Below are 223247 nucleotides of genomic sequence, written 5' to 3'. Positions count from 1 at the left end.
TTGAGAGCAACTTAACAATGCAATTCTATGTCTGTTTAATCTAAGAATTTAAAACTGGAAGCTTACATTCTGAAAATCTTCATTTTATTTTCTAATAATCCTTTTTTATGGCATTTTACAAAAATATTTCTTTTTGCCAGATTGGACCTTTACCATACATCCTTTGACATGCACTGTTCTAAGTTGCTCCTGTTTGCTTAGAGTTCTTATACTCTCTTTGGAATATGCTTTTAGAATCTTTATGGATATGACTTGATGTGGGTTTTGTGCAGAAGATAAAGTGAACTAATACATGGCAAAGTGCCTTACCCAGGGCCTGGTACCAAATCTAAATCTTGCTTAATTAGAGACACACACCACACATTGTTCTTCCATAAGATGCAGAGGAGAACTTGCACGGGTTCCCTTCATCTAAATAAGTGCTTCCAATTATGGCCCAACCAGTCAGCTGGTCATTGGTTTCATCCCACCCGAGGGTTAGATAAAATTACAAGGATAGCTTATACATTAAATGTGTGATGCTGTGAAGTTCTTCTGAATCTCAAAGGCCAACCTCTTCTTGAAGCCTAGGCCTAGATAAATTGCACTGGGTGAGAATAATCCCAGGTTCGGATCCTAGTTCAATAACTAGGGGATCTGGAATATACCTCTTCCCTTTCTACACTTTTCTTTCCATCATTGATAAGAGGAAACCAAGGCAGAAACTGCTAAAGCTGAACATTGGGGGCCTAGGGATGTAGCCCAGCAGTAGAACAATTGTCTTGCTTATACCCTGCTGTGGGTTGGATTCTCAGCGCATGCACACACACAAAATGTAAATCTGAACATCACACATACCTTGTGAGCAACAGTTTCAATACTAGGTTATAGATATAAAAATGAGTCTATTAATGAACCCAGATACGTGTTTTAGAAAGTTCATAGTAACACCATTCAAATGCCTACTAACAGCTGAATGACCGTGATAGTCACAGTAATGAGAATGAATAATTTGCAGCAATAGAATGTATCTTACAATATAATGTTGAGTGAAAAAAAACTGACACAACAGAACACAAACTATCATTTTATTCATAAATTATTAAATGGGCAAAACAAATTTATGTTGGAAGTTGGGGTAGTGACGGAGTGCAGGGCACAAGGGAGGCTATGGGAGCTCATGTTCTATTTCTTGGTCTGACGACTGGTTGCAGGAATATATTAATTCTAAAATTAATGGATACACATTTGATAATTTGAGCAAATTTCTGCATAAATATTGTAATTTAATAAAAATTTACTAATTTACCACAAAATAATATTAAAAAATGAAGCCCCAGGTGATATGCCCCATAGGATCCCTATTAAACTCCCTTTTCTAACTTCCTGTCACTCAAAAGTCCGCAGGTCTTAACCTAGGCCAGTCCTGTCACCAGTTCTTCCTTTAGGAGATCATGTTTCTGGTTAGCTTTTGCTGCCTTCAGCCACCAAGCAATGTTCCTATCCTGGCCCTGACATCTTCCCTCAATAATTCCAACAGCCAGGCTTTGTGACTCATAAGGCAAGATCATGTGGTGGTAATGGATATGGGTTCATTCTGCAGCTGAATATCTATATACACTTGTGCAAGTTCCTTAACCTCTTTGTAGCTCGGTTTTCTAATCATAAAATGAATATTTACCTCATAAGGTTGTTGGGTGGACCAAGAGATTTAGTATACATAAATTACTTAGCTCAATGCCTAGCAGATAAATCTGAGCTCAATAGATACTGGTCACAAGTATCTCACTTAAGACTCATAAATGATACTATCATCATCTCCATTTTTATGGACAAGTAATCTGAAACTTGGAGAGTTTAAATAACTTGTGAGAGGTCACACATAACCAATAACTGAAATACAATACTATGGTCCCTAGGATCTGCCCTCCCAAATATCCATACAATCCACAAATTTTAATTAAGATGCTAGTCTCCTATTGTATTAGACTAAAGACTATGTTTTCCAGCTAGGTTTAGTCACATGACCACCTCCTTACCAATAAGATGTAAGCAAAAAGTGTTGCATGGCAGCTTCCAGAGGTAGTCCTAAACAGATGGATGGGAAATGGTTATTCAACTTCTGTATTATCAGACTGTTACACAGACTAATCGGCCCACTGAGAATAACTGGAAAAGCTGAACAACATGTAAACTAAATCAACTTGAGAGCATTGGAAAGCAATAAAATGTTTAGGGCCAAGGGGGAAACCTGGAGATATGAACCCATCATATGGGAACAGTTTCCCCAGGACCATCTATCAATTTGAGGAGAGAAGCAGAGAGGTTGAGCTGGGCAGCTGCCACTCTCACCAAATAGGCAAAACTTCAGGTACTGCCAAGCTGAAGGGGCTCCCAGAAAGTTCCCTCTCACTTTGGTTTGGGACTCTTAAAAAAAGAGTGTAGATGAAGGGAAAATTAGGACATTTTCAGTTAGGAAAAAAATACTGATAAAAATCCTTAACAGCTGACCCAAACAAAAGGAAACACTAAAGCATATGACAGAAGGAAAATCATCACAGGTGGAAGCTTGGTGACACAGGCAAGAGTAAAAAACAAATAAAAGGGTAACAAATGGGCAAATCTAAAAGCATAGTAACTATGTGAAATAACAAAAATAAAGTCTTATTAGGTTTTAAAATACATAAATCAAATTAAAATACACAAAAACAGAAGCATTCAAATAAATGAGTAATGGAATTAAGTGTTTTAAGGTCCAGGCATTGTCTGGGAAGACACAAAAGAACAATTAATATTGGACTTTGATAAATCAAGAATCGTGCTGCAATCTCTAGGGTAACCATTAAAAGAGTAGTAAAAGACAGTACCAAGATAATGGAGAGAAAATTGGCATGTAGTTGCTCCATTTAGGCAGGTTTCATAATGTGTATGTAGTTGCTATTTGTCATGTATCTGTCAACTTTTCTTTGGCATTCTGTTTTTATTTGACTGTGATTTTGATGTTGTTGTTGTGTAGTTAAAAGCTAAGGATAGAGATAAAACAATTCTCTCAAAGCAAATTAAGGTACAACTCAAACTGAAAGAGGCTTTCACTTTAGGAAATGTATCTTTTCTGAATTTGAATACTTCTGTTATGAGATAAATTGTGTCCCCTAAAAAGAATGAGTTAAGTCCTAACTCCTGTACCTCAGAGTATACCCTTACTCAGAAACAGTATCTTTAAAGGTATAATTACTCAATACAGTAACAAGTCAGGTCATACTGAAATACGGTGAACACTGGACCCAATAAGACTGGTGTTCTTAGGAGCAGAAAATTTGGACACAGACATGCCCAGAGGGAAGATAATGGGAAGTCATACGGGAAGGAGATGGCCACTGGAGTTATGTGGCCACAAGCCAAGGAAATGCTTGGAAGGGGCAGGGTAGGATCCTTCCCTGGAGTCTTGAGGAAATATGGCTCAGTAGACACCTGGGTTTTAGACTTCTAGCCTCTAGAACTGTGAGAAAATTAATTTCTGCTGTTTGAAGCCACCTAGTTTGTGTCCTTTGTTACAGCAGCCATAGGAAACTAACACATCATCTAAGGGACAAGATGGGATCCCTACATTATGAGGGTTTTACAAAAGCTCTAGATCCCAATCAATAATCAGAGGGTGTTGGACCACATCAAAGCAGGAAGGGGAGAGAGAAGCCTGGCGGAGCCTCCTGGCGACCTCTTTGATCACTGGAAGCAAGGTGTGCTCTCAGGATGAAAGCAGTGTGAGAGATGAAAGGCCCTGGACTGGAGGGGTCTTCAGTGAGAAGCCTCATAGCCCATTCCCCTGGGGGACTCTGGAATATTAGTAGTGGCCTTTGAAGGACGGTCAGTGAGCATGCCCTACAGGAGTCCTACTTGCCTGGGGGAAGGCAGCCTGGATGGTGAGGTTGGGGTGGAAAGCAAGGGCTTCTCTTGGTGGGCAAGGAAGGCATGGGGCAGGAGGAAATCAAAAGACTTTAGTTTAGTTGGCAGCACAGTGGATGGAGAGTGGGATTTTTTTTTTTTTTTTGGAGGGGGATGTGTTTGAGGGTCACACAGGATGATGCAAGACAGCCTCTGATCCAGCCATGAAGGATGCATTCCAAGTACTTTGAAACCGATGACCTGCTTACCTACCCTGTAAGAGTCTCCTAATGAACTGCAGTTGCCAGTAGAAGGATTCCTTCCTGTGAGTACGACAGCTGAGTACCAGCCATAGGGCAAAGCCTCCAGATCAATACCTGAGTATCATCTAGCAGAGAAATGGAGAACACACCAGGGAACAGCAACAGTGCCACCCAGGGAGCAGTTGCCCAGCTGGCTGAGATTTTAGGGACAGAAGGATGCATGTGTGACTCACTTCAGACCCAGCCAGGCACGGAGGAACCCCTGGAGCCCCAGTGATTCTATTGGTGCGGAGGTTCCTGCCACTGGCCACTGAGATCACTCACCCCTGAGGTCTTGATTGTCCTCTCCCCTGAGCCTTCCCAGGTCAATGTGATCTGAGAGCCAGGTCTTCTTAACGGCTTATCCTGTCTACCTTCCTCTCCAGACTTATATGACCAGCAAGATTCTACACTCCCATCTTTGCTGGGGCAGATACTAAAGCTATTCAGACCTCAGATGGTTTCTTTAAGAGAAGAAAGTTACAAGTGTGACCTCTAGCAATGAAGTGGAACCAAGACTTGAAGACTTGAAACACTCTTGGTCAGTGGGCATGCAAGAGACTGGACACCTGGTCAACAGAGGCCAGTTCAGAGAGATGGTCCCCAGAGAGATTCACGTGCAGATTGGTGCATTGGGTGACACCATGGAGAACCCAGCACTGAAGAAGTGGCACCTGTTGGCCTGGCTTACCACTTAGATCTCCTCCAGTAGAAACTGCCCATTCTGACCCGATCCACCGAGACTGGAAGTGTCATTTTCTGTTTCTGCTGTTGGGAGTTGACTCACCACAGCTATTCCAATTACAACTCTAGCCATTCCCATTTTAAAATTGGAGCCAACATACAGCAGACTGCCTCTCTTGAGGAACCCTTGAGCGAGGGCAGGACTGTGGGAGGAGGGCAGGACCAGCCCCCTTTCACAGCTAAAGACTCTGAAGCTCCACTGAGATGTTGAGATGTCCAGTGCCACCCAGGGAGCAGTTGCCTAGCTGCACTGAGAGCCCTAATTATTAACATGATTAGCCAGGGTTACTGTTTAGAATGAGCATACTTGTTGATTTTTTTCCCCTGGAGCTATTGATTTATTTTCAAACTACACACTTATTTTGTTTACATTTACTTCCCCAAATTATTATGGACTCATTGTGTATTCTGGGGATGGGAAGGGAATCAAAGTCTTATGCCACTGGTGTTTGGGGAACAGATGCCCAGTATCAGGCTGTTTGCTCTAGGGTCACAGCAGATCTGGAGGGCTGTTTCCCAATGAGGGCTGCCCTGCCCCGACCCTCCCGGCTCCTCTTCCCCCTCTGCATAATCCCCTAAAGACCTGCAAAACCACCTCACCTCACTCTCAGCTGATGCCCCAAACTCTCCCTTCACACCTTTCCTCTCTCACACCCTTGCCCTATGTTCTTGGCCTTGGGACTTGGGACTGTGTCTTAATTTTAGCCTGAGGTATTCCCAAGGCTCATGACTGGGCCCAGAGTACTTGATCATCTGAGAGGCATCTCCCTGGAATATGGTGTTTATTGAAAGATTCTTTTTTTTTTTTTGAGAGTTGGCAGTTAGGTAACTTCATGTTTTAAGTTATTATTTCCATGTTCAAGAGTATATAAATATGGCATAGAAGGTAAAACAAAATACCACGTGAAATGACAGGTTTTGGCTTCTATTCCCATATTTACCCTGAGTAGACCAGGCGGTAGTATCCTGGGGTCGGGGTGGAGTGGTGACGGGAACCTAAGACAGACAGGGAAGGAGCAGGTAAGCGCAAGGTCTAGGTGGGGACACAGCAAAGCCACGCAGCCTGTGGACAAGGGCTCAGGCTCCAGAGGCTGACAGCTGGTTCCAGTCGCCACTTTGGAGTCTGACTACCTTACACAAGTGCCGGTCTTTATGTCTCAGTCTTATCCTCTAAAAAAAACAGGGATAATGCCTATCTTAAAGATCTTGCTTTCAGGATTAGATGGGATGAATGTACTTGCAGAGTTTATCACAGCACCCCATAGGCGAGGAGAGCTGAATTCTCTGCAGCTACTGCTATGACCAAGATCCAGGGGCTTCCTGGAGGAGCTTGATGCCACTGTTTTTGTTTTTGTTTTTTGGGGGGGTCCCAGGGATTGAACCCAGGGGTGCTTAGCCACTCAGCCAAATCCCCAAACCCACACACCCCCCCTGACACACATAAGGAAGACTCTACCATGTAGGGGTGTGTGTGTGTATTTTTACTTAGAGACAGGATCTTGCTGAGTTAATTAGGGCCTCGATAAATTGCTGAGGCTGGCTTTAAACCTGCGATCCTCCTGCCTCAGCCTCTTGAGTTGCTGGAATTACAGGCTTGAGCCATCACGCCTGGCCATGCCACTGGTTTTATTTTTCTTCCTTCCCTCCTTCCCTTCCTCCCTTCCTTCCCTTCCTTCTTTCTTTACTGCCAGTTTCTAGAACGGAACCCGGTGCCTCATTCATGCCTACTTTTCTTCATTTCTAGATGTGAGCTGGAAAAGGTATGAGAATGAAATTACCCAGCATGTCCGACAGGCTCAGGGGTGGTCAGCTGCTGCTTCAGCTGTAGAAATCTGAGCCTCTGTAGCTCCTGAGCAGAAAGAGGGCAGATGAGCCCCAAGGAAAACTTATAAAGTTCCATCAAAGGTGATAAGAGGTCAGTGTTTACGAAATAAGAGCAACTGTGTACATTTTCCATTGATATTCAAAGGAAAAGTGAATCTCATCCAATATTTAATCGAAAGCTTGCAAGTAGTGGAGGGGAACTTAGTATGGAATACCAAGGGAGCTCCGGGGACTAACCCCTTGAGCGACTGATGTAGTGATTCCGGTGCATTATCTGCACATCCTCTATAAACGTGCTGGGATTAAGAAAAAAAAAAAAAAAAGAAGAAAAACAAACAAACTTGGTCCTGAAAGAGTAGGAGTTGAAGGTTGGGCCAGCCCTGCAGAAGGGAATGTTCCTGATGAGTGAGTGGAATTTAAAACCAGGCTCTACCAGGTAAGGAGATGAGAGGGACAGGGAGGCTAGCGAGGGCAGGCCCCAGCCCGCAGAATAGCTTTCTTTGTTGAGAGAATGTACCTGAGGCGAGCCACTTTGCTCCTCCTCCCATTTGAGTCAGGTTAAGTCCTTCCAGGTGCCCCAGTGTAATCAAACGTCTGACATTAATTCATAGACTCCCACACGGGCTCAAAGCTTTGTCCAGGTTCTTTTGCTGAGAAAAAAGAGAGATGAAATGGATGCTGCCCGCAGAGGGGCCAGACCCAGGCTACATGAACATGTTTTGATTCCTGAGACACAAAAATCATTTATTTTTGGTTCACTTCAGTATTTAAAGCAGCGCACATATAACACATTTCCATCCACATGAATAGTTCCTGATTGTTGGAGCAAATTAATCTTCTACAAGCCACTCAGCAGTGAGGTAAGAAGATAAACAGTAGGTGAAATTGTACACTTTCCCCTGTACGTGAACCTACTGTTGACAATCAACCCCTCCATTTGAGCTCTCCACATCCAGGGACGGCCACTTTCTCTGTTCATGTGGCGGCCCCAGCTGCCCCCTGCCATCTCTGCCCTGCGAAGGTCGTTCTCTGAACAACCACCTGGGTGGGGCATGCTGCCATTTTCAGTTTGGAAGGAAAAGCCTGTAAATCTGCTTCCTGGGAAGAGAGAGACATTGCTGAATTGTCATTTGCCTCCAGAATGCAGAAAACATCAATTTCATTGTAGCTCATCAGAGTTGGAACCACCTGCCACTTCCTGTCTCGGTTGCAATTAACGTGCTGTATCTCGGCATTGATTGATTCCAAGCAGCCTAACGCTGCCCAAGTCAAGGTTTAAATGAAACAGTACAACCTGATATTATTTTTCACAGTTTTAGAAACACGAGCTTATTTTTATTGCCAAAGAAGCACTACAATAGTGGTGGATGTAAACCCCCCCCCCTTTTTTTTTTGAGATAAATGTGTGTAGAATAGATTGGTGCTTATAAAAAAAAATAGTTCTTTGTATTTGGGGGTGGTAGATATTTCCTGATCTTTGTATTTATTTGGAGGTAGAGAGGGGGATTAATATTCTTTTTGTATCTCTGCATTTAGCACAGGGCTGCAGAACCCCATGGGCATTCATTCAGAGAATTTTAAATAAGTCGGTCAATAAATGAATGGCTTGGGAGTCCGAGGTGCAGCTCAGTCATAGAGCACTAGGCTAGTATGTGTCTGGCCTTGGGTTTGATTCCTAGCACCACAAAGAATTTTTAAAAATTAAAAATAAATAAATGAGTGTTTTGGAAGAGTATAACTAAAAACTGTCTTCTTGATCCAACTTACATAAAATTCTGAGCTTATAACTATTGTAGAGTCTTTGGCTTAATTTAGAAGCTGTGGGAGATTGACTGTGAAATATATCCTAAGGCTGGGGCTTGACTGTTCAGCCTTGACATCTCCACCAGTGCTCTTTTATAGGGCAGTGAGTTCTGTGCATTTTCAAAATGACCCTGCTCATGTTACATTAAAGACACATATTAATGAAGGGCAGCTACCACTACCTGTGTATATTTAGTAGCAATACCAACTTCACCAATGTTTTATCACAATGTACAACACTTTACATTTTTAGGGTCTTAGAACATTCTCTATTGTGAGTAAGGAATGGAATCACTTTAAATAATTCAACAGCCACAATAGTTGTGTCCTTTTGGAAATGGAATTGGAATGGAGAGAGGCAGCCTAAGTAGAAAACTGTTTGCTATGAGTTTTGTGTCTTAAACTGGGCCAGACAAGATTAAGCCATAAACCACAGAACGTGGGAGTCTGTGGAAAAAAGTGAACAACTTGCTGTTTCCATGATTGGACCAGGAACCACCTTTCCTAGCCCTCTTGGGAGAATCTTGCTTTAAGATGGAACTATAGCAAATTAAAATACTTAATTCTTTTGCATAACAACACATTTGGGTGCTCTCTGTTACATGTATGCAAGCATCAAATTGTACATTTTTATCTAACTGGCAGAAAAGATGGTATTTGAGTATTTCTGCACATTCTAGAATGAAAACAGAAAGTAGACATTTTTCTTAAAATGAGTAAACATTTCTGTGCATCCATATTCTTATCTCTAAATGCCTAATGGTTGAAAATATTATTTTGATGATCTCCTCATGCCTTTAATACTATACAACTCATTGCCCCAAATTTCTGGGTTATTTGTATATTAAGTAGCTTATATACTAATAGCTTAGTACTAATAGGTCTTCTCCAAATTATAACACAAGAAAACCATAATTATGAGGAAATTATATTATGTTTTAACTAAATATATAAATAAATACAATAGATAAATATCCAGAGGTAATATAGTTTTGATAGGAATAGTACATAGAAAGATACCTCCACATATTTCCTAATAATAGAATTCAAGATACTAGAAGACCTGATTCTTAAAAAAAAAAAAAAAAAAGCGAAGAAAAGAAAGAAAAAAAGGAAATAGAAAAAGAAAGGAAGGAAAGAAGAAGAAAGAACTACAGCACTTGGAATTTGGTATACCATGGAAAGATTGCATTTAAATACCACCCAAAATGTTGGCTGACTCAGGAAGTCTGTACACATTTCATTTATGGTTGTCAGCTGGCCAGATTGGTGTGCACAGACAGCAACTCAGACAGAAGTGGTTCGAGGGTCAGCTTATGTTGAGAAGAATCTGATCTCGAGTCAGAGCCAACTATTGCAAAGCACCTTGCGTCTAATGACACCTTAACACTCCAGAAGCCAGTGGCTAGAAATTTAACAGTTTCTCAGTCTCTGTCTTGTCAATAACAGTCTAAATCTTCAAAGAGTTCCATTGAGGGAAAACAACCAAATATTTCATGACACATTACCATTTTAAGCCTCCCCTTCTTTGGTTCCCATATGCACTGTCAAAATGCTCCAGGAATCCCAGCATGGCGGTGCATAAACCACCTACCAGCTTTTTTTGCATATTGAAAATGTTTTATATATATATATAAAAATCCGTGACCCAATTTGGGATTGGATAAATGAAGTCACGGCCCTGAGTTCTACCTGGAAGTATCTGGAAGAGCTCTTGGGCAATCCCTGAGAGAATCAAAAACACTCCACTGTTTGGGTCCAAGACAGCCCCCATTGAGAAGCATGCCTATCCTGCTACCACTACTAGTGTATATTTAGTAGCAATACCAACTTCTCCAATGTTTTATCAGCAAACAGGTTCTCCTATTTGCCATTACCAACCCTTATTTAAAAGGCACTTCAAAAATCACCCATTTCCTAAAAGTGCTTATCATTATATCCCAGGGGCCATGAGCAGAGAGGACTGGGGAAACGAAAAGCTTTTCTAAGCCAACAGGATTTGGTGAAAACTAACAATCTTGCTGGCATGAAGTTAAAGTTTTATTTCCTTTTATAAAAAAATAAAATTAAAGCTCAAATGTTCTATTAAACTCTCATTGCTTATGTATATTATATTAAGGCTTATAAATATACCTGGTAAATTAAATTCGCCCTGGATTGAATTAACACCTGCTATATGAGTTATTTGCTTTTTGTAATCAGTAATCTCAAGGTTTCTTCTCCTTCTCTGGAAACACAATTTAAATATTAACCTAATCTTTAAACTGCTGCTGCTTCTTTCTGACATTTGGAAACCGGTCATCCATGTAAAAAGGGCAAATATGGACGTATTAATGAAGGGCAGCTTCTTAAAAGTCTTAAAACATGTAACTCAATGAATTGGGAGAAAAATAATAAAAGCAGCTAGAAACTCAGGTCTTTGTGACAGTTTTTAGGGAAAACAATACTGGTCATCCGCCAAGAATACCTCCAATCAGAGCCTGGCTGACGTTGACTGCCAGTTTCAAAAGTCTGTTTTGTTTTGTTTTCCATTATCGTCTCTGGAAAAGCCTTGGGAAGCTGTAGTTCATATGAGAGAATTTTAATTAAAAGAAAAAAAAATGCAGTAGAGTTTAACTTTGAATCCAGGATGAGAAAGTGTGGTAGTCTGGGCTGGCTTTAGGGAGAGGTTCGGTGCCTCACGTCCTGCTCAGCTGACAGCCCCTGGAGGAGATGAAGCTTTCAAAGTGCTGGTCTTCTGCCTTCTCTTTGACACGCTGTTCCTCTAAGGAGTCCACGAGTTTGTCCCTTTGCTCAATCACTTGCATCATCTCGGTGAGTATTTTTTGTTCCTCATTGCGATCATTCTCATCTTTCTGGCTCTCTACAGAAAAAAAAGAAAAGCGTCAGGCCTCAGATAAGATTGGACTCTGGAGAGCTCTTGGCATGAACATTCTCGATTGTTATAGACTTGTTCTGCCCTTTCATTTCAATAATGGAGAAAACAAGGAAACAAATTTAATACCAAAAAACTGCCCTTAAAGCCACAGATTAGAAAGATGGTGCTTTGTGCAAAGTAGCCAGCTCAGATTTCATCTTGAGGGTATGTTTGTGGCCCAGGGAAATACCATTTGTGAAAAAAAGCAGTTAATGTGCCTTGTCCCCATCAAGTCCCCAAACTTCCTCTCCTGCCTAAAAAAGAAACCAACAAAACAATGACATGTCTGTTTTTCATAAACATATCTGAGCCACAGCAAGGAAATCTGTGAGAGAAGTCTCTTCATGAACAGTGTGTGTCAGTGTCTACCGTTTCTTTCAGAGATGACAATCCTCTTGTCCTTTGCACTTAATGACAAGTTGCAGCCTTTTGAGCAGACACCACACAGAAGCCAAGTAAGATTTGACTGTCCTGACTGTCCTAGGAGCAGGTTTCCAGATGGACTCTGCTTTCTCCTGCAGCCTTTCAGAGTGACAACCTTGTCCCTAATTGGCACAAAGCATCCAGTCCCCAGGGGAGACAGGATTGTTAGAGAAGAGAGCAAGTTAAGAAGCAGGTGGTAATGACTTTCTGACACTCAACAGAGGATTTTAAAGCCAGATTTAAAACTTGCCAACTAGATTATTGCCACGGGAGAAGCCTTTCTAAATTCCTCCAGCCCTTCCCACTTATGCACTCAGGACCAGGAGGAGTCCCATCCCAGGTGGAGAAAGTGCCACTGTCTCTGGTGGGGCTTCGTGCTGGGTCAGGGAGCAGGCAGATGCAATGAGAGGGAAGTAGAGAAGTACTATTCCCTTGTGCCTCATGTTCTATGGGAAGGAGAAGAGACAGAAAAGGCAGAAGGTGAGAGCTCTGTCCCCATCTCTCCATTCTGGGACCTGGAAGCCCTATGGGGGGCAGGGAATGTCTTTTGCTGGAACACTGGGGTGGAAGGACTCTTGTCCTGCCCCTCGGTCCACTCTGCTCAGAAGGTGCCACTGTGGATAAACACAGGGCACAGGAAGTGTCTGAGTGTGGCTCCCAGATCTCTATCTGCTATGTGTGGTGTAAGCAGAGTGGTGGAGCAGAGAAGCAACTGCGTACCCTAAAGTGGCCCAAGGTAGCTGGCCAGTGGGTCTGCCACAGGTTCCCCCAGCAGAGAGAAAAGTGACTTGACAATAGAGACTATGGGAGGCTGTCTGACCACACTGGATGGAGGATATGCCCAGGTGAGGCCCAGTGAGCCAGGGAATGCCACCAAATTCCAGAGCATACCCAGAGAATGGCCAGACTGTGGGTGACAACAGCCCTACAGCTTAACTGCAAGTGCCAACAAGAGTGTGGCACCTGATGACAGGACACAGCTCTGTGAGGACTTAGAGTACCCCACACAGATGCTTATGACACCAGGGCACAAAGCTGCCTCTCCCCTAATGTCTCTCCCCTTTCTGACCCTGCGGAGAAACCCAGGAGGAAGGGGAAGCCATCGGAAGACTTAGCATTTCAACCCAGAGAGAATGAGCATTTCCCACAAGGACTGTTTAAAGACTCCATCAGACCTAGTTTATCAGAGAGGGATAAAGAGCTCTCATTTCATTTCTTTTGTGGAAGATGAGTCAGCTATGGACAAAATCAAGAGTCTACTTTTTGAGGGGTATAAATAAATATCAGAGGAGTGAAAAAATGCCTGACTTTCACTTCTTTTTTAAAATGTTTTATTTTGAGAAAGGGTCTCACTAAGTTACTGAGGCTGGCTCAGATTTGCCATCTCTTGCTTCCCCTCCTGAGTCATGGGGATTATGACCTTTATTTCTTTTCTTTTTTTAAATATTTTTTTAAGTTATAGTTGGACACAATGCCTTTATTTTATTTATTTTTATGTGGTGTTGAGGATCAAACCCAGCACCTCACACGTGCTAGGCAAGCACTCTGCCACTGAGCCACAACCTCAGCCCCCTCTGACATTCATTTCTTAGTAAGATAAAGAAAAAGGCATCAGAGGTGGCCAATGGGCCTTTGGCAGTATTTGTTTTACTAGCCTGAAACAGAAATATCAAAAAATTTTAGCAGATGTATAAATCAGATACACTCTGGCATGTTAACTTAGTATTTCATGTGTTGATATTCCTTATTTAAGAAACAACATAGAAAAATAAAATAATTCCTCTCAGCTGAGGCTTGTCTTGGACATATCTGAGCCTTTGTGACAAAAAAAATAGTATATACATTTTTTTTTTTTGCAGTGTATCATGTCAATTGAGTCTATTTCAACTCCCCCTCCTTCAGGGTAGAATGGTTTCCTCACGTGCAATGCCTTAGCCTGGCCCATGCTGAGGGAATGTTTCCTTTACCATCTCTAGGCCCTGGCAGGACAAGACCCACCTTCCTCTGTGCTCCCAAAGCACCTGCTGTGGCTCCTTCTGCATTATCCTGCCCTGTAGTGACAGGTCTGGACATTGGCCTCCCCAGTGAGCTCACAAACTCCTAGTATGGGGGTTGCTCTCACCATGTGCCAGCTCCACACGAGGTTCTCAGTACTGTTTGCTAAGTGGGTGGGTTGACACGTGAACAAAGAGGTGAATGAATGACTTTGTTCCTATAGGCATGTGGCATGGGGAAATGCCTCCTTCTCCGCCTAGCTGGATGAAGCCCAATGGGGACTTGCTCTGCGGGGTGTGGGGTAGATACAAGGTGGGGCTGGTTTTGCACTCTCCTCTGCCTCTCAGGCTGCATGGTCATGCAGGACAGGGAGAGCACTCTACTCTGGGGATTGCAGTGTTCTTGGTGAACTTGATGTCCTTCAAGGGACAACATGTCTTTAATAAAGGCCCAAAACATATCACCATACTCACCCTCCTTGAACATTTTCTCTCTTAGTTTCTGCTCCAGTCTGCTTTGGTGATCTTCTAATTCTAGTTCTTGGGCCCTGGGTAGGTATGAAAAAAAATGTTCAGGTAGTAAAGACAGGGAATTTGTGTAGAAACACTGACTAAAACACTCATTGACAACAGCTACTGCAATTAACCTTATTAAAATGGGGTCTTTGAATATCTCTAAATTGGAATTCTGGCTGCTGCTAGGATCACCAGAGGTGTTCAGAAGGGTTTAGAGATATGCTGGATCCAAGAGACACAGGGAGTAACTGAAAGTTGTGATAGATTCTCAGGATGCTCTTGGAAGGCCATCAGTCCACCCCGTAGGAAGGACAGGAGACAGAACAGTGAAACGGTGCCTAGAAGAGTCCAGAGGAGGAGCGATGACTATTGGGAATTCTTTGTCTTCTTTAGGTGTAATATGGCTTCAAGAATCACCTCCAACAACTTTCAAGTCTCTGACTGTGGTCAACAAGAAAACCAAAAGAAGTAAGCAGTGAGATATTGGGTCCAGGTGGAGATCAAACTTAGGCAGCTAAAGAAGAGTCAGTGAGGCTTTGGAGTGGCCATGCTAGAGTGCTGGGAACTCAGTCTCTCCACTGCAACAACAGCAAAACCCAGAAGCTGACAGTGTCTTGGTGAAGCCAGTTGGGATTTTTCACTGCCTAGGATCACCCTACTGATAGCAGAGTGGTTGTGAAGGTCCCTACATATGAGAGAGGCTCTAGAGCTCCAGAGCTGCTGCTCTAGAGCTCTCAGGAAAATTGAGGACCCAGACAGATGTGGCAATGCTAACAGATCCTAGTTGAAGTCATGTGATCCCTAGAGACTATAGAGAAAGAAGAGTTGAAGGTTCTCAGTTCTCTTTTAAGCTCAGCCTGTTCCGCAAACATGGGTTCTCAGTTTCTCTGAGCCTTGCAACTTTCCCAACCTTGACACTATTGACATTGTAGGATGGATAATTCTTTGTTGGTAGGGGGATAGGCTCTCTTGTGCCTTGTGGGGTGTTTAGCATCCTTGTCTTCTACTCACTTAGTATCAGTAACAATCCCCAGCAGTGACAACCAAAAATGTCTCCAGACATTGCCTCTGGAGATATATCACCCCGGGTTGAGATCCCAGGGTCCAGGATAAAAGCCTTCCCCCTAAGGAGTAAACAAGTCCACTGCCTTTTGTGATCAGGTAGATAGATATGTCTAATGCTGGGGTTTGGTTAGTATAATGGGTTGAATGGGGGACCCCCCCACCCAAAGATGTATTCATATCCTGAACCCTGGAAGCTCTGAATGTGCCCTTGTTTGACACACGGTCTTTGCAGATGTACTTAAAATGAGTACCCTCTGGATTATCCCAGTGAGTCCCAAACCCAGGACAAGTCTTCTTATAAGAGGCAGAAGAGAAGACCCAGACACACCAAGAAGGCCTTGTGAAGACAGAAACAGATAGTGTGGAGGTGCAGCCACAGGCTAGGAATGCCTGGAGCTGCAAGAGGGGAGAAGGGCAAGGAAGAGTTCTCTCCTAGAGGCTTTGGAGGGAACATGGCCCCATCAATGCCTCCATTTGGACTTCTGGCTTCCAGAACTGTGAGAAAATAAGTTTCTATTGTTGTCAGCCCTCTGCTTTGTGAGAATTTACTACTGTGGCCCTAATAAAGTTACAAACTCATCTGGGCTCTCGTGCTTGGCCACACTAGCCATTGATAGAAGGTGATATTTTGATGTTCCATCCATTGACTCTATTGTTTATTTCTCACCTGGTTCAGAACGCAGGCAGGGAAGAGTGGTAGTACTTATTAGACCCCCCAAAAAGTCCCCCTAGTGACCTCTCAGCGTAGAGGTAAAAATGAAACCAGATGGCACAGATGAAAGTTCCTATGCCACTTGTGGTGCTCCAGCACAGGTGTGTGACAGCTCTTTTAACCTAGGTGTGGGGGACAAGGATGGAGTGAATGGCCTCCAGCTCCTTACTGGAGGAAGAAATCTATTTCGGCCATAGGACGCCACAGGAAGAACAGACAACGGAGGATTCTTTACACTAATGCCAGCATGATATGCAAGACATAAAATATCAATTTGCCTCAATCACTACTCTTTATGCACAAAGAGAAAAAATCCCGGGACTTCCACCGAGGAGGGTGAGCCACCCCCCAGCCCTCTGCTTTTCGGACTCGCTGTTATCAATGTTGCCTTACTTACATGATCAGCAGCTCCGACTCATATCGCATTAATTTATTCTTCTCCAGAACCAGCTTAAACCATTCCTGCAAAAGCTGTGCTTCATCCTGTGTCCCTGAATCTGCTTAAGAAATCAATGGCAAATGGGTTAGATTGGCGTTTCTCTCCCCATGAGCAAACTGCTTTGGAGCCACTTTAGCGGGCCATGTTTGTAGTAAGAAGGGCTCTGCAGGTAGCAAGCTCCCTGGCACCCTGTTGATGCCTCGAGGTCATGGGCATAACAAATAAAACCCACTTGTGCAGGCTCTGGGGGGAGGTCCCCTTGAACATCTAGGGCATGGCCACTTCAGCTTCCAAGGTCATGTCCTTGATAAGGTCTTACCACGAAGGACACTTTTCCTGCCTACTCTCCTGTCCTCCCTAAAACTGATGTATGTGTGTACATCACACCTCCACTAGAGACCCCTAGTGCCGGTTGCTGTCTCCTCTTCTCTTCTTCCCCCAAATCAACTGCCTTCTGAGTGCCCAGGTGGTGTGTGGCTCCCTTCACGAGGCAGGGAAACTCACATCACTTTTGATTGTTGGAGTGGTGATTGGTATTTTGATTTTTTTTTTTTTTGTCCAAAGAAAAGCTAATGATGAAAAAAATATTAATTTTGAGTCTTATATGGAGAAAATTAGATCCATACATTCTGACCACTTAGACTACGACCTATGACCTTCCTTCAACAGAAGAATAATTAGGTCAGCATTGCTTCTTAGACTCTCAGTGTTGGATACTAAATGTTGAGATACTGCAGTGTTAGAAGCTGACCAGGGTTGAGAAGTAGCTTTTTAATCTTGCTCCCTGAAATGAGGACACACACTGTATGGCAAAACTCATGGCTATTCTAGGATTTATAATGGAGGGTCCCATCGGCCGAGGGGAAAACAATGCAGATGGAGGGTTTGGGCGTGTTGTTCCACATCTTGGAGCCTCTGCTTCTTCCTTAGCTAAACTGGAATAATAAGATGCACGTGTAATTTAATAATAATGAGCTGCTACTTATCCTGTGGAGAGAATGGCCACCTTACTGGCAGCATCTCATTCAACCCTCATTATGAACTCAGCAGTGGAGACTCTCAGCATCACCATTTGGATAGCCAAAGAAACAGAGGTTCAGAAGACTAAGGCAAGTTGCCCAAGTTCATAGTCAGTAGGTGCCAGAGCTAGGTCTTATACAGTCTTATACACAAATGAATCTTAACCTAAGCCCAGGCTTTTCACTGCTATGTATGTCCCTGTCTCCTTCCCCCGAAGTCATGTGCCCCTAGCACACTGCCCTGTCCACAGAAAGCAATTCATAAAATATGGTTCCCTTTTCTCCTTGTCTTTTTGACCACTTTCTTACTGATAAGGACACTGGGGCCCCAAGAGATTTATATGCCATACGCGAAGCCCCAAATTATTTATTTTATGGACAAACTGGAGCTAGGATGCAAAACTTGATTTCTGGTCTGTCCATCCATCCATCCATCCATCCATCCATCCACCCACCCCTCCATCCATCTACACCTGTTTGTCAGGTATCTTCTATATGTCAGGTTCTGTCTTGAGGACTGGGGATTCAGTGATATGCTACATGTCACAAGAAGTTTCGAACCACTAAGGCATAATGCCTACCAAAAAAATACTTGTTAGACAATCTTTTGGATCAGATGACCTCAAAGAACTAGAATAAAGTAGAATATTAGGAAACAGTCAAAACAAAGCAACAAAAGACATTCTGAACATATAGGCAGGGCCATCCTAGTCAGGGGGTGAGCTGGGGTCTGAACTGGCATTACTTTGGGGAGGAAATAATGAGGATAGAAGAGAGCATTTTCAAGAAAAGGGAACAGCATGAGGAAAGACAAGGGGGGAAGGAAAGAAGATGGTGGAGATGTGGATTGGGGAGGGTAAGACAGTTTTATGTTGGTCTGTAGTACACCAAGGGACACTGAAGGTGGTGGAGTAAAAGAATGCTGTGTGGAGCTTTATCCAGGAAGGATAAAAGGGGAGAAAGAGAGAGGAGGGAGGGAAATACGGTGTTATTCTTTTTTAGGTATCTTGAGTGAATAAACAAAATTAGACACATACTGAACACCAATATCTCCTGGGCATTATTTGTGGTGCTTGGAGATAAGAATGAATGAATATTGGATCCAGCTCTTTGGAAAATGGAGAGCTTTCAGTTCATGGAGAAAACTAACACTGCATATCCAAGTCGATGTCACCTGCTCTTTGCAATGGGAACACAGGGGGAAGTGGTATCTTGTATGGAAGAAGTGAGAGAAGGCTTCAGAGAGGACATAGCCAGTAGGCTCAGTCTAAATGAGTAAGAATTTACCAGATAAAGAAGAAGGTGGAGAACAGGGCATTCAAGGGCAGTGTCCTTCAAAGAATGAAGCGCACAAAGCAGAGATCATATGTAACCTAAAAGATAAGAGCATTTGCTTTTAGACTCAGATGTGGGGCCAAACTTTTATTCTCCTACCTACCACTGTGTGGACTTGAGTAATTATTATAGCCTCCCTGAGTCTCAGTTTGTGAAGCTGCAGCAGGATTATGCACACAAAGCCCTTGACCCAGTCCTGGCATGTACAATAAGCTCAATAAATGGCAACAGAAATTATTCAATCATAAAATGCACGTAGTAAAAGAACCCTCAGGTTCAGGTGGTCCAGCCGTGGAGCTGATATCTATTTCCTTCTGCCCACTTCCTGGAAGGTGATCACTTCATTGTCTACTATGGTTCTCCATATGACGAGGGAGTTCCAGGCTACCCAGGGAGCTCACTGCAGGACTATGTAGGTAAATGCTTCTAGGTAAGCGTCCTTCTACTGGCCTTTAATGGGTTGGCTCCTAGTTACAGATACCAGTTTTTCCATTTGGAGAACTATACAGACACATAACTACATATTTTACATGAAAGACCTTCAGTTATTTGAACACAGTTCTCACAATTCACTGAAGTTGGCTTTGTTTCATAGATGGTACCTCTGGATTATTATTTTGTCATTTGAGGATAGCCCACATAATTTTCCTTCTAATTTTGTGGGATATATCTTTTAAATGTGTGTGTGTGTGTGTGTGTGTGTGTGTGTGTATTTTCGTTGTTGATGGACCTTCATTTTATTTATTTATTTATTGGGAATACCTTCATTTTTTAAAAATTCTACATAGAAAATGAAATGACATTTGCTTCTCATAGCTTCTCTGTAAATTACTATGGTTCCAAATAATCTCTAAATTTTTTCTAAAGCCTCACAAATTTCTTTAATAATCTTTTCTAGAATTTTGATAAGGAACAGAGTTCATTTTTTTTTTTTTTTTGACATGAAAAGTGGAAAAGACTAGACTTATCTCTAGTCTTTTGGTTTTGGGATTCTCTATAAGTTTGAAAATCTTAGGCTACATCTGTAATTTATTTCCATAGCAGGAGCTAAATTTGGTTTATCCAGAAAATTCTAATTGAAAAATACTACATCTAGACACTTGTCTACATGAACCATCATTTAACTGGGCTTGGGGACCCAAATTCACAGGTCTCAGGTTTCATCATCTATCCAGATTCAATTCCTTCTTCTAGATATTTGTTTAATGTTTCTAGATTAAGAACCATTTTCTTTGACAGAGAAAACAGAAAAGCTGAGAAGTGAAAATTCTGCCTTTTCTCATCGTCTAACATGATACCATCTGCCACAAGCCTGGGCCTATACTTTTCCTTGTGCTCAATCCAAAAGAAACAGCTTTAAAGGACTATTTTACCATCTTTAGGGTACTTTTTGTTGTTATTTTTCACATTCAGCCTCTTTGCGGCATTATACCCATCAGTTCTAGCCAGACTTTTTATCCTGGATTACACAGTGCCTTTTTCAATCTTATGCATCCTTCTAAAATCTGGTGCATTAGAAAGTGCCCTGTACTGCTCACTGACTTCCATTGACACTGTACTGAACAAACCCAAGTTGATTCGAATTGCTCAAATTAATTTTCCTTTATCAGTAGAATAGTTTGCAATTTTATTGGCTGTACTTCATTTTTTAGCGTTTTCCTTTCTTCAGTAGTCAAAATCACTGAGAGATCTTTGGAAATGGAATCCTGTGCAGGTCTCTAGGGAATCTGCCTTCCCAAAGCACTGGATACGGGAGGGTCTTGCTCTTAATTCCAACAAAGCACAGAGCCATCGCTCCATGATTTCCTTCAACTCATTGTCACTTATCGGGTTCCGTCCTTGTGAGTCCTGATGAAGTCTAGATAGCATTGTCTCTAGCTAGAGATACAGTAGAGTGAGGAGGCCATGGGCTTTGAGATCAGTTAGGCCTGGTCCTGCCACTTAGGAATGTGTGACATTGGACAAAGAACCTCATGCCTCTTGGCCTTGGTCTCCCCTGGTGGAAAATGAGCATGTTGATAGTACTATCTCATACTTTGGTTAGGAGTATTAAATGACATAATATATGCAAAATGTTTAGCATAGTGCTGCTTGGCACATAGTAAGCCTTCAGCCAATTGTACCATTGTTATTACTACCTTGTTATTTCTTCCAGTTTTGTAGTTCATAAAAATTACTTTCTGTTAACCTTTAAAACTCAGCTAGAAGGCAGCCTTTTATTTGGTAATATATGGCTAAACCTTGCCTTGTGACAACTTGAGGTTAACAACAACAACAACAAAAATCTTAAATAATAACCTGGGACAGTGGTGCATGCCTATAATCCCAGTGACTCAGGAGACTGAGGCAGGAGGATTACAAGTTTGAGGCAGCCTCAGCAACTCAGCAAGAACCTCAGCAACATAACAAGACCCTGTCTCAAAATAAAAAATAAAAAGGCCTGGGGATGTAGCTCAGTGGTAAAGTACCCAGGGTTAGATTTCTAGTACCAAAATAATGATGATGATAATGATGATGATAACAATGATGTTTTTGGCCTCATGTAAATGAAAAGGTCACATGACTGAGTAGACCATCAACACTGCTGGACAAGGCTTCAGTCCCCTGTGCCCATGCAGATTCCTTTCTCACCCCTGTTTCCAACTGGTCCCATGGCTGCTATTGTGGCATTGAGAGTCCTTTCAGAGCAGGACTATGACTCCTTCATCAAAGAATCAGGTTGCAGCTCTAACAGTGTCACCAGAAAGCAAGTGGCTTCTGGCTAAGAATAAGATGGCCCAGGTATCCAATCCTTCCTCTTGCCCTCTGATCTCCAGTGCAGGGTGCTGCTAACTGTCCACCTGCTGTTCTTTTGCTCCTGGGCCCTCATATCATGCCTTTTCCTTGACAAAATGTCAGTATTCCATTTGGTATGGCAAAATAATCAAAACTCAACACAAAACCATTTTTTATTATTGGTAGAGTCATTTAGATTGATCCACTTTTGCCCAAGAGTGCTCTCAAAAATGCAAAGCAAATCATGTCACTCCCTACTAAAAAATTTCTCCAATAACTCTCCACAATCAAGTTAAATCACCAAGCCTGGTACTTCTCAGTCCCTGCTTACCTTAGGTGATTGGCATGAATGATCAATAACTTTTTTCCTGAATGAATAATACCAGAACAGATGGGCAATCTAGTCTTTAAAGTCATGGTTTTTAAAACCATTTTCTTTCATAGGTATTGCTGAGTATTTCTCTGATTGGGTGTTGGTGTGTGATTTTCCAAATTGAATCTTGTTTGCTGTCTGGTTTGTAACTCTCAAATTCTTTGGATGTGATTTGTCTACCTCCTTAGCATCTATGAGAAGTTCTAATTCGGTGTTTACTGAAATTTTGTTATAATGCACCTGGCATTCTTACTGAAGATGGGAAGCAGGAAGTGCAAGGCAGGGTACACTGGAGTCATAATAGCCAAGACCCTCAGTCACCTGATCAGGGCATTTCCCTCAAGACTGGCTGGGGTTCAGCCCTCCTTTTGGTCGGCTCTTAGCTCATCTGGGGGCTTATTTTATTGAAATCTGTAATAGACTTCAGGACTCAGAGCTCTGGGAACATCTGCCCTGCAGGCTCCTTATATATGATGATAACCCCTGGAAGCCAGGTTGTGGGTCTGGTCTGATTCAGTCTTGACAAACCCAAGAAGCTACTACCTAGCTCATGATTCCACTCTTGGGGCTAGAGACTGTCAGTGAAAAACAATTCTAATCCTCCCTCCTTAAACTCCTTTTTAGGTTTTTTTTTTTAATCTTTAAACTATATTTCAATTTATCATTTTAAAATTTAGTTTTTCTTGCTACTAATCATGATTGAAATGATACCACACTGTATGTAGTCTTCTCTACCTTGCCCACTTTTTTTTTTTTCTTTTTTGGAGATGTACTAGGAACTGAACTCAGGGGCACTCAGCCACAGAGCCATATCCCCAGCCCTATTTGTATTTTATTTAGAGACAGGGTCTCACTGAGTTGCTTAGTGCCTCGACATTGCTGAGGCTGGTTTTGAACTCGCAATCCTCCTGTCTCAGCCTCATGAGCTGCTGGGATTATAGGTGTGTGCCACCGCTGACCAATTTGCTCATTTTAAATTCGATATTACTTTGCACAAATGCACCCATGTTGTTCATTCATTTTTACTGCTGTATGTATACTGTTCACACAATGCCACAAATGATCCATTTCCCTGTTAATAGATATGTAGGTTGCCCTTAGACTTCTGCTCCTAGGAATGATGTCACTATGAGTATTTGTACATATCTTCTGGTCCATGTGGCAAGAGTTTCTCTGGAAGATGCACTTAGGAATGAAGTTCTGGAATTGAAGGGTATGCATATGTTCAGCTTAACAGCACAAAGCTGACTCATCTTCCAAAGTGTGACAATTTATGCTGACATTGAATCAAAACCTCTTTATGTCTCATCTTTTTCTAATTTCAATATTATCAGATTTTTTAAGTTGGATACTTCATTAGTTTAAAATAGTTTATTGTAGACTGAATTTGTATTTTCCTAAATACTTATAATATCTGCGTCTTTTTCTTGTGTTTATTGCCCATTAACTGTTCTTTTGTTGTGAAATGTACATCATTTGTCTATTTTCATGTTGGGTTGTGTGCTCATTTCTTATTGATATGCAAGAATTTGAAAATTGTGTTAGTTAACTTTTTGTCACTATGACCAAAATACCTGACAAGAAAAATAACTTAGAAAAGGAAAAGTTAATTTTGGCTCATGGTTTCAGAGGTTGGCTGACTCCATTGCTCTGGCCCTGAGGTGGTGCAGAACATGATAGTGAAAGGGTGTGGTGGATCAAAGCTGCTCAGCTCATGGCAGCCAGAAAACAGAGAGAGAGAGAGAGAGAGAGAGAGAGAGAGAGAGAGAGAGACCGACCCATGCCATTAACACCTCACCATCGCTGAGGCTGGTTTTGAACTCACAATCCTCCTGTCTCAGCCTCAGCTTCCTGGAAAAGGATACAGGCTCACTTAGCATTTGCTCCAGATTGCTGAGTTCTTCACTGAGAGAGAGAGAGGAGAGAGAGAGAGGAGAGAGAGAGAGAGAGAGAGAGAGAGAGAGAGAGAGAGACCAGGCAAGCACGCACACATGCAAAGAGCAGGGACAAAATATAATTCCCAAAGGCACACTCCCCCAACAGTGACCTACTTCCTTCAGCCACACCCCATCTGCCTAGAGTTACTACTCAGTGAGCCATTCAAATGATTGATCCATCAAATTAACCCACTGAGTAGGTTGCAGCTCTCATAATCTAATCATTTCACCTCTGAACATCACTTCATGGTCTATCATGTGAGGTTATTGGGGGATACCTCCTATGCAAACCATAACAAGAATATACTAGAATACTAATTTTTTCCCTTTGGTTTAAATATGTTTGGCTACAAACATATTTTCTGAATTAGTGGTTTTTCTTTCATTTCCTTTATAGTGTCTATTAACTACCAGTGTGAGGTCAAGAGAGATTTTTAACTCCTCAAATTTCGTTTTCAAATTAAAGTTATAATCTATATGGAATTGATATGCATATATGATATAAGACCTAATTTCAATTTTTTCCCATATGGAAAACCAATTGTCTTAGAATCATTTATTTCTTGTAATGTCCAACCCCATTGCTGGTTTATATCAGGTTTTTAGATATGTGGGATTATGTTTGGTTCCTTTGGTGACTTTCAGTAAAGCATTAAAATTGGCTCCATAAAGGTGGTACACATTTTTTGTTGGATTTATTCCCAAGTACCTTATTGTTTTTTGATGTTACTGTAATTGATCTCATCTTTGTTCTTTCATTTTTTTTAGGTGTTTGATGAGGAGATATAGAAATGCAATTGATCTTGCCAGTCTGATCTTATATCTACTGACTATGATATTGGATCTTATTATTTTTAATAATTTCTTTGGTATGCCCATTTGGGTTTTCCATGTGGGCAATCCTATCATCTGAAAACAATAAAAATGCATCTCTTCCTTTCCAAACTTTATGTTGCCTCCACCCCCCACCCCTTGCCTTACTGAACTGGCTAGAAAAGCATGTACCAAGCTGAACAGAAGATGCCATGGTAGGCAACCTCATCTATTACCGATTTTGAAAAGAATGCTTCTATTCAACAATGTTGCTGCAGGGGTTTGGAAGAGACTCTTCAAATTAAGAAAGTTCTATTGCTTCTTTGGCCAAAAGTTTTTGTTTTGTTTTTTTTGTATCCCAAATAGATGTTCAATTTTGTCATATGATTTTCCTTATTGTATTGAAAAGATCATATAGCTTTTCTCTTTAATCTTTAAATATGGAGACTGTCAAATCACACTTAGGTTGCCAGAATTTAAAATTAATGGGATTAGTGTTCACGGGATTCTTTTGTCTCTTTGAATTTTTTACTGTATCTTTGGTCTAGTCTGTCCTTTTTGTTCTTTATTTCTGTCAATTATTTAAAAAAAATCAGTTTAAGAGGGTTGCCTTTGGCCTTTGCAGTCAACTTTTGGCCTATAAAGAGGACACTGACTTTTTCCAGGGCCCACCCAATAAATGGATTGTGGATATTTGTTGAGCAGGGCAGTCTTCCATGGACCGTGAACATCCTTGCACGTCTTCACTGAGTGTGTTAAACTGCAAGGTCCAGCCAGCCTCTGACCCTGAGCCATTCCTGAAACTGGCCAGGTAGATAATTCTGAGAAGTAGGTCGGCACACCCTAGGATGACCACTGCACAATGACCTGCTTCCTGGAAAAGGGCTACAGGCCCACTTAGCATTTGCTCCAGAGTTGCTGAGTTCTTCACCCTGAGATCCTTAGCTGTGGTACACACCTTGGTGTGCACAGGTGCCATCCAGGCCTATTGTGTCACACCCTGGGACTTGGGGACAGGCCACTTGTGCCACCATGCTGATGCTCCTGCTGTACATTGTGCTATGAGTAACAAACTCCCTTCCTCTGATTCACTAAATGTCACTGGAAGGATCCAGAACCTATAAAGCTAAGGCAAACCAACCCAAATTCCTTGCTTCATTAACTCTGGATTCTTGTTATTCTTGCATTCTCAATAAAGTTTGAGTCCTTTTTCTGACCATATCCTATTTTATTCTGTGGTGAAAAATTATCTGTGGCTCCATTTTTATGGTTACCTGTATTCAAACAGTCAGACTCCTTGAACATGGAGGGTCCTCAACCCTTCCCCTGTTCTGCTGACCTTTAAAAGCACAGTAACTGGACATGTGTATAACCTTGAGTTGACAACCTTTGGGTACATTTAGAGAACAAATAGTTCTGGAAGGTTTCCTAAACAATATCCGGTTCCCAGATCCATTCCCGAGTGATGGCTGGCTGTCAGAGAGGCAGGCTTTAGAACCACAGTGTTCTGCTCTCATTGTTGAACTGCTTTTATGGAATCAGTGGTGTTTTGTTGGGGCACAACAATGAATCTGCAATGAGATTCTCACTTGGACAAAACATGTGAACTGCATGTATTTTTTTTTTTTTGTATTTATAGAAACCAGCTTAAATTTCTTCTAGGGAATATAGTTATAAGTGAATAGAGTGAATAAATAAGCAAATGAACACAATTTGAGAAAACTGCATTTTCAAGTGATGGGGATATAAAAGGAAGGAGAAGGAATGAATCTTTTTGGAACACCCATTATATGCCAGGCTCCTTTTCAGATGATTTACCAATATCATATTATTTAATGTTTTCTTTTTACAACCCCAGTAGGTAGAGATTATTAGTCCCATTTTACAGAGGAGAACATTTGTCAGAGAGGTATTTGCTTTATGATGGCAACACCAAGATTCAAACTCAGGAGTTTCTGGAATCTGTTTCCCCCCCACCCCCAGGACTCATGTTTACATTATCTAGGAAAATATTATTCCTTCTTTTCCTCAGCTGTAGTCAAGATGAAAACCACAGAGTATAAACCAAACTACTTCCCTCTTCCTGTCTAGATTGTCCTTGAAGTTTTTCCTTATAATGTGTGCTCCTGCTGCCACCTGCTGGCAGCCTCACTCATCATACTTGTCTTTGTGAACCCCTTAATAAAGGAGAAACCATCTGAAAACCACCCAAAAAAGGCAAGAAGCCGAATGCAGACAACTAGCTGATAACGTGAGTAAAACAATAAGGGAGGAATAAATTGTCCACTTTCCTTGCAGATAAATCCTTTCTCCTTTGAAGCTACTCAGTTTTTCCTCAGATTTCACCTCTTTCCAGATATGGAGAGAAAGCTCAGATTCAGACATCCGGGCCACCTAGGTTTGAATGGTGGTCTCTTGATAAATGGGGGTATCCCAGGGCCCCTGTGGGCAACACTGACCACCATGTTGGCCACCAACAAACCAGTGGATAGCAAACAGTGCCTCCACCGAGAAGGGGCTTAGTGGCCGGCCGAGTCAGGGTGGCCTTCCCACCAAGGGCAGCCCCCAGGAATGAGGGCACCGCTTGTCCTGTCCACCACCTGTGCAGACAGGACCACGGGGGGATGCCGTCACCTTTGTCAAAGACAGACAGACACAGACATGTCCTGCGAATCATCATGATTTGTCATCTAGGGTGGACGGGTCAGATTTCTGTTTTTCTTTGTTTTCCTTTTCTCCACCCAAATGGGGAAAAATCCATCCCGGCGGGTGGAGGAGCTTATTTCTGACTGATGGGGAAGAAGAAAGCAGGAATTGTTGTCAGGACAATTAGGAGCTCATCAAAGCCTCGTTTTGCTCATCAGCCATCATGGCCCTTGTCCTGCACCCCCGCACGGTCCTCTAATTCAACGCCCCCCTAATGAATAACTCCCGGGAACAAAAGGCCTTTCAGGCTGCCGCACATAATTATTGGAGGAGCCTGGCCTTACTGTCGCAGGCTACTCCTGTTTTCAGGCCTGTCTCTAAATTTGGTTATTCACAACCTTTACAGCTCAATATTATTGCCTAACTGTGATCATTTTCTAATTATCCTAATAATACCTATTAAATAATTCCCATTAAATCACTTGAACCGGAGCAGCAGAGGCCAGCTCAAATACAACTTAACCTAATAAGCATTGGTCATTCATTAAGCAACAGGGCAATCTCTTAGAGAGACTGGATAGAATATTGAGCTGCAAAGGAATATTATTATTACACCAATGTTATTATGAGTTACAGTGTATTAATTCTGATGGCCTGGCTTACAACTCTTCCTGTGGGTCTCCAGGGAGGCCATGCTCCATGACTTGACTCTTTTTTGTCTCCACCCCCACCTTGTTGATCTGTATCTGTCACCCCCACAAGGATATTCAAGGACAAAAAAAGCCCATAAACTTAACAGGGGAATTAAATTAACAAGGACATAGAGGGAATGAATGGAATCCATCTTCTGACGGGCTTGGCACGCCTTTGAAAACACTATCCACTGGCCGGATTTCTTTAGGTGAAAGAAATTAGCTAGCTTGCTTTGCTTTTTCTTTTTCTTTCTTTCTTTCTTTTAAAATATCTGGTATAAGGGAAATTTTCAAAAGAAGCTTTAGAAATTTGGTATCTATGATTTAAATTTCAAACAGTCAAGATTAGAAAGACAGTTCTTTAAATGTATATGTGTGTGGAGACTTAATGTTTTGCAAAATAAGATTAGGTAGTGTTTGTTGGATGCCAACACTATAGTAGACACCCTGGTAGATGTTTGTCCATCAACTTCTTAATTCTCAAAATGACTTGACAATACAGGAATTATCATCTCCATCTTTCAGATAGGAATCTGGGGCCAGAGACATTAAGCAATTTTCCCAATTCTGCCCAGCCTAATGGGAGCAGAACCATGCCACAGGTTGACCTGTGTTCCTAATGGCAAACTGACTCAGGCCCCAGCTCTGTTGGTGTGTCCTTTTCATTTCCCCGGCTTTTTTGCTGCAACCAAGAGATTCCTACAGATAAGTACTGATGAGGGGGTTCTCTTTACAAGGAAATCCAGTGTAAATTAGTAAGAAAAGGGAAAAAAAAAAAAACTTGATTAATCACTCACTGGATGCCAGGCCCTGAGCGAGGGGTTTTGTGTGAGCTGTTTTAGCAAATCCTTGGTGCAAGCTCAAGAAGCAAGTCTGATCGTCACTCCCACTTAAGGAAACTGAGCCCTCACTGGTGAATTCCTGTTCTTTCTCTGGATTCTCATCTTGCACACCACCTTTCCCAGGGAGCCTGGCCTGATCACTCTCCCTCTCAGATCTTGGTTCACCGGCACGGCCCCCTCATGCTATTATAGCTCTCACACTGTACTGTACTCCACCTGTTCACCTGTCTCTGTCCCTCAGTGGACAAATGGACTATAAACTTCTCAAGGCAGAAACGTTGTCATACCCATCACCGTAGCATGCCTTCATGTCCAGCACGTGGCAGGAGTTCAGGGATGGGCTCGATTTGAATGTAGGAGTCTGAAGCTCTCCGTGGGCCATTCCCATTTATTGCTTTTACCTAAGTCCAGGCAATGGGCTGATTCAATTCAGCGTCATGTATAATTTCTCCTTTAATCATTATTTCAGTTTATAAATAATGAAATAATGAAAAGCACTTGTATGTCAGTTTTCAATGAGAAAAATCAAAGTTTATAAAGGTTTATAACGTGACTAGCCCCAGGTGATACAGAAGGAAAAGAGAAAAACCAGGACTTTAACTGAGCTTGGAATCACTTCCAAAAATTGCTCAAATTCCCAAATATTTTCCCTGCATGTATCTTAAACCCTGAATTGCAAAGGACAATTGTGCTATCCAGAATAGAGGCTGCATGTATCAAAGAGCAGTTACAAGGTCCACCAGCTGACCAATGCCCAGAGGAACTTCAAATTGAACCACCAGCTAGGTTTTTCTTCCCCACAGTGCTTGCTTTCTTTTTTTATTTTGAAACCATCTTGCTAAGTTTCTTAGCATCTCACTAAGTTGTTGAGACTGTCCTCAAATTTGGAATCCTCCTGCCAAGTTGCTGGGATTATAGGCATGGACCACAGAGCACAGCCACTACGGGATTTTTAAAGCGTGAAGCAGAAATGTAAACTTAGGATACAGAAATATTAGACAAAAGGAGGGAAGTTAGTGTAAATGATATATACCTTTAGGTGTTAGTAAGAGAAACAAATTTAGCCTTTTGTTTTCTATTTTCTAGTAAGGCATGCAAAGGAAAAATATTAGTGTAAAATGTGATGATTTCCAGCATACCCTAGTGACATAGCCACATGAATGTTGATAGCAGCTCAATTCACAATAGCTATGGAATTAACCTAGGTGCCCTTCAACAGAGGAATGGATTAAAAAAATGCGGTATATATATACACACAATGGAATATCACTTAGCTACAGAGAAGAATGAAATTATGGCATTTAACAGTAAATGGATGGAACTGGAGATTATCATGATACGTAAATAAACCAATCCCCCCAAAACCCAAAGGTATGTTCTCTCTGATATTCAGATGCAAACACACAGTAAAAGAAGGAGGGAAGAATAGAAGTTCATTAGTTTAGACAAAGAGAAATGAAGGGAAGGGAGGGGGGATGAGTATAGGAAAGAGAGTAGAATGAATCAGACATAAATTTTCCATGTCCCTATATGAATACACGACCAGTGTAACTCCATACCATGTACAACCACAAGAATGGAAGTTATGCTTCATGTTTGTAAAAATGTCAAAATGCATTCTACTCTCATGTATATAAATAAAAATAAGTTATTATTTTTTTAAAAAAAAAAAGCTTAAAAAAAAGTGTGAAGCAGTTGTGAACTCAGCACTACTTGTCCACGTTGACAGATCTCTGGGGGACGGGACATGTTCTCTTTGTTTTGCCCCTAGGATAGGACCAGCACCATTCTCAAACCGTAGACTCAGACCCGCGCCCCGTTCCATGGGTGCCGTACCTGCTTCTCCTCGCAGTGCCTTCTCCAGCCTCACGCCCTGGATCTCGGAAGCCCTCTGCCGCTCCTCCACCTCCTCCAGCTGCCTCTGGATGGCCTGCAACGCCAGGATCACACATCACGAGGGAGCACTGGACACACATCAAGGGGGCTGATTGTGCCACTGGCTCTCCAGGAGGAAGAGGCGCTGTCTCTAGTGATCTTGCTGCCTTGATGTCCTGGCCAAGGGCCTCGGAATTCCCAGTCCACCAGACCTTAATGTTCCCTGTGTTTTCCATCTGCTGCCAAGTACATTGTCAAAACAGTCCCCTGACAAGGTCAGGTACAATGGAGTCCTCCAGGATGCCCATAGCCTCTGACTATGGCCATAGCATAATGACCAGGGCTGCAGAATACGAGCTCTATTTTCTCAAGGAGAGCCAGCAGACACTTCTCCAGAACGTGATATGGGCAGGAGACCTGCTCAGCTTCAGGGGTGTATGCTTCTTTTGAGGATTATCCTGTTACTGTCCTTAGCCACCAATGGCACCTATGCTTTTCTTGCACCTCGGGCTGATGCCCAGGATTCTGTCACTGTAGCAGTGTACTGTGGCTTTGTGACAAGCTAGTTATTAAGACAAAACACATGATATTTACTTAACACATTAAGGGACAACTCATACTCTCCTTAGACTCTCCATAGCACCTATTAAGGTTTGGGGTCACGACTGGGCTGGCATTAATACATTTCTTTTCCCTGCTAGCTATTGTTCCTTGAAGACTGTTGGGAAGGAGAGCTAGGGAAAGCCTTTCCTATATAATTTTCTTTATCCTCATCAATTTTCTCTGCTTTCTCACACCAGACCCATGCTGCCCAAAGGGACATCCTTTGGCAAAATGGATTTTGCACCTGTCAGAAGAGGAACATTGAAGGAACTGTCGGCTGTCTGGGCAGGCAGGATATCTGCATTCTTTTTCTATTGGACTTCTGCACTGTCTCATTCCCTTCCTCCTTAATCCACATGCCTTTCCTTCCCCCCTGGAATCACGGGCACAGTAGCCAAGGCACCTCCGATCCCGCGAAGAGACCCAAGCAGGGGTGGGTTCTGAGCAGCCACCTGGCTCTCTTGTCCCAGCTACGAGTATTCAAGTTCAAAACATAAAGTTGAAATAGACAGATTCTGTCTATAATTACTTATAATTTCATGCCCTCTTCCTTTCTGTCTGTCCTTTAACGACATTATTGTACCTTTATAAATCCATCTCTTGCAAGTGTGCTGTAGAATTACTAAGAAGGGAAGCCTTTAAATGACTTTATTACTGCTGCCTGTGCAGTTACAGCTATATGACTGTTAGGGACTAAATTCTGTTTTCCCCAAATTCATAGTTGAGGCCCTAAGTCCCAGTGGGGCTGTATTTGAAGACAGGGTCTAGAAGAAGCAGTAATGGTCACACGAGGTCACAAGGATGGGGCCCTGATCAGATAGGTCTGCCTTATAAGAAGAGGAAGAGACAACAGAGGTCTCTCCCCACATGTGCACATGCAGCAGACCATGTGCGGACCCAGCCAGGGCAGCTGTCTGCCAGCCAGGAAGAGACTTCACCACTCTCCAAGCTGATTGGCACCTTGATGTTGGACTTGCAGCCTCCAGAAGGGTGGGAAGACCCATGTCTGTTGTTTAAGCCCCCTAGTCTGTGGCATTTGGTGATGGCAGCCCAAGCAGACCTGTGCAGTGGTGAGTCTTTAGAAATGAAGGGTGAACTCAGAGATCAAAGAGGGCCACCATGGGTGCTAGCAGGTTAGGACTGAAGTGAGAAATTGTAAGACCTGCCAATCAGTGTCATATAGGCATGTCTTGCTCTTAGAAGGACAAGTGGAAACATTTTTAAGGAAATCTGTTTTAGAAGTTGAGAGCGGAAAGAGGGGAGTTTATAAAGTCATTCCTGTCCAGGATGTGGAAGTGGCCCTGAGTCAGTTACTGGGAAAGATCATGGAAGTTGGTAAAAGGACTTCATTCTTGGCAGGAGCTATTTAAGGATGCCGTAGTTTGGATCTGTAATGTCCCCCAAAGGCCTATATATTAAAGGCTTGATCCCTAGCCCATGGTGCTATTTGGAGGTGGTGAAATCTCTAGGTGGTGGGGCCTACTGGAAGGAAGTTAGGTCATTGGGATGTGCCCTTGAAGGGGACATTGGGATCCCAGCTCCTCTTCTGTCTCTCTCTTTGCTTCCCAGCCACCATGAGGTGAGCAGGTTTCTCCAGTGCACATTCCCACCATGACAGCTGTCTTACCACAAGCTCAAAGGAACAGGACCACTAATCATGGGCTAGGCTCTCTGAAACTATGAGCCAAAATAAACCTTTCCTCTTTTTCAGTTGATTATCTCAGGTATTTTGTTACAGTAACAGGAAGCGGACTAACACACAGGGTTACATGACTAGATAAAAGGAAAAAGTGAGGGAAGGATAAATGAATTAACATGAGTGGTCATTCTAAGTCCTTATATCCTCAAATCCAGCTATTCTTCAAGACATGGCTTGGGGTCTTCAGGAAGATGGAGGATGCCTAGACTTTCTGTTTTATTTTGCCTGTTGGCAATGACCTTGGGCAGAAATGTTTGGAGTAAACCATCAGGCCAGGAAATCTGTATTGGAGTGCTGAATACAGATGCTTTCAACAAATCCTGAAATAGAGACAGCTCCCATTAGCTGTCATCTTAGCAAAGACAGTCAGGGAGTTGATGGAAGATACGTGTCCTCAGAGGACAAAGCCAATGTCACTGTTATAAGGCAGTCAGGGTTCAGGGTGATTCTCAAGGCCATATGCAGATTCTTGTTTCAGCTTTGTTTTGCAGAACACACGTCTGCAGATGGAAAAGTGGCTGGGAGTGGGCCAGCTCAGCACCTGGCCCAAAGACCCGCTAGGGACTGGGCCAAGGCCTTTAGAAGAGCCATACCCTGGTCCCTCAGAGAAGAGACAGTCCTTTCCCAAAAAGTCCACCTCCCCAACACAGCACAGACCCCAAGGGGCCTTACCATGCAGCCCCAGGCCCACTTCTCATCTTATGTCTATTTTCTGACCTGAGCTTTATAAAGTCTTTTCAACTCTTCTTGCTTAACCAATTGTCTTGTTGCTTTTTCCAGTTTCCTCCTTCTTCTGAGTATCTTCTCTTCCTAAGGAAAACAATAGAGAAGGAAAAATAAGACTGCTAAAAACAGGACTGAAATTTACAAATTGTCTTCACAGTCTTCAGCCCTCTCCTTTCACAGGCTCCAGGCCATTGGCTTAGCTTCTAGGATGATGGCATCCTCTATCACTTCCGGCAGAGATGGAAATAAGCCATATCTGTGCTGTATAAAATACGGACCCACTGGCCCTCTGTGCCTATCAGATGCTGGAGATGAGATGAATGTGAAAAAGAAATTGAATTTTAAATTTAATTTTAATGAATTTAAGTGGCCACACATGGCTAGTGGGTGTCAGAATGTAAGTGTGTGTGTGTGGGGGGGGAGGATAGGTGTGAGAAGCTTTAATCAAGTACTAACTAGGTTTAGCTCAGTTGAAGAATGGAATAATAGAATAATTAGACTTATATGGGTGCTTCCACCCTGCCCAGGGATGATGGCCCCAGGCAGGCATACACACACACACACACACACATACACACACACACACACACCATGAACACCAGTTGAAAACTTTAAACAGTACTTAAGTTGGGTCTACAATATATAAATAAACTTATAAACAGGAGAATATATCTACATAATTCAAAATAAAGTGTTTCTTGGCTTTGAAACACTTGGCATAAGGTTACTTCCCATCCGTACCTCACTTTGCTCGTACAAATACAGCGTTATCATCATGGGTTTTGTGTATGCCTGGACTTGTTCAAAGACAGAAAGAGGGGGAAAAAAGAATATCCAGTATTGATCCATGTAAAACAGATGTCTGGCTCTCGATGGTGCCACTCCCAAGGTTTTAGATACCAAGGAAAGAAGAAGTGGTGGTGTGGCCACTTCTACCAATTGGAAAGTTCAGAGATTTTCCTGATCAGAGAAGCAGCAGAGCAATGGCCCAGCCCTGGGCCAAGAAAAGCTGCCATCAATTCCCAGAGGAGCTGTGTGAACTTCAGAAGGTTCCTCAGCTTTCTGAATGCCAGAGTCCTCTTCCGAGTGATGAGGAGGATTCAATGCCCACCTCGCAGGGATACAACAAGGGCAAAGCGAGATGATGTGGGCAAGTGCTTTGCAGAAGGCTCAGAAAAGAGAGCAGACTATAATCAATAACATGATTTTCACTACCAGCATATCATTTTGTATTATAAATCAGCATGATTACGTTCTACTAAAATCTATTACTTTTTGGGTGTAGGAGTATGTTTTAAATCATAAACACACGCACACACACACACACACACACACACCCAGTATAGTTAAGATAAATGTTCAAATTGGGCTAGTTTTACTGTGAGTTTACCTTCTCTGAACAAACACATCAACTTTGTACATATTAGAATGAGGATTAGAACATGCTAGACATTACTTTTCAATACTGGAAGAAACAAATATGTTACTTATTTTTTATATTTTAATTGACATGTAGTGACTATACATAGTTATGGGGTCTAGTGAGATACTTTAATGCATTTATAAAATGTGCAATGACCATATCAGGGGAACTGGCATATCTATCATCTCAGAAAACAAATAGGGAATTTAAAAATTGCTGCAGCTAGCTTCATATCTGGGCACTCAAAGACTGTGATGATTATTTTCTCATTCAATGATTGTCAATCCATAAGTGGGGAATAGAGATCTAAAAGACCTACTGCCAGGGCAATCTGGGTCCAAACCAGAGGTCAGAGACTATACTTTGAAAGCACTTATGCTTCAGGGCCTTGTGGTTCCTTGTCTCTGTCTCCTCCTGTGGCTACAGATGGAGAAACCATCACGAGCATTCAGTTTGAAGCCTTCGGAAGCTTTGCCCATTATCAGTGGAAACATTCACTTTAAAAATGAGATTTGATTTTCTTGAATTCTCCTTAGGACCTAAATCCTGAAGCTATTCATGCTTGGAAAAAATATTTTGGCTCTCAGAACCCAATTTTTCTCATATTACATCATCTTTGTTTCTTTAGGAATCCCTCCATATGACTATCAATCAGCCTGAAGAGGGGGTCTCAGGCCTTTTGCATGGGGGACCCTTCAGTTGGTAGCTAGGATCTTTGAGGAGAGGCTGGTGCAGGGAGAGAGGTGGTAGGGATCAACAAGTTGCAATCCAGAGAAGACCAACTCAACCTGTATGGAGAATCAATGCATTGACTTAACAAGTATCTCTGGAGTGGCCATCCTACTGACCAACATGATAAATCCTAACAGGTATTGAGTGCTACATGGCATACTGAACTCATTACTTCATATATATCATCTCATTTATTCCTCAGATTGTATTTATTCTGTAAATGTAGAAATAAAAAATCAGAGTGATTAAATAATTTGCCCAAACTGACACAATTAGTAATGGGGAGAGGTGGAGTTAAGCCTAGACAGGCTGAATCCAATATCTTCATTTCCATCCAGTCTACATTGCCTTTCCTCTTGCCATAAACTGTTGGGACACATCAAGGACCCCTGCTCTATGGTGGATCTTATAGAAATTAAGTGCCAATATTTCCCTTTAAGGGGAGACCATTTAATCCAACTCCTGGGCAAAGGCAGGGCAGTGGGGATGGGGGTGTGGTCTTAGTGCTTCCCAGCAGTAAAACATCAAGCCCTGACTGCTTTATCGAGAGTTACTAAACAGAACCTGGGAGAGGAAATAGTTAGTGATTATCTCTTACTAAAAAGATGTTGAGCCAGGCTCAGTGGCACATGCCTGTAATCTCAGCGGCTCAGGAGTCTGAGGCAGGAGGATTGCGAGTTCAAAGCCAGCCTCAGCAACTTAGCAAGGAGCTAAGCAACTCAGTGAGACCCTGTCTCTAAATAAAATACAAAATTGGGATGGGGGTGTGGCTCAGTGGTCAAGCACTCCTGGGTTCAATTCCTGGTATCAAACAAAAAAAGAAAAAGATGTTGATGTAGAAAGGAAGTCTGCTTTAATAACAAGCATTCCCATGGCTTTATTATATGCCAGGCTCAGTTCTTATTCTCCATAGAGTGACGATGCAGAGAGGCGAGGGGAGAGGCTGAGGGCTAGGGAAGGAAAGGGACAGTAGGGGAAAAGGGAGAAAACTGGTCGAACCACATGGTTTCCTGTCTGTCTCAGATCCAGATGTGGGTCTGGGCGGAAAGGCAAAGGTGGGGCAGGTGGGAGCAAAAGGAAGAGGCAGAGGGGACATATCCAGTCTCCAGTTTCCTGTACAGAGGGTCATTTGAGCTGCCTGGGCTTTATACCACCTGGCTGGGGACACACCGACACGGGCAGAAGAAATGAGGAAACTAGAAGACAAACACTTCCCCTTGTTCCTTCAGTGTGAGTCCTTATGAGTAAGGGATCCTGCTGCCAGTTTCCCTTCCTGTAAGAGCAGGATGCCTCAGAAGCCAGGCAAAGCAGGCATGCTTTTGCCACCCGGCCAGCATAAGTGACAACTAGCTCTGTGCTGGGCCAGCAGGAGGACAAGGAACTATTTGTGAGGCTGGCCCTTAAAAACATGATCTTGCTACTTCCATGTGTTTTGGCCACTCCAGTCTTTTATTCTCCTTGAGTGTGGAAGCCGTCAAAGCTGGGATTTCTGTCTCGTTTGAACACAGAATTAACTTAGGGTCCCTCAAGGGGATAACGGGGCAGAAAGTAAATTCCAGAATCACAATACACCATCCATTGTGTTGAGCATTAAGCTAATCAGACAAGCCGCACGTTCAAAAATGAGAAATCCATACACGCTCTCTCTCCATCTCTCCACCCCACCCCCGTCTCTCTCTCTCTCTTGTTCCAGCCCCCTTCTGACTGTTCCAAGCTAAACCATGGGGAATTGGAACCCCCGAGTGACTTGAGGTGATGCCAAAGCTCCCAATGCCAGATATGGAAAAGTTGAGTCTCAGTAAATAAATTTGGGTCTCTCCCTCCCTCCCCAACACTGCTCCAAAAAATAAACACCACCAGAGCAGTGAACTGCTTCTCTGTCCACCCGGAGAAACATTTTAGGTCCAGATATTTATTACCCCTCCCTGGTCCCAGTGGAAAGGCTCCAGCCCCAGCGGATAAAGAAAACACCAGTGCGTTTTGGTTTTGGATGCTTGTCCCTGAGTCTGTGACAGACAGAAACATCTACAGCCACACGGATGTGTTCTTTCTCTATGGGCACGAGAGTTGTTTAAAGTATTCTCTAGAAGTATTAATGTTCCCTAAATGAAGAAGACTGCTGCCTCCCCCGCAGGCACATGGCTAGCCCCTTCTGTTGTAGGATCCTCAGAGTGTCCGTGTCTAGATGCATTTCATAGTTCTGATTAGAATAAACATCACATTTTCCATGCAATCTGCCTCTAGTGCTTCTTAAATGAAGTTGTGCTTCCCTCGGGGAAATATGCATCTGCTTGGTGTAATTTTTTCAATGGTTTGCTTGTTGGACCACATATTAAACCAGCTTTTAAGAGCTGCAGTTACCAAATGGTTTCAAGTAAATATGCTTCTTTTTTTCCCTTTCCCAATTAGAGTCCCTGAGAATTCTTTTTTTTTTTTTTTTAATGGAGGTAATTTTTGGGGTATTCCAAGTAAAAAGAAGGGCTGCTTCGGAGGCAAAGCACCATGGTCCTCCTAATGGATTCACTGCTGCTAAGAGCCCACACTGAGTCTGAAACCTGAAGCTGACCAACACCTTGTTTGGTTTTCCAAATGAAGTTACCTTTGACCTCCAGGAAAAAGGGGAACCTAATTCTTCATCTGCTGAAGAGGAGGAGGTGGCCGAGGAAGATGGAGAGGCAGCCTCTGTCACCTGGGCTCCAACAGGGATGTGCTTGGAGTCTGAAATGGGAAGAGAAGAACTTACTGAACTGTTAGCTTCTTTTTTTTTCTCTGTGCACCAAAGCTGCCTCTCCCTCCTTGCACTTACCCCATGTCCTCCCCCCCTGCCTTCCCCGAGCTGCACCTGCCAGGAGCTTGAGGAAGCAGTACCTAAGGGCAACTGAAAATTTGGCCCTCTACGTTAATTACATTTCTGGATCCCTGCCAAGAGCTTTGCAGCTCTCTTCTCATATTAAAAAAAAAAAAAAAGCCAAGAAAACCAAAAAGCAAGGTATTATGCAGAAATCAATTAATTCCTTAAACACCATTTATATGGTATGTTGCTTACAATGCATTCAGAGATGAGATCTATTATTAAAATGCATGTCTGAAGTTAGCTGAGTTACCTAAACACTTGTGTAAGGTTCTTTCTACAGAGTAATTGAATGCAAAAAAGTCGGAGCCAGCTCTTAAACAAATCACCCTTCTGCGGCTCACAGCATCTGGCACCCATTTTTACTACATGACATCTGCTCAGTGTAAAAGAGCTGGCGTCAGAATGTCTGGTCACAGAAAAAAAAAAATCCCAAATGTAATCAGAAGCACAAGGACTCTAAGCCTAAGGTTTTATCACATAGTCTCATGCAACATAAATATTTCATTAATTATAGCTAAACAAATGCCACTTTTATTTTCCCAACTTGCAGATATTATCACATCAGCGAAGTGATGATTCAAATGCCAGGAAAGGCAGTTCAAGATAGGGATGGCTCAACAACACAGGGCCCACGGACAGCCCAAGCCACGGGGCCACGCCAGCCTCTGCCCAAGAGGTTGGCAGCCACCATGTGCCCGTGACCCAGCTGGGCACCAGGTGTGATAAGGGCTTCCAGGTGCGACAGGAAGCTTTCATTCTTCTCAGCAAGAACATCTGCCCCTACGTATCAACCTGGGACACAGGCATTAAAATTTGGATTAACCCGCTTTGGACACCAAACATCAGAACCAGCTAGTACTCCACGATGGGAAACTTCTCTTCACTCTGCTAATGGCAGCTTGTGTCTGAACACGACTATGTATGGGTGGGCAGAAAGCAGGAAAAGCAATTCCAAGCCAGTTAACATTCTCTCCAGCCTGCCTTCTCCTCCCCATAATTTTCAACTATTCACCCTAGTGGAAGAGGCCAAGTTTTACAAAATAAGGGTAATTTTAATCTCCAGGAGCACATTTACATATGCTGTTATTCAGAGCAAAATAATGCAAAACATGTATATAATAACACAGCCTCTCTGGGGAGGGAGTTCACTGTTTTCCACTTTAATTTGCCAGATGGGAAAGCTCAGGTAAAGATAGAATCAGAGAGCCGCATGATACGAAGGAGACATTGTTGGTGGTGAGCAGATATTGTTTCCCAGTTCCAGCCACTAAATTACCATGGAGTAATTCAGTCACTGGGCATTTAGTTCTTAGCGAGTGAACTTGAGGAACTAACTTAACTTCCTTGAGTCTCTCAGGATCCTGATTTCTAACTTGCAGGATTGTTGGGGAAGAGTAAAATTAATCAATGCAAAGTGCCCCAACACAGTGCCTGGTACTGACTGGAGGTGCTTGAGTTAATGTAGTCAGTGTCATGAGCAGCAGCAGCTGCCCCTTCATCATCACTGATCCAAATTAATAATACTTCAGTATTTGCAAAACTGCCTAATTAATCGTCATTTATGGGAAGACCATAAATTTAAAGTTGGAACTTTTTCTAACTTGCAAAAAATAAGTATTTCCATTAAATTCCATTTTGAAACGGAGGCAAAAATGCTTCCAAATAAAATGCATTTCTTAAACTCTAGCAAGAAAGAAGCTATAGAGTTGTCTCCAAGTCTCTCTCTTCACCCCCTCCATCCATTGTAGAAGGAGGCATTCTGGAGTTCACTTATCATTTGCAGAGTTTTAAAATCTTTGCAGCATTGTTCCACTCTGGCTGTGTTAGAGTAAGCGACTCTGGAATTGATTTCTCACCACAAAGCACTAGAAATCAGGACAAAATACATGAAGCATCTGTTTCTAAAAATTGGACAACAAGTAGTGCAGAATTATGTTAGAGGCAAGGATGCAATGAGGAAAGCCCTGCTATCACAGCAGCTTTCTGCCTAAAGGTCCTTTCCAAATTACAGTGCAGATAGGAAGAGCCTAAACTCATAGTCCTAATGAGTTGAAAAGACAGAAATCAGGGTCTGGACAGATTGAGGCAGCTGGAATGTACAGGACAGAGCACTAGAGAGAGGGAGATAAGAAAAAAAAGAGACTTCAGCAATAAGTAAGATGTCCATTTGCATCGATTGCTTAATAGTGAACTATAGATGCATAGAGAGAAACTGCATGAGATTGGGCAAATAACTGCTAGAACTTTGTAGGCTAAGCAGTCTCTGGAGCTTTTATAGAAGAAACGAACATGTTCAAGTTCTAACTAGCCAAGGTTGCACAGACCTTTGAGACATTTAGAGACCACAGAAGTCACAATTATTAATAGAAATAAATTAGCCTAAAGTAAATGTTAGCCTAAAGTAAATTAGCCTAAAGTAAATGACTCACTTGAGCAAAGCTTAAAAACAAGTCTTGGTGGGAAAAAAGTGATCTGCAAGTTACTTTACTGCCCACCACACATTCTTTACTCCCTTTTTAATATTCTTTAACTAAAAAAAAAAAACAAAAACATCTAGATTCTCTACAAAGCAATATTCATAATATTTAGCAGCTGGTAAACAATTACTAGGTATGTAAAAAAGCAGGATAAGTCAGATAAGAGAAAAATCAATCAATAAAAGCAGACCCAGAAATGACAGGTCTGCTGGAATCAGAAACTATTATGATAAAATAGCTATTAGGAATGTGCTCAAGAATTAAAAAAAATAATTCTACCCCCCGAAAAGCTAATAAATCAATTTATCAAAATTGTAGGATACAAAATTTACATATGAAAATCTATGAATATTTAAAATATATTAACATCAAACTATCTGAAAAAAGAATTGTAGAAGCAGAGAGTAGAATGGTGAACACATACTAGGAAATAGGGAATAGGAGATATTGATCAAAGGATTTAAATTTTCAGCTAAATTGAATAATTTTAAGAGAACTATCATACAACTTAGTGATAATAGTTAATAATAATGTTTTATATTCTTGAAAATTGCTAAAAGAATAGATTTAAAGTATTCTCACAAAATATTATAAGCATGTGAGATAATTCATACATTAATTAGTTCTATCAAATCATTCCATAATGTGTGCATTGTAAAGCATCATGCTATACTGGACAAAAAATCTATACAAATTTTGCCCATTAAAATAATCAATTAAGCTGGGCATGGTGGCACATGCCTGTAATCCCAGTGGCTCAGGAGGCTGAGGCTGGAGGATTGCGAGTTCAAAGCCAGCCTCAGAAAGAGTGAGGCGCTAAGCAACTCAGCGAGAACATGTCTCTAAATAAATACAAAATAGGTATTTTGTATTTATTTAGAGACATGTGGCTCAGTGGTTGATTACCCCTGAATTCAATCCCCAATACCACCCTCCCCCGAAATTATAATAATCAACTAATTAATTTTTTTTAAAAAATTAAATGTAGCAAATGAATTCAATGAGAACAGAAGTTGAATGTATAAAAAAGAACCAAACAGAACCTATAAAATGAAAAATACAAAACTAAAATGAAAATTTCACTGGATCATTTTCACAGAAGATTAAGCATTGCAAAGAAAAAAAATCAGTGGAATTAACAACAGCAACAAAAACTATTCAAAATGAAGCACAAGAGAGAATATTAACAAAATGAACTAAAAAGATGACTAAGAACCTCAGTGACAAAATCGAGTAGTCTAAAATACATGTTTACAGTTCCAGGAAATGGGAGAAATGGGAACCAAAAAGGTAGATGCAATATTGTTGAAAACCATCCAAACTCAATGAAAATTATGAATCTACAGAAGCTCAATAAACCACAATCAGGATAAACAGAAAGAAAATCACAGTAAGGTTCATGATAATAAAATTACTGAAAATCAGAGACAGAGAAACCCTTAAAAGCACACAAAGAAAAATGATACATTGCACACAGAGAAACAAGGATAAGGATGTTCACGTACATCTCATCAGGACCTAAACAGGTTGAAAGACAATACAACAATGTCATTAAAGAGCTGAAAGAAGAGGGCGGGGGTGCAGAACCTATCAATGAAGGCAAAGGAAAGGTTTTCAAAAAATCTTATTTCTTTTTTGAAGACAAAAGCTGGGATTTGTTGTAAGCAGATATGCATATAAAATGTGGAAAAATTCTAGATGTTATATGAAATGAATAATTCCAGAAATAGTAATCATAAAACTTTTTTTCTCTCTCTTTCTCTCTCTCTCTCTCTCTCTTTTACTATTTCAGGTAACTTAGATGGAAAAATAGATAATAAGAAAGAAAGGAAGAAAGAAAGAAAGAAGCTCCTTTTTAACATGTATTGAAGCAAAATGTAATACAAAAATAATAAAAATGGGGCTGGGGGTCACAGCTCAGTGGTAGAGTGCTTGCCTTGCATATGGAGAGCACTGAGTTCAATCCCTAGCACCACATAAAAATAAAATAAAGGTATTGTGTCTATCTACAACTAAAAAAATATTAAAAAACAACAAAAATGTTGAAAGAAAAAACTATACAGTTGATGTATACTATACCTGCAGTGGCACAGTATTATTTTAGGTAGGCTATGATAAATCAGTAATTTAAATTATAAACCATAAATTACCTACTATAAATACACACATACCTCCCTTAAGCATATATAGATGTAACTAATAAGCCAGTATCAGAAGCAAAATAATATGTTAGAAATCTCTATTGAACCAAAAGAGGGAATGGAAAGGACATAAAATTAGATGACACAAATAAGAACAAATAGCAAAATAGTAGATTGAAAATCAACTATATTAGATATTCACTAAAGGTAGATGGTCTAAACTTTATTAGTTTAAAAGTAGAGATTATCAGATTAGATTTTAATAAAGCAAGAACTTACTATATACTACTTACAGTAAATCTATCTTAAATATAAGGAGAAGCTAAAAGACAAAAGATAGAAAAACTGTAGTATGAAAACACTAATCATAACAAAGCTCATGTGGTTATATCAAAGTAGTTTTAGGACAAGAAATCAGAACAGAAATAATATTCCATAATAAAAATGTAAATATGTCACAAAGATAAGATATTAAATGTGGATGCACTAAATTACAGAGCTTCAAAATATATGAAGCAAAACTTGACTGTACTGAAAGGATAAATATATAATTCCAAAATTACAGTTGGGAGTATTAACTCTCCTCTCAGTAATTGACAGCGTAAGTAACATTAGAGTACAATGCTTGGGAGCACTACTGAACAACTTAACCTACTTCATATCATGGAACACTACACCAAATAGCAGCAGATTCTTTACAAATGTACATGAAACATTCCCTAAGACAGACCTAGGTTGAGCTATCACACCATCTCGATAAAGGAAATTGAAATCAAGAAAAATTCTCTTGACCACAAAGGAATTAAATTAGAAATTAGATCACCCATGAGTCCACCAATTTAATCTATGAGAAATTCTTGCTGGACTGCAATTACATACTTCCTAAGAGCATCATCCGGCCTATACCAGACTTACCATGGCCTACCACAGAGGTCAAGGGAGATTAACGGAACACTGAAAATCAAACACACGTCTGTATCAACATTGCCACCCTAACCTAACTAGAATGAGAGTGGGGATTTTAAAAAGTAAAACACAGAAACAAAAGAGAAGGAACAGAGAGAAAAAGAGTGAAGACAACAGTTGATAAGATTTATTGTAAAATTTGGAAAATGGAGAGAGGATAGATATGGGTTGAGAAAAGTGGAAGTAGGGGTGCTTACAGAGTAGAATTGCCATGAGTGGGCCACATCTCAGAAAAACTCAGGAACAGACACATCAGCACAAGGAATCAACAAATTAAGTGTGAGAATGAGGTATCCTACTGAATATAGAAGAAGAAACACAAAACCAAACAAAACAAAAAGTTAGAAATCAATAATTAAAAGAGACCTGGGAAAATCCCTAAGTATTTTTCAATTAGAGAACACTTTTATAATTAACTCATAGATCAAAGAAAAAATCACAAAGAAAAGTAAGAGCAATTCGAATTAAACAAAAACATCAAAATTTGTAGGATGCAGCTAAAGGTGTGCTTAGAGGGAAATATATGACTTTAAATACTTGTATTAAAAGAAAAGAAAGGCTGAAAGTCAATGACAAATGTATGTTGTAAGTGACTCTGGAGGTTGGTTGAAAGCCAACCTCAGCAATGGCAAGGCACTTAGCAACTCACTGAGACCCTGTTTCTAAATAAAATACAAAAATAGGGCTGGGGATGTGGCTCAGTGGTTGAGTGCCCCTGAGTTCAATCCCCAGTACCAAAAAAAAAAAAAAAAAGTTGGAAAATATGACTATGTTCCCTAAAAACCTAGTGAAAGATCTTTAGGTAAACAGAGCCTGCCCTTGAAGGGAGAGAGCAGGACCCCAGTCCCTTCCTCAACTCTTTTGTTCCCTGGTCTCATGATGAGCAGTCATCTCCCTGAACTGTCACCATGATACGCTGCTGTGCTGTAGAGTCAAAAGCAATGAGATCAGTCAATCATGGACTGAAACCTTAAAAACTTGAGCCAAAATAAACCTTGTCTCTTTGTAACTTGATTATCTCAGGTATTTTTTTACAGTAATGGAAGGCTGACTAATACAAGAATATTATTTACAAATATAGAAATAATAACTGGAAGAGATAGCTGAAATAATTAAAAGTGAGCACCTGTAGAGGATGGTTGGGCCAGTGAGGAGAATGAGAGCAGGGTCTCAGGTTTCATTATGAATCATTAGTAATATTTGATTTTTAATATTACTTAATATTTGACTTTGATAATTTGAAAATTTTAGAGCATAATTTGTTATACTGCCCAAATTTGTAAAAGAAAATATTAACAATGAGCATGCATACAAACCCTCCATTTATTCTCACCCCTGAAATAACCACACTGTTGTACCAGCACTTGTTTTTGCATACATTTCTCCTTATCTATTCAAATAAAAATTCACATAGAAAATATACACCTTATGTTCAAAGAAGGACAGATGATTATAAAACTGGCTTTCCATATAAACAATGGAATGATAGTATTAAATAATGAAAGATACTAACTCCCCCCCCCCAAAAAAAAGATACTAACTTCCAATTTGTAATCTATATTCTGAAGAAATATCCTTTAGAAATAAAGGCAAAAGTTCAGGGAAATGAAACCTAAGAGTATTTCTCTTCACACTAAAGAAATCCTAAAAGGGAGTTCTTTTGGGTGGCAGGACTGGGTACTGGGGATTTACAAACAGGGTCTCACTGAGTTGCTTAGTGCCTCACCATTGCTGAGGCTGGCTTTGAACTTGAGATCCTCCTGCCTAAGCCTCCCAAGCCACTGGGATTACAGGCATGCATCACTGCACCCAGCTAAAAGGGGGTTCTTTAAGAAAAGAAAATTCACTGTGTGTGTGTGTGTGTGTGTGTGTGTGTGTGTGAGAGTGTGTGGTGTGAGAGAGAGATCTCCTTTCCAAAGAGAAAATAGGAACACTGATTGTTTAAAATTTAATTATAATCTCCATGGCCTTAAGATAGGTATAAATTCATTTATATATATTTATATAGGTATAAATTCATAGATTCATTTTAGTCATCAATTAACATTATAACCTCCTGGGTAACCACCAAAATATTAATGAACAAACTATGCATAATTATATGTACTATATATTACGATTACCATAACTATTAAATAAAAAAGAAACTGCATTCAAAAATGCAAAGAAAAGCAAAAGAAGCAAGAAAATATGAGATCAAACTAATGAAAACCAAATAGTAAGCTGAGATTTAAATCCACATATATCATAATTATGTTAACTGCAAGTGGACTAAATAACAAAATAAAAGGGAAAGACTATCAAATCAGATTTTAAAAAACTCAAACTACATGCTGCTTATAAGAAAGACATTTTCAGAACAAAGTAAGTTTACAATGAGAGAAAAAGATATGTAAAAAAAAAACTACAAGAAAGCTAGCATAGCTACATTAAAAATCAGACAAGACATCAAGGCCAAAAAATATTGCAAAAATAAGAGATGATGATCCCAGTGTCAATGTAAAAGTATACTAAAGCAGTCAAATATGGATGCAGCTAATAGAATAGCCTCAAAATATATAAAGCAAAAATCTATTGAACTAAAACTAGAAAATAATCAAAACCTCAATCATTTTCAGATATTTTAAACATAGCTCTCTGATCAGGTGATAGAAAAGTCAGACCAAAATATCAGTAAGGATATACAAGATAGAAGCAAACACTACCATAAATTTGACCTAATTTCTAAGTATAGAGAACATCACATCCAAAAAGTAGAGAATATACTTTTTTTTTCCAAGCACATGCAGAACATTTACCAAGTTGACTTGATAAGCCAAGTCATAAAGCAAGTATCAACAAATCTCAAAAGATTAATCCATATGTAGTATGTATTATGACAATTGTGAAATTAAGCTAGAAATCATAAAATGATGTAGAAATTAAACAATACTATTTCACTAAAATTGACTGATGATAAAAGCAAGTCATAATGAAACAACTCTGATTCAGTTAAAGCAGTGACTAAAGGGAAATTCAGGGCTTTTAAGAAGGCATACATTAAGCAGATAAAAATTTGAGACTGAATGCTCTAAGATCCATCTCAAGAAGCTAAAAAGAGCCACGAATTGAACTTCAAGTACATAAAAGTAAGAAAACAATTAACAGAGTTAATTGTGAAAGATAAACTAATAATGCTCCTCTAAGTGTCTTGTCCAGTAGAAATATAAGCCGTGTATGTAATTTATACATTAAAAATGCAAAAAGAAATAGATGAACATAATTTTACCCCAAATTTCAAAAATATTATCATTTCAATTTGCAATTTATGCAAAAACTATGAATAAGTTATTTTACATTACTTCTTTCACACTAAATCTTCAAGAGTCGATGAATATTTTACATCTATAGCATATCGCAGTTCAGGTGCTAAGTTTTTAATGGCTAATATGAAATACAATCCTATCAAAACTAAAGGTGTATTTAACAGAAAAACATTATACACCACTTCCGTTTTTTAAAAAATTCATTAAAATTAAAAAACTTAAAAATACACTTCCTCACTCACTCTAGCCATGACTCAATTGTGAAATAGGGATTGCTGTATTCGTTTAGTACATTTCTAGAAGGTGATGTAGAACATTAACATGACCTTGGAGTAGGGAAAGATTTCATAAACAAAAATGCAAAAATTAATAATAAAGGAAGATACTATAAATTTCACTTTATTAAAGTAGGTACTTCCAGTTTATCAAAAGATACATTTAGGGGCTGGGATTGTAGCTTAATGACAGAGTGCTTGCCTAGCAAATGTGAGGTACTGGGTTTGATCCTCAACCACAACATAAAAAAGTGAATCAAAAAATGAGAGAAGATATTGCAATACAGATATCTGATAAAGGACTGATTAACCAGAATAAACACAGATTATGAATCAATAAAGAAAAGACTGACAACACAATAAGAATATGAGCCAAAGATTTAAAGACTTCATACAAGAGAATACTTAAATAAACCTATGAAAAATATGCAACACCATTATCAGGTAAATGCAAATCAAAGTAATGAGATGCTACCACACACCTACAAATACAGCAATATCAACAGGAAAACAAAACAAAACTGAGATTACCAAGTATGTGGAGAGAGGGGAGGTCTCCTGTCTGCTGGAGGGCCTACAGATTGTAACAACCACTTGGAGAAACTGACTATACTGCATCAATTAAATCAACTCTTCCACCTACTCCATGATCTAGCAGGTGGATGCTCACAAAGATTCTCTCCTTGGCTGAACTCTGACCAGGATTCTCTGAACCCTCTTCTCCATTGGTCTTCAATCTCAGCCTATAAAAAGTTACAGACTCTCAACACAAATGACGTTCACATCCTACCTTCCCCCCACATACATATTAAAATACTTATATACTAATGTAGTTTCTGACAGCTCAAGATCATACCCTTAGGGATGACCTTAGAATACCTGAGAAAGCTCAGTTGCCAAAAGACTTTCCTGTTTATTTTAGCCAACACCCAATGATATCCCCTGCCCTGTTCTTAGACTACTTACTAAAAAGGGTTCCCAAATGTAAATCCTTTCTCTGTCCCTTTGAGATGTCTATGTGTCTCCTTCAACTCAAGAGCATCTTTCTAAAGGACATGAAAGCCATTCCCTTAAAGTATAATCACCACAAAGGATAGGGTCACTGTTTCCCAGTCTCTGTTGGAAGACAGATTCTTTAACTGCCAGTTAATAGAGACAGCTAGCTTAGTCTGTATTTATACAGATTAGCCCTTGTAAATTTTTACTTCCTTGACTCTACTGAGCCCCTTCCACCGTACCTCAGTCTCCCTGTAAGGCACCCCATTGACTTCTATAGCAATCAAAGTTGATTTCATATCATACTGGAACTTCTTCCCATTGCAATAGTATATTACTGATTAAAATTTGTCCTTACTACTTTAGTGTTTAGCTTCATTTATCTTTGGCAACATCTAATAGAAATGAGCACATGCATGCACCAAAGGTATGTATAAGCTTGCTTGAAGCAGCATCATTCATAATAAAAACAACTGAAAACAGCCCTAATGCCCAGAAAAAGAATGTATAAATAAATTGTGAAATATTCATACAATGGGATGAAATACAGAAATACAGAAAAGAATAAACCAATTTTGCACATAACAACATGGATAAATCCACCACCCCCATAATGTTCACTGAAGATAGCCAGGCACAAAAGAGTACATACTTGTCTGGCTTCCTACTGCACAACCAATTACCTAGCTTTACAATTACCTAGCTTTTATTATTTAAGGCTCAGTAGGTCAGAAGTCCAGGCATGACTCCACCAATACTCGGCCCAGGGCTTACAAGGCTGACATCAAGGTGTCAGCTAGGCTTCAGTTCTCATCTGTAGCTCAATGTCCACTTTCAAGCTCATTCAGTCTGTTGTCAAAATTCAGTTCCTATTGGTTGTAGGGCACAGGGTCCTTTTCTCAGTGGCTGTCAATCTTAACTCCTAAAGGCCATCTGTTCATGGCCTTCTCACAATGTGACTGTTTACTACTTCTTCTAGGCCAGCAAAATCGTGTCTCTCAGGCTTAGAATCCAGTCTCTGACCTTGGAAAGTCCTTGTTAAGGGATTGCCTGATTAAGTTAGGCATGCCCAGGATGATCTCCCTTTTGATTAACTCCAAGTTGATTGTTTTGGGACTTAATTATGTCCTTAAAATCCCCTAACCTAATCACAGGATGGAGTGAAAAGTTCCCACCATACTCTAGGGGACAAGATTATGCATAATTCTTCCTACTACAATATCAAATTATTTTATTTTTTAAAGTGAAAAAACAAAAATGCTGCAAAAATAATCTAAGCTGATAGGAGTCAGGTAGCAATCCCTTTGTTGGGTGGGGTATACAGAGGGAGGAAAGAATGAGGAGGCATCTGTGTTCTGTGAATGTTCTGTAGCTTAACCTCAGAGACAAAAACACAGTGGTGTACTTTGTAAAAACTCATCAGTTGTAGACATAATATTTAAGGACTTTACAGATGTTATACTGCAATAAGTTTATATAAACATAAAAAGGTTTTCAGGGGACTTTCTTTAATTATACACAAGAATGATAGCTAGCATTAAAATTGTGTAAGATGGGCATTGGTAAGTACTTGAAATTAGTTTATGCCCCTAAGCCATTTAAATATCCAGATAAGTTTACATGTATCTTTAATTTACTTAGAAAGTTTTCTTATAAAAATATTAAAAATCAAACTTTAATCTGACTCTTTCTCCTTTACACAGAAGTGTGTGCTCACAAGATAAATGTGGAGACAGTAGTGTCATTGTATGCATTTGCTGGAATGGACAGGAAATAGAAGACTGATGGGCCTAATCTGATAGGATTGATAAAATCTTTACATCCTTAGCATATAGTCTAGGAACACATTTAAGAAACACTAGGATTTTCTAAGAGAGAGGCCTAGGCACTATTTGCAGAGCTGGCCAGCCCAGATCTAATTCCCTTCTCTACACTCCCAGTTTGTTCTAAGCCAAGGAAGTCACATTATTTCACGTTGAATATACAGGAACACATCTCTCCATAAAAATCAGGAAAATACATTACCCAACTTATTGTAATCAATACATACAGAAGTCACATAAATGTGATGTCAGTGAACTGTAGACCTATCTTAACTATATTAATGCAAAAATTAATAAAATTCCATAAAATTCAATGTTTTATTTAAGAATAAAACATTACTAAACAGACTTGGAAAGTATATTAAAATAAGAACTTAAGATAAAGTGGTTCACCAATGCAAGGATGGTTCAATAGCTCTAAATCTATTATCTAATTTATGATATCAAACTAAGGAGAAAAAAAATCATACAAACATCTTAAAAGGTGCTGAAAAGACATTTGATAGAATTCACCATTTACTGGGCTGGGGATGTGGCTCAAGCGGTAGCGTGCTCGCCTGGCATTTGAGCGGCCCGGGTTAGATCCTCAGCACCACATACAAAGGAAGATGTTGTGTCTGCCAAAAACTAAAAAAATAAATAAAAATTTTCTCTCTCTCTCTCAGCAAAAAAAAAAAAAAAAGTTCACCGTTTATGTATGATTGAAAATACTTTTATTAGAATAGGAAGGTTATGTCCATAAAAGGATAAGATATATCTCAGTGAACCCAGAAGCCAGTAACATGTTTAAATGGGAAAACACTAGTAGCATTCTCATTGAATTTAGGAATGTCATAGGTTATCATTATTAATACTTTTATTTAATATTGTTCTGGAGATTCTGTAACAAAAGAAACTAGGGGACAAAATAAGAGACACATAACTTAAAAGCAGAAGGTATAATGATTATTTGCAGATGTTGAGTGCAGATATAGAAATAACCTAGAGAAATATTGACACAAGAAAAGAATGTAGTAAGATGAATGGGTATGAAATTACTATACAGAAATCAATAACTTTTGTATACACAAGAAGTAGGAATATAAACTGGAAAGATCTTGTTTACAGTAATAGTAAGAACAAATGTACCTAATAGTAAACTTAATTAATATGCAAGATTTATTTGATACAAAGATTAAAATGTTCCTGAGGGTCATGAAAAAGAAATGAACAACTGAAAAGACAATTCCTATCATAAGTTTGTGATTTCTTATCAAAGTAAGTAGTTTATGAATTTAGCTCAATCACATAAAAGCACTCACAGATTTTTTTTTTGATACATAGACAAGCTGAAGTTAAATTCATAGACTATCAGACAAGCATGAAAAGTCAGGATACTGTAGAAAAAGAAGATCAGAATACTCTTCCTACTAATAGTAAAATATGTAAAAAAAATTATTAAGCACACACAAATAAAGTGAGATAATTAAAATAGTGTGGTATTGATACATGAAGAACAGCTCAATGGAATATAGTAGGATGAAAATAAATACAAGTACAGAATTCAATATTTGATAAATAGTTGCTGAGGATGGCCTCAAACCAGCAATCTTCTTGCCTTACATAAGAGAGGAAAAGATGGACTATTCACTAAATTATTTAGGATAAGTAGGGATATATCTAAAAAAAAATAAAGTTGGATCCATAATGAAATTTTATAGTAGTATAATTTCTTGATGTAAATATTTAAATGCAAAAATATAAAAAAGATCAAACAAAAAGACTCAATGCAACTGTAAGAAAATTCTATAAACTTTAAAGAAGCTCTTTCTTCTTCCATAAAATAAAAAGTTATAATCACTACATAAAAATAAAATTGAATGCAACAAACCCATCATAAACACTGGGTGTAGTGGTACATGCCTGTAATCCCAGCAGCTAGGGAGGAGGATGGGGAGTTCAAAGCCAGATTCAGCAACAGCAAGATGCTAAGCAACTCAGTGAGACCCTGCCTCTAAAGAAAATACAAAATAGGGATGGGGATGTGGATCAGTGGTTGAGTGCCCCTGAGTTTAATTCCTGGCACACACCCCCCGCAAAAAAAAAAAAAAAAAAAAAACATAAAGAAACTTAAGCACAAACAAGAAATTGGAAAAAACATATTTGTAACAACATAAGAAATGTTCTTTCCTTTTAAATAGAGTTCCTACCTGTCATTAAGAAAATACTAACAAACCAACAAAAAACTGGACAAAGGACAGAACCAACAATACAAGGAAAAGAAACATGAACGTCTCTTTAACATATGAAAAGAGGCTCAATTACTTCATTGAAATTTCAACTTTTTTGAGTTTATTGGATTGGGAAAGGTTAACATTAGGAAGGTGGGGAACACATTGGTTATTCCACCTTGGCTGTTGGGAATGTGATCTGCACACCAGGATAAGGGAAGACTGGGCAATCAATATGAATGTTCCCAATTTACACGTCCTTTGCTCAGGCATTTCCATTTCTGGAATTTATTGTCCGACAGATAAATTCACGCATATGCCAAATGGCTTAAGTTCTCAGTTAATCAATGTAGCACTGCTGGTGATAACAAGAGGTGAAATAACAAACCTTGCATCCTTGGGGACTGGCTGCCTAAATTAAGATACCGTGGAATACAAGGCAGCAATAAAACAAAGGAGAAAGATCTCCCCCACCCTCTCCGGGGTAACTACCATCGAACTACATCCCCAGACACTGAACTACATCCCCAGACCTTTTTATTTATTTATTTTTCATTTTCAGACAAGGTCTCACTCAGTTGCGGAGGCTGACCTCAAACTAGCGATCGCTAGTTTGCCTCAGCTTCCTGATTATAAGTGTGCATCAGCTTCACCTGACAGAGAAAGTTCTTTATGTACAAATGTGGAATGATCTCCAAGATAAAATTAAAAGTACAAAAAGAAAAAAGAAATGTGTGTGCAGCATGCTACCATGCTACTACTTGTGTAAGAAAAATAAAGCATATGTAAATTTTCTCTTAATGCATAAACTCTGCCTGGAAGAATGGCCAGGAAACTGATAATATCTATCATCAAGATAGAGTCCGGATGCCTTACCGACTTTCACCTTGTGCCTTTTGTACCCTTTGATTTTAAACCATGTGAATATATTATCTACAAAGTATCTGTGACTCATGAACTTTTGATAGATGATGTAAAGGGTAGAGTGATACCCTAACCTGGTCTATGCTTATCCCAAACTTGACTTTAAATAAAGCTTCTTGTTAATATTATAGATATTTGATTGAGAAACAAAAGAAGATAAGTAATTTTGTTTTTACTTGAAAACTAAAGTTCCAAAATAAAATTGTATAAGAAAATAAAAAAGTGAGAAAAATAATAAAGAAAAAGAGTCGCTTGACAATAGAAATAGTAAGATCATCATTTGTTTCAAGCAATCAACCAACAACTAAATTGTTGCTAAAGGAATATACTAAGTCTTTGGCAAGTACAGAAGTGATGAGATAATAAATATAGCTTTTTTATAGATATTTCTTTTTTTTTTAATTTATTTTTTAGTTTTCGGCGGACACAACATCTTTGTTTGTATGTGGTGCTGAGGATCGAACCCGGGCCGCACGCATGCCAGGCGAGCACGCCACCGCTTGAGCCACATCCCCAGCCCCATTTTTTAGATATTTCTATGTTGTTTGATTGTAGTCCTTGATATATTAATTTATAATTTTAAAAAATCAGATTTAAACATAAAAAGTCTACATTTCCATTGGTAACCAAATATATAGAAAAGTGTTTAACCTAGTAATTCAAAAGAAAGAAAAAGCTCTATGCATAAAAATTCATTCAACACCATACATGAAATATAAATATATTCATCTATAATTTATATAATCATGTATACCTATAAACAAAAGAAAATAACTCATTAAATGACAAGGTATCCACAAAACATTCTAGTCTATTAAATTACATTTATGTAAATCAGATGGTAATTAACACAATACCTATGGCATAATGCTAATTTTTAAAAAGTTATATTTTATGTACAACTTAGTAGAAACAGTCAATGAGCAAGAAGGGGATGGAATTCTAGTTAACACTTTCAATGTCCTAATTTCAAAATTTTATTTTTTTAAAAAATTTCAACTTCAAGTTTCTCTATTTTTGTGTTTAATTTGAGAAGCAAATTTAGAATTTAATTTGAGAAACAAACCAGAGTGACGATGCCTGTTTGCTAACCCAGGCAAGGATAACTAACTGACCATCAGGAACTGTGGACTTCTATAAGGAAAGAGCCACTTACTTGCATCTCCTCCTGGAGAAGGAGGACGGGCCACCTGTTCCAGGGAGGTGCTTCTGAAAGGCTGTGCCAGCTTCTCCAGGGATAGGACATTGTCCCTGCGCAGCACCGTCCCATCAGGGCTGCTAAAGAGGTCCCTGATGTCCTTCCTTTGTTTAGATTCTTGAAGGAAACTTTCAAAAGATTTGTCTTTGAATTTGAGGGAGGAAAAAAGTGAGGCTCCTTTCTTTGGAACCCTAGCAGCATCTGGTAAGGTCTCTTGCAAACTCACTTTCTCCAGGAGTATGGGGACATCTTCCATCTTGCTGCAGGGTGGAGACGCTAGTGCAGGAAATCTCTTAGATGGCCGATTGGGCAAACTATGGGCGCGGAGGGCAGGGTCCGAAGGGCTAAGCCTCGAGAACTGAGCAGCCTGGGAACCCAGGGACAAGAAAGCAGAGGCCCTGCTTGCCACATGTGTCCCACTGGACTGCTGGTCCCCCTCCTTGTTGGAACTGGTTTTCCGAAGGCTGAATGAGCGAGTACAGGTGTGTGGCTGATCTGTGGGCAAAGTTTTGGATTCTGACTTGGCCCAGGCCTTCTTTCCACCTTCGGAGTTGGGAAAGAAGTTTCCCAGGGACTTTCGGAGGGCATTGGCTATGAGCCGCAGGGGAGACTTAGGTGGGGCACCTTGCTCTGCTGGAGTCCGTACAGCGGGGGCCCGTGTCTCCTCTTGGGCCTCTCTCTGGGCTGGCAGTGTCTGTTTCCATGCCCGAGGGAGGGTCAAGGGGTGGACTGGCTTCAGCACACGGCCTGGTCTATCACCCCCAGGACTGTCCTGGGAAAGGTGCACACTCTCAGGGATGGAGTCATTCCAATCCAGCAGCATGGTCTTCTGTTCCTGAGTGAGGACTAACTTCTTCAAGCCCGACTTCCTCTCCTCTGCCAGCTCTGACCTGCCCTCCTGCTGCCTCCTGGGTCTGATACTCTCCTCTCTTGGTTCTTTTCCACCCACGAGAGATTGCTCTTGATCTGTGAGGCACCTGTCCTTCTGCCCAATGGGGTATGGGTCTTTGTGGAGGCTATTGGTACCTCCAAGAGGGGCTTCTGTTTCCTCATGGTCCTCAGAAGCCTTCTCCACAGGGCTTGTGACACTGTCTCCCCCAGGGCTCACCAGGCAGTATTCTGCCCGCTCCAGCACGGCACCATGAGGCAGGTAGAGGGGAGTTTCCATGGGTGTTCCTTGGGCTCTGGCTCGTCTCAGAAAGATGGGGGTAGATGGACTGGAGTGACCTTGGGAGGCCTGTGAATGGGGACTGTAAGCTGTCACCTAGAGGGGATGGGCAGAAATGGCAGTTAGCTAATAATTTACAGCATTCATTTATATGGAGAAGGCAAATCCCAACCCATACTCCACTTCCTTCTTTTCTCCAGATCTCAGATACCAAAGTCAAAAATGGTTTTGCCTCAGAGGATTTCATGGGGCTGCTCTTGGTTCTAAGAGGGTTCTTGGAACCTGTTGAGATCTACCTGGAGCCCCTAAATCCACACTGATTAAAGGTCATTCTGGGTCCTAGATTGGGTGCCAGAAGGAAGACCAACATGTAGCTGCTGCCCTTGATGAGCTTCTGGGCCAGTGAGCACAGGGACGGCTGGCCCCTAAGGATGGCCAGGCACACGGCAGAAGGTAAGATGCCCAGTGACTTGTCCAAACATGGTCCTACCGAATGGCCTTCTTTACCAGGTATGTTCCTGTAACAATCACAAGACCAAGATTTCTTCCTTGGAGGCTCTTGAGGTGAGAAAGTGACAGTTACCTTTCTACGTTGGAGCGGTGGTGGCAAAAGTATGACCTTTAGGACCTTCCAATGACCCTTCTAAATTTCACACCTTGCACCACTGAGAAACTAGCCATTTCCAGCATGGGGGGACTTGGCCCTTGGCAAAGGAAGAATCTAGGTAGACTCTGCAACCAGTGGCTGTGCTCTGCCAAGGGCTTGGGGCAGGTCACAGAAGTGGGGCCTTCACAAGAGCATTCATTATTTCTGTCTTGTGTACTTGACTTTCTAGAACCTACAACAGGGCTGGCAGGCACAGAGGCTTGACAGCTGCCTATGGAAAGAAAGAGTCCAGCCATGCTTGTCAAAAATGACATTTCCTATAAAAGAAGGATGTTGCTTCCAAGGTCCTTAGATGCTAGCAAAGGCTCCCTCTGTGTCTGTTCCTTTAGTTGTGAGCTCCTTAATACCCTCTGTGAGTTCCCAAGGGCAGAGCACCTGTCCCAGCATCTCTGCATCCCATGGAGCGATACTTGGTACAAAGTCCACCCCTCAAGAGGCTGCTGAGGGGGTGTCTGTGTCCTTGGAGTGGACGAGCTTTCATGAAAGGCACTTGTGAAGAAGGCCTGGAGTGGACCCTTGACAAGTTTCTCTCTGGCCCTGGCCTTGCACTAGGGGGCACTTAAGAGCACACAGCATCCAGAGTCAAGTGTGGAAGGCGGGAGGAGCTCACCTTCCTAGGCCTGTGTGTGTGTGGGGGGGCCCTCAGCTGTACTCACCTGAGATGGGGAGGAGTCATCTGGGATATGCTCAGGGACACTGGCTGAAGAAGAAGAAGATGGTGGGGAAGATGAAGGAGAAGACCATGAAGAAAGAGGAAGAGGACAAGGCTCCTTTGGAGATGACGGGGTTCTTTTGTTCATTGGCGGCAAATCTACCGAGGAAAGAACATTCTCTGTTACAGAGCTATTGTGAAAGAGCTTGCAAAAAGACAAAGCTTGCAGTGAGGCTCTGGTTCTACAGGCAGAGCCAAGAAGAGGAAGGGTTGGAGACTGACTCAGAGTTCCCTGTGCCCACAGCTTGGGAATTGGAGGAATGGGTCCCGGAAAGGCAGAGGAGCCTTGCGGGGAAAGGGAACCCCAAAATGAAAAGTCAAAGGACCACCGTGTTTCAAACTCCTGAGGTTGTTCCGGAGGCAGGTGACCTAGACTTTTCGGAGTACTTATTGGAAATAGACATCTACCCTTAAGTTTCCCTAAAGCTCTGATGGTTAGGAGCTGGGGCTACCTTAAGTCATTCATCAATAAACCATCTGAGGTTTCTGCCCACGAGGTGCTGAAGCATTAGCCATGGCACACACGGGGTAGACATTCACGACTAATGAAATGGCTCTTCCTCTCACGAGCACCCAAGGGGCTCTCAGACAGGTGGCCAGGCTGCGCCATCAAGGGAACACCAGGGAGGGAGGTTACAGCCATATCAAATCATCTGAAGTGCACAGAGTGAGCTCTATGCCAAGCTTCTGTTGGTCAGGGAACAAAGAGGAAAGCAGTGTATCTGCTCAGAGATGCGTGAGAAAGGAGCATGGCTGGGCCCGGGGAAGGAGCTTAGTTCCCACTGTGGACAGCTGACATCATCTGGTCTCATGAGAGCAGATTGTGACAGTTGTGGCCTAGAAGTTCTTCCACGCTCCCATGTGCTTCTCTCCCCCGCTACCCCCTTGAGGATGGTAGTCTTAAATCTGAAATCTCAAGTATTTTATCTCCATATTGAACTATTTCAGACAAGCTGCACTCAAATAGTTTCTGAATGCCACGCAGTCTGCCGATGTGCCCCTCAGTACTGGGCTCTTACACACCCAGCTCTTCCATGAACCGTGGGAGCACATATGGGTGCCCCCCAGACACCCCCCAGGACTGCTGCCTACTGGTCACTCCCGTGTCTCACTGCCTGCTTATGGCTGCTCAGATGACCCATTGAGAATTCCCTCTGGGGTGTCCAGGCTTTGGATTTTAGCTCCCTTCTTAGCTCAACATAAAGCCCAGTTTCCTCAAAGCTCTGGGTGAGAAGCTCTTCCTCAGGGACCCACACAGTCCAGGTCATACCTAACCATCCCCCAGAGTTCCAGCCAGTCCCATTCTTACAGCAGAAGTGGCCACAGGGCTGAACGTTCAGTGTTCTGCCCTTCTTTCTTCATACACAAACGCAAGCATGTCAGATGGCGTATCCCAGATTTGGGTTCTGAAAAGATGGCTACCCCACACACATGGTTGACAAGCTCCCAAAGGGGAGGCTTCCAAAAAGCTTCCAAGGGAACAGGTAACCCCAGGGGAGAGAGCTGATGTGAGAGTGGGCAAGAAGGAGCTGTTGGGAGACAGGCCATGGGCTGCCAAGAGCTGGCGCAGGGGAGGCGGCACCCCCACCTCAGCCCACAACGAGATGGTTCGAGCCTAAAAAGGCAAAAGTCGTGAGTCAGTTGTTGCCTTGCTTCCTGTCCTCAGCTTGCCAAATTCCTGCCAAATTCCTTCTCCCCCTCTCCCTCGCCCCCTCATTCTCCTCTCCCTGCCATCTTCTGAATCCAACTCCTTAATTTGTTTCAAAAGTTGTCTTGGCTCCACACACTGCCTTTTTGTTCCTCCATGGAGTCTCAGGGGACCTTATGACACACAGTCAGGGACACCTGGGGACACGAGCCCAGCGGAAAGGCCTTGGGGTTCACAAGGTCATGACCTGGAAAATGTTCCCCCCTCCTTTCTCTAATTCCCAGCCCCCCTGGCCAGTGGGGTCTCTCTCCATTCATGGTCCTCACGCCCTGCATTAGAGGTAGAGCTTGGGGAGGGCTTGAGGAGTTGGGGAGCAGGGCTCCCGTGTAGGCCAACCCTGGTCCCTGGGCTGCCATTCAAGCCACAGCCTGGGAGGGACACGGTCTGAGAAGGGGCAAGTGGAACCAGAGCCAAGCTGAGTGATGATGGGAAACGTCACTGCTGGAGGCTGGTTGTGCCTTTGAGTTCACTCAGAACATGGTCAAGGGGAGCCTGGGACCCCACCCCTTCACACTCACAGCAGCTGCTGGACTCTGAGAGGTTACCAGACCCTCAGCTTCCTCAAGTCTAGCACTGCTTTAGGGAGTGGTTGAGGAAATAAATGGGACACAAAAAAGTGCCCAGCAGTACAGGACACAAATGCTTCATGTTAGCTAAATATGAGTTCCATCCCCGTCCCCTCCTCTCATGCCTCAGATGGTGTCTCGTAAAGACATGGCTGAAGCCCTGGCCCGTTCCAGAGGGAGCCATGCACCCATCCCAGCCACGATTTCTCCAGCTCTTCACGTTTCCTCATTTGCCAATTCAGACCCTCCTCTCTGGTTCTTTCCTGGAATCTTGGCTCCTTTGCCCTCTGCAAGGTTCTTGGTCCTGGGTGCTACTGCCCCTTAGGGTCCCTTTGTGCAAAAGGGGTCGTTGAGCAAGCCAGAGCCTGAATCACAGCTTCTGACACCCTGGATCAAAAGCCACGTGACCTCCTCTTGAGCCCTCTGACCAGAGTGACCTTTTGTTCTGAATCCTAGAGGACATTCTGGCATGATGGTCATCTGGGGGAGAGTGTCCTATGTTCTTTTCCTACCACCAAAAAGATGGCTCTAGTGGCTTTCAGCTTGGGATTTTTTGTGTGAGGACTGAGATTTCAGGGTGCAGCTTCCCAGAATTTGGAGGCTATGATTGCCTCAAATCCCTCTCAAAGTCTGGGAGCGCCCTCTAGGGGATGCAGCCGGAAAACCTGAAGCCCTGTGCTTTGCACTGAGTCTCACCAGCTCCATGGTTCATTCATTCATTCAGCAGGGCTGAGGGCATGGCTCAGTGGTGGGGTGCTTGCCTAGCATGTGAAAGGCCCTGGATTCCATCCCCAGGATCTTCCCCATGCAAAAAAGCATCCATTCACTGAGAAAACAAGGAACAGGTACCTCCTCTGGGTCAGATCATATAATATATATACGCCCACCTAATAATTCCAACTCAAGTGCTTCCCTCAAACCAGCTTTTCTGTACACGAAAATCAGCACTTGATACTCTTCAGTTACTGATGACTGAGTCCCTAGGTCCATGCCAGGCACCTCGCTGCTGTGTAGCAGTCCTTTCTCTGTCCTGTGCCTCCTCCAGCACCTTGACACTGTGGTGAGTGCCTCCACCAGTCCCCTGGCTCTCACTCAGGCTGGGAACTCCCTGAGGGCACAACTGAGCCCCTCATAGTGGTAGCACTCAGAAGCACTGGAATGGACTCTACATCCATGAGGACCTGCCCAAGAGAAGGACCCCAGTGCCCTCCGAGGGGTTGGGGCCAGGAATGAGAGGAGGACATGTGGAAGGCTTAAATTCCCTCCACCCTCTTGCTCTCACTGCCTTGGGCACTGTCAGTAATTCAAGCATCGTTTTAGATTGTCCCCAGATAAAGCAGCTTGCACAAATGTGTAGTCCTGGTCTAGCTCCAAAGGTGGCCCCCGTCCCAGCCTGACCCAGCGAGGTCTGGTGGGTCTCGGGGTTGCTGGAGAGTGACTCACTGGCTAGGAGTCAGTACTGACTCAGAAGGAAGGAGCTAGGGCTAATGCTTCATTAGGTAAACCTTGCCAGACCCCAGGCCTTCCTGCACCTCCTCTCCTAGGCGAGCCTGGGGAGGGAATGTGGCACAGGGGGAGAGGAAGGCAGCAATGGAATGGATGAGTCCCAGCCTCTTGCTGAGGGCCTCTGAAGGGAGTTCCTGCTTTGTCCCTGCTGTGGCTGGGATTGTGGGCCAGCTTGGGAGGCAACTGTGTGTGTGTGGCCATTGCGCCCCCTGGTGGGGTCCCTCGCCTTCATCCATCTCTGCTCTTCTCTGGGACCAAGATGCTCAGAAAAAGGAGTAGGGCTGTGTGTGAGTGTGTGTGTGTGTCTGTGTGTGTGTGTGTGTGTCTGTGTGTGTCTGTGTTGCTTCCTTTCTTGCTCTGCCCACAATTTGCCTGGAGTCAAAAAGCTGACAACTCCCATGCACAGAATCAAATCATATAACATCCGTGGGCCTCAGTTTCCTTATTCATGTTCCAAAAAGCTTGGAGTCTATCCCCACTAAGGCTGCTTCTGGGTAAAATTCTGGAATCGCAAGTCTCCCTGATTCTAGAGTAGGGGGCAGAGAGGGATAGGGCCAGTCCCAAATCCCTTGGAGAATTCTTCCTTTAGTCCACAGTGGAAATCAGGTCAACTTCATGTTGTTTTTTTGCCCCTCACATCCTGGAGGCCATGGCAGAGAAGACAGGCACCATGTAAGGAATGAGAGAGAGCAGCTGCCTGGGAATCAACCCCTGCCCAGCCCAGTCCAGCCCACCCAACCCACAGAGAGCTTTCGATATGACTCACTGGACTGGAATCTTCTTCTCCAGTTTTGGTGTTTGCTTGGAGTTGGAGCCTGGAAGCTATTGGCCCGTTGCAAAGCTGTGGTGAGAAAGAAAAAAGAGAGCAAGAGTCCATCAGATGTGTAGAGAGGATACTCCTCTAGCCCATTTACCCCAAATTAGCAGACAGGTGGCTCTAACCGACTGAAACTTTCCTTTCCCCACACCACACTTCCCTGCCCCCACACCCATTTGTCATTTATCCACTCATGAAATATTCATTGAGAGCTGGCTTCAGGGCAGGCACTGCCCCCTGTCAGAGAATGCCTCCAAGTATGAGCCATCATTCTGTGTTACTGATGGTTAATAGGCCCTCCTGCATGCATGTGTAGAAACACATACGCAAAAACATGCCTCCTCGTGTGTGGATGAGCACACCTACGTTCATTCATTTATATCAGAGCTGGCCTTACAGCTGAGGCCTCACGTCAATGTTCCGTAGATGCAATAGGAACTGGAGCTTCTCTGGAACCAGGAAGCTGCAGAAAGTTCTAGCCCCTGCCTTCCCTTTCCTCACAGAGCCCCCCCCCCCCCAAATCCAGGAAACCAGTTTTAATGGAATCTCTGGGCAAGCCATTGCCGTGACCCCTTGACCCCCTTCTTGTGGCATGGCTCCAATGGAAACACGTCTGCAGTACACGGTGTCCTTCCTACTGGAGACCCACTGCCTAGCTGGGCCTTGAGAACCAGCTGAGAAAAGTTAACACTGAATTCAGAAGGAAAGGGGTCTTGGCCATTCGGGTCATGAAAGTGGACAGAGGGGATCTAAATGGACCCGGTTCCCATATAGTACCCCCAGATTCTGTCTCAGGTACTGGTATTTCCATCATAGCCAAAGCGAAAGAATGGGCTCAATGTCCATCCAGAGACTCACAAAGCTGGACTGTGGGCATGAGAGAAAAGGAAGGGGGTGGAAAGGATTTGGGAATGGGAAGATGGCGGCAGGGAAAGTTTGAATATAGACCTTCCTGGATCCAAGGCCCAGCTAGTGTGTGTGCATGTGTGTGCTTTGCCCACAATTGCCTGGAGTCAAAAAGCTGACAACTCCCATGCACAGAATCAAATCATATAACATCTGTGGGCCTCAGTTTCCTTATTCATGTTCCAACACGCTTGGAGTCCATCACTCTAAGCCAATGATGGACAGTCATCATCTCTCCAGTCTTAGACATTCTACTCCCTGCCAGTTCAGGGTTGGACCTCAGCACTTTCTTACAAGCCAGGTTGTGGAGCACAGGTGTGAGCCACTACCTTGGGGCTTCCTTTCCTCAGGTCAAGTTCCTTGAGCTCCTTAGACCCTTGGCTCCTCTCCTTCCCTTTCCCCTTTTGGAAATGCTTTGTGCCTCTCTTCTCCAGTAGGTTTCCAATCCCACAGGCTTGCCCTCAAAATCAAGTCCATGGGTCTGAGGTGGAGCCAGTATGGATGGATGCTAGTAGCCCCTATACCCCAATGCCAAATGGTACTCAAAGTGCAGCCATGTTTTGCATGAGGAGCAAGCACAGTTGCATCCTGAAGACCCCTAATGAGGAGACCACCCAAGAAAAGTATAAGACTTCTTATGTTAGCCCTTCATTGTTGTGACCAAAATGCCTGACAAGAACAGCTTAGAGGAGGAGAGATTTATTTTGGCTCATGATTTCAGACGTTTCAGTCCATAATCAGCTGGCTGCAAGACAGAAACACAATGGCAGAAGGGCATGGTGAAGAAAGCTGTTCAATTCATGGCAACTAGGAAGGAGAGAGAGGCCAAAGGCACACCCCCTGTGACTTACTTCCTCCAAACATACCCTATCTGCTTACAGTTCCTATCTAGCAGTCCATTCAAATTATTAAATCTTCAAGTGGATTAATCCTCCAATGAGGTTAGAATCCATCATTACCTAAAGCCCCACTTGTGGACCTTGCTGTAATTCCTTCAACACATGAGCTATTGGGGGACATTCCCAGCCACGACTTAAAGCTCTGACTGCTTCTCTTCCACTGTTAACATTGTGGAATGGAACCTATTGGAGATGACTAAAATTAGGGGATGTAGCTCAGTGGTAGAGCAATTGTCTAGCAATGGTCTTGAGTTCAATCCCTAGCACTGAATACTAAAAAGGGAAAAAAATAGGAAAGGGATAAGATTAGTGAGAGATTTCCCAACACTACTATTTATGAGACACACATGCACATATTTTTTACCACAATGGAGACATTGTGTGAATGGCAATGATTAGTTCTAGAAGCTCTAAGCAGCATAAAGAACGGCTGGTTCTCTCCTTTTTAGCTTATGTTTTATGTGTGTTTAATGTTTGCATATAGTTATTATTTTAAAGGAGCACTTTAATTTGGGGGATTTCAGTGTATGATCTGCTGCAAAAGGAGTAAGAGGGTGAGAATTATTTTGCCATATGGTGCTGATGATCTCATGTTATTGTCACAAACTAGTGGTGTCTTCCATATGCCATTGGACCATCCTGTTATCAGGTTATTGCCAGGAAAAAAAAATGGATAAATACCAATTCTTCTATGCCAAAATAATTTGGGGGCAGACTGCCCTCCTAAATCAACTTGGTTTCTATCCAAAAATCCAATGCACTAGATCCATCCCTTGAGTTGCTTGGGCATGCATTTCCCAATTAATTTATCCAGGCAGGCCCCCAGGAAGCCGCTTTTCTGTGATTCCCAAAGTATGGGTCAGGCCCACCTGCATCCATGCACCTGGGTTGCTTATACCAAATGCAGATACTGTCCCATTTTAGACCCATGGAATTTGACTTTCTGATGGTGAGGATCCAGGGATATGCCTTCTAGACAAAATTTATATGAATCACCGGACTAAATTATTATGGTTTGGATTTTAAATGGCCCCCCAAAGTCCAATATGTTTAAGGCTTGGTCCCCAGGCTGTAGTGCTATTGGGAGGTGGTGGAATGTTTAGGAGATGGTGCCTAATGGAAGGAGGTCAGGTTACTGGGGAGTGTGCCCTCGAAGGAGATATTGGGACTGTGGCTTCTTCCTCTTTTTCATTTTGCTTCCCAGTTGCCACTAGGTGAGCATTTTCCTCTGCCATGTGCTCTTGCCATGATGTTCTGCCTTACCACAGGACCAAAAGCAACAGGGCCAAGCAACAAGTCACCTCAGAAACCATGAGCCAAAATCAATCTTTTCTCTTTATAAGTTGTTTATCTCAGGTATTTCGTCACAGCAATGGAAATCAGACTAATACCACAGATGTTTTAGGGGAATGTTTTCTATGGTTTTCATAACAGAGGGTGTATGTAAGTTGTATTTCATGCCATCTCCTTGGGCAGGCTCTGTAAAAGAACTTGGTGGGTATGAGAGCTTCCTTGACCAGCTGAGATAATCCTGGAAATCTCTCGTTAAATGGGGGAAAAATGTACATAACATAAAAAAATACCATTTCTTAAACATTTACTAACGTGTTATACAACTCAGGAACAACCAAATGGAAGTGATACTTTAAGCAAGGGATGGGGAAGGGGTATGAGGCTTACATGCCCCCTTAGGCCCACCACTCTCCCAGGACCTCTGTTTGTTCATCAACCCCAAAGCTCTTCCAAGCTGTTTTGCTATTTAGTTAAAAAAAAATTGATAGCATATAATTCAGTGGCATTAAGTACATCTACATTCTGAACAACCATCACCACTATCCATTTCTAAAACTTTTCTCTCATCCCAAACAAACCCTTTTTTATGACTGGCTTACTGCACTTAGTGTATGTCCTCAGGGTTTATCCATATTGTATTATATGTCAGAATTTTGTTCCATTTTTGGGTTGAATAACATTGCTTTGAATGGATGTGCTGTGTTTTGTTTATCCATTCATCTGGAGATGGCTCTTGGTTTATTTCTCTCTTTTGGCTTTGAACAAGAGTGCACAAACCAGGAATCTTTCAAAAGCAATATCCTGGTCTTGTCTGGTCTTCTCTGAATCCGCCTTAAAGGCATTTATCCAGGGGAGAATCCAGGTGAATTCAATAACATCCACTCATGATGTCAACCCTACATGATCTGGGAAAGTGTTGAGTTTCTTATATCAGCATTGAGAGTAACGTTAGAGATGCTAACCTTAACCATTGCGTCCGGCCTATCAGTGATCGAAACCATAATTGATGAAAACGAAGTCAACAAAGGATTGTCTAACATTCCTCTATCCACCCCTCTATGTTCTTGGTATTTCATTCTAGAGTTAAGTTAGACTGTCAGAAACAAAATGCTTTGGCCAATTGCCTTAGTCTCTTAAACCAAAGTCCATGACTCACTGTCTTACCCTAACCTGCCATCAGGGGGCACTATGAGAAACAACCTTAAGAAAACTATGGCTAAATTTTCTGAGGACTCATTAAGATATGAGCTAAAACAGTTCTTGATATCATCTATTTGACATGAGCAGAAACTTTCTATAGAGTTCAACATTAATAAAAGTTGTGTCTACTCTTGATAACTATGTAAACCAGTATATATTTTTCTCTTGGACAAGGAGAACAATTGTGTGTGTTCCCTTTTTAATACTGTCTGTTTAGAACTATGTTCTCTCTCTCTCTGGAACATTTTACTTCCTAAATTGGCTTTGTTATGCTCGACTCTGAGGCTTCGTTTGTCATGTATAGAGTCATAACTTTGTATTTCGTCTTTCTCATAAGTGGCCTAAAATCCCATGACAGTTGAGAGAGGAGAAACAAAAGGAAAAAAAAAAAAAAATGAAAGACAGGCAGGCACTGGATCTGCAAGTAGGAGGCTGGAGCCCAGGGAGACGGAAGGGGTGGGGAGTTAGTGGTAACCCGAGGCAAGGCAGGACGCTCTGGGTGCAGGACAGTACTCAGTTCAATGCCTGTGCTCAGCTTTTCATACTACAAATGGCACTTTAAAAATGTATTTTGGTGACAACATCCATTTTTCTTAAAAAAAAAAGAAGAGATCCACATGGAAGGGGAAGTTCAAAGTTAAAAATATCTGCATCTATTCTCTTTGGCTCCAATCCTTCTTCCTGGGAAACCAGGGCTTCTGAGGACCAGGTGGAAATTTTACTCTTGGCCACCAGAGGGCGGTGCAGGACAAGTTTGGTGTCCAGCAGAAAAGGCTATTTATTGGTCCTAAAGGAAGGAGGCAAGTTTGTTGGCCTGTTTCTTCCCTGGCTCTCCTTCCTGCAAGTCAGATGACTTGGTCACAGGTTGATGTTGACTGAATCAAAACACTCAATTCTGGGTCACCTTTATGAATTAAAACAAACTGGGTTGCTAAAGACAACTTGTTCTAAGTAGGCCAGAATTCGGAGGGGGGCCCTCATCACCTGTTCTCAATCCTCTGGAGAGGAGACCAGGGGAGAGCTCATGGTCTTTTTCTCACCTGCAAACTGGGATTTATATTATTTACCAACATACAGGGTCCACCTAGGATAAAATGGGGCCATGGGTAGGAAGATTCCAGGTGCTCACTGAAGATTCACTTATTATTGGGTAGGTACAGGTTGGGTGCATTTCATGAGCCCATGCCCCTGGAATGGCCCCTGTGCTGCCCAGGGCTGCATGGTGTCCCACAGCAGCCGGTCCCACGTCCCTTCTTTTAGGGGTTAAAGGTTGTTGGAGGAACCTCGAGGCAATATCCACACAGGTCACAGTGGAGAAGCTGTTCCAGGTAAGAGGGAACTAGGTCCCCCTTATCTGCCAGCCGGTGACATCCAACAGAGGACCAGGCCCCTCTGATGTTTTCCCACTTGGGACTTCAAAGCTGGAGAAGCACGCCAGCTCTGGTGCAGACCCCTCAGCCTCACTTCCACTCCATCCTCAAAGCTCCCACCCTGAGAGTGCTACTGTCACCTGGCCTCCAGGAAGAAAGGCAGGCCATGAGGGTCCCTGCTCCCTCCCAGGGTTCCAGAATGAAGCATGGTGCACCCTTTGCTCACTGTGTGCAGCTTGCAGCTCCTCCAGGCACGGCGGGGAGTCTGCCCTGGTCAGAGGCTCCCTCAAGGAGATGTGCCGGGTGAGGGGCTTCGGTAGAGGTGGGGATTCTGGCTGCCAGGCTCTCACTTCACAGGGCTTCGCACTGGAGGCCTTGCTGCTGCCAGAGTCAGATTCTGCATCGGAGCTGGAAGGAGGAAGGAGGGAGTGGGTGAGCCGGAAGCCCTGGAACCCACCCGCTGCACACACCCACACCGCGCCCTTCCCATCCCTGCCTCCTGCAGACCTTGGAATCAATCAGGGGTTTAGTTCATCTGTGCCCAGTCCCCAGCCTTGGACTGCACCATAATCTGAGGTCTGAAACCCCCGATTCCTCTGTTGAATTCTTAACCTCCAGTATCTCAGAAGGTGACTGCACTTAAAGACAGGGTCATTAAAGAGGTAACTAAGTTAAAATGGGGTTATTAGGTAGGCCCCCATCCTACGTGACTGGTGGCCTTATAAGAACAGGGAATTTGGGCATAGAACGTGCGCAGTAGGAAAACACCACCATATGATCAGGAGACGGCCATCTACAAGCCCAGGAGAGAGGCCTGGAACAGATGCGTCCCTCCAGCCCTAGTTGGAGCCAGCCCTGCCAGCGCCTTGATCTCAGACCTCCATCCCACAGAACTGCGAGAGGGGAAGCTCCTATTGCTTCAGTCACCTGGGCTTGGTACTTTGGGACACAAAGTTGACTCTACAAGCTTGGATCAGAGCAGGAGAAAGCTCCCAGCAAATGGCTGACCCACAACTCACATAAAGTGGGAAGGGTCTCACCTGAGCACAGCTCCTGAGCTCTCGGGGGCCAAAGGAGCTCATCTACAGGAACTTGATCCTAAAACTTCAGGCCCTGAAATGCTGCTTTCCTTCCCCCAGAATGGGGGGTGGGGGTGGGGAGCAGAAAAGCCTCTCTGGCATTTGGGGACGTGGTGTTTAACGTGGCAGGAATTTAAGTGGCAGAGAAGTGGAGGTAGTGTGTTGTGGGCAGAGGAGACAGCCCGAGCCCAAGCCTGGGGTGGGGAGGGCATGAGACATTTTAGTGAAGATAAATATCCTTCCTATCTATCTATCTATGGATCTATATGAGTCTATCTATCATCCATCCATCCAGCATGGTTCTTCCACTAGGTCACTGCCCCTTGATTACCTGTGTGCCTAGTGGACCCTTCCTAGTGCCCAGGCCTGCCAGGCCTGGCACCCCATCCTGTGCACTGGTCAGTCCCAGAGGTGGGTGTGTGACCTGGGTAACACCAAGAGGGGGCTTCCCTGGATCCCGTTCTGTGACATTATTTATGGATATGGGCTGAAGCCCTCCTTAGCGAGGGCTACACAGGTGGGGACAGCCTCTCCGTGGATTGCTGCAGGGCTGACCTGTGCAGAGGCAGCAAGGGACAGCTGCTGTGAGTCTCTGGCTTCAACGTCACCTCCTCAAGGTGGCCTGAAGTGGGGACCACCCTTGGACTTCCTGGCCCACAGCAGCCAATACGTCTGCCTTTGTTACCAAAGCTGCCTTGAACTGGGTGTCTGCCTCTTACCGTGGGGATGGTTCTAGGTGAGCCTAGAGGACTAGAAGGCTGTGTGACCTTGGGCAGGTGCCTTCCCTCCTCTGGGCCCTGGTTTTCTATCTTAGTGACTACCAAGGGCACTCTCGGGGAGTGGTTCTCACGCAGATGTGCACATCAGAATCACCTGTGACACTTGCTGAAGCGTGGGTTCCCAGGCCCCTTTCCAGAGTCTAAATGATCAAGACTTAATAAGCTAGATGGCTGTGACCATTGCCTCCATTTTTTCCCTCCTGTTGTCCCCACACGTTCTTCAATTAGGCCTCTGCCCACTGACTCCACGGAGACCACGTCGTGGACGTTAATGAGGACTCTCCTGTTGGAAAGCCCCAAACTCCCTTCTCTGTGGAGTCGACTGGACTCCACAGCTTCCCAAGGTAGCAAACCACACCGTCCTTGAGGACCCGTGCTCTGCCCTGAGCCACCCTTGTCCTCAGATCCCTTTTTGAAACACTCTCTCCTTTGGACTCCTTAACTGCCCCATCTTGGTTTCCCTCCTCTCCAGTGGGCTTTGCTCGCTCTTTCCCTGCTTGCTTTCTGAATGTGCAAATGCCCTGGGGCTCTATTCCAGGCCCAGCTCCCCTTTATCAACAGGAGGATAATCTTACTCCATTCAGGACCCCTCAAGTCCTTTGGTTTAGTGGGTTCTGAACTCACCATCTTCAGTCCTGTTTCCCTGAAAGTTCAGATGTTAGACTTGCATGTTGGACTGCTAACTTGATATCTGCACAAGGATGTGGGCAACTCAAACCCTGGGGGTCCAGGATTGAACTCTTGGTTCCCCTTGACCTATATCCCCTGAAATCCTTCTCACCTCAGGAAATGATCATACTATCCGTTCAGTGATGGAGTCAAAACCTGGGAGTTGCCCTTGAACTCTTCTTCCCTCAGGTTCAGCCAACCAGCAAACCCATCCCCGCTGTTCCACAGTCCCTAGCCACAGGCTCTCCCTCCCTGATCTCCCTCCCTGATCTCCCTGCCTTTGCTCTGCTCCACCTGACCCATCCACTCCCTGCACCAGGGCCTGCCGATTTTCAAGAATTGTGACTGAGATGTCACTCTTCAACTTGAAAATTCTCTTTCAATGATCTCTGGCTTAGAACGCAAGCCCTTCCCAGGCTCCCTGGGCCCCACTCCTGCCTTCCTTCCAAGACCTCTCCTCCATCAGGCTCACTCCCACCCAGGGCCTGTGCACTAGCTGTTGTCAAGGCTGGACTGCCCTTCTTCCTTGACCGTTCCTTCCTGGTAACCCCTTCTCAGCTTCAATGTCACCTCCTCAGGCAGGCCATGTTAGGTACTCTGCAAAAATGGCTGCCATCCTTCTCCTTGGAGCCACACTCCTCTGCAATAGGACTTTGCCGCTCTTCTCATAAAGGGTGGAACCTACTTCTTGGCTCCTTGAATCTGGGCTGACCATGTGACTTGCGGTAGCCAATCAGATGCCATGGGAACAGTACTGGGCAGGGCCAAACCTGGGTCTCCAGAAACCTTGTGCTGTTCTCCTCTTGAGCTAGCCTCACTTGCTGGATGGAGGCTGAAGACGCAGGGCACAGTAACCCTCTGTCACCACAGCTGACAGCCAACTCTAATGCAGAAGAACTCTGTTGGACCAGGCCACCAAGGCCAGGGCTGTCCCCGGGGCCTGCTGAGCTGCTGGCCCCCACAGTCGAGGATGTAATAAACGGGGTTAAGTCACTCACTCGGTGCTGGCTTGTTACCAAGCATGATTTTGGCAGTCAGTAAGGACACAGAGTCCTCATCTGGCCGCCCAATCTAAGAGCTGACTCGTGGCTCTCTACCATGTGCCCCTACTTTGCTTCTCTACCTGGTGCATGTTTTATTTTTCCCATTAATGCTTCCTTGTTTGCTGGCTGTCTGCCCAACCTGAAGAAAGGAGGTGAGAGCAAGGACTTTGCGTCGAATTGGTCACTGCCCTGTGCTCAGTCTAGTAGATGACAGATACTTCTTGTTGCTTGAGCTCCTGAATGATATGGGTGTGTCTGGGGGTGTGTCTGGGGGCGAGGCTTGGAGTCTGCACTTCTCATTACCACTCTGGGTGGGGATCTGATGCAGGAGGTGAAATGACACCCTCAATGACAGTCATGGAGTCACCAGGCTTCATTTCCCTGCTGGCTTCCCCATCACCATGCACTGCGCTCTCAGGGTGGGAGGGCCCCAGGAGCCCCTCCCTGTGACAGGTAATGCCCATCTGCAGCCCTTGCTGCAGACCATGTGACAGTCACCTCCTGGGAGACAACAGTGATGCCAGGACCTTTCCCTTCCCCGGGAAAATAATTGCTAACATTTTCAGGGTTTATTACACCCTGAGCCTGTTCCACACACTTCCACATGCTAATGTTTTGATCCTTACAACTCTTTCTGAGACAGGCGCTATGATTGTCCCCATTTGACTCATGAGGAAACTGACGCCCAGAGACGTCCTTCTGCAAGTGAGTGGAGAGGCCAGATCCCAAATGTTGCTCCTCCTCCAACCCTGGTGTGGTCCCCATCCTGCAGCCGCCTGGGCCTACCTGCTGTCCTCGCTGGTGACCAGGACACGCACGGCCAACACGTCCTGCCCAACCCCGTCCTCCCCAGGGCTGATCCTCACAGAGGTCCACTCGGAGGGCAGGGGAGAGGTGGCTCCACCTTCTGTATCATCGGGCTCTGGCTCAGGGACACTCTTCGGCTTCTTGGGGGAGATAGGCTCATCTGCTGAGAGAACAGGCTCTAGAGAGATGGTGGCATGGTGACTCCAGAAGGGCACCTGCTCCTCAGGAGTCTGGGCGGGATTCTGGAAGGGTGCAGGCCTCAGTCTACACAGGGGCTCTGAGACCCACCTCTGAGAGCGGCTCTGCCTTTGCTGGAGCCCATCCCTCTGCCCAGCAGATGCACAGCATTTCGGGCACACCTCCTGTGTGCAGGGCATGGACACATTCCTCATCCCATTTAATGGTAGGGAGGGTCCCAACATGTTCAGAGGGCCCACCTCAGGCTCACCAGCCGCTGGCTGCTGGTGTCCAAATCACAAGGCCCAACCTATTGCTAAACCCAGGGGTGACGTCTCAGTTCTCATCTTATTGACACACAAGCAGCATCTGACCCAGCCCATCAAGCTGCCCTTCAGACACAGCCCTCCTCTCAGCCCCGATATCTCCTTTCTGGTCTCCTTTGCTGGTCCCACCTTCTCTCCTTGGTGTCAGAACGCTGAAGGGCCACAGGGCTCAGGCTCTGAAACTCTTTGTCTACCCTTATGTCCCCCCTGCGGATCTCATGGTTTTAAATAACCCGAGACAACAATGGCTCCCAGGCTCACTCTCCAGCCTGGCGGTATCCTTGAATCTTGACACACATACTGCGCTTACTCGGCACTTCCACGTGGACGTCTAACATGCGCATCAAACTCAACCTGTCCAAACTGAATGCTTCACTTGCCCACCAACCTGCCGCACCCACAGCCGTCGCCATCTTGGCAGGTGGCAGCATCAGCCCCCGGTGGTCAGGTAGCTTCCCTGACTTCTCTCTTCCTCTCATCCTTCACTCAAGCCATCAGCCAGTCATGGTGGCTGTCCCTTTAAAATCCATCAGGGATGCAGCCCTGCTTTCTATCACCTGGTCCCTGCCTCATCACCTCTGGCCTGGATGACAGAAACAGGTCAACCTGGGCTCCCAGCTCCCTGCTGCCGTGCCCCACCCCCTCAGCCTTTCCCAGCAGCCAGAATGACCCTGCAGAAGCACAAGTCAGACATTGCCATTCTCTGCTCAAATCCCATGGGCTCCTCTTTTCACAGGGAAATAAAGATGAAGAGTCTTACTTACTGTGGCCCCCAGTGGCCCCTGTATCCTTGCTCCTCTACTGCCCCCTGGTTCGCTTGGCTCTGACCTCCTTGCTGTTTCCCCACCCCAGGCCCCTTGCACTGCTCTCACTTTGGTTAGAAGATGCTCTGCCCAGGGACACTTGCATGCAGGGCTGGCTCCTTCGCCACCTTCTCAGAGATCCTGCACCAGCCGTCCTGTAGAACGCACCCTGAAGTTTCACTCGCCACACATCTCAGCTCCCAATCAACTATACAGTTTTCTTATTTGTTTATTGTCTCTCTCCCAGGACTAGAATCTAAGCGGTGATTTTTGCCCATGTTGTTTGTGGCAGGAGTTTACCTAACAGTGGGTGCTCAGGGGCTGCCTGTTGAGTGAGTGGACGAATCCCTCTTGGTTCCTGATCTGCCGGGTAACCCTTCTCTGGTCACCGTGGAGTACTTGCCCTTTTTCCTTTCCAAGGGAAAGACCTAAACTGATCTTGGCTGGATCTCACCCATTGTCCCCACATAGGAGCCATTGTCTTTTCTTTCCCCGGCTCTTAACTTTTTTTGCTTACTAGATTTTTTCCACCGGGATTTACATACACTGAAGGCTCCAGTTTTAGGAAACCACTTTTTAACCTCAGACCTCACCTGGCAGCCCTTTCTCTCTTCTTCCTCCTTTCTAGCCTGTCTTCTTGGAAGACTTGGCTGCACTCATGTTCTACACTTTTTTATCAATCCCCTTTCATCCTGCTTATGCCCCACCCCAAACTGCCCCCAGCAAAGTCCCCCATATTGGGAGCCCCACTATTGTGAAATCCAACTCACAGGGCTTTGGGGTCCTCCCTGGCTCCTCACTGCTCCAAGGGACACTTTCTCTCCCTGCCCCTCCACCTGTTCCATCTCGCCATCCAGTATTCTAGCAGCTATTTTTGGGGGTGCTCAATATAAACCACAAATCATTTGGCACTTGGGCATTCTACATGTGCTAAGCCTGTTAAGCTCACATGATCCTCTGAGCCAAGCAGTATTATTGGACCCATTTTTCTGAGGAGAAAACTGAAGCCTAGAGAGATTAGATTGCAAGCACGTGGCCACACATTGCATCAGAGGATGGGGACCAGTCTGTGTGTCCATGAGCACAACAGATCCCCAGATAGATATCCAGGCTTGTGGCTTTTATTCTGCAAATTTGGACTGAGAATATGCCCACAGTTCTTCACTTGCTCTCTGTGACAGGGGACTGTGTGTTTATAGTCCTTCTCACCAGCGTAGGTGGGGCACCCCTGCCTGTGATGGAGGTTTGGCTGTGGGACTTGCTTGGACCAGTGGAAACTCTTGGATGTATTGTGAGCAGAGGCTTCAGGTGGACTTGCAGGTCTGGCCTGTCACTCATGCTCCTGCTAGATTGCCATGAAAGGAACTTATTTCAGATGGTTGCTGCCCCTTCAGCCTGAGTCCCTGGTTGAGGGTACATGGAACACACCTGGAGCCAACCTATAGCCTGGAGCCCAGCCTGGCCAATCCCATGGGAGCCCAGCCCACCTTAAACCTGCAGGGTCTAGCCAACCCACAGGCTCACGAGCAAGAAAGTCGAGGCCATAGGCCACTAAGATCTGAAAGGTTTGTTATACAGAATTATTGTGGCCGAGATCCAGCTCTATACCTGACTATATCTGAGAACAGGTATGTTTGGGTGCCTGTGAGCCACATGCCCAATACTCATGCACCTAACAGGTGCTACTGTACCCTCCTCTGACCAGGGCCTATGCTAGGGATTAGGAAATGCATCAGTCACCATGGTCTCTGCCTTCAATGACCTCTTTTTGTCTCAGAGAGGAAGAGACATGTTCATAGATATCTATATTATAAGGCAAATTATCCAAGAGGGGGCAGTGAACAGGTGTAAGGTGTGGGAGGTCTGACGTCCATGCAGCAGATACTAGGTTAAAGGTGCCATTTTACCTGGGCTGGAGCATGGGATGGGCAAGAGTTGACCCACAGAAGGGGAGACAGTACTTCTAGGGGCCTCTGGAGCAAGAGCAAGGTGGGAGAGAGCTGCCATCTGCATGGGAGTGGAAAATAAGTCCATGTGGCTGGAGGACATGGGGGCATGTAAAACAAAACAAAACAAAACAAAAAAGAAAGAAAGAAAAGAAAAGAAAAAGAAAAGAAAGCAAGCCAGAAATGAGTCCTTTGACATCCAACCATGAAAAGGCTTGAGTGGCAGGTTCAGGGTGGATTTTACTGCAAGCGCCTCCACTGCAGAGTCATAAGCTGGGGACTGGGATCATCAGATTAGTGGCATAGAAAGACCACTCTGTGTCAGAGTGGAAGGTGGACTGGGGGACCCACAGAGGGGAGGAGACTCAGGGAGGTGGTGGTGACCTGGCAGCATGAGGTGGCAGCAGGCAGCTGAGTCAGGCTGTGGTGGCACCAGACCCAAACTGCAGGGATACCCTGGGTTCTGCTTTTCTTTCTTCCTCCCAGAGAGTTCTGGCTTTGCCAGCGGGACTCAGGAGTAGAATAGTTGCTCCCTGGAGACCTGGAGGGGTGGAGGACACGGCTGACCAATGGTGCCCCAGTACTGCAGAGCCAGGGCCAGTGTGTCTTATAGTGGAGCCTGGTGATTAGTGAGTGGGCACTGGGATACAGAGACTGCAGACAAGAAGATAGTGTTTCCTTTGCACCCCCTACCAGCTAGCCAAGGCACACCCCAAAGGAGGACATGCCCGTCCTGTTTCCATCCAGCCACAGGTACTTTGGGCTCTAAGGCTCATTTTTATGTCAGGATTTTTGCTTCCAGAGACCTTGGGTTCCTGTCCTCACAAACCTAGAGGTCATAGAAGGACTGATCAAACTGGTGTCAGTGGCAGGGGTACTATTAACCATCCTGAGGCCACACAACTCATTGTCCAGCACCCATGCTTGTTCAGCACTCTGTGTCCACCGTCTCTGACATCCCGACAGCCCGAAGAGGAGGGTACCATGATGCACCAGTGGAAGAGTGGAGGAAAGCAGAACCCAGAGAGCACCTCGCCCGGGCAGCATGGGAGTGCACAGTGTCGGAGCCACTGCAGCTGCTGGCCTGCCACTCACCTGGCAGCCACGTCTGCAGCCTGCCCAGGTGAGGGGACAGGGCGCTCACCTATGCTGCATGAGGCCAGCCCCTCACTCCTTCCCCTAGGCAGATTGCTCTTTGCTTTAGACTCTGCCTGAAGTCCTCTCAGCTCAGGGAGAAACCAGGACTATATAAGGGCGGGGTGTGTGGTATGGGGGGACCAGGATGGCAGGTGGGGAGTGGGTTGGGGGAGAAGGATCTGCTCCTCCCAGAGCAGCAGCCAGCTGGACCTCCTGGCGGGAAGCAGGTCAGCTCAGAACCAAGCATCTCACGCTCCTCTCAGCACTCTGACCAGATTCCTGCTCCTGGTGACAGAGGAGACGCAGGAATTCTAGTTCTTGGGGAAGGCATTGCCATCAACATCCCGGGAATGTCTGACCTCACACACCACCCCAGCAGCAGCCAAGTCCCAAGGCCCTTTCCTGCCTGGGCCTGGCCCAGGGCCCTGGGCTGCCCTGGTTCTGCAGTGGAAGGCACTCCTGATTTCCACCTGTCTCGAGACTCTTCTACTCACCCCAGGACCCAGGAAGATAACAGAGCAACACATGATCTCCATGATTGTTATTAACTCCATTTTCCAGGAAAGAACACTGAGGTTCAGAGGAGTTGTCCAGGGCCACTATAGAGCCATGGTCCTAATGGCCAGTCATTTCTGCTTCTAGGCTTGGAGGAACCTCCCCTGCTGTTGTGTCCCCTGTTCTCTCGGTAGACAAAAATTGAGAAATAAAGTGGTGTAATCAGGAAAATGGAGCTGAAACCAGGGAGTTCAACAGAGGAAAGGTAAGGAGTCATAAGGTGTTAGAGCAGCTGAATGGCCAGATGGGGACGTGCAGGAACTCAGAGATGAGCACAGTGGGAAGCCACCAGAGAGTGGGGTGGGGGAAGGGCTGGGGCTACCAAAGCCTAGGGACCACAGCCATGGCTGCAAGGCAGAGAGGCAGGAAGACCACCCTGGTTTCTCCCTTGATCTTGCCCTCAGCCTCCCACCAGTGCATCCAGCAGTCAAACCTAACAGGAGGTCAGTTGCAAGAAACACTGGAAGATGTACTGTGTGGAGGCCATGCCTCTCCAATACAGAGCAGAGCAGGGGCAGGGGCTGCTAGAGTGTCTCTGAGCATGAATAGGTAGATGGCTGGGACACTAGGCACAAGGTACTTGTAAGGTGGACCATGATGGCTGAGGGGACACTGAAAAGATCCCAGTAGAATGGGGAAGGCCATGGGAAGGGGTCTGAGCTGGCAGTCCCTCTGTCCACCTCAGGGGATGCCACAAGTGCTCTGGGAGGAAGATTCGCCCACAGCAGCACTAACATCCTGTGCAGTGTGTGGTCCTCTAAGATAAAGGTGCATATGTCCAAAGTCAGCTGCTGCCATCCTGGGGTCTTTGGAGCATGACTCACCTGGGCATACTCAGGGAGCACCCATGGAGCTTCAGGAAAGAAGCAGTTGACTGTAGTGCTGGGCCTCTGGGCCCTCCCCTGACTCTGGGACTTGGCTACTGGGCTTTGCTGTACTCTCACAAGGTGTCCAAGGTCCAACGAGTGGGCCTGGTTGTTGACACACAGGCACACCCTCCACTGTCCTGAAGCCAGGGCAGGTAGTTTACTCGGAGGGCCCTGCCTGGCCTTAGCAACGGCCTCTGTGCAGAGACCAATACATTAGACTAAATGCAAACAAGAGGAAGCCACAAAATTTGATTGGCGGAAGGGGCTGAGGCCAGGCCCTTCCCTGGAAACCCAGGGATGACCAGCTCCTACCCGAGAACCCTCATCCTGGACACTGGGCCGAGCACTGGGGAAATGGCAGCCTTAGGAGGGCCTACAATAGGCCCCAGCCTTCAGGGGAGGCTCCCCCTGAACCACCCTCCTTTGGTGCAAGTGTTGGGAGCTCATGTGTGTCTTCCCCATGGCTCTGTAGGCTGCAGAGCAGCAAGGGACCTGGGTTGTCTGGCCAACAGCAGCAGGTTTAGGGCCTCAGTTCTGGGACCCTGCCTTTTCTTCCCCCCCCCACCACCACCACTAGGCACTTCCTGCAGTTCAGAGGACAGCTGGTCTTCTGGTGCTCTAGGCACCCCCCACCCCCACGCGCGCGCACACACATACACACACACAACTTGAGGAGTTGCTAGTGGACAGCAGCCTCCCTTGGCCTTGGTTACATGTACAGGACGACTAGGCCTATAAGGTCAAAGCCAAGTTGAGCCACCCACATGTCTTGATGTAGGGGCTCCAGTGGCAGCTTTCGCTCCACCCTGGTCCAGGTGCTGGTAGCATCCCCCCTTGTTTTTATCCTGTCATCTGGATTTCTGTGTCAGGACCCCAGAGCAGGGGACAGCAAGGAGGTGGGAGGACCTGTATGGCCTGGTGTCATGGGCTATCATGCCCCAAAGTGGAACCCGCTGTTCCAGTTCCCCCTGGAACTGCTCTCTACCGCCAACCTCTGGCCTAGCCCTGCTAGAAGCCCCCCAAGCCCACCTGTCACTTTGTGGACCCAACTCTGCCAAGAGAACTGTGTGGGGATGCTTCCCCTCAGAAGGCAAAACCAAGGCTCCTGTCAAAACCAAAGAGTCTGCAGAGGCAGCAGGATGCACAGTGTCCTCCCCCTCCTCCAGGCCTCCCTCCTGAGCTGCGGTGGATGCCAGCAAGAACTTCCTTGGCCCCGACAGGCTCCCAGCCTGAGGCCCAGACCAGAGAGCCTATAATCCACGAGCATTTCCTGAGGGCCCCTGCGTGTTCTACCTGTTGGGGTGACGTAAGCCCTCAAAAGAACAGAGATCCCAGACTCAGGGCGCTTATGCCCTAGCACAGAGCAAAACATAAACAATACACAACTCGAATGACTGAGTTGCACGGCAGAGCTGAAGGTGATAAATGTGGAAAAAAAACCTAGTAGGTGAGGTGAGTAGGATCACCTAGGAATGCAGCCCATGTGCTACAAGGACACCTCCCTGAGAGTGACAGCCTGAACAGACTTGAGCAAAGGACAGGAGCGGCCGTATGGATACTGGGAAGGGTATTTTTGGCAAAGGGAACAGCCAGTGCAAAGGCTTTAAGGCAGAATGCACAGGTGCGGGAGGTCAGTGTGTTGTTTTTCATATTTATCACCTTCAACTCTGGAGTAGAGTGTGTGAAGGAGAGGAATAGGTCAGAGTGCAAGGCCAGGCTGGATAGAGACCCTTGAACCACTGTTTACCTTTGGAGTTTACAAGGTAGGAGCTGGGGAGCTGGGGGTGGAGAGGATCTCTGAGCAGGAGACCTGACTTAGAGGATCCCTCCATATGCGTGTTGAAAATAGATTGAGGGGTGGAGGGAGAAGTAGAGGAGCCTCCTAGGAGGCCTCTGCCATAATCCAGGAAGGAACGACAGTGACTGAGGCCAGCTAGTGTGAAGGTGGTGAGGAGGTGACATATTCTGCTGTTGCTGGGATTTGCTGATGGGTTGGATGTGGGGCCAAGAGAAAGTAGAATCGAGAAGGACCCTCAGCATTGGGGGATGAGCAACAGGAAGAGGGGAACTGCTGTTTGCAGCAATGGAGGCAGCCAAGGGTGGAGCCCATTTCAGGGGAAATCAGGATTGGAGGTGGTCTGAGCTGGACGTCCTGGTAGAGTGCAGGTGGAGGTGTGGGTAGGGAAGTGGTGGGTGGATGGCTGGAAACAGAGCCAGGACTGTGCTCCCTCTTACTGTGACTTGGGCACTCTCTAAAGCAAACTCAAGTCCTGTTGGCATGGAGGGAGGGAAGGGGGCTCTAGAACTGAGGTCTGGGGATCAGTAGGTGGGTGGCTGGGGAAGCTAGAGAACTAGAAAGAAATAGATGGGGTTGCCCAGTGAGCACTGGGCCTCTGCCTAGTCCTCAACCTGAAGATGTTCTGCCAGGTGTTCTAAGCCCCAGCTGATCTAGAGTGTCTGCAGAAAGTCTTCCTGGGCTCATTACCAAGTGCTATCCAGGACTCAGCAGAGTGCTGTGGCTCGGGCTGAGTGCTCAGCTCATGGGTTTCATCACCTTCACAAAATGTTATGCTGAGGTTTTGTTTGGTCCCAGTTTGCAGAGGGAACTTGGCCAATGTCGCCAAATCAGAACAAAATGCCAGGAGTCAAAGCCAGGGCTTTGGCCAAGTCCAGGGCCCTTACCATACACCAAGGACCCTTAGAACAGGCGCCTGGCTCTGAGCCGGGGCCCTGGTGGCCTCTCTTGAGCCTTCACAGTTGAAGAGGTCGCTATGGACTTGCCTCTCTGGTACCAGTGAGCTACTTTAATAGGGTCTTCTTACCATTAGTGCTGACCTCAAGGTTTTCACCAGGAGGTGAAATGCTAATGAGCAGCTGTGTATTAAGTCCTTGGCCCAGTGCTGCACAGAGAAAACGCTCGCCATGTAATAGCTGGGCCAGCGGAGGAGGCAGAAACTTTCTTTTACTTATTTAAGGAATTGAAAACAAAAGTTATAAAAATGAATGAGTTCACAGAAATAAAGGAGAGCAGCTCCCCCACTCTGGTTGACCTACTTACTCTACTTAGTATTCAAGCAGCTCAGATTTATTCCTCCTGTTGGGTTATTTCTTTAGAATACATTCCCTGGGGTAGGATTATTGGGCTGAGAGGTCATAGCCCTTTTCTGAATCTATTTTTTTTATTTTTTGGTACTGGAGATTGAACTCAGGGGTGCTTAACCACTGAGCCACATCTCTAGCCCTTTTAAAAAAATTTTATTTAGAGACAGGGTCTCATTAAGTTGCTGAGGCTGGCCTTGAACCTGCGATCCTCCTGCCTCAGCCTCCAGAGTTGCTGGGATTACAGATATGTACCACTGAGCCCGGCTTCTGGATCTTAATAATAATTGCCATATTGCTTTCCAGTAAAAGATTGTCCCAGAGTATGTTTAACTCAATACTAAGTTCTTATTTTCTCTTGCAATCTACTTTACTTTTTTCTTTTGCTAAGTCGGTGGTACAGCATAAGTAATTTACATTCCTTTGGAAGCCAAGAAAGAACATTTCTGTAAATGCTTTCTTTTTTCTTCTTAGTGTTTAGCTTTTTAATCTGCTTAAGTGAAATTATTTGTTTGCAGCCTTTGTGCATTTATCTTCTGGTCATAAATAAATACGAATGGATCACTTCCACTGGGGGAGGGCCCTGGGAAGCCCAGCAGTCAAGGAACTCTTTAAATACCATGGCATTTGACTTCTTCGTTATTCCATTTAATTCAGATTTTTCCTCAGTATGCCTAAAAGATTTTAAATTTTACTATTATATGCTGTTTTTTAAAAAAATGCATAGTCAGATTTGTCTCATGTTTTGTCTACATATTTTTTTTTTCTTTTACAGGCATTAAAATTTAGAGAATTGTCACTCCACGAGCTAATGTTTAATTCTATTATATGTATACACAAACACACACACATATATCTACACATACACAAATACATATATGTGTGTATATTGATTCTGTGGTGGTGGTAAATTATAATTTAATTATATTATTTTACTTTTAGAATGTAAGTCTTTAATTTAGTGTGGATAAAGAATATTCTACCAAATGCTATTTCTGAAGATTATAAAATCCAAACCAAACCAATAACAAAATTTCCAAGTAAGAATGGGAAGCCAATATGAACAATTAATTAAGCTTGTTCACCAGAGGACTCCTAGGGAGACCTTTAACATGCTAATGAATCTTGTGCATCCTCAAGATTCAGAAGGACTGGCAAGATCAGTATAAAACATTTCTCAAACTTTGTGACTATGGAACTCCCTATTTGTGAAGCAACTCTTGGGGTATCACACTTGGAAGAATGTTGCTTTAATCCAACTCTAAAGAAAAATCAAAACCTAACCCTGAGCTCTACAGAATGGAAAATCCTTTCTGTTTCATTCCCTGCTGTATTCCCAGCACACAGTAGATGCTCAGTAATGATCAGCTGAGTAAATGAACAAACACAGGTAAACAAATAAGATGAATCAGATCTAGGTCAGCAGTTTTGAGTCGCATATCTCTAAAATGCAGGGAGATAGAGGGATTTTGAGTCGTCTCCTGCTGTATCCCCAGAATTTAGAATAATGGCTAGGATAAATAATCATTGAATAGATAAGTGAGGAATGGGACACTTGCCAAACCTGCTAGCTGGCTTCCGGTCCCTCCCGTCCTTCCTTAGATGGAAGGGAAGGAGTACAGGGCCCTTGGCCATGACCTGAGTTGGCTCTGAAGGCAGATGCAGGCACCAGCAGCTAAGCTAGAGACCAGGGCCCCAAATCTGCCCCTTTGGAGGTGCAGGAGCCCTCATGAAGTTCACAGGTGGCTTGTCATACGAGTGTCGGAAACCCCGCTACATCAGGCCTGGCGATGGCAGGCCTCTGCCCACTATGTAGCCTAGCAGAGTGAGGCTCCAGATCCTTCCCCTGAACACAGCCTGCGGTTGGGTGGAGCCTGCCCTGGGAGCTGGACTCAGAAGGTGCTGAACGACCGGAACCTTTGTGGGTAGGGGATGGTGAAGGGCTTTCCATGTGATGAGAGCACACTGCTGTGTTCACTGCCATCCTGACGGGTATCCCTCTTTCCTCCTTACCTTCCACCCGCCACTCAGCTGGAGCAGTGTGAAATGTTCAAGACCCAGCCTTTGCTCTTTAGGGGCCTAAATCCTGTAAGGTTCATTGGCAAAGCTCATCAGGGCTCCGGCTGGGAAGTGTCTGGGAAATGGGTGCAGGGAGCAGTCTACAGTCTGTTCCTAAGAGCAGAAGTCACACCGACCCTCACCACTCTGCCCAGCATCTAGAATAGCAGAATACCATGAGCTTTCAAGGAAGAGATCCCAAAGCTTGGCCCCGGAGTGTTGGTGACATTTTCCAAATATTACCCCTGGGTAATATTTTGGAGTGTCCCAGCGCAGCCCCAGAGAGTCCCATGTCACCACAAGTGCAAGTCTCACCAGCGGTTTAGGGAAGACAGACACCCTAAACCTATCCCTGTATTTGAGTTTTTAGGAGTTTCCATGGCAAAGAAGAGAGGAAACAATGAGCTTTATAAAGAACCATATTTATTTTCATTTACAGCATCAAATACCATAAATAAAGCTAAACATTGTTTGCTGTGTGCAAAATACAGGGTTCCACGTGGCACTGTAAATGATCACCAAAGGTCACAGACATGCCTTGCAATGAGAGAGGGAGGCTAGCTAAAGAGAGGCTGAGAGGGAGGAAGGCTCTCTTTGGTAGACATTCTAGAAAGGGAGGGAGACTCTGCAAGAGAAGATAAGACAAGAGCAACGACTTCGTACTGGCCAGGCTCTACACCAATGCAGCAAGGGATGCGGCATGCAGGGCTGGGCAGAGGCTCAGAGGTCAGGGTGGTTCTGGCTCCATGCAGGACAGACACTAACTGCAGCCTGAGACTGCGAGGCCTGGCCTCAACAGCTCCGTGGCACATGATATGCTGGTTCTTTGAGGAGCACTTTGATTGTCCTGCTGCTCCAGGTCAACGAGGCTGCAGGAATATGTGCTTTAAGAGGAGTCACAGGAGCATTTAAACTTGGTGCTCCAGGCCTGGGGTTGACCTCGGTCATTTCTCAAAGCCATTTCTCTCCTGTGACAGTGACTACCTTGTTTAAAGCTCCTGAATTACTGGGGCTTTAAGAGCCAGGGGGATAAGAAGAGCCCCCGCCAACCCCTTGAATCTATGGTGCAGGATGCCATAGAGGAAGGATTTGCTAGAATAGTTGTGATGACATGTTCACAATTCAGAGCAAGGGTCAAACTTGTGATGAAGCCTGAGAGCAAATATTTTTTAAAATCCCTACAAAATGAATCACCTGTGGTTTGGGTCAATGGCATTTAGTAATTATGTTAGGACCAAAATAAAAAGATGCTACTGTGCAGGACAGTTTTCAGAGACTGTTAGACAAAAGCATTCTTTTCAAGGGTTACAGAGCCCTCCCTATATGGTACTGTCTCAGGGTTAACCCTCCCAAGAAGGCAAGTGGCTTTGCAGGTGCCATTGGAAAACATGCACTCAAACTGGCCCAGGGAACAGAGGAGAGGTGGGGCATGCACTTGGTGTGGAACAGGCTGCTGGCTCCAGGGGAAGTGAAATTAGAACACGGCTTTTGAGCTGAACACCACCCCACGCCGTTAACCGTCCATGCCACCAAATGAGTCCGTTAGTATGCAAGACACTCACAGTTAGCGCAATCAGTACTGCGGGCGGGGAGGACGGGGTACGGAAAGCAGGTTAGGGGTTAGCACCACTCTCTGAAAATTGCCAAGAAAATCAGTCACCTTAGAGCAGAAGTGTGTCAGCCAAGAAGTGGGTGTAGCACTGGAAGGCTGAAATGAACTGACGGCCATAGTGTAAGGTTGGAAAGAGAAAGACAGAAAAGAGATCTTAGCGAACGGATAAAGAAGAAATGGATGACAACAGGAGAAGGCACTGAAGGAAACCGTTAAAGAAAAAAAGGAAAACTTCTCCCAACAAGTCACCTCAATTAGGAGAGATGAACCTTTCTGGTGGTGACCAGCTGCTGATTGACAGGAGTGGACACATGTGGTCTGCATATTGTCAATGCTCTGCTCTACCCCACTAAGAGACCTCCCATCTCCATATTCTCTTTGTCCCCCTTTTACTCTGGTGCCTTATATTTATCCTTGAATACGTAGCAGAGGCCTCGGGGTGTCTGCCCCCATCCCAGGATCCACCCATGTATCGGTGCTGCTCACCAGGAAGGTTCACGGTCTCAGAACATACAAATATCTCAGGCTTGTGACAGGCACAACCCCCTCTACCACAGTAATTCAAACCAGTCTCCTTATGACCAGAAACCCCGGCTTCACAAAAGGCATCAGTCCACCCTGAGCTGGTGGCAATCACAGTAACACGGCTATCCACATCATGACCTCAAGAATTTAAATCAAACATAAAAGGAACCAAGGGCTCCTCCATCATGCATAACATTGAAATCCTAGCAACATACGATAAAAATACAATTCGAGTCAGAGGAGCCGGTTCCCACAGACTTGGCCACAGTCGTGTTGCTGTTTTCCCCCAAGGGTTTCAGGGAAGTGATTGTCGAAAAATGCAACCCCTCTTTCCTCCCCAACCCCCCATAGAAACTTGTCATCTCATGCTCTTGAGAACTCTGGCTCCTCACATGCACCAGGTTCCAGCCCTGGATCTAGAAGAATCTCTAGAGGTAGTATTTACTCAGAGGCCTCTTGAGCCTAGAGACTGTGGGTACACTGAACCCCTAGAGGGCCTTTCTCTATCAGCTCCTCAGTTGCTCAACCAGATCCTGCAGCTGAGCATGTCCAGGCAGAGTGGGGGTGGGTACAGCTGAGGGCTCTGCCAGACACCCTGAGTAAAACATGCAGGTGGGCCTCATACTCATTTTTTTGCTCTGACAGGACCCATTTCATTGAATTGGTCCATTCCCAGCCCTCTCTGCCGGTCAAGATGCGGCAGAAATCCCCCTGGAGTGCAAACACCCTTTTTGCTAGGGTCACGTGAAGCTGGTCCCTAAACGTTGGGACCATGTGGCTGGGCACCTGCAGACAAGGATCACTAGGCAGGCCATGCTTCCCAAGGGCTCACAAGCACCCTCAGGCTCAGCTAACACCAAGGGAGGGGGTGACTTCTTCCTCTCCCTGAGCGGCCTTATCTTTTAGAGGCCCAAATGCCACCAGCTGAAATAGCTTGTCCTCAGTATGGCATCAGCTTGATGGATCTCTGGGGTCAAGTGCCATTGGGCTTTCCCTGCAGTGCCCATTAGTGGGAAGGAAAAATGTAGGTTTGCAACAATCTGAAACCCTGTGGTTCTGCAACACTGGCTTATGATTTGGTGTGGGAAAAAGCCCTTAAGTTTCTTTTATATCAAAACAAAAGAGAAAAATGGTCCTCCCTCTGGAGGACAGAGTCAACTACATGTTGCTATGTGCTTTTGTAGAAACGCATTCATTCTATTATTCTTTTCTTCCCAAATCATTATGCTTTCATATTAAAAAAAAAAAAAAAACCCAAAACAAAGAAAAACATGCCCACTGTTGACAAGGGGCATCCAGTTACAAAAGTAGAAAGGCACTTGTCAGGAGATGGCACATTCACTTTTGTGTATATAAATCCCAGACTATTCACTTTGCAGGTAGCGATTATTACAACTCACTAGAATGTGGAAGGGGCTTGTGCAACCAATTTTAAACTTCAAACCCATGTTTAGAAAAACTGACACTTTAGAAAAAAAAATGTTTTTTCTTGGCTTAGTGAAAGTTAAAAAATTGAAATGTAAACCCAGAAATATGGCTCACTTTGGTATATAAAAAAACAGTACAAAGTTATAGAACACATCCTTCATGTCATCCCTGGCCCTAGCACCATGGCTAGATGTTCATCCTGTCAAGGCCAGACATAGGTGGCCAATGTGAAACTCTTTGGCTTGGAGCTAATTGGTTATAGACACTAGACTTCCTGGCCAGAGCCTTTGCAAACTACAAACACACTGCCATCTAAACTATGGAAATGTTAAGGCACTTTGGGACAGCCAGGGGCTTCACTGGAGCTTGATGGGGATGCACCTGAGCACCCAGCTTCGAATGCTCTCGAGGGAATCCTCAGACTCCCGGTACATGGTTGCCAGGACCTCAGCGAAGGCCCAGAGAAGTGGCAGCCCAAGGCTTAGAAGCTCGTACATGTAGCAGTAGTTGTAAGCATTGTCCCTGAAATGGAGGCCGGCAGCTTGCAGAAGTCCCTGCATCCAGTTAAGCAGGCCCCAGGGGAGGCGGAGCAGGTCCCTCTGCAGCCTGAGAGGCCAGCTCAGGGCTCTCCTAAAGAAGGAGGTGGAGATACCTGGGGGGCTACCTTCTGGTGTGCCAATGGCAGCCACTGCACAAGAACTTTCCGTGGGAGTGTCTCGTTGAGGGACTTCTTGCTCCTGCCACGTCCCCTCCTTCTGAGAAAGAGACCAAAATGAGGGCATTTAGTCCACGATTCTCACAGAGGACTCCTCCAACAAAGCAGACTGAGAGGGCCAGAGAAACTCTAACTTGGCAAACTGTGGGCTCACCCCCCAAATAGTCTCAGGCCCCACTCATGATGCTGAATATGGGCACAACTTTTGGGGGGATAAACTGACCATATAGTAGTTCATGAGGCTTCAAAATAAATGGTTGCCCTTTGACCAGCAACCCAACTTGTAGTGATTTATACTAAGATAATATTTTGAAACACAGGTGAAGACTTCCATACAAAGACATTCATTGTAAAAAAACATTTGTAAGATAAAAATACCAAAGTGTAAATCCAAACATGGGGCTAGTGAAATAGGCTATTGATTGTGCATAAAATAGGATCTATTATAGGCATTAAAAATTAGAATCCCAAAGAATTTTTAACATCATGGAAAACTGTTATTGATACACTGTTGATTAAAAAAAGAAAAAGGAAAAGGAGGAAATGAAACTGTGGAGATAGATAGGATTCTAACTGGGTTAAGATACACTCACCTAGGAAGAAAGTCTGGACGGGGTAGTTTTTTCAGAGTACAGTGATTAACTTTTCTTCTTTATATGTTTTAAAATCTACCACCCCCATTTTTTTACATTGAGCCTACATTACTTGTATTATTAGAAAAAGTTTTAGGTTGTGGGGTTTTATGGTGGTGGGTGATTCATCAATCTAGAGAAAAGGTATTTGCTCAGAGCTGCCAGAGGGGGCGCTGCCTCATCTATAAACTCAGTGGGCTGGTCTTTATGCTGACATTGCAGGGCCTGGGGAAGGACCAGGAAGGGTGAAAAGCTGACCTTATATCAGGTGTTCCTCCTGCAAACAGCACCTTGTGGCCAGGTGGGCCCCAGGCACAGAGTGACCATGTGGCTTTATGTGGCTGAGCAAATACTGTCCTTGGCTTCAGGAGAAGCCAGCCGACCACTTACCTGGGAACTGGCATCTGGAATGGGGCAAACCCCAGAGGCGGGCTCAACAGACCACACATAGGAACCACCCACACCAGGAAGTGGAGGCTCTCTTTTTTATCTGAGGGTAGTTTTCGTCCCCCCAGGGCCATGAAAGTTGGTTTAACATTGAGGAATGCTTGACCTTCTCCTCTTAAGGGGTTTCCCTGTCCCACCAACACTCAAGATAGAACATACCTCTCTTTGCTGCTTCAGCTCTGCCCGCCTCTTCCGTTGTTTGCTATTGGTTTTATAGTGACTGAAATGAGGCTTGCAGTAAAATTTGCCTGTAAAAAGACAAAGAGACACACATACACACACACATTTTTTTTTTTCCCCTGTAAAACAGCCACAGTGGACAGCCAAGGTCCCATGGCTATCCAACTTAGAATACACCACCAATAAAAATAAGCCCAGATCCACTCAAACTTGAGAAATGGCATCTGTCACCTGCCCTAAAAATGTGGCCCTGAGATGAGACAGCTGCACTCTGTATTGCTTTAGAGAAAGCTCCAGCAATGGGGGCTCCCAGGGAGCAAAATGGTAGCGCTGAGTATCAGCACTCTTGGTCTTTCTTTCTGGAATCCCTCGGGGGTGGGGAAGGCTGAGAACAAGGGAAAGCTGGTGTCAGGCAAGAAAAGATGCCGAGGGGGGACATGCTGGGTAACTGGCCACTGCCCAGGACCACTGGGTACCTTCCAGAAAAAGTTTTCCTGCTTCCTGCTACGATAGTAAAAATAGTGATGGCAACAAGAACTTGGTGAAGAACTCGGTGTGGGACTTCTTGCGCGTCAGGCGCTAGTCTAAACGCTTCACGTAAATAACTCACAACAATCTCCTGAGCTAAGTACTATTATCATCCTTACTTTACAGACTAGGAAACTGAGAGACCAAGAGGCTGAATCACAGGCCCAGGTTATACGGATAGCAGGTGTGATCTGAATTTGAAGCTGGCATTCGAGTTGGAGGGTATGTCATCCCAGGCACTATGCCACACTCGACGGTGCAATGGAAAGTGCTGGAAATTACAAACCCATCACCACTGCACTGAGCAGAGCTCCTTCCTTGATGATCTCTGGTAGGCCACTTTTCAGAGGAGATATTATTATTAAAGGTCATTTTTTAATAACTCATATTTTATAAATACCACCAACAGACCATCATGTAGTACACCCTGTTATCAGGGTTGATTTTCTTGGGTACTCAGGGGCCATGGAAGGTGGTGTGGCTAAATGAGAAGATTTATACAGAGCCCTCAGAACCTGGGTGCCACCAGAGCCCGGCATACTGTGGTGGTGGCCATGGCTTCCCAGTCCCTCACAACACAGGTGGCCTCTGCAGCCGGAGCTCCCAGGTTCTCTAAACAGCTTTCTTGACAACTCACACTCCCTCCTGGGAAGGGTTGGGTGTCCCAGAACCGCCTCAGGGCTGGAAGGTCACAGCTGAGGCCAGAGCCAGTGCCCTCCTGGCTGCGGGGGGTTTACCTTCATCACAGTCGAAGGTGTAGGCGGCCAGGTGCAGGGTGGTGGCACAGACGCTGCAGCGGAAGCACTCGCGGTGGAAGAAGTGGCCCTCGGCGCTCAGCCGCTCCATCACGTACACTCGCTTCTTACAGAAGTAGCAGGTGTCGCTGCCACCCAGGTTCAGTGGGAACACCTTCCGTACGGACTCCTGGGGCGGAACAGAGGAGCAGTGCGTGAGGTCCAGAGAGTCTTCAGGGGCCAGGGCTGGGTGCTGAGAAACTCCAAACTGAACTACGGGGACATCTTGGACTCTGGTTTGCCGCTGGCATCTTTGCTGCAAAGATAGAGGTTCCTGATATCTGTCCCTGGGGAGAGACAGGGCTTCTCCCCCAGACTGGCTGCTCTGGCTCTGGGTGGGAGGGTCCGATGGAGCAGGTGTCATGATGCCACGCACAAGCATGTCTGCCCAGTGGTGTTCTCTACAGGAGATAAACATCACTGGGCTCCAGCGGGGGTCACTGACACGACCCTGTGAGGATGTTCTACATGTCCTTGCTCTCTGCAGTGACTAGGTCAGACAAGCAAAGCTGGTGGCCTCAAGTCTGCTCAAGAGAGTGTCAATAAGGGAGAACTTGAGTCTGACAAACCAGCACGGGCAAAGGTAGAGGGGAGACGTGGGCCAGGACAGCCCAGCCCTGGGCAGTTCCAAGACAATGTGCCGAGGGGAGACAAACTGTCAATGCACGTGGCTGGTGGTGGCCGCGAGCAGGCGTGTGAGGAGGGAGAACGAGGGGACGCTCTCGTGTTCTCTCCACTACTCGGTTCCCCATCCAACACACAGGGCCATCCAGGTCGGCACCAAACACTGGCAACATGGACCCTCCTTCTCCAGAGCCACAGACAGTCCCACAGAGGACCTGAGTGAAGTTCGTCTTTAAGGAAACGCGGCTTCCCTCGCGCCTCTGCTCAGGCCCAGAGAAGGGGAGCTTTCAGGGGGCTGGGCCGTCCTCTCCACCGCCCATGCTCCCCCTAGAGGCCAGGGCCAGTGTCTGCAGGTGAAGGCTGAGAGCGCATGTCCTTACCAGGTCTGGAGAGGTGGCCTGGGTCTTACGTCCGTGATCATTCAAGTACAGATTGACCAGGACTTCGGCTGCAGCCCCTATTCCGCTGGACACTTTCCCTACCGTCAGCTAACCAATAGCAGAGTCGGAGGGGACAGAGACAAAAGAGAGGCCAGTTAGCACCCAGAAGGAAAATGCAGCAAGGCTGGAGGTGGGAGAGCGCTCCGAACCCACATGCCAACAGCACCCAATGTCCCAGAGAGCAAGCCATCCAGGAGGAGGAGGTGAGCATCCAGAGATGGAGAGAGGAAAGCAGACAGACACACACACACACACACACACACACACACACACACACACTTTCCACTTCTCTGAGGTACCTGGAGACATCAGAATCACAGAGACAGAATAGTGGTTGCCAGGGGAAACTTTTTTTTTTATAATTGTTTTTTAGTTGTGTTGGACTTTTATTTATTTATATATGGTGCTGAGAATGAAAACAGTGCCTCACACATGCCAGGCAACTGCTCCACCACTGAGCCACAGCCCCAGTCCCCAGGGGAAACATTTTTTTACAGGTGCAGTTTTAGTTTTATAAGATCAAAAGAGTTCTGGAGATGGATTGTCATGATGGTTACACAACATTATGAGTATACTTAGTATCACTGAAGTGTATAATGAAAAATGGTTAAGATGGCTTTATGCTAAGTGTATTTTAACACAATAAAAAATTGGAAAAAATATTAAGAACCCCCCCCACCCAAAATCCTGGGTGAGCCAAGTGACTGGCAGAACCACATCCATTGGGGGTGCCAGGCCTTCAGGGGTTCACTGAGCCTCTGCACTAATGGGGCAAATGAATCTCAAGGGTAGTTTTAATTTGCATTTTTCTAATTACTAGAGATGTTGACCATTTTTTTCATGTATTTATTGACCATTCATATTTATTCTTTCAAGAAGTGTTTGTTTAGTACCTTTGCCCATTTATTAATTGGGTGTTTTTTTTTTTTTTTGTAGTGTTAAGTTTTTTGAGTTCTTTGTATACTTGGAAATGAATGCCCTGAGTTGCAGGTGGCAAAGATTTTCTCCCATTCTTTGGACTCTCTCTTAACATTTTTTTTTGTACCAGGGATTGAACCCAGGGGATTAAACTGCTGAGACACACCTCCAGCCCTTTTAAAATATTTTATTTAGATACAGGGTGTCGCTGAATTTCTTAGGGCCTCACTCACTTGCTGAGGCTGGCTTTGTACTGGTGATCCTCTTGCCTCAGCCTCCCAAATCGCTGGGATCACAGGCATGCAACACCAAGCCCAGCTCTTCATATTCTTGATTATTTCCTTTGTTGTGAAGAAGCTTTTTAGTTTGATGTGATCCCATTTATTGATTTTTGATTTTACTTCTTGCGCTTTAGGAGTCTTGTTAAGAAAGCCAGTTTCTGAGCCCATATGTTGTAATATTGGGCCTAGATGTTCTCCCAGTATGTGCAAGGTTTCTGGTCTAATTCCTAGGTCTTTGATCCACTTTGAGTTGAGTTTTGTGTAGCATGAGAGATAGGGGTTAAATATTATTCTACTACACATGGATTTCCAGTTTTCCCAGCACCATTTGTTGAAGAGGCTATCTTTTCTTATTTCATCTCACTCTAATTAGAATGGCAATTATCAAGAATACAAGTAACAATGCATGTTGACAAGGATGTGTGGTGGTGCAAACACTCTGGAAAGAATTATGGAAATACCTTGCAAAACTAGGAATGGAACCACTATTTGACCCAGCTATCCCACTCCTTGGTATATACCCAAAGGATTTAAAATCAGCATGTAATATGTGACACAGCCACATCAATGTTTATAGCAGCTCCATTTACAATAGCTAAGTTATGGAGCCAACCTAGGTGCTCGTCAACTGATGAATGGATAAAGAAAACGTGTCACACACCCACCCACCCACCCACACACACACACACACACACACAACACAAAATGGAATATTAGTCAGCCATAAAAATGACTTTATAATATTTGCCAGTAAATGGATGGATCTGGAGATGATCAGACTAACTGAAATAAGCTAATCCTCAAAAGCAAAAGGTTGGATATTTTCAGTGATATGTGGACCCTAACCCATAATAAGGGTGGGGAGGGCCAGAATAGAAGTTCAGTAGATTAGACAAAGGGAAATAAAAGGAAGGAAAGGGGAATAGGAAAAGGAAAGACAGCAGAATGAACCTGACATAATTTTTCTATGAACATATATGAATACACCACAGTGAATTTCACCATTGTATACATCCACAAGAAAGTGGTCCTAATTAGAGGAAGCTATATTCCATGCTTGTACAATTATATCAAAATGAATTCCACTGACATGCATGACTTAAAAGACATTCAAATCAATGTGCCTTCAACATATTAATTATATTTTCCCATCTTTTGACATCATCAAATCATCTCAAAAGGAATAATGTCAATTATTAAACAAAATGGATTCCAGAGAGGAGAAGGGATCTCCTTGAGATCATTTATCATATAAGTGCAAGATTCAGAACTATTCTCAGGACTCCCGACCCCAGCTCTGGCCGTCAAGCCTATCTCATTAGGGGCAGGGGGAATTGAACTCTTTGGGGCTAATAATTACCCACAGGCCTGTGTTGCACCTGTGTGTGTGCAAAAGTCTGTGCAAAAGTTTGTAAGACAGAGAAGCCAAGCTAAGGAGAGAAGGAAACCAGGAAACACTCTCTCATAGACAGAAGGCAAATCTGCAGTCCTCCTGCTCCAGAGAGCCTATCACCTGGGAGGGCTGTGGCTGCAGCTGAGTGGCCACGGGGACAGGCAGGGCCCAACTTCACCTCTGACAGGTTCTGAGCTATTTTCTCATTTAGTAAAATGAGGGCAGTTGCACCTGCCCCATGGATTTGTGATAAGAACTGAGTGCATGGTGCATGGCAGGGCTGGCCCAGGTAAGCTTGACTCCTCCCTCCTCCCTCCTCTGGATTCAGCCCTCCACTCTTGGGTACCTACAGAGCTGCACCCATGTCTGAGTCCCTCCGGGCAGGACCATGGAACACTTTGCCAACAAGCAGTGGCTGGAGTTAAGGGGTGGCTGGGCTACTCTGGGCTGTTTGGAGAGCACAGTGGAGGGCTCAATGGCAGTGCCACATGGGTCCCAGAGCTGGTGCTGGGCAAAGCCAGCCCAGAGTGGGAGAGGCAGCAGCTCCACATGAGTCTGGAACACCCCTCATCTGAGTGTCGTGTTCCTGAACCTACAAACGTCTGGATCCCGCCAGTGTGTTGAGGAGCTGCGGAAGGGGTGAGGCGGGCAGCTGGAGCAGGATAAGGCACTATCACGCATCCAGCCCTCAGCAAACCCCAACTTGTTCTCCCTCTCCCCATCAGCTCTGAAAGCCCAGCCTAGGAACGCTGCCCTCTGCTTAGGGGAGTCAAGCATGCAACACCTGTGATTTGGGAAATACTCTTTCTGAGCATAAGACTCTGGAGGAAGAGGGGCTCCAGATCCTGCCTAGTCTCCAAATCCAGCTTCTGGGAGAAAAGACCAGGTCAAGCAGCACCACAGGCTGCAGCACCTCTGGGCAAAGGTTGATAGCTTTGAGGACCACAAGTAACAGTGACTCAAATGTGGGTGAAATGATGCCCTCCATCTAAACCCTAGTCTGCTCTTGGGAGGCCATATCTAATCCCATAATAGGAAGCCTTGAATACAAAGCATGAGGGTCTAGGATCAGAGAAGCAAAGGACAGGGGTCTGCATAGCTCCCCAGTTCCTGGCTGAGGAGCCCCCTCTGCAACTCAGGCTAACTCTTTGGATTCAAGCAAAAGCAGAAGTGCTCTCAGGATGAACAGGAGAGGGATGCCAAGCAGGTTGGCGAGAAGGACAAGGCCCAGGAGACTTTCCTCCTGTCCTGATTAAGGGAGTCAACGCTAAGAGCAGTCACTCCATGACGCATTTGTGCAGCTCTTGGGAACTGCCGAGAAGTGGCTGTGGGCCTGGGGGTGGGGTGGGGAGGGGTGTCTGATCCCTCAGGCTTCGGCAGATGGGGGTCTCATCAGACTTACAAAGCCTGCTACTTCTCAGGAGCAGCAGCTGCCAGGCCATCCCAGCCCTGCCCCCATCATGCCGGCCTGACCTGAGGGAGATTAGGATTTTGCTCGAAGCATTGCTTTCTGCCATTTTCAGAAGGCTAAAAATGCCAAGCTACTTGACTCCTGCTTCCAGGAAAGTTCAGGTGTGTTGGCTCAGGACAATAAACCATTGTTGGCCTGATGTTCGATCCCCAGATGGGGACCCCAACTCTGCCACTCGGATAGAGGCTGAGAATACAGCCCTGAGCAAAATAAAGAGGGAAGGCAGACGGGGTCCCATTCAGCCTTGCCACCCAGTCCCATGGGTAGCTGTCTCCACTGGTCCAGTGTGTGAACTGCTCCAGGGTTCTGTCCCAGAAAGGCACCAGGCGATGCCAAGACACCCACGCACCCCGATCACACCCCCCACCCACCATGTGGCGGAGGTTGAGACGATACTTTCTAAGGCTTTAAATGCAAATCCCTAATGAGACCTTATTAACTACTTAGCTAATAAGCACTTTGTATCACTGAGCTTCTGAGCAATCCTGACTTAGGGAGCAATTACCAAAGCATGCAGGGGGCTGGGAGGTTGCTGGGGGTGTCACCAAAACGTGCCTTTGCAATCACAGTCTGCTCAGTTGTTCTACCAGCACACTGTCCAGATCACTGCCACGGGGATCCAGAGTGAAGGCCACACCCAGTTCCTTCCTTTTATCAAGGGCCAAATGGCTTCTTTCTCCCAGTGGCATCCACACACATGCACTCTGAGAGGGACATTATAAAAAGACTGCACAGGAACCCATCCTTAGGGAAATTGGCATTGGGTCTCCCATTTGTCCTTCCCACCCTGCTGGAACCCATTCCAGAATCACCAAGATGTCGCCTAGGAGTGGCCACAAGGAAACCAGTTGTTAGAGAACTTGTCTCAAGGGGTGACAGGGGATCTAGAAGCCCAACCCAAGACTACTGTGAAGGTGGACTTTGCCCCAAGGACTGAGGGCTGTCTTCTTCCCGGATGTCTTTCTTGGTTCCATGGGGGTGGGGATACAGCTCTCTGGCTTCTGCTAGCTCAGTGCTCCTCAAACTATTTGTACATGCTCACCAGTTTTTTTTTTTTATTTAATCTCTGATTCATTGTGGTTAGATCCTTCTGGTTACCATAAAAATAAATTACTAGAAGTATGATCATACATTTGCATATGTGGCAAGGTCAAGTTGCTCTATCACAGACCAGTCTCTGCCTATGGACCGCACTTTGAGTAGTCCTGCTCTAGTCAACTGGGGGATTGCCAGGTTGTCTGTTTTCTGAGACATAAAGAAATGCTTAACTGGCAGAGAAACTTCTAGAGAACTCGTCCTGGTGTTGACCTCAGAGTAAGAGTCACATGTTCTCAGCAAGGAGATTACCACATTGAGTGGAGAGCCACATATGTTCCCACGGAGGGCTGGTCAGGGCAAACTTAAATTTGCCTGGGAACAATTTCTAAATGTGAAATTGGGCAATTTGATGATTTAGCTAAAAAATGACCTTCTTCCAATCACTAGTTTTTTTTTCCCTAAGAATTAGCAATTTTAAAGTCTCATGGGACTGCTTTTGCAATTTATGAGGATTTGAATATTTTTTTGTCACTTTTTTCCCCTTTTCAATTCAAATTATTTTTCAGCTGATTAATCAGAACAAGCTAGAATGATCGGACATTTCATGCAGGCCCTTGTCTCACATTATATTAAGTTAGACTCACATATGCCATTTCCCTTCTGCAAGCCCAAGCTTCCTCATCTGTAAAATGAGGAGAGCACCACCAACCCCACAGGGTGGCAAAAGGGTCTGTGCCTTGCATGCTGCTGGGTGCCAGAGGCCCTTGGTCTCTGGGAGCCCAAAGCACTGCGATTGTGCAGCTTTGCATTTCTATAACCTGGGACTCCTTTCTTATCCCTAAAAGATTCTCCTCTGCACAAACAAGAATGATGTGCCTAGCCAGGTCGAGCAAGCTGCCTTCCTTTTGAGCCAACCTGGATTAATTTATGGTGACATAACCGTGTCACATGTGCCAATGCCAGAGGCTGCAGAAGAAGGCTGGCCCTTCACCTTGGGGCAATCCTGTGACTCTAGTTCAGAGCACGCCAGTCCCTGCCTGGATGTCGGATCACTTCCCACACTGTCCCAGAAGGCCCTTCTCCCTGCAGTCTGTACTCCCTGATGTTGGCAGTGCTGCCTTGTTCATTTCTAACACTCCTGGCACAGGGGAGCTACTCGGTAAGAGGGGGGAAGCAGGCTCCTGGGTCCTTTGTGTCCAAATAATGGCAACTTCCCTCCTTGGGCCAGGAACTCAGCCAAGAATACCAGGTGTCCAGGCTGCCTCCCCACAGAGTTGACTCCCTGTGGCCGTGTGGGTGTTGTGGGCACCAGGCAAGCCCGCCCGGGTCAGGCAGGGATCGGGGTAGAGCTGTCAGGGCCCAGGAGTCAATGGAAGAGAAAACATCGGAGGGCAGGCTGCTGGACCCGATTCCTCTGCTATCCGACCAAGGGCAGGGCAGGGGAGAGCAAGAAACCCAAACTGTCTTTTTTTGAGGGGTTTAGAAATTACAGCCTTTGGGGCCATGATCTCCCAGTGGGAGCCCACCTCTGCCACTTTCCTCCCTGGAGCCAGGCGCAGTGCTGCTGGTCATATGCATTGAGCTCTCCCAGCCTTTGATGGGGAGGCAGCTGAGGCTCAGGGAGGCTAAATCACCTAAGGTGGCACTGCTCTTAAGTGGCTGGCATGGAAATGGAAACCGGAAGGTAAGTTCTCTTCCTTTAGAAAGGAGGAATTGGCCTGCAGTTCAGATAAATGAGCTTTCTTCTAGAAGTTTCTTCTAGAAGAGAACATTTACTTCTGGCATTTTACACATCAGGTCACTGAAGTATTCCAAAAATCACCCTCTGGAGTAACTGTTGATGTCTCCACTTTATGGGTGGGGGAAACTAAGGCTCAGAGAGGAACATTGCCTCGTCCAAAGTCACACAGTGAGTAATTGGTACTTTAAGCTCAAGCTGATTCCAAACTCATATGTGTCCCTCCTGGACACATACCAGGTACTCAGCAAATTCAAATCCATCTCCAAAAGTTGCTCTGTGCCCAGGATAGAGAGACAGTGAGGTTGAAGGCAGCTTTGATTTATCCCTGTACCAGATGCAATAATGTCCGACTGCCCAGCCAAAACTGGCCCAGCAATTCCGCTTCCCTCTAGTATGCAAATCTCTAGAGTAAACCTTGCAAATCCAGTTGAAAAACAAACATCCTTAAGGTAGAGAAAACTGTCTGCAATGCTCATTGATCTCCTGACATAAGAGGACTGAACCACAGTTTCTAGCTCATTGAAGAGGTCCCCTGCTCAGCTGTGCAAATGCTTGGCTACTATCTTATTTTTGCAAGAGCTCAGCAACCTTGGGCAAATGGCAGCAGCATGCAGCAGGTTAAGTCAGCACCGCCTCTCCTCTAAGAAAGAAATGAATGGTTGGTTGGGAGCGGAGACCACTAGAGGAAGGTGGCTTGATGGATGGGTGAAAAAAATGATGCTGGGGACATAAGACTGGACATGGCCCATAGCCCAAGGCTTTGAAAGTCAGGTTCTGGAAAAGGTCTGGGTCCTACACAAGAGGACCTCAGGACTCTCTGTGGCTATTTGGGTCAGAAAACCAAAAGGACCACTCTGAGTTTTAAAGCAGAGCATCAGCTGAGACTGCAAGTGCAGGCTGCAGGCAGACCCTGGCTGGCTCTCCTGGAGCTGGTGGCTCGAGTTCACACCCCTGGGGAACACCTGTTCCTCATGGTAGGTTTGGCCAAGTCTGCGCCCACTAATCCCTCCTGGATCCTCAGAGCTGGGGTGTGGGCTCCAAGGCAGGAACACAACACACTGCCTGCCAGGAGGTTCCCAGGGACTAAACATCAGCTTCAAGTGCATTTTTCGTCCTTGAGCTTTCCGGAATCGAGGCAGCCTGGGGTTACTGGGCAATCACAGCAGCCCCTGGTCTCTTTGGAAGAAGCATGAAGACTCCAGGCCCTCTCCTGGGGAGAGATGCCCTGAGCTCCATCAAGATGAAATAAAGATGTCTGTCACCAAGTCTTTGTCTACTTTAAGGGGCAGCTGGTTCTCTCCTCAGAGGGGGTTGGATTCTGCCACACTCAGCATGTGCAAAGCCCAGTGTTGAATCAGTGTTGAAGGAGGGTTGGGAGAGGCAGAAAATAAAGTGTGGACGTGGTGTGCAGGGTGCTTGCAAGACCCTTCCCAAGACTGCTTGCCACTGAAGCTTCCTACTCCATCCCTGGCTGCCTACCATGGACCTGCAGTGAGATCTGCAGGGACCCGTGAGTGTTGGAACTTGGAGAAATTAAGGCACGGAGAGGTTCTATGACTTGCCCTATGTCCTAGAGGGGCCCCTTCTAAGAGTCCCTGCCACACTTGAAAGGTACATCAGCTTCTAATTAATAAGGTGGGAGCTGTTAAAATAGCTTAATTATACCATCATCTGATGGCCAAGGTTGGGTTGGGAGATAGGATAAGAAAAAAGAGGGGATAATTACTATAACCTGGGAGACATAAGGAACAAAGCTGCAGAGATGGGCCAGAGGACCTGGGGTTGGCCACCCCAAAGGGAGTTCCATCGGTACCCTCCCTGCCCCAGGGTAGAGGGCTTCATATGGACACAGTATGGGGCTGGTCCCTCTAACAAGGCCTCCATTCACACTCAGCCCTGTGGTTCAGAGGGATCGCAGGACTGGGTCCTGGTATCATCCCTGAACCTTTGTTATCTCCTCCTGTTCAGTCCTCACAGGCACAGGAAGATCCTTGCTGCCCACCCCATTTCAAAGTGGACCTTTCCCCCAGAGCTCTGGGCCCCTGCTACTGGCTCTCACATCACCATAGAAAATCTTATCTTCTGACATATTATTATAGAATTTGCTTATATGTCATATTATTCTTGATTGTTTACTTCCCCCTACTAGAATGAAATCCTCATCAGGACAGAAATTAACTCTGGTTCATTGGTACCTCTCCCAGGAGCCCCAAGTCCCCAACACTATGTTGCCACTTGATAGATAGTTGTCGAATGGATAAACGTGCACTCATTGGCTTAAGGAGTGACACTGGTTTAGAGCTGTCTCCAGAGCTCCCTGGGGAAGGCCTTGGCAGGGCTTGACCAGGATGTGTTGGGAGAAAAGCTTATTCACAGTGAGTATCTGCTGCTCCTCTCGTTCCCAGCAGGCTGCCTCCTGCCACCACTTAGAGAAGCCAGTGCCACTGGGAACCAAGGCAGGAGCTTGAGAAGAAAGGGGGCTGCTCTTGCCCAGATCTGCCATCAGCTGTGAAAGACTAAGCCAGGCCTTCCTGGGGGCTGGGGAGAAAGGCAGGGGTGAGAGCGGCCCTAGACAGGCTCTACTCAGAAGGGCCTAGGCAGCCAGAGGGACGAAGCCAGGGAGAAGTAAGGTGTGGGCTGGCCGCGCAGCTGGGAGAACAAGCCACGCCCCAGCGTGTGGCCAGGTGTCCTCACCTGTCCTGTATTGTCAAGGGTGCCAATGACCTCTCCTATATTAGGAAGTGTTCCCTGGGTCACACTCCTCTCCCTAGCTGGACAAAAAAGCTGTCCTGAAACTTTGCTGGTGATAACAGCAAGGTTATATGCCTCCATCCATATAGCTCACCATCATGACAGTCAGGAGCACTCTCATATTGAGGAGAAATGGAGGGAGACTTAGAGCCACACAGCTGACCCGGGGCTACCCTGGAATAGGCTGCTGGGCATCTTGACCATGGCTTCTAAGACGGGAAGTGTTTTGTGTTTCTTCTCCAGGGCACCTCCTACTGTTCTCCTCAGGGGTGCTTCACACTCACACTGGGGACTTTTCAGCTGGTCTAGCAAGTCACACTCTTTCCCCTTTCTTGGGGATCCTACCTTCTCTCCACAGACGGGGGTCACTGAGGTGGAACCCCCAGCTATACACATAGAGGTGGCCTCTCAATTTTCCTTTATGCAACAGCACAAATTGGCTTCTGCCTGACAGAACAGAAGTAAGCCAGCAGTACCCAGGGCAAGGGGACATTCAGCGCTGCACATTGAGCCTCTGTGGGAACTGGACAGGGGAGCACAGTCCAGCTGAGGACACAACATCCCAGAGGTGAAATAGTGTCTCAGACCCAAATGTAATCGTGGCTCACAGATGATGGGTTCCACTGCATACCTAACCAAAGTCAGCTCCGTGCCTCCTGCCTTCCTCCAAGCCAACCAGTGCGTGACTACCTAACTCGTCCTTTCAGAACACAAAGCAGATCCTTCCATGGCTGACTGTAACCCAGGGGGGAAACGAGATTCCTTAACACAGAGCATGCTCAACTTCCCTCTGGCTCCCCATAGCCCCCCAAATACTTTCAGTCCCAAATTCAGGCCACATGAAACATTCTGTCTTTCCACTTCTTGCCATTCCTGCCTGCCTGCCTTTGCATAGGCTCGCTCCACTCTAAAACACTCTAAACTCTAGCAAAATCCTCCCGAGTGACCTTTAGCACCCAGTTCCCATGGTATGTTCTCTGTGAATCTTTCTAAGACTTCTCTGTTTCCACAATCTTGCCCTTTATACCTCTTACAGAATTAAAAGTAAAAGGTTTACCATGAGGAATTGTTATTTCGTTAGGTTAAATCAGCCAAATATTAGCAATTGTATGTAATAAAATGTGATTTTTGGACTGGGGATGCAGTTCAGTGGTAGAACCCTTACCCAGCAGGCACAAGGCCCTGGGTTCAATCCCCAGCACTGCAAAAGCAGAAAAAAGGGAAAAGGAAAGATAATGGCTGATTTCTATGACAATGTGCTATTTTCATCCAAACTAGTCAGGGAACTAGACCTCCCCTTTTTTTGTTTTGTTAGCATCTGACATAGTGCTTGGCATCTGATGGGTCCCTGGCTAAGTCCTGGAGGAGTGAGCCCTGTTTGGCAGGTGCTCTGCACACTGACTGTACTCAGTGTTGCATGTTCTAACACAAAACCAAAACCTAATCCAGGATTCTAGCAAAACAGCCTACAAGTTTTCACGGCAGCCAAACCAAGCTCCAGATGTTTGTCTGTGCCGGCCAAGCAGAGCATGAAAGCATGCAAGTGGGGTGGGCAGCACATGGTTCAGGACAACTACCTTTCTGGCAGGAGAAGTAGAGTCAACAGTCGGTGGAGAGGAAGTAGCAGTTGGATCAGGAGACGGAAGGCAAGAGGGAGAAGACGGAGGATGAGTATGAGACAGGCCTTTAGAGAGCAGTTTGTTCTGCACAGAACAGAGATAGAGGAAACTAGGATTATCCAGGGGCATGCACAGCCCTGCAGGCCTTGACCAGACAGCCCTATCTGTGCCTCGTGTGGGGGAGATGTTGGGCCTGTCTCTCGAGTCTCTCAAGACTAAACAGAAACCTGTCTTTGGAGCCAAGCAGGATTATGTGGCTCCTGGTTTACACTGCATTCGGCTGCAACTACTCCAGCTCGTTTTTCACATTAAAATAGCTCAAGCAGATCGGTTCGGTGCCTGCCTCCATCTGCTCCAGAGGCCAGCTAATTCCTGAAGCCCTCACCCTGGAGCTTAGTGTGAAGGAGCAGCTGCAAGCTTAGGAAGGGGAAACCCTGGCCCTCTCTGGGGCAGATGGACACAGCGGGACCTCTGCAGCTGTGGGCAGACAACTGTGCTGGCCTCCCGCCAGCCACGTGGAACCCTAAAAATGAACTACATGTGAAGTATCTATCCCAAGTAGCAGAGGTGAGGAGACTGAGTGAAAGTGGCAGAGGAGAAACGTTCTACAGACAGGCTGATTGTCACCCATGTATCCACCACGGGCCTCATCACCCGCTCTTCCAGCTCCCTTCTTTTCCAAATAAGTAACTGGCTTGGAGGGGGCAGTGTAATCCTATGTAATGCAGGGATTTCCATTCTAGCTTGATGTTGCCCTTTGCAAAGAAGACCCCAGGTTATGGCATGTCTGTGGCCTTATCATTCAGTGCCTCCCTGATCAGGGCCCTCAAACAGAAGGAGCACCTGGCTTGCTTTCACCTTAAAGGCACTGTGAGTCTTGCAACTGAACAGCATTCCCTTTTTGCAGTGGCCCTTAGGAAATCCACAGCCCATTTCAAAACTCTCTAGGGTGTATCAGCCTGTGTTCCTGCTTGGTAACATTTTCCTTGGATTTGGGCTTACTTTCCTGCCTCGACTTTTTCCTTGTCATGATGTATTGACTTATTTTGAATCTTTGCATTTGGGTCTTTTTTAGATGCCAGCTCAGACTCTTTAGTAGCTTGAAAAATGAATAGTCACTGTGCTACCAGAAAGAGAAAGGAGGATATCAAGCTCCAGAGTCTGGTTCATGGTCGCCTGGCTGGATGTCCAGCACCTGGGTTCCTGGGGGCTCTGCAAGCCCTGGGTTTACCTGTGAGGAATCCTCGTGTCCAAACATGGAGGCGAGGTGAGCGGCCTTCTCCTTAATGTTCTTTTTGTGAAACTCTCTGTTGGCCAAGTTCTGAGCCCTCTTCTGCAGTCAAGGTGGGAAAGGAGAGAGAAAAGAGAGAGTGACGGAGACTTTGAGGGTGGCCTCCTGGGGAGAGGTGAGGGAGGCTCTCCACACTAGGCAGGATAGGAGACAGGGAGTGATCAGGACAGGGTGGAGGGAGGACAGGAAGTCAACAGACAGGGAGGGACACAGGCAGAAAGGAGTGATCTTTCACCTGGAGAATCTTTTCTTCCACTTGTTGTAGCCGCCGTAGCACCCCGGAAAGGGCCAGCGCTCCCTGGCAGGTAGGAGGCAGGGTGCCGAGATTCTCTGGCCCGCCCAGCTCCAGGTCAGACTTGGCCCTGGCCCTCCATGGCCTGCTAGGATACTCCCCACCAGCAGGCACTTGCTTGAGCTCTCTGAGCACCTGCCCCATCAAAAGTACAGAGAAGAACTGGGAGAGAGGGAATATGAAGCTCCCTTCCCTCCGGTGGTCTTTCTACAGACCCTGCTGCAAGGAACCCCATGAGCACCAGAGACAGGACACACCAGGCACACCCTAAGAAAGATTCCCAACTGGTCTTGGGGTGGCTCAGCTGCCACCTGCATCAGAATTACCTGACGCCCTCATGAATAAAACACATCCTGGACCTCACCCTGGACCCCAGAGGCAAACCTGGTTCTTAGCCCTAGCTGTACACTGAAATCATCTAGAGTACTTTAAAAAAATACCCAAATCTGGGTTAGGTTGGTTACTCCAGGAGGGGCATGGTCCACACCAAGACCAAGAGGCTGATTGCCTCTGATGCTAATTACCCAGTGCCCAGAGATGCCGAGTGATTGTTCTGAGTGAGCGTCGGTATTTTTTTTAAATAAAAGCTCCCCAGGTGGATCTTACGGCACAGATGTAAAATGGTAGAGTCAGATTCACACCTGCTCCACTCCAAATCTATCACCAGAAGCAACATAAAATGCCTAATGCTGACCAGATGTCTTTGGAATCTGTGGTCACTCATAGTGGTTCTGTTCCATCACTAACAGAGGTCCTGCACGGAGAAGGGCCTCACCACGCTCCAGCCTCATCCCTTCAATGGGTGCAGCCGCATGGCTACCCAAGCCCATTCTAACCATGACTCATTGATGTGGAAATCGCCTGCTCACTGGGTCAGGCTGAGCAGACAGCTCAGTGCCACTGGGCATCCATAAAATGCTCACATGGTGCTGTTCGTTTTCCTTTAAGCAGCAACACCAAGAGTTGGTCAGTCAATACCCTTGACTGACTGGGAATCAACGACATCTATTTCAAGTGCTGCATTCATAGTTAATCTTATAGATAAGGGTGGTCACCTCAAGCTGTGTTGGCTTGGCCAGAGAATCTACGATCAGCCCTTGTGGGGGATGGAGGGAGCCACTGATCCCACCCCCGAGGTCAAAGTCTCCCTTGGCTTCAGCAAAATAGCATCTGCAGGAAGGAGCCCTACCTGCCTTTTCAGAGGAGGCGATGGGCTGCGAGGGGGCTCCTCTGGCTTGGGGCAGCGGGAGTTTACAGGAGGGTCGGAGGAAGAGCAGGGGACAGGCTTACCTATCCCTGAAACACGGCGTTCCTGGGAGGAATAAGGTGAGTCCGAAAAAACAGCCACAGGAGACATGGAGGAAAAGGTGAATCAGAATGAGACACTTGGAGGGAGAAGAGAAGGTGAGCAGCAGGTGCAGTTTGCAAGGGCAGAGAGACAACTAGCCAGGCTCCTACAAGCCAGGACTGGCTGGGAAACTGGAGGCCTGGCTCTCTGTCCACCTCAACACCGAGCCTAGAGTCCCCTCCTCTTGGACAATGTGTGAATCCCACGGGCCTTGCTTCTGGCTCAGACCCTGGGCTCTGGTCCTGCACTGCCAGAGCCCACATGAAGCCAAAGTCAGTCCCGGAGTCCTGGAGACGGGAAAGCTTCCCGCCCTTTCTGGGATAGGGACACTCCAGTCCTTCTGGAGGAATCAAGAACTCATCAGCACCTGGGGATTCTAGAGGCCAAGCCCCCAGCAGGGGCGATCAAGAGCAGTTGTAGAGAATTAGAGGTCTCAGAGACATGCCCCCTTATAATAACGTCTGTTCGTGGGAGGGTTGGTTAGTCTAGGAGGGGCATGGTCCACACCAAGGCCAAGAGGCTGATTGCCTCTAATTCTAATTAGCCAAGAGTCTGTCCTCCCAAAAGGAGCCTCATTCTGTCATGGCACAAGTATTCTCCATAGACAACTGAAGCTCCTTCCCCAAAGTTTTTGAAATGTGACAACATCCCTAGTCAAAATTGGCAGTGGGGGCAGGGGTGGGTGGTGGACTGAACCATGAGCAAAGACCTGGAGCTAGAGTCACAAGGAGGCCTGCAGTGCGACCCACAGCTTTCAACCTGCTCTAGTGGTAGACTAATCCTGGACAGATGCAGCGGTCCTGCCTGGCTGGCTGGGAGAGGGAACACTTCGAGGCTGGCTCAGATCCCTGCAGGTGTCTGAGTCAGCTTCCTTTGATTTGGACGAACTGCCTCACCATGGACTTAAACAGCGCTCTCCCACACACCAGCATCTCCAAAGCTCCCTCAAGCTGTACCATTTCAAAAATGGCTGCAAATCAAGTCATGGTTTTAAAGCGACACCAAATTAGGGAATGGATTTCTTTAATGCAAAACAGGTATCGGCAAACTATGGCCCATAGGCTAAATCTGGCTGGTTGTCTGTTTTGTAAATAAAGTTTTATTGAAACATGGTCATGCTCATTTGTTTAGGCATCCTGTGTAGTGGTTTCATGCTGCAATGGCAGAGCTGCATCACTGCAATGGGATAGCATGATCTTCAAAGTGGAGGACAGTTGGCCTCATGAAAAAGTCTGTGGCCTGTTGACCGGGCAGCTCATGATTCCTTTGCACCAGGCCAGGCTGGCATAGCTCAGTCCATCCCCAGCCTGAACATTGCGGCTGGCTTCCCAGCAGGTTAATGGGTACCAGGAAGGCAGGTCTAGTGCCATGACTCACCTGCTTCAGGACCGAGGGGTTCCGAGTGCTCTCCTCAAACTTGGCCAGCAGCTGATTTGCCATGGACTTGACTTTGTTCTGATTTCCACCTTCCTTACTGCTGCACTCTTGATTGGAGCCCAATCTACGGCTGGAGAAGGTTGATGGCTGTAAAAGTCAAAAGAGCATATTAGAGGTTGGATCCTGGAACCTTGGTATCTGTGCCTGGGGACTCAGGACAGGCCACTGGTTTCCCAAAGCAGAGCCTGTTTCATGGGTGAGGAAGCAAAGCGGAAGCAGATGGCAAACCTCAGAGACAACTCTCATGGGAATTTCCTCTGAATGAACACATCTTCATTGAGAAGAAAGGGGCAGCCATGCTTGGAGTTAGAAAGCTAGGGTTTGAATTCTGACTTTCCCATCCCATGACCTTGGCAATCTACTTAACTTCTCTGAAGTTTCCTCATCTATAAAATGGGAGGGATAACTCAATTCAAGCAGTTACCGCAAAAATCAGTTATAACAAAGAAGTATCACATAAGATATTTCTCAAAAATACACTATGTGGCTGAGAAGAGGTGAAGAGTAGTGGGGATGAAGGAAGCAAGAGGGGGTGTCAGTCTGGCTAAGCAAGCTTCTTTCTCCTCTCTTTTCTGTACCTGCTCCCCACTTCAACCAGGATTGCTCAGTGTTTGCGGTCTTTAAAAAACATTTAATTTAGAAATGATTTTAGGTTTACATAAAAGTTGCACAGACCACACAGCTTGATCCTTGGTACCCATCACCCAGCTGCCTTTAAAGCAACATCTGGAACAATCACAGTACTGTTATCAAAACTAAGAAATTAACATGGGCATGATACTGTTAATGAAACCGTAGGCGTTATTTGGATCGCATCAGTTTTTCCATTAATGTCTGTTTTCCTGTTCCAGGCTTCAATCCAGGATCCCATGCTGCATGTGGTCATCACATCTCCTTAGTCTCCTCCAAGCTGTGATAATTTTTCCATCTTTCCTGATCATTCATAGCCTTCATACTTTTGAAGGGTATTGGGCAGCTATTTATAGAAAGCCCCTCAATCGAGTTGGTCTGATGTTTTCTGGTGGTTAGACTGGAGCTATGGGTTTAGGGGAAGGATGCCTCTGTGGCATCCACAGGGCTGTCCTTATCCTATCCTTTTGGAGTGTATGACTCATAAGTGATGATGTAGCCCTCAACTGCTTAGTTAAGCTCTTTTGTAACATAGAATTCCATGTAAGGTCATCTGTTACCAATAAAAATTGGAAAATTACCAGCTGCTCCCCCTTCCTGAAGGATCTCCTCCCATACACCCAGGAAACATAAATGCACTGCCATGCCAGCGGGCAGTGGGTGAGCTTCCTCAAGGAGACACTGGGTCTTCCCCACAGCAGTAGCATTCTCATGAAAACATGAAGATGTGTTCATTTAGAAGAAATTCATAGGAAGAAGTAAGCTAGGCTCAATTGCTTTTTAGAAGGATCCCTAGGAGGGACAGCCCCATGGGAAACCATGTGGGCACGCCTCACTTTAAATTGTGAAATGTGACCCTGCACATCAGTATAAGCTGGAGCGGGGAAGAAGGGTGTTTACTGGGAGATCACTATTTGTAGAAGATCAAAGTCAGCCAACACAGTGGACACAGGCCAGCACTTTCAGACATCAATACTCAACAAATGACCCAAGATGGACCTTCAAAAGCAGATATGATTCCAGGTCTGGGTTGTGCCCCAGAGCCTGCCTTTCTAACAAGCTCCCAAGAGATGCTGATGCTGCTGGATCTTGGGACCACACTTTGAGTAGGAAGAATTTAGAGAGAATTATTGATTTGATAAAACTGACTTTAAACAAAACAGCTGCCTCTGAAAACAGACCAGAGTCGTCTCAGAGGGAGAGATGCAAAGCAGATTTCTTCCTACTCCAGAAATTCTGCTGCCAGTAGCAGAAGCAGTGTAAACAGCCCCTCAAGAGGTCAAGAGTGAAAGGCAGGAAAAGACTCCTGAAGACAAAGTGAACCTGGGAGGCTTCTGGGGAGCAGGAAAGGGCCAGCAGCACGTGCAGGAAGGTGGAGAGCCACCTGCGACCTGGGAGGAGTGCACCTTAGCCCTGTGAACAGCTCAGCTCCTCCTCCTGGTTACCTCCCTACTGGCTGGCTTCTCAGTCACACTACAGCTGAGAGTGGGAAGCCACAGCCGGGAGAAGCCCTGGAAAGGCTTCAGACAGAGGTGATTTGAACATCTGTGGACAGATCTTTCAGATGGGAACTGAACTCCAGGCTTTTTTTGTGTGTGTGTGAGAAAATAAGGGGAGTAGCAGGCAGCTACACTTCCCAGAAGTGAGCCTCCTGGCTCTATTCATTATACAGAGCTCACTGTCCTGAGATGGGGCAAGTCACAGACATGAACAACAATGTCCTAAAAAATACAGCAACAAATACTCTTCAACCATATAAAATAGAAAGTTCTCTCTAAGTCCTATAAATCAGGTATCAATGTATTATTCAAATTATCCTCCATGCCTCTAGCCATGGCTTTGACATTGGCCAGTAAATAGACTTGCTAATGTTGGCATCCTATACTTCGCTGACATTTGCATGCTTGCTTTTCTGGAATAAGAATGACCTTTTAAAAAATGAAGACTATAGCTCAGGTCTCTTTAAGTTGCTGCCTGAGGAGCAGGAACCGGTACTCTTCCCACTGACCCATTTTTCAGAAGCAGGAGAGAAATTAGAGATTGTCTTTTAAAAATGGCCTGCAATTTTCCCTTTCACCAGAAGATGGCACTAGTGGGCTCCAGGACTTTCGGATATAAGATTAAAAGTGCAGAAAACAAAAGAATACAAAGACTGAGAGCTAAATTAAGCCTGCTGGTGCCTCCTTCCTACTTATTCATAGTAATTGAATATTGGTTAACATATGGGTCAGATACACGTTCAGATCTTTCTATACCTCTTATTAGTCTTTAAAAATACTGCAAAGCTTCATACATTTCAGATGTATCATCACATTTTACAGACAGGACCCACACCCTGGGAAGTTATGTTTCTCAAGGTTACTTAGCCAGTAAGGGCAAATTGAGGAGCAGAACCCCAGCTGTTATTCCATCAAGCCAAGCCTGGAACCCAGTGGTTCATGACAAAGAAAAAAGGCCAGGGCTGCTATCGCAGTGGGTCAGGCCTGAGCCACTGGTTATCAGGAAACAGGCCTTTGTTTAAACTAACCCTGCACACACAAACCTCTTCCAGGTTATTGAAGCCTCTCCGCCTCCGCTTGTTCATGTCATTCTCTTCAGTTTGGCCATCTACCTGCAAAGGCCAAGAAGGCACAATGAACTTAGGGCTGTCAAGGGTTTGGGTTCCACTAATATCCTTGAGGCCATGTGTTGGCCTTGAACTAAAAGCACACATGGAAGCATCCCTGCCTGACAGCAGACACAGCAATAAGTGACCTTGATCCATGACAAATGCTGTCACAGAGGTATTTTCAGGCATTACCCATCCCCACTCCCACCTAGGGAGGCAGGTTTGCTCATAAGGGCTGGGAATTACCTTCTAAAGGCTCATGATGAAACATTCTAAGGCAAACAGAATCCCTGTGACCTTGGGGTCACAGCCCTTGGGCCTCAGTGTGCTGCCTTATGGAGACAGCCTAGGGTAATTTTCTGCTCCTTAGGAGCTTCTCCTACAAGAAGGCGACACTGATTTGCCTTGTTGGGATTATTCTCTGGACTCAAATGAACTGTCCATGGATTTGGTAGCAAATTAAGCCTGCAATTCAGTCTCTATCATGATATTTTAAAATTTCAAATAAGCATTAGATACAGCCTGAGGATTAGAGTGGCTATGTAGCCCCGTTTTCCTGGGACAGTTGTAATTTGCTTCCCCTCTTCAGCATAATTGTTAATAGAGCCCCTTCACCCCTCACAAGAATCCCTGGATTGCAAGATACGGTGCATGGTTGCCCAACTGAGAACTCCTTGCAACTGCTGCCTGAATCTAAACCTTTAATCTGCAAAACCGTGTTTGCTGACCCTGCAAGGCTACCCAAAGGCACAGCATCATCAGCTGTCTGCTGAGGGAATGAGGAGGATCACACAGGGCGAGCACCGGCTGGGTAGAGAGACTGAGGACAGCACCCCCTCTGCATCTGGCTGGGAAGCCCATCTTCCACACGGGGCCTCCTGGGTCTGGACCTCTCCACCCTGCCTCTCCAGTCTCTGGAGCCATCTCTCAGTGGCTAGCTCCCTCAGGACCACAGAGCCATGCCCCAGTGACTGACTGTCCCTTTCTGCAGGAAGTCCCCTACACTTTTGCAGAGTCCTTCATTGTAGGCCCAGATCACATCCTAGTCTTCCCACCACGACAGATGTAGGAGGAAGGGCTGGCTGTAGGCCACCTGCTCACCTCGAATCCAGGTGCATGCCCAGCCAGCCCTAAAAGAGTAATAACTAGCACCCAGGCACTCTGTATCCACTGGCTTTCAACAAACATTCCCCTTTGCCCCTCCCCTCCCCTTGTTTACATCATCATTTTTTTTTTTTCTTTTAGAAAGAAAAGATCAACCACAGTTTAGTAGTTGATATTAGTTCAAAAATTTGACCCAGGCAGCATAAAATAACAGATCAAAGAACTCTGCCTTCCCTTCAACATTTTGTTCAGCTTCTCATAAATCATTATTCTGTGAATGGAAATAATTTCAACCCAAACCTTTGGGTGAACACCAAGAGAAACAGATGACCTTATTTGCAACAGTGTTGGGTCTTAGAGGCACTGGCTGGCTGGGTCTCCAGCTCCATAGCCTGCAAAAGTCACTCTGGCCTGACACTGGAGTCCCTGAAAGTACAGAACGTTCTCCAACAAGAACTCTTTATAATCTTGAGAACTTCTGCCCCCCCCCCTAAATGAAAAGCTGGCTTCCTTTATACTCAACAGTCCAGGGTGGGATTGTTCCATCTATCAGAGCCTTGTGCAGATCTGATCCAATCTTGTTATCTACAGACTCCCCAAAGGCATTCCTGGAAGAGAATGCCCAGCCAGCAACTCCAGGAAGACCCTAAATTCTTCTGGGGTTGGGCGGGGGGGTGAATGGAGAGCAGCAGCCTCTACTTCTTTAGACCTATCTATCCTGATCTTGGGACAATAAAATGAGTTTACATGGAAAGCTTAGCAACACACATGCCCAAAGGGTGCCTCGTTTCCATAATGGATTTATCATTGAAGTATGGATTTTCAACTAAGGACTAAGTTAAAACATAAAAAGGTTAAGAAAATAAAACCCAGAGATTTATCTAATTTTGTTCTTACACATCTAATTTGGAAAGTCACATTCTACAAAGTACTGGAAGTACCAGGAGGAAGTGAACACTTATCATGCCAGTCAGAGAGTGTGAGAATAAACTAACAGTCTACTTTCTTTTCTTATTAATTTGTCCAGACCTCTCACTCTAAGAACATTTTCTTATCATGGTTTCCCAAGGATTCAAAAGAGTCTATATGCCAAAAGGCATTTATTAAACTAATTGCTTTCCCTCTTTAAAAAAAAATTAAAGGCATATATTTGCCAATCTGATCATTTGTTTGATTAGCCTGAGATAGCAATGTTCTCATACTGCCTGTGTGAATGTGATCTTAAGTCAAAGCAAGCAAACTATATATTTAGTAAGCTAGTGTAGGCTAAACATGGAGAAAGTTAGATCTGGATCAAAGGAACAGAGATTGGCCATTGCAGACTATGGCCTGGTGGAGTCGGGCAACAGTTATGATGCTTACAAAGGTGGGCAGTAGCACTAGCAAGAGAGCTCTTTTGAGTTTTGGAACTAATTGCTTCCTGGCTGCGTGATCTTAGAAAAATCACCTAACTACTCTAATAAGAAGGAATCTTATAGTATCTAGCACATAAACTATTATGAGGATGAATGAGTCACAGATGTAAAATAATTCTTAAACTATAGAGTGCGGCTTTGGATATAGCTCAGTGATAGAGCTCCTGACTAGCATGTGTGAGGACCTGGGTTCTATCCCCAGTATCACAAAACAGAACACTGGTCTTAGACTGGTGTTAGTGCAGTTTAGTTTTAGTAAAAGGATTTTCAACATCTGAATTCTAGTTCTGGCCTTGACATTTACAACCTATAGGATTTATTAAAATTTATTCTCCCCCAAGTCCAAGTTTCCCCACCTATAAAATTGGGATGAGAATATAATCCCAGCTTTCCTTGAAAACTCACACGAGGGGCAAAGGAGATACATATGAAAATGCTTGTCTGCTGTCAAGGGTTGCAGTATAGAACCAAGGGTTCAATCCAAACAGTTTTGTCCCATCTTTTCAGAAAATAAGCATCTTTATTTAATCAGGATCCCTAAAGGAGGGGAAATGTCATCAACGGAGCCTCTTCCCTCGGCTGGACCTGCGCACGCACTTGCTCACAGCATCTTTGCAGCAATGCTATGATGTCTCTATTATTACCTCACTTTGCAGATGCACATGGGAGCTTGTTGAGAGGTTGGAATACTGGCTGAGTCCTCAGCATGTCTAAATATGTGTTTGTCTGCCTGGTTTCAAATTGCATTCTCAATCTGTAAATCAGCTCAGAACCCCAGGCTGCCAGTGTGCAGAGGAAAGCAGCCTGGACGCTGGTGTCCTGACATGCACAAGCTTTAAATGTCTGAAACAAGAAGGACTAAACCTAGTGGGGGTTCTGGGTGCTGGGTGGGTGGGTGGGTGGGTGGACTTTGTGGGAGAATTGGGGGAAGGGGATTGATGACATTTCAAGTCCCACTAGAAGGTAAGCTCCCTAGGGCAGGATCCTAGCTCTTCTTGTTCACTGCTCTATCTCTAGGGCAGAGAAGAAAACTCAGGTGCTCTGAGATGTTAATGGGTGGACAGATGGATGGAGAGAAGAGGTACTTTCTTAAATAACATCTTTGGTTCTTTGGAAAGTGCCAGTGCAGGAGGGTCAGGAAGAGGAGGGCTGGGAAGGGCAACAGGATCACGCAGACCAGATGTGGATATATGAGAGAATCGTGCTGCATGAACTTCTCTGTACAGGGGGCCAGTGCTGGAGAAAAAAGACTTGACTGAGCAGAATAAACCCCCAGGCTATATGCCTGGCTTCTGGGATGGGCCAACTTTTATGTTGTCCTCCAAAGAGTGGGCTCAAAATGGGATAAAACCTAGGTACCCTGCATAGGTATTTAATATACTACATACTGACTGTAGTGGCCATAAATACAGGCATCAGCCACGTGTAATTAGGTCTGAGAGTGTACCAAGGAGACAGCATGAGTGTGTGTGTATGTACATGATATCTGACCACGGGAAGGACAGAGGCCAAGGATGTACATCCAGGTGTCACCTACACACATGGAGACTAGAGCCCTGAAGACCTCAGAATTGGTCCATGCTAAGTAGTCTTGAAATGCTGACCAGGATCACAGGCAGCTTTACAGAAGCAGACCAAAAGCTTTTAAAGAGAAAAAGAAACTCCCCAAGATCCTCTCCTTTTCCCAGCTGTGGCCAGCCAGTCTTCAGAACCAGTCAACCCCATGGGTACCACTTGCCTTGGGATGGAGAAGTCAGTCCCCTAAATGTAACAAGATACTTAATGGAGAAAATCTCTTACTTTATGAAGTTGGTAAGTCTTGCTGGGATTGGGATATTATCAGGAAGATAAGATTAGGGAAGAAAGAAGAATTTAATATCAACTGTGAAAATCAGGAGGGAGAGAGAGTCTTAAGACTGGCTCAGCAGGCAACAGTGAATCCTCTTCAGAATAAGACACCACATGGTAAATAGATGTGTACACGCTGCTCAATTCCCATGTCAGGGTGTTCCACTGGAGGGTGGCGAGAAGGACAGGGAGGGTGGCTAAACAAAGATGTACTTTTATGTACTATGGTGGGGGTGGAGGGGACTAATGGTACGGAATCACGCAGAAAAAGTGGCCTATTCTACATTTCTATTCCACTAAGGCATGTGCTCTGCATGTCTAACTACACCAACAGCTTGGAGCACCGACTCACAGACACAGATACACGTGTGGATTTCAGAGTGTGCACGTGTGCTGACATAGCTCTGCCTGTTCAGGATCATTCTGGGGTAGACTCAGCATCTTCTCTTGTGGCAAATGTTAAGGCCAAAGATTTCTGCAAACAGGTTCCCCTACCAGAAACGTATCCAGATACAAGAAGACAACACCTGGTAGGACAGGGAGAAGGTGCTTCTTCAGTGTGTGGAAAACATGTTAGGGTGTTTCAGTGGTGACCCAGGCACAGTGTGACCTGGGAGACTTGCCAAACCACCCAGTCACCTAGTAGCAGTCCACTGATCTGAGAGGGAACAGATAAAGCCCAGGCCAGCACTTACTTCAATAGTCAAATTTCTCAACTATCCAAAAACTGGGGCACGTTTCAGACATTAAATGTGGCTGTGGGATCAGACGTGTGGGGCTTGACCCTTCTCAAGCTGGGCAGCCAAAGGACACACCCTGCAGGTGGACACAGTCCACAATGAGCCGGGGCTGGGCAGAGGCCCCAGCTTCCCCAGGGATTCCGAGCAGAGTCAGAAGGAGGTGGAAAGAGGCTCCAACAGCCTTGTGACCACCCCCAACCCCCTGAGCCAGCACCAGGCCTGCTGTTCAATTGTGTCACTCTGCAAACAAAGGTGTGGTGACTGAAAGGCTTGAGAGTTCTCAGGAAGGTCACCCTGGCTTGCTGGGACCAGAGCGGCCTGAAGCAGAGGTCCCTGGGCTTCCAAGGAAAATGGGCTGAGTGGATTTTCAGAGCGGGGCACTGTGCTGGCTCAGTGGGACACGCGGGGTGGGGGTGGCAGCACAGCCCTCACAGAGAGCTGTGAGTCAGGGCAGCCCAGGCAGTGGGCAGAGAGCAGCTGGTGCCGTTCATCATTTCCCCCCAGAATCCTCAATGCCTCAATCCTCCCTTCAGCAGCCCTGGCCTCGCTGGCCCGTCCTTCCCCAGAGCCAGGGAGGGGCAGAGGCATGAAGCCCCCTGCTCCTCAGGTCATCCAAAACAGTTGCTGCAGCATTCCAGGGAGCAGGAGACGGGCCTCAGTGGGAAAGTGACCACTACTCACATAACAGAGAAAGAAAGCCTGGGCAGCCCCACTGTACCCTGGGGCACGGGCTGGCAGGAGGAGGCAGGATGGACCTGGAGAGCAGGGAGACATGTGGAGGCCTGCAGCCTGCTAGAGAGATGGCGAGCTCTGGGCGGGGCGCTTTCAACCGCCCTGCCCCCAGCGCCCCTGCTCCAGCCAGGGGCTTCCCTCTGGCCCATTCCCCGTGGCTCATCTCCCCTCCTCTTTCCACAGCCATCCCATAAACTCCACAATCCAGTCCTAGTCCTCTGACATGTGCCTTCTGCCCCAACACGTCCAGATTCTGTCGCCTGCCCTCTGTCCTCACGTTGCCTGGCTTCTCTGTCCCGACACTGTCTTCTGGGGCCTCTTTTGTAGAAACATTCTCCTCCCTGGGCTTTCTGACCCCTTTCCCAGTCCCTTAAATACTCTTGCTCCCGGAGGTTCTGACCTTGGTCTTGGACTTCTCCTGAACTCCCCAGCTGGACTCTAAGGTCAAGCGTCACATCACTTCTGCATGTCCTTCCACTGGATACATGATAAATGTCTCTTAATGAATGAGCTAATGAGTGGCAAAGGACATGCGGCACAGGGGCAAAGCAATGAAGTACAGCTGAGCAGTGTGTGACCTTGGTCAGGGCACCAGACCTCCCGGGGTCCTTATTTGTATCTGTAAAATGAGCACATTAAGCAAGAAAACTTGTATTCTGTCTCCCATGGAGATGCTATCGTTCAATTAACATGGCAACTGCCCATTAGGCCTGTGGTTCCCAGACTGTGTACCAAGGCACCTGTGACACCACGGTGAACTCACAGAGGAGTCACAGGATATTTTAAATTTTCTAGAGAAACACGATGATGCCTGTCAGACCTCTGGTAATTTACTCTGATTTACCTGGACTCACCATATAAGCAGAACTATCAGAATTTCTTTTGAAAGACTGAAAACTACCCAGGGTGGTCGGCATCCAGTAGAGTTGAATGTTTGTTGAATGGATGAACAAAATAAAATGAACGGAAACGTCGTGTACCTGTAGCATCCCTGCCACACTTCTACCATCAGGTCCCTGGTAGACAAAGTGAGAAATCACCTCACCCCCACCCCTAGAAGATGCCCGAGTCATTAATCTGGTTTACTTTAAAAAATATTCACCAAAGCCTGGCAGAGCAGTGCACACCTGTTATCCCAGGAACTGAGGCAGGGGGCTCACAAGTTCCAGGCCAGCCTGGGCAACTTAGGGAGACCTTGTCTCAAACTAAGAAAAAGGCTAGGGATGTAGCTCAGTGGTAGAGCACCCCTGGGTTCCATGCCACCACTGCCCAAAGCAAACAAAACAAAACTCTTCACCAACATGTCCTCTGTGCTCCCCACCAACCCCTTCCTGTAACTACTAAGTCCATGAAACGGGTTGGCAGGGAGAACTTCCAGAAACACTCACTTATCCGACTGAGTTTTGTGCACATCTTCTGTGAGTGCTTGATCTGCGTAATTTGTTAGCACAAATAGACCAAGGGCTTGAAATTCTCCATCCTCTTAACCTCACCCATGTGCAATGAGAAATAAGATAAAAACCAGGCCAGAACTTACCCGTGGAGTCCTCTTCCTTGGAAACGTGAGGTTGAGATAGTTATTCGAAATGGAGCATTTGGTCAAGCTGAGGTCTGCATTTTCTCCATAGTTTTTGCGCCAAGATTCTGTTGGGAAATACAAGCAAAACTGAGATTTGGAGCCTGGGCCCAGGAGGTCTTATAACCAGGGGTGTGGTCATATCAAGGTCCTTCTAAAAGAGTGACCTCACCCTGGACTAAAGCCTGAGAAGGGGGCTGCTGTGGTTCCTATCGTGACCTCTCATAATGGAAATGGTGCCTATGATGCAGATTCCCTGACACACACAGAGTCCCCAAACTGAGGTCGCCCCTGCTGCCCTCAAAGTCAAAGGGAAGGCAGCAGGCAGCTCCGGGGCAGAAGACAGAAGTGTTAGGAGAAGGCAGACTCAGGCTCCAGGGTAGAGGTGGCCCAAGGGGCTGGGCAACATCCCGTGCAGGTGCTTACCCATGGGCCTCAGCGGGGAGCCCTGGAAGAGCTCATAGAACTTGGAAAGGTACATGACCATGCTCAGCTTGTCTGGCTCCTGGGCTGATGCCATCTCTTTTCCGGTGGTCACTGGAGGGATCCCAAATTCACGTTCAGCCACGTCAAATGCCAGCTGGTTGTTCTCTACAGCGTCATCTTCATTCAGAGAGTCAAAATTGCTGGAGAATCATTACAAGGTGAAGAAGTTCAGGGAGAGGTGAGAAGATGTCTAACCTGTGAGGAGCACTGTGGGCGGACGCTCTGCCAGGTTCCTGAGACCCCAGCCCGTGTCCCAGAGTCCCAACCACCACCCCAGACCTGAAGAGGCTGGCCCCTCCCTTCTCAGTCTGGGAGGAACCAAATCAGACAGGCGCCATGATCATGCATTGAGCCTGAGCTGCTGCCCTAAGAAAATGGAAAATTGATGAGCTACTTATTATCATTTCCCTTCTGTTTCTACTTTTTAATTAAAAAAGCATTTAGGGTTTTTTTTTAGAAACCAAGTTATATACACCACATAAAGTAAAAAGTGGGATTCCCATTTCCTCCTCAAGGCAATCTTGATTCCTAAAGGTGTGGACCAATGCCATTTGGTAATTTCCATCAGCCTCTTCGGATGGATTTGCATTGGCTGTGAGGCTATTCTGCAGTCAATATAAACATGTCCTGCTTTGGATATCACAAAAGTGTTTCCGCAATGTAATCTTGTCTTCCCAATGACTTTGCCATCATTCTGCCCTTATAGACGAGGAATCTAGAGCTCCCAGAAACAAAGTGGCTGCCCATCTATGCTCAGCTAATGGATCTGGGTGTCCAGCACACGTCTTTTGACTGTAAGCCCCTCATACTGGTGCCCAGATTTAGGTCTTGCCCTACTTCGTCTCTTGGGGATAGAGCTCTGATTGTTCACATTGCCAGTGTGTGCCAACTGGGGTGAGGGCAGAGGGAGAAGGCAATCATTGAGCCTGAGCCAATTTTTGTCCTTATGTATTAGGGTCACAGATCAAACCCATTACCGGTGAAACAGTCCGTGCAAAGGGAAAATAGCAAGTTTAAGAACAAACTCAAATGGAAAACATGCAGAGAACTATTGATCCAGGTGTGGGGTGTCTGCATTCAGCCAAGCAACCTTAGTGTCCCTCCTCTCCATGGTCCAGCATGGGCCCCAGACTCACATCAGATCTGGCCGGAATCGGTGGATGATGGCACACAGGGCCAGGCCACTGCGCCAGGATGTGGTCAGGTTGGTGACACAGACGTGCCGGTAACCCTCGGTTTGCTGCTGGCACCAGGTTAAGAGCTTGCTGGGCCGGATGTCTGACTCTGCAGGGAGGAGAGCATAGGCAGTGAGACCTGGGGTGACCTCAGGAGCTTGCACCAGGGCTGAGAAGCAGGAAGAGCTGCAGAAAGGGAAGGGGCTGGACGTGGGTGCAATTCCCCGTGGGCTGCTGCCTGGGGGCCTGATCAAGAGGATAGCTGGAGGGCAAGATCCTGGGACAGGAAGTTGTTCCCCAGTAGAGTCCCTAAGGCCCACTGTTGCCAGGTCCCAGACTAGCGGCTGGAATGCTGATCCTGTCAACAACACGGTCATCTTCTAGGGGATGATATGTGGTGCTACAATAGAGGGAGATGCGTGGGGGTGTGGGAACATGTGAGGGGGTGGGCCCCGTGGTGGCCCAGCAAGGAGAACTCTGCAAAGAAAAGGTCCAGGGATATGCATTTGAGCTGGGTCCTGGAGAATGTCTAGGAATTCATCGGACAGAAGAAGTCATTCTAAGAAAACGGGACCCTGTCATGGCAAAGAACCTGGAAAATCCTCTGTGTTTGTGGAACAGTAAAAGAGTTTATTAGAGTCAACAGTCTATTGGCAGCAGGGCGCGGGGTCTGTGGAGGGCTGGGTTTGCCTAGTGAAGGAAAGGCAGCAAGGCCTGGACAGGCAGAGGCCGCCGAGTGTCTCTAGGCAGGAGGGACCTGAGGGAAGCTGGATGCTGGGGAAGCTCCTCACTGAATCACCCTTCCCCTGACATTAAGCACCCACCCCTGCACTGTGTCAGGCCCAGGAAGATCAGAACTACGAAGCGCTTGACACTTAGGGAGATAAGACCCCACATTGGAAATGAGGGAAGAAAAATAAGACCTGTGAAATGATCCCCCAGGCCATCTTCCTGTGCTAAGGGTTCCACGCCCATGAACCCTAACTCTCCAGTGATCCTGGCCCTCCTGCTCTTGGTCAACCTGATGAAGAAGCTGAAGGACAGAGAGGAGAGGCGCCTGCCCAAGGTCTCACAAGCACAGGTGACAGAGGCACAGATTGTCACCATAGACGCTGAGCAGGTCTCCTTCTCCCCCCAAAGCCCATCCTGGTGACCTGGTCAGGGCTGCTTACCCCGCCTGGAGAGGCTAATGGACCTCCTCACTGAGTCCACTCTCTTGAGAGGGTAGCTGTCCAGCTCCTTGGTGATGTATAGATGCTTCACCTATGAGCAAAAGAGGCTGCACGCTTGCCCACCATCTCCCCCAAGTCCCCATCTCGGGGCCTCTGCACACAGCCCAGCCCTGCTCACTTCCTGCCCATCCTTGCTTCCCTCCATTGCTGAATGGCAGGACTTTTAGCAAGGGAACCCAGGCCAGCTGAGTCCTAGACAGGGACCTCAGTTATCCCCCAAATGGTGTGGGGGGGGGTAGGTGAACATAGCTAATTGGCTGATTTTAAAAATCCACACCATTCTTAGTCCTATTGACTGAAGAGGTTGGGGGTTGTGTGGCTCTGAATCAATGGGGGAACAGTGGACTCCAGAATCCCGGGTGGTGAGAAAGAGAAGATATTTGGCCTGGTAGATTATTGGAGAAAATCATGATCAGTATTGCATGTGCACAGTGACAAATTAACACATGTAAATATATGCACATACATGAATAAATTTGCATACGCACAGTACATTTTTCCAGTTCTCTTCTGTGGGTTTGAAAAAAATGCTGTCTATATTGCTCTCCTGTGTCTCCCTGGGGAGGAGAACTGGTTCCACCCTTGGCCAAGAGGCCTTATTGGCCTCAGCCTCAGGAATGTGCTAAGATTTTTATGAGACCCTCTCCTCCCTTCCCCAGCCTGACCAGATGGGGACCAGGAATGGACTTACCTGATGGGGCCTGACACAGTGGGAGTTGAGGTTTGGGTACCGCGTCCCTGGGTCCAATGTGTACTGCTCAAAGTTCTTGTTGATGTTCTCTGGGGTGGTTTGAGGTAACAGCCGGTACAGACTTTCTCTGAAGAGAGGCAGAACCCAGAGGTCAGGGGTCACTCTGGCCCCCTCAGGCACTTGTCCCCACCTTCTCCCACCTCTCCCATCCCCCTGAAATGCCTGGCACTCCCAGTTTTGAGATCTGCCACATAGGAGGGCCAAAGGGGCCAAGAGGAAGGGATGTGTGGGTGGCAGGAATGCTGGCCTCCTCCCTGAGAAAGCTGGGACTCAGGGCTGGAAGCGCAGCAACCTGTGGTTTAGCTGTGACCACCACTTAGTCCTGCTGCCTGCGGTGGCCTGTTCCCCAAGGCCACAGACTTCCACACCCAAGACCATCAGCAGCCTGTCTTCCTGCCAGCCCTGCCTTTTCCAGTTCACCAGCTGTCACAGCCACGTGGCCAGCACCAGGGTCTGGGAGGAAGCCCAATATCTCAGCCGTGGGAGAGGGAGGTCAGAGAACCCCAACACTGTTCTGGAAGATGCCCTTAAATAAACCCCTCTGGGTGTTGGGTGAATGAGCAACGTCAGGGAGCCCCAAGTTTATGGTTGCCCTAGATGAATATTTTTCTTTGGCATCCAGGGCCTAAGACCTTGGCCACCAGGAAAAGTCACTGAAGAAGGGAGATGATGATGGATAAAGTGTCCTTGGGGACCTTGATGATTAAATCAGGCCACACATGGGAAGGCAAATGAGCACCAGACGGAGTTCCCAGGTACAGCCAATCTTGCTCTGCCTCCTGCCTGATCCTCTGACCCCCTGACCCACCTGCTAGGAGTTCTGCTCTAAACCTCACCTTTCTGCCAGCAGCTCCAGGGGAGGGGTGCCCTGGTCCCAGCTCTTCACCATCCATGCTGTGTCAAAGGCTGCCAGGAAGCCACGGGCGCAGCCTGTGCCCATGGGCCAAAATGGCTGCAAGAGAACACATGCAAGATTCCGGTTGATTCTCCCGATTGCCAGCTTCCATCCCATTGTCAGCCTGAGACAGGCAATGGTGGGACAGTGAGGGGACAGAGCAGCAGCCCTGCTGACTGTACAAGGCCGCCCTAATTACAGAGAGCTATAGCGCAAACTCAACTGCAAAGGGCGCTAGGACATGAGCCAGCAAAACTACTCAAGGGCTCGGGGAGAAGGAGCACATCATGGAAGAGCTGCACGTACGCAGGGAATCTGATCATGATCCCTCTGGAAACAGTGTGGTCAAAACCCAGGGGCTGATGGAGGAAGAGCCCATCTGGTTTGGGTGTAGCACAGAGCACGGCAGGAAGGAAGGCTGGGAGGGACATTGGGACAGTGGGTGTTGGATGCTCAAATAAGGAGCCGAGGAGAGAGCCCATGCGCAATGGTGAGTGAGGGCCACTTCAGCCAAGCTGAGCCCACCGAACTTGTCATCAGCACCTAAAGCATGGTTCGGACTCCAACTCTGTACCTGGGATCAACACATAAACGTGGTTTCATCCGTGCTTAAACGAAGATAAAATTTTATCCCTTCTGAAAACATCCATTCAAGCTAAGGATTCTGATACTGGCAGGTTTGAGCAGGGAAGTCACGGCTGGGAAACCACACTGGGGCTCCCAGGCCTCTCTTGCACCCTAAAAGATCTCCACATTGAAAGGTCACAAAGGGCCACCCACATGAGTGAAGAGTCTTTGCCTGGCTCAGGGTACACATGCTCTGAGGACAGCCCAACGGTCCAGACCAGGCTGCCTAATTTTGTACTTCAACAAAGAAGTCAGCCTAGCTGGGCGTGGTGGCGCATGCCTTTAATCCCAGCAGCTTGGGAGGCTGAGGCAGGAGGATCATGAGTTCAAGGCCAGCCTCAGCAATTGAGTGAGGCCCTAAGCAACTTAATGAGACCCTGTCTGTAAATAAAACATAAAAGGGCTGGGGATGTGGCTCTGTGGTTAGTGCCTGTGGGTTCAATTCCCAGTACCAAAAAAAAAAAAAAAATCTGGAGATGGGAGAGAAAGTGCTCCCACCCACATTCAGGCAGGAGGGTTCTTTGGGATTCAGTGAAAGGGCAGGCCTGGGGCCAGGTGGCCCTGGCCGAGTCCTGACACTGGCTGAGCCTGTCCTTCCAGAGCTGTGTGACAGCAGATGCTGCCAGCTGGAGTTAAATGCAGGGATCTGTCTCTTTGCAGGAATGAGGGGCTCCTCCCCACACAAGCGTTACCTCGAGCAAGCTGTCACCCACGAGGGCCACCAGCAGCTGGTGCGACTGACGTTCACGCACCAGGGCTGCGTTCTCGGATGCGTACATGGAGGTGAAGTCGAACATGGCCACATCGGGCTGCCCGTAGTGGTTCATGGCAAAGTCTAAGGATGGCAGCTGGTAGTTGGTGGCAAAGTCTGCAGCTTCCCTGGCGTAGGAGAGCAGGTTTTCCTGGTTCACGTTCTCGGCGCACAGCAGCATCTCTGTGTCGACGTAGTCCTAGGGAAGACCAGAACAGTGCAGCAGCCTGCCCCTCTGCAGGGTAGGAGTCACATCCTCTCTAGGCAAGAGGACTTGGCCTGGGCCTACACAGTGAGGCTAATCAAAACCGAAATAGACAACCAGTGCCGAGGGAATAGGGAGGAAGACAATCAGCCAGCTGTGAGGGTTAACATGGTTGTGATTAAGCATCAAATTTGGCTTGGAGCTTCCTGGCATCCAAGGCAAAAGGGAAATGTGATATGTTACAGGGCTTTCCTTATCAGAAAGAAGGAAGCATAGCTATCCCTCGGGGGAGGTCATTTTTTCCTGGCACTAAATTCTAAAAGATCTGTCTCACGTAGGAATTTTGACAGCAAGCACCGAGAGTTGTAATGAACAGTGTACTTGATAATGGTCTTACAGCAAATAAGAAACACATTCCTCATGACTGGTTCTTGCGATAACCTCTAACACAATTAAAAGACAAAGGAGCAAGTCAGTAAGTGAGATTTGATAATGGACTCAGCTCAGCTAATGTGATCCAGATACGTTGCATTGAGTAGTCAAAAAGGTAGGGGGTGGGGTGGGGTGCTCGCATGACACTCAAACTTTCTTTCCAGAATCAGATACTCCTTTCCTGAGAGGCTGAGGGCTGCTCATGGCTTGGCTTTATTCTTAGGGTGTTCATTATTCTACTCCCCTGCGTGGGGTGGAGCACTCTGAGCTTAGAGGATGAGGAGGTCCAACCATCCTGGTGGTGCACCATAGGATGTCAGAGAAGGAAGAAAGCAGTGTAGACCAGACCCAGAGACTAATCTGCTCATCAGGTGGCAAACTAAAAGGCCACGTTCCAAAGATGACACAAAAAACATGGCGGGGCATGGTGGAACACACCTGTAATACCAGTGGCTTGGGGGGCTAAGGCAGGAGGATTACAAGTTCAAAGCCAGCCTCAGCAACTTAGTGAGGCCCTAAGCAACTCAGTGAGACCCTCTGTCTAAGTAAAATATAAAAAAGGTCTAGAGGTATGGCTCAATGGTTAAGTGCCCCTGGGTTCAATCCTGAGTACCCGCCCCCACCCTGCAAAAAAAAGGAAAAAGAAAAAAAAAAATCTCATATGCCTCATAGAGTGAAGAACTGGCCCATAGGATGGACACAGGCTTTGCAATCAGCAAAGGCAATGGGTCAAATTCCACCTCTGTGTTCATTAACTATATTGGGCAAGTTGTTTAACTTGGTGCTGAGCCTCTGTTTTCTCATTCTAAAATGGGAGTAATGAAATCTACCACACGGAGCCACATGAAGACTGAATGAGACTACATACGTGAAATCTCAGGCCCATGCCTGGTATGTGGGAAGTGAATGGAAATGGATGAAAATGCCTGTCCCCAGTAATTCATGGGGACATGAAAAGTGGCATGTGGTGAGGTACAACCTCTACCCGCCCAAGGTGCTGGCCTGAGCTTTTGCAGGTCCTAAGAGGCTCAGCCTCACCTGCACCCACAGTGACCTCCTGTTTCCGTTTTCAGAAGAGCCATTTCAAACACCTTGTTGGAGAGATTCTAATATTTCCACACCCACACCACCATTCCCCAATTGCTTCGAGCATTGGTCTGAGAGTCCTTTGTCGGTCCTGGTGTTGAGATGGAGTTGCAGTTAGTTGGTTTTTTTTTTTTTTTTTAACACCTATTCCTGGTCCCATGCTCACTGGCCTCCCTGGAAGGAATGGTGATGAGATGCAGGAGGAAGGCATGGAGGGGCGCACGCACACCTCCCCTTAGAGCATGCCCGGGCCCCCTCAGGGGGACCACGAGCTACACGTGGTGCCACACTACAGTGAAGACACTGCCTGGTGCAGACCCCAAGCAGGAATGTGAGGACGTGACCGAGGGAGCAGACCTGGGCTTGGACCTGGGTGAGAGCCCCCCTGCCTGGTGCTGCTGTGGGGAGTCCTGGGCAAGGGAGCTGGAGGCAGACCCTCAAGAGGAGGAAAGAACACGGACAAGAGGAAAATCAGGGCAGAAGGGCAGGGAACGGGGTTTTAGATGAAGTGGGCAGGCCTGGGGTGGTCGTTCTAAAACACGGTAAAAGTGGGGCAGGAGGACACATTTGGGCCTGATTCTCCACGGCCTGTAGTACTGAAGGGAGACTGGGTGCCAAATTAGAGAGATGGGACAGTGGGGGAGAGAAGCCACAAAAAATGGGTGAAGGGTGAGGGATCCAATAGGAAGAAGAGTCGCCCCTTTGCTGAGCTGGATGGAAGAGAAGGGGCAAGGCCCACCCAGCCCTTCACAGGAGGCAGGGCGCAGCCCAGAGACAGCCCAGATGGGGACCCGTGCCACACTGCAGTGAGAATTGCCTGTGGTGACCACAGCCTGAGTGGGCATGGGCCAGGGAAGAGGGGCCCAGGGAGGCTCTGGGATGGGTGTACTCCTTGGGGCAAGAGAAAGCTCAACACAGCTGGGAGCCCAGAGGCAGGGTTTCTAGAGGAGAAATTTTACTCTCCCTGTAAGAACCATGAAGGGAAGCCCAGGGATCAGCTGGAATAGACAGGGACCCAGGTAAGGGAGACGTCTTGTCCAGAGGGCAGTCAGTCATTCAACAGACACGGAGGAAGCACCTGTGGCACCTGTAGGGCGACGCTGACCTACATAGGGAGAGGATAATGAGGAGGACTTGTCCTTTCTCTGGGGGCAAGAGAAGAATGCCCATGTGAGTGGCTGGGTAGGTGGGCCACACACACGCTGTAGAGTTGGCCAGACACCGGAAACTCAGGCCAGACCTCCTAATCCCAACCAGAGTCCTGTTCTCCCATGTCCAGCCTATGGCCTCCAATTTCTAGATATGAGTTTGTGCTATGGCCCTTGAGGCCCCTTGGCACCATCTCAGGAGGTTGAGGAGTCCTCTGGGGGAGGAGAGGCCTTGGCGAGGTCATCACAGGCCTGGGGTCCACTCCCAGCTCCCCAAAGCCACCGTGCAAGCACAGCAGATCATACTCTGGGACTTGCACCATGAAACAGAGCCCAAGATGGGAACATGGAAGGGCTGTGATGACTGCCAAGGAATCCAGCCACCATGAGCAACATGTCATTGCCTGGACAAATGCCCTGGGATGACTTGAAGGTGACCTTAGCATCCCAGGAGTGTGGAGCACTCGGACAGTGAAACGCAAAACCCCAGTCACACTTTTCCTGGAGCCCAGGCCCTCTCTGGCAAAGGTGCCTACTGCACCTGCACCCTGCACGCTGGCCCTGCCCTGCACTGCTTCTGACAGCCAGTGCCAGACTCAGGGGGCAACCTCAGGAGGGCCAGCTGTAGGTTAGCAGGAAGGGGTTATGCTGCCTCCCCAAAATGACACCTGGGCAATGGACACCAGCTGTTGAAGCCTAGCGCTAGCACCTCTGAGGGTGTGCTCAGCCAGCCTCACCCAGCAACCCCCATCTTCAGCCTGCATCCACAACCCAGGCTCTCAGCAAAGACCTGAGCCAATGTGGAGGAGACCCAGGGGAGGGCTGGGTTACAAATGCCACCCGGCCGGCTGCCAGCACAGGCTGGCAAGAAGAGAGGCACATTCTTCTTTGACAAGCAGCAATGAATAGTCACCATGCTGCTTGGGCTGTAGGCCAGCCCCGGGGAGCAGGCTGACCTGGGGCTGCACGATGCTTATCTTGAGCATGCAGTGGTGGCGGTGCAGGTGAGAACAGGGGCTCTGGGAGGGCTGAAACCTGACCAGAGGAGCTACCAGTCTAGGGCTCACCACTCCATGTGCCTCTTCCCTCCAACCCTGTTACTTGAAGATGCAAAGCCACAAAGCAGAAGCCAGGAAAACAGCAGGACAAAAGAGTGGGTGTCCAAACAAGACTGAGAAGTTATGGAGGGAATCTGCAAACCCATCACAAGCTAGGTGCTCCGTGTGTGCGTATGTATGTGTACATGTATGTATGTATACATTGAAACAATACACACTCCGCTCAAGAACCCTTTCTGATAGAAATCATTCCTATTTTGAAGACAGGATGACTGAGTTTCAGGAAAAAAAAATGAACAGTTGATTATGAGTTAGTATGTGGCAAATAGTAAGTTTTCCCCCCCATTCCACAAAAAGGGGACACCGCATGAAATTTTCAAGTGAAAGCATCTCTGTGTTCTACCAGGACAATCAGCCCCCATCTGTCTCCATGTGACCTCCCAGAGAAGGACCAGGGTAGGTGAAGACTTGGCTGATCCACACTAACACCAGCACACAGCTCTGCAGAAGCCTCTCTCCAGCCTGGGCGTGGCTCCTTAACCCAGCACTCACGCAATGAGAAGGGCGAGGAATGGGGGAAGTGGGAGGCCCCTTCTGTCTCCTCCCTGAGCTCAGTTGCTGGCAGGAGAGTGTCTTCTCCCACACCTGCTGGTGCTGCCAGCCCAGGTCACAAAGGGAAAGGCAGGTGAGAAATGAGCCAAGGTACATACATTAATGATGACACCTTTGTCCAGCAGACTCTGCTTCTTGGCAGTCATGACAAAATAGTGGGTGCTGTCCTTGTAGTAAACAATGTTCTCAAGATCGATCCCTGAAAAGAGAAGTGTTCAGACCCAGGTTACTTCCCCAAAGCCGGCTGAGTGCCGGGAACTGTGTTTTGCCTCATTGCAGGTCTTATTATTATTATTATTATTTTTTATATAAACAAGAAAATTAATTTTCATACCATTCTAAGGCTATAAGTCCAAGATCCTGGAGTTAAGAGATCTCAGCGTTGGTTTCTACTGACATCCATCCTTAATTTGCCATGGCTACCAAGGATGGCCTTTACCCTGTGCAGGTGTATTTTTTTAATTGATTTTATTATTTTTTTAAATACATGACACAGTGGAATGCATTATAATCCTTATTACACATACAGAACAGAATTTTTTGTATCTCTGTATATAAAGTATGTTCACATCAATTTATGGCAGGTCTCATTATTTATCTGCAGAATCTTATGCAAGACTGAGTTTAAGACACAAGGCTGAGAAGATAAGAGAGAACCCAAAGTTACCTGAGTTTTACAGCTAGCATTTATAATCACAGAAGGACATTGTTGTTGTTGTTTTAATTCACAATGTGCACAGGGGTTGTGAGCCAGTATTTCTAGGGTGGAGCTGAGTAAGATGTTGCAGAAACTGCTGGACTTGGCCATGGAAGCTAAACAGCAACACAGCCAGGATTTGAATCCAAGCCTGTATGGCTCTGAGCACTATCCACTGTGCCTTCCATGTGGCCAGAGCTGTGAAATTCTCCTCAGGCTACACTAAGGGATGCTTCTACCATTTCCATTCTTGTAAGTGAAAACCCAGGTGCGGCGGTAGGAAAAACTCAGATTAGAGGCCTGGTGTATATATTTTTTTTTTGCACTTTGGATTTCTGCAAAAACCACACTGAGAAATGAGAGCTTAGACAGTTGTTCTCAAAGTGTGGTCCCTAAAAACACAGCTTATCAGCAGCTTATCCAAGACCTACTGCATCAGAAACTCTGGGGATAGGGCCAGCACCCAGGTTTTTAACAAGCTGTCAGGGTGATTCTGATGCATACTTGAGTGGAGAACCACTGCACTAGTTTATTTGAAGGGAGAGGAAGGAACAGACACCCGGAGACCCATCAGCATGCCACACAAGGGAGCTGGACTGGGCAACTGCAGGGACCTTTACTACAGTGCAGTAGGGAACAGCCATGAATGCAGAGGACCCCCCAAGAGAACCAGAGGAAATGTCGCTGTCACTGTGTGAGGGCACTTTGTGAAACAACGGCCCAAGGCGACAACCTCAGCAAAGTTTAAAGGAAGCACATTGAAACATTCAATGTCCCGTCAGAATTTATTACTTGGTGGTTTAAATATCTGTTTTCTTGGCTTTGGGGGGAAGGAAGTGTTGGAGAATTTTTAAATAATCCAAAAGGATGCAAATGCTGGAAGGAAATATTAAAACTCAATAAAGTTATGCAACGGTTGGGAAACTCAAAGGGTCACTGGATGCATTTCATTGTGAACAGTGAGAGGCAGTCTGGCTCCAAAATTAATCTCATTCCTAGAAAATAAGTTTAAAGATAGATTCAACAGAAACAGTCTTATCTGCAACAGTAAATCGTGAAAGGTTTAAATCAGAGGTCAGCAAATATTTTTCAAAGGGCCCGATGGTAAACATTTTTGACTGTGTGATCCATACGGTCCCTGGTGTAAGAACACGGTTGTGTTGTCACCAACTTTTACTTAGGGACATCAAAACTTAAATTTCATGTAATTTTCATGCATCAAAAAATATTATACTTGTGATTTTTTTTCTTTAGCAACTTTCAAAATACAAAGTCATTCTTTGCTCAAAGGCAATATAAAAACATGCGGCCAGCCATGGTTTGCCAATCTGGGGCTTAAAAGCTTAAGCAGTGACACCTACTTGGTGAGATGTTCCACTGCCCCCAAAACTGACCATCAGAAGGACTATGTTGAAAATGTGACACTGAATGAGAAATATGGGCGATATCTTAAAGTGATGCTGAGTGAGAAAAGCAGAAAAGCAGTGAAGGTGCTGTACCGGGGGTCAAAAAGCACATGGTTTACCTCCAGCAGAAGATAGTATTTAACACACTGATAACACATATTTGTTATCACACTGCCTTTTGAAGGGAAAATACACATTGTTAGTCAACTTAAAAAAAAAAGCAAGAGCTGGGGATGTGGCTCAAGCAGTAGTGCGCTCACCAGGCATGCGCACGGCGCTGGGTTTGATCCTCAGCACCACATACAAGCAAAGATGTTGTGTCCACCGAAAACTAAAAAAAAAATAAAATAAATATTAAAAAATTCTCTCTCTCTCTCTCTCTCTCTCTCAAAAAAAAAAAAAAAAAAAAAAGAAAAGAAAAAGAAAGCAAGCCGGGTGTGGTAGCACACACCTATAACCTCAGCGACTCAGGAGGCTGAGGCAGGAGGACTGCAAGTTCAAAACCAGCATTATCAACTTAGTGAGGCCCTAAGTAATTTAGCAAGTCCCTTTCTCAAACACACACACACACACACACACACACACATATGACTGGGGATGTGGCTCAGTGGCTAAGCATCCCTGGGTTCAATTCCTAGTACCTACCCCCACCAAAAAAAAGGAAAAAAGAAAAAATCTGGAATTTATTTAATTGGGACCAGGTGATTCATCCCTTGCTTTCCCCTCCCTTTGTTTTCTCCGCCATCCTATGGCTGCCTGACGTGTCACTTTATCTGTTCATTGATTAACTCCCTCCATAGCACGATACAGGGACTGGGAGTGAGGGATTTTGTCCCCTTCACTGGTCTAACTCAGGCCCCAAAGCAGTATCTGGCATGTAGCAGCCACTGAGTGAGTGAATCAGTGTCTCTGTTCTCCAGGCCTGTGGCTGGCTGTCAAATGCTGCCAGTGAGTGGCATCCCCGGGCATCCCTTGGAGAGTGTGGCAGCTGGCGTGCAGCACGTGTGCTTCTTCAGGTGCCACCTGAAGGTTCCTGGCTCCCAGAGCACCCCTGAGTCTCATACTGGCCCGGGTGCAGCGTTGACCATCTTGCATTAGGGCACTTTATGTGGATCCTTGATGGTCTATGTCCAGGTGGGGGGATCACGTTGACTTTGACCTCGCGCTCCACAATACTGAGCGCTGGCACACAGCAGGCCCACAGTAAATGTCGACAGAGTTAGTGCTTTGTTATCCATTTTCAGGTAAAACATCCAGAATGCTCCGTCAAGAACCCCTTGAAGGAACACTGCCCACTTATTACCATAAGGAGAAATCTCCGCTTTCACCCTCTCAGTATGAGTCTCCCAGTCCCAGGAGCCCGTGTAGCCACCAGGCCCCTCTAGATGCCCTAGAAAATATGGACAGGAGCTGGTTGGGACAGAGTGAAGGTCTCACCTGTTTCTTCTTTCAGGTCCTGAAAAAATTTCTGGTTGAAGATGAAGGCCACGCCGCTGATCTCTTCCACCTTGGCCTCCGCTGTGCTGTTTCTGTTTATGAAGTTGGCAGTGATGGCAATAGCCAGCTTCCCCCGGAACTCCTTTCTCCTGAACCCTGCGGGGAGGGGGGAAGGAGACAGCGGAGTCAGTCTTCTGGGTTGGGCACCAACACTGAAAACCATCACGGAGAAAGCCCTCCTCAATGCCCATGGGCCAGCGAAACCAGGCCGCTAGGCCTCTGGAGGACAGGAGCCCGCAGAAATGGCAGGTTTGCTCCCAAGAGGAAACAACACGTCATGAGAGGCTTGCAAAGTCCGTGGGACTCTGTCCTTCCCTAAACCAACACCCTGATTAGTTAGGCGTGGCAATGGCCCAAGTGATCTTCTCCAGCAGGTAACTAGTCCCAGAGCTCACCCTTCTACAGAGGAGCCCCCTACCCCAATATGACTGATGTTCTCATAGACAGGGGAAGGAAGGACACATGTGCCCAGAGGGAGACAGACCATCCTGTGAAGATAAAGATCATAACCCAAGGGATACCAAGACTGCAGCAAACACCAGCAGCCAGGAGAGGGGCAGGGGACCCATTCTTCCCACAGCCCTCAAAAGGAATTAACCCTTAGGGCAACTTGGTTGTGGACTTCCGGCCTCCAGAACTACGCCACGAGAGCACTCAGTTTGTGGTACTTCCTTAGAGCAGCCTGGGAAACTAATATACTAATTCCCAGTGACAGGCACTTAGTACACAGCCAATAAATATATCATGAACACAAATTAATTTAGTACTCTAATTCCTTATGGCTCTTCTTAAATTTTTATTTTTTGTTTAAATTGACACAAAATAATTGTGCATGCTTATGGTGAGCAATAATCAAATCAGGGTAATTAGCTCATCTCCTCAAACCTTCATTATTTCTTCAGGCGGAGGCCATTCAACATTCACTCTTGTAGCTCTCTTGAAATGTATAGTACATCTGACTGTGTAGGACTACATGGGACTACATCCTTAGGGGTCTTGGTTCTCAATGGTTTATATGAAAACTTGTGTTGAAAGGCAGTGATGCAGGATCACAGCAGGTGGTCACAGCTCAGTGGAACCTTCTCCTCCTCTTCCTTTTCCGTCTAGTTTTCCTGTGGTCCTGAATCCTCCCACTCCCACCCCAGACATGCTGCTCACCTGCTTGACTCCAGGGCCCAGCAGCTATGGTTTGAATGTGTCCCCTGCATTCCTGTGTTGGAAGCCTAATCCCCCATTTATATGTCAGGTAGCTGGAGAGGGGCCTTAGGGAAGCGATTGTGTCAAAAGGCTCTGCCCTCAAGATTGGATTCATTCATGCAGGAATTCGTGAGTTGACAGGCCATCCTGGGGGCTCTCTTGGTCAGCGGGTTCTGTCTTGCCACGGGATGCCCCTGTCATGTTAGGATGTGGCACAAAAGCCCTTGCCAGACTCTGGTGCCAGGCTCTTGGTCTTTCAGCTTCCAGAATCATGAGCTAAATACACCTCTATTTTTAATAAATTTCCCAGACTCACATATTCTATAATAGCACCAGAAAACAGACTAAGACCCTAGTCACACAGACACAGACCTGCCCCAGCATCACCTTGGGAATTCCCTGCACATCCTCTCACCAGGTACTCCGGCCGCATGCTGGTGCCCAATCCTCTGCCCAAAATTCCTCTGACTGAAACCTTGGCTTTCTACTTGGACCCTCTCCTTCAAGTTGTTCCTCATTAGACCTTTGTCAAAGTTACAGGAATGGTGATTCACCAAACCACCAAAACAACATAGGAAATCCAGAGTACCACATCCAGATTGGAAGCTAGAATTGCCCAAGATGTCCTGTGAGATATTGGGTATTGATTGTGAGGGAACAGAAGTGACATCAGAAGGTGGCGGTGATGGTAAAGAACACCCAGGGAAGGGCCTGAATCAGAAGGACTAGACATCCTGAAATTTCTGTCAGCTATTTCAGGGCATGTGCCCTGTGCTCAGGGGGTGCCCTCCCAGTCAGACACTGGCAACTTGTGGCCCTCAAGGGGGGCAAGCTCAAAAAGCAGTGTTGTCCCTAGTCTAAGAGATGCCATTGGGGGCCATATTCGTTATGATGGTTTTAAATCAGTACTGATACTATAAATCAGGACACCCAGTAGCCTAATTGATTTGGGGTCTGGGATGGACGTGACTGCTGCATCTCCTACTATTAGGGTTTCTCTCTCACCCAAACTGGATCTCACCCCAGGAAAGCACACTGTACATCCAACTCTAGGACCCAGCGAAGCATGGTTTTGTACGGTGACAGTTTGGCAGACCTTATCTAACTGCCCAGCAGTGGGTGTGCTTAAGCGTTCTGGAAAGAGGAGGGGGAGACTCTTTCTCTAACTCCTTCCGTTAGCAGAGCACTTGAATGTGAACAAACACCATTAACCGCATGAAGTGTTTGTCCCAGATGAAGTACTTATTAAAGTGCTCAGCACCCTGGCTTGCACATCAGGAGGTGCTCAATAAATGCATGTTGATTTTTCCCACAGCACTTAACCTTTAGAAAGCATTTTTACATGTCAGTGAGTCTGGGAATCGCAGAATAGGTGAGTCTCCAATCCTCAGCACAGTTCTCTGAATGGGTTCTGCTACCCTCAGTTTAGAGCTGGGAAACCAAGGTCCAGAGAGCATGAGATGGTCGCCCTCTCACTCCCGGCCTCTTGGAGCCCTGCCCACCTACCTCAGGCAGGATGGGACACCTGCCCTCTGAGAAGCTCCCCCAGCTTTGGCACCTGCCATCTCACCCACTGTCTCTGATCCCTCCCACTCTCCCCACCCCCATCCCAAGAGGAAGAGCCTTCACCTTCCAGGGTGTTCCTGCGGCCATCAGCACCAATGATGACGTCAAACTCGAACTCCGACAGGGCGTGGTCTGCAGGCAGGAATTCTGCCCGCCAGCCAATTTCTGCAGGACACAAAGGGGAGATGAGCGACAGGGAGAGGTGGGAGGAAGGTGGTGACAGCTCTGTGTGTTGGCCATGAGAAATGGACAGTGCTGCCCAGGAAGAGCCTTCAGGGGAAGGGACAAGGCAGTCCACGGTCACGCTCTACTCGGCATCTGCTGGCTTTAGTGTCAGTGCAGCCCGGGACAAAGGAAACCAGCAACGCCAGCTCCATGCCTAGTTTCACTGGAAGTTTATCCCAAATGATTCCCAACACCCCCGTGCACAGTATTTTTCTCACTAGATTCTGCTGGGTTCTCTTCGCATTCCCCCACATTACCCAGTACCTTCTTAATGCTAAAGGGACCCAAAAGAATGAGAACAAAAACAATTTGCATTTCTACTTCATGCTCAAAATGTTCTGTTGTGGATTCGCTGCCTTGGAAAAAAAACATTTTCAGGGACAGCCTGTGTGTCTAGTAGAGATGCCGGTCAGGAGCACACGTCCCTGAGTGCCAGGTAATAAATAGTGTCCTGCTAGAAAAGCCAACAAGAGGCTCCCTTAAATTCTCACAAATGCTGGACAGAGGGAAGGAGAAACGAGGTATACCCCAAGCAGGAAACTGTGAGGTGTCCAACAGCACGCTGGCTCAGAACTCTTAGCCCCTCCTGGGCAGTAGAAGATGCTGACAGTAAGAAAGATGCAGAGGCTTCGTGAACAACCTCTCTGACCTCGGTGAGTCTAAGGGATCTGAACTTAAATAAGCATACTAAAAGGAGCAAGAGAAATGTTACTAAATAGGATATATCTATATGGGTGAATTTAATGGCTTATAAGTTAAACCTCAATATGATTAAAAATATTATTGATGGCGGCTGGAGTGTGGCTGAGCAGTAGAATGTGTGAAGCACTGGGTTCAATCCTCAGCACCACATAAAAGTAAATTTAAAAAAAAAGTGCTGTGTCCATGTATAACTAAAAAAATTGACTGAAAAATACATTAAACCTTTATCTCATAGTTGTTCTAGAAGCCTCACTTTCTGTACTAGATTTTGAAATACCTTGTGGGTTCAACAGGTGCATCCACACACCTACTTGTGAACTCTCATGCATAACTTGGAGTGCATGTGAATGAACTTCACCAACCAGCAAATCTATGTCTTCTTTCCTGCTGTTGACTGGACTTAATTTATCAAAATAGCATCTCCTAAGGACAAGGCCACCAAATTATAGGTTTGATGGCTTAATAATAATCCTACCCTCCTCCTCCCTGGGAACTGAACAGCAATAGCAATGGTCAAAAAAGGTAAACTATCCTTGGCTGGAAGTGTGCCAGACAGCTCTCAATAAAAATAACTCTCACAGAAGTGCCCTCTGACAGCTGCAAGTGTAGCTTCTGGTTTGCAATATCTGACTTGGAGACAGAAAAGGAAAACTACACTGTACTTTGATTTTCCTGATCTTCAGGAGGCTCCAGAACCTTCACGAACTCCACGTTCACATGGATTTCAACTCCCAACATCAGGGCCACCTTGAATAGGATGAGCTGCAGCTGACGAATACCTGTTAGGAAGACAGAGGCGGAGAAGAACCGTCATTAGCAATACCTGAGCACCTCCTGTATGCAGAACACTGCACAATCACTGCTCGGGGATTAGGGTGTGGCAATACACCAACCATGATCATCCCTGAGCACTGATTTTGGCGACAGACACTCTGTGTTTTACAGCAGCCCTTTAGTACCATTGTTATTCTCATTTTTATCTATGAGAAACTGAGGTTAAGTGACTTGCTTGAGGTCACACAGGAGCAGAACGAGAAGGTGGGCCTGGATCCGTCTTATTCAAAGTTCCTGCTCTAGCGTTGGAGGACGCCCTAGGGAGCGGGGCTTGGCCTCTCCTGCCTCCTTCCTGAGCCGGGCTCTGGGCTTGGTAAGGTAAAGATGGAAATAGGGGACACAGAGAGCGAAGGGCAACAGGGAGGACAGTGATCCAGTGGCTCATCGTGGGGAGGCTGTGCCTAAGCTCTTTGCCCTCCAAGGGTAAGTAAGGGTCAGGTTCTCCACTTCCTGTTTACTCTCAAAATTCCCCCAATGAGTAGAACCTCATTTCCCTATTTTGACTCCCTCCATTCTGTACAGCTGGGCATCCCTCCAGGAATTTTTCCACAGAGTGAGCAGTTCTAAACTCTCCACGGGCCCCTCTGATTTCACAGATTTAGCTCATTTAATATTCGTTGAGCCTCTACAATGCGTCAGGTGCCAGGCTAGGCATGGGAGGTGGGGACACACCCTCTACTGGAGGAAATCAGGTAAGAAGAATGGAGCCGGGCATGGTGGTTGTGGGGGGTGGTGGTGGAGAACAGGGCCTGAGTTGGGGTCCTGGAAGCTAAGAGAGGTGGAACCAGAATATCAGTCTCACAGGAGGTCAGGGCAGTTGGGGGCAGGAGGCTTCTGCAGACTTGGGTGGTGGGGAGAGATCGGGCCGTCATGGGGGAAGGTGGGAATGAATGGTGCAAGAGCCCACACCTCCTCTTTCCAGAATGGACATTCTGAGGTAAGGATGGTCCTGGGGCACACACAGAGGCCTGGAGGGGCAGTGAGACACGAGGAGCAGGAAGCCCTGTCAGAGGGGCAGGTAAAAGGAGGGGAGGGAGCCAAGGCAGGGCTGCCGTCTGAGAGGAGATGTCCAGGTCTACCTCTCGACTGCAGGTGCAAGCAAGGAACAGGTGAGCGGGCAGGAGGAGGCACAGGGGCTGGAGCAGGGTGTGGCGTCAGTGGCCTCTCTTCCCCAGAGTGCAGGAGGGAGACCATCTGCCAAGAGCAAGAGGCTGGGGTGAGGGTTGGAACCACCTCAGGGGGAAGTGGAGGAGGTTGCTAACACAGGACCTGCGGAGAACTGCTGAGCAAGGCCAAGCACGGGATTCAGCTGGGGCTGGAGAGCAGGATGGTCCGAACAGAAGCCAGTCAGCGGGCTAGGAAGAGCCCCGGCCACCTCTGGCCACAAAACTCCTTCAGGGGAGGCCTGGCCTCTCCTCACAGGGCCAAGGTTCCTGGTCTCTCTGGTTCCAGCACACAGTAGGTGCTCAATAAATTTCCCCCACCTCTCTTCACAGGGCCAGAGCTCCCCTCCACAATCATGGTTCTGAATGTTTCACTCTCCTTCCCAGAGCCTTTCCGGCACTTCTTTCCAAGGTCTAGGGGTGAGACAGAGCCCGTGGGTGAGGGCAGGAGGGGCTCCCCACTGGGAAGCCCAGGCCACAGCCTCGGGCCCACCAGGCCTGCTGTACTGCGCTGCCTCCCAGGAGGGCCTGATAAGAAGCGGTGTTCAGTGTCCTTGCTCTACGTGGGTAACGAACACCACACATTCTTCCACGGGTGGGGCAGAACATCCTGACCGCTGACGCTGCAGCTTTCTGGGCAAATCCAAATTTCTTTCCACTGGACTCTCGGAATTTTCACATCCCAAAGAGGGAATAAACTCTGAGGCCACTGCTGGCGAACTCTCCTGTGTCCAAACAAATCACGCCCTGAGTGGCGGATACTTCCCTGTCGTCATTCTCACCCGAACTCTGCTCCCCTTCCCCACACGTTCTTGTTCTCGTAAGGACATGGCTCTCGGGCTGTCCTCTCACCCATCCTCACAGAAAGCCCTGGGTCAGGGAAGGCAGCTCTGGAGTCCCAAATCTGGGGACCGTGGCTGCCTCTTCCTCACTGTACATGTTGGACTCAAAGTGTTTCCTGAGTACCTACTATGTGCCAGCATAGTGTTAGGGTCCAAAGCAGGTCTTCACCAAATACACCAGTGGGAAGCATGGATCCTCCAGGGATTTCCCAGAGGGAACGATCTGGGCCTTCCAGATTCAGAGTCAAACCCATTCCTGGAGCACCACCCACAGGCTCTACTCACTGATGTGGTCGATGGAGCCAGCGCAGAACTTCCCGTAGAACTTCTTGGCTCCCAGGCCCCTTAGGTCGTGGATGGTGAAAGGCCAGAGGTGCAGCACATTGTTCCGGGAGAAGGTGTCCCTCTTCTCCACCACGACCACTTTGGCTCCCAGGTAGGCAAGCTCGATGGCAGTGCGCAAGCCACACGGTCCTCCCCCAACGATGAGACACTGCAGAGTAGAGGAGAGATGCCGGGTGACTTCTTGCATCTCGTCAGTGGTGTAACTGAGGAGCAAGCCCCAGCCCACCCAAGCCAGCCTGCAAGGCACGTGCACACGGGCCAGGGCCTGCCATTCCTCTACCCAGGGCACATGACCTGTGGGCCGACAGTGCACCAGTCACTGCACAAGCCCTGTGGGGACGCAGAGGTACAGAGACTTGGGAAGAAGGCACAGCAAGATGTGCATGAGGTTTAGAGTGAAACCAAGTTCAAATCCCAGATCTGGCATTTGGCCCTTTGGTTTCCTTATCTGTAAAGTGGGTCTGCAAAGAGTCATTTTTCCTTTCGGGGTTATCGTCAATAAGATAACTTCATTTTGTTTTATTTTTTTCAGTTTGTTCTAATCAGTTATACATGACAGCAGAATGCTCTTTGATTCACTGTATACAAATGGATCCCAATTTTTCACTATAAAAAAGATAACTTTTTAAAAGTATAAAGTACATCTTTGTGATCTTGAATTAAGCAATAGTTTATTTGATATAACACCAAGCGCACAAGCAACAGAAGAAAAAAATGATACTTTGTCAAAATTTAAAACTTTGGTGCTTCTAAGGATACTGTCAAAAAAAATGAAAAGACATCCCTCCAGGTGAGAGAAACTATGTGTCAAATATATATATCTGATGAGAGACTTGAATCCAAAATATGCAAAGAATTTTTACAATTCAACAACAAAAATACAAACAGCCTAATTAAAGAGCAGACAAAGAATTTGGATAGACATTTCTCCAAAGAACACATACAAATGGTTGGTAAGTACATGAAAAGATGCCCAATACCATTAGCCACCAGGGGAATGTGAACCAAAGCCACAACAAGATGTCACTTCATACTCCATACTAAGATGGCAATAATAAAAAAAGAGAATAAAGTATTTGTGAGGAAATGGAGAAATTTGAATCCTCATTCATCACTGAAAGGAATGCAAATGCCCATGTGAATAGTCAAATTTAGGGTGACCATGTGGGCCGGCAATTCAACCCCTATGTATGTACCCAAGAGAAATGAAAACACATGTCCACGTGAAAACCAGAGCATGGATGTTCATGGCAGCATTAGTCACAAGAGCCCCAAAGTGGAACAATGCAAATGTCCATTAGTTGATGAATTTACAAAATGTGATGTATCCTTACAATAGAATATTATTCAGCTTTAAAAAGGAATAGGTTTGAATGCATAATGAATCTCAAAACTCTGGGCTTAAGTAAAAGAAATTTGAGGCAAATGGGTGTGTACTATATATTTCTACTTATACAAAATATCCAGAATAGGCAAATCCACGGAGACAGAGAGCAGATCTGTGGTTGCCAGTGCTGACTGCTACTGGACACAGAGCTTCTTCTTAAAATGTCTGCACAACTTTGTGAATATAAGAAAACCACTGGCTTGTATAGTTTAATTGGGTGAATGTTTATGTCTTGATAAAAAAATTGCATGAGAAAAAAGCCTACGGTAGAGAGCCCGGCACACACTGATGTAAATGTTGCTATTGCTGAAATCTAGTCCCTGTATTCTAGGAAATCTCAGGCCAGAGGTAAATTCAGACTTGGAAATAAATAACTGGAACCTCATGGGGTTAGTTCTGGAGCCCAGAAAGGGAAAAGCTCATCCTGCCTAGTTTTTTTGGAAATGACTTCACAGAGAAGGCTCTTTAAGAGTTTTTATTAATCATTGCAGCCTCCATATGTTGAATTCTTACTACGTGTCAGATATTTCAAGTACTTGAGCTTTCATCTGCATGACAACTCTAAGGACCTGTTATTGCTCACAGGAAGGAACTATTACTAAGCCCATTTCACAGATGGGGAAAGCTAGGCACAACACAGCTAGGTGACTGGTCCAGGGTTTCACAGATTGAAAGGAACAGCACCAGGATTCGAACCCGGGTGGTCTCATTCCAGAGCCCATATGCTGTCCTGCTTCTAGCTTGCCAGGAATAATAATTATAGGAACATTTCAGCCAAGAGGACAGACTGTTCTAAGAGAAAGAGAAGTTCAGGGTGGGAGGAGAGAAGGAAAGGAGATAAAAAAAAAAGAGGAGAGTTAGTCTGGAGCCAGACGCTGAAGATTTAAATCCCAAGGGAAGGAGTATGGCCTTGGTCCTGTGGGGACCAGGGCCACATGGGCAAAGATGGCAAATAGGGCTCTGTGCAAATCCCACACTAGGTCCTCGAAAGACACTGTGTGTTAATATGACGAGGTCCTCTCCAGGGAAGAAGCCTGTTAGGACAGAAGGGAAGGTATGTGACCACCTGGAGAGTTGTATGGGGCTAAGGTCCTTCCATCCAAACCAGGTTTTATGGTACACCAGAGGTGTCTAAACCAGAGGAACATGGGACACTTCCTGAGCAAGGGGTCTTGGCGCTGGAGGCTGCCCAGAGGGGCAACTGCAAGGCCCGTACCCACCCTCACGCCTTCAGAGTTTCACAGAGGCATCTGGAAACTTCCTCCTGCTTAGGAACAAACCTTATCTTAAAAAAACACAATCCTCCACTCTCCAGCTATCACTCAGCTGGGCCGCCAAAGTCCCAAAGGGAAAGTGCAATCAAGCATGTCAGAAGCTCCCACACCACAATCAGTGTGGTTGACTGGTTGGAGCCTTCCAGAGTTGTGAACACCCAGCTAGGGGAAATGAAGTCACCCGATGTGATAGGACTCACCCCAGAGACCCCAGAGACGTCAGGGAGTGAGCCGGTGTGTGGGGCACGGGCTTCCTCTCCAGTTGGAGGCACCTGGAGAGGACCCACTCCCCAAGCCCAGCTCCATCCTGATCTCACACCCCAGGCAGCTCCTCGCTGCACATAGCCAGACAATGACGGTCATTTTAAAGCACGCTCCAAACCCCACACTTGTGAGGTTTGCTTTGGGGTTAAGTCTGGACCCATTGCATTTCTTTGCAGTTAGTACATCTTTTCCTGTTTGCAAGTTTGGTCACTCCAGGGCCAGGAACGTGGGGGGGAGGGTGATGAAGGATGTGGGGTGAGGAAGGGCAGGAAGGGGAGGAGGCCTCCCCCAACTCCACCGCAGGCTTCCTCCCACCAGGCCTGACCCATCACTGCCCCCTGGCAGAAGACCCCTCCCCACCAGCTGGGGCTGTTCTCTGCAATTTGTGTGCAAACAGTTACCAGTGCACTGTTTCTGCTCCACCTGGACACACCCGAAATCCCATTAGCAAAAGTCCAGCTTTCTCACAGTTCTAGGCCCCGGCACACATTTTGGGCCTGAAATTTCAGAGATGCCAGTCATACCGTAATCCAAAGTCAAAGCAAATACCAATGGGCCTAACTATATAAAGGGGAAAAAAATTCCACCCAGATGTTATCAAGGTCAGGAAGAGAGGTTGTTGGCAGGAGCCAGGCCAGTTCCCCTTCAAACATGCTTGCTATGACCAGCCAGGGCCTGGGTTTTCTGACAAGAGGCTGAACACCGCATGCCTGGGCAGAGGATCAGCCAAGAAGAGGGCCTCCTTGGAGTACTCCGGCTGACGGCCCAAACTGACTACAGAGGCACAGGGTGGTGCTAACTCAACCCAAAGGGCACTTCCCTTTCCCGACACCTCCAGGCCCTCAGTGCTGAGGACCAACTTCCAGAAAAGCAAAGCTTTTCACTAACTCAGAACCAATGCTTTCCTCAAGCGCCCTCTACTCTCTACCCCTCCTCAACGCTCCGCCAGCTCTGTTCTGACTGCTGCCCCAGAACTAAGCTCTGGGTCATAATTACTCAAGTCTGATCCGGAGCGGATTGGAATGCTCCTCCACTCTGTGTGTCTGCATTTCTGAACACCCAGCACCCGGCCTGGTGCACAGGAGGCCTCAATGCATGGCAGGTGGGTGCCTGCACTTTGCAGAACCTCTCAGGACTCTCCATTCTTGCTCCCTCTCACTAACTGGGATGTTCTGTGTGGGTCAGCTCAGCTGGGGTTAATATCTGTAGATCCCCACCCAGACTGCGGGAATCGGGGTCTGCCAAGGCCACCAGCATCATGGACGTCAGCATGTCTGTGTGCTCAGGCGATATAAATTATTACTCACTGGGGCTAGGGGAGGATCCAGCACCAGCAGGAAATCCATTGTATAGATAAGCTCAGCAGAGTTGAGGCCTCCATGTTAGTGAAGAGGAGAGACAAACACCAGCTCTCTGTTTATCAAGGGGTGGGATGGAGATGATGGGCATCTCGCCTAGTTAGGTCACAAGGGCTGCAGAGGCCACAGCTCACACAGGACTCTTGCTCCACTTCAGAGGGGCCTGGCAAACACAAATTACTTCCTGATGACCTGGCACACCTTCCAACTGCCCCTCTTCCCAACCCATGAGTGAGTGGGTGTACAGGGGTCAGGCCTGAATGTATAACACATTCAGTCCCAAAGAGTGGTCAGGGCTCTTTAGTTTGCAGCCTGCATTTCTGCTTCTGAATTCTGCCTCTGCTCTCCTTGGGCACTGTGTGCAGATGCTACAGAGAGGTGGTGTGCAGGAAGCCAGCAAGCAGAGGTGGCCTGCAGATGGGGCTTGTCATTCACCATCCCACTTTGCTCTGCCCTGCCCCTCATCTGAAAGGAGTGATTAGGACATCTATGCTGCATTAACAGCTTATCTGAGAGTAAAGCCTGGGCTTACAGGAAGTAGTGACGATGAAGTGAGGGGATTTCACTCTTTCCCTCCTTGAAGCACATGGTGGCCTTCTGAATGCAGCCAGAGTTCAGACTGAGTTCACAGGGCCTCTGCGCGGAAAGACAGAGTTGTGCCTGGGCTGAGCTTCCTGAGCTTCCCCAAGGTGTAAGTTCACTGGCCGGATGGAGCTTGAGCTTATGCAAGCCCTGAGAAGCCACACTGGCAGGTGCCACTGCAGCTGAGTGGGGCTCAGATCATGCAAATCTTCCATGTGGAGTCGTGGCCTGGCAGCGAGCTGTGCATTGGGGAATCAGGCATGGTGCTGTCTCCCTGGTAGCAGCAGCCCTCCTGGCATGCTAACCCACAGGCCGGCTCCCTGGGGAAGTGCCCTGGTGCCAGGACCATGCCACTGAACTCCCTGAGTGGCTCTGCAACTTCCCTGGTTCTCAGGTTGAGCTATTTTCCTAAACCCAGGCAGGAAGCCCCTGTCTGTTACTGGGTTACCATGAGCAAAACAGCTTGCTCAGAATTGTAGGGTAGAGAGCTCTCAAATCCAAGTTGCAACCCACGTACCTCCAGAGTAGGAGGCTATGGTGGGGCCTGGTGGAACAGCCTTACCCTGCAGGACAGTGCTAAGGGGGACTCAGAGAGATATGGCCAACTAAGACTTTGACCCAAGAGGAGTCTCTGAGAGCGGGCTGGCTAGGCAGGGATCTTCATGAACTTCTGTGCACAGGGAGCTAAATCTCATCCGATGGATATGACCCTGCCCAGGTCCCCACCCTGACCTGTATCTTGATCACATCCAGTTGTTCCTGAGTAATGGTTACACACACTTCCTAACCTCAGAAGTTTATAGACAGGAAATGGGAAAAGATATCTTATGCTCCATGTTTCCTCTCAAAAAAAAAAAAAAAAAAACTCTAATTTCTTTGAGAAATATTTCATTCCACTTCATCCCTCCCTTCTAGCCTGAGCTGGTACTCTCTGCCTCTTATGAGCAACTGCAAATTGGGACTACAGGGTCTAGATGTGGGTACAATTTCATTTGCAAACATTCTGCCCCTCGGCCTCATGAGCATGCTCATACTGGATGCCTGGTCTGGAAGTTCTGAGCACAGTCCTCAAGGCCTGTACTATCTCTGGGGCTGTTTGCACCTCACAGCATGTCCCAATTAAAGTCTGCATTCCCAGGCAGGGTGTGAGCACTGCCCCAGCCCAGCCCCTGATAGCAAAGAGATCTCAGAGTGCCAACTCAATCCCAACTTGGCTGAAGCTTGTGTATCCCTATTGAGAAGAGCAAAAGTGATGATAGTATTGATGATAGCAAAATAAATAAGTAAATAATAAATAAAAACGGAGCTACTGCTTATTGCCTGCTTATCTCATATATCTAATACCATGGTCAAATCATTGAATCTTCCAGCACTTCAGTTTTCTCATTTTCCAGGGGCGCTCAACTACCGAATCACACCCCCAGCCCTTTTGATTTTCCATTTTGAGGCAGGGTCTTGCTAAGTCACTGAGGCTGGCCTCAAACTTGCAATCCTTCCGTTTCAGCCTACTGAGTGGCTGGGGTTACAGGGGCACGCCACAGTGCCTGGATGACAGCAGTGTTTGAAACAGCAGGACCACGCTCTTGACTCCTCGGGGGTGCTCAGGCAACCGCTACCTCCCTCATCCTCCTGACTCGACACTGGGGAACACTAGGGTTCAATCTTGTTCCTCTTTTCTTCTTGACCTTGAAACCATCACTTTGATGGCTTTACATACCACTTACATGCTGATGATGCTCAAAATCACGCCTGACCCTGAAGCTCCCCTGGACCCCAGCATCCCATAACCTTACACTCCAGCTGGTCTAATAAGATCTCACAGTAGCAGATCTGCAGTCAAGCTCTCGCACCCACCCCTCCCTCTGCCTCCCCCTCTCTCAGTGTCCTGGTAAATGCATATCTACTTTTCTAGCTGTTTAGATAAAAAATCCAGTTCTCTCCTCTTTCACCTTATAGTCACCCTCCAGTAAATCCTTTTGACTCTCCCTGCAGAACAGACCCAGAATCCAGTCAGTTTTCAGTTCCTCCATACTGCCAGCTTACTAGGTCACGACATCCCTGCCCCACCTGCTGTTAGTGCTCCCTCATGGCCTCCCTGCCTCCATTCCAACCTTGGGCCTTCCAGGCTCCACATATAGCAGCCACATCAGTGCTTCTGAAGCCCAGCTCGGGACCTCGGGTGCTTTCCTGTGGCACTCAGAGCTCAAAACCAGAAGACCTCCCCATGGCCGCCAGACCCCATATGACCTTGACCCCATTTCCATCTGCCTGCAGTGCCTGCCACACCCCTTCCTCTCTGACCACAGGTGTAAGGGCTTCACTGAGCAGGCAGGACCTTTCCACCTGCTTCACCCTAGCCTGGTACGTTCTTCCTCTAAAATCAATCCATGTAATTTCTAAGATTTTTTTTTTTTTAAAAAGAAATCTATTTCAGGAAAAAATACTGGCCTAGTTTTGCTCTTCTTCATCTCAACATCCATGTACTCAAAGAGCATTTAAAATGTTTGTGAATATTTCCAACATGTACTTTTTCATTTTCCCGTATTTCTGTGCTAGTAGCTTTACAATATTTCCTGCAACGTTTTATAGTAAACATTTTTGAACACCCAGAGAAATTTCAAGAATTTTAGCAAACACTAAAAATACTTGCCACCTAGATTCTAGAATTAGATTTTACTCTCCTTGCTTCATCACATTTCTGTTCTTCCAGTCATCCCTCTGTCCATTAATTAGTCAATTTATTATATTTTAATACTTTTTTGGGTACATTTCAACTAAATTGCAGAATTAATACATTTCCTCCCAAGTTTTTTAGGATGCATTTCATTGACTAGAGTGAAATATTTATTCAGTTTCTTTTCTTTCTTTCCTTCTTTCTTTCTAAACCATTTTACTTCTTCTGATCAGATTTTTTTAAGGTAAAACTTACATAGAATGAAATGTACATATCTTAAATACATCATGCTATGATAAATTATGACATTTTGCTTCTGATAGCATAGGTTTTCTCGCCGTCGATTGTTTTTCCCCCTATGAGCTCTGGGGTTGGGAGCGGCCTGGGCAGGATACTGCCTTCCCTCCTCTCAGGAGAGTAGAAGTCATGGGTTCTTCCAAGACCCTAAAATGGATGTCACGAGAATCTCACAACCTTCTGAGATGGGTTGAGTCAAAGCTAAAATATCTAGGGCCAGTTAGAATCTGCATGTGGGGGGAAAAAAGAGCTAAAATACATAAACAGTCTGGCATCCAGAAATAGACGAGTTCATTTTTATCATTTTCTCTTTGTCTTTTTGCTTAGTAACTCTTAAAACCCCTCAATTCTGTCGTATAGGTGTTCCCATATTACACAGACCAGAGCTGAACTTGGAACCATGATGGAGGCTCATGTTCCATGTTCACTGTGTGCGTCTATCATCAGTGTTTCACAGCTGTTGGGGCCAGGATGCACACCAAGGCATCTAACCACCATGCACAGAGACTTCCAGGGAGAGCAAGGAGAGGCAGGAGCAGACCAGAAACCTGTAACTGCTGGAACCAGGGCCCTGAATTCCTCAGGCTTTTCTGTGGCCTTTTTATCTTGACCCCATCCCCACCTTGGTCCCCCCCATATCACAATAGTGCATTGACTATTTATCGCTGCTTGTTTTTGCGCTGCAGCATTTCTGCTGAACACATTTGACATAGAATTATTAGGTGATAGGATTTATAAATATCAACATTTTAGTAAATAATACTAAAATAGAGGGAGGAAAAAAAGAGGAGGAAGGCAAGGACAATGACAAGACCATGACTATGACAAGGACAACTATAATCATAATGAAGAGGGAGAGAAGGAGAAAGGTGGTGCTGGTGCTGGTGCTCAGGAGGCCCTGGTGCACCAGCACCACTGGGGACAGTCTGGCTTGGTGGCTGTGAGAGCAGCAGACCCTGGCAGGTTCCTGAAGGAAAACTCAGTAGCTCTCCTACGGAGCCAACAACATGGGTCACTTAATCCAGTGTTAAAGGCAGAACACAGGCTGAGCATCCACACCCGGCTCTTGCCCAGCCCAGAGAACTCCAGCCAGGGAAGACCAGCAGCTGTCAATCTGCCTGATGGCACACATTTCCACTCAACAGGTGCTGCAGCGGGGGGCCACCTGAGGTCAACGCAGGCATCTCTGAGTGCGTCACTTCTGCCTGGGTGGACTCGCTCAGTTGGTTCTTTCAGGAATCACTGTGAAAGTGGGATCATGGTTCCCTTTTTTAAGTAAGAAACCAGGGCTCAGAGGTGAAATGACTTAACATGGCTAGCATTTGTTGAACTCTGCTCCGTGTCAAGCAGTTCTAAGTGTCACGTGTCAATGCACTCATGCCTCACGACCCAATTAGGAAACCGAGGTACGCGATGGCCAAGCAGCAGGCCGAGATCTCATCACACAGTGGATCGTGGAGGAGCTGACATTTGGACCCAGACGGTCCAGCTCCAAACACAACTCCCCTCCACCAAGTTGCGCTTGCCTCAGATCATGCACCCGAGGAAGGGCAGAGTAGGGAGTCACCACAATGGCCTTCTGATGCTGGCATCTGGCTCTTTCCTCTATAACGTCCTGGTTGCCACCTTTCTCCAAAGTGTTATGTCATGCTTTTCCTTGCGGGTCCCTTTCTTCTCCCTATTAGGGACTTGAACCCTCCACTGACATCACCTCATCCCAGGACTACCTGTAACCACCAGCAAGGCTGGCCCCTATTGTAGACAAGACTGGCCTCTGAAGAAGGGCCACCATGTAGCCTGATGATAGCTCTGCATGGGACAAGGACAGCATTCCTTCAACTGCCACTAACTCCTAATCCTCTGAGGTCAACAAAGGAGAGACTGAGGACAGCAGCTATTCATGCTGGGGCCAAGAACAAGGCCAGCCCTGCCATTCCACAGCCAGATCTGGACCAGTGCTTATGCGCACAGCCAACCACCTACCAAGAGCCTTAGTAGATACCTGAGAAGGAGGCAGCAGGAAAGAACATGCTACAAGAACTCACTGGAAGAACACGCCATCTTCCCTCACGCTCCCCTTCCCTAAAGCTTCCTGCCCCATGGGCAGGTGCTGAACAAACATGGCTCAGGGGTCTCTGCAGATATAATTCAGGCATGTAGACAGGAGGAGACTAACCTTCCCTGGACTGAACAACCCCAGAAACAGCAGGCAAGGTGGAGGAGTGACCTAGGCAGCCCATGTGCCTGGATGTCAGATTTCTGAATAAGTATCATACCTACCAACTAGGGTTCTTTTGGAGATGGAGATGAAAAAAAAAAAAAAAAAAAAAAAAACAACTTCAGAATCATTCATTAAAGAGCCTGGACTAGCAATGGCAAGCAGTCAATAAATGATAGCAGCAAACTCTTCTCCTGCCTCTTTTCTTTCTTTTTTTTTTTTTTTTTTTTAAATCCAGATCTGTCAAATTCTGGGCCCAACCTGTTAACCACTGATCTTGTTGAATTTTGCCTGGAATTTTGTTAATTTTGTGTGTATGCAGATTACCCATGGCTGATTAGAAATGATGATGGGCAGTACTGTGTCTCTTGACTTTGCAAAGAAAAAAAAAATGAAAGAAAGATACTGTTATACAAACCCATTTGTTAAACAATTTGCTTCAAAGCACAGGTTTAGAAGGGGAGGAGAGAAATAAAGTTGCAAAGATGGTGGATATTTTCTCACACTTTACCAATGAAACACCTCAACTCAGATAGGGAAACATGATGTCACAAAGCTAGTTAGAAGTGACACAAATCCTCAAATTTCCCAAGGATAAAGTCATTTGGTCAATTGCCCCTTGATTCATCTTTGGGGGCTGGGATATGCATCAGGTATGCAACCCACAGAAGAAATGTGGACCCCCTGATGCTCCAGGAGATTAACCCCAATATGTCTGCAGAGGCCTGTCCCAGACAAGGAGCCAGCAGGCCCTGCAGCCGACAGGAGGAAGGCAAAGCCCCTGCAGCATCTCACATGAGCTCTACAGATCAGAGAACTTACCAGTGGAATGCAGTTTTGAACTCAACTTGCGGCCTCCACAAAAAAAAAAAAAAAAAAAAAAAAAGTGAACAAACTTACTCAGAATTTCTTAATAACTCTAAGTGGGTCACCTTACACCATAAAATGGCTTGTAATTAAAATGTTTTAAAAACTGTGACTAGACCACAGTGTCTAGACACCAGGAGACTCCAATCCGACATCGCCCTGCCCACCCACCACTACCATGTGCTAGATGCCTACAACCTGCCAAAGAACACATGATGTTCTCTTTGTCAGAGCATCTTAAAGGGCACATTTCTGGAAAGCTTCTCCTTGCAGCCTGCTGGGAGCTGCTTGGGAGCATGCAGCTCCCAAGAGGAAGGCATGCCTGGGCATTCAGAGCACCTGCTCTCTAGAGGCAGGCCTGGACCAGTAGAGCATGAGCCATGGCTTTGGCATCACCCTGAAACTGGCTGAGGAAGTCCACTTCCGGGAGGCGGGACTTCCGGGATCCAGGTCTATTGTGTCATCACTGTAACCCTCCAGGAAGAACAAACTGCCTCCCCGTTCAAACTCAGAGAGACAGTGGGGGTGGTGGGGGTGGTGGGGGATAAGGCAGGAAGGGCATGTTTTAACTATGTCTGCTGAACTACTGAAGGAAAATAAGGCTTTTGGAGCTACTACCCTTAGCTCTTGCAATGCCTGGTTCATCTCCATGAGACAAGGTGGAAGGGATTGCATTCATTCATTCATTTTAAAAACATTCAGTGACTAGCTTTCTTCTGGGCATCCTGTGGGGTGTAGGGAAATAGAGATGGACACGTCACCTTTCCTGCCCACAGGTACCCACACTTGAGCAAATGATGATTTAAAGGTTCCTGAGCAGGATGGAGCGCCCCTCACCCACAGAGGCACTGGAGGGAGCAGGTGAAGGGGTCCCACTAGGTGGGACTGGAAAGAAGGGGCTGGGTGAGACATGTGGACTACAGAGATTGAGAGCTCACAACGATGGGTGAGGGGGTGGAAGGAAGAAGTAAAGCTGACTCAGAGTCTCAGAGTGGGAGGATGTTAGTGCTGTGAACCAAGACTGAAAGTCGGAGGAAGGATAAATGAAGAGAGTGGGAAGGGAGAGGAAGTGTGATATTATAAATCTGGCTTTCAATTTGTTGATGTCAAGGTACTCATAGAAAATCTGGGTGGCACATAGAAATCCCAACAGTCCATCCAGAGAGCCGAGAGAGTCCAACGCAAGTTTTCAACAATAATACAGATTTCCAACGTCTGCCTAGTGGGGTTCACTATGCATCAGGACATGTCAATCTCATTTACTCCTAATTAGAATCCTATAAAGTAGGTTTCATTATGCCCATTTCATAGATGAGGAAGTGGAGGCTCAGAAATGTTCAATAACCTGCCCATGGGTACATCTGTCTGACCCTGTCCATCATGTTTTTTCTCCTGTCCCCTAAGACCTCCAGAGCAGCCACTGCCAACAAAAGAAGATTAGCCTAGCTGGCCCTCAGGATCAGGTTTCTCAACCTTCACGATGTTGACAGTCTGGGACACGCCATTGGTTGTGGAGGGCTACCCTGTGCATTGAAGGATGTTTAGCGGCATCCCGTTAGAACCTCTCTCCCCTGGCACGATGATCAACAACATCTCCCACTATTGTGAAATGTCCCTAAAGGCAAAACTACAACTGGTCAAGAATCACTATAGTAGAAATATACCACGAGGCAAACATGCCATTTAAAATTTTCCAGTAGCCACATTTTTTTCCTAAAAAAGTAATAGGCAACAGGTAAAATTAATTTTAATATTTTATTTCATCCTGCATATCCAAAACGTTATCATTTCAACATGTACTTAATATAAGAGCATTAGTGAGACATTTTACCAGCTTTTTTTTTTTTTTTTCATATTGAGCGTTTGAAACCCAGTCAGTATTTTGCACAGAGCACAACTCAATGCAGACTGGCCATGTTTCAAGTGCCCTCATCATATAGTTAGTGGGTCCCACACTGGACAGTGAGGAGCTGGAGGGAGAAGAAGGGATTTGTGTGTCCATGTGGACAGGTAGAGGAGAAGCAAAGGCAACACCAACCAACAGATGTGAACCCCCCACCCCATGGGATGGGGGTGCAATTAGGGGACGAAGACAGGTAGAGGGGAACCTGGGAGAGCCCTGGGGAGGGGGCCAGGGAAGCCCATCCGGACAATAAGGGGTCGCTGTGGACTTTCAGGAAAGCATCCCCCAGACTGCAGAGAATCAGGAGTCGGAAAGATGGAGGCGACTCAGCCAGGCTGGGGAAACACCCACCAGTCCCCTGGACCAGCCCTGGGTCAGCCCAAGGACCACAGAAACAGAGCCTTCAAAACCAGGCAGTTCCAGAAGACTCAAGACCCTCGCCTGAGACCAGTGGAAGGGTGGGGCCTTGCTGCTGCCTGGACGTGGTTTCTACATCCATCCGGATTATTCCTCATTGTGCAGAGAGAGGCACAGGGCCACACCCCTAGAAGTGCCTGGGCCAGGGTGTTTCACTGAGTATTTTAAGGAAAAAAAAAACTTAGCTGAAGCTCAGAATTTAAAAATGAAATAATCATGGAGATGTTCTCTTGATTATGAAATTATTTAACGAATCAATGTTTTATACAGAGAGCAAGAAACAGGAAACCTGGATAATTAAATGCCAAAGAGCTCCGAGAAATTGAAGAGAAGTGGGAAGAAGATAAAGGAATAACAAGTGGGGGCAGGAAGGGGACTGGGGAGGACAAACAGAAAGAGAAGGGGCAGAGGCAGACCCCACGGGGAAGAGAAGGGGGGCCCCCCAGCAGGGACAGGGCCTCCCTGGCTTGAGTCAGGCAGAAGCTGCGAGAGGGACCACCCAAGTTCTTGGCGCTCTGAACGGTGGGCAGTGCTTCCTCTCAGGATCGCGGCCTTGCTGGGGGCCTGCGCCTCCCCACCCTCCTCTGGGAGCTGGACCTCCCCACTTCTGAGCCGGCTACTCCTGAAGGGAACCACCCTCGACTGGCATCCCAGGCCTTCAGAGGCAGCTCAGCAACGGCTTCAATACTCTACTGGTCACCCAGGCCCTCAGAACCACTCTCCCCTATACCTCTCCATCCTCCTCATTTGCAGATGGGTAAAATGAGGCCCAGTCTCCCTGGGTCCTTTCTACTCTAGTACCGGCAGATTGAGAGGCTATGTTTTTATTTTTTAATTATAATAACCTGAAGGGGGAAATTTACATATGATACTTACCTGCTCACAATGCATGTGAAAAGGGCTTTGTAACTTATAATGCCGTCCACAAACAAGAATTGTTGATAAATTTACTCTTCATACAGAGAACTCATTGTCCTCTGAACAAGCTCACTACTAAACGTGCTGCTTTCATAGGGATAAAGGCCCACTAAGAAAGTTCCTTCTCCTCTGTTTTCAACAAAACAAAAAAGAAAAAAAAAAAAGTTCCCCAAACCACATCTAACCTCTGCTTCATCCCACGTAGGCAAGGCCTGGTTTGTTTTTGGAAACCCACTTCTTAAGCACGGCAGGGCTCTGAACCCCTTCCCAGGAGTTCCAGGAACAGTGCAGGCTCCCGCTAATCCCAGAAAGGAAGTTCACTCCTGGAGCTGCCTGCAGGCTTCCATCTCTGGCCTCGGTAGATGGAAGAGAAAGCCCCACGGCTCCAGGGCCGGGGACCCCAGTGAGAGCAACTGGACCAACCTTCTGTTCCAGGACTTCTTTGCTGAGCCCCAACTCTGTGCCTGGGAGACGTGATATATGGAGAAGATATAGAATCTCAAAGTTTGGGGCAGTATTTTGGAAACACAACTTCGGGTTGGGGTTGGGGTTCACCTGGAAGCATTGACAGGAAGTGAAACAGAGTATAACGGTGTAAACTCAGTTCCCACTCGAGACCCCTGACGGCTTGGACATCTTTGCTGCCTGCCATGGACGGCTGAGCAGGCAGCACCGTGCAGAGAAACCCAAGAACTAGAGCTGAACAGAGAACTAAGAACTCAAAGCCAGTGGACTCCTCCAATCAGGCACCTGGTCTCCCGAGGCCTCAGTCTTCTCCGTGTTGCTCATGGTAGCCCCTGTCCCCACCAGCAAGCTTCCAGGGGACGGGGGGCCCTGCCCCTGTCATCCAGCTGGTGATGGCTGGAGAAGACCAGGCTGGCCAGCGGGTGAGAAGGAAGCCCTAGCGGCTTGGATCAAGAAGAAGGGAGGCAAGCAGACACTCCTCTGTGTGGGAAGGCACTCCAGAGTGGTCCATGGACACTTCCTCCAGCACTGAGCCATCGTAATGGCTCAGTGTCATTCAGTCACTGAGAGTACTACTTTGTCACCGGTGTCTGGAACCGGGTGTTGGTGACGATTCTCCTGCCTCCTTCCTTCCTTCTGCCATCCATATTTGTTGAATGGAAGTGGTTACTCTAAGTCCTTCCCCCTGACCTGCGGTGCAAACCCCTTAGGCAGATAGAACTAGAGAGACATGGGGCACCAAGAGGCTGAGCTGAGGGTTCCTTCAACAACTGTGTGCTGGGGACAGCTCACCTGGGCTGTCAGAAAAGGTGAGGCCAGCATGGTGAGCAGCTGCTGCTCTTCACCGCCAAGCCAAGCTCACCAACCTGCCTCGCCCAGAAGCCTAAAGCGATGGATCCCCCAGCTCACCTCATTGAAGCAAAAATATGCAAAGGCCCAGGGGCAGGCTTGGTTGAATACAGGGTCGAGAATCTGTTTATGAAACCTCTTATAAGAGCCCAGACCATTTTATCACAAACCCGAATGTCAGACCTTCTCAGGGGTAGAGGATGGCTTGGGATGCTCGGGAAGAAGGCATTCTGCAGAGAGTGAGCCTGGATCTTCCTGTTACCTCTACTGGGCCAGAACTTCAGAGAAGCAGTCAACCACAGGTCTATGGCCTCCATGGGCAAGAACAGCCACATGCAGGGTCCACAGTGGAGACCTCCCCTGGCACAGACACCCACTCTTAACCCCCAGGGGAATGGTCATCAAGGAGCTGCTTGCAGGGCAGGTGGGGAAAGGCAAGAAATAGAGCCCCACCGTTCATATTCCTCCTACCCCCCAAACAATAACGACAAAGGTAATAAGCTTACCTTGTGCTGGGCGTCAATTCCAATGTTTTACACGTATTAATTTACCTAGTCCTCAAAACCCCTCTCTGAGATGGGTACTGCTATTATTATCCCCATTTTATAATTGAGGAACAGAGAAGTAACATGCCTAAGGTATATGTGAGATATAAACCCACGCTGGTCTCACCCCAAAGACCACGCTGTCCAGCACAGTCCCATACCCACTCCACTACTTCCCTTTCTGGCATTGAGAAGTGAAAGCTTCAAGAACATTCTACTGAACGGAGCCCTTGGCCCACCTCCCTCTCCTATGTCCTAGGGTGGAAGGTCCCCTCTCACCTCATCAGTCCCCAGCCAGCATCCTGCCAGTGACGCTTACAACACAAGACACACCAGCAACCTCCCTGGCTCCACCCAGTCCAGAAGCATTGGCCATTCATGCTTCCCTCTCCCGCAAGCTCCCAAGAAGCAAGAAGCACGGAAGCTGGGCTCTGGGCTTGGAGCTGGAGGGAAGCCTGGGGACTAGGCTGGCCCAGCGAGGGGGACACCCACCAGGCTGAGACCTAAGTCCTCCTTTTAAGGAATGGAACAGTGGTCAGTAGTCATCAGGGCTTCCCTGATGGGTTGACAGACTCCGAAAATCAAGTTGAAAGAGATCAAGGTCCCAAAGGTCAGGACAGCTAAATGACCAAAAAACAAAGCCACAATACATGTCCTCTGAACCCAGTGACCACAAAGCTGTGTTTTTTTTTGTTTTTTTTTGGTTTTGCTTTGTTTTGGTTTGGTTTGGTTTTTTGATTCAGAGTTTAATTAAGAACAATAGAAAGGAGTCAGGATAGAGTTTCCTAAAGGCAGGGAGCTGACCCGCCCCGCTAGCTCCCCACATCCTGGACGAGGAAAGCATTCCATCACTTTAGCACCTTTCAAGGAGACAACAATGGGCTCCGTTTTTCCATCAAAGGACTGTTGGCCTGACACAGATGGAGAGGCGGCCAGCATCGACTTGGGACTGCAGGGCCACCGAGGACAATGATAAATGGGTTTCCCAGGCGCGCTATCAGCTGGTCCAGACGCCAGGGTTAGGGACTGGTGGTCTGAGAGCAGGGAGCAGCCTGCGCGTTCCCACCTTGTGACATCAGGCTGGAGGTGAGCCAGGAAGGCCAAGGTGGACAGGGGACGGGTCAGGAGAGCCTGAGAGCCTGATTCTCCTGCTGTTCTGGGGAGGAACGCTTGACTGTCCCCTGGAGGCTGCAGACTGCGGCTCCGCCCAGGACCACCACACACCGTGCGGGGTCCCCAGTGACAGAACACACAGAACAGGCACATGTAAGAGAGGCCTCGGAGGACATGAGCCCACCCCTCTCCCAGCACACCAGAGGACACAGATCAGAGTCGGCAGGAAGGGGACGGGAAGTCATGTCCCTCAGGACCTCCCACTGCTGGGAACGGCTGGTTACATGGGGCTACAGCTGGTCTGATAGGTATGTTTGAACATTGCTGCTTCACAGATGTGGAGACTGGGGTTCAGCTGAGTTGACTGATCGTCCCCGGGCCACAGAGCCGAGTGGAGAGCCGAGATCTGCCCCCAAGGCCCACATGGGCTCTTCCCCGCAGGCCCTGCTGTGCACACAGTGGGGCCACATGGAGCTTCTGCCCCTCCTCCCAGCTCTACTGCATCAGCCCAGGGCCCTTTGTCGGGATGCCAGGGACCACCGCAGCAACCTGGTGAAGCGGACAGACACCTCAGAGTATTCACTTTAAATGCATAAAAATACGGTCAACACGTATCCAATAATACATTAGTACATTAGATCACACGATCTAGCAGCAGCTCTCAAGCCTCGCGTAATTTCCAGACGTAGTAAGGGTGAGCCATGGGTGGAGACCCGGACACCCACGGCAAGGAGAGATGAAGACGCTGTACCCGTGATGCTCTTGGTGAACTGTGGGATGCTCCTAACAAAGCTTGGCCGCCACTTCCATAACTGAGGAATGGGTTACATTTCAGTTAGAGGTTAGTGAAAATGAAGGTTTTTTTTCTCATTCCGGTTCACAGACCCCTGAGGATTAACAATCCCTATCCCAGACCAGCACTGCTATGTGCCCCTTGCATGGGGGACAATCGTCAGCCTTTTCCTTAAACCCGTAGGATGATATAGTGACAGTTACCATCTTCTGATTGTTACCATGCTACAGTCCCCTCCCCTGCTTAGTCAGCTCATTCCCCCCTTATTACCTTCTAGATAATATCATCTTCACCTTGCAGAACAGAAAATTTTGATTTCAAAGTTAAATTCTTTTTTGGGGGGTGGGGCACCAGGGATGGAACTCAAGGGCACTTGACCACTGAGCCACATCCCCAGCCCTATTTTGTGTTTTATTTAGAGACAGGGCCTCACTGAGAGGCTTAGCTCCTCGCTTTTGCTGAGGCTGGCTTTGAACTCACAATCCTCCTGCCTCAGCCTCCCTAGTCTCTGGAATCACAGCTGGACATCACTACCTCCACTTATTTCATTTCTGTCTGAGAGTCCCCCTCCGTTGGAGACCAAAGCAAATGTTGGTCATCTGGATACCCCAATCTGGGACTGCTGGTTTTGAACATTCTTGTGTCCCTCCATTTATCCCTGTGAAATTCTGGGCAAGTCCTTTAGCTCAATGATGCCTCAGTTCCTTGTCTGTAAAGCTGCCTGGTTTACCTCCCAGAGTTATTGTGAGCATCAAACAGGGTGCTGGATAGCAGAACTGCTTTGCTAACAGAAAAGTGCCTTGCTTCTGTGACATGTCATTGGACTCTAACCAGTGACAAGTCCCTTGGCATGATCAGGAGCTTCAGCAGCTCTGAGGGGCCAAAACACAGGAGGCTCCTGCAGCACCAGAGGGGTCAGGAATCCGTGTCCCCCCAACCTGGGCTGGGTTCAGCAACACCAGATGAAGGGCCCCGGGTGCTCTTCATGGACACCCTTCTGCCAAGCAAGTGGGGGAGGCCGGTGGAGTCTGGTCCCCATGACGCTCAGGTCTGCTGTTCTTTGCAAAGGAGCACAGCCCCCTTTCCCTCCCTCCAGGACAGGGGCCCTCACTATACACCCAGGCATCGTTTTAGGGAGAAGAGGGATTCAAGGAGATGGTGGACTACCCAAAGTCCAGGGTCCAAAAGAGGTAAAGTGGACAAGGATAAATTGCAATTATGGTTTTTGCGAGCTCCAAGGGCCCCAGTGACTCTGATAAAGGCCTTGCTCCTGGCACGTGGGGGAAGGGCACGGGTGACATGGACTGGGGGTAAAGCAGAAGTGGAGACACTTCAGATGGCTGCTTCAAGGGAAGGGGCCGGATGGACAGCGGGGAGGGGAAGGGCGGGGCAGGTGCAGTGGGAGTCAGGCAGAGCTCAGATGGCCGGGCTGGCTTGCGAGGTGGCCCCTGCAGTGCTCAGATGCTCAACACTAGGTCACCGGGAAGGAAGCCAACTGTGGCTCTGCGTCTTCCTCCCACAGTGGCAGAACGGTGGCAGCCCAGGGTGGGGTCTGCCTGAAGCAGGGGCACTGAGAAGCTGTAGCACAGCATGGCCAAGGCAGTCCCGGGCTCCCAGAGGGGCCAGCATGTGGGGCCTGCAGAGCCAACAGCCGGCAGGGAAGGAAGGGCCCAGAGAGAGATCTGGGTGGCAGCAGGCTTCGTGACAGTGACGCAGAAAGAGAAGCAGCAGCCCCGGGTTGTGGTTAGAGAGGAGGATGCACAAGAGGGTTGGGTGGAGCCTTTCCGGGTGGTGGCAAACTCCCAGCGGTGGCCCTGGGAGGGGGGCTGTGGAGGTGGCAGTGGGCGTTAGAAGCTGCTGGAGTCATAAAGGGGGTGGATCTGTGAGGATGAGCGTTGAGCAGGTCAGACACTGGAGCTGCCACCAATGCTGGCCACGGGCGGGGTGGAGGACCGGCTGGGCAGGAGAGGAGTGCAGCCAGATGGGCTTGGGAGAGGGAGGGATGCGGATGAGGTGGGTGAGGCCGGAGAGCTTGAGGACACAGGGCACCAGGCAGGGCGGGAGTAGGAGCTTTAACCACAGGCACTGGGAGCCCCTGGATTTGAAGAGTCACAGTCAGAGGTGGGTTAGGGAAGGTGACTCTCCAGGGGCCGTGGCTGGCTGGAGGGGGAAAGGTAGGAAGAGGGGTCAGTCCATGATCACCTGGAGGAGAGCTCAGCCCCTGAACCAGAGTAGGCCCAGCCAGCCAGGGGCCCAGAGGGCATGAAACTGCAAAGGCAGCCACAGCACCAGACTGACAGGGAGGCAGACAGGGGCTGGGGGTCCACCAGCACTGCGGGGCTCAGAGTCTGCAGGGCTTTGAAGAAAGAGGAAGAAAAGCAGGTTTCAGAAAGAAGATGGTGGACATGTTCCAAAAGAGCAGGAGGAAGCTGGGTGTGGGGGCACATGCCTGGAATCCCAGCCCCTCAGGAGGCGGAGGCAGGAGGATCGCAAGTTCAAAGCCAGCCTCTGCAAGTGAGCCAGGCCCTAAGCGACTTAGCGAGACCCAGTCTCTAAATAAAACAAATAAAAAGGGCTGGGGATGTGGCTGAGTGGTTAGGCACCCCAGGGTTCAATCCCTAGTACCAATAAAAGAAGAAAAAGTACAGGGGCACTTCCTGATAATATGCAGAATGTGCTTTGATGGCATAATGGGATTATGGTCAGGAGTGGGGAGTCGTCTTCATGGAGGTGACAAGCCAGGGTGGTGAGATTCCCCCTGAGAAAGCATGCCCAGCAGAAGTAAAAGGGAGTCACAGACAAACCCCTGGAGGATGCAAAGGCTGTACTGTGGCCAGGGAGAAAGCACAAAGACTTAAAAACTGGCCTAAAAAAGTGGCATCACACCTTTACCTAACACGGTGTGCAAAAATCTACTCACGATGGACCAAAGAACTAAATGCAAGAGCTGAAACTCAAGACATCAAGAAGAAAACACAGAATAAAAGCCGCACAATATTGAATTTGATCATGTTTTCTTGGACATGACTCCAATGATCTAGGCAACAAAAGACAAAACGGACAATTGGGCCACAGCGATATTTGAAACTTTTGTGCAGTCAGGCACACCATCCACCAGGCAAAAATGGGAACCCACAGAAGGAGAGAAAATACTTGCAAATAACATATCTGAGGTTAGGAGGTGACTCTACAGAGCATTCTTCAAAGTCAACAACAACAAACACAACCAGATTCAAAAATAGGTAAGAGAGTTGAATACACATTTCTCCATAGAAGACACCTGAATGGACAGCAAGCACGTGAGAAGACGCTCAGCGTCACCGATGATCAGGGAAATGCAAACCCAAGCCACAATGAGGTGTGACCTCGCATCCATTAGGATGGCTAGTACCAAACTAAAACAATAAGTAAGTATCATTGAAGATGTGAAGAAATTTGAACACTTGAGCCCTCTTGGTGGGAATGTAAAGTGATATAGCCACTGTGAAAAACATTATGACAGTTCCCCGAAGTTTTTTAAATAAAATTACACATGACCCAGCAATTCCATTCCTGGATATGTACCTAAATAATCAAAATCAGGGTCTTGAAAAGATGTGAACACTGCCATATTCCTAGCCATCATTCACAAGAGCCAAATGTAGGAAGTAACCTTTGTCTATTGAAGGGCCAATGGATTAACAAAATGTGGTATGTCCATACAATGGAACATTATTCAACCCTAAAAAGGAAGGAAATTCTGACATACGTACAACCTGGCTGAATCTTGAAGATATTATTCTAGTGAAATAAGGCAGTCACAGAAAAGGACAAATATCATATGATTTTACTCGTATGAGGTGCTTACAGTTATCAAATTCATAGAGACAGAAAGTAGGCTGAGGGTTGCCAGGGGCTGGGGAGGAGGAATGGAGAGCTAGTGTTTAACAGGCACAGAGTGCCAGTTTTACAAGATGAAGAAGTTCTGGAGACAGCGGTGATGATGGCGGCACAAAAATATGAATGTACTTATGCCACTTTCGAGTCACCAAAGCCAATAGGATAGTTTCAAGAAGAATGAGACCAACAAAAAGATTCGGGCACTTCAAATGCTTTTCTTATATAAAATCTTTACTCTAGTTCCATGAGATAGTAACTACTACTATTATCTCCATTTCATCAATAAAGAAACAGAGGGTCTAACTAGCACAGAGTCGATAAGGCACGGAGCTGGCATTCAGTGAGAAATCCTATAATAAAACCTCAACTCCTGACAGAGGACTAAACAAAAGACTTTTAATGAATTGGCTCCTGTCTACCCTCCCCACTTTACCTCGCACCCTCTCCCCTTTGCTCATCCCACTCCAGCCCCTCTTGGCTGCCCTGATGCCTCCTACAACTGATCAGGAACTTTCCTGTCTCAGGGCCTTTGCACTTACTGTTCTCTCTGAACACCCGGCTCATTGCCTAGATGCTGCTGCTTCTCATCTCCCAGAAAGGACTTCCCTGACAGCTCATCCAGAATCCACTGGGAAGGACCCCACTCAGGTCCTAGGGACACAGTGATAAAATTGTCTTTTGCATCTCTGTTCTCTCCAGACTAAAAGGAAAGCTTCATGGGTACAAGGGCCCTCTCCACTGTCCCCTCCTCATCTCTGGTGCCTAATATGGAGAAGTGACCCTTAGCAGTCAATACCTAGGAGTGAGCCTGTTCTTGGAGTGTGGTTAGTGCTGCTGTTTCATCAGGACCTTAAATCAGAGTCTCCAGACCTGTCCCGACCTGGCAGTGAGGCCGGTTTCTTCCTGTCCCCAGTCTGCTGGCACGTGGTGAGGGAGCACCTCTGACAGCTCCTCGGACCCAGACAGGGCGCAGGACACAGTGCATTCTTTAGGCCTGAGACGGCCGCTACTCGCAGACAGGAGGGACCCTCGTCTAGCTTCATCTCTCATCCCTGGCATCTCACAGTCACAGCAAAACCTCCCATGGCTTTGCCTCTCGTGCAGAGAAAAGCCAAGCCCTTCCAGGGGTTTCCCCCGACACCCTCTGGCTCCCACCCTCTCTGGGACCTCTCTGGCCACCTGGCCTGGCTCCTTCAGCCACCTGGTCTCCTCACATGCGGAGCCCCTGCTTACTGGTGTCTCTGCACCTGCTGCTGTCCCTCTGCCTAGAATCTCGTTTCCGACAGCCACTTGCTCTTGACTGTGTTGCCCTCAGGACCTCCTAGACAGCTCCCCAGGACACCTCGTGGGGAGCAGCAAGTCACTCCTGCAGGGTGCCCACGCTTACAGGGTGCCCAGGCCTACAGAGTGCCCACGCCTGCAGGGTGCCCACGCCTGCCTCTCACTTTGCATACCCCCAGCACCGACCACAGCTGGCCACGCACACGCAGGTGCCCGTCAGTGTCTGCCTCTCACTGACGTGCACACAGACCCCAAGAGGACAGCAATTTTGTATATCCTCCTATCCCCAGTGCCTGGCATGCAGCAAGACCCCAAAATAATTTTTAGTGAATTAAAAACTATAACAAATTAATTTGGGATGACAATTTTAAAAATAAGAGTTAAAGCCTGGGGTGTAGCTCAGTGGTAGAACACTTGCTTAGCACGCACGAGGCCATGGGTTCCATCCCCAGCACCACAAGTGAGTACATAGTGTAAAAAGAAGAAATAACAGTAAATGTAAACAACGGGCGTTACCTCAGAAAGTAAAAAATGGAATTACCATAGGACGCAGTGATGCCCCTCTAAGGTATATAAGCCAAAGAACTGGAAAAGAGAGTTCAAACTGACACCTGTATCCCAGAGTTCACGGCTGCATTATAGTCTGACAGTGGAAAAGCCAACTGCCTATCAGTGAATGGATAAACATGTGATGTTACATGCAAGAGAATATTATTCGGCCCTAAATAAGGAGACTCTGACATACGTTAGGACATGGATGAACCTTAAAGACATCACGCTAAGTGAACTATGCAGTCGCAAGAGGATGCGCACTGGGAGTCCACTTGTGGGAAGTGCTGAGAGGTGTCAACCTTATTGTCAATCACAGGAAAATGGTGACAGTCAGGGGCGGGGCCTGGGGACGAGTGGGAGTTGTTTGATGATACAGAGTTTCATTTTGGCAAGATGAACAAGGTGCCAAGGATGTATGACCGTAACAGTGACACAACGACGTGGATGCACTGGAGGACACCAAACCACACACTTAAGGATAAATTTCATGTCACATACATATATTATTATTATAATTTAAAGATCCCTCCTACTCAACTCAATTACTGAAATTGGAATAAGCTGAATATGGGAAACTACTTGTCAACAGTAACTTTTATGAAATCTAAACACAAACTAAGTATTTCTGATTAAAATTTAGCATCTGAACTGAGAGGCCCTGCAAGAGGAAAACACACATCAGATTTTGAAGACTTGGTACCAAAAATATAAAATAGATTATAAATAACTTTATAGTTATCACATGCTCAAATGATATTTTGGATATGTTGGGCTAAATGAAATATCTTATTAAATTTGAAAAAAAAAAAAAACAGAGTGAAGTTCTGACCCACACTGTCCCAGAGACGAACCCTGGAGACCTTGTGCTAACTGAAATAAGTCAAACACGAAAAGACAAATACGGTTCCACTTGTGCAGAACATCCAGAATAGGCAACTGACAGAGACAGAAAGGGCTGAGGGTGAGTTTCTATTTGGAGGGATGGAAAACGTTAGAAATAGAAAGTGGTGCTGATTGAATAATACCATGCGTGCTATCAATGTTACTGACGGCACATTTTAAGTTATATGTATTTTACCACAATTTTTAAAAATACACTTGGGATGCAGAAAAAAAAATAATGAACACAAAAGATCATTTTTTTAAAGCTAACAAAGAGCTGATTGATAGACCCTGGGTGGGTGGAAGGACAAGGACCCCTCCCCTGGGTGCGTTCTGAATATCTGGACCTGAAGGAGGTGTCCCAGGTGTGTATCTCAGATCTAGATGACTCTTCCTTAGAGAAAAAGAGTCCTGAGAATAGAATCTTCCATGCAGAATTCTCTGGACAGGTCTTTGGTGATGGCTCGCGACCCTGTATCTACGTGTCGTAGGACTATGGAGAAGGGCAGGGGTCACCCCAGGTTACCTGAAATACGGTACCTGCTGTTAAGGACTCTGAGCAGGCTTGTGACATCACCTTATATATAATACATGAAAGGCCACACACACACGCACACACACACACACACGCACACACACACTACTGTGTTGCTAAGCTATGTTCAGTAGGTTGGGTGTATTAAATACACTTTCCACTTAGGATGATTTCACCTTAGCTATGAGTTCAGAGGGATGCTAACTCTTCACGGGTTGAGCGGCCTCTGTACTATGATATTTACACTTACTCCCCTATGTACATATTCTAGAACTACATACATGTTACGCATGTTTGATTGGTAGATGTTGACACATTAGACAGAAAGCTGAGCTCACAGCTGGACATCCTATATGAACTGAGAATCACAGGGCCTCCCACCCGTATCTTTTGCAAAACTCATTTGCTAAAAGATCAAGTATGAAAAGACCCAAATGCTCAAACCTGCAGGCATCTGGTCCTCAACCTTCAATTTCTTCCTCAACCCTCATTCTGCTTCCTCCCCATTCCTTTCACAGATGTCGATTGCTAATGAACACCTTGCACTCTAAACACCTTCTAAGATTCTGCTTTTGAAGAACTCAGCCTGTGACAAATACCTATTAGGTTTCAGACATTATCCTAGGTGTCGATGAATCAGCAAAGAACGTATTAAACGACCAATCCTTCCCTCATGGAGCTTATATTTGAATGGAATTTCTGGAAACACTTTTGCCTACATGATAAGATGTATGTAGCTAGAGCAGTCCCTTCTACCTTATTCCTATCTTAAAAGCAAATGTGAAGACTGGTGCTGCAGCAGTTACCTTGTAACCATAAAGTGACAAGCATGAGAGGAAAAGCTATGCAGTCCAATTCAACAGTAACTAGCCACATAGAGCTATTGAGCACTTGAACTCTGGCTAGTCTATATTGAGATGAGCTGTAAATCATACACTGTATTTCATGACTTAATATTAAAAATGTGACATGCCTCTGTGACTAGTTTTTATATTTGCAACATGTTGAACTTATAATATTATGGATATGTTAGGTTAAATAAGATATATGATTAAAACTTATTTCATCGTTTCTTTGTATTTTTTACATGTGACTTCTAGAAAATTTTAAATAGTTTATGTGGCTCATATTATGTTTGTATTATACAACACTGGTCTAGAGAATATAATTGCCAAACCTAGAGCCACCATCCTCACCTGATTTCTGGTTAAAAAAATAAAGGTCCCTATTTGTTTTAGGTCAAATTTTTAGTTACTTGCAGCCCAATGCAATCCTTGTTAATGGAGCAGAGGGCAACAACTTAACAGTTGGGCCTGGTGGACTGCCCAGGACCAGCCCTGCAGGCAGGAAGCTGAACTCATTCAGCTGGGGAGGTAGACAGATGTGTTCACACCAAGTGGGAGAACTCCCTGCCATAGAAAAAGCTGGTCTTCAAGACATTATTTTATTGTGGAAAACAAAAAAATCAAAAACAGGAGAGTGAGAGGCCCTAACGGTCAGGGAAGGGAAGCCAGGGTCTGCCTTCTGTGGCGAGCAGAGTGTTAAACTGCCTCATGGCTTCCTTTCGCCCTGCCCAGCGGCACACATTTATTTGGATAATCCTGGCCAGAGATTCCCAGAGGCCTTGTGCAATCCTGGGTGGGCCAGGAATTGCAAGAGGGTTTTTGTTTTTCTCCAAGAAAAAGGAAGCCTGGCTTTCCAGCCTCACAGGCCACTGGCCGACGTCCCAGCCCTCTTGAAAGTTCTACGAGCTGCCAGATGCTAGTCCAGGCCCAGACGAGACTGTGGTCACCATCCCTGCCCCTCAGGGAAGGGTGCTCAGCAAGCAGCACTCAGGGCAAATTTGGGCAGATCTTATGCAAGGAATCAAGGACTGGTGGGTGCCACTGCCTGCAAGCCCACTAGCCGGCCTGGGAACAGCAGGGCTCAGCCAGGACGGCTCCAGAAGGAAGCCCTCGACTGACCAAGTTCACTCCTCTCGCACCTCGCCTGCTGGGCCACTCCCTGTGCTAGCATGGGCTAGACATGGTCCCTGTCCTCAGGCAACCCACAGTCAAGGGGAAAGAGACAGTCACAGTCATCCATGTGGGCACTGACCAGCTGCTAGCCACAGGGCTAAGGAGCTCGCAGGCTCACTGTGCCCCTAGACCCAGGCTGGAGATGGGACAAGAGAAGTGGGAGGAGGTGACACTCTCTGGAGCCGAGTCACAAAGAGAACAATTGAGCCAGACCAGTCTCCTGTTCAGAACAAGTCATACACGGGCTCCATGGCCAGGCCCTAAAAGTGCCCATTAGCTAATGGAACTTTGAAGAAGAATATAATCGCGTCAATGTGATACACACACACACAAGCACTCTCCTTCACCTATAAAGCAAGCTTCTTAATGAAAGCATGCATCTCAAGCCATGTTGTGAAGCACAAAGCACTCTTCAGATCTTGGGTGGTGACAGTAGTCACACATTGCTGTTACGGATGTGGCAACAACCCTTACCGGCCACTGCTGGACTGTTCTTTCCTCAGTGCCCATTCAAGGCTACCCACACAGGCTCCAGGCCTCAGAGAGGATCTGTTGATGCCCACTCATGAGGCCAAGGACAACACTGTGACTGATACCCTCCACTCTCTTCCCCACAGATATCAAAACTCACCCATGCTCAAGTCCCTAATATTAGATGGCACAATATTAGGGGCAACCTTGTGATTCCTGCCTTTTAAAGGACTCTTGGCACTCCCCTGCCCAGTTGGAGGGCGTGTCCACCCAGGGAGAACCCGTCAGTGCCTGGAATTGTTAAACCCAATACGCACCCACGCAGACTCAGAATTCCTACAAGGTGTCTAGAGGAGCTTCCACGCATAGGTGAAGCGGTATGGTTAAGGAAACAGCAGCCCTGTTGACGATGGCATTATGGAAACAGTCCAAGCAGTTAATAAACTGGGACAGAATCACAAAACGGAAAACCATAAAAACCATGAATAAAAGGATAAGAGTGATACACAGTGAAACAAGCTCCACGATATATTTTTGAGTGTAAAAAACTAATGTGCAGAGCAAGCCTAGATAGGTATTTCCCATTAAAGCCGGGCCTGGTGGGGGATCTGCAGTCCCAGCTGCCTAGGAGACTGAAGCAGGAGGCTTGTTTGAATCCCACAGTTCAAGACCAGCCTGGGCAACACATGAGATCCCATCTCAAAGTGGAAAGGGGAACTTATAAACATACACAAACACACACACCCAGAGACCTGGAGGAAGGCTACAGGAAATGGTGCAGGGTTGCCACGAGGGGGAGTGGGGAGTGGAGAAAGAGGCTTCTTTTCACTCTAGATTTTCTTATTCTACTTGAATTACTTTTAATCCTCATTATGCATTTTGTAGGTTTTGTTTTTGCTTTTGTTTTTAAGTAGTGGCTATTGAACTCTGAGACACTCAACCACTGAACCACATCCCCAGACCTATTTTTTATTTTATTTAGAGACAGGGTCTCACTGAGTTGCTTAGCACCTCCTCATTGCTGAGGCTGGCTTTGAACTCAGGATCCTCCTGCCTCAGCCTCCTGAGCTGCAGGACTGCAGGCTGTGCCACTGTGCCCGGCTTTATTTTTTATTTTGAGACAGGGTCTTGCTAAGTTGCTGAGGGTCTCACTAAATTGCTGAGGCTGGCCTTGAACTTGTAATCCTCTTGCCTCAGCCTCCCAAGTATCACTGGGATTACAGGGGTGTGCCACCACACAAGGTGGCATTTCATTTTTAATTAGTTTTTTTGTGTACAAGACAAAAAAAGTAGTCCAGTGTGGGGAGTGGTGATGCACACCTACAATTCCAGCAACTCTGGGGAGGCTGAGGCAGGAAGATGGCGAGTTTAAGCCCAGCCTCAGCAATTTAGCAAGGCTCTCAGCAATTTAGTAAGATTCTGTCTCAAAATTTAAATAAATGTAAAAATTTTTAAAAAACAGCTAAGGATATAGCTTAGTGGTAGAGCACTTGCATAGCATGCACAGGTCCTGGGTTTAACCTCTAGTAACACACACATACTTGCAGTATTCAAAAATACAGTCATTACTGTATCCATGGGGATCTATACCCTCCTCTCTCTTCCCCACAGATACCAAAACTCGTACATGCTCAAGTCCCTAATATTAGATGGCACAGTGTTTGCATATAACCTAGGCACATTTCCTGTATATTTTAATCATCTTGCGATTACTTATGATACCTTAAAAACCATAATGCTATGCAAATAATTGTTATACTGTATTATTTAGGGAATAAAGACAAGGGGGGAAGTGTGTACAGGTTTAGAACAGATGAAATTTTTTTTTCAAGTATTTTTGATCCAGGGTTGGTTGTACCCATGATGTAGAACCCATGGCCACAGAGGGCAGGTTGTATATTCACAAAATGAACCACAGTGAACCTGGATGGGCTACATTCTATGAAGACACCCCAAAATGAGAGTTTTCACCGGAGCTCCTGCAGAATGCCCAGGGCACTCACTTGTGCCAACCCACACACCCCACGGAGCTGCAGAGGCGGAGCAGTTGTGACTCCAGCTCTGTCCGGGGCCAGGCTTGCAAACCTGCCTGATGCAGCGGCGCAGGCTGTCCACCGTCAGGTAAGTGGGCAAACCCAGAGTTCATCTCCCCTTGTTCCTTGAATGCAGAATTCCACACCCCAGAGACCAACCTCTGCTTTATCGGTTGGGACTACAATGGTCCATATTAGGCAACGTGGTACTTGACCTGCTTCGACCAGCGCAGCCTCAGTGGGTGACTTCAGAGGCCAGGAATGTCAGATAGGCTTATCCAGGCCGACAGAGAGCTGCTGTCTTCTACTCCCAGTTTCACCCCTTCCACCCCAACCCCCTCTCGCCCTACCTCTCTGCCTCCTGCTTTGCTAAAAGGCGACTCAGGAGCTACGGGACAAGTGGGGCCATGAGAACTGGTCAGAGGCCCGGCTCCACACTTGGGAGGTGCTGAAGAGGCACAGCTGGGCCAGGTCATGCTCAGGAGCAGAAGGTGTGGAGTGACCCCACAAAATACAGACATGCTCTTCTAGAGAGACAGCACCAGAGTCTTCATTATGTCCAGGAGTCATTTCCGGGGCACTGGTATACAAATGGCTCCTGGTCCCTAAGGATCACCTATGATTACTGAGCAATACTGTGGGAGGTGGTAGCAAGAGCCCTGGGCTGGACAGGTGGGAGCGTCCACTCCAGGAAGGGCTGGGGCTCCTTGATGATGGTCTCCAGGTCCTCGCTTTGACTCGGAGACACCTCTCCTCCCAGCCTGGCACTTAAGAGCTCCTTGTCCCTGGCATCCCCCTCATCCATGCATTCTGCTCTCTGGCTCTCACCCCTCCCCACACCTGCACCCCTGCTTTCCCATTGACACAAGCAATACCCTCCCTAAACTAGACCTCTTTGCTGGTGCTCCTTCAGCTCTGCAAGGCAAAATCCTACTGGTCTGTCAAGCCCCACACACTCCTCCTCTTCCAGGAAGAGTGCCCAGACTACCCCAGTCATGGTTAGTCACTTGTTTTTCTATACTCCCGCACACCGGTGTGCACACCTCTTACAGCACGTACATCATTAACAATAATAATGGCCAGATATTTGCTGATCACTTGTTATGTGGTAGGCAACATCCTGAGCACTTTACATAGATGACCTGATTGAATCCTTACCATAACTAGGAAGCAGAAGGACCATTATTGTCTTCAGAGAATGCCACAGAGATATTAAGTAACCTGCCTGAGGCCACAGAGCTGTTAATTGGCTGTTAGATACTTAGGGCCTGGCACATGTTAGCTACTTAGTGTTGAATAATTATTCATCTCGGGAATTATTAAATCAGTGAATAAATATGGAAATAAGTGCATTTCTGTTTCCATTACAGAAAGCTCATGTGGGAAGTGCTCCTTATGCATCTTATAAACCACCCTTCCTGTCTGATCAGGAGCTAGACACACCTGCTGCTGGATGAATGAACAAAAGAACCTAAGAGCAAGCCAGGGAAGAAAGTCCTAACTGGCTCCAGCTGAGGAGCGTTAGCTTCCTGGGATCCCCTTTTGTCACCTGTCAAATGCAAAGATGGCACATTCTCCTAAGTTCCTCCTAGCACTAAAGGTTCCTATGAAAAATGAAGAAACCGAGATTTTTGTGATATGGCGATCCTACACCCCATGATGTGTCCCAGGTTCTTCTGGGTTGCTTTCTCAGTAACAGCTCCCCGTTGGAGGTGACAGTTGACCCACATGTGACTCAAAGGCAGAGCCAATATCTGTTCTAAAAGAGGGAATCTGACTTGATCCTCGGGTTCACCCCATTCTTATCGAGTCACACCCAAGAAACGTAAATGTGGGTTGTGAACAAGACAGTGTCTGTTTATGTGGGAAGACAGAAGCCAGGGAAAGAATTATTAAGCGCCTGCTGAAACTCTCATAAATAAAAACCAATAATGAACAATGATCTCCAGCTGCATTATGCAATTGCCACCTGCACCATTGCTCCAGAGGCCTCCTAAGTCTTTCTCTTGTCTCCTGGCCCCTCCGTTGGAGCCTTCCTGCTCCGAAAAGATGTTGGTTCCCAGTCTCCCACCACCACTGTTAGCACAGGCACGTGGGTGTGAATGCCAGGGCCTGATAAATGCTTGTGAACTGCTGAAGCACAGATGAACTCCAGATGGTGGAGAGGTGTCCACATGGGTGTGGAGGTAGGGGTCTGGCTGGATTGCATTTATTTCCACAAGACCTGTGGCTAACCAGATGCTTGGCTTTATGCCCCACACCTGCAATATCTGGCTTAGCATTTATGATCAGCCACTGTATGCTAAAGCCCAGCATTTCTTGTTTGGCTAATACTAAGCATCCACCACTACACCAGAGGAAACCTAAATGTGGTGTATAAACCAGGCAGTATCTGTTCATGTGAAGAGACACAGGATCCCTCTTCTAGGGTTTCGGCTCACAAAAAGGCAGATAAGCACTGGCCTTGGAGAGCTGAGCATTAATCACCCACACATGGATCCAATATGGCGGGATTGGACCACGACAGCAGTCACTGTAGAGGACGCCTGTGTTTGTTCTTCACTTCCACATTGTTTGGGACCTGTACCCCCACATCCTCAGGGACCTGCTCCTCCCTCACCTTAATCATGATTCATGAAAGGTCTGCCAATCACAGTGGCCAGTTCCCCTGGCTTTGACCATTATAAAACCAGAGGTGGGCCAATCAAAACCCTCCCTGAGATTTTTTTCAACTCTGAGCTGGAAGATAAAGATTCCAGTCTTTTTGGATCATGAACCTACAAAATATTGAAGCAGAAGCTACCAATGAGGAGGAAAATCTGTCTACCAGGGAGGAGGAAAGGAACCAACCCAGAGCACAACGTTGAGACACAGATGGAAGGAGGGAGGATGGAAATGACTGGGTCTGGGCCATCCTGTCCCATGAGTTAATGATTTCCCGGTGTTGTCTGGTTAGACTGAGCTGGGCTTCTGAAGTGTGCAGCTCAAGTGACCTCACACAGTCACAATCCACCCTCGAGGTGCATTTTCAAATGTATCCCCCACTCTCAGCACCCAGGGTTTTCATGAGACAGACTATCACACATTTGAAATGTCTTTGTTCCTCCTCGTAAGAAAGGCATAAAAATCCCTAGGCAAGAACCACCCTTTACTCAACATCACAGACTCAGAGACTTTTTCTTTCCCTTTGGATCTCAGGTGCCAGCCACAAGAGGTGAGGACTCTGCCACTTCATGCCATCGAAGCCTATAAAACGGGGGCTGGCCAGACAAACCAGGCAACACCCGGCTGGTGATTTTTGAAGAGGACATCTTCATGGTGGCCAACCTTCCACTCATCCCCCTGCTGGCTGACGCCCTGGGGGGACCCACCTTCAGATCTCCAAGGCAGTCCCACAAAGTGCTGGGTGTGGGGGGCGATGATATTTCCTAATAAAACAGGATTCTGAAAACTCCCGAAACTGCACCATGCAGCTGGGCCATTCTTTCTATGGGAGATGTTGAATTTATTTACTGGTTTGTTCAATCTTATCTTAGAGGAGGACTAACGCAAAACTTTTTTTTTTTTTTTAAAGAAAGCTACTTTATACAATGACTGAGAAGGGTAACGCTGAATGCTACAAGTCCCCCTACCCCTTTAACCCTGAAGAGCTGCACCTGAATAGGGAACCATGAAGTTACAACTAGGGAGGGGACCCTGGGTGGAAGTTCAGCCAGGACTTTGGTCCCACCTCTCCTCCCCTTCTATTTCCCTACCACTGCCATGTCTCTGCCTGAGGCTGGAGCGTGGCGGGTACTGCCTGGGTGGCTAGTGTGCCCTGGGCTGTCTGTTTGGTGCCTGCCGCAGCCTGGTGGAATGCTCTTCCTATGCCCTGGACAGTCAGTGCATCCCAGGCTCAGGGGAGCTTGACAGCTGTCTCCCCAGAGCAATGGAAAGCAGCCGTATCCCACGGTGGACTCAACAGCTCCTCCGTCACCAAAACAAAAACACAACAGTGCTGATTGCCATGGAGAGTTCAATCCCCTTGTCCTGGGATTGGCACTGACTGGAATTCCAAGGGCTCTGGCTGAGCTACCTCCTGAGAGGTCTAAATACAGCACATCCAATCTCAACCTAAACACACGGCTTGGATTCGTGCCCAGGGCCGAGAGCCCCCCAGGACCAGCTGGAAAGTCTTGACTTTGAGCTGCCCGTTGGGTGGTGGGCATTTTGGAGATGCCAGAGATGTGATCTGTGGTCAGCCCTGCCTTCACGGATGCAGCCTAAAGCCAAATGATAAAGGATGCAAATATTTGTGGAGGATTAACTATGAGTGCAATCCTGAGCAGAGACATGCATACTAGGAAAGGAGGTAGAGAACGGAGAGGTGTCGGGAAGGAGGGAAAGAAGAGGGCTGAAAAGGAGGTAGGGACCAAAGACCTACTTCTTAGCCAACTCATTAAAAACCAGGGGATCTTTCTAAGGGTTTGCTCCCGGGGAACACATCTGTTTAATTAAGCCTCTGTGTGGAATTTAGGGCTTAAGCCTTGGAATCAAACAGACCCAAGTTGCCTTCTAGTTGTGTGACCTGTATAATTGGCTTCTCCATTTCCACCTCTCTAAAATGGCCCACAGAACTCCTGTAGGTATTCAGTGTGATCATGGATATAAAGTGCCTAGCCCACAGGAGTTGCTGGATCAATAGTGGGTTATCAGAGGTAGCTGTGGTCATGGTAACAGCAGAGGTAAGATAAAAGCAAAGATTTGCTTCACTCCCTCACCTGGCCTTTGGTTTCTCTCCTTTGGGAAAGGACACCAGAAGGGTGGCTGTGGCCACCAGGATAACGTGGAAACTCCTAGCCAGGACAAGCTAAGCACACAGACAAAGGAAACCTTCAGCCGAGCATGACAATACAACATTCATGCCCACATCTGTTCAGAACTTCAAAATAGCAGAAGGGCAGCTGCCTCTTAACTCCCAAATGCCAATCCACCTGTCCCACATCTCCCTGGCGCTCCCCCTTACCTTGGTGTTCATACACGACTTCCCCCGCTTGTACTCTTTGTGGGAGCCTCGCTTGTCCAATTTGTACCACAGGGCTTTGGCCTTCCAGGTGGTCACCTTGGACTTGAGCTTGGAGTAGAAGTTTCTGTGGTCCAGAGGGTCCAGGTCCAAGTGTTGGGTGAGGATGTTGAAGGCCTGCAGGGTCCCTTTGCATGTGGAAGCCTGGACAAAGTTCTCAAAAACCTGCCCGGCCTGGCTCTGCTTCTCGTCCTCATTCTCCCCCATGGTTCAGGAGCCACGTGGAGCAGGGTGCAGACAGGACAGAGGGGATCACCATGAAACACCAGAAGAAGCGTCACACCTGCAAAGGTGGGTGGAGACAGAGGTGAGGTGCATGGGCAGTGGGGGAGAGTGGAGGATGGGCACCAACAGGAAGTGATGAAATTACTTTAAGATACTAAAACACCCATCTTCATTCATTATACGTAGTGCTAAACCTAGACCATCTCTGGAAGGTGTACATCATACCCCCTAACCCAGCAAGGATGCCTTACTGCCAGTCTTTCTCCCCAGTACCCACTCACTCCTCTCCCTGGCTGAAAAGGAACACAGGTTGTGCAAAGTTATATATACCCTGACTCATGTCAACGGTACCTGGTCGATCTTGCTACAAGCCAGATGGCTCTGGAAATAGTGACTGGTGAAGGAGAAAGACAGAAAAAATGCACTAGATTTAATACCACTGAAAACCTACTGTTCTTGGTGCAGCAAGTTGATTGGCTAAGATGAATGCAGCCTAGCCCCATGACATCAGTGAACGGGAAAAACCCCAGAGCACACTCCTCTCCAGGCCTCATGATAGTCCCACCTGTGCTCGGACAGGAAACTTTAAAATCTTTCTTCATTAGTTACCAGAGGGCAGGTGTTTTCCCCCGTACAAGTTATCCATTGCAATTTCTCAAAACTTCCCTCTGTTTCTGAAATCTGCCGGAAGCACACCATCTACCTTAGTCAGAAACACAGGAGACAGAGACACGTGGGCCTCTTCTTTCCAATGGACAAAAGGAGTCTGTGCTTTGTAAGTCCAGGCCGAGCTGGTTGGAACAAGTGCTAAGGCTGATGGAAGGGAAAAATGCAGCGGATGTTCATTCACTTCACAAAAATAGCTCGCCAAGGTTTTGGCATGGACGCTTCTCTCTGCACCACTCCACCCTCAGGCATGCCTTAGAAAAGTCATTGAAGTTTCAAAGGAACAAAAATAAAGTAGAGCTGATTTTCCAAAACACCAGCTATTTTTCTGGAATCCAAAGCTAGTGCGAGGAGGCCAGTGTGGAGGGGCAGGGCCAGGGCTGGACAGTGGTCAAGAGGTCCTACCTTTTGTGGGGTCTGTAAACAAAAAGATTCACCAGAACTGAGCTCTCCAACAGAGCTTTTCACCCCCAGAACATTTCTGCGGGTACATTTGGATCATAGGTTGGCTTATAATTCTAAGAGTGAAACAAAGTGTTCTCACCTTCCCTGATCTCTGACTCATTCATTCAGCAGCTGCTGGAGGCACAGCAGGTGTGCGCCAGGCATCATGCTAGGGGATAGGGATGGAGAGATAAGCAATGCAGGCTCAGGCCTGGCCTGGCAAGAAGACAGAACCACACAGTTGATGACAAGACTATAGACAAGTGCTATGGAATAAGGACAGAGTACTGCGGAGCTGGAGCAGCAGGTGTCTAACAGAGCTCAAGGAGCTCCTATGAATGGGAGGATTTCACTACAAGACTCGGGAGTGACATTCCAGGCAAAGGAGAGACCCTACAGGGGCACGAATCTGGAAAGAGTCGTAAAGTTGCAAAATGACAGTAAGTTCACGGGTTCAGCAATTCAGAGAAGGTGAGTGTGAGAGCATGTCCAGGACAGGTCAAGGAAGTGCCCAGGAGCACCAACCCTGCCCTCCCTTCCAGCCTCCCCTGGGATCTTCCAGTGTGCCTGGCCCTGTGCTCAGCTGAAGGCAGACCAGCACACGCTCCTGGCTGGCTGGCACGCCTCAACCAGGCTCCAGGCCCCACCTGGGGACCCTGGTCCATGCCACTCAACAAGTTCCACAGGCTGGAAGGGCTGGCTCTGCAGTGCTCTGCCTGGCCCAGATGAGACTGGATTCCTTTGTGGATGCTGCCCCAGCTCCTTTAATGTCCACTGAGCTCCCTTGGCACTACTCACATAAACACTGCCACCTTTGGTGTCTTGACTTTCCCCCACATGCCACACTTGCCACCCAGAAAGCATAAACGGAAGTAGGACTCGTTTGCTTTTCTGGGCATAGTCACATTCTCAGGCTCTATCTATCTTTGGAACCACTTCTGTGCCAGCAGGAACAAAGGACGCAGTAGCTGGCTGACAACTCCAAGACCGCCTGCATTCAACTGCTCTCCTGAGGTCCTTTCCAATGATGGCAAGGTGGCTCTGGGGCCTCAGGAGTCTGAGTCCAGAGCTTGGCCTGGCCCTTTACTCCCCACACAGCCTCACATAAGCCACTGAGACTTTGAGCCTCAGTTTCTTCTTGTACAACAGATGGATGATGATCTCCACCTCGATGGTTGCTGTGAAGAGGGAGAAAGAAATGCAGATGTCGGCAGAGCCTGGCCCTGGGAGAGGCTCAGCAGATGTGCTCATGTCTGCTGCATCCATCACGCAGGCAGATTTGTATCTGGGGGATGCAACAGTTTGAAAAAATAAGTTTTGTAAATCAAAACGCTCCCAGTTGCCAGCTCCTCCTTGTCTAAAAGCATGCACTGTTCCGTGCTATCAAGGCAGATCGGCGAGAGGGAGGAGGGAAAGAGAGAGAGAAGGGAAACTGCATGGTAAAGGAAGGAGACCCTCATTGTTATACAAAATTACATATAAGAGGAAGTGAGGGGAAAAGGGGAAAAAAACAAGAGAGAGAAATGAATTACAGTAGATGGGGTAGAGAGAGAAGATGGGAGGAGAGGGGAGAGGAGGGGAGGGGGGATAGTACAGGATAGGAAGGGCAGCAGAATACAACAGACACTAGTATGGCAGTATGTAAAAAAGTGGATGTGGAACCGATGTGAATCTGCAATATGTATACGGGGTAAAAATGGGAGTTCATAATCTGCTTGAATCAAATGTATGAAATATGATATGTCAAGAGCTTTGTAATGTTTTGAACAACTAATAATAAAAAAAAACTAAAAAAAAAAAAACAAAGATTAAAAAAAAAAAAAAGGCAGATCGGACTCCCAGACAATAATTTACAAACTGGAAGAACTCGTCTCCTCCCTCCAAAGAAAAATGCACAACTTAATCTTAGGGCTCTGGTGGAGAAAGAGCCAAAGGTGGTGCTGAGGGCTCCAGGTGGGCGTGGGAGCTCCGGAACCCGCTCTTATCTGGGGCGAGATAAGGGGAAGTGTATGGAGATGGGCGGACAGCAGGAGATAAACGCAGCCTTGGACATGTACCCCACAGCCCGTACCAGGCTCAGACCTGCCTCCCTTGATTTCAAGAGTCAAATCTCAACCTTTAAAATCAGCTTGCCAGTTTAAGGCAGAGACTTTAAAGATGATGCTAACATTCACAGTGGGTGGCTTTCCCCATGGGAAAACAGAACATTTTGAGTCAGGCAAACCTGGGTAGGAATCTGGTCTCAAGTACATACTTTGTGACCCCAGGTGAGTTCTCTCACCTGCCTCAGCCTCAGTTGTCTCATGTGTAAAATGGGAACAATACTATTTGCTTTCTAGGGTGGTAAGGAATAAATGAGATTAGGTATACGATGTATTTAGCTCCTGGCTACTATGTGACAACCTAGCACTCGTTACTATTCTTCAAGTGGCCCAAACACCCTCAACCCAAAAGGAAGGGGAAAAGAGAACATGATTTCTGATAACTTAGCTTAGTTACCTGTGTTCAAACTTGCTTCCTCGCCCTGTGGCTCCAGGCAAGTCATTGAACTGAGTTTTAAGTTCTTCATATGACAAGTGGGGAACCTCACTCAGGGTGGTCTTGGTGAGGAGCTGAACACACACAGGGTGCAGGGTGGTGCCTCTAAGGAACTGGAAAGGGTCGACCTAGCACTCAGGAGGACTCGGGGGTCTGAGCATCAAGCTTTCAGAGAACCAGGGTGTCCTGCCTCTAGTCGGTACCTTTCCCCTGGCCCCCCAGAAGAAGCAGGTCCAGAGTGCATTAGCTCAGAGGACCCTGGGTGGCTAGCTCTGGGTGGACAAGTCTTGTTTATCACCACCCAGCTGCTGCCTTTTCGGAGTTTGACGTGTCTTAGAAATAGAAGCAATTACTTCATTCAGAAGGATGAAAGGTTCTGCATTTTCTGGGAAGAAACAAGATGTGATGCTGTAGTTTCCAAGAATAGGTTTATGTAGTTTCCAAGAATAGGTTTAAAGCAGTTTGGGTTTTGCCAACTGGAGTCCCTTAGTTGTGGTTTTTCTGTTCCCCTGCCTCTGTGACATCATGAGTCACAAAGCTACTCCCTGCCCCCGCCTCTAGCCACTACAAATTAAGACTCATGACCTCAAACTACAGGAGACAGTACTGGTGATGGGCTCAGCCTACGGCATCTGGAGACAAGTTCAGGGTTTTTGCAGAGTCCCTGAGCCCCTCTCAAAGTGAGTGGCAGGTCTCCATACCCCAGTTTTGCCTGTGCAACTCACATTTAGGATCATACTTTCTGCCCACCCCCCCCCCCCGCCGCCAAGTCATCTGCCAAACAACAGCAAACAGTGTGACAAACCTTGGGAAAATTATGGAGTTCTATAAAAACTCAAGGAGGTCTGGAGAGGGACGGACACTAGGCAGAACTTTCCCATGAGGAGGAAAAGCTCAATCCTCAATCCCTTGAGGTACCCAGACAAAATCTGTTTCAAGGTCAATGCAATCTAAGAGCAAAAACCTCTTGCCATTTACACTGCCATGCTGCCCTCATCAACCCTGCCATCTCCCGGGTCTGCCTCACCAAACGGACCATGGGAAGGCTCAGTAATGGAGGGGTGTCCATCCTGCACTTGCAACAGGTGGGGGCTGGGGACTGAAGATCTGGCTCTGAGCCTACATGAGCCCAACCCCTGAGGGGAGGCAGGAGCCAGTCGGGGACTTGGCGATGGCAAATGTGAGTCTGATTCACAGGTGGGGCCTGAAGACCCCATCTTCCCTTCTGGCTTTCCATCTCTCACTAGGAAGCCAACTTGAACCAACAGGAGCAACTGCAGGGTTGGGAAGAGTCTGAAAGGGCCACCCTGGCCTGCCTGTGGTCTCCTTCCGGCCTTCCCTGCACCACCTCCACAGTGGGGAATGCATCGCCTCCTGGGCCACCTGCTCTGTCGGGAAGACAGCCCTAGGAAGTCTTCTTAGTCATCCCCCAGAGAGAAGAGTTCTGTCTCCAAAGGTCTCTACTTCCTAGTCTCAGGCCTGAGATCTCCCACCAGAAGAGAAGCCCTTTCCAGGCAGGCTAAACCTGTGTGTGCTGAAGTCCCTCTAGAAAGGCCCAAAAGAAGGCATGCAGACACCCACCATGAAAGCCCCAACGAGGTCCCAGACTGTAACAAGGGCCCAGACAACCCCTGCCCCCTGTCACCCAGTGCCCATGGCAGGAGCTCTGGAAGAGACCCCAAGTTCACTGCAGGCCCTGGCCTTCTATGCTGCTCCCTCTCTATGACCCTCAGTTTATTTTGCTCCTGCCCTCCCAGTTCTGGCCTCCCACACTCTTCAACAGTGAGTGAACTCCACAGGCCCGGCTTCAAGGGACCCCACACATCCCCACTCCTCTCCTCCATCCACTCCTTCTTGGAACCATTTACAGTGCCAGTCCCTGGGACAACATGAATCAGTCCCCACCCTCTAGGGTCTCGCTGCCTGGACACACCTAGATGCTGACCAGGCACAGTGCCAGAAGGAGGGAAGGCAGCATCTCAGGGCCACTGCCAGCCAGGCCCCTTTGCCTGCCTTACCCAAAGTAGTTCTTGTAACAGACTTGTGGGCTGGTATGTGCGCTTTCTCTCTCAAAAGTATGGGTCTTAAAAATGTAATCTCAGAACTTGCCCATCTCTCTTTTCTGTAATGTATACACATATATCTACACGAATGCATTTTAAAATTTTTCCTCAAGATTTCTACCCATGCTCCATATCTCTGCCCATACTGCTAAGCCTCTCTTTAGGACCTTCTAGGAAAAGAAAGAACTCTGGCCCAGGCATAAGGTAACCTGGGCTTGAGCCCTGGCCTGACCTTCCTACTGCCCTCCTAAGGACACTGATAGGGCTACTGTCAAATTGGAACAGAAACAAACTGACCGGCCCTTTCTGAAGCCACGATGCGCATTGTATCAGCTAAGTTTCATAGTTTCTGGCAGTCTGGGCGTGGAGAGTACAAGTGACAACTGCAGGGCACTTTCTTAAGTTACGGGGTAACCTAACAATAGAGTATTAGGCTGTCCTTCTCTGTATTTCCCAGATTTCCTGCCCAGAGGATGCACAATTTTTACAGCTTGTTGCATTAGACAGGTTTCACATCAAGGAGTCTCCTCTCCCTGATGGTCAGTCCTATCATTAGAAAGTAGGCCTTGTGGGCTGGGGATGTGGCTCAAGTGGTAGCGCGCTCGCCTGGCATACATGGGACGCTGGGTTCGATCCTCGGCACCACATAAAAATAAAGATGTTGTGTCCACCGAAAACTGAAAAATAAATATTAAAAATTCTCTCTCTCTTTTGAAAAAAACAAAAAGAAAGTAGGCCTTGTGCAGACTTCTCGACTCACTCAGACCTGGCAGGACTGGCCTCCTAGGCCTGCATGGCCTCCAACCCCAACCTTGCTATTCTTCTTCAGCAAGAAAAGGGGCATCCTGCCTGAAGCCCTGACACTGAGCCAACTAATAAATTGGCTTAAATTCTAACTAACAGGTCAGGGGCAAGTTCCCTCCCAGCAGCTCTTGTCTCCAGAGCCTAGGAACCTCAGGTCCAGTGTGGCAGGCCCCCTTCCAAAGAACCACACCGTCCCCATGCCGGTGTAGAATGGGGATGAAAGGACCTCCCACACAGCCTTAGCTGTGCCTGCAGGACCCTGCCAGTGACCCCAAGATGGAAACCTGTTTATCTGGCTGATAAAATAGGCCAGTAGACAAAATAACAAAGATTTCACTACCTATGGAAACTTGGCAATTCACTACCTATTTAAACTATGTCTAAAAAATTAGAGAAATCAGTAACTTGATTCAACCACCCACAGCCAGAGTCCTGAGCTACGTCGAGCATGCATTGGGTGCCCAGGAAAACTGTGAACTCACACTTCTAGTTTCCAGGAAGCTCCAGGGAAGTTCTGGTACCAGCTCCTTAGACTTAGTTTCTGGGGCCCACCAAATATCGCCCCTCCTGGAAGAACACTTCTGACCCTGGCTGCTGATGGTCCCTGTACAGTGCTGCTGGCAGATCACAGTCCCTGAATGCAGAAAGCACTCTTTCCTACAGAGAGCAGATTCCCCAAAAGCTCCTTGAAGACAGGTCCAGGTCAGCCCTGGTCTGCGGACTCCCTTTGACTTGAATGAGTGCAAATGACGGTTGTGTAATGGGCAAGCTCCATCCCTCAAAGTCGGGGCTTGGCCTATTTTTTTTATTGACTCATGTCAACTTCAAGGACACTACCTATGAAAGCTTTTGATTCATCAGGAAATACCACTGTCATGCAGGGAAACATTCTCATTTATAACAACAGTGTCCGATCCATCAGCTACCATACTCACTGCTCTTCCACAGGGCACATGGACCTGAGCACATCTCCATCCCAGAACTCCTAATCCACCTTCCAGCCTCCTCCCCTAACCCTACCTCGCCTCCCACCGCAACCCCTCCCCAGTGTTCCCATAGCACCTTGTACTGACCTCAATCATAGCCATTCTAGCATGAAGCCCTGTCTACAGAGCACATGCTAAAGGACTAAAGGAACATATGATCTTGAGAAGATAACTGTGGCCATTCCGTGAGCATCTATGAAGTCTCAGGTAATGTGTTAAAGCTTTATATGGGAAGAAGCAGTTAATCATTATAACAAAGGCATTGTTAGCTGTGAGGCTCATCCTCATTGTTGAAAAAATTAGAGAAGTCAGCAACTTGATTCAACCACCCACAGCCAGAGTCCAGAGGGACACCCCTAACCACCGTTCCTTCCTACACCGCTGCACATGGTGGATGGAGCCAAAGGTATACAAGGACTGCTTTGCACACCGAATCATGGTCTCTGTTCATCAAACTCCAAAATGCCAGAATCTGTAGTCGTGAGACATCAAGCAACATGAAATGAGGACAATAACTAATGCACCAATAAACACTGCTGAGAGGTGACCGTCTAGTCATGGTGGGAGGCAGGGCAGAGACAGGACAGCTGACCCCAGCAAGTTGCTCCTTCCTCCTGGGCCCTTCACTGAAGCTGTGTGAGTCCAGGTGACCAACCTCAGGGTCACGGAACACAAGCAGGAGGGACTTGTGCCACTTGGAGGACTGACTTGTCAGAAGCTCCCTCATGTCCCCTCAGTGGAGAGGCCTTTAGGACCAGAAGTCTGTGAAGCTGTGAGAATATGGGGTTTATCTAGGCAGTAAACATCACCTTAATGAATCCAGTAGGCATTCGTGGTGGGCATGCCAAATTTGGCCTGTGTCACAAGGTATTCCCTCCAACAGGAAGGCTGGTCTCGGAATCGGCCTCTCACTTGAGCACCACCGCTGTACCAACTCTGGCGACAACCTGTCCCGTCACCGTATGCCTAGCTTTCCATGAATACCTCAGGATCCTGGAGACGTTCCTTGGGCCCCAGGAGTAAGCTTGCCCACCCCCCTATTTAGGCACTCCTCGTGCACACCCGATCTTGAACAGACACATCCTTTTCCTAATTTCCCTGGAGACCGGGACAGACAAGCTAGCTCACTCCCTTGCTCTCCCTTCCGGCCTGAGCATTCTGGAAGGCTCCTGTGGTCCTGTGAGCCATGTGATGTGAGGGAAGGAACGTGGCTCTCTGAGTCACGAGCTCTCCTGAGCAAGTCAAGACAGCACAGTGTTCCTGAGGAAAGTGAATGGAGGTGCCTCTCACAGCTCCAGGCTCCCAGACGTGCAGGGTAAGTGGCAGTGGCACAGGGACCAGGAACAGCTACAGGCACACTTTCCCTCGAATCTCTGCCCAGCACTCCCAAAAAGTCATGCCCCAGGAGACCCTCAGTATTTGAGTGGCGCTACTCTTCCTGATTTGCTGAAAGTAGGTGTCAGGAACTTGAATCTTCATAATTAGTCTGACTGTAGAGACGGATGCTGGGGGAGAGGCGGAGAAATCATGGCAAAGTACACTCACACCCTTTCTCACCAATGCCTGTTCATAGTGTGCACAGCACCATGTCAGGAACCTAAGGTGAGCACAGAGCTGACCTCACCCCAAGCCACTGGACACCCAGTGGTGTCTGATGATCTGTCCTCTGAAGGTCCCCCTGGTTTGCAGAACTGTGCCACCAAACTGTATTTTTTACCCCCCAAAAGGATTCATTGTCCAATAATTTCTTTGCGTTTTCCTTACTTGTGAACTAATCAATATGAAGACATCCCCCAAACTGGGCACAGTTTCAACCATAGCGAGATCTGAATTTGCTTTTCCTGGAGGAGACAAAACCATACATCGTACTTTGCTTCCTCCCCTTTGCAGCCCACTCACCCTTCAGTGGCCACAATCTGGTTTCTACTCACACGCCCACCAGGTGTCATGCTCCACGTCATCACCTAGCCCATGGCTAAATGCAGTCACCACTCATTTTTGTTCTTTTAATTTGAATTTTATTTTTTAGTTGTAGATGGACACAATATCTTTACTTTATTTTTTTATGTGGTGCTGAGGATCAAGCCCAGTACTTTGTGCTTGCGAGGAAAGCGCTCAGCCGCTGAGCTACAACCCCAGCCCTGCATTTTTGATCTTTTGAGACTCTTTACCTGCCCTTGAAAGTGAAGATTCCGATCTTCACCCTCCAGGACCTTAGCACCTCCGTGGCTCAACCAGTGTCCTGACAACCCTGAACTGTAGCTCCACGCCCATCTCTCTGCTGCCTTTCACGCCAGGTGTCACCTGTCACCAGACATTTCCCTGCTTTCCCACAGAGACCTCTGCATGTGGTCTATTCAACTTCGCCTGCTCCTGTGCCTCCTCCTGCAGCCCAGCCCCCAGGGACAGCTCCATTGCAAAAGGAGTTCCTATCTCATCCTTGGAGTCCAGCTGTTGGATCTCCTTCCCTCATCTTGCTGAGCCAGCTGGTCACCAAGTCCTGCCTTCCCTGAGGCCCTGTCTACTGGCCTCCCGTGCTTCCTTGGAGGTGCAGGTCTCCCTCTGCTCTCCCTGGACCTCTCAGAGCCTGCTCACCAATGCCTTTCCTGCCTCCAGATTCCCCTTCCTACAACCCCCCCCCCAGCCTAGTGCTCAAACTGCAGCCAGAGACGTCTTTGCATCAAAACACACACTTGGACAGGCCAGTTCCTGTTACAACCCTTTGGCAGCACCCAACAGTTGGCAGGGTGAAGTCTAAACATCTCAGCAGACCAAAACAAAAACTGCCTTCATGGTCCAGCCCCCGCCCATCCCTCCAGCCTGTTCTCCCATCCTCTCCTGGTCCTCAAGACCTACTGAATCATCCCTGGTTCCTTAGTGCACTGTGACCTATCTTGTGCCGGTCCATGTCTAGAAAGCCCAGCCAGGCTCTGGTCACTGGTGAAACCCCAGTTATCTTTACAGCTGAAACCACCATGGCAGGGATTGTCACAGGTCCCAGTTTGGACTCTGGAGTCACGCAGACTGGCTACAAACCCTGACCTACCACTTACTAGGCGTGTGAGCCCATATGAGTTACCTAACCTCTTTGAACCTCAGTTTTCTCATCCATAAAATGGGGATAATGATAGTCCTGTCCCACTGGGTCACTTGAGGATGAAATACAGGGCCGCCTTGCTAGGCAGGGCTCTCAGTTGAATGGTGCTTCTTTGAAGCCTGACTTGTCCTCCCCAGCCCCTCTTCCCACACTGCATCTCAGGAGGTCTGTGTGGTGATTTCCCACACACCATCACACTGATCTACTTACAGGCCTGTCTGCCTCATCAAACTATGAGCCCTCTGAGGTCAGAGGCTGCACCTGTGCCTCTGGCAATGTTAGATGCTCACTAACAACTGCTTGTGGATAAATCAAATCAAGAGCATCACATGAAATTCAGGACCTATGGTGGCTTGGACTGTCACTGTTCATAAAGTCTCAGGGGTCCCTACACCCCTGAACCAGTTCAGACTCCCCTGCCTGGCTCCCTGGGGCTACCCAGCGAGAATAGCCCCCTCTTCTTAGTTAGGTTTGGTTCCCAAAGGTGCTGGGGCTCTGCCAGTGGCTACATCTTCTGGGCCACATCAAGTCTCTTCCTTTCTTCTCCTGCTCAGATCTCACCATCCTCTGAAGCCAAGTCAGCCACATACTCACAGCAGACCTGCTAGGAGCTTCACAGTCTATTCAGGGAATAAAATTCCTGAATTCCCTGCAGTGGAGATAGGCACCAAGACTTGCAGACCCAGAGTGGGAGACACAGTAACTGAGAGCCCAGGAGCAGCTCCTGGGGAGAAGCTGGCCCACAGCTGGGTCTCAAGAGTGAGCTGCAGCCTTCAGGTGGGAAAGCTTCCCGCTCCTTACCCGCCACTCTTTCCCCTGCATTCTTCTAAATTCCTGCAGTCATTGCCAAGAGGCCACAAACCTGGCTGTACAGAAGATTCACCAAGAAACAGCTGAACATTCATCTTCCTCGGCCCACTCCCCAACAGGACTTCTGCAGCCTAAAGTCTAAGAGGAAAGCCAGGTAGCCAGGCATTGTGAGGCACACCTGTAATCCCAGCCACCTGGGAGGCTGAGGCAGGAGGATCACAAGTTCAAAGCCAACCTGGGCAACTTGGGAAGAACCTGTCTCAAAATAAAAATTTTTAAAAAATGGATGGGGATATAGGTCAAAGGTAGAGCATCCCTGGGTTCAATCCCCAGCACCACATGCATGCACACATATGCACGTGTGTGCGTGCGCGCGCACACACACACACACACACACACAGAGAATTCTATTGACCAGTCATGTCTGGAAAACAGTAACAAAACTCCATCACTTCTGTTCCTTCATCCTCTGACAACCTGCACTGTACACAGAGCCTCCCCTGGTAGGCTGTGGGTACCAGGTGAACAACTGAGAACTGTGACCTGTTGGGAGAGACAACCAGTTATAATACAAGGGTCACAAAGGGCATCAACTGGGCCGTCAGCACTTTATTTAGCCCTGAACCCATCATGTCTTTTGTGCATTAATCTTGTCTGGTCAACAAATATCTAAACTTCTTAAGGAACAGTCCCAGGTCTTTAGTTTCCTTTCTAATTCCCAGAGTACTTGCCTCAGTTCTTGGTACTCGGTTGGTCCTCAATCAATATTTAAGATTCAAATAATTCAGCTTTGTGTGCCGCATCCTTCTTTGGCTACCGATGGGTTGCCTACTGACTCTTAGTTTTGTAACCCAGGGCCAGTGCTGTTCCTGCTCCCAGAAGGTGGTTGGAACCTATGTTCATTGAGTGAAAGAATGTTTACCGGTATATTAAAAAATATCCATCTCAGGAAACTGAGGGAGGAAACTGCTTCCACTTTGAAGTTTTTCAATTTGAATTACAGACCTTTAATCTCAGTAATTTCCTAATATGCAATTATATAAGCATTGTCTATGTCACCATGAATGTTATTGACAATATGAATAATACCTTCCTGGGCTCAGCAGTGGGCTGGCCTTGGTGTAGACATGCCGAGGCCACAGAAGTTGAGTGCTTGTCTGTTCCTTCTATTGGGCTGTCCACATAGCCCACAGGACAGCAGCCCATGCCCTCACCTAGTTTCCACATAAGGGCCTATAAATGGCATTCAGCCTTTATGAGCAGGTGTGTCCACCTGCAATGGACACATGAGTCCTGTCTGAGTCAGAAAAGACTAATGGGCTATTTAAAACCTACCGACAGGTCGACACACTTGGGAGGCCAGGATCCAGGGTTTAATGTAAGATTCCCCATGTTGTAGAGACGCAGCCTGACAAAGCAAGGACTCATGTCAGGAGGTTCCCAGGAGACGGGTCCGGCAGTGGGACCTTCAGTCAGGTGGGGGCGGGCTGGGCAAGCACAGGTAGTCAGGGGAGTGGACTCCACCCTGCTTCCACCGGGGCCAGCATTCCCAGTAACCTGAAGTTGCTATCGATGCTTGTTTGTTTTAATCCCTAAAAATAAGGTTCATAATCTTGAGGTGATGCGGATCAAAGGTCAGCTTCCCCCCAGCCCCACCCAGGAGACAGCTTTATCAGGCAACTCCCTTTGCTCCCAGGGCCAAAGGGGTCTTTTCTGAAGTGCATGCTGGATCCTGCCTGGCACGCAGGCCAGGCCACTGGGCAGAGACCCGTTCACTTCCTTTTCACTTCTGCTGGAAGACAAGACTTGCTCGCTGCTTATCTATTCATTCGTACATTCATTGCACAGACTTGGATGACTCTGTGCCAGGACATGTGCCTGACACAGCTCAGCGGTTCCCAGATACAAACTCAGGAGAGCAAGAGACCAGAAAGCCACAGGGAGAGAGAGCTCTGAGGAAGCCCTTCTTCACTTCTCCAGGCCAATGGGGGCTCTCTACCCGGGGCAAGCATGCAGCAGTCAGGAGGTGTTCCAGAGGTCTGGGCAGAAGTAAGGGACAAAGACACCCACTTACTGTACAGAGCAACTGAAGTCTCCTGGGAACTACTTCTCCAAAGATCGACAAAGCCAAATAAGTCAATGCAGAAAGATTCTCTGATCAGATAAGGTAGCAACCATTCTCCCTAAAACACATTCCACTGCTTAACTGAGTACCGAGGACATTATTGCCTTGACAGGCTTATTTCACCTTCCAGGACTGGGGTGCAAATATCCTGGAATATTTGCCTACTTGGTGATGTTGATGAGGCTGGTGGCCAAGAGAAAGACCGACTGTGCAAAAGAGGTAGAGGTCTTAGGAGGCCAACTCTTGGGAAGTACTCTAAGACATGACCCCATGAGCTGGAGAGGCTGAGACAGATGCTCAGGACCCAGCAACTGCTTTAACCAAGGAGTGGTGAGTCAGAATACTTTTCAATAGTCCCAAGCTCCAACATCCAGCATCCTCAGGAGACAGGACTGCAAATCGGGGAATTTTCCCAGTGGTCAGAGACAGTCTCCCCATTTCCATTATGAACTAGTGGTTGAACAAAGGTTCTAGACTCTCTGCTTGCATTTAGTTTGTACATGGAAACCATATTCACTAAAACAAGCAGCAACTATCCCAAGAGGATTTTCTTTTTCCTCAAAAATAAAACCCGGGGTCGGGGCTTGCCAATTGGCTTGCTAATCCGTGATCAGGAAGCCTTGACGGCAGAAAACTCCTGAGTTTATTGGTCCATTCCTCTCCACAGAAGACAGTTCAGGCTCAAAGCTCAGTTTCCAAAACAGATCTCCTAGGGTTGATCTCAGGAAGGTATTTGTTAAGTGGGGGCAATATGCCCAGGACAATTTGCTTCCTGGATGCTTTGTAAATATCATCCTTAAAAGCAGCTATGTATTTTCACTGGTCCATTTTTTTTCTTTTCTTTTTTTTTCTTTCTTTTCTTTCTTTCTTTCTTTTTTTTTTTTTAAGTAGCTTTCTCACCCCATACCCCAATTCCTGCAGAATTATTATGTGGCCCTTTCTGGAATGCAAACCAGTCCCTGGAGAGACAGTGTGCACATGAACTCACAAGGGTGTTTGCTATCAGCTTATTTGGCAAAAGGAATCTGAGACATTTTAAATATGAACTGTTGGCAGGGCCCATCCCATCCCACTCCCCTTTTGCCCCACCAAGAATCACCTTCACTGGTGTGTGACACAAAGTGTAGAAAATGGACACAAACTGTCTCATAGAAACTGGTAGCGCTTTAGAGCCTGGAGAATTCACCTCTGGAAGGTCTTTGCTGTTCTCCTGATGCTTCTGTGAATGAAACTCCCACAGTAGCAAGTGTTTTGCAAACGCCTTGGACAGTCTGGCTCCAAATCCCCTCCCCTCCCCTCTCCTGATCTCTCATGAATGTTCCATTCCTTGTACTCTGGGCTAAGAAGAAAACATGCATGCAACCCCTCCTTACTTCCAAATGCCAAATCAGGCTCTTTCTTACCTCCACATGTTTTTCTTGCAAGACCTTCTGCTTCCTTCTCTGCTTGGCAATCTCCTCTTCATCCTTAATCCCCAGGTGCACCTCCTAGATGCACCCTTCCCTGTGTGCTGCTCTGTTCTCAGTGTTCCCAGAGTACAAAGGGTGTCTCTCTATGATAATGTTTAGATAGTTGTGGCTCGAAAACATCTGTCTGGCCACCAGGCCAGGCCACAAACTCCTGGGAGTCAAGGGATTGGTTCTTACTCACTTTTGCATCCCAAGGAGCAAGCCATGGGCCTGGCCCTGGGAAGTCCCATTATGGATGCTGGGCCATTACCTCCTTCTTCCCCGGTCTTTAATTGATCTTTACCCCACCACATACCATAAAACAGGATGGTGCCAACTCAACACTGTCAAGGTCAAAGTACAGACTCCTCATTGCTACACCCAAGTTTTATTGGGCCTGATAAACAGCAAGGTGTGGGCCCTGCTAACACCTTAGCCATCCTGTTCAGGGTCAGAGAGACAAGTGGAAGGCAGGGTACCTGATATCAGGAGGCAGTGTCACCTGGGGAAGGCGTCATATGCTGGCAATCAGACTTGGCTTCCATCTTCCTCCAGTCATAAATGGCCTGCTTTATGGGCCGGTTTAAATCACTCCTCTGGACCTCAGATGCTTAACATACAAACATGAAGACGGGACAAGGCCCTCTATCATTTCTTTCCAGATTCACTATTCTCCAACTGTCTATCTCAGTGATAGACCCACTTCCCTGACCCCTCTCCTTTCTATCTCTCACTGAGCAGCCTTCTACCAATGTTCCTTCCTTTATTGCTCGAGAGTCTCTGACCACCCCTGACCATGCCACATGGGGCCACATTCTTAAGACTATATTCACTACCCTCTGGTCAATAGAGCTTAGGAACCTTGGGGCACCAAGAACCTGGGTATCCCAACACCCCATAATCCCATTGCCCTTTTAGATCAATCCAACTCTCCTCTTTAGGTCTCCAACACTCTTACACGATTAGATGTGTTCCCATGCTGCTTGGCGGGAGTCAAGGACATCAACAGGCTGTTGTTACCTGTGCATGGTGGGGGGCATGGTTGCAGAGCTTCACAGGCCAGGGGGACAGTGCTAACCGAAGCAAGCTCTTCAAGAAGAGAACCCGAGAGCAGGCAGTGCCAATCACCAGGACAAACTTAGAGCACCCACTAAGGACCAGAGGAGTCCAGGAGGCTCCTTTAATGTGCTACTCAGCCTCCCAGGCCTCCCTTATCTGCTTACGAAGAGATCTGAGGGCCACAGAAGGTCTGTGACTTGCCTACGGCCACCCCGCTAAGCTGTGAACAGTGCACACTAGAACATCAATCTTCGGGTCTCCGCTCACTCTTTTTTCCACTCAACTCACTTGACCTTACGCGTCTAATGAGGTCAGGAGATGCCCTGCCGACTCTAAGAAACGTGACCCTCGTGTCACTTAGGGAAAGAGCGGGCCCAGGAGATGTTATCCTGACAGCCTCCCCAGCTGTGCAGTCCTTCCTGCCTTGACATGGTCTTTCTGTTCTCTCTCCAGACCTTGCCACAAAATCTATGAAAGTTCAGAGGTCAGTGAGAAGGGAGAGGCGGGTCTCCCTGCCCTTAGAGCACCCTAAATAGGTGAGAGAACCCCCAGCCGCCCCTCCCTCAGACTAGAGAAAGTTGGTGGGGGAAGGGTGTCAGGAGAAGATTGAACGACCCACTGGAAGTCCGACCTGTTTAGGCTGAGGTGCATCTGAGGCCATCCGAAGGTTTATGACAATTAACACAATGACATCTGCCTGTCAGGCTCGATCTGGTCAAAGTCTGATGTCTGTCAGATCATCTCTGCATCAGGAGGAGGAAGTTCCTGACTCAGGAATAGTAAAAGACTCAAGGAATTAATTATTCAGTGTGCATGACCCAGTTCGAGGAGTTGAGGCTGGGTGAGAACAGAGCTCACTAGTCCCTTATCATGGAGAGAAACTCAAATACTTCACGGGGCAGTGATCTCCTTGCTGCTAAAGAAGATCCATTTATGATTAAGTGGCCAAAACAAACAACAAAAAAATGTTCACTCACTCAACAAATTCTTAGTGAGCAACTCTTATGTCTCAGTCCTCCAGGGTCTTGCATATGGTTTAGTAGAGGAGAGAGACTATGGAATTTTCAAACAGGAGGCCCGAGCTCAGCCCTTGAACAGCTATATTATCTTGGGTGGGTTCCAGCCTGTCTATGACAAATTCCTCATCTAGAAAATGGGAGTATATCCACCTGCCTGATCATGAAGATGCAATGATCTTTATAAAATGTGAAGCACAGCGTAAGTATGAGGTATAAACAATAATGATATAACATGACACACTTTCTCTGCCCTAGAGAAGTATATAATCTGGTCATGTTTTGGAAAACAAGCCAAGGTACCTATTTGGCAAACATCACATTCTCTGTAATTTGGGCAGATTATATGTTTCAACTTGCCAATGGAGACGGAGTCGGTGGTCAGTGCCAGTCTCCAGTCTGTGTGCCCAAGACATTGCAAGAAGGGCTGGAGTGAACACCGGGACTCCCCAGGCCCTGTGTCAAGCCTCCACGGAACGAATGAGCCAGGTTGAGATCCAAGGGGGGAAAGACAACAACCAGTCACATGGTCAATCAGAAATACAACCCAAAATTCATCTGCACACAGTAGAAGTGAGCCAGCCAGAACCGCACACACGTCCTCCCCACGCACGTTTTAGACAACACTGGAATTCACTGTTCACTGCTCGCCTCCTCTGTGGACGCCCCCGGCACGCTGCTTCTGCAGGGAGGGGGAGGGATTCTCAGGCTGCTGCAGACTGGTCAATCTGGGCCTCTTTGCCTGGGTCTTTCCCAGGCACTAAGAATCAGAACTGAGCAGCTTTCCCTGGGTCCAGTCAACCCCTTTTCATCCTATCCTCAGGTAGGTTCTTGGCGTCCACCAGCCAGCTCTGACTGCACAGACCTGCTCCCAGCTGACCTCAGGACCCTAGCCTTGGACTGGGCCCTCAGGTCTTTCCTCCTCCTCCTGCACCAAGCAACTCTTGCCCCAGGCTCACAGTGGGGGGACCTCCTGGGGCAAGGGCCAGTTGTCTTCATCTCTGTGTCCCCTCCAGCTCAGAATGTTCTTTAAGCACTTTGCCCTACATGTAGAAACGCCCTCGAATGGCTGCATACAGGAGGCAGGCAGAATAGGAGTGAGGAGGGTGCTGGAAGCCCAGGGCCTGTATTCTGACATTCCACTTGACACCAGATAGCTCTGCAACCTTGAGAAAGTCTGTTTAGGCAAAGCCTCAGTTTCCCTATTTGATAATGAGGGGTTTGCTCTAAGTAACCTCTCTAATAAAGTTTGGCATTATAGAAACCAGACTAGCCTAGTACACGGAGGACGTGAGACCTGGTCCATAATAGCCTACAATCTGGGGCAAGTTATCAGGCCTCTCCGTGCTCATCCTACACGTCAATCAAATAAGGGAGGCTAAGGCAACCACCTCTCCCAGGGTTCAAGGCTCTGTCAAGACAGTTACTGTGATAGAGCTTCATGGGCTGACAGTCCTGACCTAACTCAGGGTTCAGGCTCCTTGGGTCAACAGAATAGCCGTGGACCACCTGCCATGTGCTGGGGTCTGTGCCTGTGGGGAGGGGCTCCTGCCTCAGACAGGAAGGTTGAGGATGGCTTCCTGCCCAGAGGCCCCTTCAGCTAGTGGGTAAGACTGCAAGTAAAGGTACCTTGATTCAGTGGGATAGCTGAGGGACACAGCACTACGGCAGTGCTGAGGAGGCAGTGCCAACCTGGCCTGGGGAGGGAGGGAAGCTCCTCAGAGGAACAGCACGTCCCAGACATGGCAAGCTATTCCAGGATGGTGGGACTGGAGCCAGGACAGAGAGGAGAGGCAGAAAATGAGGCACAACAGTGAGCCTGAGGTCCAACTGGAGGGGGCCACAGCACTGAGAGCATCTCTGGCTGAACTACAGAGTCAGGAAGGCCCTTCCAGACACCAGAAGCCACGGAAAGCTATAGACAGGTCTGTTCTCAGAGTGGAGCTCATGTGGATAAAGATGCCGTGAATGTGGACTTGTGGCCCAGGATGCTCGAAGGCATTCCCTAGAGGCCACCTGGCCAAGGCCTCTCTTGCCCAGACCTGGGCAGATAAGGCCCCTCAGAGAGCCGGCCTGGGGTCTGAAGGGCCACACTGCTGGCGTTGGTTCCGGGAGGCCCAGCCACACACTGCCCAGTTAGATGGGTCTCTCACCTCCTGGAACGAATGTCAGCCTCCGCCTGCCCCCTCTGATAGCTGGGGAGGACGTGCAGCCCTAGAGTCTTGGACCAGGGCAAAGCGCTGAGGAGGGATCCAAGGTCTCACCAACCACTGCTTCTTCAGTGGGTCACATGACTTGAAGGGAATTTGGGAGCTCCCATACTTCCCTAAGCCTGAAACTAGATCCCCAGGAGCTACTCAATGTGTAAGAGAGACCCCCACTGTGACTTACTTGGTTCTCAGGCATCACAAGGGCTAAAGACTTCTCCTTTGGGGGCAAGCCCCATACAGGTTGCCATGTTCCTTTAAAAAAAAAAAAGAACCCAACAATTAATGTCAGCCTCGTGATCTGACATCGTAGCCTCCTATCTTCTCCCCTTCAAGAGTTTGCACATGGCTCTGATCATAGCTGAGTTTCCTTATAAATTATTATCTTGTGCATTTTTTTCCTCTTAGCAACACTTTAGCCAGCAAGAGGAAATGGACAGATAACCTCTGTCTGTGCCCCAGGTTTGGCATGTGAAGAAAGATGCAAAGCAGGTCCTACCATCTACCTGTTGGCTGTGCACCCTAAGGCCTTACCCTATGTCTAAACAAAGACTCTACTTAAATATAAACAGAGAGTGCCAGGATTTCTAAGGTTGAGACAAAATGGAAGTAAATAAAACTGGTGCAAAACTTGATCACAGGTCACCAATGTGAAAAGTGTCACATTGCCTCTAGTGGAAAGGTCCAAAATGCTCAAAACCTAGGAAGCTACAGAAGTGGGCCATCTGATCATGACTGTATTCTTTTGGCTTACAGGGGCTACCACCTACTGCTGTTGCAAAAAATGTCTCTACACCTATTTGGAAAAGGGGGCCCAGAGTTACAAAATATTTCTAATGATTTACATTCACATTAAAAAAAATAAAATCCTAATGTCTAAGAGGAAGACTCAAGAGAACAAAACCTAATACAGATGTGAAATTTGAGCTTTAAAAGAGACAATATCCACACTCTGGGGAAGCACATACACTTTGCTCAGAGAGTAGCTGGGCTGCTTGTCCACTACACACACACACACACACACACACTCTCTCTCTCTATATATATATATATCACACACACACACACATACACACACACACACACACACACACACACACACACACACACACAGCCATGTGAGAGTCCCAAGCCTCCAGACCTTTAATGGGACAGAACCCACTGTTTTCTGAGCTCTGGTCATGCATGGAATCCGCACCGCTAGGCCTAGACATGCATCATCTCAGTGGCTCCTCACAGACAAGGAACAGAGGCCTAAGAAGTGATGGTCCTTGCCAAGGTCACACAGCATGGTAGGATTTGCACCCAGTCCTGACTGACACAGGGCTCAGGGTCCTTGCCCCCAAGCTGAGGTGTCCTGGCTGTGAATGCCTAGTGCTACTGTGAGCCTGGTGAGCTCCCAGAGCAGTCACCTGGACAGAAGCTACAGTCCTGCCCACCATCATCACCATTACCAAGCCCACACCCCTCGGGGCCTGTGCCGGCGGACGAACAGGCTGGCCTGCCTTGGCCACATTCTATCAGCATGAGCTATAGGCTCCGTGCTGTTGTCTCAAGCTACAAGTCAGAGCGGCTGGAGGCCTTAACTTATCTGTCCCTGCTTCTCACAGAAGACTCCAGGAGCTGTGAGTGGCAGAGCTGGACACTGTGATACAGAATTCAAGAAACTAGTGATGGCCTCCTGCTCCCTAGATCTCAGGGACAGAGTTCCTTTGTATCCAGTGATATTATTGAGGCCAGCTGGGAGACAAGAAGCTCTCTAAGGTTGGGTTGTCTTCCTGATGGAATGGAAGTGGGCACATCCAGGCCAGGTCACAGGGCTGACCATTGGTTGGATTCCCACAAAGGCCTGAATACACTGATCCAGCCATTCAAGGGGCCAACTAACGCACACCTTTTATGGACCAATAGCCCAACATTCTTTGCACCCCCTGAAACTGCACTAAACCACACAGTCCCAGTGCCTGGCACCACCCAGGCCTATTTCTTTATCTATGAGTAGCTAGACATAATTGGTGATTTCCTCACCAAGGACCCCTTTCAGCTGTCCCATTCCATGAACCCTGACTTTTAGAGACACCTACAGAACTACCTAGTGGTCAAAGGCTGTGGGGGAGTCACCTGTGCTGGCTTTACGTTGGGCGGTGACCTTGTGCTGCCTCGGCGAACCCTCCCAGCAACCCTGGCAGGAGGTGGTGTAGTATTCCAGAAGAGGACACCGAGGCGTGGCCCACAGTCCCCACCAGCACCGGCCACAGCTGCCCTGGGACTCGGGGTGGAGCCCTCCTGAGCCCACCCCATGCTTGTTCCTGACCCAGCGCCTCCTGCCATCATCAATGAGAATGGAGAAAGCCTGTCTCCCGTGGCTTGCCATCCTGCCAGATCTAAGCCAAGGGGCATGAGGTCTCCAGTCCCCTGTGGGCCTGTTTTGATCCTGAAAAGACTTCCTGTGAATCTAAGTGTCCTCAAGGTCCCAAGGAACGTGAGAATCCCAAGGGAGGGGAGCTCAGGGGATCCTTGTCTCTGACATTCTCCCCACCTAACTGCATGGAGGCAGGGGCTTCCCGAGGCACTCCAAGCACTTAGGCAGGGCCTGGCACACCCTGTGTCAATGAATCTTTTTTGAATAAAGAAATGAATGAATCCTGAGATTTGATGCACTGAAGACTTATTCAAGAATCATTTGGTGTAGTTCATGAGAGACCCACCAAGAGCAGCACAATCCAGCTTCCCCCAATGGAAGACAAAGGCTTGGTGGCAATTAGGTGGCCCTGAGCAATTCACATAATCTCTGTAAACCTCAGGTTCTTATCTAAAACTGGAAATGATGTTGGAACCTACTTCATGGAGATATTCTAAAGATTAAATGAGATAATGCTGTAAAGGACTTAGCCCAGCTCACGTTCACAGCAACTATTGAGAGGTGACATCAGTTCTTACTGTCTACATCAGAGTGGGTGGTTTAGAGCACACCTGTGTTGGGCATAGTAGTGAACACCTGTAATCCCAGTGACTCAAGAGGCTAAAGCAGGAGGATCACAAGTTTGAGGCCAGCCTTCACAACTTAACAAGACCCTGACTCAAAAAATTAAAAGGGCTGGGGATGTAGCTCAATGCTAATGCACCCCTGGGTTCCATCTCCAGTACCACAAAATGAACAAACAAACAAAAAGAGCACATGTGGAGCCCTCTGCCTCGGTTCAATCCCAGCCCTCCTCCTCGTTAAGTCACCTTGGGTAAACTGCTTCATCTCTCTGTGCCTCAGTCTCCTGGTGTGTAAAATGGGGATGACTATGAAGATCAAATGAGTTTTTCAGATAAAGAGGTTAGAATAATGTCTGGCAGAAAGTAATTTCTCTATAAAGTGAGTTAGTATTTTTCTTCTCCTTTTCTTCTACTGATACAATCCCCCGCATCTCCCACTCAGCAAAAAAGATGGATACAGGACTCAAAGTAGGTCCCGAGAGTATCCTTCCTCCTTGGCATGGCCCCTGATACAAAGGGTGTATGTGTGCTCCAATCTGAAGAGTCCTGGGTTTGCCTGGTCCTCTTGAGCCGGGGGGAGGGCTGTGTGGGGTCAGCAGGGAGTTGCCTATGGCTGTGGACCACCCAGCAGGGTGTCTGTCGGGGAGGCTGAGATCATCTGTTCTCTTGTTGGGGTTGGACTCTTCAGTGTGCGCTGGACTCTTTGAGCTCTCCTGAAGCCTTCTAATATGTCCAACTTTACATAAACTCATTTAAGTTTGGCTCCTATCCCTTGAAACCAGGAGTCCCGACTAACAACAGCACGGCTTTGTCACCACCAAATCCCACCAAGGGGAAAAGCCAGCTGTCCACCCCCAGAGAGACCCAGGCAGCCAGGGCCAAGCAAACACGTACAGTGAGGTGGCTGCAAACTGGAGCAGGGGAGGCTGCTGCCGGCCTCTGGACCCTGCCCTCCCTGCAGGCACCTCATGCTGAAACCAAAAAGCAGCAGCCTGGTCCTGTGGTCCCTGGTGGGGACCTGGGCTCCTTTGCCATGAATGTTAGCAAAGGAGAAGAGGAAGAAGAAGAAAGCTAGAGCCGATTTTCATTGACTTCAAAGTGGTGCAGAAAATTTATTGAATACAACCCTCTCAAGAGGAAGATTACGGGAGAAAAGATGGAGGAAGGGGAAGGGAGAGCAACTGCCCTATAGGAGGGCTTCAGTGTCCCAGGTGCTGGGGGTCAGGCTCTTTCCTTTGTATGATCTCACCCAGCCTCAGCACAACGCGCACACCTGGGTGATCATTCAGATCATTCCCAGGTGAAGAAATTAAGGCTCAGAGAAAAAAATAACTAATTGGCAAAGTCACACTGCTAATGCTCGCGCCCCTTCTTCCCAAAGCACTGGCTTCACTTTGACCCCAGAGCCTGGGGTCTCCTCCTCATGTGGTCATTTCTGCTGTCACGGGGGATGGTGATGTCCTGCTGCTCCCTCACCCCTGACCGCCCATCAGAGGAAGGGGCTGCCTGAGGGCAGACAGGACAGGAACATCCTTGGGCAGGTTTCCTCCTCTGGACCTCATTCTGTTTAATCTCACAGAGCTCCATTGTGACATTATTGAGAAGGCGTCTGTTGGTGAGTTTTAGTCAGGATGTGCCCATTGGAATCCCATGGGGAGTTTGGTTTTTCTGTCACCTGACCCAAGAGACACTGACCTCACAGGTAGGACTGCAGTCTTTGTCACATCACACTGTGCTAAACACGGTTCTCTCTGCTTGATCTCATTGCCTTGCCACCGTCTAGGTCAGGGCCACAGGTAACCTATTTCAGTATACCCAGGCCTTCTAATGTTTGTTAGAAGACAGGAAAAGAAATTCCATCTTCAGATGTATTTTTAAAAGGTTTTAGAAAAAAACAGAATCCTGGCCTGGTAGCAAAAACTAAGAAGCCGACCCCACTGACCTCCCACCCTGCTGTAGCATCAAGAGGCTGTGTGCGAGGTGAACGCACACAGCCTCTCCCAGGCCCCATACAGCCCTGTACCACCGTCTGCACCAGTAACCCAGGCAACCTGTGAGCAACAGGCAACCTGTGAGCAAGGCCTCCCCAGACAGGCTTCAGCTGGCTCAAAAAGGGATGCTGCCAGCTTCCAACATCTGCAGAACTAAACTGGAGGCCATGATCTGGAATAATCTAGAAATCCTCCTGACCACAATAATGTTAAGAGGAGCAGCTCTTGGCAGGGCTGGGTTGTGCCTGTTGGTGTGGGGATTGTCAGAAAGCATTTCGAGACGGCCTTGTCTGCTGACCCCCACAGGACACACCCCAGCCAGCACCCCCTGGCAGCTGAGAGCCTTTCTTTGCTTTCTAGCAGCTCCTTACAGGGAGTAGTGGCCACAGGGATTATATAGGCAGGTGTTTCCCCTTCCTTCCTTCCCTCCCTCCCTTTCTTCCTTCCTTTCTTTCTCTTTTTTTGGTAGCTTTATTCTCTGATACTTAAAAAATAAAGGGAACTGGCAGGCTTTCCCATTGCAGTGTGGCCCTGTTGGCTCCCACTGGCTAGGTGTGAGGTGGCACCCAGTGTGGTGCTTCCTGGGGTTAGAAGAGCACACTGCAGGGATCCACAGGCAACTGGACCAGCCGGAAACTTTAAAGGGAATGGAAAGCTCATGGGGCCCCCTCTCCTGCCCCCACCCAGTCTGCTTTTCCTTGAACTATCCAGAAAAGATTATTCAATAAGCATTTGCTCTGTGCCTGGCAGAGATTATGGGGAATGCTAAAAAGCATGGGAAACAGGGACCACAGACTCAGGACACAGAGGCAGAAGGACGATGGCTAACCTGGACTCAGCACCTGAACTGTGCGCCTGCCATCGTGAGACCTGGGGCAAGTCACTTCAACTCTGAGCTCATTTGCATCCCTTTGGGGGATGTCTGCTTAGAAGCTAGGGTGAGCATTCAATAAGATCCTACACATCCAAGAACAGTCCAAACTGTCATATGTAGCCATTTACCGTGAGCCTAGAACTGTGTGCAAAGCAATTTTTCCAATTCCCTTATGAGGGAGACATCACAGCCTCGATATGGAAACAGACTGAGGAAACTAAAGCACCTGCCCAAAGCTGCACAGCTCCTAAAGTAGTAGAGCTACAACACGTACCTGGGCCAGGTGGGCTCCAATGTCCCAGCCTTGACCCTGCTGCCTAGTACACTGTAGGAAGCAAAGAGGGTGCAGGAAAGAATGCCCAGGAAGCTGGGACAAGTGAACCGGGGGCTGTTGGCTCTGCACCCAGGAGGCAGATGGAGAAAGCAGAGTGAGCTTTGGCAGAGTTAAGGAAGCCTTTGTGAAGTAGGTAGAGCTGGCTCCAAGCGGAGAAGGAGGAGGAGGAGGAGAAAAAGGAGAGGAAGAGGAGGAGAGGAAGAGGAGGAGAGGAAGAGGAGGAGGAGAGGAGGGGAGGAGGGAGGGAAAACGCAGCTGAGTCAAGCACAGAGCTGGGGCAGGGATGAGCCCCTTGGTCCGGCAGAGGACAACAGTAAGAATGGCCAGGTTGGAGGGTGAGTGAGGAAAGGGCTGCCTGAGCTATCCTTTTGGAGCCTTTCACCTGCACCCCAGAGGCCCCTGAGCCTGCTCCTTCAGTCCCACACAATCCTGGTGACACTAAGAAGCATATGCATGTAAAGTCTCAATAATCTCTCTTCCCACTGAAACCTGAGAATTCAACTCCATCAGCAGGGGTAGTGGCCAAGTCCTGGTCTTCGAGGCCCTGTTGAACTGTCAGGCCTAAATTCTAGCTCTTGCTCTGGGTCCCAGACACCTAAGATGCTGCCACACCACGTGCATGTAAATAGCACCCCACCCTGGGCATCCAGGGTTTCCAGGAGGGCCAAGGGGCAAAGTAACAAGGCTGTAGGGCCTGACTGCCTCCTGACAGGTCCCCGCAGGGCTGTGTAGACACTCCCTCAATAGGCTTTTGTTGAACTGAACTAAATAGAAAATTCTTCTGCCTAAGATCCCTGAGGATTTCCATATGTCCATGGAGTTTCAGAAGTCTGGATTAAAGGCGGTCCTTGAGCCCTGTTTGTTTCCAGGGAAGAAGTGCCTCCTCTACCCCCGTAGTCTCTGCGTCAGCACCCCCAGCATTCCCTGCACCCTAGATGTGGTTCTGGATCCCCTGAGTCTCAGCACCTGACTCTCCTCCTGGGTGAAGCTGTGGGTTCCCACCTACCCCATCCACCTCCAATTAGACGGTCCCTCAGGGCATAAGCTCATTACTGCTGCAAATGCTTAAAGCTACAATGCTGTCTCCACTCCCCATCCAGCCCTGAATACCAAGTCCCAGCCCAGACCCCAGACCTATAGAGAAGAATAAATGGGATTGGAGATGATTTGAGCACCTCTGAGGATCTGCTCAGCCCAAACCCACCACTCTGTGCTTGCTCTGGAAGCAGCAGCCCAGAGGGCAGAGGGGCTGAACGCAAAACTGCATTGACATCTGTCAGTCTCGGGGCCCCCTCCCAGCCCTCTTTAGGGAAAGGGCTAAAGGGGAGAAGATGAGATGGCTTTGGGGTGTGGCAAGTCTGAGACTAGAACAAAGTTTCCTGGGATGAGCACCTGATTTATCACCTTGCACCAGCTGAGTCTTTTGAGTAAATGACCTCACTGCAGGGTTGATAAGCAAGGATGATAACAGTAACACACAGACCATCAGGAAGGACAAATGAAACACAAACATGAACATGCTTGGCAAATGGTAGTGCTCTTAGGATTATCAAACATTTTCCATAATCCTAGGAGGTGGGGCTTCAGGTCAGATGCGGTTGGAGAGAAAAGAACAAGTAATCCACTTTTTAAAAACTTTTTTTAAGTTGGAGGTGGACACAAAACCTTTATTTTGTTTGTTTTTATGTGGTGCTGAGAATCAAAATCAGTGTCTCACACATGCTAGGCAAGTGCTCTACCACTGAGCTACAACCCCAGCCCAGAAATCCACTTCTTTTGGCCAACACCTTCAACACCTTCTATACAAAGCTGGAGTCTCCATAGATGCAAAAGTCAACATGCTGATGGGACCCCTGGGCAGTCTGTGATCCTACAGTTGCATCAGAAGGCAAAACAAGATGTGCCATCGGAGCGATCCTGCAGAGGACAGGCATGTTATTCTGGCCTTAGAAGTCCCAAGAGGCTATTACAGTAATATAATAATAATTAGCATAATAACTCCTCCTGGCTGCGGGCCAGGCACTGTTCCGAGTGTTTATACATCTCACTGAACTCACAGCAGCTCTACAGAGCAGCCTCACAGCTGGCAAAACTGAGGCACAAGCAAATTGACTCCCATCCTGGTAAGTGGTGGAGACAGGATTTGAACCCATCAGCTCAACTCCATCAGCCCATGAAGGGATGAGTCAACCAAGATAAACTCTCTATGTGGCTGAAGCGCTGATAAGGCCTGCAGGACTGAGTCACCGAGGGAAGGCACTAGCTCATCCACAGCCTCTCTGCCTCTCCCACCCATAGGCAGCTCCTGCCTCCATGCCCAGGGCCTCTCCACCTCTCAACATTGCCTTGGTCTGTCCTGAAAATTGGTCCCACCCTGCCTTCTCTGAGGCTCCCTGTGGACAGGTAAGACCAAGGGAGACTGGTGTAAGAACCCTTGTTGATGTCTACATTTTTCTCAACAGAACACTCATGGGATTATCCCAGGTCTGCCACATGCTGGGATGACCCTGTATCGCGTGACCTTGGCAAGTTTTTGCCTCTGAGCCTCAGCTTCCTCATCTGTAAGATGTGGTTCACAAGAGCAGAAGGGAGATCAATAGAACAGAAGAAGGGGAGCAGGAGGCAAGGGAGGGGAGAGGGAAGTCCCGGGGAGCAAAACGGATCAAATCATGATGTAGGCGTGGACCCATGGGCCTCAGTGAGGCCCGTCATTTGGTATAATTAATATGCACAAAAAAGGATTCAGTTCATGCTGATTATTCAGCTGATGTTACGAGATGAAATCATGTTCGGTGCAGCACCTGGTGCTCCACAGGCTCCATACACAATGGCCAAATCAGAAGACTTTACAAAGCGTTCCAATTTCAGAAGCATCTTCTCCACAATTATCTCCAGTGGGGAGAGCAGCACTTTGCATTTGCGGTCACCTGGTGTTCATCCACCACGTTGCTGGATCCATTACATGAGTTACTTCATTTAATCCTTAAAAATATCTTTATTGGACTTGGCATTAGGATGTCTAGAAAGGGTATGTCCAACATGTGACTTTTACTCATGCATATATACTGAGAGAGAGAAAAGTCAGTGAAGCAACCTGATATCTACCAGGCACTTAACACATACCTACTACTGTTGTCAGTGTTCGACACTTAATAATCCATTTTGTCCTCCCCAAAGTGTTCCTATAGGGTAAGGACTGCTTTATGTCCATTGCACAAATGAGGAGCTTGAATTGCTGAGAGAGAAGTGTCAAAGGAGCAGACTTTCTCAGGTCATCTCCTCCTGGGACCTCAGCCCTCAGTCTCCACCTCCTGTACTGCATCCTTCACAAAGTCACAATGGTCATTTTCCCATGCATGGGGGAAAAAAAATTTCCTCTGCTCAAGAACACTCAAATGCTCCCTACTTCCTAGAACCCAATGGGTTGAAGATAAAATGGGGCCTCAAAATCTCTGCAGGATGTGGCCTTGCCTCTGTTCCCATGACCCCAGACATTTTCACTTGCTGGTTTACAAGCCCCAGTGACAGGGCAAATCAGCAGGCCTTCCCTGACCGCTATGGGAGATGAGCGTCCTCCTCGCCCACACAGCCCGTCCTCACCTGCTTTAGTTCTGTCTGCCACACCTGTCATCCCCTGGCCTCCCCCACATATTCTAGGAGGGGGAACAATAAACAAATAAGCTCTACCGCCTCCCTCCTAGAATATGAGTTCCAGGTGGCAAGGATGTCACCCTGTTTTGTTTTGTTTTGTTTCCCTGCTAGAAACCCAGCACCAAAGAACAGTGCCCGGCAGAGAGGGAGAGCCGATGGACATCTGCTCAACAAGCACAGAGCAGACATTACCAGGATCCAAGAAAATGCCCAATGGAGCAATGGTGAGAGTGTGGCCGGCCTGCCTCCCCCTCCTCCCGAGGACAGGCTGCAGATGCCCGGATGGAAATGTCTGGAAGCCAAACCCTCTTTTGCCCATCCCTTCCGGGATTACAAGTACTCCCTGTGGGACCCCAGGCCTTCATGGCCCATCCTGTTCTGGATTTACACAATCTGTCCGTCTCTCGCTGAAGGCTGTCCCACATGGCTCAACTGCCACCTCCACTCCCCACACCCACCTTTGCCTGGACCCTGATGCACAAAAGAGATGCCTCGTCTTCCCTCCACCTCTCTATCCTGATTTTACCTGCCCTTCAAGACCTAGATCAAATACTGATGCATGCCACCAGAGCCAATGCCACCACCATTGCCATCAATGCCACCACCATTGCCACTGCTGCCGCCTCCTCCAGGAACTTTCCAGACCTTCCCTAGCCCATCGAAAACATCCCCACACCCACTGCTGTCTCCTCCACTCATATGGTCATTAGTCATGAACTACCTTGTGACTGGCCTTCTATGACTGAGTCGAACTGTTACCAAAGTCTCTTGCTACTTAATTCTTCAACACCGCGTGTCTTGTTTTCCCAAGCACACAGTGAATGCTTCGGGAGAAGAGGCTGAGCTTTATCCATCTTGTCATCTCCACAGCACAGTACCCAGTGCACACAGTCGGTGTTTAATAAATGCTTCTCACCTTCCCAAGGTAAACAAATCAGCCTCCCAATCGGGTCACTCCCTTAATTATCGGTACCTGGATGAGCTTCTCCCAACCTCTGCATTTTCTCTTTAGAGCCTGCTCTGAACCCAGTTCCTGCAAACTGAGCAACAGGAGCACTAGCATGACAGAGGCCAGCACGCCTCCTGGCTTTTCAGTTCGAACCTCGTCCCCTGGGCAGAGCAGACCAGATGGTTTATAAAGCACTACAGGTCTGGGAAAGGAAGTTCGTGGCCTCCTAAGCAAACCCAGAGGTTCAACGAGTTCCCATTTCCTCAAACACTGGAGTCCACCAGAGGGAAAAGCCGCAGCTTAAGTTTTAGGCAATTCATAGCAGGAAAACCACCTCTAGAGGCTTGGGCATGACACCCGGCACTGGCTCTCAGGAAACTCAGATTATCGACCAATGGCGGTCAAATCTCCAGTTACTTCTGAGTTCAGGTGGCAGGGAGGAGGGCAGCTTCCTACAGACCCTCCTGTGTTGGCCCAGTGCCAAGCTCTGCCTGCCCACACCTGGGGAGCCAGGCCCAGGTGAGCCGGAAGTGTCATGGCCCTGATTCAGGCGGGTGAGTCACACTCCTTCCACAGGGCCCCGCCAGCTCTAAATTGCCTGCTGGGACTCCCAGATTATCTGTCATTTTCTTTAAATTTTGAATAGGAAATAGACTCACTGGGTTCCCAAATCCAAAAGCCCAGGAGCCCACAGGAAGCTTCCCACCTCTCCTGGCCACTCCCCCAGGGTGACCCACTCTTAAACCAGTCACCTGGTTCCTAGTAGCCTGCCTCCTTCCAGACAGTGTTCTGCCTCTACGTGCAAATAGAAATGTGTGTTTTTTCTTTGCATACCTGATAGCAGACTACACACACTGCCGGTGGCCTCTTTTATCTTTTAAAGAAATAGACTTGGACGAGGGTAGGCATAGAAGAGTATCTCGTGACAAAAAAACAACGTACCTCCCTGTGGAGCACGCAGGAAAAAAGAGAATAGTCCTGGACAACGTGTGGGTGACTCAGGCATGAAGCTACCATGGAACCCAAGCCCCTGGGCTCCCAATGGCATGGATCCATCCAGCTAAGAGCAAAGCTGGGTGAGACTGACCCCCAACCCTGCTGAAAGCCCCCCGTGGCTAAAAGCGCAGCCTGGCTTCACTGAGAATTCCATCTTCCAGAAGAGGAAGGAAGTGTCCGTGGACACAGGGACTAACCTCATTCCCTAGTTCCCACAGCAGTGGTGGAATGAGCCAGTGACCAGGAGGACACAAGAGCGACAGAGGAAAACCAATCATTTCCTGTGAGATTTGGGAGACCAGGAAGGGGAAGTTGGTGCCAGAGACTCTAAGACAACAGACTGAGATTGGGGAAGTAAATGACTCAGTCTCTGAAATGCACTTGGAGCCCTGTGCATGGAGGGAAGGCGGAGGACAGTGAGGCGCCTACGCTGAGAGGAGAGAGATCGCGCATGTGAGACAGGACTTGTTTTGGTGTCGTTTTTAATGGATATCTGGATACTTTCAATGACCCCAAGTCTTCTGAGGAAGAACTGGTATATCCCAGAGCACAGAGTTTTCAGATGAGACACCAAATCCATTGAGATTGGTGCAACTGATTTCATGGGAGGTCCCAGGACATGGTCCTGGAGCCCTGTGGGAACTAGGGCACTCAGAAGACAGCTGTGTCTTTTTTTTTTTTTTTTTTTTTCTGATGAGTCATTAATGATGGATGGAGAGCTGCAATAGACATGCCATCTCAGGCTTCCAGGAGGCATCTGGTCACAGGTCAGAAGCAAAGGACCGAGACTAGGTAAGAGGCAGCTGGCACCAGGGTCCCCCAAGTGAGCTGGTTAAAGTGTGCTGTCTCTGAAGGGAGATCTCTATCAATGCGGCAGAGAGCTCCTCTTGGTAAGAACGTAGAGACCTGGTAATGCGACAGAGCACACCACACACAATCCTGAAAGAGCACAGCGGAACAGGTACACGCCAAATTCAAGTTGAGATTTAGCCAGAATGATCGTTCTGAATCAGATAGGGACAAAACAGGAGGCTGTGTTTAAATTCTAAAGCCACACAAGTTGAAGACAGGGGAGAAGTAGCTTGGTGACAGCAAATGTTAAAAAATACCTGGTCAGTGGTAGCATCAGTGAGTCAGTTATGTGTGGTAGCTGCAGAAAGGCTGATTCAAACTTGGGCTGCGTGAAGGAGAGCAGGATGTCATGAACCAGGGAGGTCATCGCTCCCTTCCTCTCCTGCAGTCATAGCATGAACATGATATACAATTCTGGGTACTGTCTTCACTGAATAAAAAGATAAGGATACACTGCAGCATGTTCAGAGGAGACTCATAGGGAAGATGAAAAAAAAAATCTGACCCTGTCCCTTGGGTCATTAATCTAGGAGAAGACCCAAGAGTGGTCAAGGGAGCTGTCTATCAATACCTGTTCTCGTTTATTAGAAGATGTACTTGTTTCCAATTACTTCGATTATAAAATGTCTGACAGCAGAGTGTATCTTACAATTCCCAGCATCTAACAATTGTCTCGGGAGCCAGCCGTAGCAGTTGTCATTGCCTCACGGACAGGAATCTGGCTGTTATTCCTGCTGGCATAGCTGCACATCTGCAACTTCCATATTTCAGGAGCTGAAACACTGAAGGACCATTTAAGTCCTGGTTGTTGACACAAAACTTTCATCAACAAAAATCAAGAAAACAACATCAAAACTTACAGAATGGGTGTTGGCAGCTGGAAAAACTCCAAAGACAACAGAGATGAAGAAATACATTCCCACCTGACCAGAAGATAATAACATATCAGAAAAACACCAACATGGATGTCCTGGAGTGAAACCACACAAAAAATAATTGGATTCTGAAAGTGAAGAAGTTTAGAAATGTCTTAACCAATTTTGTTTTCTTTTCATATATATACAAGAGTGGTATAAAAAAATCTAAAGTCTAAAAAAATGCTTTCAGTAAATATTTAAAAAAATAAAGTGTAAGTGATAGCAAGATATTGTGTCCACATTTCATTGGGAGAACTTTCTCTTTCTTGATGGCACACAAAATAATGGCCCATCTTATGACTGATCAATGGTGTCTAATTTGTTCCTTACAAAAACATAATATCGGAAGAGGTGTCATGTGGTGGAGCTACTGTGGCTTCCTGGAGAAAGAAATGAGATGAAATGCCAGAAGCTATAGGGAGTCCTCCGGAGGAGCCGTCTAAAGGTGAAACGGGTTACTTCCAGCATACAACCTCAGGCTAGACCAGCCCAGTGGAGAAACCAAGCACCCTATGGGGTTGATAAGGCTCTCCCAGCCTTGCAGTTCCAAGTTTGATGAGAAGAACTTCTTACCACAAACAGAGAGATGTCCCAATTTCCTCATGGCAATGGAGGCTCTTTGATAGAGTCTTTGGGGGGGGGGGCAGTGAACCCACTGAGCTACATCCCCAGACCTTTTTATTTTGAGACAGGGTCTCCTTAAATTGCTGAGGCTGGCTTTGAACTTGTGATCCTCCTGCCTTGGCCTCCTTGGTTGCTGGGATTGCAGGCATGTACCACCACACCCAGCTCTGAGTCACTTTAAAAAAGTCACTACTTATGGGTAAAACCCAAAACCCACTTAGCAAACTGTAAGAACATGAGGCTTCAGGTAAAAAGGAACCCTGCCTACGTCTATGTTCCAAGACCCCTGTGGTCCAGTTCACAAATGGGCCAGAAGGAAGAGGCCACCTGTGTGCTCACTGTGCGGCAGGCAATGTGGCAGATACGCTGTGCCCAATGCCCCTTTTAATCCCACAAGCACCCTGTGACAAAAGTCACAGCAGAGAACCCTGACTCTGAAAACCCATGGTCTGTCTGTGACAACATGCTTTCCAAAGTCTTAATTGGCAGAATGAATGCATCCAGTGATCAATTGGTCAATCAACTGATAGGAAAAAAATAAATAAAAGAAACAGAGGCAATTTTAATGGTACACCCTGAATACCCATCAATAGCTACCATGAGTATTAAACTTATTCAACTTGCTGCTTGCAGGAGCAAATTATCCCATCACATAAAGCAAGGGTGTCCTTGAGACGTATATGTCAGACAACAGGTGCAAGTAGTCCTGCTCAAATGTCAAGGTTGTAAACACACGAGGTTGCCATGACTCCCACAGGCCAGGTCAACACTGGAGCAGGTGGAGGACCAGCCCAATCTTCACCCACCTCCCCATGGCCAGGGTCCACCTGAAGAGGGGCCTCAGGGGACAGTGAGGTCACAGGAGAGAATGGCATCCTTTCAGGTGATGGTGCACTGTCATTCTTACACAGGCTGTTCCTGCCCCATCCCAGCTTTACTGCCTCACCATGGGGAAGCAGGGAACTCTGGCTCCTGACTCATGGGTACCCACCCCCAAGGGTGCACACCCTTCATTCCCTATTCACTACCCTGAAACTGACCCTGAGGGAGGGGAATGACCAGTGGACAAGGTGTGCAGCAGCCAGAAGAAGAAAGTGAACAGTTACTGTTTCCCTAGAGTAATGAGCTGCCAAAGCACAGACAGGCAAACATGGTGGCACAGCCGCAAAAAGGGACAACCATGTGGTAACCAGGCAATTCCAAAATGGGCTGCAGTCCTCAGAAACAGAAAGGCCTATGCACACAAAGAGTATGACAAAATCAAGATCAAGCCTAACTTGAGCCCTGGCCTTAAGCCACCCACTACCCCATTTCCCTTCTCTGTCCAGGCAAATGACCATCTGGTCAGTGTGCACTTCCAATGCCTGGAAGGCACACAGGCCTCCTAAGCTCCTCCCACTAAGCCCATCTGCCTAAAGGATTAGCTCCCACCATACTCATCTATGGCCCTGCCTCTCCACCCCCAGCCTCAGGGCCCTCTGTGCCTGATTCCAGACTCAGCATCACTCCCCACCCCCACTTTTCCACATCTCCCAGTGCTCTTACTCAGCCCACCTCTGCCTGTGGAAATCCCACCCATCTTCCAACAAGTCCTGCCTCCTCCAGGAAGTCCCTGCTGGCCCATGCTCAGTGGCTCCTCAGGCATTCTACACACTATCTCTTGTGCAGCCATCAGCCAGTTTGCTGAATGCACTCACCTCCAGACATCAGAAAGATGCTCAGCTCTTGGTCCTCCAGGGCCTCCAGTGCAACAGCTGCACATTACCACTAACTAGCCCTGGCCTATGGTTCCAGATGCCCCCCACCAGGTACCCTATTTACATTCCTTTCTGGATTCCTTCCTCCTCCTCCTCCCAGCTGACTCATCCCACACCCCATTTTCTCTCAAGGTTCAGCAGGCAGCTAATTAGAGATAAAAAAGGGCAATCTCCATCAACATGGTGTCCTTCCCTGTTAAATTCAGCATTTTTGACAAAGATCCTCTGCAGACAAGGGCTGAAAATAAAGGTAAGAATTTGAAACTCCAAGGAGGTGTTTTGATAAGGGAAGATCTTGAGAGCAAAGCTAGCCAGTGTTACAAGGGTATACATCTTAAATTCAAAGTCAGCAGAATTGTTAGAAAGGGGATAGGGTAGGTGATACTGTCCTTCATTAAGGAAGGGTGACTGCAAAAACAACAGCCATAGACTGACCAAGGATCACCCTAGTGGGAAACGGTGGGTAAGACACACTGACCTGGCCGTGTGACCTTGAACAAGGAACACACCTCTCTGGCCTCTGCTCAGCATCAAGAAGCTTCTGAGCCTCAGTTTCTCCAAGGCTAAGTGAGTAGGCAAGAGTGAGAGGCAGATAATCTTTGATGACACTTTCAACCTAACATCCCAAGGTTCTGTGACCTACTGTCTGCCTTCCTCTTTCCAGGGAGGTCAGTGAAGCAACCCCCTCCCTCCTCCACCCCCTCCTCCCCTCAAGCCCCACCTGAGTCCAAAGGGAAATGTAGTGCTAAAGATCTCCCTGCCAGTCCTCAGACACACAAGAGAGCAGGCCTCAACCCTGCAGGTGGCAGGATGGAGCATGAGTGGAGGAAGGTAATGGTTGCTATGGACACAGAAATGCTCCTCTCATTCATACCATCTGTCTGAAATGGGGGGAGGAAAGACAGTCAGTCAGTGGCCTTCTCTCCCTGGCCTAACTTTTTAAGAGATTACAACTGCCAGCTAAATTTAAGTGCTGCTCTGAAATCAGGACATATAAGGTCTCCCAGCCTGGATCTGAAGAGTTTCATAATGGTAGAGCTGGAGAGCAATGAAGAATCAAACTTGGAGGCCAGCTAAGTGGTATTATGTGGCCATGCCAATGAAAGGTCTTTAAAAATAGCCTCTCACTTCTCTCGAGCTGAAGATAAAGATGAAGTCTCAGCAATAAACAGACATCTGCTAGAAGCTTCTAAAGAAATACCACATAAACAGCCTGCAGCCCTCTCCAGGCAGCATCCAGCTGCCAGGGGGAGGAGGAGGGACCCAGAGGTGAGGATTGTGGAGGAGCTTGGCAGGGTGGAGGGCCAGGAGGAGGTGGGGTGGAGAGGCTGAGAGGGGTGGAGATGGGCTCCCCACGGTAGGCCAACTGGGCAGAGGAAGTTCAGCTTGTTAGTAAAGGGAGACCTGGCTGCCTGTGAGGGAAACCAAGGCTCACCACCCACCCACAGGACTTTCAGAATGTCATACGGAGAACTCCACACCCGTCTTTCACTTTGGAAATGGGTCCCTCTTTAGAAGTGGGGGGAAAAAATGACATTCTGAATGTGTACCTAGGCAAGGCACTTCACAAATATTTTAATTTCATCTTTACATCAATCCCTTGAGATAGATGTAATTACCTCCTTCTCTATAAACTAAATACTAGGGCTCAAGAACTCGCCTGAGGCTACATGGCTAGGATTGGAACCCAGGTCTGTCTGAACTCGTTTTTGTTTGTTTTGCTCTATTACCTGCATTCAGAATGTGCCCCTGAGGTCTATTCTCAGTGCCCAGTTTCTTCACATCCCCACATCTAACACAAGGGATCCCTAAAGGGGAGAGGTGACAAAATAAAGAGTGGAGGGGGCAATAGTTAGGCTTCGTTAACTTCAGTAGCTGCCCGAGTTTCCACAGCCCTCTGGGCCCTGTGTCTTCACCTACTATTCACTTCCCAGCAGGCCCAAAGAAGAGCCACGGTTGAAACAGGTGCAAGGATATATCTAAACTATATCTGGGAGGATCTACCAGACACTGGGGACAACTGCCAATGAGAAGAGAACATAGGGCTGAAGGGCAAGGGAAGAAGGGGCACTTACTTATTAATTATGTTCCCTTTGTATGAATATTAACCAAGCATCTCTGTGAATGTGGGGGCAAGTACCACTGATGTATGTATGGGGGGTAGTGAGAACCTTGCAGCCATGTACGTGTGTAGGGGAGTACCATGTATTTATGGATGGACTAATGTTTCTCTCCCTTCAGGGCAGAGAAACATTAGTTGTTGGGGGAAGGAGCAGTAAACTGCTCCCAAGAGAGCCCAAGATCCAAATACAAAATAATACCCAAGCTGGAGAAGGACACCTGGGTCATGAAGAACTCCTGGGTCCCCTGGTTGAGGTGCACCTAGACTCCAGAAGCAGGCTGAGATTTTATCCAGTGCTTTCTCCCTCCTTCCAAACACTGATGCCTGGGCAGATGGCCAGGAAGCTCTGCCAGCATGGATCCAGAGTCCCCAAGACCCCACGGGACATTTCCTAAGGAAAAGAGACTGAACCCTGTCTTTGGGAGTCCGGAAAGAGACCTCCCTCGTGCCCCTGCTTATGCTTCTCTTCCATTCGCCCTTTCAACCGGCTATCAGACACCGCCTTCCTCCAAGCAGGGAGCCCCTGGCTTTATCTGTGCATCAGATCGTGCAAATCCCAGCTGTTCTGATGCGTGGAGCTGACAACAGCCTGACTTTATGGCCGCTGAGAACGTGCACGCAGCACCTCCACCTCGCATTCTGCTCCCCGAGGATGAGCAGTTGTCCAACAGGGGTCTGCAGACTGACCTCCCCATAGACCTAGGTTCACTCTGCTCCAGGAGCAGCTCTCCTTAGTGACCCAAAGGTCTAACTGACTCTTTCTCCAGCCATTTCTTCATCTTCCCCTATACCTCATTTCCCCAACTCTCAACAATACTCTGAGATCTCACAAATCATCGCCAAATACAGTTGAGCACCCTGATAAGTGGCCAATGTTGGCCATTCAGGGACATGAGAGGCACCTCAGCATATGGACACTATGGTGGCAAGGTCAGCATGGGGCATTCTCAGACCGGAGCTGGGCTTCTGGACAGGGTGTATCAGGAGCATGGGCTGTGAACATCCCACAAACCTGCTGTTGCAGCAGCTCGGGGACCAGCAGCCCCTGTCCAGCTCCTTGCTTCCCTCCTCTTGCTGCCATCACAAAGGGCATTTGCAATGGATGTCCCCCATTGCCCAGGGAAGGAGAGAAACCTGAGTTACAAACCAGCAGGAAACAGTTCCTGTTCTTGGGGCTGCCCTTACCTCTGTTCCCCCAAAAGAATTCTGAGCGAGGCTTGGAAAGAATACAAGTACTGCAAGGTATCCAGATAGCTGCAGGGAAGTAGAGACTTGGGGGTAGAGGAAAGCAGGGAAATGACCTTGACCTTCAGGGGAGAGAAACATTAGTCCATTGTTTTTTGTTTTGTTTTTTTTTTTTTAGGATTTTTAGTTCTAACCCTAAAAACACAACACTATCCGATACCCACAGCTGCCTTCCAGGTCCCACTGAGACAGGAGTACTTTTCCCATGATAACTATGGTCATATTTGGATGCACGGGCAGGTGCAGAGCAAGTACACTGAAGAAACCAGGCCACACATGGCCACCACAAAAGACTATATTTGGGATGCAGGGATGGATATTCCTGGACAGATTACAGAGAAGGGAGAAGCTCAGAATCAGACCCACAGTGGGCTCAACCCTTCAGTGAGGCTTTGTTTGTGACTAGAGGGCCCCTGTCACCTATCACTCTGACCAGCACTGAATTCTGAGACCAGATGATCCATGCTTTAGAAGGAGGCACCTTATCAGCCCAGACCAGCCATGCTTTCCAGGTTGGGGGAGGGTGCAGGGAAAAAACAGAAGCTGGAGGGGGGAGGTTCAGGGCACCCAAGTGAGCTGAGCAGGATGTTGGGCGATCAGGCATTTTCCCAAGAGAACAAGACGGTCCCCTGGAGCCAGCAGCTCGCCCTGTCTGCTTTGTGCTAACACACTGTATCATTTTATCTTGGCTGATGGCTCAAACTCTTTGAATAAGAAAATCAAAATGGAGAGCCTAACATTAGAAAGATCTCATTTGGGGAACAGCAAAACAATATTCTCAGGAAGGAAAGGGAGGAAGCGCAATGGGGAGGAGAGCAAGATTTCATGGTTGTCTTATATTTTTCTCTTTCCTAAGCCCCAGTTTTCTTTATTTCCTAACTTGTAACAAGACCAGGATGTTCTTTAAAATAATGATCCAAGGAAATAGCAAAACCCCAGTAGCCCTGTGGTTTTATATATATAGCCACACCAAATATACGGATAATTATGTCTACTCACTCCAAATCAGCTGGAGTCCTCTTTTTTAAGAGAAAAAATTTTTTTGAATGTTTGAATTTTTAATTATAAAAATAAAATATTTCTACTCTGAAAATTTTGGAAAAAATACTAAGTAGTGAACAATAAAAGGAAAAAAAATCAACTCTGGTACTGCCATTCAGAGAGAGAGAGACTTAAAATTTTGTTCTCTCTCTTTCTAGTGGAAAACACTGTTAAAAAAAGATGAAGAAAGAAAGAAAGAAAGAAAGAAAGAAAGAAAGAAAGAAAGAAAGCAAGCCAACAGACAACATAATAAAACAAAAATTCAGCTCTTCATTTTGAGGGCTCTTTCAGAGAAGGGGCTTCTACAGGTTGGAGGTGGGATAAGGAGACATGTCCCAAAATACCAGCACTCAGAAGGAGATGGGGCAGGAGATGCCTGTCTGAAAGGCATTGTCAAGAAGGGCAGGTGCATCCTTTCCCTCCCTCCTGAGCCTCTGGTCTCCTGCAAGATGCCAGTGGTGACACTTATCTCTACAGAAAAAATTCAGAGAACAAACAGGTCATACATGTTCATTTTCTGACATGCCCTGTCCCCTCCACATTTGCAGATGAATGGTGTTTGGAGAAACACTCCATCACTCACCCAAGTGTGAAGCAGGTTCAAGAAAGCTCTAGAAGGCAAGAAAAACACTGCTCAGAGAAAGAGGGAAAAGTTGTGTGGCATTCTCCACTAAGCCCAGCACCAAAGACCTGGATCATAGCATAGTCATGACTATGGCGGAGTTCAAAGCTTGAGCAAAAACGACCTCAGTCCCCGTCAGCCCACGTGGAATCTTCAGAGGCCAGTTGCTATCAGGGCACTGATGTGGCCCTCTGGGCTCCCTACCACAAATCAGTCAGTGAGGGCCAGCTCTGCTTCAGGATGTCTATAGACTGATGCTTGCTGGGGAAACAGCCACATGTGAGCAAGTCTTTTTTTTTTTTTTTGGAAACCTCTTTTGCAAACACATTCATGGCAGTACACAACCCCCAACAGGATTCAGTCCATTCCAAACACATTTCTTGATTGGCCATAACACTGGACAGATACTCACTGAGTCTCTGCCAGGTCCTCCACACATGACTTTACTCTGTGTATCTTGCATGGCATAGAAGAGAACTCTAGTCTCAAGGGGTTTGCCGTGCTCTGGGAGGGTAGAGACAGGCACTTAAAACAGAGGGTAATTGCTGAGTGAGAGGAGGGGAGCTTCTCCCAATTGAAAGAGGCATAAAAGGACCAACAGACAAGTGCCGCACGCACGTTGCTCCTGACTCCAATAAACCACTGTAAAGATCATTTCTGGCAACGAAGCATATCCAAATATAGACAGGTGATACCAAAGAAGTACTGTCCATTCTGTTCTGTGCAGTGATGACAGTGTGGCTTTGCAAGAAAAGATTCTTTTTTTAAAAGATCAATACTGGATTATATAGGTACAAAATGACATGACGTCAGAGGTTTGCTTTAAAATACTTCAGGAAGGGAGAACAGAGGGAAAGGAAAAAGACATAATCTGACATTCTTGGTGGCTAATAAAGCTGGGTAAGGAGTATATGGGTCTCATTAGACTATTCTAGTTTTAAGTGTTTGAAAATGTTCATAATATTTTTTTAATAGTGGGCAGTAACACATCATGGTAGATGTCCTTAGAGAAAGGCTAAGGAAATACAGAGCAAGGAGGACTTAAGAGAACCAGAAAATAAATCTTCTAAGTTTATGAGTGTTTTTTTTAATATTTTTTTAACTGTCAGTGGTCCTTTACTTTATTTATTTATATGTGGTGCTGAGAATCAAACCCAGTGTCTCACACATGGTAGGCAAGCGCTCTACCACTGAGCCACAACCAAGCCCATTTATGAGTGTTTTAAAGCCATTTTATGGTGGGGTGAGAAGACATGTTCACACTTAATTACAATATAGAGTAGGGAGTAGTCAGTCCAGCAGAAGAACTCTCCACACCAAGCTCTAGAGTTCAGAGGACAGTCACAAGGTTTTCCTGCTTCCCTTAATGTTTTATCCCTCCCCCTCAACAGACCAAGGCTGAAATCCAATCTTATCTCACTAACTTTCTAATGGGAGCAAGTTACAACATTTCTGAGTCTCAGTTTCCTGGTCCGTAAAATGGGAACAGCCCCGTCTACATCTTCAGAGGACTAATGCAGGGCTCTCATACAAAGAATGAAATGTTCCAGCATGGTGAACAGGATTCTCTTCCCTGGCTCTTTAAATAACAGAGACTGTTAGTCCTCTGAGGGCTAACAATGTTCAGCCCAAATCTTTGGCCAAGCCTCTGCACCAAGAAGGCAAGACCTCTACTCTTCATTAGTGGGGAGAGAAGGGAGCAGGTGCATGGCTGGAAAGCAAACCCAGACAGAGTATGAGCATGGCAGGGAGAATAAAGATACACCCCAATCATAAGCAAAAAGGAATGGGGATTACCTGGATGCTCCTTGTAACTCCTGGAAATGGAACTTCACAGCCACAACCAGCCATAGTCCTTAAGCTAATTTATACTAAAGTATAATTGATTGGTATCTAGCTGAGATTTTCTTTTAGAAGAAGGGACGAGCAGAAAGTCAAAGCCCTAGGCCCAAAGAAGAAAGTAGACAGAGGTAAAAAGTGATGTCATTTTTATAAAGGTATGTCAAACTGTATTTCAATCAGAACACAAGCATACCTCGGCACCTGCCTTCTCCCTCCAAAGAAGAAAAAAAAGAAGGAAGAAAGGAAGGAGATAGAAAGAAGGAAAGAAAAAGAAAAATCATAAAACTGGAATCTGTTTTAAGGTCAAGGTTATTTCACCTAAAATAGTCTTTTCAGACTAAAGTCAGCTCTCAAAGATGAGGCCAAGTCAATGGTGGAAAGAGTACCCCCCAAAAAAACAAAACAAAAACCAGTGCCCCAACACCAGCAGTCAATCCCTCGCTGTCATATCATGGCCAGCACTATCCATCACCCTTGACCAGAGGACAGTGTAAGCTACGAGTTTGCAGGTTGAATAACATAGGCTAACCTGGGTCAGTTCACGTGTTTTGCTAAAGAAGCATCCCCTGAAATCCTGGTGGACAGAATCCTCCAGAGGCCAAAAGGCTTCAGTCAACCTACAGGGAAGCCACAGTTCCATACATAGCATTCCACTTTCCACAGCCTTAGGGTAGCAGAAGAGGCACTGGACTTAGCATGGACAGAGCCAAGACCTGGCTCAGACACTTTCTCTTTCCCCAAACTCTAAAATGGAATGAGGAGAGTGGGGCAAAAACTCAGACATTTTGGAGAGCAACCAGTGAAATCAGTTGCAAAAATGCCCCAGGACCGGAACTGGTGCCCAAGAGGTGCTTAATAAATCCATCTTCCCTCTGCCTGAAGAAGGCCAGTTCTTAGTGCAATTAAAGTCTCCAGAACATCACTTGGGGCTGTCCTGGGGACTCAAAGCCCACTTGTTGGGTCCTCTGCCCCTACCGAAGGGACTGGCACAGAGAGGGCACTAGTGCCAGGGAACCCAGGCAGGCAAATGTGGAGGACAACTGACTGTTGGCTTTTTCCACGTAGGACCTGTCCACAAGGGGGCTGGTTAGTGACTTCATCCTTCACCCAAACCACTGAAGACCAGACCAGACTGTCAGCAAGAGCGCCAGCACGCGATGCACACCCACAGGTCCTGTGGCTTACAAATGAAAGCTCTTTCCGCTTTAAGAACCCAGGATCCAGAATAAACAATGTGGAAGGAGACACACGTTTACTCTGGTTTCAACACGCCTCTTCCCTATCCAGTAAAGGCCGTTCCCAGCTCTGACAGATGAGGCTGGCCCGGATAAAGTTAACCCCACTTGCTCCGAATGGCAACCGGGTCAGCCGCGGCAGGGACTGTGGGCAAGACCCCACCATTCCCAGCGGGCGGCCAGACAACCACAGGGAGGACGCCGTGGACGCCCGGTCCCGGGTGCTCCTGGGCCTGCGGTGAAAGTCCACTGCTGGGGCATGCGATACCGAGAGGACAGTGCTGCGGCCCCGGGACCCAGCCCTCAGCCGGCCTAGCCACTGACATGTGGCCCAACTTAACTTCCTGTTATTAAGGAGGGAGAAGAATGGGGAGGGGGGGCGCCCAGTGAAGAGCCGAAAGGACATAAAGGGCGCGGAACCCAAATCCCGTGAAGCTAAGTTCGGGAAGGACCCGCTGGATGACAGGCGGCACTGCTGGCCGTCGCGCCCACCTCGCTCTAACGTTTGGGATTTTCTAGGATTAGAATCGCAGGGTTTGGGTGTTTGAGAGAGGAGTAAGAGATAGCTCGGGTTATCAGCAGGAGGTTTTCGTTACGTTCTAATTGGTTCGGAGGCTTGACCTGGGAGCCGTGGGCTCCATCGACAATAACACCTGCTCGCTGCGCGCTCCGCCGGGGGGTTTGAGACGTGGGATGCCGCGGCCGCACCTGACCCTCCCGGGCGCAGGGCAGGGCTCAGAGTCCAGACACAGCTGGCACAGTTCCCACCCGCGCCCGCCCGCCCGAAGCTCACGCCGCCTCCGCCTTACCGAGAGACTCCTGGGCAGCCTGGCCTCGGATCAGCGCCTGCCTCCGCCTCAAGCTGTGGGCTCAGCGGTCGAGACCCGGCGGCCGCCTGCGGAGCTGAGAGCTAGCGAGGCGGCCCAGCGCAGGCTTAGCCGGCCGGGCGCCTGCAGTTCTGCGCTGTGCGGCGGTCCCAACTGGGAAACGCCCTCATCGGCGGCGCGGCCAATGACAGGGCACCCGGGGGCGAGGCCCCGCCTCCAAACTCAGGAGCACGGCCAATGGCAGTGCGGCGCGGGGTCCACCCCCGCGCTCTCCCCGCCCTCATGGGGCCGGCTGTCACCACTGCTGCCTCTGGCGCACGTGGGCCGAAGCCCGGCCCTGAGCGCAGGGAGCGGCCAGGCTCTCCCACCCCAACCAGCGCAGGTCGGAGACCAAAACGGAGGCTGACGGGAGCAGGGCGTGGTGATGCTGTGAGATGAAAACCCAGGTGTTGGTATTCTAGTGTCAAGGGAGAGGCAAGGGCTGAGCCTCAAGGTTCTTGGCCTAGGCAGCTGGAAAGCGACTCACTGTCCCCTTTTGGACATGAGGGAGCAGTATAGCACTTCCTGTACTGTGTACACTCTGTCAGTCTCTTTCCTTGGTTTGGTTGGTGACCACCCTGAGCATCAGCAAACTGCTCTGCTACCTAATAGGCCCTCACTTGAACTGGCCTTACTTTGGATAAAACTTGTAGGAAGAGGGGTGGTGGTGCGGACCATCTGTGTTGATTTGGTCAAATTACCTAAACACCTTCTTTCTTGGGTGTCGCCTTAGTTTCTGCTCTGCCCACCTTTCCCTGTTGCCCAGAGTCACCACAGCTCCAAAGAAAAACCTTGACAGAAAACAGTGTGAATGAGGTAGAGTCTAGAAGAAATATGAAGCACTTTAAAGAGTGTAAGTCATGCAAGACACCTGGGACACACTGCTGTAGTGGTGATCATGAACTGAGCAGACTCGTGGACAGATACAATGGCTGACTCACCTCTGGGGCCCAGCTCCATCATGGGGCTTTACCCAAGGTAAGCATCAATAAATGTTCCTGGAACAGATGACCCAGAGGGAGGAAAACAGGCAGGTTTGGGCAATGAGCAAACAGTACTATGGCTCCAGGCTGCTGGAATTCCCCAGCACAAGACCACCTTCAGGAGAGACCACTTTCTGTTGCCAGGAAAATACAAACAGAACAGTTTGTCCCCAAAACCTGGGGTCTATTTTTTCTCTTATTCTTTACTACCCCTGGCCTTCTGGATTTTCCCAGGTGTTGTTCCACCTGACAGATCTTTTAGCATCTTCAGAATTTAATCAACTTCATACAGATGAGTTTTTCCCCAAAGCTGTCCCTGCTCAGTTTACACAGCTCAATCAGCACCAACTCAGAGGAGCAATATTCCATTCTGATGGAACTAGGCCTGTGACACCAGTTGATAGATGGTCCTCAACACATGATCTTATTTGAGCCTGGAATCTACAGGGGTACATTTCTATTGTCACCCTGTTTCACAGATGTGGAAACTGAAAACTATGAGTAAAGCATCTTGTCATATGGTTAGTAAGTGTGGATTTGAGCTCAGATCTATCTGATTCCAGAATTGGCATAACCACTAGTGGCCTAAACACAGTGTCTGAAACCTCAATAGCCATGACTCTGGGACACTAGATAGGGCAGGTTTGTTCGTGAAAGAACTGTTCCAGCCTGACCCACCGCTAGTCCATTCATGCATTCTGTAAAGCTCAGGTCTGCTGTAAGGAAGAGGAGACACTGCTGACCTGGCCCTGTCTTCTTTGCAGAATGATATAGCAGACTCAAGACAGTGAGGAGCTTTAGGAAACCCCTTTATCTCTGTCTCCAGCTTGATTTCACTGGACAAGACCTGTTGCTATTGGCCCGAGCCTGAGACCCCCAAGTTGTGGATGGGGATGTAGGCAGAGTCATTTATTCATTTAACAAACCCTATTAAGATCTAGATGTGCTTCCTGTACTCATGTAACTAATAAGGCAGCAGATAAATCATCAGAAGCACATGATGCTATGGGAGCTGTATTATTTATTGTTCAATTTTTTTATAATTCCCATTGCCTTATCTATAGCACAATGTTTTCCCTTCAGATTAAAACAAATTTGTCATTATTTCAGGAACACTGTGGGCCAATGAAGTTTTTAACAGAGATAGCATTGCTCAGTACAGAAGTTCTAGCAGCTCAAAAATGAGAAGTTGCCAGTGCATTCCTAGAACTCTGCCTCCTCTCCTCCACTCCCAATCCTTATCTCAGGGAGCTCAACTGAGAAAGACCCTTGCTAGCTTAGCCTGGGGCCTGTGTTCTTCCTTGGATTTAGGACAAGCTGGGAACTGATGGGAGCTACCTGGATAGAGAAAGATACACCTTGGGACTTCTTGGGTCAGAGCCTCTTGTCACCTCATACAAGCCAACCTTGCTGACCATCTCCCCCAGAAAGAGGAGAGGAGTGGGTTCAGGATGTCATACGGCAAAATGATCACCAGGGAATGTCCTGCTGGAATTTTCTGGAAGTTTATACAACTCAGCTCTTCAAAGGGAAGATCACACAATGTTAAGAGTGGACCTTAGAAGAAATATTATCTAGCCCCTTGTCAGATTAAATGAATGAATGGAGGCGCAGATAAAAGGAGGCCCTTGTGAGGGTCCCAGAGGAAGTGAGTGGGTTCCTGGTCTCCCACAGCCTTTTCTCGCTCTTGGTACTCCAGGCAAATTCAGCCTCCTGATGGAGCCGCTCTATGTTCTATATATAATCACAGCCACTTCCCTAGCCTGCTTTTCTAGTATGCTGCCTGTGGAGGTTGTCTGGGAGATGCAGATGGCTACTTAGCATCAGAAGGAGGGAGAGAAGGAAGGCCCGGATTCATCCCTAAAAATATCTTCATCTCCGACTGAAGCCACGAGCCTCCGCAGCCCCACGCATGCCCGCCTCTGAAGGCACTCCAGCTGGCAGTCCTTGTCATCATCAGCATCCACCTGACCGTGTTCTGAGGGGGCTGCGGGGCCTATGGTCTGGCTTCCCTTTATTTCCAACCTAGCACTGTGCTTGAAGAAAGGTCAGCATGGAACAGGGTGAATTCCCCAGCAGGAGATTTTCCGTAGAGAGGCCAGGATGCCTCTGAAGGCATTTGAGTGGCAGAGCAGAGTTTTACAAGTATTCCTGGCCATCATCTTGTCCTCCTTTCCATACATTCTGGCAAGGGGTTAAATAGTGAATGTGGCACTCACTTGCTTCCTCCCAAGCTACTATCAGAGGGCTTTGGTCTTTTAAGAGGAGGAAAAGGAAGGCTGCTATCTATTGAGTCCACTGACCTGGTCAAAAGATGAGCTAGAGGCCACTTAGCCCCAGGCTACCTTGGGAGATATCTTTGGAAAGAACTTTCTAAGCCAGGAAGTAGAAACATTGGTACTTCCCTCCAACAGACTCAAGGGTGCGTGAGAAGCAAGATTACCAGGGCCTTGTTCGAGCCCCTTATCATCCTGATAGGCCTCAGAAGGCACCCGTTGTTTATGGATATGACAGAGAGAATTTTTTAAGGCCACTAGAAACTTGTCAGGTCTACCCCACTTCCACTGGATTGTACAGAGGCAGTTTGGGGGAAGAAATGGCCCTTCTCTTGGGACTTGCCCAAATCGGTAATGTCCTCGGAGATGCCACAGCACTTTGGGGAATGTGCACACATTGCCAGCAATCGGGAGGAAGTCGGGGGCTGGAGAGCCAAGAGCAGCAGCTACAGGCAGGAGGTGATGTCCCAACCAGACACCCTGACCAGAACAAATAGAGACAAAGTGGCATAGAGAGGAGAGGAGAAGAAACAGGGTCAGGAAGGTAGTCCAGCCCAGCCCTAAACAGACTGGGGAGATATGTGTTTTCAGAGTCAACTGTGAAATCGAATGGCATAATTCTTTTCCCTAGAGACAGAAGACACCAAGTGAAAACCCAGTGCACCTGCTCAGTGGGCTGGCCACACCTGCAGCCCAGTAAGATTGCAACTGAGGCAAACCTGTAGCCCCTGCCAGAACACACTGCTGTAACTTGATGGAGCCAGGGAGACAGCTCTCAACTTGTATTCCCAAAGCCTCCACACAGAAGCTGGGCAGGGGCAAGGACAGGAATCTTCTTCTCTGTTCTAGTCTATGGAGGGGACCTTTATGGTCTGGATGTGAGGTGCCCCCACAAAGTTCACGTGTGAAGCAATGCAAGAAGGCTTAGAGGTGAAATGATTAGCTTAGGAGATCCTGAACCCAACCAGTGAATTAATCCCCTGATAGGGATGAACTGAGTGGTAACTGAAGGCTGGTAGGATGTGGCAGGAGGAGGTGGGTCATTGGGGGACTTATTGGGGAGCATGCCTTTGGGTGTATATTTTGTATCTTGTAAGTGGAGAGATGCCTCCCTCCACCACACTCTCCCCCCTTGATGGTCAGCCTCACCTAGAACTCCAGGGAATGGAGCCAGCTGTCTAGGAGGACAGCAGAGAACTATAAAACCATGAGCTCCCAAATAAATGTATCTTCTTCTAAAGATACATTGTTCTTATCAGGTCTTTTGGTCAAAGCAGTGAAAAAAACTGACTAAAACAGGGACTCACTCATATTCATCTACCCATCATCATATTTCCATTCCACAAGCATGTACAGTTGGTTAGGCCAACAGGACTCATAGCCAAGCAGTTAATAGCACAGATTCTGAAGCCAAGATGCTTCGGTTTGAATCCCAGTTCTTCAGATTATTACCCTGTGTGCTCTTGGGCAAGTAACAACCTCTCTATGCAGCAGTTTTCTCACCTGTAATAGGGTAATAGTAATGGGGAGATACATGCATAGACCAGTGCCCAGCACATAGTAAATGCTATATGAGGGGTTTCTGACTCTGTAAGGGGCTTGGATTCTGTAAGCAACTCCAGGTCAGGAACCTGGCTGGTTCTCAGCATCAAATCTGTGCTCATGTTATATCTCTCAGCCACATTTTGAAGCAGGTACCATTATCAACTGTACCTCAGAAATGAGAGAACAGCCCCTTGGAGAAACAGAGTGCCTGGCCCATCCTCCAACATACGGCAGAGTGGGTCTGACCAGCTGACTTCCAAACCTGAACTTCTGTGGGGTGCTGGGGGACAGCAAGGAGAGAGTGGCTGAGCCGTGAGGGGTGGATGGCAGGCTGTGCGAGCATTCAGGGTGGGGACCAATGGGAACGATCAGAGTTGGGGTGCAGAGCCAGGAACTGCAAGGGCTTCCTCCACCCATCACTGAACAGGTGCCTGCCATGCTCCCTGCACTGTGGAGGCTGGGTGGGCTCAAGGTGAAGCTAGAGGGGAGGGCAAGAACCATCTAGGGGCTGGTGTAGCTGAGGTTTGTGTGAGGAGAGGGAATTGGCTAGCTCCTCCATTTCCCCTTATTCCAGTACCATCTCCTGCCCTTCTGACACGGGACTAGGCACAGCTCCCAGGCCTACTTAGTCACAGAGCCTCAGAGATGGTCACTCCAACGGTCCAAGCATATGGTCCAAGCAGAATTCTTCTTTAGGACCAGCGTCTCAATGCACAGGGAGAGGATCTCTCTCCTTGCATGGAAGTTAGGGCGACAAGTAAACAGGCTCCTCTTGTCACCGTGGAGACCTGATTACAATGGGAGGGGAGACTCTGTCAGTGCGGAGTCCGGAGGTAAAACTCCTGCTACCTTTCTTTGCAGCCTTCCAGACTCTGCCCTCCTCTGGGTGTGTCTGGCTTCTTCTTCA

General features: G+C 47.2%; 1 protein-coding gene and 1 long non-coding RNA gene across 4 annotated transcripts; one reads left to right on the top strand and one right to left on the bottom strand.

The window, feature by feature from the left end:
- The first annotated feature begins 11079 nt into the window (after positions 1 to 11079).
- LOC143392804 (uncharacterized) lies at positions 11080 to 16028 on the top strand. Its single transcript, XR_013090411.2, has 2 exons — positions 11080 to 11348; positions 14778 to 16028. It is a non-coding gene; the product is annotated as an uncharacterized LOC143392804 (long non-coding RNA).
- On the bottom strand, positions 11098 to 217602 carry Mical2 (microtubule associated monooxygenase, calponin and LIM domain containing 2). 3 transcript variants are annotated; one of them, XM_076846897.2, is made up of 32 exons: positions 217480 to 217602; positions 192818 to 192888; positions 173089 to 173428; positions 138449 to 138656; positions 135987 to 136103; positions 134461 to 134562; positions 131575 to 131730; positions 128133 to 128233; positions 123435 to 123692; positions 122057 to 122172; positions 121161 to 121287; positions 120410 to 120500; positions 119199 to 119346; positions 118003 to 118202; positions 117538 to 117644; positions 110096 to 110164; positions 106864 to 107010; positions 90223 to 90409; positions 88937 to 89025; positions 87636 to 87738; positions 72428 to 72608; positions 68298 to 68479; positions 62353 to 62427; positions 57751 to 57905; positions 55218 to 56523; positions 46221 to 46229; positions 38690 to 38784; positions 33927 to 34019; positions 30869 to 30962; positions 16559 to 16658; positions 14343 to 14416; positions 11098 to 11397 (listed from the first exon to the last, which is right to left on the bottom strand). In XM_076846897.2, the coding sequence occupies exons 3-32, from the start codon at positions 173350 to 173352 to the stop codon at positions 11213 to 11215; spliced, it is 5139 nt and encodes a 1712-aa protein (XP_076703012.2). In that variant the 5' UTR covers positions 173353 to 173428; positions 192818 to 192888; positions 217480 to 217602; the 3' UTR covers positions 11098 to 11212. The 3 variants fall into 3 exon arrangements, with proteins under 3 accessions (XP_076703012.2, XP_076703014.2, XP_076703013.2); XM_076846899.2 differs by lacking the exons at positions 11098 to 11397; positions 14343 to 14416; positions 16559 to 16658; ... (7 more) ...; positions 68298 to 68479; positions 72428 to 72608 and adding exons at positions 83902 to 85136; positions 91284 to 91391; XM_076846898.2 differs by lacking the exons at positions 11098 to 11397; positions 14343 to 14416; positions 16559 to 16658; ... (7 more) ...; positions 68298 to 68479; positions 72428 to 72608 and adding an exon at positions 91284 to 91391 and having other exon boundaries at positions 86776 to 87738.
- Between the last annotated feature and the right edge of the window lie 5645 nt (positions 217603 to 223247).

This window comes from Callospermophilus lateralis, chromosome 2, assembly GCF_048772815.1.
Source record: "Callospermophilus lateralis isolate mCalLat2 chromosome 2, mCalLat2.hap1, whole genome shotgun sequence".
NCBI classification, from domain to species: Eukaryota; Metazoa; Chordata; class Mammalia; order Rodentia; family Sciuridae; genus Callospermophilus; species Callospermophilus lateralis.
The sequence above is the reverse complement of the archived record's forward strand: the minus strand, read 5'-3'. Positions and strand labels throughout refer to the sequence as shown.

Excerpts from the sequence above, each read along its gene's own strand:
- Mical2 (XM_076846897.2), bottom strand. The coding sequence starts at position 173,352 with ATGGGGGAGAATGAGGACGAGAAGCAGAGCCAGGCCGGGCAGGTTTTT. Across the intron at positions 118,203-119,198 it reads CGATTCCGGCCAGATCTGAT|CAATTTTGACTCTCTGAATG; the intron begins GTGAGTCTGGGG and ends ATGATTCTCCAG. Across the intron at positions 90,410-106,863 it reads ACCCCTCGGTCCTGAAGCAG|GAGTCCGTACGGAAGGTGTT; the intron begins GTGAGTCATGGC and ends GTTCCGCCCCAG.